The 244,088-nt window shown below is 39.9% G+C and overlaps 24 protein-coding genes and 2 long non-coding RNA genes across 37 annotated transcripts; 11 read left to right on the forward strand and 15 right to left on the reverse strand.

Moving 5' to 3' along the window:
* The first annotated feature begins 1,380 nt into the window (after nucleotides 1–1,380).
* Nucleotides 1,381–3,912, forward strand: LOC129718599 (zinc finger protein 62 homolog). Of its 2 annotated transcripts, XM_055669523.1 has the most exons (4): nucleotides 1,403–1,471; nucleotides 1,535–1,734; nucleotides 1,795–2,277; nucleotides 2,396–3,912. In XM_055669523.1, exons 3-4 carry the CDS (start codon nucleotides 1,874–1,876, stop codon nucleotides 3,309–3,311), a joined length of 1,320 nt encoding a protein of 439 aa, XP_055525498.1. In that variant the 5' UTR covers nucleotides 1,403–1,471; nucleotides 1,535–1,734; nucleotides 1,795–1,873; the 3' UTR covers nucleotides 3,312–3,912. The 2 variants fall into 2 exon arrangements, with proteins under 2 accessions (XP_055525497.1, XP_055525498.1); XM_055669522.1 differs by having other exon boundaries at nucleotides 1,381–1,734; nucleotides 2,396–3,910.
* Nucleotides 3,913–5,590: 1,678 nt separating this feature from the next.
* On the forward strand, nucleotides 5,591–7,776 carry LOC129718600 (uncharacterized). Of its 2 annotated transcripts, none has more exons than XM_055669524.1 (6): nucleotides 5,591–6,024; nucleotides 6,105–6,383; nucleotides 6,450–6,665; nucleotides 6,728–6,898; nucleotides 6,962–7,162; nucleotides 7,226–7,776. In XM_055669524.1, the coding sequence occupies exons 1-6, from the start codon at nucleotides 5,632–5,634 to the stop codon at nucleotides 7,544–7,546; spliced, it is 1,581 nt and encodes a 526-aa protein (XP_055525499.1). In that variant the 5' UTR covers nucleotides 5,591–5,631; the 3' UTR covers nucleotides 7,547–7,776. The 2 variants fall into 2 exon arrangements, with proteins under 2 accessions (XP_055525499.1, XP_055525500.1); XM_055669525.1 differs by having other exon boundaries at nucleotides 6,965–7,162.
* Nucleotides 7,777–19,153: 11,377 nt separating this feature from the next.
* LOC129718596 (zinc finger protein 62-like) lies at nucleotides 19,154–22,414 on the reverse strand. The gene is made up of 4 exons (XM_055669518.1): nucleotides 21,924–22,414; nucleotides 21,140–21,637; nucleotides 20,588–21,073; nucleotides 19,154–20,354 (listed from the first exon to the last, which is right to left on the reverse strand). Exons 1-4 carry the CDS (start codon nucleotides 22,172–22,174, stop codon nucleotides 19,547–19,549), a joined length of 2,043 nt encoding a protein of 680 aa, XP_055525493.1. The 5' UTR covers nucleotides 22,175–22,414; the 3' UTR covers nucleotides 19,154–19,546.
* Nucleotides 22,415–22,531: 117 nt separating this feature from the next.
* LOC129716612 (zinc finger protein 665-like) lies at nucleotides 22,532–29,397 on the reverse strand. The gene is made up of 6 exons (XM_055666446.1): nucleotides 28,953–29,397; nucleotides 28,267–28,749; nucleotides 27,692–28,203; nucleotides 24,445–24,748; nucleotides 23,840–24,322; nucleotides 22,532–23,710 (listed from the first exon to the last, which is right to left on the reverse strand). The coding sequence occupies exons 1-6, from the start codon at nucleotides 29,294–29,296 to the stop codon at nucleotides 22,870–22,872; spliced, it is 2,967 nt and encodes a 988-aa protein (XP_055522421.1). The 5' UTR covers nucleotides 29,297–29,397; the 3' UTR covers nucleotides 22,532–22,869.
* A 23-nt stretch (nucleotides 29,398–29,420) lies between these two features.
* Nucleotides 29,421–37,843, reverse strand: LOC129718595 (uncharacterized). Its single transcript, XM_055669516.1, has one exon. It carries the CDS (start codon nucleotides 34,696–34,698, stop codon nucleotides 32,575–32,577), a length of 2,124 nt encoding a protein of 707 aa, XP_055525491.1. The 5' UTR covers nucleotides 34,699–37,843; the 3' UTR covers nucleotides 29,421–32,574.
* Nucleotides 37,844–37,984: 141 nt separating this feature from the next.
* On the reverse strand, nucleotides 37,985–63,303 carry LOC129716613 (zinc finger protein 493-like). The gene is made up of 8 exons (XM_055666447.1): nucleotides 63,064–63,303; nucleotides 62,311–62,838; nucleotides 61,325–62,245; nucleotides 47,551–47,832; nucleotides 45,773–46,255; nucleotides 44,501–44,616; nucleotides 39,462–39,828; nucleotides 37,985–39,156 (listed from the first exon to the last, which is right to left on the reverse strand). The coding sequence occupies exons 1-8, from the start codon at nucleotides 63,300–63,302 to the stop codon at nucleotides 38,619–38,621; spliced, it is 3,474 nt and encodes a 1,157-aa protein (XP_055522422.1). The 5' UTR covers nucleotide 63,303; the 3' UTR covers nucleotides 37,985–38,618.
* A 1,128-nt stretch (nucleotides 63,304–64,431) lies between these two features.
* Nucleotides 64,432–67,862, reverse strand: LOC129718597 (zinc finger protein 62 homolog). Its single transcript, XM_055669519.1, has 4 exons — nucleotides 67,258–67,862; nucleotides 66,351–66,818; nucleotides 65,526–66,008; nucleotides 64,432–65,269 (listed from the first exon to the last, which is right to left on the reverse strand). The coding sequence occupies exons 1-4, from the start codon at nucleotides 67,506–67,508 to the stop codon at nucleotides 64,432–64,434; spliced, it is 2,040 nt and encodes a 679-aa protein (XP_055525494.1). The 5' UTR covers nucleotides 67,509–67,862.
* A 7,103-nt stretch (nucleotides 67,863–74,965) lies between these two features.
* On the reverse strand, nucleotides 74,966–79,769 carry LOC129722759 (zinc finger protein 345-like). Its single transcript, XM_055676475.1, has 4 exons — nucleotides 78,892–79,769; nucleotides 77,946–78,413; nucleotides 77,331–77,777; nucleotides 74,966–77,098 (listed from the first exon to the last, which is right to left on the reverse strand). The coding sequence occupies exons 1-4, from the start codon at nucleotides 79,140–79,142 to the stop codon at nucleotides 76,261–76,263; spliced, it is 2,004 nt and encodes a 667-aa protein (XP_055532450.1). The 5' UTR covers nucleotides 79,143–79,769; the 3' UTR covers nucleotides 74,966–76,260.
* Nucleotides 79,770–82,792: 3,023 nt separating this feature from the next.
* Nucleotides 82,793–93,910, reverse strand: LOC129716614 (zinc finger protein 91-like). Its single transcript, XM_055666449.1, has 6 exons — nucleotides 93,700–93,910; nucleotides 93,324–93,637; nucleotides 91,480–91,941; nucleotides 90,377–91,268; nucleotides 88,575–88,828; nucleotides 82,793–83,880 (listed from the first exon to the last, which is right to left on the reverse strand). Exons 2-6 carry the CDS (start codon nucleotides 93,548–93,550, stop codon nucleotides 83,031–83,033), a joined length of 2,685 nt encoding a protein of 894 aa, XP_055522424.1. The 5' UTR covers nucleotides 93,551–93,637; nucleotides 93,700–93,910; the 3' UTR covers nucleotides 82,793–83,030.
* Nucleotides 93,911–98,622: 4,712 nt separating this feature from the next.
* Nucleotides 98,623–99,380, reverse strand: LOC129716615 (uncharacterized). Its single transcript, XM_055666450.1, has 2 exons — nucleotides 99,322–99,380; nucleotides 98,623–99,217 (listed from the first exon to the last, which is right to left on the reverse strand). Exons 1-2 carry the CDS (start codon nucleotides 99,378–99,380, stop codon nucleotides 98,623–98,625), a joined length of 654 nt encoding a protein of 217 aa, XP_055522425.1.
* Nucleotides 99,381–99,486: 106 nt separating this feature from the next.
* Nucleotides 99,487–102,032, reverse strand: LOC129722844 (zinc finger protein 135-like). Its single transcript, XM_055676636.1, has 3 exons — nucleotides 101,622–102,032; nucleotides 100,963–101,343; nucleotides 99,487–100,499 (listed from the first exon to the last, which is right to left on the reverse strand). The coding sequence occupies exons 1-3, from the start codon at nucleotides 101,873–101,875 to the stop codon at nucleotides 99,650–99,652; spliced, it is 1,485 nt and encodes a 494-aa protein (XP_055532611.1). The 5' UTR covers nucleotides 101,876–102,032; the 3' UTR covers nucleotides 99,487–99,649.
* Nucleotides 102,033–106,822: 4,790 nt separating this feature from the next.
* Nucleotides 106,823–109,244, reverse strand: LOC129722883 (uncharacterized). 2 transcript variants are annotated; one of them, XR_008727671.1, is made up of 3 exons: nucleotides 108,258–109,244; nucleotides 108,074–108,200; nucleotides 106,823–108,006 (listed from the first exon to the last, which is right to left on the reverse strand). It is a non-coding gene; the product is annotated as an uncharacterized LOC129722883 (long non-coding RNA). The 2 variants fall into 2 exon arrangements; XR_008727670.1 differs by having other exon boundaries at nucleotides 108,068–108,200.
* On the forward strand, nucleotides 107,503–109,879 carry LOC129722808 (zinc finger protein ZFP2-like). 2 transcript variants are annotated; one of them, XM_055676589.1, is made up of 3 exons: nucleotides 107,503–107,869; nucleotides 108,162–108,611; nucleotides 108,768–109,879. In XM_055676589.1, exons 1-3 carry the CDS (start codon nucleotides 107,538–107,540, stop codon nucleotides 109,687–109,689), a joined length of 1,704 nt encoding a protein of 567 aa, XP_055532564.1. In that variant the 5' UTR covers nucleotides 107,503–107,537; the 3' UTR covers nucleotides 109,690–109,879. The 2 variants fall into 2 exon arrangements, with proteins under 2 accessions (XP_055532564.1, XP_055532555.1); XM_055676580.1 differs by having other exon boundaries at nucleotides 108,150–108,611; nucleotides 108,768–109,878.
* LOC129722873 (oocyte zinc finger protein XlCOF26-like) lies at nucleotides 109,631–112,583 on the reverse strand. Its single transcript, XM_055676686.1, has 2 exons — nucleotides 111,082–112,583; nucleotides 109,631–110,841 (listed from the first exon to the last, which is right to left on the reverse strand). Exons 1-2 carry the CDS (start codon nucleotides 111,351–111,353, stop codon nucleotides 110,073–110,075), a joined length of 1,041 nt encoding a protein of 346 aa, XP_055532661.1. The 5' UTR covers nucleotides 111,354–112,583; the 3' UTR covers nucleotides 109,631–110,072.
* A 5,960-nt stretch (nucleotides 112,584–118,543) lies between these two features.
* Nucleotides 118,544–130,590, reverse strand: LOC129722824 (zinc finger protein 728-like). The gene is made up of 4 exons (XM_055676614.1): nucleotides 130,180–130,590; nucleotides 129,528–129,992; nucleotides 128,889–129,371; nucleotides 118,544–128,503 (listed from the first exon to the last, which is right to left on the reverse strand). Exons 1-4 carry the CDS (start codon nucleotides 130,362–130,364, stop codon nucleotides 128,074–128,076), a joined length of 1,563 nt encoding a protein of 520 aa, XP_055532589.1. The 5' UTR covers nucleotides 130,365–130,590; the 3' UTR covers nucleotides 118,544–128,073.
* Nucleotides 130,591–163,082: 32,492 nt separating this feature from the next.
* Nucleotides 163,083–165,400, forward strand: LOC129722854 (zinc finger and BTB domain-containing protein 24-like). Of its 3 annotated transcripts, XM_055676674.1 has the most exons (5): nucleotides 163,092–163,269; nucleotides 163,328–163,499; nucleotides 163,788–164,024; nucleotides 164,127–164,281; nucleotides 164,368–165,400. In XM_055676674.1, exons 2-5 carry the CDS (start codon nucleotides 163,435–163,437, stop codon nucleotides 165,057–165,059), a joined length of 1,149 nt encoding a protein of 382 aa, XP_055532649.1. In that variant the 5' UTR covers nucleotides 163,092–163,269; nucleotides 163,328–163,434; the 3' UTR covers nucleotides 165,060–165,400. The 3 variants fall into 3 exon arrangements, with proteins under 3 accessions (XP_055532635.1, XP_055532642.1, XP_055532649.1); XM_055676660.1 differs by having other exon boundaries at nucleotides 163,083–163,499; XM_055676667.1 differs by having other exon boundaries at nucleotides 163,083–163,499; nucleotides 164,145–164,281.
* Nucleotides 165,401–172,489: 7,089 nt separating this feature from the next.
* LOC129722783 (zinc finger protein 728-like) lies at nucleotides 172,490–180,050 on the reverse strand. Its single transcript, XM_055676537.1, has 4 exons — nucleotides 177,105–180,050; nucleotides 176,495–176,965; nucleotides 175,880–176,350; nucleotides 172,490–175,665 (listed from the first exon to the last, which is right to left on the reverse strand). Exons 1-4 carry the CDS (start codon nucleotides 177,353–177,355, stop codon nucleotides 174,942–174,944), a joined length of 1,917 nt encoding a protein of 638 aa, XP_055532512.1. The 5' UTR covers nucleotides 177,356–180,050; the 3' UTR covers nucleotides 172,490–174,941.
* Nucleotides 180,051–180,223: 173 nt separating this feature from the next.
* LOC129722792 (zinc finger protein ZFP2-like) lies at nucleotides 180,224–183,919 on the reverse strand. The gene is made up of 3 exons (XM_055676549.1): nucleotides 182,971–183,919; nucleotides 182,234–182,716; nucleotides 180,224–181,961 (listed from the first exon to the last, which is right to left on the reverse strand). Exons 1-3 carry the CDS (start codon nucleotides 183,645–183,647, stop codon nucleotides 181,244–181,246), a joined length of 1,878 nt encoding a protein of 625 aa, XP_055532524.1. The 5' UTR covers nucleotides 183,648–183,919; the 3' UTR covers nucleotides 180,224–181,243.
* A 4,705-nt stretch (nucleotides 183,920–188,624) lies between these two features.
* LOC129716616 (zinc finger protein 62-like) lies at nucleotides 188,625–195,836 on the forward strand. The gene is made up of 8 exons (XM_055666451.1): nucleotides 188,625–189,135; nucleotides 189,300–189,770; nucleotides 189,911–190,381; nucleotides 190,613–191,333; nucleotides 193,570–193,739; nucleotides 193,875–194,348; nucleotides 194,498–194,977; nucleotides 195,352–195,836. Exons 1-8 carry the CDS (start codon nucleotides 188,885–188,887, stop codon nucleotides 195,746–195,748), a joined length of 3,435 nt encoding a protein of 1,144 aa, XP_055522426.1. The 5' UTR covers nucleotides 188,625–188,884; the 3' UTR covers nucleotides 195,749–195,836.
* A 1,808-nt stretch (nucleotides 195,837–197,644) lies between these two features.
* Nucleotides 197,645–202,134, forward strand: LOC129722834 (zinc finger protein 62-like). Its single transcript, XM_055676622.1, has 4 exons — nucleotides 197,645–198,083; nucleotides 198,210–198,683; nucleotides 200,120–200,593; nucleotides 200,965–202,134. The coding sequence occupies exons 1-4, from the start codon at nucleotides 197,821–197,823 to the stop codon at nucleotides 201,299–201,301; spliced, it is 1,548 nt and encodes a 515-aa protein (XP_055532597.1). The 5' UTR covers nucleotides 197,645–197,820; the 3' UTR covers nucleotides 201,302–202,134.
* LOC129722888 (uncharacterized) lies at nucleotides 199,591–204,576 on the reverse strand. Its single transcript, XR_008727672.1, has 3 exons — nucleotides 204,342–204,576; nucleotides 200,240–200,367; nucleotides 199,591–200,182 (listed from the first exon to the last, which is right to left on the reverse strand). It is a non-coding gene; the product is annotated as an uncharacterized LOC129722888 (long non-coding RNA).
* A 4,524-nt stretch (nucleotides 204,577–209,100) lies between these two features.
* Nucleotides 209,101–211,869, forward strand: LOC129722772 (zinc finger protein 62 homolog). 3 transcript variants are annotated; one of them, XM_055676524.1, is made up of 6 exons: nucleotides 209,101–209,316; nucleotides 209,353–209,468; nucleotides 209,720–210,547; nucleotides 210,657–210,959; nucleotides 211,016–211,399; nucleotides 211,617–211,869. In XM_055676524.1, the coding sequence occupies exons 1-6, from the start codon at nucleotides 209,248–209,250 to the stop codon at nucleotides 211,798–211,800; spliced, it is 1,884 nt and encodes a 627-aa protein (XP_055532499.1). In that variant the 5' UTR covers nucleotides 209,101–209,247; the 3' UTR covers nucleotides 211,801–211,869. The 3 variants fall into 3 exon arrangements, with proteins under 3 accessions (XP_055532499.1, XP_055532480.1, XP_055532490.1); XM_055676505.1 differs by having other exon boundaries at nucleotides 209,101–209,468; XM_055676515.1 differs by having other exon boundaries at nucleotides 209,102–209,468; nucleotides 210,660–210,959.
* A 2,796-nt stretch (nucleotides 211,870–214,665) lies between these two features.
* LOC129722766 (gastrula zinc finger protein XlCGF57.1-like) lies at nucleotides 214,666–220,911 on the forward strand. Of its 2 annotated transcripts, XR_008727640.1 has the most exons (7): nucleotides 214,666–215,000; nucleotides 218,424–218,852; nucleotides 218,933–219,388; nucleotides 219,459–219,740; nucleotides 219,810–220,193; nucleotides 220,291–220,527; nucleotides 220,584–220,911. XR_008727640.1 is itself a non-coding variant. In XM_055676486.1 (6 exons), the coding sequence occupies exons 1-6, from the start codon at nucleotides 214,792–214,794 to the stop codon at nucleotides 220,460–220,462; spliced, it is 1,932 nt and encodes a 643-aa protein (XP_055532461.1). In that variant the 5' UTR covers nucleotides 214,666–214,791; the 3' UTR covers nucleotides 220,463–220,911. The 2 variants fall into 2 exon arrangements, 1 of the variants encoding a protein (XP_055532461.1); XM_055676486.1 differs by having other exon boundaries at nucleotides 220,291–220,911.
* Nucleotides 220,808–231,499, forward strand: LOC129722797 (zinc finger protein 888-like). 2 transcript variants are annotated; one of them, XM_055676557.1, is made up of 7 exons: nucleotides 220,808–221,177; nucleotides 222,339–222,653; nucleotides 222,743–222,976; nucleotides 223,042–223,491; nucleotides 223,572–223,946; nucleotides 224,054–224,377; nucleotides 231,366–231,499. In XM_055676557.1, the coding sequence occupies exons 1-6, from the start codon at nucleotides 220,948–220,950 to the stop codon at nucleotides 224,205–224,207; spliced, it is 1,758 nt and encodes a 585-aa protein (XP_055532532.1). In that variant the 5' UTR covers nucleotides 220,808–220,947; the 3' UTR covers nucleotides 224,208–224,377; nucleotides 231,366–231,499. The 2 variants fall into 2 exon arrangements, with proteins under 2 accessions (XP_055532532.1, XP_055532541.1); XM_055676566.1 differs by having other exon boundaries at nucleotides 220,982–221,177; nucleotides 222,344–222,653.
* LOC129722749 (zinc finger protein 883-like) lies at nucleotides 224,384–234,890 on the forward strand. 2 transcript variants are annotated; one of them, XM_055676453.1, is made up of 7 exons: nucleotides 224,384–231,486; nucleotides 231,581–231,710; nucleotides 231,928–232,500; nucleotides 232,588–232,992; nucleotides 233,069–233,512; nucleotides 233,604–234,008; nucleotides 234,088–234,890. In XM_055676453.1, the coding sequence occupies exons 2-7, from the start codon at nucleotides 231,649–231,651 to the stop codon at nucleotides 234,230–234,232; spliced, it is 2,034 nt and encodes a 677-aa protein (XP_055532428.1). In that variant the 5' UTR covers nucleotides 224,384–231,486; nucleotides 231,581–231,648; the 3' UTR covers nucleotides 234,233–234,890. The 2 variants fall into 2 exon arrangements, with proteins under 2 accessions (XP_055532428.1, XP_055532438.1); XM_055676463.1 differs by lacking the exon at nucleotides 224,384–231,486 and having other exon boundaries at nucleotides 231,521–231,710; nucleotides 233,625–234,008.
* Nucleotides 234,891–238,361: 3,471 nt separating this feature from the next.
* LOC129722819 (zinc finger protein OZF-like) lies at nucleotides 238,362–241,178 on the forward strand. The gene is made up of 4 exons (XM_055676601.1): nucleotides 238,362–238,718; nucleotides 239,095–239,934; nucleotides 240,007–240,390; nucleotides 240,617–241,178. The coding sequence occupies exons 1-4, from the start codon at nucleotides 238,462–238,464 to the stop codon at nucleotides 240,768–240,770; spliced, it is 1,635 nt and encodes a 544-aa protein (XP_055532576.1). The 5' UTR covers nucleotides 238,362–238,461; the 3' UTR covers nucleotides 240,771–241,178.
* The last annotated feature ends 2,910 nt before the right edge of the window (nucleotides 241,179–244,088 follow it).

Below are 244,088 nucleotides of genomic sequence, written 5' to 3' on the forward strand. Positions count from 1 at the left end.
TGTATAAATCAGGATACTTTTTTGGCGCAACAATTTCGTTGATTTGGATTTTTAGTGGAACTAAAAATTGATACTTTAAACTTAAACAGTTCCAAGTTGAACTAAACAATTACAAATGAACTGCCGCTATGCATGTCCATCATATTATAAGAGTTGGCGAGCCAAAGAAAATGCATTTTATTACAATTTCGTATCATTGCTTTTTATGAGATAGTGCAAAAAGTTTGGATATTTTTTCAAAGTTCTCCAGTACTAAGTTGTCGAATTCATCTGTTCTTAGGAAACTAAAAACTATCAATACCTTTTTAGTTACCTATATTTCTCAGAAACTCAGTGACACCCGAGGCGAACCGTTACACCACCCCCAACAATGCTAAATCTTGTCGAATAGCAGCACCCAACAAATACCTAGCGGCAAAAGCAACTTCTGTGGTAGGGTAGGTGAGGTCTCCTTCTTTTGGGTCTTCTCCAGTAACCAGCCGCACTGACTTGTGCTCACCCTTATAATATCGATAATTATCGTTAACGTCAAAAAATTAACGATAATATCGATGACCAGCATTTATCGATATTATCGATAAGTATCGATAAGTTTCCCATCACTATCAAATAGTCGCCTCTCGTCACCGACGACATGAGCAAAATGTTATAGAATACGAGTGAAACTTACCTGGGGACAGCTGAGTCGAACAGCACAAAATCCAGCCGACTCACCATCTGCAATATCAAAATTGGTCAGGCGACTCGTCACTCGCTTCGTTTTCTGTAATAAGCCCCTATAACAAAAAATCCCTAAACGCGATTACTCGAAATAATGTTTTTGGAGCTTGGTTCGACTGTTCTATTATGGGCAGGAATGGAATGGACTATATGGAGGCATGATGATGTTATCACCGCACGCAACCATTCAGAAGCCGATTAGATAACATTAGCCGGAAACGATACACGATACCTGACCTGACCAGAAACGGTACACGGTAGCTTGAGCTTGAGCGATCCAGGACTATGCTATCGCTGTCAAATCTCATATATTTGCTGCGTACCCAACATCTCAACGGTCTGCGGTTTGCCTGACAGATACGAAAAAATTCAAAAATTCAGCAAAAATTCCATTTAACTTGAAATGGTTGTCGGAAGAACTCTTCACTCTCACATTAGAATGGGATAGCATGATGTCATCCCCTTGGAACGACCGCACATGACCAGAAACGGTACACGATACCTGACAATTACTCAAATTCGCAGCTAGAAAAAGTTCTGCACGCTGAAAAATAAATAAAATTTTCAAAAGATCGAGAAAATCGGATCGAAAAAAAAGCGATTTTTTCAATTTTTTCTCGGCTGAAGAATCGATAAAAAAAATCGAGAATCGGGGATGAAATGATCGATCCTCTGTAGATCGATTCAAGATCGACCAATCCTAGTCGGAAAAGTACGAAAAATTACCTACTGAATTCATGTGAAATAGTTCGTAAGTTGTGTGAGCTAAATGGAGGAATTCAGCCAAATAACAGGATTCACTCCAACAATAAAGGTAGAAGAGTTAATAATATCCGATGTGACTACGGAAGGGGAAACACCGCTCACTAGCAGCGATCATTGTTCTGGTGAACCGATTGCAACGAACGCCCTGAGAAAAAATTCAACTGATGTGAAACAAGAACCTGCTAAGGACATCAACAATGAAGTTAAAGCTGCAGCAGTTTGTGATGAAAATGCAACTACTATATCCAGGTATAACTGCGGATTATTTATTTTGTACACAATACACACAAAAACATTTTTTATTTGCAGTAAATTGAATGATTCGAAAATACGGACTACCACTGTTGATGATCAACCACAGAAAAAATACGCTTGTGAATTCTGCCACATGGAACTGAAAACAAAATACAACTTGGCGAATCACCGAAGAATTCACACCGGAGAACGACCTTATTCATGTGATCTTTGCAGCAAAACATTCCGCACAGCTGTAGGTTTAAACTACCATAAGAATGCTCATACGGGAGTCCACAACTTCGAGTGTGACATTTGCAAGAAACGTTTTATCGTAAAAGCGAATCTATCGGCTCACATGAGAATACATCGCACAGATTGCGCTCATATATGTCCGATTTGCGATAAAAAATTCGCAAGTAATTGCCACCTCGTTGAACATATGCGCACTCACAGCGATGCGCGACCCTTCAAATGCGAAATTTGTGATGTGTCGTATAAGAGATATCTTCCTCTAGAAGTTCACATGAAGATCCACAAGGACGATCCTTTTCCAGGGTTAGTATTCCCATGTTTAATGTAGTTAGGAATTGAAAACCTTAAACCTATAAGGAAGAGACAGAGCTTTCATTTATCAACCATTATAAGTCAATTTATTTTATGTTTTCTATTGCAGCAAGGCAAAAAGTTTAGATAACAACCACAGCGATGGTTTAGCGAAATACACCTGCGACATATGCGGCAAACAGTACCAACAAATACAATCACTTCACTTACACATGAAGCTTCATCAGAGCACCACTGTAAAATCTGAGCCTCTAATTCAAAACAAAAAGCAGTACGAGTGTACGATTTGCGGAAAAGGAAATCCAAATAGAGCTTTGCTCATAAGACATATGTATTGTCACACTGACGAACGGCCTTTTAATTGCGATATTTGCGGTTCATCATACAAGTCAGCTATTGACGTGAAAGTTCATAAGAAACGGCACACCACCGAGCGACCGTATGAATGCGAAATCTGCGGAAAACGGTTTCTCGTTCCTTCCAGACTCACGCGGCACTTGTTCAGCCATACTGATGAACGGCCATTCGAATGCAATATTTGCGGTCTAGCATTGAGGTCCGAAGCTAATCTACGAAGCCATAAGCTAACGCATAATTTCAATCGTGTAAGCTTCACATCCGAGCAAAATTTTGTAACACATGGTACTGATCACTCTGAAGAACAACTTTTTAATTGCGATATTTGCGGTTCCTCGTACGAAAAAGCTATAAATTTGAGGAAACATAAGGAAAAGCACCTCTTAGAGAACCCGCATAAATGCGAAATTTGCGGGAGACGATTTCGATATCCGTACAGGCTAAGGCAGCACATGCTTAGCCATTCAAATGAACGGTCTTTTAAATGCAATAGTTGCAGCTCATCGTACAAATCGGTTTATAATCTGCGAGCTCATGAAAAAACGCACAATTTGGAGTGCGTTAACAAATGTGATATTTGCATTTTTTCATACAAAACATTGACTTCGTTGAGAGTGCATGAGAAAACGCAAAAGCACCTCAGACGAGCCCAAATGAATCACAAATAAAAATTGATAAGCTGATATTCTAGGAGGTTAAGGTTTGGCAAACTTCGCCTTCGTACCAAGTACACCATGTACACCACGCTCATAAGACCGGGCACGAGACATGGACAATGCTCGAGAAGGACTTGCACGCACTAGCCGTTTTCGACCGTAGATGACAAATGGTCAAACATAACGTCCATCTCCTGGCACTTTTCTAACTAGCATTGCACCTTCATTTCCATTTCGAAAGCCGTTGAACCTTTTGCTCACATTCAGAAGCAAAAGGAGTGAATTCATGTAATAGTGATATCACAGACAGACGTCCAAGTAAGAACAAAATTGATCGAAAATTCCGTGTAAATTTTCAAAGAGAATTGCGTTATAAATCACTTTTATACTAGCGCCAGCTGGTGAGCTTATCGCTACAATAAATTTTTTTTCGCTGGTGTATGAGGCTGGCGTCACTGGTAGCGCTCTCTGGTTACGAATTGCTACTACAAAAATCTTTACACAAGTTTGGAACTCAGCTTGGACGTCTGTCTGCGGTTATAGTTTAATGAGTTTAATATGAGAATGGGAGAATAAAGTTTAAAATTAGAAAGTTTTTTTTTAGAAAATTGTGAAGATATTAGTTGATTGTCCTTTGTCGGACCGACGGCGTGCAGGGTAGATAAGTAAGATGTTAAAGGTGGATGGTGTAAAAGCATGAGAAGTGAGGAGGGTAAATAATGCTACTTTATCTCTATGTGGACGTCTCAGCAAACGAATTTTTTTGATTAACAGCTTATTAAGCATTAGTTTAGTAGAAATCCGCTTTGAAAACTGTGAAGCAACAACATTGTTTGTTGTTAGTGAAGTTGGGGTCGATTAAGCCCTACCGATCTCGCCAATATTTAGTTTAGTTGGGTCATGTGAGACTGAAACTGGTGGTGTGATCAGTCAAGTAGAATAAAAACGAGAAAAGAAACAAATGATTGCCATTTATGATTGTCCTTAATGAACTGTTAATATTTTTACCAGTTTATTATTCAAGCTGTGTGTTTGGAAATAGTTTTCGAGAACAATACTGTACTGCATATTATGTTTGACGTCCGTCTTGGTGTTGGTTGCGTCCTTGTTCACTACTCAGCTGGAGTTAGCTTCTTTGACACGGCAGAAGTAGGACTCCTATTCATGAGGAAAACGCCGGTTAGGTAGCTTCTCCCAAGGACTTTGGTAAATTCGAGTTAATCAGCATCGTTCGCACCTTCACAAACGAGGGTACGGTTGAGCCTTTCCGCAACTTGGGATACGTGACAAAATCGGTGAGAAATAGCTTGGCTTCCGCTTCTTTGTAATAATTTCCGGAGTACTTCGTGATAAGGGCAAATCTAACAAACTGTAAACAAATAGAGATTTTACCGAAAACGTATGAAGTAAGCTACTATCTACCTTCAAACTTCGAAAAAATAATGTAATGTATATTTCCTAACTATTAAAAATTACGATGTTTGTTAAGGGCGAAATCTACTTTATATCAAAACGAAATAGAATGAGGAATACGCCCTTTTTGATGTTTACGTCAATAAAAGGCGAAACTTGACTTCGTCTTGATGAATTGGCCCTGACACAAGTATAAGAGATTTTTAAGGCTGTTTGCACCTACGCGAATTCTCATATGCAATTGTCAATTTATGAGTGAAAACAAAAGCAAAAATATTTCCCTCCTTCACTTCGCAAGTAAAAACCAAACCAATACCTTCAAAAACAACTCAAATAGAGATTTTATTCAGAGCGTGGTACCATTCGAGTAGTTCATTTCGTACCAACTTTTTTGGAAGATTTCTTCCTGAGTGTTACGTATGTCTTATGTATGTGGTGTAATTTTCTGAGCAAAAGGTGATTTTTTTAAATTTTACATCATTGAAGAATAAAAACCGCTACAATGACAGTTGGTATATGAGCGAATTGTCATTGTAGAGATTTCGAGCAGTTTTAATTCACAATTTGAAAATTAAAGCACAACGATAAAATTGTTTTGAAAATCACGTTTTGCTTATAAAATGCAGTTCTTTCAGATGCCATAAAAAACTGATGTAGCTAAACAACCCAATTGTGCGGATTTTTGCAAACTTTGGCTGCGGGAGCGAAATTTTTTCGAACCACGGTAAATTTTTTTTCAAGTTTCAAGCAGTTTTTTCCGGTTTTCGAGCAGTTGCAAATATTTTTTAAAACATCTGGCATCTCTGGTTTGAAATCATCTGGCATCTCTAGATTACTCCGACCAAAAACTACTGTAAACATTAATTATCGACTGTACATTTCCGTTTCTTATTGCGTGATTGTTTAAAATGGTGGCAGCATGGATTTTAAATCGAGAGAATCCGATTCTATATTAGATTCGATTATCCTGGTTCGTAAACTTATAGTACCTCCAAATAATGTAGGATCGACATCGGAGGATGAGTTCAAAAACCCGAACCGATACACATTAATCGTGCATAGAAAAGTAAAGTGTGATCAGGAAAACCAGAGCATTACTGCCAATTCGACCGGTTCTCGAAGAAGTAAACGGAAGCGCAAACGATCTCGTTCAAGCAGAAGGAGTGCCGCTAAGGCTAATAATATGCCTGGAAAACTTGAATCCGACGCACAGGCTAACCGAGTAGAGTCTGTAAATTCCATGAAAACTGCGCAATTTGAGTCCAGTCCAACTGAGCAGTCTGGTGCTGCTCGGTGTAGACCTCGACCAGAGGTACGTGGTACAAAAAGAAAGCTGGATTGAGTAATCAGAGTCGCAGACTAATCTAGCTTCCTTTTTGTACCATGTGCCAGGTAAAACCGATAAGACAGGAAGCCTTGAAAGTTACTGAGCAGTCAAAACCAAAAAAGTTGAGGGTCGTCGTTAGTTTGTATCGTACGCAGGCGGGTATTTGGAACTCAGTTTCGGAAATAAACACTACGACACCCGCGAGTGCCATCAGTTATGAGACTGATTCAGATTCGGACTCAGAACCCGATTCACCGAATGATCAGAACAAACAGATCATGACACCTCGGCGTAGTCAAAAGTCTCATAAAGAAAAAGGGGTAGATTTTTCAGAAGAGTGCCAGGTAAGGTCGCTAATAAGGTAAGGCCTAGAACCTTTTAATAACGAGTTTCTGTATTTTACTTTATAGCCTTCAAGTTCGGGTGTCGGGTTGTACCATACGAAGTCGATGAGCTCAGTTTCGGAAATAAACAGTGGCACACCCACGAGTACCATCGGTTATGAGACTGATTCCGATTCGGACTCAGAATCCGATTCATCAATTGATCAGAACAAACAGATCATGACACCTCGGCGTAATCAAAACCCTCATACAGAAAAGCTAGATTTTTTAAAAGAGTGCCAGGTAAGGTCGCTAATAAGGTAAGGTCTAAAAACTTTTTCTGACAAGTTCCTGTTATTTTACAGCCGTCAGGTTCGGGTGTCGGGTTGAACACTAGCCCATCCACAAGTGCCACCGTTAGTCACAAGGCAGAGTCATTCCAGAACAAACGGACCATGACGCCTCGACGTGATCAAAAGCCTCATACAAAGGCACGGGATACGGGTAGAAAGCTAGATTTGTCGAAAGCGAGCGAGGTAAGACGGATGAGCTTACCTAATAGACCTTTCAGTGACGAGTTCCCCCATTCTACTTCACAGCAGTCAAATTCAGAAGCATTAGGGGTCATCTTCGGTCTGTATCATACGGAGTCTGAGATTTGGAATGCGGTTTCGAGATCAGACTTCAGCACACCCACGAGCGTCGATAACGCACAGATCATGATGCCTCGGCGTGATCAGAAATCTCATACGGATGCGCTTGGTACAAAACGGAAGCTGAATGTATCAGAAGAGAGCGAGGTAAGGCCGATGAGGTATGCCCTTCGAACTTTCAATGACGAGTTCCTACATTTTACTTCACAGCTGTCGAGTTCGGTTGTCGGTGTACGATATAAACGTACGAAGTCGATGACTTCGAACTCAGTTTCGGAAATAGACTTTAGCACAAACACAAGTACGATCAGCCAGCTACCGGAGTCATTGTTTGCCGAAAACAAACAGACCATAAAGAAAACGAAGGCACGGGGTAAAGAACGGAAGCAGGCGTTCAATGATAAGCTTCTTCATTGTACTTCCCAGCATTCAAGTTCGGGTGTCCCTTTATACCGAACGAAGTCGATGATTTGGAACTCAGTTTCGGAAATTGATTCTAGCGAGTGTCATCACTCAAACGGTTCGGCGTAATCGGGAGCAAAGCTGTGAAGGGGACTTTTCGAACGCCAATTACAACCAAAGTTTGTTTAATTTTTATTGCTTTTGTATTTCCAAAAGTGCAATACCGAACCAAACGGATCGAGAGCGTATTGACTTTGTGAGGTCTTTTTTTTTTATTTTGTTAGATTTAAACAGATACAGCTGCTAGGCGTACATTAGCTCGGCGAAGTGAAGTGTAAACTCTAGGGTGGTTCCTGAGTTATTGGCATATATTAAATGTAAATAAACTATCGAACATCTTCGGCAGGTTTTTGCAGCAGTCCTATGCAAAAAACCTGCCGGAAACGTTCGATACCCCATTTGAAGAGATTCTGAATTTTCATGCAATTACTGAACACATGGCACTCGAACAGCTAGTAGAATAATGTAGGTATCTGTCTGGTTATAGATTATAACTAAACTCCCTGAAAGATCGTAATCGATTTCATCAGGTCCGTGTCTCAATAATGACGAAATCACAACTCGCCAAAACACGAATTAAAATTAAAACATAAAAGGCTGTAGCACGTGGCTGTGCGAATAAACGTGGAGCAAAGCGGAAGCTGATTTCGGCGAGCGTGACCTTGGTAAATCGGTAATATAGTAAACCCTTCACAGCTTTAAATATTCGATTTTGTACGTTATGAAAAATTCTTCGTAAACCAAATTCGTTGGCAAATCGTAGATGACTTCTCGAATTATTGTTGATAAGTGAAGTTTTTGTGTTGAATACAAAAGCTTCACTGCCCTTCCAAGCATAGTTGTCCCAGCGTGTAAAAGGATTGTGTAGAACATGGGGCTACTATGATTGGAACGGCAGTTCAGGATTTTATTACTGATGGATTTGGATCATAACCTTGAATTAGCAACATTTCCGTTTAAAAACTGGGAGTTATGCCCTGGGCTTGGTGGCGAGCCTATAGGGCGCGTACTCCCGAGTGACGGATGGGAGTTGGAGATGAAAAGAGTTAGTCATATTTGTTATTATTATTGTTTTCTATTTTGTTTATTATTTTTTTTTCTTTTTAATTTATTTATTCATTCTACATGTATTAAAACTACTCTTGGCTATCTCCTATGTGGGGAAGATTCTTCTTGGGGCATCCTTAGCGGTGCGCTACCATTTGAGTTGTTATGGCGGCTGTGTATATCGCGGCTGTTGTGTTTATTCACGCGGGTATGGGGGCGCGCCGATGGGGATGCCCTTAGTCATTTAGGCTAAAGACACCAGTTTTGAAGAATGTTCCTCACACGTGGACCAAACCACCGTTTTATTTATCTATTATGTTTTATTTTATTCATCTATTTATACTCTATTATCTTTTAATCAAATCTATACGTTTTTATCTTCGATTATCTATATGAGTATGAGTGTAAAAAGCAAGTTATGATAGGAAATATTTGCAGCGTGCAAGTGTCGAATCGTCACACAGTGTATGATGCATTTTGAACACATCGTGCCGGCACGGCTCTTTGTCCTTAAAGTAGCATAGTGATGTACCGAGTAAGTGTGAAACGTCAGCTGCGGTAGAAAATATTTAGCATGTAAACCCATGCAGCGTACGGGTGTCGATTTGCACTGTATGTAACGCATTGCGAAGAGAGTTTGCAAGCACTGTTTTTAATTCCCTCTTAAAGTTAGTATAGCATTGTGGCATGTGGTTTAGGAGATTATTATATATTTGAAGTAAAGTGAAAATAGTTGAAAAACAGAATAATTAAGGCGTTCTTGACTAATTACAAACTTATTTCGGCGGTACAGTGGTCAGCTATTACTATATATTTAGCAATATACATAGTTAATACTGGTAGGTAAATGCACATCTAGTCATCACTGTTATGTTTTTTTCTTTATGATTCTGTTGAAATATTAAGTATGACTGAATTATGTCAACATGTTATCATGCTTGCCCGATTAGGTTCGAGATGGAGATTATGCGCTACAATGGTGGAGCGGTTTTGGTACGTGTCATACCGGGCGATGGACACTGTTTGTTCGCAGCATTGGTTCACCAATACCACAGAATGGAAATAAACTCAAAAGAACATAGAGATGCTACGCTAGATATACGGAAACGTATAGAAAATCATATAAGAGAAAACCTTGAAAGATATGCACCCAGTCTGACGTACGCTTCAGGATTGGATTACGGAGATACTAATCAAGGACTGTCAGATTTCTTATCTCGATTGAGTAATGGAAAAGAATGGGGAGGCGAGGAGTCTATCACAGCAATGACTGAAATATACAATTGCCGGATTGATGTATATTGCGAACAAGGAGCCAGGATTAGCTTCAATGAAAGCGGAGCAGCCAACCGAACCCTACGTGTCGCGTATCGGATTGGTGGGCGAACATCAAAAAGTGTGGAGCGATCTCATTATGACAGCGTTGTGCAGTTACTGCGGAATGACGCTACAGCAGAAATACTATCGACAAACGGATCGGAGGAAAATCGTAACATCGGGACGGGGAACCTTACAACAGTTACTAGAGAAGGGAAGATAAGATTAGACATGATGGTGAAGCGGAATACACATACAGTGAACGGTTCGGCTGGCACTGAAATTTCAAAATCAACTCCAGGCTTATATCAGCAACCGCTCCAGGACATTATAAACTGGAATCGCAACGCAGTACCTGAAAGCTCACAAATATCCGCTCGTTCTGAACCAATCTCCGGATTACCGCAATTTGCTGCTCCCGACGTCGGAAATAAAATCATGGTCATCAACTGGAATGTAAGAGGTGCAACTGATCCGCAAAAGCAACACGATTTGGATAGACATTTCGCAGCTAGTGGATATGCGATCATAGCATTGCAAGAAACGCGCATGGCGTTATGTGTGATAGACACGGCTCACTACAGATGGTACAATGTCAACGACGATAATGATATGCGTGCTCGTATGGGAGGTGGCACGGCAATACTAATACACCGCACACTGAGTATTGATAACAATTTCCGGAGAATCAGCGCAAATTCGTGCTCATATGTATGCGAATTTTTTGGACAAGCGGTGGTAATAATATCCACATATATAAGAAATGCAACATCCGTCCCTGCACATGAGTTCGCGATACTCATGGGGTATATTATTGCTCTACCTAGATCTCTGCAGCAGAAAGTTATGATACTGGGTGACCTAAACGCAAGAATAGGTTCTGCGGAACTGACTGATGATGATCGACAATATATTGGAAACAATCTTCTGCACGCATCTAGTAATTTAAATGGCCATTCTTTAAAGACTTTCCTACACTCTTTTGGTATGCGGGATTATACCACAATGAGTAAATCCAAATCAGTACAAATCACTTGGGCCAATCGTCGCACGTTCTCACAAATCGATCACGTATTAATGCATTATATGGAACACGTAACACGCCCCGATGTTGTTGCTTATTTTCACCCATCAATTATTAGCGATCATAAAATTTTAAAATGCACCCTTAAGCGAGCCAAACCTATACAACCATCACCAGTAACAAGAAGCGCTCCCCACCCTACTAAGCGTATGAAACTTGATTTAGACCAGCTTAAGAACGATGAGGATACGAGAGATAAGTACCAAAATGTCTTGGATAATTGTTTACAAACCACTAATTCATCAGCAACCGTTGACTCACAGTGGAAGCGAATTGAGACAGCAACGCGCAATTCTGCACAACGATGCCTACAAACACCTCAATCGCCACCCACTCCTCGACGCCTTGCTAAGTCGAAACAATATTTTTTAGCACGACAACGTCTGATGGCAAACCGGGATAACGTGGAGTTGAAAAAACAGTGTGTTGAGGCCCGGAAAGCGAAACAAAAGGCATATGAGGATCATTTTCATGAGAAAGTTGAAAAATTCTTGGATTCCATTTCGAATGAAAACCCGTTGGCACAAATGTCACAAACTTTCCGTTTTATCAAGCGACATAAACAGACCAGCTGTAGTCGCAAAAGGAAGTACATAAGTATTCAAGAATGGAGTACCAAACTAAAGAAAATTGAGTCCACTACATATTCTCCGATGTTACTGGATGAACGTGGCGCTTGCCCAGGACCTGCACCGACACAACAGGAAATTGATAACATTCTTTTCAAAATGCGTAACAATTCAGCACCAGGACTGGATGGATTGGCTATTGAGCTGTTCAAATATGGCTCCGCAGATCTAAAAAAAGAGCTAAGAGAACTATTGTCAGAAGTGTTTCGCAGCAATTTAGTTCCCGAATCTTGGCTCTCAACGTTGCAGGTTCCAATCCCGAAGGTATCTACGCCCCGATCAGTCGACGACTATAGGCGGATAACACTGTGCGCATCGATCTACAAGGTATACACGAGTATACTACTACAACGGCTAACTGCGGAACTGCCACCGATGATGTCATATCAAATGGGATTCCAGCGTGCGCGTAGTGCATCGGATCAACTGTTTGTGTTGCGCCGTATATTGGATGAACGATGGCGAAAAGGAACCGCTACGCTGTTGATATCGATTGACATCAAACAAGCGTTCGATTTGGTTGATATCAGTAAACTGGGCACCATCCTTCTCGACCTAGGAGTAAACCCCGCATTGGTTAATCGGATATTGACGGCATGTACGGTGGAAAGGACATCCATACAGTGGTTCAACCAGAGAACCCCAGTAGTAAACAAAGGCAGAAGCATCAAGCAAGGTTGCCCTATCAGCCCAACACTTTTCGTTTTGATTCTGCATCATGTCTTAATGACGCTGAAGGAATTTATCCCAGAGTTAAACTTTGAACATCTGGAACGGATACGTCTGCCCTGCGTTTTAGCATATGCAGATGATATTCTTTTGATATGCGAATGTGAAGAAGATGTGGAACGGATGATGGCAATTCTAGAGCCCCTTTTACAATCTGTGGGACTGGAAATTAATATGACCAAAACGAAAATCTTGTATCGGGATCCGTACTTTACGAACAACGTGTCACCCCCGTGTACCAAAGTCTATGGACGATTTTCATTGTGCTGTGTCACGAAGCTTACATATCTGGGAGGGGTTATCACAAGCAGCTTATCCAGAAAGGAAACCACTGCAGATCGCATTAAAAAAGCTAATAAAGCGTTCCATTGTCTATGTCGATTTCTGAAGAAGCACAAATTGAGTTGGAAGGTGGTGCGACGTTTATATCATAGCCTGATCACCCCAGTATGCACTTACTCTATGGAAGTAGCAACTATACTTAAACAGAACAGAAATGCACTACGAGAAATGGAAAGTACCATGCTAACGATTCTAAGATCTTTATGCTCGGAGACCAAGAGTAGTTCTGATAATGATCAATTAGCCCCACAAATCTTGGAAGGACACACGGTAAACAATAAAATTCGCGTCAATAGACTAAATTTCTATGGCCATCTCATTCGCGACAGCGAACAAGGGGTTTTAAAAAAAGCTCTTAGATATCACATAAATGGCCCTAAGAAAATGGGACGACCGGCTTACACGTGGAAAACCTGCATCCAACAAGATATAGAACGAAGCGGCGTCTCAATCGAAATGTGGCAAGAATGGGCTATGGATAAAGAAAAGATGAAGACCGAAACAAAAAAACTATATGCAAGCTTGATCGAATCGGAATATGATGACAGCAGTGAATCCGAATCGAATGATTCGTGCGAAATTCTACCAACACCATTTGAGGGATATAGTGATGACAACGACTCGCCGTTTGAGGGCTTTGAAGAAGAACCCGGTCATATGTAAATAACCTGTTTTTCATTTTATTCGTCTTTTTTTTTCTTTTTCGTCTTCTGTTTCTTATCTTCTTTATTTTATTTGACCATGTCTGTCCGAATAATATAAAACGATTTGCAAAGCATATTTTTCGTATTCAATTATTTTACACTCTGGATTATATTGTTGATTGCGACAAATTTTCTCGCGAAAAATTCTTGTAGAAGTGCGCGGTTACGTCCAATCGCGGTAATATCTTCTACCAAAAGTGCGGAAATTGAATTTGCGCACTTTTTGTAGAAGACACCAACAGGATTGGTTATACCTGAGCACTTCTACGGCGTTTTTCATGCACCTTGCGAGATAAATTCTCCCGCAATCAACAATAACATGTTCAAATATCTAATTAGTGCGTGAGGGTACTGGGCATATAACATTATAACAAGGATTCTCTAGCACAATTCAATGATGTTCAAATATCTTGTTTTCTCTCTTTGCATGGATATATACTTCTCACATCATTGCGCCCCAATGAGAATAATTACAAAAGCGACCTAGAGACAAGAAATTGAAGAGATATGATTCCTGCAGAAGAAAACATATAAAATATAAAAAACAGGAGGAAATGGAGAGGAAATGAAAGAAATGTATGTGAAGGTAACATTCAATATCGAAGGGTAAGTGCAGTGAAAAATATCAGCTCCAGCAGGTAAGAACATTAACAAAAAGCTTAACATGTTTCAGACACTGCCTTTCACACTACATGCACATATATACATACATACATCACACTACATAAGAACTCATACGCAATTTATTTGCCCTACCCCCTTACATCCTTGTCTCTATCCAGTGATGTGCGCTTGGGTTGCAACACCTGGCACGGTCATCTCCTTTTTCTGAAAATATGGAGATTGGATAGACTTTTGGCCCTAGCAGCCCCACCATGATCCCAAGATTAAGATTAAGATTAAGATTAAGATTAAAAACTGGGAGTTATGGCATAGGCTTGGTTTAGGGGCCATAGTTTATTATACACATTAATTTATACAAGTATTTTACAACTTGCGACGAGGATTAACCAAAACCTGAGAACCAAAACTATTGATAAATTCGACGCTGAATTTCAGCGCAGGTTTTTTTTTCTCATTCTTTTGTGTGTTTCATTTGCTGCAGTACAACTGCAACGCATGCTGAAATCTGGCAGACAATTATTGTGTTTGGTGATAAAATAAAAAAGTGCAGAACGGACCTCATTGCCGTGTGAAATTTGTCTGAATTTGTTTGTTGCCAGCAACCATTCCAGCCTACACGGTTGAAATAGTTGGAAGGCCTTTTGTTCTCTCATCATAGTGACAATTGTAGCGAACCTATATATTAGAGAAATGACAAGACACTCACCGTTAAGGCAACTGTCAACATCAAAACGGATAACGGCAATGCAAAATTATACAGATCGCCCGTTTTGATGTTGACAGTTGCCTTACGGTGAGTGTCTCGGCGTCCCTCTGGTGTATAGGCTGACTAGACAATTGGATAGTGTGAGTTGAACAATTGCGAGAGCGCATTTTCCTTTAATCTTTCATATACAGTCATCCCAGTATTATGGGCCAATACACTTTGTGTTGGTTTCTAACGTATGTCAATAACTTGTAATAGTCAAATTTAAGTTTGGTGAACGTTGTTCACGTTCACTAAACCTATATTTGACTATTTAAAGTTATTGAAATATGTTAGAAACCAATACAAAGTGTAGACTGGCCCATAATACTGGGATGACTGTATTAGTGAATGACAAAAATCTTCACAAATATATTACTTTTGTACTTCTTTTTTATTGAGTTTCAGCTAAATTAACTTAATTTTTTTTTCATTTATCAATTATTTATTTTTCATAGAGAAATAAGAAGACGGACTTCGAAAAACGATTCGACTGCTGAGCGAGGATATCAACCATTTGAAAATTATAGTGGTAGTTGGAATTATGGAATTCTAACAAGGAAATTTACAAGTTGCAAAATATAGGTGACAAGGGTAGACCTTTGAATTCTATTAGTTATGAAAACAACCTTAGGATCAAATCGGTAAGTCGTTCAGTTTTCCTTTTCGCCGTTTTAACAAAATTATTACTGATACATATAATTCAAACCTAATTTGTAGATTGCCAAACATTTTACAAACTTAAAGGTTTTGTTTTTCGTTGCGCTATTTGTTTTACGTGTATAGTAAAGGCACGACTCAGATTAGTGTGGCCTCGTTTATTGAACCTTACAACAAAAAGAGTATGTTCTTCTGATTGGGTCGACATAAAAAAGCCTATTTCGTTGCGTTGAGCGGTCCGCATGTGGAAAGCTTAGGCTCTGTAGAGTATAGCGAGATGATAAAGAAACTACGGATTCTCAGATTCTCAAATAGAGTCCAGTCCAGTAATACAGTCCCGCTGTTTTATCTTCACTTTATCAGCATGTTTGTATACCTGGTACAACTCGTGATTCATGCGTCTGCGCCACACTCCACCTTCCAATTTACCGCCAAGTATCGATCGCAGAACTTTACGCTCAAAAACTCCGAGCACTCGTCGATCAGCTTCCTTCAGCGTCCATGCTTCATTTCCGTAGAGGGCCACCGGGAGTATCAGCGTCCTATACAGCGCTAGTTTTGTGCGAGTTTGCAAACTACGGGATCTTAGCTGGTTTCGTAGTCCGTAGAAGGCCTTGTTCGCAGCTGCAACTCGTCGAATCACTTCACGGCTCATATCGTTATCACAAGCGTACCAAGATAAACGAGTTCGTCAACCACTTCAAATCGTTCCCCATCTATCTCCATCTCAGCACCAACACCACGGGGACTTCCACGCTCTCTGCCAGCTACCATGTACTTCGTTTTGGCAGAGTTAATGACAAGCCCCAATCTCGCTGCTTCCCTCTTAAAAGGTACGAAGGCCTCCTCCACGGCCTTAAGGTTGATACCGATGATATCGATGTTGTCCGCAAAACCAAGAAGCATGTGAGATTTCGTGATGATCGTACCGTTTCTTTCCACGTTTGCTCTTCGTACTGCACCCTCAAGAGCGATGTTAAACAGTAAGTTAGAGAGCGCATCCCCCTGCTTCAGTCCATCCAACGTTACGAATGCGGCTGATGTTTCGCCAGCTATACGCACGCACGATTTTGATCCCTCCAGCGTCATGCGACTCAGCTTAATTAGTTTCGTAGGGAAACCGTGTTCCAGCATAATCTGCCACAGCTCGTTTCTTTTCACTGAGTCGTATGGCGCCCTGAAGTCCACAAACAGATGGTGAGTCGGTAAGTTGTACTCCCGGAACTTATCGAGGATCTGTCGCAGGGTGAAGATTTAATCCGTCGTGGAACGCCCCTGCCGAAAACCAACAAAGGATTCCGTTAACGGTCTCAATCTAAAGAACAGGATACGGGAGAGCACTTTATATGCGGAGTTGAGCAACGTTATGCCTCGATAGTTGCCACAATCCAATCGATGGCACTTCTTATAGAAAGGGCATATGAGGTCTTCCAACCAGTCGGTCGCCATTTGTTTATCCGCCCAGATCCTAAGTATTATCTGGTGGATCGCATAGTAAAGCCGCTCGCTTCCCGCTTTTAGAAGTTCGGCCGAGATACCGTTCTTCCCAGCGGCCTTGCCGTTTTTCAGCTTACTAATCGCCTTTTTCACTTCCTCCTGTGTTGGTGGTTCCACAGCTTGTTCGTCACTCACAATCGTCATCTTTTTCCTGCTCTGCTCATCCGGCTCCTCACCGTTAAACAGCGCCTGATAGGGATGGGTGATACTTGTATCGATACCAACGGTATCAATACATGGAACCGAAGCATCGAGTACTTCGGCATCGATATTCGTGGCTAGCGATGAGCAGCGGTATCGATACTTTGCCAACGATACTTTGAAACGATACCGATACCACCGATGCCTTTTATTGAGGATAGGCGATACTAGTATCGATACCAACGATATCGATACTTCGGCCGGATACTTCAGACAGTATCGCCCATCCCTAGCGCCTGAAAATGCTCCTTACACCTGGCTGCAACCGTCGGTTTATCAGTAAGCAGGATGCCGTCCTTGTCATTACACATGACCGGCACAGGGAAATTCCTGCTTCTGACTCTGTTGACAGTTCTATAGAATCTCCGCACATCGTTTTGAGCATAGCTGTCCTCTGCACTGGCAAGCACCTGCTCTCCGTACTCGCGCTTCTTCCGACGGTGGGTTCTATTTTCGGCAGCTTTTTCCACCCTGTATCTCTCTCTGTTTCGACGCATAGCCGCACTGAGCATGCGGCTCCTGGCACGGTTCTTCTCATCTGTTGCTCTCTGGCACTCGGCATCGAACCAGCCATTAGGCTGTCTTCCACGCGTCGTACCTACCACCTCTCTCGCAGTCGTTTCGATGGCGCCGTGGATGCTGCTCCACAGCTCATTTATATCTTCCACTCTTTCCTCCTGCTGTTCTGCGATCCGTTGATCCAGCTCTCTGGCGTATTCTGCTGCCACGCCATCAGCTTTCAACCGCTGAATGTTAAAACGCGTCGTCCTCTCTGTGCGAGATTTCAGCACGTTCGACAACCGTGCGCGGATCTTACAAACGACGAGATAATGGTCAGAGTCAGAGTTTGGTCCCCGAAAAGACCTAACATCAGTAACATCCGAAAAGTGCCGACCGTCAATCAGTACGTAATCGATCTGGGAGTAGGCTTCTCCATTTGGATGCCTCCAGGTGTGCTTCCGAATATTTAAACGTAGAAAATAGGAGCTACATATGGCCATTCCTCTGGCCGCGGCAAAGTTTATCAGCCTCAGGCTGTTTTCATTGGTTGACGAGTGGAGGCTATGCCTTCCAATGACCGGACGGAAGAATTCCTCCCTCCCAACCTGTGCGTTTGCGTCTCCGATGACGACTTTTACGTCGTGTTTTGGGGACTCGTCATAGATTCGTTCAAGCTTGTCATAGAACTCATCTTTGACTTCATCGCATTTGTCGTTTGTCGGTGCGTAGGTGTTGATTAAACTGTAGTTGAAGAATTTGCCCTTAATCCTCAACACGCATATACAGTCATCTACGGGCCTCCACCGGATGACTCTTGTTTTCTGATTTCCCAGCACTACGAAACCGACGCCCCGTTCTACTGCTTTGCCGCCACTGTAGTAGATGTGGTACTTGAAAGAAGTGCGTGCAATAGGGTCCACTGCACGGAATTCCCTTTCTTCAAAATTTGGCCACTGAACCTCCTGAATCGCTGCGATTTCGACTCCCTGCCGCTGTAGTTCTCGAGCAAGCAAGTCAGCCCGCGCCGGTTCATTGAGAGATCGGACGTTCCAAGTACCCAATTTCCAATCGTTTACCTTAATCTTTTTCCGTGTTCGTAGCCTACACACTTAGATTTTATTGCCGAGAACTCAACAGCTGATGAACTCAGCGAAATGTTCTACAAGTTCTCGGCAGAATTTTTAAGAACTTCGGCAAACGAAACGTCAATACTTGCTGGTTTACGGTAAATCGATATATTTGCTGAATGTTCGTCGAAATATATTGCTGACATTCGTTAAAAACTTCGCCGAGCTCAATCAGCTGTTGGGGAGTTTGCCGAGATAAATTAAGTGTGTAGGTCTTTGCCGATTGATCCGTTCCGTATTTCCAAATTCGTTGTCCGTGGTTGAAGAAAGGTTTCGGTATGCTACCTTACCAGGGTCGCGATACCTACATCCTGCTGATGGAGCTGCCATCTTAGGTGTAGCTGGCGGGATACAGCATTCCATAATTCAGCCGCCCGCTCCGGGTCAGACGCTGTTGTACGCCGCCCCTATGGGGATACAGTCGCGTACGACCCCCTTCTCAGTCAGCATACGACCATAGTTTCCACCAGGGGTTAGTTACCCGATCTCCGCTAAGGTTACTCGTACTCTGGTCGGCACCACGTGGAGGTTGGGATAGGAGTTGCTGGACAGAGGTGAATGGCCGCATTAGGGTCTCAAGTTACACGTGTTAAGCCATTTGCCAACCAATGCTGAGGCTACCGAAAACAATAACCCTACCTGGGTCATGATTAAAATGAATTTTCAAAAGAGAAAACTTAACTTTATTAACTATTATGCTGCGGCTCCAGGCCAAAATTAGGTGAACCGAGTTTTCACGACAGATTTTACTAGCGAGATTTACGCTTTTTCAGTAGTCAAATTTTTCACTTCGCTTGGAACTGTAAACTATGCTTAATGTGTATAGTTGATAACAGTAACGAATCTGTGATTAATTTTCCCCTTAGGTGCTTTTCCGTTTACTCGTACATTGTACCTTTTTTTCATGACCTCGTAGATTAGAATTCGACTTGAATGATAAGCCGCATCTATTGCATTGAAACGGTCGTTCATTAGTATGGCTAACCATGTGCAGCGTTAGTTTGTAAGAATATGGAAATGTTTTGTCGCAAATTTCGCATTTATACATGCCCTCGGAGGTGTGCTTCTCCATATGTTTACTCAAATTCCTCGCTGTTTTATACGATGAACTGCAGATATCACAACCGAAAAGTTGTTCTTCAGACGCACTATCATGCGTCACGAGGTTTGTCTCGGATGTGAAGCTTCCACGATTGGAATTATGCTTTCGTTCATGATTTCTTCGATTATATTCTGACCTCAGTGCTAGACCGCAAATATGGCATTTGAAAGGTCGTTCATTAGTATGACAAAACAAGTGCCGCTTTAGCTTGTAACGAGTAGCAAACCCTTTTCCGCAAATTTCGCATTCATATGGTCTCGCGGCGGTGTGCGTTTTCTTATGGACTTCAACAGCATTAGCTGACTTATAAGATGAGCCGCAAATGTCACAATTGAAAGGTCGTTCTTCCGTGTGACTTAGCATGTGCCTTTTCAGCAATGCTCTTTTCGAATTTGTTTTTCCACAAATCGTGCACTCATGTTGTTTTGTGTTGCTCTGATGAAGTTTCAGGTGTAGGTCAAGAGCTATCATTTGTTTGTACTGCTTGCCACATATATCGCAGGTATATTTCTTTGATCTGTTGCATTGCCTGACATAAGCTTGATTCGGTTCCAAAGCTTCTACGTTGCTGCAAAATGAAAAAAAAAGTTAATTTTGAAGTTTGTTTAAAAACATAACAACAGTTAGAGGTTTATATCGCTTAGATTAGATTCGACCTACCCTTGTGAGATATATTCTTTTTGTAACTTTGATAATGTTGCCGTTGAAGGCAGAGCAAGGCTAGATTTGAATATGTGAATATTTCACATGAGCAAATCTACATATAAATCTTATTCATCATTCACACATGTCAGTGCTCACCTTGATAGAAATGGTTCGACTTTGTGCATCTTCATATGCTCTTTTAGGACATAACGTCTCTTAAACGATGCGTCACAGATGTCGCATTGAAAGGGTCGCTCATTGCTGTGACTGCGCATATGATATAGTAGTTGGTAATTATATACGAATGTTTTATCGCAAATCAGACATTTATAACGGTAATCTGTGCGATGAATATTCATGTGGGATGATAGAATTGCTTTCATGCTGAAACGTCGCTTGCATATGTCACACTCAAAATCCCTGTCTGTAGTGTGGGCTTGCTTATGGTAGTGTAAACGTTCAGCTGTGCGGAATGTATTGTTGCAAAGATCACACGCAAAGGGTCGTTCCCCGGTGTGTATTCTTCTATGACCCTCTAAAATGTATTTAGACCCATATTCCTTGCCGCAGATTTCACAAACATACTTTTTTGTTGGTTGATCACCAACACCGGTTTTGCGCTTTTTCGAACCTTTCGAGTTGCTGTAACAAAAAGAAGGGCGAAGAATTTACACATGATGCTAATTCTAAACTACATATAAAACTTACGAATTCTTCCTTTTCCGCCATTTATCTTTCACCGTGGAGGGATCGTATGATTTGCAGGTATGGCCTTTTAAAGCTTTAGATCTTTTATAAGATTTGTCACAAATATCGCATTTGAAGGGTCGCTCATTGCTGTGACGAACCATATGGCTTGCGAGATGTTCGGGATATTTAAATCTTTCATCGCAAATCAAGCACTTCTGAGGGTAATCTGAGCGGTGTATCTTCATGTGCCATGCAAGACGTGATTTAAGTAGGAATCGTTGCGCACATATGTCACACTTGAACTTCCGGTCGCTCGTATGAGTACTCTTATGGTACCGCAGACGTTGAGCTGTGCTGAATGTTTCGTTGCAGATAACACACGCAAAAGGTCGTTCCCCGGTGTGAGTTCTTCTATGGTCCACCAAGCTGGACTTTGTGCCTAACTTTTTGTTGCAAAATTCACAAACGTACTTTTCCCGTGATTGATCACCAACATCGGCAGAGTCGTTCGAGTGGCTGCAACAGATAGGAAAGCAAAAAAAATTATCTTTTGGCGAATAGACTTCAAACCTTGCTTTGATTTCGAATGATTGTTTTTTTTTTTTCAAGAGTTATATGTACTTAGTTTTTTTCCAAACGAAGAAGTATATTCGACTCTATATTTGATTTGTGAACCTTTTTTCGAGATTAAATTAGTGATTTACATTCTCTTAAAATCACAATCCGATGTAAAAATAGTTTAAACTAATCTTTGAACGTTTTGTATACGAATTATTCCGATCGAATCCGAGCACAAAATTACCTGGAGCTAGAAGCTGCAATTTCATCACAAGCTGCCTTAGTTTCATCTTCATCGGTGATGTCCGCCACAGATTCTTGCTTCACATCAATAGATTGTTTCCTCAAGCCGTTCGTAACAGTCGGTTCTTCGAAGCACCGACCGCTGTTGGCGAGCGAAGTTTCATTCTCCGTAGCAACAACATCGGATATTATAAGTTCTTCTACCTTTATTAAAGTGAATTCTTCCTCCCTCATTCGGTTAAGCTCCTTCATTTCGCTCACCTAACTCAAGTACTCGGAACAGAATAACAATTTGATTTATACGTGATTATGATTACTCTTTCAGTTGATTCAGTTTCATGTAGCAGCAAAAATTTACAAAACTCGCATCAATATCGCTCCGACTCGATAAGTAAACAAAAACATGTCATGGCATGCACACTGAAAGTTTACTGCTCAACTGTGTGTTAAAACAAAGCAAATGATGATAAATTCAACTTTCAGTGGGTGGAACCGAAAAATCCACTAGAACCGAACTTTGACTTTCGTCACCAATTTTTAGTATTAGAAGCAACAGAGGAAATAATGGAAACCGGGACTTTCGGAGCACAATAAATCGAGCCGTAAAGTTTGAGTGTCAAAAAATTTTTGCTAAGTCCCGCTCAGTGCTAGGTATTTAATAAAGAGCTATCTTGTTGGTGTGTGAGTCAACGAAGGTATAAATTGCATACCTTTAAATCTTTCGGATAGAGAGCGAAAGACTTGAACTAGGCATTCGTCAAGCTTTTTTGTATATATAATATCTACCTACTAGCATTATCCATGAACGTCAGAAAATATTTGCTTCCGCCTATCAAAACGTTATCCATTGACCCTCATAAATCCGAGCGCACCAATTCTGATAATGGCTGATGACACTGTTTTCCTGGCTTGGCTGTGTCCATAACCATATAGAAACACGAATCGACTTAAAACATTGTCGATTTTCTCATACATTGTACCTTTTTTTCATGACTTCGTAGATTAAAAATCGACTTGAACGATGAGCTGCAAATTTTGCATTGAAACGGCCGTTCATTAGTATGACGAATCATGTGCTGCTCTAGTCTGTAAGAATATGGAAATCTTTTGTCGCAAATTTCGCATTTATGCGGGCTCTCCGAGGAATGCTTTTCCATATGTTTTCTCAAATTTATTGCTGTTTTATACGATGAAACGCAAATATCGCAATTGAAAAGTTGTTCTTCAGATAGAGCAGCCACAGGGGACACAAGATTTTGATCGGGTGTGCAGCTCTCACTCTTTAAGTTATGCGTTTGTTTATGATTTCTTAGATTAGATTCGAACCTCAATGCTAGACCGCAAATATTGCATTTGAAAGGTCGTTCATTAGTATGGCTAATCAAGTGCTGCTTTAACGCGGAGATAACAAGAAACCCTTTTCCGCAAGTTTCGCATTTATGCGGTCTCTCCGAGATGTGCCTTTTCATATGGACTCTCACATCATAAGCTGACTTATATGTTGAACCGCAGATATCGCAATTAAAAGGCCGTTCTTCCGTGTGACTGAACATGTGCCTTGTGAGCAATGCTTTAGTCGGATGTCCTTTTCCACAAATCGTACACTCGTGCTGCTTCCTGTTTTGGTATATATACTTAGGTCTCACAGTGGTACTCTGATGAATCTTCCGATGTGTGTTAAGTGAGTTCATTAGTTTGTACTGTTTGCCACATATGTCGCAGGCATATTTCACTGATCCATTGCTTTGGCTGTCATCGGCTCGATTCGGCTCCAAACGTTCCACGTTGCTGAAGCAGAAAAAAATTGATTTACAATCAGCGTGATGAGTTCGGAAAAGTTACAAGAATTACTTTTACAGTTTGTTTATACACATAAACTTTTTTATCCCTAACTACATTAAACATGTAAATACTTACCCCGGGGAGGGCGCGACCTTGTGGGTTTTCCTATGAATTTTTAGACTAAGAGGTCTCTTGTATGATTTATCACAGATGTCGCATTCGAAGAGCCGCGCTTTGCTGTGAGTGCGCATATGTTGTACGAGATTGCGATTACTTGCGAATGTTTTATCGCAAATCAGACATTTATGAGGGCAATCTGTGCGATGTATATTCATGTGGGCCGATAAATTTACTTTTAGGGTAAAATTTTGCTTGCATATGTCACACTCAAATTTCCGGTCTTTTGTGTGGAACTTTTTATGGTAGTGTAAACTTACAGATGAGTGGAAAGTATTGTTGCAAAGATCACACTCAAAGGGTCGTTCCCCGGTGTGAGTTCTTCTATGATCCGCCAGCTTGTATTTTGAGCTTAATTCTTTGTTGCAAAACTCACAGACGTACTTTTTCCGTCGATCGTCACCAATATTGGTATTGCGCATTTCCGAGCCGTTCGAGTTGCTGCAACAGACAGAAAGGTGAAAATATTTTCAGTGAAAACTGAGTTATCAACCTCATAAAATTACAACCCATCCTTAAACCGGCAGATATGACCTTTGAATGTGAAGCGAGGACTAAATTACCTGAAGCTAGAAGCTGCGATTTCGTCACAAGCTGTCTCAGTCTCAGCTTCATTGATGTCCGTCCCAGGTTCTTGTTTCACATCAGTAGATACTTTCCTTACAGTCGGGTCATCAGAGCACCTATCACTACTGGCGAGCGGATTTTCCTTTTCCGTAGCCACAACTTCGGGTAATATAAGTTCTTCCACTTTGATTGAAGTGGCTTTTTCCACCTTCGTTACGCTAAATTCCTCCATTTCTCTTAAACAATTCACGGACTCGAAACAAAATGACTTTTTGATTTTTACGTGATTATGGGCCGTATTTCAGAAGCTTCGATGAACAACTATGTTTAATTTTTCACTTTTTTCAGCTTCACAATATAGCTGGCACGGAATTCAACAAAATTTTTGCGAGTTGAACTGGGTAAACAAAAACATGTCATGGCATGCACGCTGAATGTGTACTGTACAACTTGATTGAAAAAATTACTCCAAATCAATGTGAATCAATGATCTAAAAGAAATTCGATTGGATGCAAAAACATAGTCAAAAAAAACAGGAGGGTTGTGTGCAAAGCCACGACCGCAAGGATGAAGTAGAATACTTTTTCAAGAAAGATAACCCGGCTGTCAGTCATTTTTTCTAGTAAATAAACGTTGACTAATCAGATCAATCGAATTTTGCGCTTCAACACGGATTGACTATTATCAATAATATAGTAAGTTACTTGTTATGGTTGGGGCTTGACAATTTTAAAATTTTGAGATGAAATTTATTCATCAGGTTTTAATTTCATCCTGGAAAGGACAATTTGTTGTTCAATTTAGTATCGGATAAGATGCTGATTACATCTTTGCGTTATCACTGACAGTGCGAACAAAGTATTCGTTGTGATGAAGTAAACAGTGAAATGCTGATTTAACACTCAAAACTAGACGGCTCACGTGTTGTCAAAATAAGTCAACTTTTCATTGAATGCATTCACTAGTGCCCACTATCGCACAGAGACTGCATTTCACTAAAGTGTGCATCAGCCGCTATCGATGCTGAGATCCGCTGCAACTAATGTGCTATGCATTGCTACGCCACAGCTGTGGCCATTTTCCGCCATCGCTGGTATCCACTGCACTGCTAGTGCTGCTGCTAAGGGAGAAGAGATGCTAAGGGAGAGATGCTAAACTTATCGATTGTTATCGATATTAGTAAGGAATCATCGATAACTATCGATAGCCATATCAGCCGATATTTCCCTCCCTTTCTTTTATACTGACAAAGAGCACATTTTAAATTGCAAGGTCTATGTTTCTGTCGACTGTGCATGTTAACATGTTAACGACCAACCAGATCAATCGAATTTTGCGCTTCAACAAGGATTGGCCATTTTCAATAATATAGTAAGTTGCTTGTTATTGGGGCTTGTTTATAAATTTTGATTATGCGAAAAATTGATTTTTATGCAGATAATGAAAGTTTTGGCTGTTGTGTTCATGACTGAACGAAAAGATAATTCAGTACGTTAAAGTAAAATTATAATGTTTACAAATTAAAAAATGTGAATTAACTCTTCGAAAATTTTAACTCAAGTTTTTATTCCATTCTGAAAAGGACAATTTGTTGTTCATTTTAGTATCTGTTCAAAGCAGAATCAGGGTTTTCGGCTTTGCTTTCCTTAAGCACCACACAGGATTTAAATTAAACTAACTACTGAGGAGATCAACGTTTATTGAAGCTCCGAACCGTTTCGCGTTTCGATGGGAAAGAGACCGTCTCTTTATTTCTAGCCGCTATGTACCCCACGTTGTGACCAATTTTATTATTTTTATAGCGCGAGAGCTAACTTTGCAGTGCTATAATTGCATTGACCACTGACAGCCTCTTTATATTGAAGCAACGCTTCTTATTAGAAACTGTCAGTATCGGATAAGATGCCGATCACATCTTTGCGTTATCACTGACAGTGTGAATTAACTATTCCTTGAAATAAATAAACAGTGAAAAGCTGATTTAATACTCAAAACTAGACGGCTCACGTGTTGTCAAAATTAGTCAACTTTTCATTGAATGCATTTACTAGTGCCCACTATCGCACAGAGACTGCATTCCACTAAAGTGCCTCACTATCAGCCGCTATCGATGCTGAGATCCGCTGCAACTAGTTCGCTATCCATAGCCATGCCAAGTTATGGCCGCTATACGCTGCCATTGGTATCCACTGTCCCTGCATCAGCTGGCCCAGCTGCTATCGTTGCTGGAATCCGCTGCAACTAGTGCGCTATTCATTGCTACGCCACATCTGTGGCTGCTTTCCGCCATCGCTGGTATCCACTGCACTGTTAGTGCTGTTGCTAAGGGAGAACGACTGCTGTTGTCGCTGTCTAGAACTATAATGAGCGGCTTCGGCTGAAACAGGCTCTTATATAGGCCAAATAGCATGTTTTGAATGGCAAGGTGTATGATTCTGTCGACCGTGCTCGGGAAGCAATCATATAACGACCAATCAGAGGTCGAATTTTTCGTTTTGACAAGGCTTGACTATTTTCAATAGTACAATAGTGTGAATAATAAAATTACAATTATCTTCTTTTGGGAAGAATCTTAGAAGATTTTCCAATCCATTGCTGCAAGCACGAAGGAAATCCATCGAATACTAACCGATTTATTAGCATTTGAAATTGGACATATTTTTCACTTTTTTCGGTTTTAGATTTTCATTTCACATCCCTATGTAGCCGAACTTCCTGAGTGAAGTATTCTACTTCAAAAACTTTTGATATTCGTAAGTTCCTGTTTCAATATCGCAGAGTATTTTTTATATAACTAGCTGACTTAGCAAACTTTGCCTTTCGAATATTCGCGACTTTTCAGTTGTTATTATTTCATAATAAATGAAATAATTTTCGAGTTTAATAGTTGACGCTTTGATAGATTACGATTTTATACGTTGTGTCCGGAGCTAGGATTATTGCATTCAAAAGGCCGTTCATTTGTATGGCTAAGTATGTGCTGCCTTAGCCTGTGAGGAAATGAAAACCTTCTCTCGCAAATTTCTCCGCGTTGTGCTATTCCTTGTGTTTTTGCAACCCATTAGCTGATTTATGTATACGCAAGCGAGCTTTCGATTGAACGCTCCGAATGACGCTTTTGCTTGTGGATTCTCACCAGACGATTTGTTTCAAACGCTCAACTGCAAATATCATATTTCCAAAGCTGCTTGTCGGTATGACTTACCATGAGTAAAAACGAAATCTGTTTCCTTAAATCGAACATTTGAGCTCATACTTTGAATTATGTGTTCGTTTATGATAGCTTAGATTTTGGTTTGACCTGAATGATCGATTGCAAATATTGCATTTAAAAGGGCGTGCTTCAGTGTGGTAGAATAGGTGCCGCTCTAGCCTGGAGGCATAAAGAAACTTTTTTTCGCAAATTTCGCATTCATATGGCCTCTTGGAGGTGTGCTTTTTTTCATGGACTTTCACATGTAGAGCTGATTTAAATGATGCACCGCAAATATCGCAATTAAAAGGCCGTTCTTCAGTGTGACAAACCATGTGCCTTATAAGCATGGCTTTAGTCAAATTTCCTTTTCCACAAATCGCACACTCCTGCGGTTTTGTGTTGTGAGGCTCAACTCCAGTTGTGTTCTGATGAACCTTCAGATGTGAGTGAAGTGGTCTCATTCGTTTGTACTGTTTACCGCATATGTCGCAGGTGTATTTTGCTGATCCATTACTTCGGCTGTCATCAGCCTGTTTGGTCTCCAAACCTTCTGTGTTGCTGCAACGGAAAAAAATAAATTGATACTCGTTCCATCGTAATTAAAAATATGAAAATACTCACCCTGGGGAGGGCTCGACCTGGTGGATCCTAATATGACTTTTCAGATCGCTTTGTCTCTTGTACGATACGTCACAGATATCGCACTTGAAGGGCCGTGCATCGCTGTGACTGCTCATATGTTGTTCGAGATGACAATCGCTTGCGAATGTTTTATCGCAAATCAGACACTTATGAGGACAATCTGTGCGGTGTATATTCATGTGGGCCGATAAATTTGCTTTTAGGGTAAAACGTCGCTTGCATATGTCACACTCGAAATTCCGATCCTCTGTATGTGCATTCTTATGGTACTGCAAACACGCAGCTGTGCGAAATGTTCTGCAGCAGATATCACACGCAAAAGGTCGTTCTCCGGTGTGTGTTCTTCTATGACCCTCCAAGTTGTATTTCGCTGTATATTCCTTGTTGCAGGTTTCACAAGTGTACTTCTTTCTCGGATGATCATGAACACTGGTGTTGCGTACTTCCGAAAAGGCCGAGTTGCTACAAAGAAAAAACATTTCATTTATCAATACAACGACGTGTTGATAATAGTGATCCATCATGTGCTAACACAAGTGTTACCGTTTGTAATATTTCATTCCGACGTTATACCTCGTTTCAATTTCCGTAGAATGTAAGTAAATAACCCGCTGAAGTGCAACAATACGTCGTCGTACGTTTGGAAAAAACAGGCACAAAATTACCTAAAGCTAGAAGCTGGAATTCTATCACAAGTTGTCTTAGTCTCAGTTTCATGGGTGATGTCCGTAACAGGTGCTTGTTTCACATCAGTAGAACCTTTTCTCACGGCATTCGTTACAATCGGTGTATCAGAGTACCGATTGCTGCTAGTGAGCGGAGTTCCCACTTCCGTAACCACAGCGTCGGATATTATAAGCTCTTCAACTTTTATTGTGGTAGTTAAATGTTCCATTTCGTCCACACAACTCCTACTCGGAACGAAACACCTTTTTCCTTTTAAAACTCTCACAGAAATCATCAATGTTTTTTCCGTTTTTTTCCGACTGGACCAGGTAAACAAAACCATGTCATGACCCTACACAGAAAAATAAAACAACCCAAATATGCGTATTTTTGACGTAAATCAGCCCTTCAGTGCGGAAAGGTATTTAACTAATAGCAAATTTTTTTATTCCACCAGCTCACCTCATTTTGACCTGGAAGCGCACTAACTGCTGTCGAAACCCTTCTTTATTCGCTCGATTTTGTCCCAGTTTTGACCTGGCGTGCTGCCCGAAGCGCACTGTAAAATTTGTCAGCTTCAACCCACCACCGCACGTGCTTAGTTCGTAAACAATTATCTGGCATCTCTTTTTACTTCCTTCGTAAATGGCGATGTTGTTTTTTTATTGCTCGGCAGATTTGCTCTGACGCAGTTTAATAAAGAAATTGGCTATCAAACTCAAAATTGGCTTCCTGCACGGAACAGCTCTATTGAGTGAAATCGACATAAAAATGGGTACTTTTCGTTTTCCGTGTAAAGAGCACAAGCGAAAAACGTGACGTTTTGCCTTGGCGGGAAAAAACTGAGCGAATATTCTTCCCGCCAAAACCTGATAGATGAGTGGCCAAGATGATATTATGCATTTAGTTGAAAATTGGAGTTGTCGACTAGCGACATTCGATTTTACTCATACCGTACATTATACTTAAGGTCGGAAATAGTGCGCTGTATAGCGCATCTGATTTGCTATACAGCGCATTACTTCCGACGTTAAGTATTTCTGGGCCCCATAAATCTACTAAGATTTATCAAAAAACTATTACGCATTATTTCAAAATTATACATCTTCTCAAAGTAAACATATTACATTTACGGTTCAAATACATTACTAATTACAGCTACACTGTATCTTCTGTGGTGTGGTTCGCAGCCGTGTAGCGTCTTCTGGCGGCTTCCTTAATTCACGATTAGCCATATAACTGCATATAACGTAGATATACATTGCTGCTATCACTATTTTCAGTGGCAGTATCGTAGGCATCACAATCGAGACAAATGGTTGAATCTTCTGGACAGTTTTTCTGACATTTCTATGTGGACCGCTTCACGCCGTATTCGCCCAAAACGTTTTCAACTTAATTGGGAAGGATCCTTCCTGTACAATGTATTTCGACGTACCTCAGATGAGCGGCTTTGCAATTTATTCTCTTCTGCCATAACCTGATGATAAATTTGGTAGTGTAGTCTCCGCCAATCGGAGAAATCGTTTTTTATTTACGAGGTCACATTCGCCGTTGAACAAGGTTTCTTCTATTTCTGTAACAGGTTGATTACCGGGTAACGTTCAACCGTCGAACCGTAATTCGAAGTGTTTTGGCTCATTTTACCATTTAATTTCTCCGACATATTCTATAGTAGCCTCATCTGCCGTATTGTTTTCAGACTATACCCAACGCCATTGATCTTTGGCAGTGGTATCCAATATATCGCCGACTCGGACGTTATTGTATGATGTATATTTTCTTTTCGTATTAGTTATCCATGCTAGCACTGTCTTCGAATCTGTCCATAATGTGGCAGATTTTATGTCCAGACGTATCTCCTTTTGAACGACGTCTAATAGCCTTGTCCCCATGACTGCCGCATGGAGTTCCAGACGTGGAATAGATACTGGTTTAATTGGCACAACTCTTGTTTTGGCTGTAATTAACTGCGTATTTATTCCAAAGCTTGTTTCAGTTCTAGCATATACACAAGCTGCAAGTGCTTTTTCAGAGGTGTCAACGAAAACATGTAACTCTATCGGAGCGTGCTCTGTTAGAATGCATCTCGGGATCGATAAGCTTTCCGCTAGTTTAAGTTTATGTAAGAAGTTCAGCCATTGATCGTACAGCTCGTCCGGAACAAGTATATCCCATTGCTTGGAATATTTGTGTAATTCCTGCATTAGTATCTTACCATGCACCACTAAATGAGAAATTAGACCCAGTGGATCGTAAATACTCATAAGCAAAGATAGTACCTGTTTCTTCGTAGGTATTTCGTTAATATTGAAGATTCCTGCTCCTTTATCATTATGATTAAATCGGTAACTTAGCATGTCTCTACTGGTGTTCCAATACACACCTAATACCTTCTCAATTTGAGATTTCTTATCTTGGAACGGTTTTATATCAGCGCATAACCGTCTTGTTACAGGTATACTTCTCAGCAATTCAGTATTATTCGAAGAGAAGTTTCTAATATGGAAGCCTCCTTACTGATGAATTTCGGTTACCTTTTGTACAAGCTCCTTTGCCTTTTTGGATCCCAAAAACTATCAACGTAATCGTCGACGTAATGTTGTTTTATTATTGCATTTATGGCTTCAGGAAACTGTTCCAAGTATCTCTCTGCGTTATGGTTTTTTAAAGCTTGCGCGCAGTACGGTGAACAAGTCGAGCCAAAAGTCATGACTTGCATGACGTAAATATCCGGTTTTTTACTACTGTTGCAGTCGCGCCATAAGAAACGTTGCGCATTTGTCTTCACGGCGTATTTTCACTTGATGGAACATCTCCACATACAGGTATTTTTCCTTCTCGAATTCATAGAAGAGTCCCAAATAATGAAGTCAGTTGATCTGGACCGGGCAGCAACATTGAGTTCAAAAATACTCCATTTACTTTTGCAGCTGCGTCGAAAACTTATCTTGGCTTCGGTGGCAACTTGTTTTGTTGAAAACGATGAAGTGCGGAAGATAATTTAAAGTTGGAAGTTTCGTAGCAATTCCTGTTGATTGAGCTTACGAATATATATTTCTTCTTCTTCTTAGATTTTTACCCACGGAAGAACTGTTTAAGAGGCTGACCAAAATACTGTTCTAATAACGTTCAATCGTATTTCGGCCTCAATAGCGTTTACTGTCTTCAAAGCGTGTTGTTGCAATTCCGATGGGTCGAGTTTATCTATAGAATACTTTAGTTTTATAATCATCGAAGGTATTGGCTTAACTTCATACAGTTCAACCTTTCAACGTGTAATCACTAGCACTTTTTATATTTGTGGATATCTTCTTATAATTTCACTGCCTTTAATTCACAGGCAGACTTCGGTTACTTCTGACGATTTTACTTCAAATTCTCCGCAGATGAGAAGCTTTTTGTTATCGCTTTCAATTCTTCTTAATGTACTACGGCGATAGAATCATTTTTTTTCGCTCTGTTGAAGATTTTAACTTTTATTGATACGAAACGCTTGCAAAGTTTGTTGACAGGTTGATGAATTTTTGATGTATTAGGGTTTGTTCTTTATTTTCCTTCAAAACATCCAAATTTGCAACCTTTACGGAAGGTTGCATAAGTATTCCTTTAGCATTCAAATTAGCAACCGTTGACCTTTAACGGTTCCACCAATTTATTCCATTCACTTCGTTCTTTTGCCGAAGATTTCAAATTTATACGTCTTCGATTCAAAAAAGTTAACTCTTGAACCTTTTTCCAACGAGTTTTAACAAGTTTGAGAATCCTCGATTTATTATGCCATGTAAGTTTTTCAATAACCTTCTTCGTAGTTTCATCGACTGAACTTGCATTGCATTGTATCCAGCGCCTTTCTTCGATGTTTTCCTGAATTCCATCAACTTTAACATTTATTAGCGATATGACGTTCTTGCTAACATCTTCATCCTGCGTTGAACATGTTTTAAATTTAGTGGATTCTAGCATCATTTTTTTCCTTGTTGATATTCTATTGCAGCTGAATATTCCAATATGTTCATCCTTTTGGCCAATTCGTCGTATCGTGTTCCAAAGCATGTCTGGAAACTTTCCAAATTGTTTCACCTTGTCGTTAGGTGATTCTGCAATTTCCGACGAATATTTTGGGCTTGAGATACATCCTAGCATTTCAATATTATTCGATAGGAATTTGCTTTTACTATTGAACCCATTTTCATAGAGGCTCTTGACAGCCGCGCTCAAAAGATGATTCTCGAGTTTTATATCCGCATTATGATGTTTAACTATTGCATTCTCTGCGTAGGAAAATTCCTCAGGACATTTAAAACCATTGCAGCTCCAAAATTTCATTGCTGCATCAAAGAATACATTGTCCTTCATGACAATTGTAAAATTTCGACGAAAATTCAATATCAAATGATCTTTTATCAATTCCACTGATCGTTGCTTCCGAGTAACGTAGTTATTCAAAACATCATTTCTGGCCACACACTGCTTTATAGTGTCTAAGTTGTTTTCAGCGTAGTTGTAGCTTACTATCGGTTTGTTGCGCCTAATTTTCCATGGTGATCCTGGAGCATATCTTCCGTTTTTGGAATTGATGGCATCTGCAGGTGATACTCTCGGTTTTATAATGTTACCAGGTCTTCGTTTTAAAACCGAAGGACATCTCAACAATTTATTATTATTCGATGAGAGTTTTATGCCCTTATGTTCATTTACTTGATGAATTTTAGGGTCTTTCTTTTTACTTTTGAGCTTCCCTTTTTGAGAGCTTATCTCTGATTTTTGGCAATCTTGATAGCCTTGTTTTACTGGACATACTTTAGTGGCATTAGCTCGTGCAGGTTTCTTTTCCACAATCTTTGGGGAATTAACAAGAACCTTTCGCGGTTCTATTGATTCTTCAGAAATGTTTATTCTTTTAACTGCTTTGAATATTTCTTCATTTCCTTTTAAAGGCTTTTGATTAGATTCGTGGTGATCAACTCTTTGGCGATTCCCGAAAATTACAACAGATGTTGTATCCTTGTCTTTGAGTGACTGTTCATCTTGTGCGCTTTTCTTGGCACACCTAGGAATTCCTGGCGGTTGTCTTGATCTCCGCCTCATTGCATGCGCTTCAACATGTGGTTTCAGCCAGTCGTTTAATTCATCTAAGTCTTTGACTTGAGACTTTTCCTTAGTCCAACAGATTTGTATGCCGAAAGAAAACTTTCCAATAATATCCTCCATCAGCTGAGGATTATTTAATAGGCGAATTTCATTCATGGCCTTTATACTAGACACAAATTTGTCTAGTGCATTGGAGCAACCCGTTAGATTTGAAGTCTTACGGATGTCATTGAGCAGGTTTTTATATTCCAACTCATCCTCGTACCGGGTGAGTTGATCCAAACATTCTGGATCTGCTAGCCTGTTCTCTCCTGGAACATGATTTGCTTCTTCACTAAAGCGAATCTGTGATGATTCAGTCTTCGTTTGATAAACTGAATACATCTTTCTTGCCATAGTTTCTCCATGGTCTTTAAATCTTTGCGATATCGTATCGCTGGTCTTTAAACATTGCATTATTGCAAGACCCATTTCGATGTTTGTGCATTTAACACAAATCCATCGTTCCTCAGGTAATGGTAGCCTTCTAAGGTGTCCACAGTTTAAATGAAATCTGCGATCGCACTCATCACATGCGACCATGTTTTCCTTAGAATCTTTCTCCTTGCACAAGCGGCAACTACCGTTAGGATTGTTAACAAAATAACTCATCGTTGAGTAATGAGGGCGGTAGCGGCTTTCTGATGATTGTTTCTGTGGCTTCGTAGGGTTGATCAGATGACTTCCAAGGTTGATCGCCGTAGAAAGAATCGTCGCAAGGTTGAAAGAAAGGACCGATACCAACTAGCTCCTCTCTGGAGCCACCAAATGTCGACTTCAGGAGTTAAGAATAGTGAACGTCTTTCTATTAAAAGGGTTAGATTCCTCGGGTTATCTTAACCGGTGTGCAAAGGTCCTTTTCGCATTCGAAAGGCTTAAACACACAAGGGACAACCTCTGAAATCTAGCGTTCGGATTTAGAAAGATCTGTGCGAGTTCGTATTTGCTAGTGGTATATATACAAAATTTACAAATTCGAATCTTATGAACTATGCCTACGTATGGAAGAGAAAATGAGAAAGAAGATTCTCCGAATCTTCGTAAGGGAACAAATAAGAACGCGACAGAATTTTCATTCGCCTAGTCAGGTCAAATTTGCCTTCCCCTAATCCGGTACCTGAACGGGAAAAAGGTTCCGAACGTTATCGGCTTTCTTTACACGCGCCTACGACAACATTCATTCAGATAGTTACAATGTTTTACAAAGCGCCGGATTTGCATTCCCTATTTCCCTACATAAGATGATAATGCGTACGCAGACGCGCCGGCTGATAATAGGACTTATCGCCCTTTTCTTTGAGCATTACTCGTCCATAATTCGCATAGTCATTGACGCTGGCTAAACCTAACAGACTAAGAAAACGGAACAGAAAATAGACCGCTTTCGATTAGTGGCCTCGCACGGATCTAGAAATTCTATACCTGCTTCTAATCTAGCACCCGCACGAAGGGTCGGTCGGGGATTATTTATGTAGCAATCTCCTCTACGACGGGAACCTATTTGCGATTATTAAATCTATTCTAATTCCTTTTATAAGAACAATAATAAATGAGTTGCTGAATGACTATATTGTCAAGTTCTAAATAATGCGTTTGCTACAAGTATAGTGTACGGTATGAGACAAAAATCGAATGTCACTAGTCGAAAAATTTGACTTTCTACTGGGGCGACAATACTAGAAATCCTCAGAGGGAGAGATAAGTGATGAAAAAACCGCTTCACATATTAGAGGTGCCAGATCTCTTCTCAAAGCGCAATGTTCACTAACTTTTTTATTCGGCTCGTATAACTGATGGTGACGGTGGAAGTCCTGGGGAATAATAAAGTGCATCACAAAAACCGTGAAGGTATTAAATTTTATGTTTGTGTTTAATTTTATACACTTTCATCATTATTCTGTAGACCATACAAAGGGTTTGTGAACCACCAGTTTAAAATCACTGTGATGAAGCAACTTTGGAGCATTCTCAACTCATGTTTTAGCAATAAAACATGAAAACCGTTCAAAAAAATATATTCTTTATTTAACCACATACATAAGACATACGTAACACTGGCGTTTTTTCTGGTACACGTTGCCCCATAGTACTCCGTACCTCGCCCTGTCAAACTGCTCGATAAATAATGAACAAAATGAATTTTCTTTTTCTCGGCCTTATCGAGCCCCAAAGAAAATCCCATAAGGAACTGTCAAAAAGTTATTTACGAAATCAATGCAGCATTTTTCGAGTAGGAACGAGACAAATGCAGGTACACTGCCTTCAAAAACAACTCAAACAGAGGTTTTTTTTACAGTGGTTGGTACTTTCGAGTAGTTCATTTTGTACCAACTTTTTTGGAAGATTTCTTCCTGAGTGTTACGTATGTCTTATGTATGTGATTTAACCTTATTGCAATACCTTTCAATGTGTCACCACATACTTAGACATACGTAACACTGGCGATTTTTTTTGGTACTCTTTGCCCCACATCACCCGGTACCAACACCAGTATGAACTGCTCGACGAAAATGAACGGAATGAATTTTCTTCATAGCGGCTTTACTCGAGCCCTCAACAAAATCCCTTACGAAACTGTCAAAAAGTTGGTTACAAAATCAATGCTGCATTTTTCGAGTGGGAACGAGACAAATGCAGGGCTGCGCAGGTACACAACCTCCATAAACTACTCAAACAGAGGTTTTTTTTACAGAGGTTGGTACTTTCGAGTAGTTCATTTTGTACCAACTTTTTTGGAAGATTTCTTCCTGAGTGTTACGTATGTCTTATGTATGTGAGTTTACCCTTACATTTCAAGCTTACTGCTCTACTATACCGAGCCTCTTTTCTATCCTACCAACATCGCCAAATTACAATTGCCTGAACTGAGGCTACACCTAACGTTCCTCTCTGGCCAGGTTTATTCTAAGAGGGACTTATTATGTCAAGAGGAAGGAGTCTTATCGAAACCTCGTTCCTCGTGCCAATATCGCCAATTACAATTCCCTGTAGAGGGTAAATATTTCTGAAATCAGTTTTATTATAAGAAGGACTTATTTCGTCAAGAGGAAGGAGTCTTATCGAACCTCGTTCCTTCTACCAACACCGCGTCACAATCACAATTCCCTGAAGAGGCACTCAATGCTTCACCGCTGGTCAGGTTTATTATAAGTAGGACTTATATTTTTGTCAAGAGGAAGGAGTCGTATCGAAACCTCGTTCCTCCAGCCAAGACCGCGTCATAATTACAATTCCCTGAAGAGAACTATTATACGTTACTCAGAACAGTTTTATTATAAGAGGGACTTTTTTGTTAGGATGAAAGTCAGCAAGGGTACTATAGAATTCAGCTTGAAGAAAGGGTATGTAGTAGAGAGCCTGAGAATGAACCCATGTTAAAGTCCTTTGACAACCAAATGGCCTGATTCTACTAAGATTCGAACCCACGACCACTCGCTTATCAAAGCGGACTCTGTAACCTTGCGGCTACGAAGCTCTCTCCTCTTCGAGTTATTCGCGTTGAAAAAGATTTCGAAGGCTGTTCGCACCTACGTGAATTCTCATATGCAATTGTCAATTTATGTGTGAAAACAAAAGCAAAAATATTTCCCTCCTTCACTTTCGCAAGTAAGAACCAAGCCAATATCAACAGAGTCGTCAGGGCCAATAAGGTTGTGGTTGTTCCAATTAGTACACTTCAATTGGTCTTTTAATAAAAGTTACTATAATTTTCTATTAATTGTTCTCTAACTCTAACTCTGGGCCTGTTTTGCATTTATTTGTAACGTGGGACTGACCAAAATTTATATTTTTTTCATCATTTTAGCAACAAACATTTTTGCGATTTTTTGAGAGCGCACGTACTGTAAAGCAGTTTCTGGAGTTTATCTCAAAAGTGATGGAAATTCACATGGGACTGTTATGCATTTATGGGCAGCTTAGGCCTTGACCAAAACTCTATTTTATTTCTTGCTATTCATTGTTGATATCGAGGGAACCTACAAGCTTTAAGCAATCGCTGCTTTTTAGACGTTTCAAAGCTTTTCATCATTCTCAAATTATTCTTCAATAAAACCACACGTTAGTTTTGAACGCTCTGCGTTCGTTACTATAAAAGGTTATGGAAAGCGCACGACGCGAAGCTGTATGCGGAACCCCGCAGTTTAAAGGTGGAGGGAGGATTTCAGCACTGGCAATTCCGAGTCAAGATGTTCCTGGATTCCGTTGGAGTTTTGAATACGCTGATTGGAGATGCGCCTGCAGCTGAAGCTGAAAAGAAGTTTGGAGAAGCGGACCAGAATGAGTCCTACCTAGTTGGTTTCCTTGCCAACGAGTGTTTGGCGATTGTTTGCGAGAAAAGAACGGCCAAGGAAATGTGGACAGCTGTCGAAAATACCTTTGTAAAGAAGTCATGGGAACTCAGAACCTGGTGAGGAGGCAATTGAATCGGCTGAAGCTACGGGACTGAGATTCCACTTGCTGGTGTTCGAGGATCTCATCTGGCCCCTCTGATTATTCATAGTGCTACCTTAGCTTGTAAGGTGTGCTTTTCCTTATGGTTTTTCTGATTTGCTGATGCTTTCACGATTAGAATTGTGCCTTCGTTCATGATTTCTTAGACGACGTTCTGACGTCAATGATAGACCGCAAATATTGCATTGTAAAGGCCGTTTATTTGTATGGCAAAACAGGTGCCTCTCTAACTTGGAAATATAAAGAAACCTTTTTTTGCAAATTTTGCATTCAAACGGTCTCTCGACAGTGTGCTTTTTCTTATGGGTTCCCACATGTATAGCTGATTTAAATGATGCTCCGCAAATATCGCAACTGAAAAGCCGTTCTTTAGTATGAGAAACCATGTGCCTTACGAGTGATGTTCTATTCGGATTTCCTTTTCCACAAATCGTACACTCGTGTAGTTTATTTTGGGTTTGAGTCTCAGATCTCATAATGGTGCTCTGATGAAGCTTCAAGTGTAGGTGAAATGGTCTCAGATTTTTGTATTGTTTACCGCATATGTCGCAGGTGTATTTTACTGATTTATCACTTCGGCCGTTATCAGTCCGAATTGGCTCTAAACCTTCTGTTTTGCTGCAACAGAAAACATTAAATATGGTCTGATAAGTGTGATAAATTAAGTTTAATCGAGAGAACTCGCGAAAGTTACGAAAAGGTAAAATCTAGCATTTTAAATTAAGTTTTGAAAAGGTGCTTTTCGAGTACTTTTATCGTCCATATTCTCGTCAATATTTGATTTCCTACGTCAGTTGGGAAAACAAAATGCAAGCTTGTGAAACTATACTCTTTTTTTCTACTTTCATTGCAATAATTCAGAAATAAACAAGTTAGCTTAGTTATTTATCGTTCACTATAATATTAAGCATGAAAGTACTTACCCTGCCGAGGGCTTGATCTTGTGGTGCTTCATATGACTTTTGAGAGCGCCAGGTCTCTTGTACGATGCGTCACAGATGTCGCATTTGAAGGGCCGTGCATCGCTGTGAATAACCATATGTTGTCCAAGATGATAATTACTTGGCAATTTTTTATCGCATTTCAGACACTTATGAGAGCAATCTATGCGGTGTATCTTCATGTGGGTCCATAAATTTGATTTATGTGAAAAACGTTGCTTGCATATGTCACACTCAAAATTCTGGTCTCCTGTGTGAGCTTCTTTATGGGAGTACAAACTATCAGCTTGGAGGAATGTTCGGCTGCAGATATCACACGCAAAAGGTCGTTCCCCGGTATGAGTTCTTCTATGTGTAGTAGAGGAAAAAAAAAAATAATAACCCTGTTATAGAACAGACTTAATCAAATATAATTATAACCCTGTTATGTCGCAGTAGCTATATTCTAGCAGTTATAGCAGTTTAAAAATAAGAGAACAAAGAAAACGGTTTTTCTTCAGAACTAATACGTTTTTCGTGAGAAGCTGTAATAAATAAAAGTTGTCCCGTAAAGTAGTTTTTTTTTTTTCATCGCCCCTATAATTTTCTCAGAAGTGGGATACGGTCCTACGGTGTTCGAGACAAACGGTCTTTGGAACTGGGACAAAACGTTTAGAATGTCGGATGATGAATTTCACGGTTTCGACGAGGAAGAAGATGGGGCTCGGGCTCTACCCAACGATGAGGAAGAGGATCGTCTGTTAGCCAGGTTGATGCGCAAATTGATGACGGAACGAGTGCTTGGTCTCGAAACGAATGAAGAACGCCGAGAACGCAGTCTCCATCCCGAAGAGGTTAAAAAGCTCTTGCCAACATTTGCCAGTGGAAAGGATGTGAAAAAGTGGTGCGCAAACGTGAATCATTTTAAGATGATGTATAATTGGACTGATCAGACTACGTTACTATACGCTAGCTGCCAACTAGAAGGAGCCGCAAGAGAATGGTATAAAAGCGTTCAAACGAAAATTGCAACATGGACCCAATTCCAGATGAGTATCCAAACAGCGTTTCCAGATGACGACAATGAAGCGGAAATCCATTTGGTTATGTCAGACATTTGCAAGCAGAAGACAGAAAGCTGCGAACACTACGTCTTCAGAGCGGAAGCACTGGCTGCTAGAGGCCATATGAGTGAACAGGCCAAGGTTACGTATATTATTACCGTTTCGGAAGTTGCCTCGAGTTGCTTAATCGAATACGCTGGTGTGAATCAAATAATACCATTCGGCGAAAGCGCTCAGCATTAACAACAACGGCTGAAGGAGCATCGAAGCAACAAAACACCAATGCAGCGGCGGTCAAAAGTGGACAAAACAATCGAAAATGCTTCAATTGCAACGCGTTGGGACACGTTTCAGCTGACTGCAAATTACCGCAGCGCCTACCTCGCTGCTTAAAATGTCATCGCACAGGGCATGAAGAGAGGCAGTGCATCCAGCAGTTCCAGCAGCCCAGTAACCCGAAGCCACAACTACAACGACAGCGCCCGGCACAACAAATTACGAACCTAGTTGAATGTACAACGGAAGCCGATCTCGATGTAGATGAAAATGGACAATTCCTTGGGCACCTGGATCAGGACGACAAGACCGAGGTAATATTTCTTCTTGACACAGGAAGTGAAGTGAGCCTCTTGAAAGAGAAATTCGTCCCAGTCGGTACTCATTTACATCCAGTTAGTGATAAATTCCGTTTGGTAGGGTTGAATAATGCACCAGTTAAAACTAGCGGTGTTTTCGAAACGAAATTGAACTGTGGAATCATTAGCTACAAAGTGGATTTTTTGATTGTTCCTAATGACACAATGAAAATAAGTGGCCTAGTTGGACGTAAATTTCTAAGAATGAACAATGTTGAGCTCACTAGAGTGGGCGGTGGTAAAAACCAGATTGATGAACCTAATGTAAATAGTTTTGATGTTCTTCTTATGTCAGAAGTGTGCGGGAGTGATTGCGACTTGTTTATAAATGACAATATCGAATTGGATGTTGGGGACAACAATGCAACCTTTGCATGTACCGAAAGCCTGAATGGCCTATTTCATACCGAATATTTGACACGAAAAAGACCTGAACGACCAGTAGTTCAATATAGGCTTAAAGTTAGATTGAGGGAGGATAAAGTTTACCACGCCAAACCGCAACGTTTGTCCATGTTTGAACGCACAGAATTGAATAAGATGTTGGCGGAACTTCTTAGCTCAGGAGTTATTCGCGAGAGTAATTCTCCATATTCTAGCAGAGTTGTTTTAACGCGGAAAAAAAACGGTGCTTTTCGTTTATGTGTAAATTTTCGAGCCTTAAATAAGTTGGTGGAACGTGATCATTATCCGATCCCCGTAATTGAAGATCAGATTATGAAGTTGGCGGACAAACGTTACTTTACGTCGCTTGACTTGAAAAATGGTTTTCACCACATCGAAATAGAGGAAGAGTCGCGAAAATATTTTTCCTTCGTGGTGGAAGACGGTCAATATGAATATACCAGGATGCCCTTTGGTTATTGCAACGCCCCTGAAATTTTCGTCCGGTTCATTAGCAAAATATTAGCTGATTTTATTAAATCTGGAACAGTCGTTGTGTTCTTTGATGATATTTTGGTTGCAACATCATCCATAGAGAAGCATCTTGAAACGTTGAAGGCTTTATTCCGCGTCTTATCCGACAACCACGTTCAGCTAAACCTATCGAAATGCCATTTTTTGAAAACTCAAGTAGAGTACTTGGGTTATGATGTTTCATATAATCAATTGCAGCCTTCCGACAAACACGTTGAAGCAATAAAAACAATTTGCGCACCAGGCTCAACGAAGGCTTTGCACCAATTCATGGGATTGGTTAGCTATTTTCGCAAATTTATACCGTCTTTCAACAAAATAGCTAATCCGTTATACGAATTACTCAAAAAGGATGTACCCTTTGCTTTCGAGCAACGTCACCATGATGCTTTCGAAAAACTGCGATCAGTTTTGGTTTCAAAACCTGTACTAGGAATTTACTCCCCGACAGCAGAAACTCAATTGCACACCGACGCTTCAGCGAGTGGTTTTGGTGGCATTTTAATGCAGAAAAAATTAGGCGACAAGTCATTCCACCCAATAATGTACTTCAGCAAGAAAACGAGCGTAGCTGAAAGTAAACTACATTCGTTTGAACTCGAGACATTGGCAATAGTCAATAGTCTAAAACGTTTTCGTAATTACTTATTTGGGCTCCGATTTCAAATAGTAACGGACTGTATCGCATTGCAAATGACCCTCAACAAGAAAGAGCTAAACCCCAAAATTGCCCGATGGGCCATGTTTATCGATCAATTTGATTATGAGATCGTCCACAGAGCAGGGGAAAAAATGAAACACGTTGATGCTTTGTCTAGAGTCTTTATTCATGCTATTGAAAGTGATAAAAACGTTAAGTTTGACACAGAAGATAGTGCGCTATTCGTCAATCAGCTGAGGGATGCTAACATCCAGAAACTAAAGAAATCTTTAGAGAATGAACCGAGCGCTACGTATGAAATTATCGATGGTATTTTGTATAAAATAAGCGGAAAGAGACGTTTGTTGTTTGTGCCAAAAAATATGGAAAACTCGATTCTATTTAAATACCATAATGAGCTAGGACATTTCGGAATCGAAAAGGTTGCTCACATGATAAATCGAAACTTTTACATTCCAGGATTACACGATAAACTAAAAAATCATATATCTCAGCGCATAACGTGTATTGAATACAATCCTAAACAACGAAAACTTGATGGTTATCTGCAAATTTATGAGAAACCGAATAAGCCTTTTCAAACGGTACATGTAGACCATCTCGGTCCACTAGAAAAGTCAAAGGGAAAAAACATGCATATTTTTGCTATCTGCGATGGTTGCACAAAGTTCATTAAATTGTATGCCGTAAAGACAACTAACGCAAAGAAAGTAATGAAATGCCTCAAATCCTACTTTCTTGCATATTCAGTTCCAAAAGTAATAGTGTCTGACCGCGGGTCAGCATTTACGTCGAAAGATTTCAAATCATTCGCTAACGACCACGGATTCTATCACGTCCAAGTAGCCACGGCTTGTCCTAAGTCCAACGGCCAGATAGAGCGGTATAACCGAACATTGATTCCACTACTGGCTAAATTAACAGAAGAGAATAAAATACAATGGGATAATATCCTATATAAAGCAGAATTTCTATTAAACAACACATATAACCGCGCGATTAACGATGTTCCATCTCGTCTACTTTTTGGTGAAGTTCAACGATTATCTGTAGAGAAACGGTATCTTGAGTACATGGCTGAACTGAATGATGAGGACGAACATAATCTACTCGAAATTCGACAAAATGCAGCGGCTAACGTGAAGCGTGTTCAGGAATACAACAAACAATATTACGATAGCAGAGTTACGAATAATACGATTTATAAAGAAGATGATTTGGTCGTTATTAGAAATGTAGGATCAGTGGGAGAAAACCAAAAATTAAAACCAAAATACAAGGGACCATATATAGTCAGAAAAGTTCTAGATAGCAATAGATACGTGTTATCCGATGTGGATGGCTTCCAAGTAACAAATCGCCCGTTTTTAGGAATTTTCGACCCGAGTAATATGAAACTATACCAGAAAGCTACTTTGGCTGACAGTTCTTTGGTTGAGAGTAGCACTGACGAATCTAGTTAAACGTATTTAAGATGAGCAAGTTGAAAACTTCTTTTATTGAGGTCAATAAAATGGTCAGGATGGTCGAACTGTAGTAGAGGAAAAAAAAAATAATAACCCTGTTATAGAACAGACTTAATCAAATATAATTATAACCCTGTTATGTCGCAGTAGCTATATTCTAGCAGTTATAGCAGTTTAAAAATAAGAGAACAAAGAAAACGGTTTTTCTTCAGAACTAATACGTTTTTTGTGAGAAGCTGTAATAAATAAAAGTTGTCCCGTAAAGTAGTTTTTTTTTTTTTTTTTCATCGCCCCTATATATGAACCTTCAAACTGAATTTTGAGCTCAACTCCTTGTTGCAGAATTCACAAGCGTACTTTTTCCGCGGCTGATTACCAACACCGGTATTGCCCATTTCCGAACCGTTGGAATTGCTGCAAAAAATAGAGGTTTTCATTTTTCCAGCTTTAGCTCAATTTGGAAACAACTTTCTTGTTTGGCTGAAGAGGGCTGTTAGCTATCATTTGTACTGGAAAGCTCCTATCAAGCGATATCACTGATGTTGTGTTTAGTTTTTTGCCCGATTTTGGAAAAGGTTTTCAGTAATGCTGCGCTAAATGGCCTCCAAATCCGTTCTTGCGTTATCTGATTCAAAAATTTTTATTTAGAGGAACCGTAAGTCGATTTGAAAAATTTTCTGTTGAATAAACGTGAGGGCGGATGGCGAAATATCTTTCATCCTGAACAACAGGAATAGAAGATTTGTGTAATTTGAGAGCAGAATACACTAGCAGCAATATTGGCTCAAGAAAACGGCTGAATTATACACCGATTCATGATTTGTGAAGCTTCTTGAGCGTTCGACTTGGTGATTAAATAAACCTATGAAATCACAAACCATCTGGTTTGGGAATGGTTTACAATTGAAATTTGGTGACTGAGTGTTGAGAAATAAATAATCCCTTTAAAAAAATAATTACCTAGAACTAGAAACTGGAACTTCATCACAATCTACCTCAGTTTCATCTGTAATGTTTGTCACAGGTTCTTTTTTCACATTAGCTGAACCAGCTGAACCTGTCCCCAGGGCGTTCGTTACAGTCGATTCACTAGAGCCCCGATCGATGCTAGCGTGACACCTGTCACTTCGTAAAATGGTCTATGGAGATAAGTGACTTTTCACCTACGCACACTAGTAAACGGGTAAACCCGTGTAAAGTTGCTTTTGGTTCCTTCAAACTGTAAATCATCGCATTTCGTTGCTTCGACTTTTATCACATTTCACCATTTTTGGCCGATTATGTTCAGCAGCTTCTTCCGATTTCTGAACACGAATGAAAACATTTATTCAGAAACAAATTTAGAACACAAAAGTGTTCAACTGAATATTTGTCCAACTGCTAAAACATAGCATTGCAAACAAAACAGCCATTTGTAAATATTTTCCTCAACTAATGGCACTAACACATTCGTACGTAAAAAGATCTACTTTGCAATAATTCAGAAATAAACGATTGCAACAATTCATAAATAAACGAGTTAGCTTAGTTATTTATCGTTCACTATAATATTAAGCATGAAAGTACTTACCCTGCCGAGGGCTTGACCTTGTGGTGCTTCATATGACTTTTGAGAGTGTTTTGTCTCTTGTACGATGCGTCACAGATGTCGCATTTGAAGGGCCGTGCATCGCTGTGAATAAGCATATGTTGTCCAAGATGATAATTATTTGGCAATTTTTTATCGCATTTCAGACACTTATGAGGGCAATCTGTGCGGTGTATCTTCATGTGGGTCCATAAACTTGATTTATGTGAAAAACGTTTCTTGCATATATCACACTCAAAATACTGGTCTCCTTTGTGAGCTTCTTTATGGAAATACAAACTATCAATTTTGAGGAATGTCCGGCTGCAGATATCACATGAAAAAGGTCGTTCCCCGGTATGAGTTCTTCTATGAACCTTCAAACTGAATTTTGAGCTCAACTCCTTGTTGCAGAATTCACAGGCGTACTTTTTCCGCGAATGATCAACAACACCGGTATTGCCCATTTCCGAACCGTTGGAATTGCTGCAAAAAATAGTGGTTTTCATTTTTCCAGCTTTAGCTCGATTTGGAACAACTTTCTTGTTTGGCTGAAAAGGGCTGTTAGTTATCATTTGTACTGGAAAGCTCCTATCAAGCGATATCACTGACGTTGTGTTTAGTTTTTTGCCCGATTTTGAAAAAGGTTTTCAGTAATGCTGCGCTAAATGGCCTCCAAATCCGTTCTTGCGTTATCTGATTCAAATAATTTTTATTTAGAGGAACCGTAAGTTGATTTGAAAAACTTTCTGTTTAATAAACGTGAGGGCGGATGGCGAAATATCTATCATCCTGAACAACAGGAATAGAAGATTTGTGTAATTTGAGAGCAGAATACACTAGCAGCAATATTGGCTCAAGAAAACGGCTGAATCGTACACCGATTCATGATTTGTGAAGCTTTTTGCGCGTTCGACTTGGTGATTAAATAAACCTATGAAATCACAAACCATCTGGTTTGGGAATGGTTTACAATTGAAATTTGGTGACTGAGTGTTGAGAAATAAATCCGGAATACTTCGTGATAAGGGCGAATCTAACAAACTGTAAACAAAATGAGATTATACCGAAAACGTATGAAGTGAACTACTATCTACCTTCAAACTTCGAGAAAATGATGTATCTCTTTTTTAACTATTGAAAAGTTCGATGTTTGTTAAGGGCGAAAACTACTTTATATCAAAATGAAATGGAATGAAGAATAAGCCCTTTTTGCTGTTTACGTTAGTGAAAGGCGAAACTTGACTTCATCTTGATGAATGGGCGAAATCAAAGTTGTCAACAAAATAAACATCAAAAGCAAAAGGCGTACTCCGATACAATAATGTAAACACGGCGTATAGTAAAGGGCGATACTGTCGAGCAGATGAAAACAAGGCGCATAGTAAAGGGAGTAAAGGGCGATACTGTTGAGCAAATCAAAATAAGGCGCATAGTAAAGGGCGATACTGTCGAGCAGTTCAGAATAAGGCGCAAAGTATAGGGCGATACTGTCGAGCAGATCGAAAAAGGCGCATAGTAAAAGGCGAAACAATCAATTCTTGAATATACTATGTAAAGCGACTGAAATTCAAGTTTTAGGTTTACCATGTACAAAGCTAGAGCAATTTTGCTTTTATTAGAATATATGGATGACAAACTTATTGTTCAATAGTGATTTAGGATTTGAATTAGTGATTGAAAACTTTCTTTGCCTTTTTTGAGTTTTGTTGTCATTGTAAGATTCGCCCTAATCACGAAGTAGTTCGGAAATAATCCCTTTAAAAAAAAAAAACAATTACCTAGAACTAGAAATTGGAACTTCATCACAATCTGCCTCAGTTTCATCTGTGATGTTTGTCACAGGTTCTTTTTTCACATTAGCTGAACCTGTCCCCAGGGCGTTCGTCACAGTCGATTCACTAGAGCCCCGATCGATGCTAGCGTGCGAAGTTTCCACTTCCGTAGCCACAGCGTCGGATATTATAACTTCTTCTACCTTTATTGCTGAAATAAATTCTTCCTTCATTTGGCTTAATTCCTTTATTTCGCTCAACACAACTGTGTTTAGGTTTACTTTATCACTCAATTAGCTTCACAATGTGGCAGCAAAAAAATTTTCACAGAGTTTAACAAAATTCCCAAAATTCAGATGCTTGTAGAGGTAATCAATAACATGTCAAGGCCAGAGATGCCAGATGTTTTTGAAAAATGTCTGCAACTGCTCGAAAAACCGGAAAAATGTGCTCGAAAACTGAAAAAAAATCTATCCGTAATCCTAAAACAATTTGTTCGCGCAGGCAAAAGTTTGTAAAAATCTGCACACATTTTAAGAAAATCTGCGCAAATATAAGAAGACTCTGACAAATATCTGCAGAAACCGTGGAAAAACTGCAAATATCTGCAAATCAAGAAAAATCTGCACATGAACTCCAAAAATCTGCGTTTTGCAGACAAATCTGCACATTTGGTATCCCTGGTCAAGGCATACACGCTGAAAGTATACTGCTTATTAATGTACAATATTTCTCGTAAGAAGTCCCTACACATGGGTGGAGGACTTGACGGTGTTTCGTCAAGCGTTTTTTAAACACAAAGCTTAATTAAAAATTACAATATAAATAACATTATAATAATAACATAATAGTAACAATCTATTGAGACCAACACAATAATTGCAATTCGCTTGGTTTTTTTTTTCGACTACGCTTGACTTATCACACCGCCGGTTTTTGTTTCGCATGACCTAACAAAACTATATACTGGCGGGGTATGTAGGGCTTAATCGAGGTTTATACTAACCCTAAAACCACTAACAAAACCTCGTGACTAACGTTCACCCATTGCACTCATATAGTGTAGCATTACTAACCCTTCCCACTTCTCTGACAACTACTACTACTATTACTCTCATTATTATTTTTCTATTTATACATGTGTGTATGCATATGTATGTCTTTTCACCCGTATGTTTTATTATAATTATTATTTATTTCTGTCATTCAGCTGTTTAACTGTGCGAATTTATTTGTTCCCAGTGTCAATCCCAGTTGCGATCTAATGGCAATTTCTTTATTCCACCCAGCTCACCCACTTTCGCTTGATTTTGACCCAGTATTGACCCGGCGTGTTGCCCAAAGCGCACCGTTAATTTGTCAGTTTCAATCCACCGTCGCACGTGCTTAGTTCATAAACAATTCGTCCCCTTGATGCTAGAACTAGATAACTCGAAATTTGTCGGTTTTGAGTTAAGTATGGCATCTTATTTATCGCGTCGAGCTCTATAACATATCCAAAACTCGTTGAAATACGATTACAAGTAAAAGTGTTATTCATCAATTATAAAACTATATATCTCAAAGTAAAACAAGTGTGTTTTGTGCTAAAACTAAATAACTCAGCTCTTTGTTGATTTTTTCGTTGCTTTAATAGACCTGAAATGATATGGATGCGTTTCAGAAAATCTGAGCCATTCAAAATGGCATTTGAATCGTCATCAACAAAATAGGTCAAATTTTTAAACTCGTTTTTCTCGAAACGTCAATTTTCGAGTTATCTAGTTCTAGCATTAAGGGGACGAATTATCTGGCATCTCTTTCTTACTTGCGTTCTAAATCGTGATGCCATTTCTTTATTCTTGGGTAGACTTGCACTGACCCTGTGGAATAAAAATTCGCTTTAACTGCTGTCAGAACGATTCTATTTCGATTTGATTCGACCCATCATTGTGCAGTTGGCACCCTAAAATGGATAGTTGCGCAGCGAATGTTGAGCCAGTTTTGGCGCACCAATACATGAGCTTTGAATGTAGACAACTGCCTAGCATCTCTTTGGATTACGTCGTGAGTCGCAGTATCGTTTCATTATTCCAGGTGTTGGCACTGACCCAGTGGAGTGGATAAATTCGCTATTAGTTATACGTTTTTGGTAGAATGAATTTCATTGGGTGGTGGTATATGTTGGCGGTCTGAATGTGGATATATGTGACAGTACTTTTCGGCTTTGTCCTCAACCACTCCCATACTTATTTTTTTTTTTTTGTTTTTTTTTTCTTTTATTTTCTTTCTCCTTTTTATATTTTTTTTTTTGCGGTTGCGAGACAAAATTGGTATAGATCAACGAGCACGACTAAAAGAACCATGGCTAGCAAAGCAATAACGCGGACGGACTTGCATGGGACATGTCGAAAGGCGCGACCGAGGACAGAACGGGAGACGGCATGAATGAGAGCAACAGACGCAACGACCACAAGTAAGACTGCCGGCATTAATATCGATGCAATGAGGCCTTGGAACAACAAAGGTATAGTCAACTCTGTGGTGAGTTAGGTGATATGAACCGGTAATAACAGGTACGTTCCCCATTTACAACACATAACTGCCGTTGAAACCTTCAGTTCAGTGTAAATTCGCTCACATGTGCTCTATTGGTCGCCAGTGACCGTTGCGTCATGAATTGCTCCTGGAGGTTTTGACAATATAACCTGGGCCTAGTGTAGAAGTAATTCGCTTACGGCGACCAGCTAGACAACCCACCCTAAGAAGAAGAAGAATATTTTTCGTAAGAAGTGATTTTTTCGAAAATGTTGATGAAATGCAGCTCTACATTTTTTTGAATTTCCTGTCGCAACATGATTGAAGATTGCCGAAAGAAAACCAATGCTAATGTTGCTGACGGATGAGCTGGCGATCAGTAACAACTGATGTTTTTATGGCGGATACCAAAGGCAACAAAAAGCTGCAACCCTCGAGGTTGCAATTAACCCAAATTTGTGTAAAAAACGCCGAGTGTGTAAATATATGTTTTTTTTTTAACTCTAATATTTATTTAGGCCCAACCGCAAAGCATAACGGGGCCGATTATCTTTTGGAGTAGAGAAAAGCCAGCTTGAGTAGAGCCTGTATCCCGACTGCTCCTCCTCAAACAGGCATAAAAACCCTCTCATCTTTTCTCTTTTATAAATACAATTTAAAAATACATATCATTTAAACCTACGGCTAATAATAACAATAATAAATAAAGTTCTTCTCTGTCAAGTCAAAATCAATTCTTAATACTATTCGTTAAGGTGTGATGGTTCCTTATATCTTTAGAAATCAAAACTTATATCTATGTTTGGTGGATCATGTCTCTCAGAAAGAAGCGATGATTCATGTGTCTCTAAAAAGATCAATAAAAGAAAAAAAAAGGAACAGAATTAGTGTGGAACTTTTTGATGGAGGTTGTGTTGGAAAAATAAGAAGAAGAAGCAAGGAGATAATCAAATTCGATACTTGATATCTCTTAAAAAGTCATAAATAGGTATTACAAGCGCTGGGTTGCGGCTAGCAAGCGCATCCCGTACTTGCATTGTAAATGTCACTTTCTTTTTTCGGAGAGAACCAATAAGCTTGGTCCTTGCTCTGTGGTACTTAGGGCATACGAAGACTATATGATCTATATCTTCGTACCCTCCACATTCGCACAGATTACTATCGACTAAGTTTATTCGATAAAGGTGTGCGTTTGCAACATAGTGATTGGACATTAGGCGCGAAATAACTCGAATGAAATCTCGAGTTAAATCTAACCCTTTGAACCAAGCTTTTGTAGACACTTTGGGCGAAATCGAGTGCATCCATCGCCCAAGATCGTCTTTATCCCATTTTTCCTGCCAGTTTGCCAGGGCCAGTTGTCGAGGCAGGTGAAAATACTCGGTATAGATGATCGGTCTATCAAATATATCTCCTTCTATGGCACCCCTTTTCGCTAACAAATCAGCTTCTTCATTGCCTGGGATTGAGCAATGAGAGGGGACCCACACAAAGCAGATAATGAAAGACCGATCAACCAGCACTTCTAATATCCGTCTAATTTCCGGAAGGAAATAGGACGGGTGCTTGACCGGTTTAATCGATCGGAGAGCTTCGATAGAACTGAGGCTGTCCGAGAAGATGAAATAATTGCCTGGTGTCTTGAGCTCGATAATTCGCAGCGAATTGTGTATGGCAGCTAATTCAGCTACATATATGGAGCAAGGCTGTGCCAGTTTGCGGGATATGTGATGATCTGTGTTGAAAACGCCATATCCGGATTGTCCATCCATCACAGACCCGTCCGTGAAAAAGGAGTTCTGTTCTGGGAGGTGGCCGAATTTTGCCGAAAATATTAATGGCACAACTGTTGGTTTAAGGTGTTCGGGAATTCCATGGATTTCTAGTTTCATCGTCAAATCAAATACAACAGAAGAATTGTTGAGCGATGTTGAAATCTCACGGGATGGAGCAACAACCGAAGGGTTTATCTCCATGGTCATGAACCGCTGGTATACTGACATACAGGGTTTCTGAACAACTTCCAAACACCTCTCATAGTTCTCGATTATCATTGGGTTTGCTATCTCCGATCTGATGAGGAAACGAAGAGCCAACTCGAATAGCCTCTCTTTGAGTGGTAGTACTCCCGCAATGACCTCTAGAGACATGGTATGTGTCGATTGCATGCAGCCTAGAGCGATACGCAAACAACGGTATTGTATCCTCTCTAACTTCAGCATGTGTGAGGCTGCGACTCCTCTGAAGCATATGCTGCCGTATTCTATTACGGGCAGAATAGTGGTTTGGTAGAGTCGTATTAAATCCTCTGGATGCGCTCCCCATGATGTTCCTGTTACCATCCGAAGAAAATTAATTCTCGGTTGGCATTTTTGCTTCAGGTAATTGATATGTTTTTCCCATGTGCACTTAGAGTCATACCATACTCCTAGATACTTGAAGCTAGGTGACTGAGTGATGGGTATTCCGGACAGAACTAGCTCGAAGCGAGGTGGTGGTCGCTTTTTTGAGAAGACAACCATCTCCGTTTTTTCAAGCGAGAACTCAATTCCAAGACAGCTGGCCCAACTGGTCAGATTATCTAGCGTTTGTTGCAGGCTGTTTTTCATATCTACAGCCAGAGACGCCGTGACTGATACTACGCAATCGTCAGCTAACTGACGCATTGTGCAGCCGTCCGTCAAGCATGTGTCGATGTCACTGATGTAAAAGTTGTACAACAGCGGACTCAGACAAGAGCCTTGGGGGAGACCCACGTAGCTTGTTCGTGTTATTGTTGAAGAACCGTGGTTGAAAAGTAAATGCTTTTCAGACAGCAGGTTGATCAAAAAGTTTGTCAATATAGGGGAGAATCCTCTTTGATGCAGTTTCTCGGAAAGAATTTCGATTGAAACTGAATCAAATGCACCTGTGATATCCAGGAAAACCGAGGTCATTTGTTGTTTGCTGCCAAGAGCCATTTCTGCTTCTGTGGCTAGCAATGCCAGGCAATCGTTAGGGCCCTTGCCCCTACGAAAGCCGAACTGGGTCTCTGATAGTTGGTTAGTTGTTTCTGCCCAGTTGTCAAGTCTACGCAGGATCATTTTTTCAAGCAATTTGCGTATGCATGAGAGCATCGCAATCGGCCTGTACGAGCGGTGATCTGCGGCAGGTTTGTCTGGCTTTTTGATTGCGATAATCTTAACCTGTCTCCAAGCTTCCGGAATCATATTGTTCCTGATAAGCTTATTGAATAGTTTAAGAAATCGTAGCTTGGCCGAGTCCGGCAGGTTTTCCATCAAATTAAATTTGATCCTGTCCGGTCCTGGAGCCTTATTCTTGCAAGACGCGAGGGCAATTGAAAACTCCAACATGGTAAATTCTGGTTCTTCAATAGCCGTTGTATCGCTGAGTTTTTGCTGTGATGGGACAGCGTCTGGGCATACCTTTTTCGCGAAATCATAGATCCAACGTTCAGAGTATTCATCAGCCTCATTACTGTCGGACCTATTGCGCATTTTTCGAGCCGTATTCCAGAGATAGCTCATAGAAGCATCTCTGGGTAACGTGCTTATGAAATTTTGCCAGTATGATCTTTTTTTCAGTTTGTGTAGCTTAGACTGTTTTATTTCAAGCTTCCTAAACTGATCATAAAGCTCGATTGAGCCACCATTCCTGAATGCTAAGTATGATGCTTTCAGAGCTTTTTTCATCTCGGTGCAATCTTTGTCCCACCATTGTTTGTTGGGACGAATTTTCAACTTGTTCTCAGGGGCGGGCCTCGTCTGAGAGTGCAACGCGCTATCTAGCACTAATGTTGCAAGGAAGTTGTATTCGTCAGATGGGGAAAGCTCTTCGTTTGTTTCGAGACCCTGGGATATAATGTTCGAGAATTTTTCCCAATTAATATTCCGGGTAAGATCATACTCTACTTCGACTGTGGTAGCAGAATGGAGCCTGTTCATAATCGAAATACTGATTGGCAAATGGTCGCTACCGTGGGGATCTTGAATAATCTCCCATTTGCAGTCCAAAGCTATTGAGGAGGAGCACATCGACAAGTCTAATGTGCTCTCTCGTATTGGAGGCCTTGCTATTCTCGTAGCTAACCCAGGTATGTTCAATAAGGTCAGATCGAAGTCGTCTAACAAACTTTCAATGAGAACAGCACGGCTGTCATCCCTGGGTGCTCCTAACGCCGTACCGTGAGAGTTGAAATCTCCCAGGATAAGGCGTGGAGTCGGAAGAAGTTCAGCTATTTGTGTCAGCTGCAACCGATTAATAGTAGCTCTAGGCGGAATGTAGACTGATGCAACAGTGAGGCCCTCACCAGCAATTGTTATATGGCAAGCAACAATTTCTATACCGTCAATTGCTGGGAGAGGAATACGGAAGAATGTGTAGCATTTTTTGATACCAAGGAGCACTTCGCCATAAGAGTTTCCTCGGTCTAAACGGATGATATTGAAGTCTGGTACGGCTAGTGTCGTATCAGTTGATAACCATGTTTCAGATAGCGCGAAAATATCGCATTTGCTATCGTGAACCAGAAGTTTAAACTTATCTAATTTGGGGATCAAACTTCTACAGTTCCATTGTATGATCCTTGTTGTCGATTCGTCACTTCTGTTGTCTAATTTAGACATCGAAGGATACGAACGCGAGGAGGGGCCATTTGGTGCTTAGTTGCTTACCCAACATGCAGATTGTTGGAAGCCAAGCCGAGATCATACTTTTAAGAGTATCGGATAAACCAAAAATGGTAAATATCCATTCAACGATCATTTTGAATGAGATACGTCCATCAGTGGTCTGTATTTCAGGTTCCGATGACTGTTTTCTGGCGGAAGCAGATTGTTTTCCTGGTAGTTTGGGAAACTCTTTATCGAAATTGTTACCCTCAGGATTAAGCTTGAATCCTGGAGGTGACGGCTTAGCAATATTTTGCTTAGGAGGACCACTTGGGGTATCTGTATGCGTTTTCTTCTGCTCTTTTCTAGGGAGCTTGGGGGAAAATACGCTTGGTCGTTTCCGCACGGCCCCGCTTGACGGAAGAGGTTGATATACCTTTTCATCATCATTGGGATCGTCATGTTCCAAGCTGGAATATGGATTTTCCTGATGCTGTAAGGCAGTCTTTAGCATCTGTGCAAATGACTGCTTACAGCGTTGTTTCGTCGATTTTTTCAACGCTTCTGAGCGCAATTTATATGTTGGGCACGCTTCTATTTTATGTGGTTCACCTCCACATAGACAGCATTTTACGTGCTGTTCGCTACAAGTGTGGTTAATCTCGGAGATTTCACCACACTTACAGCATTTAGATTTCTTATTGCAGTGGGTTTTCGTGTGCCCTAACTGCAAACAGTTCGTACACGTCATGACTTTCGGAAAAAAAAGTCTTACGGGTAGTCGAAGCTTGTGGAGCTCGACAAAATCCGGAAATTGAAATTTGGATCCTGGACGACAGCATTTGCTTGTCGAGGATCAGAAAAGGTTGCCTTCAGCTTGTCCGTTTTGACTTTAAAAATCTCAGTCAAGCTGGTGTAATCTTTCTTCAGAGTTTTGCATATCTGCATAACTCTGAGAGGTTTATTTTTGGGTCGGAAAAACACGACCCAACGAAGACCGGGTTGGTTCACCTGGTACTGTTTGACCCGTATTGGCACATCATTAGTGGATGGGACAATCGGGGCAGTTTTACGGGACCTTTTACGCTTCTTTACTACATCAAAGAAAGCGTTGTTGTCATTTATGGGAATCTCGGCAAAGTCCATCCCGGACTCTTCACCCTCTGAGGAGGATGAGAGGTCCGGTGGGGTAGCCAGACCCCCAACCGCCATTCAACGGCTGCGCAATGTATCAAGTATAAGAATATGTAATATACTAATGTATACAAGGTAAAAAAAATGAATATATGTATTATAAAAAGAATGCAAGATAGATCAGTTATGTATATACACAAGTGGGAAAGAGAATAAATAAAAAGTGTCACTTATCTTTGTATGTAGTTGTAATCAGCACTAGCGGGAGTTACATCGACTGCAAAACGGCGCCGCCGATTTTCTCCTCTGTCAACGCACGCGCCAAAACTAGCACGACACCTTCCAGCACAGTTGCGATGTTGCACCGTCTGAGAAACGGCGTCACCGCCTCCTTTCCCTCGCCGGAGCTCCGATCAAATCGCCCTGTTCTGCTGGGAGAAGAAGCAAACCAAAAAACAAGCGCTGCACCTTCCAGCACACGCGCCAAAAGCAAGCACTTCACCACTACCACACACTGTTCTTCACCAGCGAGCGCTAGAAAAAACGGTAAATTAATTTAAGCGAACTGCGGAGCGCACAAGAAAATGAACTTTCCTCTTCGGCTGCCGAATAAGCAATGTAAATATATTTTGCTTGTCAGTTGTGTGTAGGAGTTGTTTTTGTTTTGATTTTGGTTGTAGTGACAAGCAACATACTCGCCGCTGCATGTTGTTAATTTAATTTTAATTCGTAGTTTTTGTGTTAATTTTCATTTAAATTTTTATGTTAGAAGTATTAGATGTTAGATGGTAAATTATCGTTCCCTATTGTATCGCGTGTGCCCTTTGCTCCTCCCGCTGCAAAAAAGGTGACAACATAAACGGTAAAACGGTCGACCGCGGTGGCAGGATGCCAATGTTTTGTGTGTTTTTGTTGTGGTGAACATCAAACAGGAGGAGTTTTTGAGACCGCGAAGAAGCCAGAGGGAGAAAGTGTCAAACGACGGGACGATTCGGACGCGTTTTCGGTGGAAAAATTTTGAGACGAAGCGAAAGTGCCGTTATCGTAGCACGCGTGTGAAGGGAAAAAACCGTTCAACGGGGGTGAACCGAGTGCACATAAAACCCCCGACCCGTGAGTGAGTGACACAGTAGAGTGTGGGATCGCCGGTTTATGGGAAATTTTGGTATTTCCCCGGCTAAGTGATAAGGATTCCTGATACGCTCGCCACTCTCGCTACAAAGGGTAAGCCGATCGAGCCAAGTCTCCCCTTTGTAGCTAAGCGTCAAGGAGAGTGAAGCAGGTGTAACCGAAGGCGCGTTCACCTGGGTAGTTCATCGCGGTGGCTACCGGGACAGTCTACGGTGAGTAGGTTTGTCCGGTGATATTTCACCACCGTCGCTGAGGGGGTTCCGCCAAAGTAGCCCTGCTCGCCCCCTTAGCTAAAAGCCAAGGACCCGCCATTTCTACGTGTCAGCGAGGAGAGCGGAAGGTCAGTTTTTTTATTTCGTTTCTTTTATTTATTTATTTTATTCATTGTATTCTTGTTATTTATTTGTTTTAACTAAATTTATTTCCACCCAAGTAAATCTACGTTGTGTAGAAGTACCCCCGTGAATCGCCACCCGCCAGGTAAATCGACCCCGTGGAAGCTGGGGTGGTAAGCGATAACTTACAAAGCGTATCAGCGATGAGAAGAAATTCCTGTTGGATTCGGGAGCCATTACCTATATGACGAATTTGAAGCAGCATTTCTAATCCTTTGACATCTTGGAGGAAATAGCGACAAAAACGATAATGGGCCAGAGCTAGTTTGGCAAATCTTTGGCATCGTCGTCCTGGTTACATCAGCAAAGGAGGAATGTTCACTCTAGCTCGTGAAAATCTTGCCCTTGGTGTATGTTTCAAGCCGGAGAAAATGAAGTTTTTCTATGTGTGTGTCCTGAGAAAACAGAGTCGGGATCTGTTTAATGGCACAAAAGATAGAGGCAATCGACTGTTGGAGCGAATTTATTCCGCTGCGTCAGAGGCGTTTGATAAATTTCATGAATTTGAGGCGATGGCAACAGTAGCGTGTGTGGCTTTTAAAACTGACTGTAGACTACGAACGTGAATACTACTTCAATATCCAGAAGAAGATTCAAAGGTTCAACAGAACCCTGATTGAAAAGGTACGCACAATGCTGATTGGAGCCAATGCACCAAAGGCGCTATGATGTGAAACTGCGTTGCCTGCCGTGTTTATCATTCATTTCGCCATCCTGGAATGCATTTTTCTAATTCTTACATGGAACTTTTCTATCACTCTGAACCAGACTGTCATTCATTGGCTTGATTTTGAGGTAGATGGTGACAAGTGCTGGTTCTTGTTAGGATTGTCAATACCCTGCACCAGATGTTTGTTATTTCGATAAATGAAACCGAATCCCCACGGCAATCAAACTGTAAAAAGGGATTGCATGGTATATAAAGCCCTATAGTTAAAGTTTGGACGACTGTCACTGAAAAGTTCCAATCGAACTGTCAGAACTTGTTCCAATCGAACATAAGAATGTTTGACATGTCAAGTTTGTCTTAGTAGATGGGAAGTATTGTGATTTAGCAATAGCAAAATGCGAAAAAAGAGATGAAACTGGAATAAAACAAAAAAAAAAAACATTGAATTCCAAAAATCTTCGATATTTTATTTTTTAAATGGTTACAAAAATCATAACGCCATAGACCTCCTTTCTATTGTCTCTGATCTTTTGCTTCTGATTAATTTTTAATTTTGTTTTTCCTCACTGTTGACAACTGGATGCGATTCTGAGTTACTAGGGCTGTTGGTGATACATGGAATTTTGAACGGACATTATGTAGCTTGTTTGGAGTGAGCGTAATCAATCGACATATTATCCGGTGTCTCACTGAGCCACAAACCTATACACAGGTCCCGGTAACTTTTAGTCCTTTTCCATTCTCCGACGCGAAGCATAAATCATCGTGATTAGAGTGGAACTGCAAAACATGTTTTTTTATTCGGATTGATATTTTAAAAACGCCAAACTTACGCTACAAAGACGTATCGTTTCTGTTTTAAAAAAATCCTCCGGTAATTCACAAAACTCAAGCCATTTTCAGCGATGATTTTTATTGGTGAGGAATCGAAAATAGCTTATGTTTTCAAAATTTCGTGATGTTCAAAACAGCACTTCATTTTTTCACTGCTATATGTAGCTAAACAAACTGAAACAAAAAACTATGAAACTGAAAATACGAGTAGTCATGTGATAGGGGTCTTCACATCAAGCTCGTATACGAATACCCAGCCGTAAACTGTGTATCTTCCATTATTCGTCAATGGAGGTGAGCATTTTTACGGCTGGGTATTTGTTTACGAGCTCGACATGAATACCCATGACTTTTTTTTTTTGCAATGTTGCTAGTTCTTTGAAATTTTAGAATGGCTGCCAAATCGACGGAAATTCAGTCGGCCAAACTTTAACTCTAGGCCTTTAATGGTATAGACCTTTTTACGTACGAATGTATTAGTGCACCTAGTTGAGGAAAGTATTTACAAATCGCCTTTTTGTTTGCTATGCTATGTTTTTGCCAGCTGGACAAATATTCAGTTGAATACTTATTATAAGTTCTAAACTCGTTTCTGAAGGAATTTTTCATTCGTGATCATGAATCGGGGGAAGCTGCTGAACATTATCGACCAAAAATGGTAAAAAGTGACAAAAAGTCGGAGCAACGAGATGCGATGATTTACAGTTTGGAGGAAACAAAAGCAACTTTACATGAGTTTCGCGTTAATTAGTGTGCGTAGGTGAAAAGTCACTTATCTCTATAGACCATTTTACGAAGTGACAGGTGTCACGGATCCTGCTGATATTGATGCTGCTTTTACGTGCGTTATGTCAGCGGTTCCGAGCTTTCTGTCAAAATTTCATTCATGAATTGAGTTTACAAACGTCTCGTAAAATAGTCTATTGCGATTTTTCTAACCTTTCTTTCTTTCTATATGCATTGCAAACGTTGTAGAGCAAACACGTATAATAAAGTACTTTTATTATTTAACCTAAAATTTCCACGTGTCCCGATTTTCCGTATCACTGCACAAAGATCTTATCAGCTCTGACTGTGCACATAACCTGACGGAAACACGTCTGAACTCTGGATTGCAACAACTGTTACCTGAAATGTTTATTAAAACATTTATTTTAGCCCTCCTACGAGTGAGTCTCCGGATAAACTGACACGGTTGGTCAAGTCGACGATGGATCGGTTGATGTGCGTAGTTCGAGTTTCGGGGGCACTTTCGAGTCCCTTCGAATCTCGAAGAGGGTCACGGCAAGGTGATGGATTATCGTGCTTGCTATTCAACATCGCTTTGGAAGGTGTGATACGTAGGGCTGGTATCGACACGAGTGGCACGATTTTTAGAAGGTCTGTTCAGCTCTTTAGCTTCGCCGATGACATTGATATTGTAGCACGAACCCTTGAAAAGATGACGGAGACGTACATCAGACTGAAGCCGGACGAATTGGACTGGCCATAAACGCATCTAAGACCAAGTACATGAGAGGAAGAGGTTCCAGAGAAGACAGTGTCAACCTCCCGCCACGAATTCATATTAGCGGTGATGAAACCGAGGTGGTAGACGAGTTCGTGTACCTGGGCTCACTGGTGACTGCTGACAACGACACCAGCAGAGAAATTCGTCGACGCCTTATGGCAGGAAATCGTGCCTACTTTGGACTCCGGAGGACGCACCGCTCGAATAAAATCCGATGCCGCACAAAGTTAACCATCTACAAAACACTGATCAGACCGGTAGTCCTCTACGGCCACGAAACCTGGACTATGCTCGTGGAGGACCAACGCGCCCTTGGGGTTTTCGAACGAAAGGTGTTGCGTACCATCTGTGGTGGAGTGCAGATGGAAGATGGATCATGGCGGAGGCGGATGAACCACGAGTTGCATCAGCTGCTGGGAGAACCACTCATCGTTCAAATGGCGAAAATCGGGAGACTACGATGGGCTGGGCATGTCGTTAGGATGTCGGACGACAACCTGGTGAAAATGGTTCTTGATAACAACCCGACTGGAACAAGGCGACGGGGCACGCAGCGAGCAAGGTGGCTCGATCAAGTGGAAGACGACCTGCGGGGCCTCCGCAGACGACATGGCTGGCGAGCTGCAGCCATGGACCGAGTTGAATGGAGACAACTTCTTCGAACAGCAAGGGACACTTCGGACTGGAGCTGACTGGTAAGTACGAGTGAGTCTCGACAAGCCACAATAACGAACCATGTATGGACCCCCTGTACCTAAACCGCAGGGTTAGCACACCTATCTCAAATTGTCGAGGACTCAGGGAAATTCTCGAAATTGTCGATAAAAAGACTGCGTTAACCAAATTTTTATTCGCGTTAACGTTCTACGTCTATTTTATCAAACCATACACTTAACGCACGATGCGATGCTTACATACGTTAGTTTCACCCCAATAATTTGTATGTAACGTATCGACTTAGAACAATAGCGCTTCTCAAGTTTCACTTGTGATTAATTTCTGCCTTAGATGCTTTTGCGATTTCTCGTGCGCTTTTAGCTTGCTTTTTGTTTTACAGGCAATAGCGCAAATACTACATTTGTAAGGTCGTTCTTGCGAGTGTGCTTTTCCATGAGATTGCAGGCTAGAAAATGTCACGAATGACGAGCTGCAAATATTGCATTTGAAAGACCGTTCATTTGAATGGGTAAGCATGTGCTGCTTTAGTCTGCTATATAAAGGAAATATTCTCATGCAAAATTTGCATTCAAACGGGCGCTCAGAGGTGTGCTTTTCCCTATGTTTTCTCAAGCCAAGAACTGTTTTAAAGGGTAAATCGCAAACATCGCAACTGAGAAGTTGTTTTTCAGTGTGAGCATCCACATGCGTTGAATGATTTTGTTCGGATGTCATGGTCTCTCCTTTCGCCTTATGCGTTTGTTTATGATTTCTTAGACTATATTCTGACTTCACTGACAGACCGCAAATATTGCATTGGAAAGGCCGTTCATTAGTATGGCAAATCAAGTGTTGCTTTAGCATAGAGGGAAGCAGAAAACCTTTTCCGCAAGTTTCGCATTCATGTGGCCTCTCGGAGGTGTGACTTTTTTTATGAAATCTCATTTTTAGAGCTGACTTAAATGATGAACCGCAAATATCGCAATCAAAAAGCCGTTCTTCAGTATGGCAACTCATGTGCCTTATGAGTTCTGACCTATGCCGATTTGATATTCCACAAATCCTACACTCATGCAGCTTTGGCACGTGAGATTTTATTTCGGTTGTGACCTGATGAAACTTCAGATGTATGTGAAGTGCTCCCAATCGTCTATACTGTTTGCCACATATGTCACAGGTGTATTTCACTGATTCAACACTTCGCCTGTTATTGGTCCGTTTTGGCTCCGAACATTCTGTGTTGCTGCAACAGAAGAAATAAAATGAATTAGTTTATAATCAGTGTATTGAGTTAATAATTGAATTAACTTTATCAAGCAGCATAGCATATAGATCATTTCAAAATAAACTAACCCTGGAGATGATTCGACTTTGTGGATCTCCATGTGTCTTTTCAGAATATGGAGTCTCTTATACGTTGCGTCACATATGTCACATTTGAAGGGTCGCGCATCGCTGTGACTGCGCATATGTTCTACTAGACCGCAATTACCTGCGAATGTTTTACCGCAAATCAGACATTTATGAGGGCAATCTGTGCGGTGTATAGTCATGTGGGACGATAAACTTTGTTTTATAGAAAAACGTCGCTTGCATATGTCACACTCAAAATCCCGCTCTCCTCTATGAGCACTCTTATGGTACCGCAAATATCTGGCTGTGCGAAATGTTTTACTGCACATATCACACGCAAAAGGCCGTTCCCCGGTGTGAATTTTTCTATGCTCGTCCAAGGTGCATTTTGCTTTGAATTCCTTGTTGCAGAACTCACAAGCGTACTTTTTCCGCGGATAATCACCAACACCGGTATTGTGCATTTCTGAACCGTTAAGGTTGCTGCAAAGAAAGGAGATTTGTAATTTATTCTGTTTGTATGCAAAAGTTTAATGAAGTATTACCCATCGTAAACAATAGGCATAGGAGACTCACATTACGTGAGTCGGGAGCAGAATTTGACTCTATATTTATGAAATGTGAATCGTTTTTCGAGTTTATCTTAGTGATTCATGAAACGCATTAAATTACAAACCCTTCACTCCAAGAATGCGGGTACAAAATTACCTGGAGTTAGAAGCTGCAATTTCGTCACACGTTGCGTTAGTCTCAACCGCATCGATGATGCCCGTCACAGGTTCTTGTTTCACATCAGTTAAGCTCTTCGTCGTTAAAACCGGTTCATCAGAGCACCGATCGCTGCTAGTAAGCCGAGTTTCTCCTTCCACAGCGTCGGATATTATAAGCTGTTCTACCTTTATTGTTGAAATCAAACCTTCCACTTTGATTTGGCCGGATTCCTTCATTTTGCTCACAAAACTCACGTACTCGGAACAAAACACCTTTTTTTGATTTTTACTTTCTTAGCCCTACTCGGTTCAGTTACCAATGTAGCAGCAAAAATTTTACAGAACTCAGCCTTAAGTATAGGTAAACAAAAACATGTCAATGTATGCACGCTAAAAGCATACCGTTTAGCTCAATGTTCAATAGACCTATTTACGTACAAAATGCAAAAAATTGATAGCACTTGCACTCAAGTAGACCGTGGGCGATTATTACAACAAAAAATAGACAAATTTTACGGTACGCTTCGGGCAGCACGCCAGGTGCCAAAATCAAGCAAATAAAGAAGGCTTTTGACCATCCCTATGACATCGCGCCAGGTTTCCAGACCGATGTCATGGCAACTGTTTCCTGAAGCTGTCGCCGATGATGATGACGCTAGTGTTGAAAATATGATCATAAGCTCCGTTCATTGTGCCGCATGTGTTACTGTACAGATTTTTTTCGTGCTTCTAACTATATTGAATTTAGGGCTATCCAGAACGTGTTGAAACATGTTTGAACATGACCATTTGTGTTCTGCACAAAATCCATAGAACGTTTAAAACAAAACAGTCGTTCTTCGCTTTTTGCATTCCTACACACCACTTGCAGCAACAGTTGATCTCGCATGGACGGAGCTTATTCGGCTGTTTCGCAAGCGCTGACAGCCTTTTGACGGATAATCGAGCCAGAGAGCCAGAGAAAAACGGCTTCAAGCAAAATGTATGGGGATGACGTTCGTGACAGGGATGTGCAGGTTTCAAGCTAACATCTCAACGTACGTGTAAACGAGGTAACATATCACCACCACTTTTCATCCTTTTAATAGCTGACAGCTGGCACAAATGAGATTCAGTCCAGGCAGGGGATGGAAACATGCTATCTCTTTCTATGTTGAACGAGTGGAGAGTCTTCCCGACTAAAGTGATAAGAATATGGAACTTTTGCTGGGCGCCTGCCTCGGGGCTTTATTGATAAAGCCCCAATATGTTGCCTACTGGCAAACGTGTAGAGTTTAGATAGGGCTGCCGTTCCCGTGAGTCCACATTACATTGTACAGTAAAGGTAATTTTGCACATCAGTTTTCATTTGTGATTAACATTCGCCTTAGGTGCTTTTCCGTTTTCTCGTGCATCGTACCCTTTTTTCATGATTTTGTAGATTATAAATCGACTTGAACGATGAGCCGCAACTGTTGCATTGAAACGGCCGTTCATTGGTATGGCAAAGCATGTGCTGTGATAGTCTGTAAGCAAATGTAAATCGTCTGTCGCAAATTTCGCATTTATACGGGCTCTCCCAGGTGTGCTTTTGCTTATGTTTTCTCAAATTTATCGCTGTTTTATACGATGAACCGCAGATATCACAATTAAAAAGTTGTTCTTCAGACGCACTCACATGCGTCACGAGGTTTGCCTCGGATGTGAACCCTTCACGATTGGAATTATGCGTTCGTTTATGATTTCTTAGATTATATTCTGATCTCAACGATAGACCGCAAATATCGCATTTGAAAGGCCGTTCATTAGTATGGCAAAACAAGTGCCGCTTGAGCTTGTGATGAGCAATAAACCCTTTTCCGCAAATTTCGCATTTATACGGTCTCTCGGAGCTGTGCGTTTTCTTATGAACTACAACTTCATACGCTGACTTATATGATGAACCGCAAATATCACAATTAAAAGGTCGTTCTTCCGTGTGACACAACATGTGCCTTATCAGCAATGCTCTACTCGGATTTGTTTTTCCACAAATCGCACACTCGTGTAACTTTGTGTTGCGGGTTTTAATCTCAGAACTCACAGAGGTGCTCTCATGAAATTTCAGGTGTAGTTTAAGTGCCATCATTTGTTTGTACTGCTTGCCACATATATCGCAGGTATATTTCACTGATTCTTTGCTTTGGCTGGCACCAGCTCGAATCGGCTCCAAAGCTTCTACGTTGCTGCAACATTACAAAAAATAAATAAGTTGATTTACGAAATATACTTTTAAAGTTTGTTTAAAAACATAGTGAAAGTTAGAGGTTTAAATCGCTGAGACTCGACCCTTGTGAGATATATTCTTTTTTTGATACAACTTTAACAATGTTGCCGTTGAAAGGAGAGTAGGGGTAGAGTTAACTAAAGAAAATATTACACATAAAGCAATCTACGTATGAAACTTTTCCATCATTCTACTTCAAACATGTAAGTACTCACTCTGGGGATGGCTCGACCTTGTGGATTTTCATATGATCTTTCAAACCATGACGTCTCTTGTACGTTGCGTCACAGATGTCGCATTTGAAGGGTCGCGCATCGCTGTGAGTGCGCATATGTTCTAGTAGATTGTAATTACTTACGAATGTTTTATGGCAAATCCGACATTCATGAGGGCAATCTGTGCGATGTGTATTCATGTGGGCCGACAAACTTGCTTTAAGGCTAAAACGTTGTTTGCATATGTCACACTTGAAATTCCTGTCTCCAGTGTGCGTTTTCTTATGGTAGTATAAACGTACAGCTGTGCGGAATGTATTGTTGCAAAGATCACAAGCGAAGGGTCGTTCCCCGGTGTGTATTCTTCTATGATCCTCCAAGATGTATTTTGAGCTATATTCCTTGCTGCAGATTTCACAAACATACTTTTTCGGTGGTTGATCACCAACACCGGTTTTGCGCGTTTTCGAACCTTTCGAGTTGCTGTAACAAAAGGAAGGGCAGAAAAGATATGAATGAAAGTAATTGAAGATCCTTACTCGTCGGTGGTTCTTAGCAATTGCAAATGTCCTTTAAATTCAGAAGTGAAAAAATGGTTTAAGCTTGCGCACCAGCTTCAAGCTTAATTTTGTTTAATTTTTCATTTACTTATTAATCAAATATAAAGCAGTACGCTGGTCTGGTCTGGTTCACCTATTGAAAGCACTCTCCAGATCTAGACCCTTCTTTCCCGCCTGGTCCTGTTCTGTTATTCACACATGATACTAATTAATTCTAAGCTGCATACGAAACTTACTAATTCTTCGCTACATAAATGCCACTTACCTTGTGGAGGGATCGTAGAATTTGCAGATATGATGCTTTAAAGTTTGAGATCTCTTGTATGATTTGTCACACACATCGCATTTGAAGGGTCGCTCATTACTGTGACGAACCATATGGCTTGCAAGACTATCGGTATCTGGGAATCTTTCATCGCAAATTAAACACCTATGGAGGCAATCTGAGCGGTGTATTTTCATGTGCGACGCAAGACGTGATTTAAGTGGGAATCGTTGCTCGCATATGTCACACTTAAACTTCCGGTCCCTCGTATGAGTACTCCTATGGTACCGCAGACGTTGAGCTGTGTTGAATGTTTCGTTGCAGATATCACACGCAAAAGGTCGTTCCCCGGTGTGAGTTCTTCTATGGCCCGCCAAGCTAGACTTTGTGCTTAATTCCTTGTTGCAAAATTCGCAAACGTACTTTTTCCGCGGTTGATCACCAACATCGGCTGAGCTGTTTAAGTCTCTGCAACATACAGAAAAACAAAAATAAATATTCTTAGTAAAAATAGCTGAAGGTTTTTACTTATCGTTGGTTCTTAACACGATCCTGTTTTGAGAGTAAAATATATGCCAAATGTAATATTGTGTATTGTAATAAACCACACTGATTTGTATTTTTCAAACGAAAAAACTTACATGAAGAATAGGTAGTATTCCACTCTATATTTGTGATTTGTAAACCTTCTTTCGAGTTTAATTCTAGATAACTTCGTGATAAGCTTGTATATTTGTACGTAAATAAAACGAGTGAAAGATGATTTGTGCTTGTGAAGTACAAGGGATATAATTCTCACTAGTTTTGCTTACGTTTAGATATACGACCTTATCACAAAATACTCCAGAATTCAGTGTTTTAACAACCTTAGAAAACCCTCTGGTGTAAGAATAGCGCACAAAATTACCTGGAGCTACAAGCTGCAATTTCATCACAAGCTGCCTTAGTCCTAATTTCATCGGTGATATCCGTCACAGAGTTTTGTTCCACATCAGTAGATTGTTTCCTCAGGGCGTTTGTAACAGTCGGTTCTTCGAAGCACCGATCGCTGCTGGCGTGCAGAGTTTCGTTATCCGTAGCCACAACGTCGGATATTATAAGTTCTTCTACCTTTATTGAAGTGAACTCTTCCACCTTTATTTGGCTAAACTCCTTCATTTCGCTCGCTCACCTAGCTCACGAAACAAAGTAACGTTTGGAATTTTACGTGATTATGTGTGTTTTTCAAACTTGTTCCGGCTTTACCAAATTATTGCCGACTCGAGCTAGTAAACAAAAACATGTCATGGCATGCACGCTGAAAGTTTACTGCTGAATTATGTGCACAGAAAAATAAAAATACTCAAATATGCGTATTTTTGACGCAAATCAGCCCTTCTGTGCGGGAAGGTACTTTTAGGTAAAGGGATTGATAGAAGTAAGCGTTGCGCTATGAAAGTATGCCATGAACCAAGTTACATTAAATAAAAAAAAACTTCACTCTACGTTTGTCCTTCAACCTGATCAGTCGACTTTTACTCTGCTATCAGGTTATAGGCCCAGAAGTAAAGACATCCATAGTAACGGCTGATCAACAAGATAGAAGAAAATTTTCACTTCAAGATATTTTCGAACTTGGAAGAAGTAATGTTCCGGAATCAATTCAGGCGTTCCGAAGACGGAAACGGTAGGCGTTCCGAAGGTGGAAACGATAATCAGACCAGATATTCCCAAGGATTTAACAGAGAAAGGAGTTCAGCAGGAAACGGAAACGCTGAGATTGGAACAATAAACGGAAGTGGAAATCGAGCTGTAAGCGACAGTGGAAACGGCGACGGAACGCAATCAGGTGGTGGACATCAACCCGGAAGCGGGCATACAAGTACCGTTTCGAGGCTTCCAGGCGGTAGTTTGTCCATGTTACCGATGGATAAGTTAAAAGGCCGCGAAAACTATGAATCATGGGCATTTGCTATGCGAATGGTGATGATTCGTGAAGGCACATGGCGTGCTGTAAATCCTCCGGAAGACACCGAAGTAAATGCGGATCTTTCAGAGCGAGCCCTGGCAACGATTTGCCTCAGTATCGAGCCATACAATTACAGTTTGGTACAGAAGGCAAAAACGGCGATTGAAGCCTGGAAGAGCTTGAAGACGGCGTTCCAGGAATGCGGCAGGTATCATAAAATTGGACTTTTACGAAAGTTGACTCGTTTGGAGCTTGAAGATTGCTCATCAGTGGAGGAGTATGTGGACGAGATAATGTCCACCAGCCACAAGCTTGATGAAATCGGTTTTAAGTTAGATGATGAGTGGCTTTCGCTAATTTTGATGATGGGCTTGCCACGTCGTTATGAACCCATGATTATGGGTCTAGATGCGTCCGGAGTTAATTTAACGGCCGATATAGTCAAATCAAAAATACTACAAGACGTGACGTTTGAACGAGGGGCGGGATCCGGCAGTTCCGCTGGAGCGCTGCTAACACGTAGCAAGAAGAAGCAATCAACCAAAAAGGACAAATCAAACATCCGGTGTTTCAAGTGTGATAAACCTGGACATTACGCATCGGATTGTCAACAAAAGACAAAGGCAGTTGGAGTTTCTGGTCGGTATAAACAGGCGGCATTGCTGGCATGGCACAAACCAGTACATCAATCAGAAGAATGGATTCTGGATTCGGGAGCAGGACGGCATATGTGTCGATCAAGAAAAGCTCTAGAAGAGTCTAAGACGACATTCGAATCGATATATGTGGCCAATGCTATGGAAATTCCAGTGGAAGCTGTTGGCAGCATGAAACTTGTCGCTGATGTGAAAGGTACGTTCACTGATCTTAATATTGCCAACGTACTATGTGTTCCAGACCTCGCGATCAACCTCTTGTCTGTGAGCGAAATATGCAGAAGAGGATACCAAGTCACATTCACTGACAAATCGTGTCAGGTGGTGAACAGTTTCACGGGGGACATAATTGTCACAGGACGAGTGAAGGATGGACTGTACAAATTGGACCTCAGCTCACGGAACGTGGCATGTGTTGCGAAGTCATGTAGTGACATCCAATTATGGCATCGGCGATTGGGGCATCTCAACATCGACAGCATCAAGCGATTGACTACGATGGCGACCGGTATTGAAGTTCGTGGATCCTCTATGCCAAATTGTGTTCCATGTGCAGAAGGCAAACATCGAAAACTTCCGTTCAGACCGAGCGGAGTACGAGCTGCAGAAGTTCTAGAATTGATTCATTCGGACCTGTGCGGGCCAATGGAAAAGACGTCGTTGGGTGGCAGCAGATATTGGATCACTTTTATCGATGACGCGACAAATATGACGTTTGCGTATTTCTTAAAGTCTAAGGCGAATGCATTCAGCGTGTTCGAAGAATTCAAGGCCTACGTGGAAAATCAAACAGGAAAAAGAATCAAGTGCCTGAGAACTGACAACGGAACGGAGTACGTTTCCGAGAAGTTTCAATCTTTCCTGAAGAAGAGTGGAATACGGCACGAAATGACAGTACCGTACAATCCACAGCAAAATGGGACCTCGGAAAGAATGAATCGTACAATTGAAGAGAAGGCGCGATGTTTGTTATATGATGCAGGACTTGATAAACGTTTTTGGGCGGAAGCGGCATCCACAGCGGTGTATCTAATTAATCGAACACCAACCAAGGGAAAACCTGCAACATCCTTGGAGATGTTTTACGGAAAGAAGCCGAACCTATCCCATCTTCGAGTGTTTGGATCCAAGGTGATGGCGTATGTTCCCAAGGCTAAAAGGAAGAAGTGGGACGCAAAATCCGTTCCATGTGTTTTGGTTGGGTACGCGGAATGCTCCAAAGGATATAGAGTATTTAATGCAGCGAAACAAGAAGTTTTCATCACTAGAGACGTCATCGTACTAACTGAAGACAACCAAGAACGTTCGAAAACCAATGATATACAGAATTTGACCAATGACAGTGTACTAGTATGCGAAGAAAATGAAACATACTACAACGACGGTCAGGATCTTGACGATGAAGCTCAACCGGCTCAAGGAAATGAGACTCGAGAGAAAGAGGCGGAACCGCATTTTGTTGGACATCCTAAACACGATTTGGAGACACCACAACCGTCTGCGCTCTCTCCGCACCCAGCTCGGACAAATGTACATCCTACAACGAGGCGCAGCGAGAGAGAGAGCGCCATCCCCCAGGCAAGTATTCTGATTATTTGGTCACATACAGTATCCTTCCTCAGAAACTTGTCTCTTCGTATAATCCAGGCAACCAGACGGGACAAGGCCAGCGTGTCACAGCAAATATTGCGCTCCCGTCACAAATTAAACAAGAAGACGTTGAACTACAACAGAATTCTGAGCACAGTGACTGGGGGCGCTCAGTCACAGGCAAGTTTGAAACAGCATCTGTAATAGATAGCAACCTGCCGCAGGCGTATTTTTCACAGGGTCAAAACGAGCCACCGGAGACTGTCCAAGAAGCATTGGAGAGACCTGATCGCAATAAGTGGATCGAAGCAATGAAGGACGAGTTTCGTGCGCTAACCGACAATAAGACGTGGCATTTGGTCGACCTACCTCCTGGACGAAAGGCATTGAAAAGTAAATGGGTCTTCAAGGTAAAGACAAACACGGACGGTTCTACCGATCGGTATAAGGCACGGCTCGTAATCAAGGGCTTTTCGCAAATAAAAGGTGTGGATTTTCAAGAAACCTATTCTCCTGTTGTGCGATACGCAACTGTGCGTTATCTTCTGGCGTTGGCGGCGAAGCTGAACCTTGTTGTGCACCAGATGGACGCTGTTACTGCGTTTCTGCAGGGCGATCTGGGGGAAGAAGAAATATTTATGGAACAGCCAGAAGGATTCCGTGACGATGTAGCATCAACGAAGGTGTGCAGGCTGCAGAAAGCTCTGTACGGCCTAAAACAGGCTAGCAGAGTATGGAACCAAAAGCTGAATGCACGGCTTAAACGAATAGGCTTCAAGCGATCGAAATATGACACTTGCGTCTACCATCAAGTTGTCGAAGGGAAACTAATCATCGTTGCAATTTACGTCGACGATTTCCTGATTCTTTCGGACGATAAGCAGCTGGTGACCCGAATCAAGCAGCAGTTATGTGCAGACTTCAAGATGAAGGACCTGGGACCAATCAAGCAGGTGCTTGGACTGAGAGTGACCAGATCTAACGATGCAGTGATGATTGACCAAGAACAGTATATTAACGAATTACTAGCAAAATTTAATTTGATTAATTGTAATGCTGCTCCGACTCCTCTGGATATGAACCAGCGTCTTACCAAGGAAATGTGTCCTACGAATGAAGAGGCGGAGAAAATGAAAAATATTCCGTACAGAGAGCTAGTTGGAGGACTTCAATTCGTCGCGCAGTGTACCAGACCGGACATCAGTCATGCGGTCAGTATTGTTAGCAGCTTCTGTAGCAACCCTGGATTTGCTCATTGGACTGCGGCCAAGAGAATTCTTCGATACCTGAAAGGTACGAAGCACGAGAAACTCACATACAGACGAAATGAAGACACGGATTTTTACGGCTACAGTGATGCAGATTGGGGGAATGATCCAGACACTCGCCGGTCCGTCAGTGGTTACGTTTTCTTGCAGAACGGTGGAGCAGTGAGCTGGAACTCAAAAAGGCAATCTACTGTTGCACTTTCAACCACCGAAGCGGAGTACATGGCCTTATCAACAGCAACCCAAGAGGCTATGTGGTGGAAAGGATTCTTGTTTGAGCTACACGGAACGAATCAAGCACTGATGCTCAAATGTGACAACAAAAGCGCTATCAACCTGGCGGAGCGTGAAGTTGGCTATTCGGCACGAAGCAAGCATATTGACATCAGGCATCACTACATCCGTGAGCAAGTTGAACGGAAATTAATTAAACTTGAACACGTTCCATCCGATCTTCAAGCGGCGGACATTCTTACCAAATCTATACCTGGTCCAAAGCAAAACAAAGATAGGAAGAAACTTGGCATATTATAGCTTCCCACTTAAGGGGGGATGATAGAAGTAAGCGCTATGAAAGTATGCCATGAACCAAGTTACATTAAATAAAAAAAAACTTCACTCTACGTTTGTCCTTCAACCTGATCAGTCGACTTTTACTCTGCTATCAGGGATCATTCAAATAATACATAACGCGCTCAGGGGTGTGGGGTATTCAGCTAAGCGTTACATTGCGTGTGGCAAACATGTAAAATTGCGTTACGTGGGGGTGGGTGGGTATTGAAAATTGTCAAATTCCGCGTTATGTAATATTTGAATGGTTCCAAATGTGATTTACCCACTTTTGAGTATACCTGCACGGAAGTCATCATTTAGGTAAAATCGAATACCTTGAATCATCAATATCAATATTGAAAACTCTATACAATTTTTTACCCAAATTTATGTATTCGCATTTTATTAAGTTATTGCGTTGTTTTCACCAATTTTTATGCGTATTATTTACCAAAACCAGTGAAAACATTCAGGTTTACGTAAATTCACGTTGTTTTTACGTGTTCACTTGGTAATATCGTAGACAGACGTCCAAGCTGAGTTCCAAACTTGTGTAAAGTTTTTTGTAGAAAAAATTGGCACGTAAAATCTACCTGAAAAATCACGTAAGTGACTGACCTTCAGAAAATCTGCCATTTTACGTGACATTAGTAACTTTCACCTAAATTTCACGTACGATTCACTGTCAATTCACGTAAATCGATCGAATTATAGTGTAAATATTTTGAGCGCGTTGGTATTTGTGTGTTTTGACTTTGTTAGTGTTAGTGCGACTGTGGTGTGACGTTTCCCACAACGGAATTTACGTGAATTTTTGTATGCAAAAAATGTCAATATGGCGTCCAAAAAACTCCCAAGCCGCTTCAGCTAATTTTATATTGGAAAACACGCAATGTAAGTAGCCAGAATAATATTTAGATTAACAGAGGATACATATATATTATTCAAATTTTCAGTTGGTGAATTCTTTCCGGACGATTGGAATCGTCAACGATCATTTTCGAGCGGAACACCTCCTGCCGGTTGAACGGTCGACATCTTTCCGGTCATTCCTGTTTTTTTTTTCGGTTGGAATCTCGATTTTAAACAAGTAATTATTTTTTAGTATTTGAAAATAAATTATATTTTTTATATGCGCTGTCTAGTCTATTTACTTAAAATTCACGTAGTTTCCATCTGAATAACACGTAAAAAGTACATGAAAATCATGTGGGGTTTATGCGTTCTGTTCATGGTTTCTCCGAAATATTTTCGATCAATGTTGTTTTTCGATCAATGTTGTTCGATCAATTTTCGATCAATGTTGTTCTTGCTTGGACGTCTGTCTGTGGTAATATTTTCTTTGTGCGTGAGAAAACTAAGCGATTGATGAATACATTTTGAGTATACAGTGGTGATTCGCTCGTTAAGGGCTCGTTAGTTGGGGGTTCGTTAGAGATTATTTCTGTTTAAGCCGTTTAAGCATACTAAATAGGCTGATTAACTTCTGTATAGAGTTGAAAAAACAAGCAATCGGGTTGTTTAGCTACTCACGGATTTCTGTTATTTACAAAATCATTAGGCCGAGAAAAAGAAAATTCATTTTGTTCATTATTTGTCGAGCAGTTGGACAGGACGAGGTACGGAGTACTATGGGGCAACGTGTACCAGAAAAATATGCCAGTGTTACGTATGTCTTATGTATGTGATCTAGACTTTGAACTTGTTCTTCAAAATGCTTCTGTGCCTTGTACGATAACAGGAACTCCATTCTATGGTAAGAAGAATGACTTATGACAAATTTTAGCGACGCTAACAGTTTCGCTAACTAGCTCAGAAATGAACGAAATCGCTAAACCGCTAACTGAATATTAGCTACTTATGATTAGCGAATTAGCGGAATGGTGCCCACCACTATAAATATATAACCAACTTCAAGGATCGGTCTGTCCGCACATGGACGCTGAACCACTCCCCAGCACAGCCACTCCAGAACACCACAGGTCCGGACGCAAAAAATCCCCGAAACATAAACCAATCCTACTCAAAATGCACAAATAAATTCTTGAACAATAAACTGATTGTTCAAGAACACACCCCCGCATCCCGAGCAGGACCGGCAAATACCCACAAAGGCCCTCCGCATCGAAACCTATGACCACATACTGATTTTCAAATTTGGAATATCTTTTTCAGAATCCACGCATATTTTTAGCTACTGTCGATAAGCTTCTGCATACTTGGGAAATCGATAAAATTCAATGCCCAGACCGGAATTCCCGTGCTTTTGTTTACCGTAACCAAAACAAAATTGGGTCCACGATATTGCACTTTCACTTACTCAATGATTGGGTCAAACACCAGTTGTTTAGCAACACGGGGTAGTGTCCCTACATATGGACTCTGTTTTAATTACTCAGGGGTTCTCCAACCCCAGAATGATTCCCACTTACCGCAATTACTATCACTCAGGAGCTATCCTAATCCCAAGCCTGGGATTCCAAAAGAGCGAAGCGAGACAACAAAAGACCGGCAGATCTGATGAGGCAAATTCCTTGGATTTGAGGCAGATTCTTCAACACTACGCAACATTAAACAACTGTACAAGTTAACGTTATAACCAGAAGTGACGGTCCTGCCGTCAGTTTATTCTTAGTTACAGTGTTTCCAGAATATCGATTTTCGAGTGTCTAATTTAATCGACATAGTATGACATTTCGAAAGGGCGTATGCAACACACGGCAAGCTAAACCCCTTTTGAATATTCTCACACACGCGCGCTGTCAAAATCAGCCAATCACGTTTGGAGCAAAAAACCTGGAGCAAACTGGGGTATTATCTTGGCCACTCTTTTCTTAGGTTTTCTGGTTTACAGCATTTTTTTTTTAATATCACTGTAACCGGTCTAGGGCCAAACGAGTTAGAGATGTCCAGCTTCTTCTGTCTTGGGCAGCCGTTCTCCAGTCTTCTCGTACACCAGCAGATCGTGCATCTTTTTCCACCGCGTGCGAGGACTACCACGGAGTCGACGGTCCATGCTTCATGTCAGTAAAGGGCCACCGGGAGTATCAGCATCCTATACAGCGCTAGTTTTGTGCAAATTAGCAAACTACGGAACCTTTGCTGGTTACGTAGTCCGTAGAAGGCCCTGTTTGCAGCTGTAACTCTCCGTTTCACTTCACGGTTCATCTCGTTGTCACATGTCACAAGCGTACCAAGATAAACGAATTCGTCAACCACTTCAAATCGTTCCCCATCTATCTCCGTCTCAGCACCAACACCACGGGAACTCCCACACTCCCTGCCAGCTACCATGTAGTTTGTTTTGGTAGTGGCGCCAGCATTAATTTGGAGTTCGGAAACGAACTTCCGAACTTTTTTCCGACTATACAAATACATAGAACAACTGCGTGCTCACACACCATGGACTGCGGGAATGATTTCAATGTCGTGGAACGCCCCTGTCGAAAATCATCCTGGTATTCGCCAACAAAGGATTCCTAAAACGGTCTCAATCTGAAGAACAGGATACGGGAGAGCTCTTTATATGCCAAGTTAAGCAACGTTATGCTTCGATAGTTGCAACAATCCAATCGATGACCCTTCTTATAGATAGGGCATATGAGGCCCTCCAACCAGTCGTTCGGTATTTGTTCATCCGCCCAGATTCTTAGTATTATGGCTACAACCGTCGGTTTATCAGCATGCATTGCATGTTGCCGTCCTTGTCATTACACATGACCTCTGTAGAAGCACGTCGTTTAAGTAAAAAAATTCGTTGCAATAATGTCACAACTTCATTTTCTTTATTCACATCACATTGTACAATAAAGACAGTCTTTAACATTTTTAAAACTGAGTGAAGATTTGACTGACCAATATCGCTTATCAGTTTTCATTTGTGATTAATTTTCGCCTTAGGTGCTTTTCTGTTTTCTCGCGCATTGTACCCTTTTTTCATGATTTTGTAGATGATAAATCGACTTGAACGATAAGCCGCAACTGTTGCATTGAAAAGGCCGTTCATTGGTATGGCGGAGCATGTGCCGCGTTAGTCTGTAAGCAAATGTAAATTTTCTGTCGCAAATTTCGCATTTAAACGGGCTCTCCCAGGTGTGCTTTTGCTTATGTTTTCTCAAATTTATCGCTGTTTTATACGATGAACCGCAGATATGACAATTAAAAAGTTGTTCTTCAGACGCACTCACATGCGTCACGAGGTTTGCCTCGGATGTGAACCCTTCACGATTGGAATTATGCGTTCGTTTATGATTTCTTAGATTATATTCTGACCTCAACGATAGACCGCAAATATTGCATTTGAAAGGCCGTTCACTAGTATGGTAAAACAAGTGCCGCTTTAGCTTGCAAGGATCAGCAAACCCTTTTCCGCAAATTTCACATTTATACGGCTTCTCGGAGCTATGCGTTTTCTTATGGACTTTCACATCATGCGCTGACTTATATGATGAACCGCAAATATCACAATTAAAAGGTCGTTCTTCCGTGTGACACAACATGTGCCTTGTCAGCGTTGCTCTGTTCGGATTTGTTTTTCCACAAATCGTACACTCGTGTAGCTTTGTGTTGCGGGTTTTAATTTCAGAATTCACAGTGGTGCTTTGATGAAGTTTCAGGTGTAGGTTAAGTGCTATCGTTTGCTTGTACTGCTTGCCACATATATCGCAGGTATATTTCACTGATCCATTGCTTTTACTGGCATCAGCTCGATTTGATTCTATAGCTTCTACGTTGCTGCAACATAAAAAAAGTTACTTTTGAAGTTGGTTAAAAAAATAACAAAAGTTAGAGGTTTATATCGCTTAGATTCGATTTTCCCTTGTGAGACAGTTTGTTTTTATACAACTTTGATCATGTTTTCGTAAAGGCAGAGTAGGGCTAGAGTTGAATATGTGAAAATTTCACAAAAGCAATCTACGTAAGAAACTTATTCATCATTCACTACCTTAAACGTGTAAATACTCACCTTAGCAACGGCTCTACCTTGTGAATCTTCATGTGATCTTTTAAAACCCCACATCTCTTATACGTTGCGTCACAGATGTCGCATTTAAAGGGTCGCGCATCGCTGTGACTTAGCATATGTTGTTCGAGATGACAATTACTTGCAAATGCTTTACCGCAGATCGGACATTTATGAGGGCAATCTGTGCGATGTATATTCATGTGGGCCGATAAATTTGTTTTAAGGCTAAAACGCTGCTTGCATATGTCACACTCAAAATTCCTGTCTTCAGTGTGGGTTTTCTTATGGTAGTGTAAACGTTCAGCTGTGCGGAATGTATTGTTGCAAAGATCACACGCAAAGGGTCGTTCCCCGGTGTGTATTCTTCTATGATCCTCCAAGAAGCATTTCGACCTATATTCCTTGCTGCAGATTTCACAAAAATACTTTTTCGGTGGTTTCGAGTTGCTGTAACAGAAAGAAGAGAATTAGTGAAAGTGATTGAAAGTCCTTGCACTCTTCAAATGTAGACCCTTCTTTCCCGCCTGGCTCTGTTCTGTTATTTACACTTGATGCTAATTATTTCTAAGCTACATATAAAACTTACAAATTCTTTGTTACATAAATGCCACTTACCTTGTAGAGGAATCGTTTAATTTGCAGATATGATGCTTTAAAATTTGAGATCTCTTGTATGATTTGTTACAAATGTCGCATTTGAAAGGTCTTACATCGCTGTGACGAACCATATGGCTTGCAAGACTATCGGTATCTGGGAATCTTTCATCGCAAATTAAACACCTATGGGGGCAATCTGAGCGGTGTATTTTCATGTGCGACGCAAGACGTGATTTAAATAGAAATCGTTGCTCACATATGTCACACTCGAACTTCCAGTCCCTCGTATGAGTACTCTTATGGTACCGCAGACGTTGAGCTGTGTTGAATGTTTCGTTACAGATATCACACGCAAAAGGTCGTTCCCCGGTGTGGATTCTTCTATGGTTCACCAAGCTAGACTTTGTGCTTAATTCCCTGTTGCAAAATTCACAAACATACTTTTTCCGCGGTTGATCACCAACATCGGCTGAGCCGTTCAAGTTGCTGCAACATACCGAAAAACAAAAATAAATATTCTTAGAAAAAATAGCTAAAGGTCATAACTTATCGTTGGTTCTTAACACGATCTTGTTTTGATTTCGCGTTATTCGTTTGTTTTTTTTTTTTCGAGAGTAAGATATATGCCAAATGCAATATTGTGCATTGTAATAAACCGCTGAGTTATTCACTGATTTGTATTTTTCAAACGTAAAAATTTACATGAAGAATAGTATTCCACTCTATATTTGTGATTTGTAAACCTTCTTTCGAGTTGAAATCTGGATAGCTTCGTGATAAGCTCGTATATCTGTACGTAAATAAAACGAGTGAGAGACGATTTGTGCTTGTGAAGTACAAGGGATATAATTCTCACTCGTTTTGCTTACGTTTAGATATACGACCTTATCACAAAATACTCCAGAATTCAGTGTTTTAACAACCTTAGAAAACCCTCTGGTGTAAGAATAGCGCACAAAATTACCTGGAGCTACAAGCTGCAATTTCATCACAAGCTGCCTTAGTCCTAATTTCATCGGTGATATCCGTCACAGAGTTTTGTTCCACATCAGTAGATTGTTTCCTCAGGGCGTTTGTAACAGTCGGTTCTTCGAAGCACCGATCGCTGCTGGCGTGCAGAGTTTCGTTATCCGTAGCCACAACGTCGGATATTATAAGTTCTTCTACCTTTATTGGAGTGAATTCTTCCACCTTTATTTGGCTAAACTCCTTCATTTCGCTCACCTAGCTCACGGAACAAAATAACGTTTGAATTTTACGTGATTATGGGTATTTTTCAAACTTTTTCCAGCATTACCAAATTATTATACCGACTCGAGCTAGTAAACAAAAACATGTCATGATGGCATGCACACTGAAAGTTTACTGCTTAACTGTGTGGGAAAACTAAAGGCTGGATTACACCTTATAAGTGTACACGCTGCTTTATTTTAACTCTAATCTGATTAGGATCTACTTAGTTTGGTACTCTTATGCAAAATGTCAAAAAGTGAGTAATCGAGTACTGGACAATTGAGTAACATTAACCCAAATTTTCATAATTACCATGTTTACTCAGTTTTGAGTTATTATCCATGATGTTTACTCACCCTGAGTATATGTATATGTCAAAAGTTTTCAACAGCAATATTATCGGTTTCCGAAGAACAATTGGTGTCGCTTTTTATTCGTTGGCTAGCAGTAAGTATCTGATCTGTCATCAAATCAATAATTTCTTAATCAATTAATAATTTCAGTCCAACATCAGTATGGCAGAGGATTTGAAAACACCTAAAAGATCTCTTCAAAATGAACAACCGCATGTTGTATGTTCTACGATGCCGTTTAAAGCCGGACTTTTATTCGTGATAACAAACGTAAACATTTGTATTGATGTACAGTGCTCAACAATCGATGCAATTTAAATCCTTCGCAGTATTAGGTGACGAATGATGACGGATTATCTGGCACAGAAATGTAAGTCACAGTTCACGGGCAACTGTCAACCGGTTGGGTGCCGCATTCAACGAAGACACGGGAATGATTTAGTAAATTTTCTAATGTTTAGATGCAAAATAAATCTGTGTTTTTGATTGTTCTGAATTTATTTTATTTATTGAGTCAGATTTACAAAAACCAGAAATCATTAAATTTCCGTATTTAGGCAAACTGGGTAACTTGTACTCATTTTCGTTAATTTCTGGTTTGCATGAACAGAGTAGATTCTACTCAGTTTTTGACGTATGACGCCCTTAGAGCAAGCCCACCAGTGGCTAAATTGAAGTTTCTAAAGCTAGTTTGGCAACTCCCACCATAACGCGGCAACCGCACCGGCCGTTGCTATGTTGGTTTGGGAAATAGCAATCCTCACCTCGGGTAGTAGCGAGTTATTAAATTTGGCAACGCGATAGCAACGTGCCGCATCGTTGCTATTTGATGAATACTGTCAAACGTTTGTTTGTTTGGTCGATAGTAAATGTTCGTAACAATATTATGAAAACAATGAGTGTTTCGAACATAATTGGTCGGCCGCGGAAGACGAAGCGCTTTGTCTTGGTTAAACACGTCGTAGGACGCAAGTAACGACGTGAACCAGTGAGCCGCTTCATTTTAATTTCGATTAAGCTGGAATTTTGCACAGGGTGTTTTTTTCGGACGAATAATCATTTATAGTTTTGTTTTGAAACTCGAGATGACCATTTTGGTTGGCACTCTAATCTACACGAAGCATAAAACTCAAGTCCCCACAAGATTGGTCAACCTTGTCATTATTCAATAAACCTGGAAGGTTTGAGCGAATTGCTCGGGAGTATTACCAACTTGTTGCTGACTCTTTCGAAGGCATGTTAGTCTCAATTTTCCCGTTGCGTCCGGTTGTTGAATAAAAAACCATTTTACGCATCTACAGCTGTTTTAATTTTCGAAAACAACGTAAGACGAATTCGAAAGCGGGGCGGAATTGGTCATCGGTATAGACCGGTGTTTCCGAAAAAAAACATTGTTAAAACGCTGGATGGCAACTTCCTCAGCATAATTCCGCCAAAAACTCCGCGAAATCATTTTCTTCGTCACTAGAATCAATCAAATACTCGAGAACATTTTCCGCGTTTTTTGGCTGCAAATTTGCAAACAATTATAGCAAATTGTAGGAATCGAGTCAGCACAAAGTACAAAATACAATTAATGACAGTTCGCCAATTTTAAGTATAATAGTTATTGGAGGCAACGTTGCGGAACGTGCCACGGTCTAACGCAATTACTTTAAATAAACATACAAGAAAAAAAAACCATGCACGCACAAACGAAGAAACCTGCAACAGAATTGTGTTATTGATAATTTGGGAAAACGGAAACAAAGTTAAAACAGAGTTGCTTAAAATAAAGAGGACATTTTATGAAGCAGAAAGAGCGCAGATCATTCCGGAAACAATTGACGGACAGATAAATTGGTCAGGCGTCGTACACAAATTACGTAACGCCAAAAATCAGACCCCCTTCCCCTATGTAACGATAGGTAACGTTCGATATGAACCCCCCCTAAAATTACGTAACGCTGAACAGCCTGACCCCCCTTCGAGCCAACATCACAGTTACGTAACTGTCTCTACTACCACCCCTCTCCCCTACGTAATAATAAGTAACGCAGTCTCAACTCATCTCCCCCCCCCCCGTTCATGCGTTACGTAATTTGTGTACGACGCCTTATTACTAGATGCGCAGAATTTCTGGGAAATACGACACACACAAACATTTTGCTAACGCTAGCTAGTGACGGTCTTTAGGAATTGGCAACTGCCGGCGGTAAAATGAAATAGATGAATTGGTAATCCCCAATAGCAACGACCGGTGCGAACACCGGTTGCTATCCAAAATAGCAACGGCCAGCGTTGTGAAAATAGCAACTCAAATGGCAACTCACCGGTGCGCTTGCTCTAAGAAAACTAAAGCCTGTAGTACACTCTTTGACCGAGCGTCAAATATTTGTCACTTTTTGACAGATAAAAATTTGGTCAAAGATAATTATTTTTAACCACTTTAAAATCATGCCCGAACTTGCACTCAAACCATGGTTCAAAGATATAAACATTAGCACGGAACATACGATAACCATAAATAGACTAAGAACAGGAAATACTGCAACGAAAGATCGATTGAACTCATGGGGTCTAGTCACTAATAGTAACTGTGATCTTTGTAACACAACTGAACACATTGTACACATCCTTCACGATTGTCCTAAATTTGTTAACACAAGAAGAAAATACCCTATACAAGACAGATATAACCTATATACTTGCTGAGAACAATGTAGACAACATTATGCAATACGCGCAATTCATTAAAGAAATTAAAATAAGCATATAAAATACACTTTACACCTGCTGATCCAACGAAATCTATTCAAAACTCGCGATACGATTACCAACATAAAAGTTATTACATTTGACAAGACTTGGTCTGCGCCAAACAAGCGACAAAAAAATTATTTTTTAATGTCTCGATAGTTGCAATAATCCAATCGATGACCCTTCTTATAGATAGGGCATATGAGGCCTTCTAACCAGGCGTTCGCCATGTGTTCATCCGCCTCAGAGATGCCAGATGTTTTTGAAAAATGTCTGCAACTGCTCGAAAAACCGGAAAAATGTGCTCGAAATCTGAAAAAAATCTATCCGTGATCCGAAAAAATTTCGCTCACGCGGGCAAGTCTGTAAAAATCTGGACACATTTTAAGAAAATCTGCGCAAATATAGGGAGACTCTGACAAAAATCTGCAGAAAGCGTGGAAAAACTGCAAATATCTGCAAATCACTAAAAATCTGCACACGGACTTCAAAAATCTGCGTTTTGCAGACAAATCTGCACATTTGGTATCCCTGATCCGCCCAGATCCTTAGTATCATGGCTACAACCGTCGGTTTATCAGCATGCATGTTGCCGTTTTTGTCATTACACATGACCTCTGTAGAAGCACGTCGTTTAAGTAAAAAAATTCGTTACAATACTGTCATAACTTCATTTTCTTTATTCACATCACATTGTACAATAAAGACAGTCTTTAAAATTTTCAAAACTGAGTGAAGATTTGACTGACCAATATCGCTTATCAGTTTTCATTTGTGATTAATTTTCGCCTAAGGTGCTTTTCCGTTTTCTTGTGCATTGTACCCTTTTTTCATGATTTTGTAGATTATAAATCGACTTGAACGATAAGCCGCAACTGTTGCATTGAAAAGGCCGTTCATTGGTATGGCGGAGCATGTGCCGCGTTAGTCTGTAAGGAAATGGGAATCTTCTGTCGCAAATTTCGCATTTAAACGGACTCTCCCAGGTGTGCTTGTGCTTATGTCTTCTCAAATTTATCGCTGTTTTATACGATAACCCGCAGATATCACAATTGAAAAGTTGTTCTTCAGATGGACTCACATGCGTCACATGGTTTGCCTCGGATGTGAAGCTGTCACGATTGGAATTATGCGTTCGTTTATGATTTCTTAGATTATCTTCTCTCCTTAACGATAGACCGCAAATATTGCATTTGAAAGGTCGTTCACTAGTATGGCAAAACAAGTGCCGCTTGAGCTTCTGACGAGCAATAAACCCTTTCCCACAAATTTCGCATTTATACGGTCTCTCGGAGCTGTGCGTTTTCTTATGGACTTTCACATCATCCGCTGACTTATATGATGAACCGCAAATATCACAATTAAAAGGTCGTTCTTCCGTGTGACACAACATGTGCCTTGTCAGCGTTGCTCTGTTCGGATTTGTCTTTCCACAAATCGTACACTCGTGTAGCTTTGTGTTGCGGGTTTTAATTTCAGAACTCACAGTGGTGTTGTGATGAAGTTTTACGTGTAGGTTAAGTGCTATCGTTTGCTTGTACTGCTTTCCACATATATCGCAGGTATATTTCACTGATCCATTGCTTTGGCTGGCATCAGCTCGATTCGGTTCCACAGCTTCTACGTTGCTGCAACATAAAAAAAGTTACTTTTGAAAGTTGGTTAAAAAAATTACAAAAGTTAGAGGTTTATATCGCTTAGATGGTTGTCCGACTTTTCCTAGAAAACCATTCCCCAGAAAATAAAGTGTCGAAGGATTTTCCCCAGAATGAACCATTCTCCAGAATACCAAATCCCAGAATATACTAGTTACCAGAATTCTAAACCCCTGAAAGTACTAGTTACCAGAAAACCGTTTCCCAGAATGCACCAATACCCAGAAAACTATTCTCCAGCATCACCGTAAGCAGAATTCTGAATTGACTGTTTATCGATGACTGCAGCCCAAACCGGGAAGCGTATGAACCCGGGCGCGGCGGGCAAGCGAGTGCACCGCACGCCCGCGCGAGGCGGACGAACGGGCGGCCCACCACGGCCGGACGCCCCGGAGTGCGTTGAGGCAGAAGCGCCGGCAGGCCCACTGCGCGACACCCGCGCGAAGCGGAAGCACGACCGCAGACCCGCGACTCGGCAGCTCCGTAGCCCGAGTCACCCCAGTCTTCAGAGCCAATCCTTATCCCGAAGTTACGGATCTAATTTGCCGACTTCCCTTACCTACACTGATCTATCGACTAGAGACTCTAAACCTTGGAGACCTGCTGCGGATTCGGTACAAGCTGTTGAGAGTTTGCGTGCCCCAGTCTTCGATTTTCAAGGTCCAGAAAGAGAATATCGACACAACAATTTAATACCATGCTCTACCAGTCTGTCCAACCATATCTCTCTATGAAAGACTTCCATGGCTAGTATGACTGTTAAACAGAAAAGAAAACTCTTCCGATATCTCTTGTTGGCTTCTCGAAGGAAAGGATTCATGTTGCCATGATAACAAAGGCGCTACCGTTTCCAGTGTGCACGGCAATGCAAACGTATACTCAACAGGCTCCGGAATTGTAACCGGGTTCCCTTTCGCTCGTTTAATATATACCGTAAACGCGGCAAACTTTGATAGTGCGGGTAACATTGATAGCGCGTGATATCCTGTGCATAACTACCTATTACCTATGAGACATTATATTTACAAAAGTTGTTCTACTACTATTTCATAGTTGAGGTGTTACTGTTTGTATACAGTTTGGATTTTGTGTTGTTTGCGTGATACATTTTGCAATAAACTGAAAAAAAAAACAGTTTTCCTGATTTAGAACTATCTTATAAGGTGCTCAAACAATCATATATTTCTTATATAACTGTCCCAAGAAGCAATATTTGAATAAAGTTTCTAGAGTCAGTGACATATTAGTGTTAAATTTTTCACAAACATCCATTCATAAAAATGTGAATGTGTCCCTTAAACTTGCACTTTTGAGAATAATATCCCAAAATGATCAAAATCTGACCATGGTGTGTTCATTCTGGTTGCTCTATTTATTAGAATCAGACGGCCTTTGAACGCATGAGCTACCATACACTACCGTAACCATAACGACCAACACATTGTTTATAGACAAATCATTGACCACCAGTTCCTCTGGTAGTGCAAATTCGAGATTTCCAAATTCTTTTTGGCTTTCTGATCACAGTAGTGCATTTGTACCTCTGAAATGTCGTGTGAAAACAAGAAAAAGGCCTATTTAGACTACACGTCCGAAAAATTATAGGCAGCTGTAGCTGAAGTGCAGTGGAAAAGGTCATCTATATTTGCGGCTTCCCGGAGCTTCAGCATACCGTATACGGTACGTTGTATCATAAAATACACGGTTTGTACAGCAAGAAACCTGGTTCACCAACCGTTCTAACCGATGCACAAGAATGCGATCTTGCTGATACCGTTCGTGTCGCTGGCGTTTGGGGATTTCCGCTGACTGCGGATTGTATAAAGAAGCTCGTCAAGCAATTCCTGGATCACAACAAAATGAAGACCAAATTCAAGAACAACACTCCTGGAAAAGATTGGATCAACTCATTCCTGAAAAGGCACACATTAGTTTCGCGCTTGTCTCAAAACATTAAGCGAAGTCGTGCCAAAGTGAGTCTTGAGACGATCAAAAATTATTTCGACAATCTTGCGACAACTGTGGATGGTGTCCCTCCGGAAAACATCATAAACTACGACGAAACCAACTTCAGCGATGATCCGGGATCGAAGCGCGTCGTAGTGCAAAGAGGCCAAAAACACGTAGACACAGTAATGGACCATTCTAAATCCTCGTTTTCTGTAATGTTTGCGGGGGCAGCCAATGGAAAAATGCTGCCACCGTATGTCGTTTATGCAGCTCTCCACATGTATCCAACTTGGACTGAAGGGGGACCAGATGGTTGTAGATACAACCGCACAAAATCTGGTAACATGTGAAATATAAGTATAAATTCCATTTTCTTAATCATAATGCATTATTAGGCTGGTTCGACTCTATGGTGTTCGAAGACTGGTTCTCCACGATAGCACTGCCATACTTCAACGGACTACGTAACGATAAAAAACGTATTATCATCGGCGATAATGTTGCTTCACATTTAAGCTTCCGTGTTCTACAATCCTGCATGGCCAGCAATATCAGCTTTGTTCTGCTGCCGCCTAACGCTACTCACCTATGCCAGCCTCTCGATGTTGCCTATTTTCGACCTCTCAAAAAAGCCTGGAAAGATACATTGAGCGAATGGAAGAAACAAAACAAAGGATGCATTTCAAAACACATCTTTCCTCGACTTCTGAAGAAGTCTTTGGTGAAAATTAGGGAGAATAGTGAAACCAATATGAAAGCTGGGTTTAGAGCATCTGGAATTTACCCATTGAATGAGAAGGCAGTGCTCAAGAACCTTCCCGGCAATGCTGATGAGCCTAAAACCGGAGAAACTGCAGTCACATCTTCGTTTTCAGAACAGCTGATTATAATGATGAAGAAAGTGCGGTTCGGATTAGCGCAGGAACGAACCATTTCACGTAAGCGCCGGTTGATTGATGTTCAGCCAGGTTTCAGTGTTAGTGAACAGCAAGCTCAACATTCATTGGTCAAGAAGATTAAAGTTGAAACAGGAGTTGACGATGATACCAATGTCGTGAACCCTCCGAAAGTTAAAGGCGAAACGAAATCCACCAAGAAGGGTTCGATGCTAGCAACTCGAAACCGTCGTCCGTTGAAAAATATAACCAACAGGAAGTAGCAAGCAACCATATCTCTACCACCCGTAGCAAGTTATTATATAAATTGAGACAAATAAACATGGTTATACAAAACCCGAATATAATTGATTCCTTTTGCATATTGAGAGTTCTTCATGCAACACTGTTGTAAACTAAAAAATCATGAACTAACCTCAGGTGAAAGTCTATGCTTCTTATTTATGCTTGTATGGACTAAAGTCTAACGATGCGAGAGGCCTAAACTGAACAAAATGAGTCTACGTGGTCCATAAACGTGGACCTTTCTAACATTTTCCTCAATTATTCCATCATTATCAAAGTTACCCGAAAACGAAAAACTAGTCATAGGTTACAAAAAATAATCAATAGCGTAGTTGAAACAATACTGATGAATTTCGATGTTGTACATGCATTGTCGTATACCTAGTACTTATTTTAAAAATACGAAACCCGGAGTAAATTTGTTGAAGTGTCATATATTTGAGTAATACTTAAAAAAGCTATCAAAGTTTGCCGCTTTTACGGTACTAGTGGATGTTGCATCAACTCAGGTAAACGAACGAACCTCTACAGAGGTAATTTCTGCAGGGGGGCTGCCCCCCATGTGAACTAGATTAACCGAAAGGGGTATTTTAGATTTTTGGTCAAGGAGCCTCAGAAATCAATTCGCTACTGTGATTTGTGGTCGACTTGTGATGTTCATTCAGCCAAAAACGATTACTGAAAGTTCTCTGATTTTATGACTATGGCCTGGTGTCAAGCGCTTACTTATTTACTCCATGAAAGAACAAATGTATTAGTTGAAAATAAGTTGATTCAAATGATAGAATCGTTATACATTTCAGATATACAAAAACTCAGTTTTTAACAGATTTTCCATGTTAAAGAAATAAAAATGCATATTTCTTCGTTTCTGGATAACAGTTTTCTGGAAAACGGTATTTTCTGGGCATTGGTTCATTCCGGATAATAACTTTCTGGGGATTAGTACTTTCTGGGTAACAGTTTTCTGGTGATTGGTACATTCTGGGATTTTGTTTTCTGGGGAAAAAGCTTCGGCGTTTTATTTTCTGGGAAATAGTTTTCGAGGAATTGTTATACAATCCGCTTAGATTCGTTTTTCCCTTGTGAGACAGTTTGTTTTTATACAACTTTGATAATGTTGCCGTTGAAGGCAGAGTAGGGCTAGAGTTGAATATGTGAATATTTCACATAAGCAATCTACGTATGAAACTTTCCACTACTCATTCACTACCTGCAAGTTGCTGCAAGACAGAAAAACGAAAAAATATTCTTAGTGAAAATAGCTGAAGGTCTCTGCATATCGTACGTTTAAAACTCGATTTTGTTTTGATTTCGAGTTTTTCGAAAATAAATTCTACCAAATGCAATATTGTGTATGGTAATAAACCGCCTGAGTTACACACTGATTTGTGTTTTTCAAGCGAAAAAACTTGCACGAATAGTTTTTGACTCTATTATTTGTGATTTTTAAACCTTCTTTCGAGCTTAACTTGTTGATTTAACAACCTCATGAAATCACAAACCCTCTATTGTAAGAATAGAGCACAAAATTACCTGTAGCTACAAGCTGCAATTTCATCACAAGCTTCCTTAGTCCCAATTTCATCGTCGAAAGCCGTCACAGATTTTTGTTCCTCATCAGTAGATTGTTTTCCCAGGTTAAAAGTCGGTTCTTCGAGGCACCGATCGATGTTGTTGAGCAGAGTTTCATTTTCCGTAGCCACAACGTCAGATATTATAAGTTCTTCTACTTTTATTGAAGTGAATTCTTCCCCCTCTATTTGGCTGAACTCCTTCATTTCGCTCACCTACCTCACGAAACAGAATAACGTTTTAAATTTTACGTGATTATGTGTATTTTTCAAACTCGTTTCGGCTTCACTTTTTTTCCAAACTCGTCCCGGCTTCACATTTTTTCAACAAAAACATGTCATGACATGCACACTGAAAGTTAATCGCTTAACTGTGTGTGGAAACTAAGCAAATAATAAAATGTAATTGTGTATAAGGCGTATAAGGATTTTCAATAAATCATATCGCTGAAATTTTTGCAATACGCATTCTTAATCATCAGTTTAGAGTCGAGTATCACTGCACTCAAGCTCTTGGCACAATTCGTGCGCCGTAGAGGTATAGAACGGTATAGACCACAGCAGAGCTGCCAGATTTTATTTCGAAAATCGGTATGCACCCGTAAAAAAATCTGTATTTTTCTGAAAAATCTGTATAATTGACAGCCCTGGCCCTAGACCATTTTACGAACTGACAGGTGTCACGGATCCTGCTGACATTGATGTTGCCTTTACGTGCGTTATGTGAGCGGTTCCGAGCTTTCTGTCAAAATTTCATGCATGAATACAGTTCAGAAACGTCTCGTAAAATGGTCTATTTTTGATCTTTTGGATAGGTTGTAATCAAAGGTCAAAGAGTTAAGGGTCCCTAAAAAAGGTTAATAACGTCGCAGCACTAAATCGAAATCGCGACTTCCGTTGCGCGCGACTTTAAAATATCCTTACGTGAAAAGTAGTGCGCTGTATAGCACATCAGATGCGCTATACAGCGCACTATTTGCGACGTAAGGTATAATGTGCGGCATGAGAGTAAAATCATTCGTTGCCAATCGAATACGATTATCAACTAAATGGATAATATTATCAGCATTTATTGACGTTCAATTGGATGCGGTTGTGGAACCATTCAAATATTACATAACGCGGAATTTGGTAATTTTCAATACCCACCCACCCCCACGTAACGCAATTTTACATGTTTGCCACACGCAATTCGCGTTGACGGTGTTGCTGATATTTGTTTGGTTTTTGCATGCGAAAAAGAAGGAAGGAAATATTTTTGCTTTTGTCATCACGCACATTTTGACAATTACATCTGAGTGTTCACGTAGGTGCGAACAGCCTTCAAAATCTCTTTCAACGCGAATAACCCGAATGTAACGCTTCGCTGAATACCCCAACCCCTGAGCGCGTTATGTTATTATTTGAATGATCCCTGTCCACACACCATAAGAGCACACACCATTTCGCAAAAATCTGCTCCTGGAGCGCAGCGGCGTCTGATGGAACGTTCACTTTTGCGAACGTAAATTCGTCTGATCACTCCGGCATTCTGGAATGCATTTTTCGAATTCATCAACTTCACTGGCTTGACCCTGAGGTAGATGGTGGCAAATGCTGGAAACGATGAGTTCTGGCTGTGCACCTAAGAAAAATACGTCTGGTTTGTGACATCCGCTAGAGTGGAGTGTTTATTGAAACATTTATCCAAGCCTTCCTACGTTAGTTTTGCCGTAATAATTCGTATATAACGAATCGATATAGTTAGAACAAAATCGCTTATCAATGTTCGTTTGTGATTAATTTTCGCCTTCGATGTTTTTGTGTTTTCTCGTGCGCCCTCAACTCGCTGTTTCTCTTGCATGCAAAAACGCAAATATCACATGTGTAAGGTCTTTCTTCCGAGTGTACGTTACCATGAGATTGTAGTTTATGAATTGTCTTAAATGATGAGCTACAAATATTGCATTTGAAGGGCCGTTCATTTGACTGGCCAAGCATGTGCTGCCGTAGCCTATAAGCAAACGGAAACTTTTCATTGCAAATTTTGCATTCATACGGGCTCTCCGAGGAGTGCTTTTTCTCATGTTTCCTCAAACCACTAGCCGATTTATACGATGAATTGCAAATGTCACATTTAAAAAGTTCTTTGGATTTGAAACCTTCACTATTGGAATTATGCGTTTGCTGATGATTTCTTAGATTATATTCTGACTTCAATGATAGACCGCAAATATTACATTTGAAAGGCCGTTCGTTGGTATGGCCAAACAAGTGCCGCTTAAGCGTGGAAGGAAAAAGAAACGTTGTCCCGCAAATTTCGCATTCATATGGCCTCTCGGAGGTGTGACTTTTCTTATGAACTTTCACGTCTAGGGCTGACTTGAATGATAAACCGCAAATGTCGCAATCAAAAGGCCGTTCTTCAGTATGAGAGAGCATGTGCCTTAGAAGTTTTGTTCTATACGGAAGTGCTTTTCCACAAATCGTACACTCGTGTAGTTTCGTGTGCTTAGTTTCCATCTCAGATCTGACAGTGGTGCTCTGATGAAGATCCAAGTGTATGTGAAGTACTCCCAATCGGCTGTACTGTTTACCACAGATGTCACAGGTGTATTTCACTGATCCTTCACTTCGACTGTTATCAGTCCGACTCGGCTCCAACCCTTCTGTGTTGCTGCAACAACCCAAAAAAAAATGAATTGGTTTACAATCAGTGACACAAGTCGAGTCTGATCGAGAGAATATAGCACATAAATTTTGGAATTAAAAGGTGCCTGTCGAGTTATATTACCATCCACAGATAGAAAAAAGTTTGTGGTTGAAAATGAGGTATAAAGCTTGCCATTTATCATGACAAAAATGGATTAAACATGTAAAATACTTACCCTGGGGATGGCTCGACCTTGTGGATCTTCATATGATTTTTTAGAATACTACGTCTCTTATACGTTGCACCACAGATATCGCATTTAAAGGGTCGCGCATCGCTGTGAGTGCGCATATGTTCCATGAGGTTACATCTATCTGGGAATGTTTTATCGCAGATGACACATTTATGAGGGCAATCTCTGCGGTGTATATTCATGTGGGTCGATAAATTGGATTTTAAGGAAAAACGTCGCTTGCATACGTCACACTCGAAATTGCGGTCTCCTGTATGAGCAAGCTTATGGTACCGTAAACTTTTAGTTGTGCGGAATGTTTTGCTGCAGATATCACACGCAAAAGGTCGTTCCCCGGTATGTAATCTTCTATGACCCTCCAAACTGTATTTTGACCTTAAATCTTTGTTGCAGAATTCACATGCATACTTTTTCTGGGGATGATCAGCAACGCCGGTATTGTGCCTTTTCGAATCAACAAAGTTTTTGCAACAGAAAAAAAGCAAGAAAAAGTATGAACATACATTAGATTATATTATCGTGGTAGGTAACATTAATTTGTAATTTTCAAAAAAAGAAATATTTATATTTGAAGCTTTTTTCGAGTTTATCACTTAAATTCACAAACCCTTTGGTCTGAGAATGGTTTTTTTGTATTTTGGTCTTCGCGAAGTCATTACACTACTACCTAAACATATAATCGATATATCGCAGTCGAGTAGACAATCTTGCAAAAAATATATCTACGTTGACGCTTCGCCACTCATATTACTTCCTCTTTCTAACGGATCTATTACGCGTTGTTGATCTATCTGTAGTTAATACGATCTCAAGGAAAGTGTCGACTAAAAAACGCTATTTGATCCCGCGGAAAACACACCGGACGGATATTGAATCGCTCTTATTTTAACGTATTAATTCAGTTAGTTTAATTTGTTACTATATTAAGGAAAAATAAATGGCCGGGATAGAATCAGCTAGTTTGCTTTATAGATTCTAGCTAGTTATAAACGATCTAACAAATTTTCCGTACATTAAATACCTATGTTGACCAGATTTTCTTGGGATCAAAACGGGACAAATGGGTTCAAAAAACGGGACACATGATAAAATCCATTACATACATACAAACAATTATTCAGAGCGTCGATGAACTTGCCCGACTCTGGAGAGTGATTTTTTTGCAATGATTTCCTGAAATTTGTCACATGATGATCGAGGTTTTAACTAACAATTATCATGGTCTCAACTTTCAGTCGCGACTTTTTCATCAATTCACGATAGGGGATGTCCTTCCAATGGTGCGGTACTTTAGGAAGGCACAAAACGTACTCGGTAATATTAGAAAATCCTGGCTACTTGGAAACTTATTTCAATGCAAAGCTCTATTTAAGATTTTTTCAAGGGTTATTCGAAAACGGTACAAAATGGCAAAAAGACGGGATGGTTAAAAACAGTCGAAAAAACGGTACTGTTTGGTTCAAAACAATACGTCTGGTCAGCCTATAAATACCGGTATGGAAGCTTCACGAATTCATAGTATTATCTCGTAAGTACTATGCGCGTCGTTTACACGGGTAACGCTAGTTTCTGGACGCCGGTATTGTGCCTTTTCGAATCAACAAAGTTTTTGCAACAGAAAAAAAGCAAGAAAAAGTATGAACATACATTAGATTATATTATCGTGGTAGGTAACATTAATTTGTAGTTTTCAAAAAAAGAAATATTTATATTTGAAGCTTTTTTCGAGTTTATCACTTAAATTCACAAACCCTTTGGTCTGAGAATGGTTTAGGTTTGGTATACAACAGATTGAATAATCCGCAGAAGAGCAAGCACAAAATTACCTGAAGGCAGAAGCTGCAGTTTCATCACAAGCTACCTTAGTCTCCGCTTCATCGGTGATACCCGTTACAGGTTCTTGTTTCACATCAGTTGAACCTTTCCTGAAGGCGTTTGTTACAGTCGGCTCACCGGAGCACCGATTGATACTACCAAGCGTAACATCCTTTTTCGTAGCCATTACGTCTGATATGAGAAGCTCTTCTACCTTTATTTGGCTGAACTCCTCCATTTCTCCACAGGACACGGAACGAAATATGCGAAATACCTTGTTTTTAAAACCTTCGCCGAGTTCATCAATATTTTTTTCCGAGTCGAACTGTAAACAAAAGCAAGGCATGCACGCTAAAAGCTTACTGTATACATTGATGCACATATTACTTCGAATAAAATCCACTGTGAATCATGACATGAAAAGAGTTCGAATAAACTTTTTCCGCGGGTTCAGGCAGTTAGTAAAGATCACAAAACAATTTTACTATTGATGAATCTTGAAGTGGCTTAAACAGATACGATCATGCTTTATATTGAACATCTTGGTATGTGGTAGAATTAAAACAGTGGTTTGAATTGGGAAGAATTTGCGTCTATATAGGACGAGAGTTTTTTAACGAATGATTGAAATTTTCACTTGTTGATAGAATCTAACAAACTTGTTACTAGGATTACCTACTATGATCACAACTTCCAACTTCAACAGAACACGTCATGTGTGGATGAAGCACAAGTAATGATCTTTAGGTATCAAAACTTCTACTGTTACGAGTAAATTGAAGGACTCGAAACGCTCGGAACAAACAACATTGATGCGATCCTGGGTTCTGGAAGCACTAGTAATACTCAGAGGAAAAGATAGACGGAGAGAATGTTGTGACTCACAACTTGTGAGCCAAACAATCCAGAAAGATAGCACCCAGTGGTAGGCACAGGCACCATTCTGCTAATTCGCTAATGAGTGTTACTAATTTTCAGTTAGCGGTTTAGCGATTTTTGAGCTGGTTAGCGTTGCTAAAAAGTTGGCCTTCGAAACGATTATCGCTAATTTTGTCAATTTTGTAAAGAAGCAAAAAATAAAAAACAATTCACAAAGTTGCTGATTCATAAAATGCTTCGAATTATCAGCATACTTCACAGCGAAAGTTACTTTCGGAACGTATGTTTAATTCAAATAAAGTTCAATTACTGTGTCTCGAATTCTTCTCTTCACGACACAAGTGCAAGTCAGTCTGTTTTACTCTAGAATGTGGCTCCAGTTATCGTACGAGCCACAGGACTCAAGAGCAGGCTCAAGATTGCAGTGTGCTTGAAAATATGGCAACTTTGGCTTACTTTTTCGATTCAGTTGAGTTTTTATCAGAGACAAAAACTGTCAGTAATGCCGCTGGTGTTGATATAAGCAAGCGTGCACACCCATCAGCAAAGACAAAACCCGTTTTACGGAAAATGAGTTAGGAAGACAATAAGCTCACATTGTGGCGCATGAGTGTAACGTTTCGAATAAGGACGAAGATTTTTGAGGATTTTTCTTTGAAGTGGCACGTCTGTTTGTCTGTGCTCTTATAATAAATAGCACTCAATAGAACCCAAGAAACAATTTGGAAGCCGTTATGAGAGCAACCGGTGCTAAATAAACAACACGTTGAATTATTCGTTGTACAAACGTTGCAGTATTTAATAGTGGAATTCTAGCTTAACAGGTGTTCAATCGTTTGCTAGAGATTACCAACAACACTAATAAATATATGCTGCGCTGAAGCGCTTCAAAGGCCTCCATTCATCAGTGGCATTCTCGCCGAATAAAAACTATTTGTTTAATTCTTGCTGGATCGTCTGTCTGTCAATGAGGGTTCTTTGAATAATGAATTTATGAGGTCAAACATGATTTGTTGCTTCGTTGCTACCTAATGCAGCTAAATAGTGGAACTATACTACCACATACAAAAGAGGTTTTTTTTACAGAGGTTGGTACTTTCGAGTAGTTCATTTTGTACCAACTTTTTTGGAAGATTTCTTCCTGAGTGTTACGTATGTCTTATGTATGTGATACTACTGCGTCCATTAATTAGAACTATTGTATTATATCCCCATTACTATACGTACCATGTAGAAAACCAGACACTGCCAAAGCCGACTACTTTACCAGGATTAGCAGAACAAATCTCACTTGGTTGCAAGCAGCTCTTGCTAAGAAATTTGATTCTGCTCATGTATAATGCACCGCAGCTGCATAGCAAATATTCCGAGGTTTCGCTTTCCATATTACAGAAGCAACAAGTGTCATCCTGACCTCGACCAATGTTCTTTAAATGATACTTACTCGGGCAGTGCCCAGTTATTAGTCCTGTGTAAGTACAAAGAGCCCACTTATTGAGCTCTAGGCGCTTTTTAGTAACCCTCCCTTTCCCTTTTTGACGTACACTTGTGAGCACAAATAGCCTTAAGTGCCGCTTGACTATCAGAGAAAATGCAAATATTCGCATGTTTGTAGTTTCTCTTCAGACAAACGTTGACACATTCGATTATAGCGTAAATCTCCGCTTGGAATACAGTAGGCCAGTTGCTCATTGCCACTGATATCTGTACACCAGGACCGAAGATTCCCGCACCAGTTTCCGAACCGATTTTCGAGCCGTCCGTGAAGAATACCGTTGACCCCTGCGGACCATGTTAACTCCGCACTCCCAGTCGGAGCCCGATGTTTAACGCACCTTGTAGGGAATGTCGTAGTTGTCCAAAGGTTTCATCCAGTCTCCGCACATACTCAACAAAAGCCCTCTTTTTAAGTGTTGCAGAATACTCAGATGACCAACCAGATCATCAGGTAAGACTTCTTTAAGACGTTTGAGCCGCAAGGCGCTCTTTTCCGCTTTTAACTGCACAAATTCATGCAGAGGCAGCAGGTGGAGAATAGCATCCAACGCATTCGATGGAGTGCTGCGCATTGCTCCAGTTATGGCAATACACGCCAGTCTCTGAAGCTTTACTAACTTTGTTCTTGCAGTAGCCTCTTTTGTTTCAGGCCACCACCCTAAGGAAGCGTATGTTATTTTCGGTTGTATGATGGAGGTGTAGATCCATCTGACCATTTTTGGTCTTAGGCCCCATTTCCTACCAACCGTTTTGGAACATAACCAGAACGCACTGACCGCTTTGCTTACTGCAATGTCTAGATGGGCGTTCCAGTTAAGTTTCGCATCTAGAGTTAAACCTAGAAATTTAACTGGATAGAACTTCCCTCAAGCTTAAGAGGCATTAGGTTAAGTTTCCTCTTTTTAGTGAAAGGTACTACTGTTATTTTTGCCGGGTTGATGTTCAGATCCTCCTTTTTACATCAGAAATAAGTTACGTTTAAAGCAAGCTGCATTCTTCCTCTTACCATAATGACAATGTCGTCTGCGAAGCCTACAACTTCAAAACCTTTATCTTCTAGGCTACAGAGAAGGTCATCCACAACTAGAGACCACAGGAGTGGTGAAAGTACTTCGCCTTGAGGACATCCTTTCGTGGCTCTTACGGTTATAGATGTTCCCCCCAGCTCCGAAGAGATTATTCTTTGTGCAAGCATGGTATGAATCCAGTTGACTATGCACGTGTGAAACATCCTCTTCTTCATCGCTGTTGCCATGGAAGAGTAGGTCGTGTTTTCGAAAGCACCTTCAGTATCCAGGAAAGAGCATAATGCAATTTCTTTTGCTGAGAGATTTTGCAATTTTTGTTACCAGCGTGTGGAGCGCTTTAACTGTAGAGGTACCTGTTTGATATGCAAATTGAAATTTAGATAAAGGGTATCCAAGCTTGTTTGTTGCATATAGATATTCCTTTAGTACTTTTTCCATTGTTATGGGTTTAAAAGATTTTTATTTCTATCTCTATTTCCCGTTTTTGGTATAAAGATAACCCGTACTGCCCTTCATTTCGATGGAATGTAGTTAAATCTTAAACTGGCCTTAAAAATCTCGGTTAGTAACGGTATCAGGATTGCCTCACCTTTTTGAAGTAACACTGGAAACACTCTGTCAACACCTGCAGATTTGAAAGGCTGGAAAGATCTAGCAGCATTTTCCACTCAGGTCGACGAGAAAATTTCGTCAAGTTAGAAGTTGAGACAACTTCTCTTTCAGATTCCGACAGAATCTCCAGAAGGTCGTCTCCCACCTCACCATTAGCGGAAACCTCGCCTACAGCCGAGCCCGGGAAATGGGTTTCCATCGTCAGATTCAGCGTGTCGGTGGGAGTCTTCTTAAAGGCTCCATCATGATGCTTAAGACTGCCAAGTTCAGTGATGTGATTTTTGGCCAGCGTTTTGTGAAGTCTAGCAATCGTAGGTGTGTTGTCTATACTTTCACACATTCGGCACATCCCTGTTGGAAGACGAGACTTTGACCGGGCAGCTACTGTTGTAGGCGTCTAAGATCATTTTGTTTAGCGTTTCAGAGAAGGTTTCAAGTCGCTCTATTGGGCCGATTCTGTTGCCATTTGTCGGAGCAGCAGAATTCAAGTGACAAGCATATCGAGTTAGTTTTCCTAGGGTCGCGATATTCTGCCAATGATTTATTGCCGCCCCCCAACCAAAGATGATGTGTTTATGATCAGATAAAGAAGTCTCGTCCGAGACACGCCAGTTCTGATTTTTTCCCGAAATTGCAGAACTGCATGTCAGATCTAAAACTTCTTCTTTGATCGCGTTTGAAAAAGCCGGTTTATTACCTGTGTTGCATATGTCAATGTTGTTAGATGAAGAATATTCAAAAAGACTCTCACCTCTTCTGTTGATGTCGGTGCTTCTCCACACAGTGTGATGGGCATTGGCGTCACAGCAGATAATAAAGGACCTATTAGTGCTGCGACAGTAGTGGACGAACGCTGCGATATCAGGCGGAGGAACCTCAGGAACATCACCAGGGAAGTAGGCTGAGGCCAAAACGATCTCAGTCCTTCCTCTGGTGGTTGGTACCTCGACCATGACCGCTACGATGTCGCGTTTGATGAACTTTGTAATAGGGTAACATTTCAGTGTATTATTAGCGAGAATAGCAGTTCTAGGCGAACTCTGATTCTCGTCATAAAATAACTTACATTTGTTCGATTTAATTCCGAGTATTTTGCCTTTATTGGACCATGGTTCCTGAATGAGAGCCATGCCCATCCCTTCTTTCTTGAACCTTCTACACAACACAGCTGACGCACCTTTAGCGTAATGGAGGTTCGCCTGTAGAAACTTAATTGGTTCCATTATTATTTTGAGTCTGCTCCTCATGTCTATTAGGCGGAGCAGAGCCAGCATTTCCTTCCCGTGGGGAACTATTATCGTTTTCCACTGTTTTTCCTGTCGACATCGATTCTGTCCCGAGGAGCTGGTCTTGGAGCCAACAGTTTGGCACCGCTAGGTCCTGCTATCGAATCGTTGGGCAGTAGACTAGTGGGATCGGTACGTTCAGGCTTCTTTACCTTCGGCTTAGAGTTCTGACGTGGTCGTTGTTTCATTTTACGAATCTGCGTTTCGCCAAAGCGGAAGTTTAACATGAATTGACGCTTAGCTAGAATCTGCAGCGAATCTTCATCCATGTAGAGCGTCCGTTCGGCATGTCTGTTTGCGTTTGTGCGGTTTATTATTTGCCAGTTTTTCGTGGTTATATCACTATTTTGGCTCTCAATGAGGCCTCTTATCCTTTCGTCGTTAAAAGCCGCGCCTAAGGGGAAGAATGCATGGAAGATTTCCGGACGAGGAATGTCTTCCACGTCCAAGGCAACCAGTTCAGCATTCTCCCAAGGCACGAGTGACCGAGTCACATCCTTCAGCCACAAGGCAGTTTCTTGGTACTTGCAGTGAAGAACCATGTATCCACTCTTGTAGCTGCATTTTGCGAAGGCGATAATCTCGGCCCCTCGCTTCTGACACCTTGACGCAAAATGTTCGAAATGCATACATTGCATTCGAAGCACTTCATTGTAGTTTTCCCCCTCTGCTTCGTGTTAGGGACTTGGGATGACCGCAGAACTCACCGACGCTGGAACTGGACTTCGTTATGCTGTTCATCTTGACGTCCTAGAGGAAAGATCATAGACTTGTACAGGACGACGTCAGCTGACTCGCAATAAGCCAATCCGTCTGGTCAGTCCGTGATCTTGGAATGCATATTTCAAATTCAGATAGTAACATGTGCTGAAAGAGAAGATATAGGTCACTGTGTACATAACCTGATAGAAACACGTTTGGTTTGTAGCAACTGCTAGAGGGAAGTGTTTATTGAAACATTTATTCCAGCCCTCCTACGTTTGTTTCACCCTAATAATTTCTATGTAACAAATCGACATAGAACAATACCGCTTATTAATTTTCGTTTGTGATCAACTTTCGCATTAGATGCTTTTGCGTTTTCTCGTGCTTTTTCAAATCGCTAATTTTCTTGCATGAAAAAACGCATATATCACATTTGTATCGTTCTTCCGAGTGTACGTTTCCATGGAATTTCAGGTTTTCGAATGACTTGAATGATGAGCTGCAAATATTGCATTTGAAAGGCCGTTCATTTGAATGGCAAAGCATGTGCCGCTTCAGTCTGTAAACAAATGGGAACTTTTTCTCGCAAATTTCGCATTTAAACGGGCTCTCCAAGGAGGGCTTTTTCTCATGTTTTTGCAAACCATTAGCTGATCTATGTGATAAACAAGAAATGTCACAATTGAGAACTTCTTTTTCACGATCGGAATTATGCTTTCCTTTATGAATTCTTATACTACGTTCTGACCTCAATGATAGCCCGCAAATGTTGCATTTAAAAGGCCGTTCGTTGGAATGGCCAAACAAGTGCCTCTTAAGCGTGGAAGGAAAAAGAAACTTTTCCCCGCAAATTTCGCATTCATGTGGCCTCTCGGAGGTGTGACTTTTTGTATGCACATTCAAATGTAGAATTGACTTGAATGACAAACCGCAAATATCGCAATCAAAAGGCCGTTCTTCAGTATGAGAAAGCATGTGCCTTAGAAGTTGAGATCTATGCTGGAATGCTTTTCCACAAGTCGTACACTCGTGTGGTTTGGTGTTTTGAGTTTTTATCTCAGTGGTGCTCAGATGAAGCTCCAGATGTAGATGAAGTGTTCTTAATCGTCTGTACTGTTTACCACATATGTCACAGGTGTATTTTACTGATCGGTCGCTTCGGCTGTTATCAGTCCGGTTGCTGCAACAGAAAAAAATAAATAAATGGGTTTACAATCAGTGATCAATTGAGACTGATCAAGAGAAACTAGCTTTTAAATAAAAAACGACGAGTTCACATCACATATATCTTTACTGTGTGAGAATGAAAAAATAAATCTTCGCATTTTAGCTAAATCTTCCTCGTAGGTTTTTACACAATCGCAAGAATATACTGCCGTTCCAAGTTTGTGTAGAACATGGGACAACTATGCTTGACACGGCAGTGTATGCTTTCGTTTATTTCATGGTAAATGCAAGGTAACAGAATAGCTACAAATGTAAAAGGTGTACGGTTCAAATGGCTTAGATTTTATCTGCCTAAACAATTAATTAAACTTCGAAATCAGAATAGAGTAGAAGTTATCTTGTCTTAATTTACACATAAAGCTATCTACGTATGGAGCATATTATCATTCACTACAATAAACATGTAGAATACTTACTATGGCTCGACATTGTGGATCTTCCTATGATCTTTTAGAGCATCTCGTGTCTTATACGTTGCGTCACAGATGTCGCATTTGTAGGGTCGCGCATCGCTGTGAGTGCGCATATGTTCCATGAGATTAGAAATATCTGTGAATGTTTTAACGCAGATCAGACATTTATACGAGCAATCTTTGCGGTGTATCTTCATGTGAATCGAATTCGATTGTATGCCACACTCAGAATTCCGGTCTCCTGTATGGGCTTTCTTATGGTGCAGAAAATATCTAGCTGTACGGAATGTTATGCCGCAAATATCACAACTGTATTTTGTCTTTATTTTTTTCTGCGGATGACCACCAACGCGGGATCTGTGCCTTTTCGAACCATTTAAATTACTGCAACGAAAAGAAACGAGGAAAAATATTATATTATCGTGATATTTACCACCAATTTGTAGTTTTCAAAGAAACTTTCAGACAGACAATTTTTCGACTCAATATTTATGATATGTGAATCTTTTTTCGAGTGATTTAACAAACGCATAAAATCAAAAACCCTTAATTCTGAGACTGATTGAAGCCTCATAATTTGAATTTTGACTGGAAGCTTTGAAGGAAAACAAATTGAATAATCCGCAGTTGCAACTTAACAAACACAGCAGGAACAATATTACCTGGAGTTAGAAGTTGCAATATCATCACAAGCTGCCCTAGTCTCAGCTTCGTCGGTGTTGTCCGTCACAGGTTCTTGTTTTATATCCGTTGAACTTCTCTCTAGGGCGTTCGTTACAGTCGGCTCACCGGAGCACCGATCGATGATAGCTAGTATAGTTTCCTCTTCCGCAGTCACAGCTTCTGATATCAGAACCTCTTCTACCTTTATTGTGGAAGTAAATTCTTCCATCTTCATTTGGCTGAGTTCCTCCATTTCGCTCAAACAACTAATTCATGTCCTAGGAATGCCATAACTATTTTTAAACATTCGCAAAATAATTATTCATCGATTTCCATTTCCGAGTCGAACTACAGAGGTAAACAAAAACATGTCATACGCTGCGCGCTATAAAATTAGTCGATCTTAAATCGATCTTCAGGCAATCGATCTTTTCTGTTTCCATTTTCGATTTTTTTAGATCGATTCTTCAGTTCTGGAAAAAAACCGAGGGGTAAGACAGTTTACTACTAGTTATTCTGGAAAAACCTGAAAAATGAAGAGCAAATTTGAGTAACTCTCATGTCTCTGAGTATCTATTTCTAAAATTTTTTCCCACCGCAAATATATAAATCAATGTTGCTCGGTCCCACCGTTCATATATATTTCTTGCTCTCAAGGTAATCAAAGATGTGAATCATCTGAAAATTTCGGAGTAATATTGAGTAAATTAGAGTAACTCCCAAGCAAAAGAGTAGCTTAGATAAAAGTGAATAAATTTGAGTTTTTCCGAGTTTTTCTGAGAAAACGTGAGAAATCAAGAGCAAATCTGAGTAACTCTCGTGTCTCTGAATATCCAAATTTTTTTTCCACCGTAAATATAAACATAAATGTTGCTTGGTCTCACCGCTCATATACATATAGCACATCGCAGCTCTTCCGTGATACGCGTTTGACGGGGTTAGCCACCAACTGAAGTGTGTCATCGCTTGCGTCGCTGTAGATATAATTAGTCGTTATACACAGTGTGCGTGAAGAGACCACTCTCTCAGTTACAGAAATAAACTCCCACAGGGCACCCAGCCAACAATTTGGTCCGTATATTTCAGTTGATGTTGAGATATAAGCACCCTTGTACAATCTGATAAAGTTGTATATAACGTTCTATATGAGCTTATAAGTACCAAAGTGAAGGCAATATACGTACCAAAATGGTTCGCGCAGTTTAAGATATACAACTTTTTATTCCATTTTTCACTCAGTTTTGAGTTATTATCCATGATGTTTACTCACCCCTGAGTATATGTATAAGTCAAAAGTTTTCAACAGCGATATTATCTGTTTCCGAAGAACAATTGGTGTCGCTTTTTAGTCGTTTGCTAGCAGTAAGTATTTGATCTTTCATCAAATCAATAATTTCCTAATCAATTACATTACAAACAACATGTAACAATATTCCATAGCAATTTCAGCCCAACATCATTATTGCAGAGGATTTGAAAACATAAAAAACATCTCTTCAAAATGAACAACCGCATGTTGTGTGTCCTGCGATGCCGTTTTAAGTCGGGCTTTTATTCGTGATAATGAACGGAAACATTTGTATCGATGTACAGTGCCCAATACATGCAATCGATACAATTTAAATCCTTCGCAGTGTTTGGTGACGGATGATGACGGATTTTCTGCTGTGCGTACTGTACAAAAACATGAACCACAGTTCACGGGCAACTGTCAACCGGTTGGTTGCCGCATTATATAAAGACACGTGAATGATTTAAAACTTTTATAATGTTTCGATGAAAAATAAATCTATGATTTTGATTGTTCTGAATTTATTTTATTTATTGAGTCAGATTTACAAAAACCAGAAATCATCAAATTTCCAAATTTAGGCAAACTGGGTAACTTGTACTCATTTTCGTTAATTCCTGGTTTGCATAAACAGAGTAGATTCTAATCAGTTTTTGACGTATGATTCCCTTACTCAGAAGTGAGTAACCGTAAAAGTACTCAAATTAGGGTACCTCCACTTTTTTCAAAAATGGGTCATATCTAACTCACTTTAGAGTAACAAATAATGAGCGAGGGGTTCGTAATGATGGGGGTACTGTCAAACTATAGGTAATGAGATTACGGTGTCAGGGAGGTGATTCTGACAGCGAGATTCGCCCACCTCTATTTCGCCTTAAAGCATTCTGACAACGAGATACGCCCATCTTTCTTTCGCCATGTTTTTATTTTTTCTTCAGTTGCGCCTCTTTAAATGTGCCTTAATTTTGGAAACAAAAGTTGATCCGCCCTTTACTGTCGCCTGTTTACGAAATATTACGCAAATAAGTCCGTTGCTTCAAAACAATGTAAAGGGCCTAGTTCCAAAGTATCTTTTGTTTTGGGTAAACTGCTTTATCGCCCTTCACTAAAAGCTTGATTTAAATAATTTTATCGATTTATACAAAAGAAGGATTCTTGCCATGAATTTCGTAAGTCTTTTCGAAACCAATAGTGTAATAAAACGATTCGTTTACATTTTATTAGTTGCGCCGTAATCGCGAATCACTCCGGATCTAGTTTTGTTGAACGCCTCAAATCGTATGAACCTGTAAATCGTATATAGTGTCACTCATTGTCTTCGATGTTGACCCAAATCTATTTATAGACTCTGATGTCAATATATAACTCAATATTGCCTTATATACGAAGGAATAATAACATGCGATCTGCATTGACCTTCTTTTTAACTGTTAGGCGATTCAAGCAATTGCAATCAACAAACATTATAAATCTTTTAGGGCGTTGCCCGTGTTTATGTGAAACCCGATTGCATGTGCCATTTTTTTGGTGGTTTTTCTTCTAGTCAAAACTGCGTTCATGATTTATACCCAATTATTTAAATCTTTTAGGAACTAGATTTTAAAAATCAAGGTTGGTGAAAGGGACATTTTAATTTAAATTAAATATACCTATAAAAATGCAGTCCGGTCTGTCTGTCTGTCTGATCCATATAGACTCGGAAACTCCCGAACCGATCGACGTGAAAATTTGTATGTAGGGGTTTTAGGGACCGAGGAAGGTTCCTATGATGGTTTGAGACCCCTCCTTTTCTGGAAGGGAGGGGTCCCATACAAACGAGACACAAATTTCTGCACATCTGAAAAACTAACCAAGCAAAGGGAACCAAATTCGGCATGTGGATATTTTTAGGAGTAACAAATATGTCCATATTGGTTCGACACCCCCCCCCCACTTTTTTTGGAAGAAAGGGGTTCAATACAACCAAGTAAATAGAACCATATTTGGTAGGTGGATGTTTTTAGGGGTAACAAATATGTCCATAATGGTTTCACACCCCTCCCACTTCTATAGGAGAGGGGTCCCATACAAATGAAACTCAAACTTCGCACAGCTCGAAAACCAATCAAGCAAATAAAACCAAATTTGGCAAGTGAATGTTTTAGGTGTAACAAACATGTCCTTAACGTTTCAACACCCTTCCTTCTTCTGGCATGTTTCCAAATACCATTTAGAAATCTAAGATGGCGACTTCCGGTTTCTAAAAAACAGCGGCAAATGACCAAATGCCACCCAATAAGGATATTTCCGGAATTGTTATGATGCACTGAAGCCACAAATCGACCTCAGACAACATTTCGAATTGTAAGATGGCGACTTCCGGTGTCTGTAAAACAGCCGAAAATGACCAAATAACACCCAATATGGGTGTTTCTCAAAGCAGAATGACGCACAGGGGCCAGAAATTGTCTCCAAATGCCATTTTGAAATCCAAGATGGCGACTTCCGGTTGCTGAAAAATAGCCTGAAGTGACCAAATAACACCCAATATGTGTATCACCGGATCCAGAATGATACAAGGAGCTAAAAATTGACCTCAAACACCAGTTTGAATTGTAAAATGGCAACTTCTGGGAAACAGCCGAAAATAACCGAATACTACTACATATGGATATTTCCGTAATCGAAATGATGTATAGAAGCCAAGCATTGACCCTGGACACCATTTTGAATTCAAAGATGACCACTTTCAGTTTCTGGAAAACAACGAAAATAACTGAAATGCACCCAGAGGTGATGTACAAAAGCCAAAAGTCGAGGATGTAGTCGTTCCGATAAAACCAATCATTTAAAACGATATAAACAAATCGCAAGGAATCAATGAATTTGAAATGTTTAAAATGATTAAATTAAACACTAAAATAGGCGGGACGAAGTTCGCCGGGTCAGCTATTTTGACATAAAAATGGTATCATTCTTTACTTTTCAACGATTTCGTGTTTCATAATAGGCGATTTTAACTGTCACGAAAAAATAAATTGTATAAAATTTATTATGCAATCCTCTTACAATTGTTATAGGAGTTTTCAAGGAATATTAATATCAATGTGGATCACATAATTTAGAAATCCTACAATTTTGCACTGCAATTAAGTTTAGCACTGTAGACAACTCTACTGCGATGAAACCTGATTTTTTGTGTGCATTTATACGAGGAACAATATGCAGTCACATATCACGGACTGTACGACCCATATATGATGAAAGATAACTTGAACTGGTTATAACATGAACTTTATACAATTTCGATTGAAACAGGATGTTTATACGATTTTGTATTGCCATTTTTATACGATTTCTGGTTATCTGGGCAGTGTGTGCAGTTCATCGTGGCATGCTGAGATACGGGAACACAATAGTAGAGGGTGATTCGACTTTGGTTTAGGGTAAGTTATACCACATACATAAGACATATGTAATACTCAGGAAGAAATCTTCCAAAAAAGTTGGTACAAAATGAACTACTCGAATGGTACCACACTCTGATTAAAATCACTGTTTGAGTTGTTTTTTAAGGCAGTGTACCTGCGCAGCCCTGCAATTGTCTCGTTGCTACTCGAAAAATGCTGCATTGATTTTGTAAATACCTTTTTGACAGTTCCTTATGAGATTTTCTTTGGGGCTTGGTAAGGCCGAGAAAAAAAAATCATTTTGTTCATTATTTATCGAGCAGTTTGACAGGGTAAGGTAGGGAGTACTATGGGGCAACGTGTACCAGAAAAAACGCCAGTGTTATGTATGTGGTGAAATTATAGAGTCACGAATATACAGTAACTGTTCGCTAACTGGGTGCTGTTTAACTGGGCTGCTTTTTAACTGGGCATTCGCTAACTGGGCTATAGCCCAGTTAAAAAGCAGATGAACGTCAAAAATCAGCGTTTGTTATATTGCTGTCAAAACGAGATAGGGGCACATGAATAGTAAATTGAGAATGATTTTTTCAGTTCAATGGATTTTGGTTGTCATCATATATGCGATCCACTAGATATCCATCTACTGGTTTCCAGGTCGAATAAATATTTCATGAAAAGAACATGTTTCCAGGCAACGGTTAGTGAGAATAAAGCACACGCAAGGCCAACAATTTATTTTTTCTCATTTTCCGTTCATCAATAAGGATTTTTAGTGTATTTGTTTAAAACGTTTTCCAATTTTCGCTGAGTTTTGCCTAGCGCGATTACATCCGAATCCCCCTCGATATTTGACGACATTTGAAATGTCAGCCCAGTTAGCGAGCGACATTCGTTAACTGGGCTAGGCCCTCAGCCCAGTTAGCGAACGAACAGTGTACAATGTAAAGCGACTGAAATTCAAGTTTTAGGTTTACCATGTACAAAGCTAGAACAATTTTGCTTTCATTAGAGTATTTGGATGACATTTATATTGTTCCACCGTTATTTAGGATTTGAATTTTTGATTGAAAACTTTGTTTGTCTTTTTTGAGTTTTGTAGTCTTTGTAAGATTCGTCCGGAATTGATTCAGTGGATTTTTTTCCGGAGTAATTTTGTACATTTTGTACATCAGTATGCCTTTAGCGTGCACGCCATGTTTTTGTTTACCTCGACTCGACTTGGGAAAACATTCATGAACTCGGCGGATGTTTTTGAAACAAAAAGGTTTTTTTCTTTTCTATTACCTACACACGTTGGTTATTTGTGCGGAATGGAAGAATTCAGCCAAATAAAGGTGGAAGAATTCACTTCCACAATAAAGGTAGAAGAGGTTCTTTTATCAGAAGCTGTGACTGCGGAAGAGGAAATTACACTAGGTATCATCGATCGGTGCTCCGGTGAACCGACCGTAACGAACGCCCTAGAGAGAAGTTCAACGAATATAAAACAAGAACCTGTAACAAACATCACCGATGAAGCGGAGACTGAGGCAGTTGGCGATGTTATTGCAGTTTCTGGTTCCAGGTAATTTTGTTCCTGCTTTTTTGTTAAGTTGTAACTGTGGATTATTCAATGTGTATACAAAACTTTCAGTCACAAGACTGAAATTATCAGACTGAAGAGTTTGTGATTTAATCTGTTTGTTAAATCACTAAGATAAACTGAAAAGAATATTGATATATCATAAATATGACTTCTGTTGAAAAATACAAACTGGTGTACCTTTACCTATGATGATAATATAATCTAATATACATATTTTCTCCCGCTTTTATTTCTGTTTCAAAAATTTTATTGATTTAAGACACAATACCAGCGTTCGTGATCGTTCGCGGAAAAAGTTCACATGCGAGTTCTGCAACAAAGATTTAAGCTCAAAATACTGCTTGGATGATCATAGAAGAATACATACCAGGGAACGTCCTTTTGTGTGTGATATCTGTGGTATAACGTTTCGCACAGCTCTACGTATGCGGAACCATAAGAATGCGCATACAGGAGACCGGAATTATGAGTGTGACATTTGCAAGCAACTTTTTTCCCTAAAATCATATTTATCAAACCACATGAAGATACACCGCACAGATTGCCCTTATAAATGTGTGACCTGCGGTAAAACATTCGCAGATAACAGTAGTCTCGTGGAACATATGCGCACTCACAGCGATGCGCGACCCTTTAAATGCGACATCTGTGACGCAACGTATAAGAGACGTAGTATTCTGAAAAACCATATGAAGATCCACAAGGTCGAGCCATCCCCAGGGTAAGTATTTTACATGTCTAATGTTGAATGAGCTTCATACGTAGATAGCTTTATGTGTAGATTAACTGTTCATCGCTTTTGCGAGTTCTCTCGATCAGACTCTATAATAATATCACTATGATTGTAAACCAATTTGTTTTATGTTTTCTGTTGCAGCAACACAGAAAATTTGGAGCCAAATCAGACTGATAACAGCCGAAGTGAAGGATCAGTGAAATACACCTGTGACATATGTGGTAAACAGTACAGACAATTTAGAGCACTTCACTTACATCTGGAGCTTCATCAACGCACCACCTTGAGCAACGCAAAACTACACGAGTGTACGATTTGTGGGAAAGCTCATCGGCATAGAGCAGAACTCATAACGCACATGAGTTCTCATACTGAAGAACGGCCTTTTAAATGCGGTATTTGCGGTTTATCATTCAAATCAGCGCGAGATGTGAAATTTCATAAGAAAAGTCACACCTCCGAGAGGCCATATGAATGCGAAATTTGCGGAAAAGGGTTTCCTTTTCCTTCTTGGCTGAAGGAGCACTCGTTTTGCCATACTACTGAACTGTTTTTCAAATGCGATATTTGCGGACTATCATTTAGGTCACGCAATGGTCTAAAAAAGCACACACAAAAGCATAATTCCAATCGTGGAAGCATCACATCCGAAAAAAATCTTGTGGCGCATGTGGATGCGTCTGAAGAAAAATTTTTCAATTGTGAAATTTGCGATTCATCGTATAAATCAGCTGGTGGTTTGCGGAAACATCAGAAAAAGCACTCCTTGGAGTTCTCGGAGAGCTCGCATGAATGCGAAATTTGCGAGAAAACGTTTCCATTTGCTTATAGGCTACGGGAGCACATGATTAGCCACTCAAATGAACGGCCTTTTCAATGCAATATTTGTAGCTCATCATTTAAGACATTTTATAATCTGCAATCCCATGGAAACGCTCACTCGGAAGAACGACCGTACACATGTGATATTTGCGTTTTTGCGTGCAAGACAAACAGCGAGTTAAGGGCGCACGAAAAAACGCAAAAGCATCTAAGGCGAAAATTAATAACAAACGAAAATTGATAAGTGATACAAATGGTCTTAGTCGATTCGTTACATACAAAAAATATTCATTAACTAACGCAAATAAAATCCACTCTAACAGTTGCTACAAATCAGACATGTTTTTCTTATTAAGTGCACAGTCACAGCTGCACTTCCTTACATCTACCTCAGGATCAAGCAAGTAAATTGGAAGAATTTGAAAACTGCATTCCAGGATGACAGCATGACCAAAAGAAGGCAATCCACGGTTTGTTATATTTATTTTTGGTGGTTGAATTTTTGACAAGCCAATCATCAATTACGAAGCTTCTTCCAATTCATATTTTAATCAATCTTCCTGTGAGACCCGAGACCGTGACGGGTGGCGAACTGTTTCCCGCATTGATCACATTCAAGAGAGACTACGCGGGGGTACAGGTGCGTCTCTTTTGGTGTGCCTTCAGTGCATTGAGCGACTTGTACGATGAACCACAGATATCACATTTGAAGGGACGCTCCACTGTGTGGGTGGCCATGTGCAATACCAGCCGATGACGGTATGGGAATTCTTTCCCACAAATCGCACACTGGTGGAGATGCGGTAAGCTGTGTGATTGCAAGTGTTTTTCAAGGGTTTGTGGAGTTTTCAATGAGGCGCCACAGATTTCGCACTTGAAAAGTCGCTTGTCTGTGTGAGTAGCCATGTGGATTTTCAGTTTGTGTCGGAATATGAAATCCTTTTTGCAAATTGTGCAACTGTGCGGGCGATCAGTACTGTGCGTTCTCCGATGTAATGTAAGATTTCCTTTCAGAGAGAAGCGTTTACCACACACTTCACATCCGAATTGCTCATTCCCGGTGTGAATCGTCATGTGATAGTTCAGTACGCTAAATTTGACGAATTTTTTGCTGCATATTTCACATTCGAACAGTCGCTTGCCGTTGTGGACTTTCGTGTGGACCTCGAGATGACGTTTTTTTCTATTTGTTTCGTTGCTGTGGATTCTCATGTGTCGCTTCAGTGCGCATTTGTCGTAATATTTTTTGCTGCAAATATCGCACTCATATTCATTTGGCTTGTGACGATAGAAGTGGTTCCGCAATGATTTTTTGTTATCGTAGTGCTTGCCACAGATATTACAGCTGTCAGCGTCAACGGCGGTAGAAATCGTCTCCAATTCCTTCGCATCACTGCAACAGGAAAAAGTGTCTGATAGATTGTGAGATCATAAAAAGAGCTCCGAAACTGACGATGTTTCTGGATACCCGAGATCCAAAATAAAGCTTTAAAATCTCAAGCCATGCTTTTATTGCTAGTGCAACTATCCCTGTCTTGATCTTAATAGTTACAATGTTCAAAAACTTGGTTATTTTTAAGAATCTAACTTAACATTTAGGATATTAAATTTTTCAAAAGAAGCAAACAATCACCTGGAATTGAAGCCGGCAAATTTTCCATCAACCAATGCAGTTTCAGATGTCGGCGTTTCCAATTTAACCACGCTGCTTATTATTGGTTTCACAACATTTGGACCCTTTGGTGGAACTGTTGTCATTGCTGCCGGCTCACCGGAATGGTCGTCATTATTAGTGCTTGTTTGCACCGATACCGTTTCCAGCATATCGGATATCGTGATCTCCTCTACCTTTATCGTAACGTCTTTCTTCCCCATCGTTGAAGTGGGCTCATTTTTCATTTTCATTTCAATGCACTTCGATAAAGCACAGTTATTCACAGTAACCAAGATGAAACATATTTTAAATTCAAGTGATTTGTACTGAGATAATTTAATGTTTTACTATTTTTTAAAAATTTTGCCTGTATGTTTTCCGTCTTTTCCCTTTGTATTCTTGTACGACCGGTGACAGTGCACGCTGAAATGAATTTACATGTCGATTCGTGAAAACGGTAAAAATAGTTAAGGTTACACGCCAAACTCCCGAGGACCAAATTCAGTAATCTTTACTGAATTTCAACAATAAAAACCGTATACTGAAATTTAAGCCACATACATAAGACATACGTAACACTGGCGTTTTTTTCTGGTACACGTTGCCCCATAGTACTCCGTACCTCGCCCTGTCAAACTGCTCGATAAATAATGAACAAAATGAATTTTCTTTTTCTCGGCCTTATCGAGTCCCAAAGAAAATCCCATAAGGAACTGTCAAAAAGTTATTTACAAAATCAATGCAGCATTTTTCGAGTAGGAACGAGACAAATGCAGGGCTGCGCAGGTACACTGCCTTCAAAAACAACTCAAACAGAGGTTTTTTTTACAGAGGTTGGTACTTTCGAGTAGTTCATTTTGTACCAACTTTTTTGGAAGATTTCTTCCTGAGTGTTACGTATGTCTTATGTATGTGTTTAAGCTATCTAACAGTGTACTGGAAATTCAGCATTTGCTTCCATTGCTAAATATTCGGTATCTGTCATCGACTGACATGCATTGCGGCTGTCAAAATGAAAAAAATAGTTTGTTATCAATTTGGTTATTACGCGTAAAGATTTGCCGGGAAGAAAATTATTTTGTAAGTGGATCCGGAGCTCGAGGGAGTGCTGTAGAACATGAACTATTTGGTGAATAGAAGTCAATTAATCTTCTTTTTTTCAGTTCACTGTACGGTAGAGGGCATTGGCATATGTTCCTCGGCCATTGAATGGACTTTGGCGGCACATTTTACAATAAAAATGCTCATATTTGTGCAATAAGGGTAAGATGAAATAAATCTTAAGAAAAGATCAATTTTAAACGTGTTTTCAAACCCATATAAAGAATTCCCACTCAACTGATATTTCAGTAATCTGACGGACCTTTGCTGAATTCTATCAGCAAAGTACTGTCAAAATGTGCGGCGGCCGACATTGCTGAATATTCGGCAACGCTTTGAAAATTGCTGGAAATTCAGTAAAAGTCTGTCAAACATGGATGACATTTCATATTGCTGAAAATTCAGTAAAGTCCCGTCAAACAGAATGACATCTCATATTGCTGAAACATTCAGTAATTTTTTATTGCTGAATGGATTACTGATGTTTCAGCGTGGCAAAATTCAGTGAAAGTTTATTGAATTTCAGCAAAAAAAGTTTAGTGTATACACACCAAACTTTCTTTACTGAAATTCTGTAAACTTTTACTGAATTTTGCCACGTTGAAATTTTAGTAATCATTTCAGCAATGAAATATTACTGAATGTTTCAGCAATGTGAAATGTCATTCTTTTTGACGGTACTTTGTTGAATTTTCAGCAATGTGAATTGTCATTCATGGCTGACGGACTATTACTGAATTTCCAGCGAATGTCCGTTAAATTAGTGAAATATCAGCACCGACAATGTCGGTGATATCAGTTCAGTGGGAATTCTTCGTGTAGATTTTAAAACACGTTGAAAGTCGATTTTTTGCTTATTATTTGTTAACCTTTCACCACATACATAATGTATGTGCTTTAACCATGTCACTAAGAGAAAATTTATCCTCGAGTATTGTGTCGCCCAAGTCCGATCCGTTAATTCGATATGCTTTCGCCATCTTCCTCCACTGAACTAAAGAAAAACAAAATTAAATTAATTTTTCCACTCATCAAACACTTCTTGCATGTCTCAATAGTCGGCGTTCAAGCCTTTATCACGCGTGAACAAGCTTTTTTTACGCGCGCGGACTAAATATATTGACAAGCACCATTTTTTTCATTTTGACAGTACATTGCTGTATATTCAGTAATCGAAGGTAAGATTGCTGAATGTCGGTAGAGCAAAACGAATTGCTGAATTTTCAGTACACATTTAAATTGCTGAAATTTCAGTACATGGTTTTTATTGTTGAATTTCAGTAAAGATTGCTGAATCTGGATTTAGAAATTTGGTGTGATAGATCATTGCACACGGAAGATAACCTCACTTTTCTGATACTTCCCACGGGTTTGTTTACAAGGTGTTCCATTCACTTTTTATGTGATAGAAGTGAAAATGAATGATACAAGTACGAAAAGGATTCTTGGAAACGCAATAGGAGGTTTTAATTTAAAAAAAAAAAACCTGATTTTTCTTATACTAATCGATAACCGACCATTCAGTATGCATTTCGTAATTTGTCTAAGATCTCTACGGGTTTTCTTTGATTTTAAAATTGGAAAATTATATTTGTTTCAAATTTTTACTAACTGGCAAGTAGTGCACAGAGTGACATAGACCTCTCCAATTGTGCATGTATTGGTGCACTTGACACCGTGTAAGTCGGGTTGAAAATGAGGCCAACAATGTGCTGTCAAAATGCCTGCATTGATTGCGGAATTTTCATTTTCTTTCACTGACTCGAAACTTAATTTATTCCTACGCGGATTGTGTGATTTGTTTACGGATAGTATCCTACAAAACGAGTATTTGATTTCCAGTACCGAGCAACTCAAAAAAGACTATATTCCTCGATTTGCTTAACCCCGGGAGAGTTAAACAAGAGTCATTTATGAGGCAAACAATCCGAGTTTAGTGTGCGTGACTGAGCTGTCAGAAAGCTCTATTGCTGTTGCTGGTTTTTGGGGAATATAGCCCTGATAGTAATCAAAGTGACATTTCCGCTGCTGGCTTGTGGAAAATATAATCCTGGTTCACGTGTCCTGACAGGGATGCCAGATGTAGACATGTCTTAATATTAAAAACATTTGAGCGCGTGTGAATTGGCCCTGACACAAGTAAAAAAGATTTTTATGGCTGTTCGCACCTACGCGAATTCTCATTTGCAATTGTCAATTTATGTGTGAAAACAAAAGCAAAAATATTTCCCTCCTTCACTTTCGCAAGTAAAAACCAAACTAATATCAACAGAGTCGTCAGGGCCAATAAGTGGAAGCCTGATAGTCGGTTGATTAACCGCACTCGATTTAATGTGTCACTGGAAGTTTTGTAAACTTTCAACGGGGACCGTGTTTACAGATTTCATAAGTATAAAGACATTGTTTTGTGGAGTGTGAAGATATTTGAAAAATGACCTGGCCTCCCTGTGCCATGATTTCTTGACGGTAGGGTATGTCTTAAAACCACTTAAGCCTGTATTACACTCTTTGACCAAGCGTCAAATATTTGGCACTTTTTGACAGATAAAAATTTGGTCAAAGATAATTGTTTGTCACTCCCCAATTTTAACATGGGGCAAACAACAACCATTATGTCAAATAAATTTGACCATTATGTCAGAAGGTCAAATATTTGACCATTAGACAAAGAGTGTACTACAGGCTTTACAGTTGTTAAAATTTGAAATCGATTTTTTCAATAGTTTTGCTGTTTAAATTAAGAAAAGTCAGAAGAATATGTATTTCTTTTGGAATTTCTTATCAAAACAAAAAATAATATACATACCCCTAAAACACCCTATTTTCAACAAGGCACTTCCGCATTTTTATTAGAGCCGAAAATTTTACTTTTAATTTATGTAAACAAACCCGCGTCAACTGTCAAATCCCTTTCTTCTTGTTGTTTTGTGACGTCATCGTGCAATGATCTGTTACTGTTACTGAACACAATGTGAAATGTCAATAATTTTGACGGTACTTTGCTGAATTTTAAGCAATGTAAAATGTCATTTATGTTTGACTAGTCCTATGAGAAGACGCCATTTTTTATGACCGAAAAATAACAAGCAAAATATTGGAACCACGGTGGGTTCTAAATGGAAATGGAGCCACAAAAAAGTCACATACAACCCAGTGCAAGAGCATATAGGCGCGTCTAAGGCCTGTGTTTGTGCCGAACATTCAGTAATGTCGGCTATCGAATATTTTGTTAGTACAAACATTTTTCGAAAATCACGTTTTGCTCAGAAAATTGCACTCTTTCAGCTGAGTTATTACATGCTTTACTTTTACGACGACAGACCGATTATCGATTCAATGCCGAATCCAGAATACGTCGCCATTTTACTCGGTCTTGGGCTGCTATCCTCCAATCTCCCCTAACACCCATTTCCCGGGCATCCTCGTCGACAGCACACATCCAACGGGTGCGAGGCCTACCTCGAAATCGACGGCCTCTATCGGGGTTTCTGCTAAATATAGTCTTCGCTGGTCGTTCTTCCGGCATTCTAGCTTCATGCCCAGCCTACTGCAATCATGCCCAGCCCACTGCAAACGTGCCCCACATCACCCGGTACCAACACCAGTTTGAACTGCTCGACGAAAATGAACGGAATGAATTTTCTTCATAGCGACTCTACTCGAGCCCTCAACAAAATCCCTTACGAAACTGTCAAAAAGTTCTTTACAAAATCAATGCTGCATTTTTCGAGTGGGAACGAGACAAATGCAGGGCTGCGCAGGTACACAACCTCCATAAACTACTCAAGCAGAGGTTTTTTTTTACAGAGGTTGGTACTTTCGAGTAGTTTATTTTGTACCAACAATTTTGGAAGATTTCTTCCTGAGTGTTACGTATGTCTTATGTATGTGCTTGCACTCTACAAAACACTAATTCCTCCCGTAGCCCTCTACGGTTATGAAGCATGGACGTTGAAAGAGGCCGGTCGACCAGCTGTTGGTATTTTTGAGCGTAGGATTTTGCGTTCACTCCTTGGCGGCAAACTAGAAAATGGTGTTTGGCGCAAACGCAAAATCCTACGCTTAATAGGGTCATGGCACATACATAAGACATACGTAACACTCAGGAAGAAATCTTCCAAAATTGTTGGTACAAAATGAACTACTCGAAAGTACCAACCTCTGTAAAAAAAAACCTCTGCTTGAGTAGTTTATGGAGGTTGTGTACCTGCGCAGCCCTGCATTTGTCTCGTTCCCACTCGAAAAATGCAGCATTGATTTTGTAAAGAACTTTTTGACAGTTTCATAAGGGATTTTGTTGAGGGCTCGAGTAGAGTCGCTATGAAGAAAATTCATTCCGTTCATTTTCGTCGAGCAGTTCATACTGGCGTTGGTACCGGGTGATGTGGGGCAAAGAGTACCAAAAAAAAAAATCGCCAGTGTTACGTATGTCTAAGTATGTGGTGCAAGTTTAGCACGGGCCTTTTCCCCCCTCTTTGCCCCACATCACCCGGTACCAACACCAGTTTGAACTGCTCGACGGAAATGTACGAAATGAATTTTCTTCATCGCGGCTCTACTCGAGCCCATAACAAAATCCCTTAAGAAACTGTCAAAAAGTTGTTTACAAAATCAATGCTGCATTTTTCGAGTGGAAACGAGACAAATGCAGGGCTGCGCAGATACACAACCTCCATAAACTACTCAAACAGAGGTTTTTTTTACAGAGGTTGGTACTTTCGAGTAGTGCTACCACGCTAGGACAGGGCGTGACAAGAGAAACCAAATATCACCCAAAGTTCTGTCAAAGCGGAAGCCTTCTCTGATTGGTCGTTTTTACTTAGCACACTGTTAAATTTTATTATTAGTCGGTACGGTTGGCCGTGCTGCGAAAACTATCGGTATTTTTTGTTCACACTGTTTTTGCTTACCAAGTGAATGAACAGCTTTTGGTTCAACAATTTTTTGAACCTTTTTTATACACTATACTGTGTAATGTCTAATGTCTATAAAAATCAACATTCGAAATGTTATTCATGTTTTTGAAACTACGTATGGTAAACAATAGCAGATTCATTTCATGAAAAGCAAGAGGAACCCAAAATGAGTTGAAATTATGGCTAGTTCAAATAAATTTGACATATATCTTTAAATCAATTGAACTAGCATTATCAAATGAATTAATTAAAATTGAAATCCAGAACTTGGAAAATCCTTGATATTTATATTATGCTAATTAAACATTTTTGGAAACACTGGCAAGCGTCGTGCCGAAAAATCACAAATGTTTCATGAGGGCAATTTTGAACGAAAAGAAGAATAACTAGAAGCCACTTATCACGTCCTGTCCTAGCTACCACGTTCTCTACCAGCCACCATGTATTTCGTTTTGGCAGATTTAATGATGAGCCCTATTCTCGCAGCTTCCCTCCTGAAAGGACTGAAGGCCTCTACCACTGCTCTACGGTTGATACCAATGATATCGATATCGTCCGCAAAACCGAGGAGTATATGAGACTTCGTAATGATGATGCCGCTTCTTTGCACGCCAGCCCTCCGCAAAGACACCTTCCAATGCAATGTTAAGTTTGACAACCCGTCTCCCTACGTCAAACCATTTAACGTCACGAAGGAGTCCGATATCTCACCGGCTATCTTGACGCATGCTGTAGAGTCTTCAAGGGTGGCATGTATCAGCCTAATTAGTTTTGTTGGGAAACCATTTCTCTTAACTGTATCGTACGCTGCCCTAAAGCCTATGAACAGATGGTGAGTCTACAAATTGAATTCTCGAAATTTATCAAGGATCTGTTGCAGGGAGAACATTTGCTCCGTAGTGGAGCGTCCCCCTCGAAAACCACATTGGTAATCGCCAACAAAGGTCTCCGACAATGACCTAAGTCTATGGAACAGAATACGGGAGAGAATTTTGGTGTTGGTGTTGAGACGGGTTATACCCCGATAATCACTACAGTCCAGGCGGTCACCTTTCTTGTATATCGGACATATGAGACCCTCCAACCAGTCCGAGCGTAATTCTTCATCGGACCACACTCTCACACTGATTCGGTGTAACGCACGAAACAGCTGTTCGCTCCCGACGTTAAAAAGTTTGGCTGGAATGCCGTCCTTACCTAAGACAAGACGTGACAGCTGATCACCGTTACATTCAACCAATTTGAACCGGCTGCTGATTGGCTGAATTCGATAACGCAATCGTCACGTAGAAAATACAACGAGGTTACTTTTCACTGTAAAGCAGTGATGCTTGAGAGTCATAATTTAGCTATTATAATTGTTCATAAATAATGATGCAAAAGTATGCAAGGCACATGATATTACCGAGTAATGTATTTCACTGTTATAACTTTAAAAATGCATTGATTAATCGTTTATTACTATTTCGGTTGAAGTCCAAGAAACTTAGAAAGAAAAAATTTGGGTACCAAGAAACTTAGGAAGAAAAAATTTGATAGTAGAAGTATGATTTATTGAACATAAAATAATAAATAAGAATTGAGTATTATTCGCCTATATATTGCAATTTTAATTTGTTTTATTTTCATTGACCTGCAGAAGTTGTTAAAAATAATCACTCTGGTATCAACGGTATGGAACGTTCAAAAAAATTTCGACGGGGATGACGGCCGTGACGAAAAGAAAAATAAGAAGCCAGCTGTCGCGTCTTGTCTTAGGTCCTTGCCAGCTGCCTAGCAGTTCTTCTGCTTTCCTAATCTCGTGGTGCTTTTGAGTTTTCCAGTGCTCCCGTTACGCACGATGTGTCTTTTAGGTTGGAACGCAAATACCAGAGGGGATTCACTGCTGTCAAATTTCATATATGTGTGTGTTATCGCAGATCAACTCTGGTCCATGACGTTTGTTGGTCCATGTAGTGATGGGAAATATCGCCCAAAACGTACATCGATAACAATCGATAATTCCGGGGGTTTTATCGATATTATCGATAATTTGACAGCAAACGTTTGCGGTAAAAAATTTTTTTTTCAGATGATGAAAAAAAGACTATTCCAGATGGTGATGAAAAAGAAACTATGACAGATAATTGAGTTGGATGAATTTCCTATGCAAGGTTATCATGTTAGCTTCCTCGCAAAAAAATATTACGTCCTTGCGTGCGGCCTTCCGGCAGTTAACCGTAACATTTGCCATGGCGGACGAAAACATGCGTGTAGCCATGTTTTTAAGCTCTTTCTTCGTTTTTTTTTTATTAATTCCTCCTCCGTTTTCGCGACAAAATTGTTGGAATAGATCTTGCGCTTCAAGTTTGCCCAGAAATTCTCGATGGGAAGCAGGTGGGGGACATTGGGCGGATTCACCGACTTCGGTACCACATCGATATTCAGCCGCTCCATCTCCTCCTACGATCGCTTCGAGTAATTGGCCGACGTCAAATCTGGCCAGAACACCGTGTCTTCGCGCTTACGGTATTTCTTGATGAACGACGCAACGTCTGTCAGGCACTTCGTACTATAAATTTCCCCGTTCACGGCCAGCCCGGAGCTAAAGAAGAGTAACTTTGACATCCCTTTCTCGCTGATTGTCAGCCACAGCCGCACCTTCTTGGGGAACTTGGTCTGTGAAATAAACTTTACCTCGGTGCTCACTTCCTTCGTGGGGGAGGTAAAATACGAAAAACCCTGCTAGTCGTTGCCATCCAGGGTGAGATAGGTCTAGTCATCCAATACCACTGCCGCGTCGCGATTCTCCGGGAAAATCGACTTGACCATCTTATTCAACCGCTGTCGCTGCGTCATTGCCTGCAGCTCCGAGACCAGTGGTCGGGACTGCAGCTTCTTGTATTCATGTCCATGTTCTCCAGATACTTTTTCACTGTTTTAGAGCATGCACCAACCTCTCGGCCAAGTGCACGCAGCGATTTAGCCACTTTTCCCTCGGTCTTCCTCTTCAGCATCCTTTTGGTTATCAGCAAGCTTCTTGTCACTCAGGGTCGTTGGCCGACCAGAACCGGGTTTTCTTTCGATGCTCTGATCATTGTCCAATAGTGTCAAAATGTTGTAGATGCCAGAACCGGCATACCCGGCGTCCACAAGGTGCCGCACGATGTCTGTTTTTGACGCCATTTTGAAACCCATGAAATCGGGAATTTTTTGTCCATTTTTTTACCGCAAACGTTATTGCGGTTATAGTAACGGCCCAAACAGAATGGATACGTTTGCGTTGCGTTGGCGTCAATTTGACAGTAAATGTATGGGCTAACTGTCAAATTGCCGCAAACGCAGCCGCAACGTATCCATTGTGTTAAGGCCTTGAATGACAAATCTTACGATACTGCGAATGATAATTCAAACTACCGGACGAGTTAAACAGTTTGTTTTGGAAAGTCTTTGAGTTTTACGCCGGGAGTGCTTTCTACGGAGTAGTTTCAAGCCGAAGTTCATTTTGAAGGTTGTGTAATAAGGGAAATAATTGAAGCAGGCAAAATTCTGTCAATTTTTAAATGGCCAAAACTTCACGAAAAATGAATCAATTCAGACAAAACAGGTTTCATTTTACTGGAAAACTGTCCTAGATTCCTAGTATAACTTGAGAACTGGACGTGACCAAGGGTCACTGGAAATGTTTCAGATTTCCGGAGTGTGTGCCAAAGTGTACATTTTTGCAACGCGTAGAACTTTTTCTGACATTCTGTTTCACATAGGTTTATATGTTGTCAATAAATCAGAATTTATTTCAGGTTCAGGTTCAGGTAGCCAAAGATTGAAAATTCGCCAAGGAATCATCGAGGTATGAATTTATTAAGTATGGGTGTTGATTTTGGCGGTTTTTTCCCTGTTGGGTACTAATTTTCTTTGAGCTTGCAGCACTCCAGCAGAATTCAATCGAACATTGTGGGTGTGTAGGTCTTATTAAACCAAGCAACTTTGCAAACTTGCGTTTGAAAATTTATCTGGATTAACATTTAAAAAGGTCAGATTGAAAGTTGTGACCATGATAATTGTTAGTCAAAATTTCGATCATCATGTGACAAATTTCAGGAACTCATTGCTGAAAATTGCACTCTTCAGGATGGGGTTAGTTCGTCGAAGCAGTCCCAATTGTTTGCATGCTTTGGTTGGAGAAAAATTTCAAGAATAAATGTTAACATGTGTACCGTTTTTTGAACCCGTTTGTCCCGTTTTTATCCCGAGAAAATCTGGTCAGCCTACTTCAAAAATATAAAAAAATGAGTTTAAGATCCTACTCTGAAAAAATATAATTTTAAAAACAAAAAATGATTTTAGAAAATATCGGTGATCTCAGATTTTTTTAGATAGTATTTAAGATAGACAATTTAGTTGCCTAAAACGTTCTATGCGTTGCAAAAATGTACACTTTGACACACACTCTTGAAATCCGAAACATTTTCGGGGTAGGATGGTCACACCAAGTTCCCAAGTAATACTAATATAATACTGTTTGCCAGTGGAATGAAACTGGTTATCAAAATTGATTCATTTTTCGTAAAGTTCTGGCCATTTTAAATTCGAGAGAATTTTTTTTATCTCAATTATTTTTTCCACCCCCTGTATAAATCAGGATACTTTTTTTGGCGCAACAATTTCGTTGATTTGGATTTTTAGTTGAACTAAAAATTGTTTGTTGGGTAACAGATACTTTAAACTTAAACAGTTCCAAGTTAAACTAATCAATTATCAGAGAGTTACCAATAGACTGCCGCTATGCATGTCCATCATATTATAAGAGTTGGCAAGCCAAAGAAAATGTATTTTATTACAATTTCGTGTCATTGCTTTTTATGAGATGGTGCGAAAAGTTTGGATATTTTTTTAAAGTTCTCCAGTACTGAGTTGTCGAATTCATCTGTTCATAGGAAACTAAAAACTATAAATACCTTTTTAGTTACCATTATTTCTCAGAAACTCAGTGACATCCGGGGGGAACCTTTACACCACCCCCAACAATGCTAAATCTTGTCGAATAGCAACAAATACCCAGCGGCAAAAGCAACTCCTAGAGAAGGGTAGGTGAGGTCTCCTTCCTTGGGTCTCCTCCAGTAACCAGCCGCACTGACTTGTGCTCACCCTTATAATATCGATAATTATCGTTAACGTCAAAAAATTAACGATAATATCGATGTCAAGCACTTATCGATATTATCGATAAGTATCGATAAGTTTTCCATCACTAGGTCCATGATGTTTGTAACTATGAACAATAATGGAGGAAAAATCACTACACAACACATTCATGAAAGTTTTCCGCGGTTTCGCGAGCTTTGATGACAAACATTCCAATTCTATAATATTTCACGTCGATCAATTTCATGACCAAAAGGAACAAAAACCAAAACAAACGCCATGTTGCCGAATATGTTGGTTACACGATGTTTGACAGATAGATCCACCCTGGCAAATACATATCGCATATGAATGGTCGTTATTCAGAATGCAAAGCCTGATGTTCCCAAAGGTTTTGTTTGCATGTGAATGGTTTATTATAAAGCGCGCACTCGTACGGACTGCTTGTGGACTTGGAAAATCCTTGATATTTATATTATGCTAATTAAACATTTTTGGAAACACTGGCAAGCGTCGTGCCGAAAAATCACAAATGTTTCATGAGGGCAATTTTGAACGAAAAGAAGAATAACTAGAAGCCACTTATCACGTCCTGTCCTAGCTACCACGTTCTCTACCAGCCACCATGTATTTCGTTTTGGCAGATTTAATGATGAGCCCTATTCTCGCAGCTTCCCTCCTGAAAGGACTGAAGGCCTCTACCACTGCTCTACGGTTGATACCAATGATATCGATATCGTCCGCAAAACCGAGGAGTATATGAGACTTCGTAATGATGATGCCGCTTCTTTGCACGCCAGCCCTCCGCAAAGACACCTTCCAATGCAATGTTAAGTTTGACAACCCGTCTCCCTACTTCAAACCATTTAACGTCACGAAGGAGTCCGATATCTCACCGGCTATCTTGACGCATGCTGTAGAGTCTTCAAGGGTGGCATGTATCAGCCTAATTAGTTTTGTTGGGAAACCATTTCTCTTAACTGTATCGTACGCTGCCCTAAAGCCTATGAACAGATGGTGAGTCTACAAATTGAATTCTCGAAATTTATCAAGGATCTGTTGCAGGGAGAACATTTGCTCCGTAGTGGAGCGTCCCCCTCGAAAACCACATTGGTAATCGCCAACAAAGGTCTCCGACAATGACCTAAGTCTATGGAACAGAATACGGGAGAGAATTTTGGTGTTGGTGTTGAGACGGGTTATACCCCGATAATCACTACAGTCCAGGCGGTCACCTTTCTTGTATATCGGACATATGAGACCCTCCAACCAGTCCGAGCGTAATTCTTCATCGGACCACACTCTCACACTGATTCGGTGTAACGCACGAAACAGCTGTTCGCTCCCGACGTTAAAAAGTTTGGCTGGAATGCCGTCCTTACCTAAGACAAGACGTGACAGCTGATCACCGTTACATTCAACCAATTTGAACCGGCTGCTGATTGGCTGAATTCGATAACGCAATCGTCACGTAGAAAATACAACGAGGTTACTTTTCACTGTAAAGCAGTGATGCTTGAGAGTCATAATTTAGCTATTATAATTGTTCATAAATAATGATGCAAAAGTATGCAAGGCACATGATATTACCGAGTAATGTATTTCACTGTTATAACTTTAAAAATGCATTGATTAATCGTTTATTACTATTTCGGTTGAAGTCCAAGAAACTTAGAAAGAAAAAATTTGGGTACCAAGAAACTTAGGAAGAAAAAATTTGATAGTAGAAGTATGATTTATTGAACATAAAATAATAAATAAGAATTGAGTATTATTCGCCTATATATTGCAATTTTAATTTGTTTTATTTTCATTGACCTGCAGAAGTTGTTAAAAATAATCACTCTGGTATCAACGGTATGGAACGTTCAAAAAAATTTCGACGGGGATGACGGCCGTGACGAAAAGAAAAATAAGAAGCCAGCTGTCGCGTCTTGTCTTAGGTCCTTGCCAGCTGCCTAGCAGTTCTTCTGCTTTCCTAATCTCGTGGTGCTTTTGAGTTTTCCAGTGCTCCCGTTACGCACGATGTGTCTTTTAGGTTGGAACGCAAATACCAGAGGGGATTCACTGCTGTCAAATTTCATATATGTGTGTGTTATCGCAGATCAACTCTGGTCCATGACGTTTGTTGGTCCATGTAGTGATGGGAAATATCGCCCAAAACGTACATCGATAACAATCGATAATTCCGGGGGTTTTATCGATATTATCGATAATTTGACAGCAAACGTTTGCGGTAAAAAATTTTTTTTTCAGATGATGAAAAAAAGACTATTCCAGATGGTGATGAAAAAGAAACTATGACAGATAATTGAGTTGGATGAATTTCCTATGCAAGGTTATCATGTTAGCTTCCTCGCAAAAAAATATTACGTCCTTGCGTGCGGCCTTCCGGCAGTTAACCGTAACATTTGCCATGGCGGACGAAAACATGCGTGTAGCCATGTTTTTAAGCTCTTTCTTCGTTTTTTTTTTATTAATTCCTCCTCCGTTTTCGCGACAAAATTGTTGGAATAGATCTTGCGCTTCAAGTTTGCCCAGAAATTCTCGATGGGAAGCAGGTGGGGGACATTGGGCGGATTCACCGACTTCGGTACCACATCGATATTCAGCCGCTCCATCTCCTCCTACGATCGCTTCGAGTAATTGGCCGACGTCAAATCTGGCCAGAACACCGTGTCTTCGCGCTTACGGTATTTCTTGATGAACGACGCAACGTCTGTCAGGCACTTCGTACTATAAATTTCCCCGTTCACGGCCAGCCCGGAGCTAAAGAAGAGTAACTTTGACATCCCTTTCTCGCTGATTGTCAGCCACAGCCGCACCTTCTTGGGGAACTTGGTCTGTGAAATAAACTTTACCTCGGTGCTCACTTCCTTCGTGGGGGAGGTAAAATACGAAAAACCCTGCTAGTCGTTGCCATCCAGGGTGAGATAGGTCTAGTCATCCAATACCACTGCCGCGTCGCGATTCTCCGGGAAAATCGACTTGACCATCTTATTCAACCGCTGTCGCTGCGTCATTGCCTGCAGCTCCGAGACCAGTGGTCGGGACTGCAGCTTCTTGTATTCATGTCCATGTTCTCCAGATACTTTTTCACTGTTTTAGAGCATGCACCAACCTCTCGGCCAAGTGCACGCAGCGATTTAGCCACTTTTCCCTCGGTCTTCCTCTTCAGCATCCTTTTGGTTATCAGCAAGCTTCTTGTCACTCAGGGTCGTTGGCCGACCAGAACCGGGTTTTCTTTCGATGCTCTGATCATTGTCCAATAGTGTCAAAATGTTGTAGATGCCAGAACCGGCATACCCGGCGTCCACAAGGTGCCGCACGATGTCTGTTTTTGACGCCATTTTGAAACCCATGAAATCGGGAATTTTTTGTCCATTTTTTTACCGCAAACGTTATTGCGGTTATAGTAACGGCCCAAACAGAATGGATACGTTTGCGTTGCGTTGGCGTCAATTTGACAGTAAATGTATGGGCTAACTGTCAAATTGCCGCAAACGCAGCCGCAACGTATCCATTGTGTTAAGGCCTTGAATGACAAATCTTACGATACTGCGAATGATAATTCAAACTACCGGACGAGTTAAACAGTTTGTTTTGGAAAGTCTTTGAGTTTTACGCCGGGAGTGCTTTCTACGGAGTAGTTTCAAGCCGAAGTTCATTTTGAAGGTTGTGTAATAAGGGAAATAATTGAAGCAGGCAAAATTCTGTCAATTTTTAAATGGCCAAAACTTCACGAAAAATGAATCAATTCAGACAAAACAGGTTTCATTTTACTGGAAAACTGTCCTAGATTCCTAGTATAACTTGAGAACTGGACGTGACCAAGGGTCACTGGAAATGTTTCAGATTTCCGGAGTGTGTGCCAAAGTGTACATTTTTGCAACGCGTAGAACTTTTTCTGACATTCTGTTTCACATAGGTTTATATGTTGTCAATAAATCAGAATTTATTTCAGGTTCAGGTTCAGGTAGCCAAAGATTGAAAATTCGCCAAGGAATCATCGAGGTATGAATTTATTAAGTATGGGTGTTGATTTTGGCGGTTTTTTCCCTGTTGGGTACTAATTTTCTTTGAGCTTGCAGCACTCCAGCAGAATTCAATCGAACATTGTGGGTGTGTAGGTCTTATTAAACCAAGCAACTTTGCAAACTTGCGTTTGAAAATTTATCTGGATTAACATTTAAAAAGGTCAGATTGAAAGTTGTGACCATGATAATTGTTAGTCAAAATTTCGATCATCATGTGACAAATTTCAGGAACTCATTGCTGAAAATTGCACTCTTCAGGATGGGGTTAGTTCGTCGAAGCAGTCCCAATTGTTTGCATGCTTTGGTTGGAGAAAAATTTCAAGAATAAATGTTAACATGTGTACCGTTTTTTGAACCCGTTTGTCCCGTTTTTATCCCGAGAAAATCTGGTCAGCCTACTTCAAAAATATAAAAAAATGAGTTTAAGATCCTACTCTGAAAAAATATAATTTTAAAAACAAAAAATGATTTTAGAAAATATCGGTGATCTCAGATTTTTTTAGATAGTATTTAAGATAGACAATTTAGTTGCCTAAAACGTTCTATGCGTTGCAAAAATGTACACTTTGACACACACTCTTGAAATCCGAAACATTTTCGGGGTAGGATGGTCACACCAAGTTCCCAAGTAATACTAATATAATACTGTTTGCCAGTGGAATGAAACTGGTTATCAAAATTGATTCATTTTTCGTAAAGTTCTGGCCATTTTAAATTCGAGAGAATTTTTTTTATCTCAATTATTTTTTCCACCCCCTGTATAAATCAGGATACTTTTTTTGGCGCAACAATTTCGTTGATTTGGATTTTTAGTTGAACTAAAAATTGTTTGTTGGGTAACAGATACTTTAAACTTAAACAGTTCCAAGTTAAACTAATCAATTATCAGAGAGTTACCAATAGACTGCCGCTATGCATGTCCATCATATTATAAGAGTTGGCAAGCCAAAGAAAATGTATTTTATTACAATTTCGTGTCATTGCTTTTTATGAGATGGTGCGAAAAGTTTGGATATTTTTTTAAAGTTCTCCAGTACTGAGTTGTCGAATTCATCTGTTCATAGGAAACTAAAAACTATAAATACCTTTTTAGTTACCATTATTTCTCAGAAACTCAGTGACATCCGGGGGGAACCTTTACACCACCCCCAACAATGCTAAATCTTGTCGAATAGCAACAAATACCCAGCGGCAAAAGCAACTCCTAGAGAAGGGTAGGTGAGGTCTCCTTCCTTGGGTCTCCTCCAGTAACCAGCCGCACTGACTTGTGCTCACCCTTATAATATCGATAATTATCGTTAACGTCAAAAAATTAACGATAATATCGATGTCAAGCACTTATCGATATTATCGATAAGTATCGATAAGTTTTCCATCACTAGGTCCATGATGTTTGTAACTATGAACAATAATGGAGGAAAAATCACTACACAACACATTCATGAAAGTTTTCCGCGGTTTCGCGAGCTTTGATGACAAACATTCCAATTCTATAATATTTCACGTCGATCAATTTCATGACCAAAAGGAACAAAAACCAAAACAAACGCCATGTTGCCGAATATGTTGGTTACACGATGTTTGACAGATAGATCCACCCTGGCAAATACATATCGCATATGAATGGTCGTTATTCAGAATGCAAAGCCTGATGTTCCCAAAGGTTTTGTTTGCATGTGAATGGTTTATTATAAAGCGCGCACTCGTACGGACTGCTTGTGGACATTCAAAATATGATTGCTCCGATTACATTCTGACTCGAATGATAGGCTGCAATTAGTGCATTTGACCTTTCAAATGCGTTCATTAGTATGGCAAAACAAGTGCCGTTTTAGCATGCCAGGGGCGAGAAATTCTTTTCCGCAAATTTCGCATTTATACGGTCTCTCGTAGAGGTGCCTTTTCTTATGGCGTTTCAAATAATCAGCTGACTTAAAAGATGAATCGCAAATATCGCAATTGAAAGCCCGTACTTTAGTGTGACAATGCATATGCCTTATGAGCAATGCTCTATTCGGATTTCCTTTTCCGCAAATTATGCACTCGTACAGCTTTTTGTGTTGATTATTATCAGGTCTCACAGTGGTGCTCTGATGAAGCTTTAGATGAAAGTGAAGACGTCTCATACCTTTGTATTGTTTGCCGCATATGTCGCACGTGTATTTTGCGGATCCATTGCTCCGGATGCTATCGGTCTGGTTTGGCTCCAAACCTCCTGTATTACTGCAACAGAAAAAATAAAATAAGTTGATTTATTATCAGTGTGATTGAGTGATAAAAAGACAAAATTTTACTATATTTCAAACAGCAAATTAGATTATAAATATTACTCATGTATAATATCTTAGCGTTGGTTTCATTAAGGCATTAATCACTGACTGAGTGATATTTTGGTATAATAAATACAGTGTATGGTAATATTGTTTCATATTGACTCGGATATATATGGTAAAATTTTAAGGACTGAATTCTGACGGCGTTATCGAAAACAATGAATTAACATCGAAAGTGGAGTAGAACTGAGGTAATTTTACCACATTTTACAAATAAAGCTATCTACGAATAAAGCTTATTCATCCTTCACTTTAGTAAATATGTAGATACTTACCCTGGGGAGGGATCGACCTTGTGGATCTTCATATGACGTTCTAGACTATTAGATCTCTTGCATGAAACGTCACAGATTTCGCATTTGAAGAATCGTTCACTGCTGTGACTGTGCATATGTCGTTCAAGATGACAATTAGAGGGAAATTTTTTATCGCAAATCGAACATTTATGAGGACAATCTGTGCGATGTATATTCATGTGGACCGTTAAATTTGATTTTACGGAGAAACATCGCTTGCATATGTCGCACTCGAAATTCTGGTCTTCTGTGTGAGCACGCTTATGGTACTGCAAACGTATTGCTGTATGGAATGTTCTGCTGCAGATATTACACGCAAAAGGTCGTTCCCCGGTATGCGTTCTTCTATGATCTTCCAAGTTGTATTTTGTACCCAGTTCTTTGTTGCAGATGTCGCAAACGTGCTTTTTCGGTGGTTGATCGAAAACGCCGGTTTTGCGCTTTTTCGATCCTTCGGACTTGCTGCAACAGAAAGAAAAAATATTCTTAGAAAAAATAAATAATTTTGCTTGTAGTTGGTTTTTAAACATCGAAAATGTCCTTTTGGGTTTAAAGTAATAAATGATGGCTTTTTGCAAATGGAACTTACATATTCGTCACTGCATAAACGCCACTTACCTTGGATCGTATAATTTGCAGATATGACGCTTCAAAATTTGAGATCTCTTGTACGATTTGTTACAGATGTCGCACTTGAAGGGTCGCTCATCGCTGTGAGTGCGCATATGTTCTGTGAGACGCCATTTATACGAAAATCTTCGATCACAAATTGAGCACTTATGAGGGTAATCTAAGCTGTGCGTTTTCTTGTGTGACGCAAGATGTGATTTTAGCGAAAACCGTTGCTCACATATGTCACACTTGAAGTTAAGCTCCCTCATATGAGTATTCTTATGGTACCGCAGATTTTGAACTGCTCTGAATGTTTCGCCGCAGATATCACACGTATAAGGTCGTTCTCCAGTGTGAGCTCTTCTATGGGTCACCAAGCTGTAGTTTGTGGTTAATTCCTTGTTGCAGAATTCACAAATGTGCCTTTTCTCCGGATGATCACCAACACCGGTATTATGCTTTTCAGAGTTGCTGCAACAGAATGCAAAGCAAGAAAAAATATTCTTAGTGATAATAGCTTATCGTTGGTTCTTAACCATAATATGATTTGTGTGTGGGCCGAAAACAGTTTTTGAACCTCAATAATTTAAATTTTTGATTCGAAATTTTGTCTACAATTTTTTCGATTAACTCCCAAAAAAAACCAACACGAAATTACCTAGAGTTGGCAACTGCAATTCCATCAGAAGCTGTGCTTGTCCCATTTTTATCGGTGATGTCCATCCTGCTGGCGAGCGGAGTTTCCTCTTTTGTAGCCACAACGTCGGATATTATCAGTTCTTCTACCTTTATTGAAGTGGCTTCTTCCATCTTCGTTACGCTAAATTGCTCCATTTCTCTCATATAATTCACAAACTTGGAACCAAATTACTTTTGTTCGATATTTACGTGATTATGGACCGTACGACAGAAGTTTCGACAGGCAAATCGTCTTATTTGAAATACAAGGTCCAGTGAACTCTACTCGTCTTTTAAAATACGGCTTTATATTTAATTCATCACTCGTTTTCGGTTTACAATGTAGCATTAAAAGCTCTCACAGAATTCATCAATATTTTTCCGAGTCGAACTAGGTAAACAAAAACATGTCATGCGGTGTGCACGCTAAAAGTATACTGTTTATTTACCTTGATTTACAAAACTTTTTCGTTTAAAATCAACTGTGAATTTAGGAACCATCAAATATTACATAATGCGGAATTTGGCAATTTTCAATACCCACCCACCCCCATGTAACGCAATTTTACATGTTTGCCACATGCAATATAACGCTTCGCTGAATACCCCCCCACCCCTGAGCGCGTTATGTATTATTTGAATGATCCCTTAAAAGAACATTCCTACACGGTAAGAAAGGCCCCCTGTCACCTAGTCAGCCTATACACCAGAGAGACGCCGAGACACTCACCGTTAAGGCAACTGTCAACATCAAAACGGATAACGGCAATGCAAAATTATACAGCTCGCCCGTTTTGATGTTGACAGTTGCCTTAACGGTGAGTGTCTTGTCATTTCTCTAATGTATAGTCTTGTTGGTAATACTCGAACAGAAAGAAAAAAAACCGGTTTGTAAATGACAGATTTATTTAATCTGTATCTTGGAGCGGTTGAAAATGAACTAACTAGTCCTGGATGAAAATTTCAGTTTTAATACCCTTCCAGGATGTTTATATGTTACCAAAGTAACGACGCTTATGTACTACAGTAGAAGCCGCCAGCCCGGTTGTTATCTATTAGATATCCTTGACAACTCCGATCCTGGCTTTGGTAAAACAACGGGTTGCTGTTTTCACACCCCCTCTCAATCCGACATGCCTAGGTTTGACGTTAGTAACTTGAAACGGGTGCCTTCCAGCGGTTTCGTAAATAGATCCGCCAGTTGGTCATGGGTTCCGATTGGCTCGATATGCAGGGTTCCACTTGCCACTAGATCCCGGATGAAGTGATGTTTCACGTCGATGTGCTTCGTCCTCTTACTCTCCAGGTTCTTGGCCATGCAAACGCATCCATGATTGTCCTCATATATTGTCACAGGTTTTGCAGTCATATGAAGATCTTCCAGGACCCCGCTGATCCACACAGCCTCGGTTGCTGCAGCGCTGAGAGCGACGTATTCGGCTTCGCTCGACGAAAGCGACACGGTGGACTGCTTTTTGCTACTCCAGGATACGGTACATCCATACACCGTAAAGATAAAGCCGCTCACCGACTTTCGGTCCTGAAGGTCGGTTGCCCAATCGGCATCAGCATAACCGACGAGGGTTTTTGCTTGGCTGTTCTTTCGATAAACGAGACTTAAGGTTTTGGTCCCGTTCAGGTATCGTACCACTCGCTTCAACGCATTCCAGTGTACGGTTGAAGGCTGCTGCTGGAATCGACCAAGATACCCCACAGGGTAACAGATATCCGGCCTGACACAGAGCATGATATACATCAGGCTGCCCAGTAGCTCTCGGAACGGTTCACCAGCATTAGGTCCTCCAGTTGGCAGTTGAATACCTTTTTCCATCGGAGTTTTAGTCGGATTGCATTCAGTCATGCCAAAACTATCAAGAACCTTCATGATGCTGGCTGCTTGCGACAGTTTCAAATACCCCTTAGTAGGGTTGTAGTCGATGCGCATTCCAAGAAAATGCCGCAGTTCGCCACAATCCGTCATGGCAAATACGGATGACAGCTTCTTTTTCAGTTGGATGATGGAAGCCAATTTTCGTCCCGCAATCAGAAGATCATCAACGTACAGGATAATAAACAGCTCGTCCTTGTCACGGTATCTGACATACAAGCAGTAGTCTCGCTTCGACCGGACAAATCCCATCTTTTCAATTTCAGCGGTGAACTTCTGATTCCAGCATCGCGGTGATTGCTTCAGTCCGTAAAGCGACTTTTGCAGTAGGCACGCCATTCCCGATGCAGATTTCACTCCGTCTGGAACACAGATGTAGATTTTCTCCTTCAGCTCGCCATGAAGGAAAGCTGTCTTCACATCCATCTGGTGGAAGAAGAAGCCTTCGTGTACGCCTATTGCGAGAATGATTCTGATTGTCGCGAGCTTTGCCACCGGAGCGTACGTTTCATCGTAGTCCAGTCCTGGTTTCTGAAGAAAACCTTTCGCAACGAGTCGGGCCTTGTAGCGCACTGCCCGTCCTTGCTCGTCCTCCTTCACTCGGAAAACCCACTTGGTCTGTAACGGTTTGGCATTTGAGGGGCATGGTACCAGCTTCCACACTTGGTTGCGTACCATTGCATCCAGCTCATCCTGAATGGCTTTCAGCCACTCGTCGCGATCCTCACGGGTAAGCACATCTTGGAAGGTTTGAGGAACGTCTGGGGGGGAAAACAATGAGGCAGAGGTTGCTCGGAAACCAGTGATATAATCTAGCAACTTACCCGGAAACCTGCGCTCCCGTTCACTGCGCCTCGACAACTTGCCATTAGCATTGTGTCTTTCTGATGGTGAAGGGAGCGCGTCGGGCTGTCCAGTTTGCTGTTTGGCTGGTTCGTTCTCTTCAGGATCCTCGGCTGATTCTTCACCTGAGCCATCATCTTCGTTTTCTGATTGTTCGGTTTCAGGAATTTCTGATTCAACATCCCCCTCTTGCTCGTACGACGGCAACACCAGTAACGGTTTCTCCTCTTTTTTAGGCTCAGAGGCATACGGAAAACATTTTTCGTCGAAACGAACGTCACGAGCAATAATTATCTTTCTACTTTGACGATTCCAAAGGCGGTAACCATTTGGAGCATATCCAATCATGATTGCTTCTTGGCTTTTGGCGTCTAATTTCTTCCGGAGTTGCTCGGGGACCCATGCATATCCCTTGCATCCGAAAATCCGAAGCTTTGATAGATCCGGCTTGGATCCTGTCCAACACTCGGCCGGCGTAGTACCTTCCATTACTGCTGCTGTCGGGCTACGGTTGATCAAATAAACTGCTGCTAGAGCTGCTTCACTCCACATTTGCTTTGGCATTGACGAATCAATTAGCATGGTTCTTACTTTTTCCACAAGCGTCCTGTTGAATCGCTCAGCAACGCCATTTTGTTGAGGCGTGTATGCGACGGTAGCTTCAACCTGGATACCCTTTGCCTTGTAAAACTTCTTCTGCGCTGTCGAACAGTATTCTCGCCCTTGGTCTACCGTCAACTTTGAGATTTGCAAACCGAATTGCGCAGTCACCAGCGCTTCGTACTCCAGAAACTTCTCGAAGACCTCCGACTTCCTCTTCAGAAGGTAAATCATGGCGAAATGTGTCTTGTCATCGATGAATGACACGAAATACTTGGAACCATTCCAGGCTGGAGGATCGATTGGACCGCAAACATCGGAATGAATCCGCTCGAGGGGTCGCTTTGCTCTTGTCCTTGTTCCATCGAAAGTGTCCCGACATTGCTTGCCCTGGGCACAGGCGTCGCAGAATCGATCCAGTCCCGGCTTGAAATTCACACCGGTTACCATTTCATTCAGCACGAGCTTGGCCATTCCACCTTGACCGAGATGTCCCAGGGGGCGATGCCACAATTCGTTTTGGTCTACTTGGCAAACATTTGCAGTGGATCTAATCACCTTGATGTCAAGCTCGTAGAGGTTACCTTTCATCGGCGCCGTTGCTATGACAACCCCGTTTTTCTTCAGAACCGCCTTGTTCTGCAAGAACAGCACCTCCACACCACCAGCCGCCAATTTCTTCCCCGATAGCAGGTTGTCACGAAGATCTGGTACAAACAGCACTCTTCGTACGTTAAGAAGCACGCCCTGGTTGCTGTATCCATTAATCTCGCCTTCTTGCCTTGCCACAAGATTTTTGGCCATCCTTCGCCACGTTAATCACAACCGGGGGGTACAGATTGTCAACCGAGTCGAAAAACGTCTTGACATTCACCAAATGGTCCGTAGCTCCGGAATCCAATTTAAAATTGATCGTTTCACCATTTGATTTCGCCGCACTTGCCCGATTCACCATGAAACTAACCGCATTTTGCCCTGTAGTAACATGCGCTTCCTTCTGCTTGCAATCTCTCTGCATGTGGCCCGGTTTCCCGCATTTGTGGCATTTCCCATTGAATTTTCCACTTTTGCCACCACGCTTGCGTTGCTGCTTGCCTGTAAACGCTGCTGGTTTTTCACTCGTTGGATCGCTTGTTCGATCAGCACGTTTCTGCTCTTCCGCCAAAAGCCTCTGCTTGACCACGTCCAGGGTAAGTTCGTCCTCCTTCATGTTTTCCAGCGCTGTCACTAATGTATCGTACGAATCCGGTAAGCTCAAGAAGAGCTGGGACACGAGATCTCCAGTCACCAGCGTTGCACCGGCCGTTCTCAGTTGCCGGACCAAATCATCGAACGCTAGAAGGTGGGATCGCATCGATGTCCCTTCCGTCATTCGCAAACGTCCGAGCTGTTTTCTCAGTAGAGTTTGGCTGGCCACCGACTTCTTGGCGAAAACTTCGTTAAGGCTCGTCCACATTTCCTTGGCGGTAGTCTTGTCCCGGACAACCTCCAGAACATCATCAGCCAGGAACCCGACGATCAAGCTCTTTGCCTTGCGGTCCACTTCCAGAAAAATCTTTCTCTCCGCTTCCGCCGCTGGAACGTCTTCCGTCAGCACCTGCAGTACGGCCGCCGCATTCAGGTACATTTTGACGCGAAAACTCCAATTCTCAAATCCAGGTCCACCGGAATATTGGGGAATTCCGTGCGCAGCTTCTTTCGGGGTGCCCATAACCTCTTGTTGGTAATACTCGAACAGAAAGAAAAAAAACCGGTTTGTAAATGACAGATTTATTTAATCTGTATCTTGGAGCGGTTGAAAATGAACTAACTAGTCCTGGATGAAAATTTCAGTTTTTATACCCTTCCAGGATGTTTATATGTTACCAAAGTAACGACGCTTATGTACTACAGTAGAAGCCGCCAGCCCGGTTGTTATCTATTAGATATCCTTGACAACTCCGATCCTGGCTTTGGTAAAACAACGGGTTGCTGTTTTCACATATAGGTTCGCTACTGTCACCTGATTTCTTGGATAATTAAATCAGTTCTCGTAAGATGTGAATTTAATCTGTTATAAAATCGCATTATTATGTACCCAGCAAACAATTTTGTTGAATACCAGCTTATTAGGCTCTAGTTCAGCCCGAACTCGCTTAACTGCAGCTTAACAAGCTGTAAATCAACAAAATTGTTTGTTGGGTAAAGTAAAATCGGATGATATTTCTTATGTTGAATAATTAGCAAACGAATTAGGATTTCATAGTGTTTTTCAAAATGGTTCCGGTAGTAAAAGCAGCATAAGATATTTCGTCGGATAATTCTATATATACAGTCGGAATTCGCTGATTGGAACACGACTGCCACCCAACTAGCGAATCGTGTTCGTTAGTTGGGTAACTGCTAGCTGGGCAAATTTTTCATAGGAGAGCGTCGATTGTTTGTTTTCTTTATGCTTTGAAAAAAAATTATTTTCATAGCGGTAGAAATATGTCAAAGAAAATACACTTGGCTCTTCTGCCTTGCTGCTGTGGTAAATAATTAATGTATTGGGCAAATACTTTTTTATATAAAAAATGGACCTCCCAACGAGATGCAAAGTGATAAAGCGCAAGCATATCACCACATACATAAGACATTATTCCACATACATAAGACATACATAACTAGGGAACCTGTATATTAGAGAAATGACAAGACACTCACCGTTGAGGCAACTGTCAACATCAAAACGGATAACGGCAATGCAAAATTATACAGATCGCCCGTTTTGATGTTGACAGTTGCCTTAAACGTGAGTGTCTCGGCGTCTCTCTGGTGTATAGGCTGACTATACATAACACTGGCGTTTTTTTTTTTCTGGTACACGTTGCCCCATAGTACTCCGTACCTCGTTCTGTCAAACTGCTCGATAAATAATGAACAAAATGAATTTCCTTTTTCTCGGCCTTATCGAGCCCCAAAGAAAATCCCATAAGGAACTGTCAAAAAGTTATTTACAAAATAAATGCAGCATTTTTCGAGTGGGAACGAGACAAATGCAGGGCTGCACAAGTACACTGCCTTCAAAAACAACTCAAACAGAGGTTTTTTTTTTTACAGAGGTTGGTACTTTCGAGTAGTTCATTTGAGGAATTACCACATACATAGGACATACGTAACACTCAGGAAGAAATCTTCCAAAAAAGTTGGTACAAAATGAACTACTCGAAAGTACCAACCTCTGTAAAAAAAACCTTTGTTTGAGTTGTTTTTGAAGGCAGTGTACCTGCACAGCCCTGCATTTGTCTCGTTCCTACTCGAAAAATGCTGCATTGATTTTGTAAATAACTATTTGACAGTTCCTTATGGGATTTTCTTTGGGGCTAGATAAGGCCGAGAAAAAGAAAATTCATTTTGTTCATTATTTATCGAGCAGTTTGACAGGGCGAGGTACGGAGTACTATGGGGCAACGTGTACCAGAAAAAAACGCCAGTGTTAAGTATGTCTTATGTATGTGGAATTACCCTCTTCTTAGAAAACCGCTTTGAAATGAAACTGAGTAAAAGCTGCTCAGTTTGCTCCTTTTGACTTTTGATCCCTTTGATGAATGAAACTGCCAGAGATTGTTCTTTGTATTTTGCATATACATATATGTAATAAAAAAACAAACCTTAATAAATCATTAGTGGATTTTCTGTCTTAGCAGCTTCATTAAAAACCACAGCAATACGGTTCACTCACATACTTAGACATACGTAACACTGGCGATTTTTTTTGGTACTCTTTGCCCCACATCACCCGGTACCAACACCAGTATGAACTGCTGGACGAAAATGAACGGAATGAATTTTCTTCATAGCGGCTCTACTCGAGCCCTCAACAAAATCCCTTACGAAACTGTCAAAAAGTTCTTTACAAAATCAATGCTGCATTTTTCGAGTGGGAACGAGACAAATGCAGGGCTGCGCAGGTACACAACCTCCATAAACTACTCAAACAGAGGTTTTTTTTACAGAGGTTGGTACTTTCGAGTAGTTCATTTCGTACCAATTTTTTCGGAAAATTTCTTCCTGAGTGTTACGTATGTCTTATGTATGTGGTTCACTGTTACCCGGGAACTGTGACTTGAGGTTTTAAATAGTACACATGCCAAAAAATCCATAACCATTCTCAAATCTGGAGGAACTCTAATACACAAATAAAAAACACTTTTTTCAAACAACAATACAACACGTTTTTCCAAACAACAACTTATTTTTAGCGAAACGTTTTTAAATGTTTTCAATACCACTCAAAAAAAGAGTAAAGCAGGAAATTATGACAATCTGAGTAACTGTTACTCAGTTCGGTTAACGAAACTTACTCAATTTTTGACGTTTCAATAGACAATGTAAAACTGAGTCAAAGTTGCTCAATTTAGAGTGAAATTAAAGGAGCATTTTTCGAGTAGGAACGAGACAAATGCAGAGCTGCTCAGGTACACTGCCTTCAAAAACAACTCAAACAGTGATTTTATTCAGAGTGTGGTACCATTCGAGTAGTTCATTTCATTCACTTCTGTGCAAGCGACACGTAAAGTTGACTCAATTTTCGGGAAGCGTTTACAAAGTGAATAATCGGATTTGGGAAGTGTTTTATATTTACCTTTGTAATAGACTCTTTGAGCTGTAACACACGATTTTAAAAAACGAATCGAAAGAAGTAGCAGCAAACATTGAATACATAAATAAGTGCAAAAGGACGCCGCTGCTCAGGCAGCCATTTTATTTTGAGTGAAGCAATTATCATTTATCTGAATTGAGGTTAACCACGTGGAAAATCGACCCGGAAAGGTCCGAGATAGAAGCGATGGGGGATCCTCCCCCACTACCTCCGAATGCGAGAGGACAAGCAGACAACATAGAATATAATTTCTCTGACACCGCTCCATATAGAGTATATGTAGAAATTAAAAATAATGAAATGCGTAACGTGAAGATCAATAAGTACTCACTGGGATCCACCCTAAAAAGGATGGAAGTATTCCGAGGTCATGTCCTTGATATGAAATACGTTGGTCGATACAAAATCATAGTGCTGCTTAACAGTTTTATAAAAGCAAATCTCTTGGTCACAAAAATGAAACACGAAAACACTGTCTACAATGCTTATATTCCAAAACACCTGGTATCGATTACAGACATAATAGCAGGAGTACCTGCCGAGATTACGGAAGAAGAAATATTGCAAGATTTAGGAAGCGAATGCCCCGTAATGAGTGTACGCCGTCTGTACCGCTATGAAACAGCTGAAAACAAGGTGCCAATTGCTCGCGCCAGTGTAACGTTCAGATCGAGTCAATTGCCGGATCGTGTTAAATTGTTTAGTTGTGCAACCAGGGTGCTACCATTTATTCGTAAAGTGGATTTTTGTGATAAGTGTCTACGTAATGGACACAAAACAGTCAACTGCAAAGGAACGCGTCGTTGTAAACTTTGCGGAGAACGCCACGAAACCGAATCAGAATTTTCAGCTTGTAAAAACCAAGAGAAATGTGCAAGTTGCAAATCGACGGATCATCTTGTAAACTCAAATGATTGTCCAGAAAGAAAGAAACAAGAAAATATTAATGCACTCAGAGCGAAGAAAAATTTAACGTACGCTGAAGCACGTGACCAATGCCCAATTGTGAGTCAGAACATGTATGAGCCATTAATAAACATGCAGGATTACCCGGCGCTAACTGAAACCTTTGCGACAGTGGCATCTGGCGGTTCTGGTCTGCGGGAGCAATGGAATAGAATGAACTTACCAAGAGAACCAATCTCACCCATGATCAAACTGCATAGAGATACAAAACGAAACGACTGGGCCAAAGGTATGAAACGTTTACTCCGCACTGTATCGGAAGTTAATTATATTGAGAATACTGAACCCTCAACATCTTCAGGAATTCAAAACAAACAAATGAAAATTGGAAGTGATATGACTACTAACCAGTATAAAGTAACCGAAAAGGAGCGCACTGAAAATCTTTTGAAAGAAGCGAAACAAAAATCTCTTGAAACGGCCAACATTGGTTTTCAAGAGAAAGTAATGAGATTCTACACCACGATGATTGAGCAAAATTTACCTTCAGAGTTGGAGGAAAAATTTAAAACGATCGCCAATGAGCATTTCGATTTAGGTAGAGCAATAATACTATAATTTTTCCAACGCAATGGATTCATATTTAAAAATGATACAATGTAATATACAAAGCCTGGAAAAACACAAGATCGAATTACAAAGAACTCTCGTCACGGGAAATTATGACGTTGCATTGTTGTCAGAAACGTGGTCAAAAATAGACCTTGAGAATACCTCGAAGTACAGGATAGCTAACTATCACCAACTACTACATTCTCGACCAGATAATTATGGAGGGATTGCCGTGTTTTTGAAAAATATATTTAATTATTCCCCTGTTATTCTACCTACAGTATCAGATTATACACAAGCCGTAGCAATAAAAATTATTAGCTTGAATATAGTTATAATATCGATATATATCAGTCCATCAATTAATAATACTACATTTGAAGAAGACGTATCAAAAACTTTCAGTAGCTTGCGCGCGCATAAAAAAGTTGTGATAGGTGGAGATTTTAACGCTCATCATCATGTATGGGGAAACCAGCGTACAGATAGGCGTGGAGAAATTTTATTGAACCTAGTTGGCGATGAAAATATGGTTTTACTCAACGACGGCTCGAGTACCTTTGTGCCGGTACACTTGAATCATAATCTAACCGCAATTGACATTACTATATGCACGGCGCCGGTGTATGCGTCTACTACATGGAAAGTCCTTGATTTTGGAATTGGTAGTCATCACATGGTAGTGGAGACTATCATTGAACTGGGCAATTCGATTAAACCAACTAAATACTTCTATAACACCAAGAGATTAGATGAGGATATGGGCCATTTAACTGGAACAAATGTGCAAGGAATCAATGATTTACAAAATAACGTGCAGCGAATATGTAAGATACACAGAATGAAAGATATTAGAATACCGAAGGTGTGATGGAGCGACACAGTAGAAGCAGCGTGGAAAGAAAAAAGCTGAAGCTAGACGAAATTTCAACCGATTATCAAACGAGCGTAATTTGATCGAATATAAAAAGAAGGCGGCAATTTTCCAGCGCGCCAAGCGCACGGAGATTGCCAAAAAAATGCAACAATTTCCAGAACAAATAAATCCGTTTATAGGATCATCGGAACTATGGCAAAAAGTTGGATGATTAACAGGGCGGGGATGTTTACGTAAAGAAAATAACGTCACATACATAAGACATACGTAACACTCAGGAAGAAATCTTCCAAAAAAGTTGGTACAAAATGAAATACTCGAAAGTACCAACCTCTGTAAAAAAAACCTCTGTTTGAGTTGTTTTTGAAGGCAGTGTACCAGCGCAGCCCTGCATTTGTCTCGTTTCTACTCGAAAAATGCTGCATTGATTTTGTAAATAACTTTTTGACAGTTCCTTATGGGATTTTCTTTGGGGCTCGATAAGGTCGAGAAAAAGAAAATTCATTGTGTTCATTATTTATCGAGCAGTTTGACAGGGCGAGGTACGGAATACTATGGGGCAACGTGTACCAGGAAAAAACGCCAGTGTTACGTATGTCTTATGTATGTGATAACGTTCTGTACGAAAGCCGAGAAGAAGCAGAAAAAATTCTCGATCTTCATTTTGGGAAAACAGACATTCGAAGCGAAGAGAGATATGGTTTAGTAACACGAGAAAATTGACTTTGAGTAGCTGGACAGATATTTTGAATCGAAAGAAAAAAAGTAGGAGGGTGGTATTCAAGACACGACCGCATGACGTTGGACTACGGTATTCTTATATTCCATTAAAACAAATAATAGAGAGAATTGCAACTCTAGTATTTGCTGCAATTTTATCTAACAGTGCATTTCTGGATGCTGAGACGTTAAAACGTTATAAATAATAATATATACTAAAAGAATGGATATCTTTTATTTAATCGCTGTCATTTCATACATATTCGAATCAACCCTTTGTTTGCTGCACTACCAAGACAATCATTTAATTGAGCGAATTGGTAAAATTTTCCTATCTAAGCAAAAAGCAAACTTTACGAAACTATCTGAAATTGGAGCCCAGAACCGAAAATTTTAAATTTGAAAATTGTTTGACATTTAATCGATAAAACTCATGCTAGGTTAGTTCCAGCCCAGCATATAACTTCATGTATTTGAAAAAAAAAAAACGTTTGGTTCAATAACTCAATATAGCAAGAGCTCAATCACGCGTTTTTCGGTAGTTGTTATCAAGGTTTGGGCGAGACAGGAAAATATCTTAACGATCTTAACTTCTTCAGTTGTGATTTAGAGCATTTCTAATTGTTTTGTTATTTTTCACGATAGCGACAAGTTTGTTTCTTTCTCTGTGTGCGAGAAACAAAATCAAAACCGCGCACCGAGAAACAAAAACGAAAATTTAATGAATGCTCATTAAGAAAACTTGCAACTCTTTTTACCAATAATTTATGATACTCAAAAGAACCCGTTTTGATCTAAATCAAATTTCTAGTAAATAAGTGTTGATCATTCATAGGTAGTAATTTTTCCTCGATGAATGAAGACTGGCTGAAGAAGTTAAAATCGATGCTGTAAAATCAAATTCACAACTGTGTTCGTTAAGACGTTTTAATATTTTCAATGACAATAATAATCTTCGATAAACTCCCGCTATAGTTATTCACACACATGCTATAACTATCTAAACACGCGTTAAAACTATTCATACACACGCTGTAGCTATAGCTATCCCTACACACGCTATTATTTCCATACATCCGATACAACTATCTATACACACGCATAAGCTATCCAACAATGTGCTATTACTATCCATACATACGCTATAACTAATCATTACACACGCAGCAGCTATCCACACACAAGCTATAACTATCCGTACACACGCTGAAGATATACACGCAATAGCCATAATATGCTACACATGCTAGTGTCTTACACACGCTATAGCTAGCCATACACACGCAACAGCGCCATCCCTATCATCGCAAATGTCATAGCAATACAGATGCACATACGCTATATGTGCACACTGCACACACACCCAACGTTTTCACCCAACGATATCTGAATTGGATTACCGCTGGTGGGGTCCAACTCAGATCGAAGGAGCACCGAACTGAATGAAGAAATGCAGCTTCCCACTACCTCCGCCGCTGCTGCCTGATACCACCGCTCTGGTTCTGCTGCAGCTCAGTTTGGCCGCTGGAATCAGCCACCGCTGCTGATTATACAAGACCGGCCTGGTGACCTTTCACTTGTCAACTGATTACTGCTATGAGACGACACAGGCTATTATATAGCCCAAAGCAAAAATCCAACCGCGAGCAAACAAGAAGCGAGCTTGTGATTGGTTGAATGTGCACGACTTTTAACACAACTTTTAACAAGTTTAGTATCGAAAACATATTTAAATTATTATATGACAATCTTGCGCAATATTTCCCCTATCAATCAAGCCATTGGTGTTTAGAATCTGTTCAGTGGTAATGATAAAAGAAGCATTTTAAAACGGTGTTGAAACACCTGTTGCAGCTACCGAAAGCGAGCTCGTTATTGGTTGAAGGCTGTGAGACTGTTTACAAAGTCAGATCGGTTGTATCCGTTAGTGTCGACTGTGCTTGTGAAGAGAGGTGGTGATTGGTTGCTCGGTATGATTTAGACAATCGATGTGATTTATCAATTTTTCAATAGTGTATCTCGAACAATAGGTTATTTTTGTTACATAAATTCAACCGTAAAACAATTTCTGATCGGTTGATGCCAAAACCTCGAAATTCTGAAAAGAAATGACTGATATATAAGCGCTCAAAACCTGACTACTTTTCCCTGGTTTTCCCCGGTTGAATTACTAGATTTTCAAATTCAGGTGCCTAACTTCGATATAGACGTTAGTCCAACGTCAAAAAGATCTGCTCCTGGCGAGGACAGGATTACATACAATATGCTACGTCACTTAAGTACAGATGTGACAAGGAATATCATCAATGATATAAATACAATGTGGATGAGTTGTTCCCTTTCAAACCAAATGAAAACCATAAAAATCATCACCATTCCGAAACCTGGCCGCGATCAGAACACTGCTGACGGGAAGAGACCAATTTCTTTAGTTCCAACGATAACGAAGGTAGCCAACACAGCAGTTCTTGAAAAGCTTCAACTATTTATAGAGAACAAAAAAATTCTTTCCGGGACATCCTTTGGCTTCCGACAGGGCATGTCGACGACAACATGTTTGTCGTACGTCGTGAACAGTATCAAGCAAAATAAACGAGAAGGATATGTAACGGCACTGGTTTGTATAGACCTCTCTAACGCATTTAATGCGGTGAGTATAGATACAATGGAAAGGACACTAACTTCCCTAGCCATTCCCAGCGAAATAATTTTCTAGATAATGTCATTCTTAAGAAACCGTAAAATAGTCATGCAATTGAAAACAGGGTCATTATCAAGGATAGTAAGCAACGGGCTACCACAAGGCGATGTATTATCGCCAACACTTTTTAATTTGTACACAATAGTGTTGCACAACGCCGCAGATGAGGATGTCCAAGTAGTACAATTCGCAGACGACTTCGGGCTTATTGTAAAAGCCCGTAGTCTCGAAATACTAAACGAAAAGACACAAAGCTGTTTGAATAAATTTTCTGAAACAGCAGAAGCACTGAATTTCAAAATTAATCCAGGAAAAACAAAAGCAATCTTGTTCATGAACAACAATAAAACTCTGCAGGCCAATATTAATGGAATTTCTATTGAAACAGTTAGAACACACCAATGAGCATAAAAGAGAGGTGAGGAGGAGAGTGCATTTTCCTAGTATTAGTAAATGCTTCAAATGTAAACAACTAGACGAACTCAATGGTAAACTCAAATAGCTACGTCACTATTTGGCATCATCTTTGGGCAGAAGGGGGCAAGCAGAGGGGCGCGTGCAAGTGTTAGTAGGTTTTCTCCTCACCTCTCTTTTATACTCATTGAGAACACACCGTTATTTGGGAGTCACACTGGATCGATATCTGGGCTTCGGTGCACAGATAAGAGAATTGAGAGCTAAACTTAACGACCGGTTAAACATGTTGAAAGTGATTTGTGGTATGAAAAATGGTAGTCACCCACAAGCTATAGGACGTATTTACGTAGCACTTATAAGAAGCTTAATGGAGTATGGATGTTTGGTGACTTACAATGCTGGTAAAACTAATAGACAAATGCTAACAGTAACAAACAACCAATGTCTGCGAAAAGTAACCGGATGTACCCGTAGTACTCCTTTAAATGCATTAGCAGCAGTGGCAGGTCAAGATCCACTAGAAATCCGCCTTGAATACACTACAGGTAAAAATATCGCGAGATGTTTCGAGAGGAAAAATGTGGTAATGGTGCAGCTTGCATCCCTCCCAGAAATAATACAAAATGATGAGGGTTTTGCATATATGGAACTCATATATAGCAAAAACAGAGAACTGTATGATAAAATAATGCCCAAGTGCACGTTGGCAGAAACAATTAGACCACAAGTGACTTCGTCATTGAGAGGCATTACTGGCCCCAAAAATATGCATTCCAAACGAGCATTGAAACAAGCAACACTGCGTAATGAACGGAAAATACGAGAATAGGGGCAGAATATTTAAAGACGCATCAAAACAGAATACTAACTGCGGAATCGGTATATATATCGAAGGGATGAAACGGCGATATAAATTTAAACTTAAGCATGAGGTTAGTATAACTTCAGCAGAGCTACACGCGCTAAAAGTAGCCCTAAAGTTAATAGAGGAAAACAATCTTAGTCATTGTGTAATTTATACGGACTCTATGACGGCATGCAGAATGCTGAATGATGTCCTGGCGACAAGAAAAGGAGAAACATTACTGGTTAAAATACTAGAAGAGGCTCAAAAATGGGATGTGTAGATACAATTGATCCCTAGTCACGTTGAAGTGACTGGCAATGATATTGCGGATCAATTAGCCAAAAATGGATTAAATCCAGACGCTACTATTATAGAACATGAGCTCTTTGTATCAGATGTGTACCTTATGCTAAACCGCCAAAGGCTACAATCAACGATAAGTTGGTATGATGAATATTCAAAAGAGAAAGGAAAGCATTTCTATCAAATCCAAAATTTCTATCAGGACAAACCATGGTACACTAAAAAGGATCTAAAAGGTTACCAAATCATATTACTTAATCGTTTAATCACTGGTCATAATTATTCAAAATCATGGTTAGCGCGAATGAAAATCACAGAGGACGCAAACTGTGAACTATGCGATGAAGTGGAAACAGCAGACCACTTAGTGTTGCACTGCCCTCGTTTCAACACGACGAGAGCAGAATTCAGCTTTAATGGAAAATACACTACCCTAATAGAAGCATTTCAAACAAAAAATATTAAACTATACAATGAAATTGCATATTTTGTAGAAAAATGCAGATTAGACTTATGAAGACATAAGTCCATTATAACACAGCGGAAAAATGACAACAGGGCATATAGTCACTGCAACTGGCCCTTAAATTCAGAGAGAAAAAAAAAAGTAGTTCATTTTGTACCAACTTTTTTGTAGGATTTCTTCCTGAGTGTTACGTATAGTGATGGGAAATATCGCCCAAAACAAACATCGATAACAATCGATAATTCCGGGGGTTTTATCGATATTATCGATAAGTATCGATAACTTGACAGCTAACGTTTGCGGTAAAAAAAATTTTTTCAGATGATGATGAAAGAAAAAACTATTTCAGATGGTGATGAAAAAAAACTATGACAGATAATTGAGTTGGATAAATTTCCCATGGAAGGTTATCATGTTAGCTTCCTCACAAAAAAATATTACGTCCTTACGTGCAGCCTTCCGGCAGTTAACCGGAACATTCGCCATGGCGGACGAAAACATGCGTATAGCCGTGTTTTTAAGCTCTTTCTTCGTTTTTTTAATTAATTCCTCCTCCGTTTTCGCGACAAAATTGTTGGAATAGATCTTGCGCATCAAGTTTGTCCAGAAATTCTCGATGGGAAGCAGGTGGGGGACATTGGGCGGATTCGCCGACTTCGGTACCACATCGATATTCAGCCGCTCCATCTCCTCCAACGATCGCTTTGAGTAGTTGGCCGAGGTCAAATCTGGCCAGAACATTATTTCTTGATGAACGACGCAACTTCTGTCAGGCACTTCGTACTATAAATTTCCCCGTTCACGGCCAGCCCGGAGAGAAAGAAGAGCAACTTTGACATCGCTTTCTCATTGATTGTCAGCCAAAGCCGCACCTTCTTGGGGAACTTGGTCTGTGAAATAAACTTTACCTCGGTGCTCACTTCCCTCGTGGGGGAGGTAAAATACGAAGAGCCCTGCTAGTCGTTGCCATCCAGAGTGAGATAGGTCTAGTCATCCAATACCACTGCCGCGTCGCGATTCTCTGGGAAAATCGACTTGACCATCTTATTCAACCGCTGTTTCTGCGTCACTGCCTGCAGCTCCGAGACCAGTGGACGTGATTGCCGCTTCCTGCATGTATGCCCATATTCTCCACACTGCACCAACCTCTCGGCCAAGTGCACGCAGCGATTTAGCCACTTTTCCCTCGGTCTTCCTCTTCAGCATCCTTTGAAGCTTCTTGTCGCTCAGGGTCGTTGGCCGTCCGGAACCGGGCTTTCTTTCGATGCTATGATCGTTGGCCAATAGTGTCAAGATGTTGTAGATGCCAGAACCGGCATTCCCGGCGTCCACAAAGTGCCGCACTATGTCCGTTTTTGACGCGGCGGGGTACCGTTCTTTGAACGCGCACACTTCTGAACGGAGTAGCTTCACTTTTTTCGCCATCACAGTTAGAGTTTGACTGATAGAGCTGTCGAATTTTTTTTTTTGTTTACTCAAGGGTTACTATGATTGATGATGCATGAGTAGTTTCGTCAGTGTAATTAAATTAGACCCATGAAAAATCGGCAATTTTTGTCCATTCTTTTTACCGCAAACGTTATTCGACAAATGCAATTTTGCTATATAAATTTGTTAAAAACAGAGACAGAGATGGCCCAAATAGAATGGATACGTTTGCATTGCGTTGACGTCAATGTGACAGTAAATGTATGGGCTAACTGTCAAATTGCCGCAAACGCAGCCTCAACGTATCCATTGTGTTAAGGCCTTGAATGACAAATCGTACGATACTGCGAATGAAAATTCAAACAATCGGACGAGTTAAACAGTTTGTTTGGAGTAGTTTCAAGCCGAAGTTCGTTTTGAAGGTTGTATAATAAGGGAAATAATTGAAGCAGGCAAAATTCTGTTGATTTTTTAATGGCCAAAACTTCACGAAAAATGAATCATTTCTGACAAAACAGGTTTCATTTTACTGGAAAACTGTCCTAGTTTCTTAGTATTACTTTAGAACTGGACGTGACCAAGGGTCACTGGAAATGTTTCGGATTTCCGGAGTGTGTGCCAAAGTGTACATTTTTGCAACGCGTAGAACTTTTTCTGACATTCTGTTTCACGTAGGTTTATATGTTGTCAATAAATCAGAATTTATTTTGGGTTCATTGGTAGCCAACGATTGAAAACTCGCCAAGGAATCATCGAGGTATGAATTTATAAAGTATGCGTGTTGATTTTGGCGGTTTTTTCCCTGCTGGGTACTAATTTTCTTTGAGCTTGCAGCACTCTAGCAGAGTTCAATCGAACATTGTGGGTGTGTAGGTCTTATTAAACCAAGCAACTTTGCAAACTTGCGTTTGAAAATTTATCTGGATTAACATTTAAAAAGGTCAGCCTATTGTCACGCGGAGTTTCTCTAAAAGGTTATTTATGCAAATTTTCAAATTAACGTGTTTTTTACGCGAATTTTTGAATTAAAGCGGTTTATCAAGCGGATTTCTGAATTAACATGGTTTTTTCACGAGGCATGTATCCCCCGCGTAAGAAAACCTAACTGTATTTGAACCTTTTTCTCATGAATCATAGTAAAAAATAAAAATCAATAGTAAAAATCACTTTCCTTCCTTCACTTCCTTCAAATATATAAAAAAATGATTTAAAGATCCTACTCTGAAAAAAACATAATTTTAAAAACAAAAAATGATTTTAGAAAATATCGGTGATCTCAGATTTTTTTAAATGAAGTATTTTAGATAGACAATTTAGTTGCCTAAAACGTTCTATGCGTTGCAAAAATGTACACTTTGACACAACTCTTGAAACCCGAAACATTTTCTGTGTAGGTTGGTCACACCAAGTTCCCAAGTAATACTAATATAATACCACATACATAAGACATACGTAACACTGGCGTTTTTTTTTTCTGGTACACGTTGCCCCATAGTACTCCGTACCTCGCCCTGTCAAACTGCTCGATAAAAAATGAACCAAATGAATTTTCTTTTTCTCGGCCTTATCGAGCCCTAAAGAAAATCCCATAAGGAACAGTCAAAAAGTTATTTACAAAATCAATGCAGCATTTTTCGAGTAGGAACGAGACAAATGCAGGGCTGTGCAGGTACACTGCCTTCAAAAACAACTCAAACAGTGATTTTATTCAGGGTGTGGTACCATTCGAGTAGTTCATTTTGTACCAACTTTTTTGGAAGATTTCTTCATGAGTGTTACGTATGTCTTATGTATGTGATAATATTACTATCAAAATTGATCCATATCTCGTTAAGTTCTGGCCATTCAAAGTTCGAGAGAATTTCTCAATTATTTTGTCTACCCCCTGTATAAATCAGGATACTTTTTTGGCGCAACAATTTCGTTGATTTGGATTTTTTTTTATTCTCGCTTATTTTCCGTCGGTCTAGTTCCGCCACTGTTGTGGCCAATCACCGACGCCCAGGGAGGCGACTCCACACCCAGGACCCTAACTCACGACCCGTTTATAAACGGACCGGCGCCAACGGCTTTACTTCCTCATGCGATGGAAGGCGTGATACCAGAGATTTAGTGGAACTAAAAATTGTTTCTTGGGTAACAGATACTTTAAACTTAAACAGTTCCAAGTTAAACTAAACAATTACCAGAGAATTAACAATAGACTGCCGCTATGCATGTCCATCATATTATGAGAGTTGGCAAGCCAAAGAAAATGCATTTTATTACAATTTCGTATCATTGCTTTTTATGAGATGGTGCAAAAAGTTTGGATATTTTTTTAAAGTTCTCCAGTACTAAGTTGTCGAATTCATCTGTTCTTAGGAAACTAAAAACTATAAATACCTTTTTAGTTACCATTATTTCTCAGAAACTCAGTAACACCCGGGGCGAACCTTTACACCACCCCCAACGCTAAATCTTGTCGAATAGCAGCACCCAACAAATACCTAGCGGCAAAAGCAACTCCTGGGGTAGGGTAGGTGAGGTCTCCCTCTTTTGGGTCTCCTCCAGTAACCTGCCGCATTGACTTGTGCTCACCCTTATAATATCGATAATTATTGTTAACGTCAAAAAAAAACGATAATATCGATGACCAGCATTTATCGATATTATCGATAAGTTTCCCATCACTAGTTACTAGTAACTTTTTGACAGTTCCTTATGGGATTTTCTTTGGGGCTCGATAAGGTCGAGAAAAAGAAAATTCATTGTGTTCATTATTTATCGATCAGTTTGACAGGGCGAGGTACGGAATACTATGGGGCAACGTGTACCAGGAAAAAACGCCAGTGTTACGTATGTCTTATGTATGTGATAACGTTCTGTACGAAAGCCGAGAAGAAGCAGAAAAAATTCTCGATCTTCATTTTGGGAAAACAGACATTCGAAGCGAAGAGAGATATGGTTTAGTAACACGAGAAAATTGACTTTGAGTAGCTGGACAGATATTTTGAATCGAAAGAAAAAAAGTAGGAGGGTGGTATTCAAGACACGACCGCATGACGTTGGACTACGGTATTCTTATATTCCATTAAAACAAATAATAGAGAGAATTGCAACTCTAGTATTTGCTGCAATTTTATCTAACAGTGCATTTCTGGATGCTGAGACGTTAAAACGTTATAAATAATAATATATACTAAAAGAATGGATATCTTTTATTTAATCGCTGTCATTTCATACATATTCGAATCAACCCTTTGTTTGCTGCACTACCAAGACAATCATTTAATTGAGCGAATTGGTAAAATTTTCCTATCTAAGCAAAAAGCAAACTTTACGAAACTATCTGAAATTGGAGCCCAGAACCGAAAATTTTAAATTTGAAAATTGTTTGACATTTAATCGATAAAACTCATGCTAGGTTAGTTCCAGCCCAGCATATAACTTCATGTATTTGAAAAAAAAAAAACGTTTGGTTCAATAACTCAATATAGCAAGAGCTCAATCACGCGTTTTTCGGTAGTTGTTATCAAGGTTTGGGCGAGACAGGAAAATATCTTAACGATCTTAACTTCTTCAGTTGTGATTTAGAGCATTTCTAATTGTTTTGTTATTTTTCACGATAGCGACAAGTTTGTTTCTTTCTCTGTGTGCGAGAAACAAAATCAAAACCGCGCACCGAGAAACAAAAACGAAAATTTAATGAATGCTCATTAAGAAAACTTGCAACTCTTTTTACCAATAATTTATGATACTCAAAAGAACCCGTTTTGATCTAAATCAAATTTCTAGTAAATAAGTGTTGATCATTCATAGGTAGTAATTTTTCCTCGATGAATGAAGACTGGCTGAAGAAGTTAAAATCGATGCTGTAAAATCAAATTCACAACTGTGTTCGTTAAGACGTTTTAATATTTTCAATGACAATAATAATCTTCGATAAACTCCCGCTATAGTTATTCACACACATGCTATAACTATCTAAACACGCGTTAAAACTATTCATACACACGCTGTAGCTATAGCTATCCCTACACACGCTATTATTTCCATACATCCGATACAACTATCTATACACACGCATAAGCTATCCAACAATGTGCTATTACTATCCATACATACGCTATAACTAATCATTACACACGCAGCAGCTATCCACACACAAGCTATAACTATCCGTACACACGCTGAAGATATACACGCAATAGCCATAATATGCTACACATGCTAGTGTCTTACACACGCTATAGCTAGCCATACACACGCAACAGCGCCATCCCTATCATCGCAAATGTCATAGCAATACAGATGCACATACGCTATATGTGCACACTGCACACACACCCAACGTTTTCACCCAACGATATCTGAATTGGATTACCGCTGGTGGGGTCCAACTCAGATCGAAGGAGCACCGAACTGAATGAAGAAATGCAGCTTCCCACTACCTCCGCCGCTGCTGCCTGATACCACCGCTCTGGTTCTGCTGCAGCTCAGTTTGGCCGCTGGAATCAGCCACCGCTGCTGATTATACAAGACCGGCCTGGTGACCTTTCACTTGTCAACTGATTACTGCTATGAGACGACACAGGCTATTATATAGCCCAAAGCAAAAATCCAACCGCGAGCAAACAAGAAGCGAGCTTGTGATTGGTTGAATGTGCACGACTTTTAACACAACTTTTAACAAGTTTAGTATCGAAAACATATTTAAATTATTATATGACAATCTTGCGCAATATTTCCCCTATCAATCAAGCCATTGGTGTTTAGAATCTGTTCAGTGGTAATGATAAAAGAAGCATTTTAAAACGGTGTTGAAACACCTGTTGCAGCTACCGAAAGCGAGCTCGTTATTGGTTGAAGGCTGTGAGACTGTTTACAAAGTCAGATCGGTTGTATCCGTTAGTGTCGACTGTGCTTGTGAAGAGAGGTGGTGATTGGTTGCTCGGTATGATTTAGACAATCGATGTGATTTATCAATTTTTCAATAGTGTATCTCGAACAATAGGTTATTTTTGTTACATAAATTCAACCGTAAAACAATTTCTGATCGGTTGATGCCAAAACCTCGAAATTCTGAAAAGAAATGACTGATATATAAGCGCTCAAAACCTGACTACTTTTCCCTGGTTTTCCCCGGTTGAATTACTAGATTTTCAAATTCAGGTGCCTAACTTCGATATAGACGTTAGTCCAACGTCAAAAAGATCTGCTCCTGGCGAGGACAGGATTACATACAATATGCTACGTCACTTAAGTACAGATGTGACAAGGAATATCATCAATGATATAAATACAATGTGGATGAGTTGTTCCCTTTCAAACCAAATGAAAACCATAAAAATCATCACCATTCCGAAACCTGGCCGCGATCAGAACACTGCTGACGGGAAGAGACCAATTTCTTTAGTTCCAACGATAACGAAGGTAGCCAACACAGCAGTTCTTGAAAAGCTTCAACTATTTATAGAGAACAAAAAAATTCTTTCCGGGACATCCTTTGGCTTCCGACAGGGCATGTCGACGACAACATGTTTGTCGTACGTCGTGAACAGTATCAAGCAAAATAAACGAGAAGGATATGTAACGGCACTGGTTTGTATAGACCTCTCTAACGCATTTAATGCGGTGAGTATAGATACAATGGAAAGGACACTAACTTCCCTAGCCATTCCCAGCGAAATAATTTTCTAGATAATGTCATTCTTAAGAAACCGTAAAATAGTCATGCAATTGAAAACAGGGTCATTATCAAGGATAGTAAGCAACGGGCTACCACAAGGCGATGTATTATCGCCAACACTTTTTAATTTGTACACAATAGTGTTGCACAACGCCGCAGATGAGGATGTCCAAGTAGTACAATTCGCAGACGACTTCGGGCTTATTGTAAAAGCCCGTAGTCTCGAAATACTAAACGAAAAGACACAAAGCTGTTTGAATAAATTTTCTGAAACAGCAGAAGCACTGAATTTCAAAATTAATCCAGGAAAAACAAAAGCAATCTTGTTCATGAACAACAATAAAACTCTGCAGGCCAATATTAATGGAATTTCTATTGAAACAGTTAGAACACACCAATGAGCATAAAAGAGAGGTGAGGAGGAGAGTGCATTTTCCTAGTATTAGTAAATGCTTCAAATGTAAACAACTAGACGAACTCAATGGTAAACTCAAATAGCTACGTCACTATTTGGCATCATCTTTGGGCAGAAGGGGGCAAGCAGAGGGGCGCGTGCAAGTGTTAGTAGGTTTTCTCCTCACCTCTCTTTTATACTCATTGAGAACACACCGTTATTTGGGAGTCACACTGGATCGATATCTGGGCTTCGGTGCACAGATAAGAGAATTGAGAGCTAAACTTAACGACCGGTTAAACATGTTGAAAGTGATTTGTGGTATGAAAAATGGTAGTCACCCACAAGCTATAGGACGTATTTACGTAGCACTTATAAGAAGCTTAATGGAGTATGGATGTTTGGTGACTTACAATGCTGGTAAAACTAATAGACAAATGCTAACAGTAACAAACAACCAATGTCTGCGAAAAGTAACCGGATGTACCCGTAGTACTCCTTTAAATGCATTAGCAGCAGTGGCAGGTCAAGATCCACTAGAAATCCGCCTTGAATACACTACAGGTAAAAATATCGCGAGATGTTTCGAGAGGAAAAATGTGGTAATGGTGCAGCTTGCATCCCTCCCAGAAATAATACAAAATGATGAGGGTTTTGCATATATGGAACTCATATATAGCAAAAACAGAGAACTGTATGATAAAATAATGCCCAAGTGCACGTTGGCAGAAACAATTAGACCACAAGTGACTTCGTCATTGAGAGGCATTACTGGCCCCAAAAATATGCATTCCAAACGAGCATTGAAACAAGCAACACTGCGTAATGAACGGAAAATACGAGAATAGGGGCAGAATATTTAAAGACGCATCAAAACAGAATACTAACTGCGGAATCGGTATATATATCGAAGGGATGAAACGGCGATATAAATTTAAACTTAAGCATGAGGTTAGTATAACTTCAGCAGAGCTACACGCGCTAAAAGTAGCCCTAAAGTTAATAGAGGAAAACAATCTTAGTCATTGTGTAATTTATACGGACTCTATGACGGCATGCAGAATGCTGAATGATGTCCTGGCGACAAGAAGAGGAATAACATTACTGGTTAAAATACTAGAAGAGGCTCAAAAATGGGATGAGTCGATACAATGGATCCCTAGTCACGTTGAAGTGACTGGCAATGATATTGCGGATCAATTAGCCAAAAATGGATTAAATCCAGACGCTACTATTATAGAACATGAACTCTTTGTATCAGATGTGTACCTTATGCTAAACCGCCAAAGGCTACAATCAACGATAAGTTGGTATGATGAATATTCAAAAGAGAAAGGAAAGCATTTCTATCAAATCCAAAATTTTTATCAGGACAAACCATGGTACACTAAAAAGGATCTAAAAGGTTACCAAATCAGATTACTTAATCGTTCAATCACTGGTCATAATTATTCAAAATCATGGTTAGCGCGAATGAAAATCACAGAGGATGCAAACTGTGAACTATGCGATAAAGTGGAAACAGCAGACCACTTAGTGTTGCACTGCCCTCGTTTCAACACGACGAGAGCAGAATTTAGCTTTAATGGAAAATACACTACCCTAATAGAAGCATTTCAAACAAAAAATATTAAACTATACAATGAAATTGCATATTTTGTAGAAAAATGCAGATTAGACTTATGAAGACATAAGTCCATTATAACACAGCGGAAAAATGACAACAGGGCATATAGTCACTGCAACTGGCCCTTAAATTCAGAGAAAAAAAAAAGTAGTTCATTTTGTACCATTTTTTTTGTAAGATTTCTTCCTGAGTGTTACGTATAGTGATGGGAAATATCGCCCAAAACAAACATCGATAACAATCGATAATTCCGGGGGTTTTATCGATATTATCGATAAGTATCGATAATTTGACAGCTAACGTTTGCGGTAAAAAAAATTTTTTCAGATGATGATGAAAAAAAAACTATTTCAGATGGTGATGAAAAAAAACTATGACAGATAATTGAGTTGGATAAATTTCCCATGGAAGGTTATCATGTTAGCTTCCTCACAAAAAAATATTACGTCCTTGCGTGCAGCCAAATATATTAAATACCAATATAGTTCACTTACGTGAAATTATGAAGCCAAATTGAAAATGACAGAAGCGTTAGTCATCTTTTCGACCGCTAGGTGCGCCACTTCTGATTTTGTTCTACACGACATGCGAAATAGAGCAACTTTTGACAATATTATTACCCTAATGGGTACACTGAAAAAAATTCACATTTTATTGTGAAGTGGACTCGGCCGAATATTTTATAATAATAAAGTTCGCCTATGCATAAGGCAATCCATGGGTGGTGTTCCACGGTTTGTACGTTTGTCGACCTCCGACAATATTTTGAGTTGTAAAATGGCGACTTCCGGTGACTAGGAAACTGCCGAAAATGACCAAATACCACCTAATATGGATTTTTTTTTAACTAGAATGACGCTCAGAGGCCAGAAATTGTCTCGAAATGCCAGTTTGAAATCCAAGATGGCGACTTCCGGTTTTTGAAAAATCAGACAAAATTTTGAATTGTAAGATGGCGACTTCCAGTGATTGGAAAAAAGAGGAAAATGACCAAATACCACCAATATGGATGTTTCTTTAACTAGAATGACGCTCAGAGGCCAGAAATTGTCTCTGAATACCATTTTGGAATCCAAGATGGCGACTTCCGGTTTCTGAGAAACAGCGAGATATGACCAAATACCATCCAATATGGGTATTTCCGAAATTGTGATGATGCACTGAAACCACAAATCGACCTCAGACAACATATTGAGTAGTAAAATGGCGACTTTTGGTGACTGGAAAACTGCCGAAAATGACCCAAAAACAACCAAATATGGGTGTTTCTTTAACCAGAATGATGCTCAGAGGCCAGAAATTGTCTCCAAATGCCATTTTGAAATCCAATATGGCGACTTCCGGTTCCTAAACAACAGTGGCAAAAGACCAAATAACACTCATTATGGGTATTTCCGGGATTGTTATGATGCACTGAAGCTACGAATCGACCTCAGATAACATTATGAATTGTAAAATGACGACTTCCGGTAAATGGGAAACTGCTGAAAATAACCAAATAACACCCAATATGGGTATTTCTTCAACCGGCCGATTTCCATCCAATATGAGATGTTTCGATACCAGAATGATACACAGGAGCTAGAATCGACCACAGACAACATTTTGAATTCTAAGATGGTGACTTCCGGTTTCTGTAGAACAGCCGAAAATGACTAAATAACACCTATCATTGGTGTTTCTTAAACCAGAATGACGCTCAGGGGCCAGAAATTGTCTCCAAAAAAAATAACCTAAAGGGAGCTAAAAATTGACCTCAGACACCATTTTGAATTGTAAGATGGCAACTTCTGGGAAATAGCAGAATACTACTGCATATGAATATTTCCGTAATCGAAATAATGTATAGAAGCCAAGCATTGACCCTGGACACCATAATGAATTCGAAGATGACCACTTTCAGTTTCTGGAAAACAACGAAAATAACTGAATACCACCTAACATGAGTGTTTTCGGAATAGAGGTGATGTACTAAAGGCAAAAGTCGAGGATGTTGTCATTCCGATAAAACCAATAATTTCAAACGATATAAACAAATCGCAAGAAATCAATGAATTTGGAATGTTGAAAATTATTGAATTAAACACAAAAATAGGCGGGACGAAGTTTGCCGGGTCAGCTAGTAAATACATAAATATGCTGGTTAAAGCAAAGCTGCAAGTGATGAATATGAAGATTAGAACTCGAGAGCAAAAAATTCGAAGGGATAAAAAAAAACAAAAAATACTTTCAAAACGAAGAAAACTAAACATTAAATAATAGTTTTCGCATAACAGTTGTTATCACTAATTATGTTTGATTTGTTGAATATCTTTTATATATAATATAATAAAGCATTTAAACCAATTACAACATGATATGTATCCATACTTAAATTGTTAAATTGATAGAACATTCAAGTGTTATCTAAGCTAAAAGTTGCACAACAACCATATACGACTATTGACAACCATTGTGCGGTTTCTCCTTTTATCTTTTTCACGAGGTAATTGAAATATTCATTTAATTGTACACATCGTGGCCTGATTATTGAGCTTGAGCTTGACGGCCGCACATTTCGTAGTTGCTTCCCGTGATGGATCTGAGCTAGTGAAGTTACACAGGGAACCACGTATATAGCAACTTGGGATTAGTTTACCATTTACACGTCGTGGCCTGATTATTTGAATATTTCTTTTTCGTGCCTCGATAAGCTACATCTATTATATTATCAATATTCAACTCCCGGAATGGCGTTAGTTTTACATACAAACAATATACGCACGAAATCTGCAACATATTTTTTTCTGTGAAAGTATGAAATTGAGTCAACTAAATCTAAAATTGAGTAAATTCAGTTTCGTGTGTGAGAATGTCACACGCTCACAGAAATTCAACAACAATGCACAGTGATACAGTAAGGCAATGTAGGCGGACACGAGTTTATCGATGCGATTTTGTGGTTTTAGAGTAAAATTTTTTTTTAAGAACTTGTTTCTTATATTTAGTCTATTTTTTATGTGCAAATGAAAATTAGGGTGGTCCTGAAATCAATTAAATGAAAAAACTAACTTTTTATTTGCATAAATAAATGTATACATTCATCGGCACAGTTGTAGATCAACTAATTTTAAGCAACTTTCGGTATTTCTTTACAATATTTATACAATATTTGTTCAATCAAATGATACCAAAAAATATTATTTATGTTTGCCCTATTTTTAAAATAGAAATAGTGAAAACTCTTCATCTGTATAATATATCGACAATGTTTTTTCGTCAAAATTGGCGTATTTTTGATTAAAGTTACCGAAGAAAACTTTGTTTTTAAATTTGAATTGAAAAAATAGAGCGAAAAGACTGTTTTTGGAAACCAAATTTCATGTCTACAAAAAAGTTTTTTTACAAAGTTACTTAGAATTAGTTGGTCTACAAGTTTGCCAAAGAATGTTTTATTTCGTTGATTTTAGGACCACCCTAATTTTCATTCGCACATGAATAGAGGACTATGTATAAGAAACAACTTTTTACAAAAACTATGGCTTTAAACCGCAAACCAAAATCGCAACGAAAAGCCTATGTCCGCCTAAATTGCCTTACTGTACCACTGTGCAATGAGTTTAGTTACCTTTTTCACCACAAGAGGGGGTGTTCCCTGTCTGTCTTCATGGGAATATATGGGAAATTCGAGAGTGAACTATATTGTTATTTTAAGATATTTGGTGCAGCCTTCCGGCAGTTAACCGGAACATTCGCCATGGCGGACGAAAACATGCGTATAACCGTGTTTTTAAGCTCTTTCTTTGTTTTTTTAATTAATTCCTCCTCCGTTTTCGCGACAAAATTGTTGGAATAGATCTTGCGCATCAAGTTTGTCCAGAAATTCTCGATGGGAAGCAGGTGGGGGACATTGGGCGGATTCGCCGACTTCGGTACCACATCGATATTCAGCCGCTCCATCTCCTCCAACGATCGCTTCGAGTAGTTGGCCGAGGTCAAATCTGGCCAGAACACCGTGTCTTCGCGCTTATGGTATTTCTTGATGAACGACGCAACTTCTGTCAGGCACTTCGTACTATAAATTTCCCCGTTCACGGCCAGCCCGGAGAGAAAGAAGAGCAACTTTGACATCGCTTTCTCATTGATTGTCAGCCAAAGCCGCACCTTCTTGGGGAACTTGGTCTGTGAAATAAACTTTACCTCGGTGCTCACTTCCCTCGTGGGGGAGGTAAAATACGAAGAGCCCTGCTAGTCGTTGCCATCCAGGGTGAGATAGGTCTAGTCATCCAATACCACTGCCGCGTCGCGATTCTCTGGGAAAATCGACTTGACCATCTTATTCAACCGCTGTTTCTGCGTCACTGCCTGCAGCTCCGAGACCAGTGGACGTGATTGCCGCTTCCTGCATGTATGCCCATGTTCTCCACACTGCACCAACCTCTCGGCCAAGTGCACGCAGCGATTTAGCCACTTTTCCCTCGGTCTTCCTCTTCAGCATCCTTTGAAGCTTCTTGTCGCTCAGGGTCGTTGGCCGTCCGGAACCGGGCTTTCTTTCGATGCTATGATCGTTGGCCAATAGTGTCAAGATGTTGTAGATGCCAGAACCGGCATTCCCGGCGTCCACAAAGTGCCGCACTATGTCCGTTTTTGACGCGGCGGGGTACCGTTCTTTGAACGCGCACACTTCTGAACGGAGAAGCTTCACTTTTTTCGCCATCACAGTTAGAGTTTGACTGATAGAGATTGTCGATTTTTTTTTTTTTTTGTTTACTCAAGGGTTACTATGATTGATGATGCATGAGTAGTTTCGTCAGTGTAATTAAATTAGACCCATGAAAAATCGGCAATTTTCGTCCATTCTTTTTACCGCAAACGTTATTCGACAAATGCAATTTTGCTGTATAAATTTGTTAAAAACAGAGACAGAGATGGCCCACATAGAATGGATACGTTTGCATTGCGTTGACGTCAATGTGACAGTAAATGTATGGGCTAACTGTCAAATTGCCGCAAACGCAGCCTCAACGTATCCATTGTGTTAAGGCCTTGAATGACAAATCGTACGATACTGCGAATGAAAATTCAAACAATCGGACGAGTTAAACAGTTTGTTTGGAGTAGTTTCAAGCCGAAGTTCGTTTTGAAGGTTGTATAATAAGGGAAATAATTGAAGCAGGCAAAATTCTGTTGATTTTTTAATGGCCAAAACTTCACGAAAAATGAATCATTTCTGACAAAACAGGTTTCATTTTACTGGAAAACTGTCCTAGTTTCTTAGTATTACTTGAGAACTGGACGTGACCAAGGGTCACTGGAAATGTTTCGGATTTCCGGAGTGTGTGCCAAAGTGTACATTTTTGCAACGTGTAGAACTTTTTCTGACATTCTGTTTCACTTAGGTTTATATGTTGTCAATAAATCAGAATTTATTTTGGGTTCATTGGTAGCCAACGATTGAAAACTCGCCAAGGAATCATCGAGGTATGAATTTATAAAGTATGCGTGTTGATTTTGGCGGTTTTTTCCCTGTTGGGTACTAATTTTCATTGAGCTTGCAGCACTCTAGCAGAGTTCAATCGAACATTGTGGGTGTGTTGGTCTTATTAAACCAAGCAACTTTGCAAACTTGCGTTTGAAAATTTATCTGGATTAACATTTAAAAAGGTCAGCCTATTGTCACGCGGAGTTTCTCTAAAAGGTTATTTATGCAAATTTTCAAATTAACGTGTTTTTTAAGCGAATTTTTGAATTAAAGCGGTTTATCAAGCGGATTTCTGAATTAACATGGTTTTTTCACGAGGCATGTATCCCCCGCGTAAGAAAACCTAACTGTATTTGAACCTTTTTCTCATGAATCATAGTAAAAAATAAAAATCAATAGTGAAAATCACTTTCCTTCCTTCACTTCCTTCAAATATATAAAAAAAATGATTTAAAGATCCTACTCTGAAAAAAACATAATTTTAAAAACAAAAAATGATTTTAGAAAATATCGGTGATCTCAGATTTTTTTAAATGAAGTATTTTAGATAGACAATTTAGTTGCCTAAAACGTTCTATGCGTTGCAAAAATGTACACTTTGACACAACTCTTGAAATCCGAAACATTTTCTGTGTAGGTTGGTCACACCAAGTTCCCAAGTAATACTAATATAATACCACATACATAAGACATACGTAACACTGGCGTTTTTTTTTTCTGGTACACGTTGCCCCATAGTACTCTGTACCTCGCCCTGTCAAGCTGCTCGATAAATAATGAACCAAATGAATTTTCTTTTTCTCGGACTTATCGAGCCCCAAAGAAAATCCCATAAGGAACAGTCAAAAAGTTATTTACAAAATCAATGCAGCATTTTTCGAGTAGGAACGAGACAAATGCAGGGCTGTGCAGGTACACTGCCTTCAAAAACAACTCAAACAGTGATTTTATTCAGGGTGTGGTACCATTCGAGTAGTTCATTTTGTACCAACTTTTTTGGAAGATTTCTTCATGAGTGTTACGTATGTCTTATGTATGTGATAATATTACTATCAAAATTGATCCATATCTCGTTAAGTTCTGGCCATTCAAAGTTCGAGAGAATTTCTCAATTATTTTGTCTACCCCCTGTATAAATCAGGATACTTTTTTGGCGCAACAATTTCGTTGATTTGGATTTTTTTTTTATTCTCGCTTATTTTCCGTCGGTCTAGTTCCGCCACTGTTGTGGCCAATCACCGACGCCCAGGGAGGCGACTCCACACCCAGGACCCTAACTCACGACCCGTTTATAAACGGACCGGCGCCAACGGCTTTACTTCCTCATGCGATGGAAGGCGTGATACCAGAGATTTAGTGGAACTAAAAATTGTTTCTTGGGTAACAGATACTTTAAACTTAAACAGTTCCAAGTTAAACTAAACAATTACCAGAGAATTAACAATAGACTGCCGCTATGCATGTCCATCATATTATGAGAGTTGGCAAGCCAAAGAAAATGCATTTTATTACAATTTCGTATCATTGCTTTTTATGAGATGGTGCAAAAAGTTTGGATATTTTTTTAAAGTTCTCCAGTACTAAGTTGTCGAATTCATCTGTTCTTAGGAAACTAAAAACTATAAATACCTTTTTAGTTACCATTATTTCTCAGAAACTCAGTAACACCCGGGGCGAACCTTTACACCACCCCCAACGCTAAATCTTGTCGAATAGCAGCACCCAACAAATACCTAGCGGCAAAAGCAACTCCTGGGGTAGGGTAGGTGAGGTCTCCCTCTTTTGGGTCTCCTCCAGTAACCTGCCGCATTGACTTGTGCTCACCCTTATAATATCGATAATTATTGTTAACGTCAAAAAAAAAACGATAATATCGATGACCAGCATTTATCGATATTATCGATAAGTTTCCCATCACTAGTTACGTATGTCTTATGATGTGACCCAACCTTCTTAGAGTTCTCCAGGCGCGTTTGTATTAGTGCGATGTATTCTATTTTTCTTTGTTAGCTGTAAGAATTTTTTGTCACCTGTGAGAACTGTCATCTAAAAGAGATAATAAAAAACTACCGAGTTTGATTCACACTCTCACAAATTTCAATATACAATGTAAAGCGGGCCGTGTCGTAGCGTTCGTGTGTTTTCGCTTGGAGAACTCTATTAGCAATTTTTTTTATTCCACCAGCTCACCTCGTTTTGACCTGAAAACGCGCTAACTGCTGTCAAAACCCTTCTTTTTTCGCTCGATTTTGACCTGCCGTGCAGCCCGAAGCGCACTGTTAAATTTTTCAGTTTCAACCCACCCGCACGTGCAAAGTTCGTAAACAATTATCTGGCATCTCTTTCTTACTTGCGTCTTAAATGACGATGACGTTTCATTATTCCTCGGCAGTTTTGCCCGCACACAGTGGAATAAAGAAATTCGCTATATGATAGAATCACAGTTGATTTCAATGGGCGTAATTTTGTACAACAAGGTAAGCAGTATACTTTCAGCGTGCATACTAGGCATGACATGTTTTTGTTTCCATAAGTTCGTTCAACTCGGAAATATATTGACGAATTCTGTGAAAGTTTTTACTGGTACATTGAGAAGCTAGAATGAGTGAAAATTTTAATATATTCACGTAAAAATCAAAGAAATAAAGTCTAATAACGATGGAGGAATTCACTCCAACAATGAAGGTAGAAGAATTCACTCCAACAATAAAGGTAGAAGAACTTATAATACCCGACACTTTAGCTACGGAAGAGAAAATCTTGCTCACTAGTAGCGATTGGTGCTCCGGTAAACCGAACGTTACGAACGCCTTGAAGGAAGGTTCAGCTGATGTAAAACAAGAACCTACGATGGACATAACCGATGAAGTTGAAACTAACGCAGCTTGTGATGAAATTGCAGTTTCTTACTCCAGGTATTTTGATCAAGCTTATTAAATTATTGAGTCGATTGTTGTAATGTCTTATGCAAATGGGTGAAAATTTTAAATCAGTGTATTGATCAACGATTTATTATGTTTAAATACTAATACGGCAGCTTACGAAAAAAAAGTTTGACAAAGAACAAAAAGTGCCTAAAATGTATGCTTCATTTTCTATTTCTTAATTTAAAGGACATTTTCAATGGTTAAGAACCAACGAAAAGCAAACATATTCAGCTAGTTTACCTAAGATTATTTTTCTCGCATTTCATTCTGTTGCAGTAACTCTAAAGATTCAGAACGACCACATCTTTCGTCACACACGAAAGAACACAACCCAGATTACTCCTATAAGTGCTCATTTTGTGATCAAAGATATTCATGTGAATGGCGCCTCACTAAACACATGCACACGCACAGTGATGATCGACCCTTCAAATGCGACATCTGTAAAACATCGTACAAGAGAGCTAGATCTTTCAAGCGTCATGTCTGCAAATTGAACTTATCCTCCACGAGGTAAGTGGGTTTTTAGTAGTAGTTAGACGATCCCTGGTAAAGAATAAAGCGCTATTCGCATTGCTTTCGTACCGTGTCTGAGCGATACTGTTTGTTTTTCAGTAAAAAAATATTTTATAGGTCAATAGCCGACGAAAAACTAATCGAACTTGTTAGAGGTCACCCTGTTTTGTTCGATTTGGGAGATGCCCGATTTTTGGACTCGCGCCACAAAACGAAGATCTGGAACAAAATCGCTGAAGAATTAGGATCAGAAGGTAAGTCGCTTTTTTATTTTATTTAAAAGCAAAAATCAACTAAAACTTGTACACAATAATTAACTTTTTCCGAATTTATTTTTCAGCTAATGATTGTAAGTCGAGATGGAACAACATCCGGGACCAATACCGCAAGACACTGAAAAGAGAGGTAACGAGAAGTGGTCAAGCGGCCGCCAGAATCCGGCCCTACAAATATAAGCATCTTTTGACATTTATTACGCCAACTTCTGAGGAACCCGAAACAATAAGTAATATTGAGCCTGAGGAGCCGCTTGCTATCTCGGGCACTGAGCCAGGCAGCGAGAGAGAAATAGATACGCAGGAAGAGCCGTTGACTTCAACTGCTCCAATTAGCGAACCAGCGCCAGATCCGAAGGCTTATTCAAAGCCACGAGGAAGGAATTCCTGTAAAGAGAACAGTGCATCAGCACAATTGATGAAATATCTGATTTCCAAAAAAAGCTCCAATCAATCAAAAGAGGATTCACATCCAGTGGATGCATTTTTGTCGGGTATTGCTCCGATCCTCAAATCATTGGATCCAATTAATTTGAATAAAGCCAGGGCAGAGATTTTCGCAACGGTTCAGAAGTACGAATTGGTCATGCTAATGCAAGAAAATAATACCCATTGCAATCAAGCCCCATCAAGCTCTACCACAATTTCTCCACCGCCTGCTTCTCATTTTCCAATGATGTCATCATTATCTCCAGTGTCATCATCATCTCGTATGTCGTCCCCACAATGGTCACCGCCCCGAAATTCATCACCATAACGTAAACCATCACCTCCACCGAAATCACTTTCGCCAGACACCAGATCCCGCACCACGAGCTCCAACACCGCCGCCACCGCAAGAGATCCGAAAAATGAAGCGTTTTAGAATCAGTCAATGTTCACCCCGTTCTCTTACGACTTTTTAAGAAATTTGTAATTCACCATGTCTAGAACTTGAGTCATTACGATAATTCAGTAATGCTTATGTACAACTATAATCCATTTCAAATCGTCTTGAGGTAACAAAGGGTTATACAAACAAAACGTACTGTTACGTCTAGTACTAAGAAGTTATATAGTAAATCCGAAAAGCATTAACAATAAATTCAAAAACCTTAAGTTTGCAGTGATAATTTGCATTTTTTGTATGATTAAATACCGGTTGGAGTATCTTAACATCGACAGCAGCAAACGATTGATGACGATAGCGACCGGTATCGGAGTTTATGGATCATTTAGGCCAAGTTTTGCTTCATGTGCAGAAGGTAAACATCGGAAACTTTCGTTCAGGCTGAGCGGAGTACGAGTTGAAGAAATTCTAGAATAATTGATTCATTCGGACCTGTGTGGGGGTGGGCCAATGGAAAAGACGTCGTTGGTTAGCAGCAGATATTGGCCCTGACGACTCTGTTGATATTCGGGTTATTAGCGTTGAAAGAGATTTTGAAGGCTATTCGCACCTACGTGAACACTCATATGTAATTGTCAAAATTCGCGTGATGACAAAAGCAGAAATATTTCCTTCCTCCTTTATCGCATGCAAAAACCAAACAAATATCAGCAACACCGTCAACGCGAATTGGTTTGGTTTTTATTTGCGAAAGTGAAGGAGAGGAATATTTTTGCTTTTGTTTTCACACATAAATTGACAATTGCACATGAAAAGTCGCGCAGGTGCGAACAGCCCTCAAAATCTCTTTTACTAGTGTCAGGGCCAATTGGATCCATTGGATCACCCCCGTTGATGACGTGACAAACATGACGTTCGCGTATTTTCAAAGTCTAAAGCCTGTACACTAAAGTCGCTTTTTACGCAGCGGATACATGCCGCGTAAAAAAACCGCGTAAAAAAACCTGCGTTTATTCTGCAATCCGAGGGAAGAGGAACCGAAATCCGCGCAAAAAAATACCGCGTAAATTCCGGAATCCGCGTAAAAAAACCGCGTAAATTTCGGATTCCGCGTAAAAAAACGCCTAAAAAGCGACCTTAGTGTATTACACTCTTTGACCAAGCGTCAAATATTTGGCACTTTTTGACAGATAAAAATTTGGTCAAAGATATTAAGTAACACAGATTGACCTATAGGATTAAATAGAAAAACTTTGAGATTAACGAAACTCTCTCATAAGCATGCATCCCCCTTACACTAAAATCTTGATTTATTTTCTATTTTTCCTTCTCTCATATGTTGCATCTGTGGTGTAATAATAAGGCCCAGTAAAGGCCGAGTCCGATTGATAAAGATATATAATCAATATAACTTCTCCTCCGGAGTGGAGAGTTCTATCGAACACCAATACTGTAACGCAAAGGAGGAATAAAACCCGCTGCGCGGGGCTGACTCAGTCAGTTTGGTTTTGGATCAAGTAACAAGTGTTTAATAAGTGGTTTTTATCCGAACTCCTACTAAGTGGTACTAAGGTACATAATAAGTGGCGACGAAGAGAAGAAATAGTTTTTCGGTTCGCGTGTGTAGTAAAAAGTAAGAAAAAGTGTGCAAAGTGCACAAAAGAATTTAAAAAAAAAAAAAAAAAAAGCGATCGAAGGTCGAAAAGGTCAGTAATTATTAAACTGATCCTTTTGTAAAAGTGCTATTTTTCTCAAAATCCTAAAGCCGTTGATTCCAAAGGGAAATCGGTTTTGGTTTTGTCCGCGGAGACAAAGGTCTTTTGAGTGGTAAATTCGAAAAGAAGTCTTACAATTAAATAAAAAAAGCAATTGTGCTGGAAAGAGAGAATAAGCTTCGGGGAGAAGCAAGTGATTTAATGATAAAAAGGAAGTGTTTAAAAAAAAAAATTTATGATAAAGCGACAGTGTGAGGAATTTTAAATTTCGACAAAAAAAAATTTAAATAAAAAGCAAAATCAATAGTTAAAAGTGTAGTAAAGTGCAAGCGAAAAAAAATACTATAGCGAGATTGATTTTTTTAGTATCTCGTTTAGCGCGAGATTTTGAACGTAGTTCTGCACCGTTGTGATTAACGGTTTTTTCTGCAAAACTTTTCAACGTTCAATTTTTAGGGTTTCGAATACCACGAGCCTAGTTGAAATTCAAATTCGCTAAAGTGTTTTTTAATTCATTTCCTAGCCGAAATAAACGTTTACTCCAACGGGAGGAAGCGTTTTTTTGTGTCATCACTCTGTGGCTGCTGTGGCTGGGGAATTGTTTTTTTGCTTTGCGTTGTGGTTGCTTCTTGCTGCTTGCTGTGCGTGGTGCTGTGGACTACGCGCTAATACGGTAGCGCAATTGTTGGATCGTTTGGTGAAACATTGTCAACAGGCGACGGTGATTGGCGTCTTTACTTCAGCATTGCATTGGTGTGGAGCGTACGGTCGTGCGTGATACATCAGCAGGGAGTATTTTACACGGCATTTGGTAAGCGACGAAATTTTTTTCATTGTTCCTTGGCAAATTCATAGCGAATATATTCATCCGGTGCAGGTATGGCTTCGAATATAGTGGGCACGATAGAGCCCTATATTCCGGGAGCATCTTTTTCAAACTATGTTGAACGGTTAGGTTTTATGTTCCAATATAATAACGTCCCTGAGAACTCTCAAAAGGCGCTATTTATTACTCTCAGCGGATCGGCAGTTTTTGAGGAGCTTAAACTTTTGTATCCTGCTAGGGATTTATCGACTCTACAGTATAATGAGATAATTAAAAAACTTAAAGAGCGGTTTGACAAAAAGGAATCAGACTTGATACAGCGGTTTAAATTTTATAACCGGGTTCAGGGAGCGGACGAAACCGCTGAAAATTTTGTTCTGGCAGTAAAACTGCAAGCTGAATTTTGCGAATTTGGCGAATTTAAAGATACCGCCATTAGGGATAAACTCCTAATGGGGGTTTATGATAAAGGCCTACAACAAAAAATGCTAGGAGAAGAAAATCTTACGTTGGCAACGGCGGAAAGGATGATAATTAATTGGGAGCTGGCGGGTTCCAGAGCAAAGATGATTGGTGGCAAAAATGAACAAATTGCAATCTGGGCATGTTTTAAAAAAATGTTTTAAATATATCAACAGTCAGAGGAAACCAACGGTTAGATTTGCGGATGAGCTGCGACCGGGCTGTAGTGCAAGCAATTATCTAGAGCAACTTTTTAGTAGATTGAAGCCTTCCGGGTTGGATGAGTCATCAGATGATTCAGGTGATTTTATGTGCATGCAAATTAATAGCTATAAGAAATTTAACGAGCCTTGTTTAGTCGATGTTACAATACAAGAGCAATTATTGAAAATGGAAGTAGATTGTGGTTCTTCCATTACGTTAATCGGAAAACAACTATATGACAAACTATTTAAAATGCCGCTTGATCAGTGTTGGAAAAAATTGGTCGTTGTTGATGGGGCTAGGTTGTCTGTCTGTGGTAGTGTTTTGGTTGATGTTGTCTTAAGGGGAGTTAGCAAAAAATTGGAATTAATTGTCTTGAGTAGCAAAAATGATTTTCTACCTTTGTTAGGGCGAAATTGGTTAGACGTGTTTTACCCTAATTGGAGACAGACATTCCATAACTCTCTCAGTGTAGGTAATATTAGTGAAAATATTCACAAAGATGCCACAATCGCGGATATCAAGGCGTGTTTTCCTAATGTTTTCTGCAAGGATTTTTCTTCACCGATTCTTGGGTTTGAGGCAGATTTAGTGTTGAAGGAAAATTCACCAATTTTTCGTAAAGCTTATGCTGTACCTTACAGATTACAGGATAAAGTTATACAGCACTTAGAAATGTTGGAGAGGGAGAAAGTCATAACACCAATTAAAACTAGTGAATGGGCTTCACCAGTAGTTGTGGTGATGAAAAAAAATCAGGACATTAGGTTGGTTATTGACTGCAAGGTTTCCATCAATAAATTGATTATTCCCAATACATATCCTCTTCCCGTAGCGCAGGACCTGTTTGCTAGATTGTCAGGTTGTAAAATATTTTGTTCATTAGATCTAGAGGGTGCATACACTCAGTTAGCGTTGTCTGAAAAATCTAAAAAATTTATGGTCATTAATACTATCAAGGGTTTATATGTTTACAATCGTTTACCGCAAGGGACGTCCTCTAGTGCAGCAATTTTTCAGCAGGTCATGGAACAGGTTTTAGTTGGTCTTGAAAACGTTTCGGTTTATTTAGATGATGTGTTAGTTGCAGGGAAGGATCGAGATGATTGTCGTAGGAAACTTTACGCAGTCTTAGAGCGTTTGAATAAGGCCAATATTAAGGTGAATTGGGGGAAATGCAAATTTTTCGTATCCAGTTTACCATATTTAGGGCATGTTATAACGGAGAATGGCCTACTTCCAAGTCCAGAAAAAGTCAATACAATTAGTGAAGCAGTTACCCCGAAAAATGTAACCGAGTTGAAAGCCTTTTTAGGTCTCGTGAATTTTTATGGGAAATTTGTACCTCATCTCTCTTCAAAGTTGTTTTGTCTTTACCAATTATTGAAAAAGGATGTGAAATATAATTGGGATAATAACTGTGAAAAGGCCTTTGCAGAAAGCAAAGCTGCCTTATTGAATGCAAACATGCTAGAATTTTACGACCCAACAAAACCAATAGTGGTGGTTTCGGATGCATCAAGCTATGGACTAGGGGGAGTCATAGCTCACTTGGTAGATGGCACAGAAAAACCAATTTGTTTCACGTCTTTTTCATTAAATAAAGCCCAGCGTTCTTACCCAATTTTGCATTTGGAAGCTTTGGCTTTGGTAAGCACTATGAAAAAATTCCATAAATTTTTATATGGCCAAAGCTTTACTGTATACACAGATCACAAACCGCTTGTAGGAATATTCGGGAAAACCGGTAAAAATGCCATTTATGTAACCAGATTGCAGAGATACATTTTAGAATTGGCAATATATGACTTTGAGATATGTTATAGACCATCAGCGCAAATGGGAAATGCTGATTTTTGTTCACGGTTTCCACTCCCTCAACCAGTTCCGACTGATTTTGACAAGGATTTTGTAAAAAGTTTAAATTTTACACAAGAAGTTCCAATGAATTTTTCAAAAGTTGCTAAAGAGACAGAGCAGGATAGCTTTTTACAAAGAATAATAACACATTTCCAGCGTGGTTGGCCTGAGAAAATCGACAAAGAATTGATAAACATACATTCCAATCGGCATGATTTGGAGTTGGTTGAAGGATGTTTGATTTTCCAGGACAGGGTGGTTATCCCAAAAGCTATGCATAAAGAAATTTTAAAGTTACTGCATGTAAATCACTCTGGAATTGTTAAAATGAAGCAGATGGCACGCAGGTCAGTTTACTGGTTTGGTATAAATGCAGCAATTGAGGCTTATGTACATGCTTGTGATTCATGCAATAGAATGGCAACAGTTCCTAAAAATAAAATCGAATCACATTGGATTCCTTCGATTCGTCCGTTTAGCAGAATACATGCTGATTTTTTTTACTTCGGACAAAAGGTATTTTTGCTGATCGTAGACAGTTTTTCTAAGTGGATCGAAGTAGAGTGGATGAGATTTGGTACAGATGCTAGTAAAGTTATTAAAAAGTTCATTGCTGTTTTCGCCAGATTTGGTCTTCCGGATGTAGTGGTAACAGATGGTGGTCCTCCCTTCAATTCCTCCACTTTTATTTCATTTCTAACAAGACAAGGAATAATTGTCATGAAGAGTCCTCCTTACAATCCCTCCAGTAACGGACAAGCCGAAAGGTCGGTCAGGATTGTTAAGGATGTGCTAAAGAAATTTCTGTTTGATCAAGAAGTGAGTAAGTTGGAAACGGAGGATCAAATCAGTTTGTTCCTTATTAACTATAGAAACACTTGTTTACCGAAAGAAGGAAGCTACCCTTCCGAAAAATTATTAAATTATACACCAAAGATTTTATTAGATTTAATTAATCCTAAGAAGCTATATAAACCAAAGATAACTGACGATTCTATTGATGATACAAAAATTAATCGAAACTGTGATATTACTAGTAATAGAAAATCAGTTTCGGTGGATCCAATTACTAATCTGAATTTAGGAGATACCATTTGGTATAAAAATAATAACAATAAAAATGATTCTAGATGGATAAAAGCAAAGTTTGTGAAACAGTGTTCTCCTATAATATTTCAGATATGTATTGGAAGCGTAACGACAAAGGCGCATCGCTCGCAATTGAGGGTCCAGAAAGACTCTAAGAATTCTCCAAACGTGGCGGTTCCATGCAGAAGTCACTGTAAGCGTAGGCTGGTCTCGGAGGAGGATTTCCTTGGGTTTCCAGATGATGTGGCTGCAAAGAGGTTTCGCAAAGGCGATCATGAAGGAACGGAACCAAAAACGCCAAGTCCTAGACGTTCTGAAAGGTTAAAGGTTCGACCGAGGAGAGTTTATAAAAGATAAATCAAAGAAAATTTGTAGATTAATTGTTTAAACGTGTTTCGATATTGTATCGATCGATTGATCGAGTTGGCGTAATTATACGCTTTCAGAAGTTTGAATTATAATGAGCGTTAAAGAACGCAATCGCTATTTTATACAAAATTATATAATTAAGAAAAGTACATTTTAAATTATGTTTTCGATGGATTAAAAAATTTAAAAGGATAAGAATTGTGGTGTAATAATAAGGCCCAGTAAAGGCCGAGTCCGATTGATAAAGATATATAATCAATATAACTTCTCCTCCGGAGTGGAGAGTTCTATCGAACACCAATACTGTAACGCAAAGGAGGAATAAAACCCGCTGCGCGGGGCTGACTCAGTCAGTTTGGTTTTGGATCAAGTAACAAGTGTTTAATAAGTGGTTTTTATCCGAACTCCTACTAAGTGGTACTAAGGTACATAATAGCATCGGTTTTCACAATCCTATACAACAACGATGAGTTACATCCGAGTAACGATCCGTGGGCTAATCGGCAAAATAAAGAGTGCTAAAAAATGACATAGCGGAAGATACACGAAATAGACAAATCAAAGACCTCAGCATGTAACACTCAGCAAATACCAAATCTACATCTCTCTCTCTTGGTACAGCATGGAAAGTGATTAATCATTGGAGACTTGGCCCTACGGCCCCCTTCTGCACCCGAAAACGAAACGAAACTTGCATAAATAACAAATCCTCCAATGTTAGCTTGTAACTAGCGTGTCGAAAAAAACAGCAATGCTAAGACTTCCCTCTACTAAAGGTCGGCTAACGCTCTAGGGTGGTCAATTAAACACTTGAAATTCATCTCGAACAATTATCTTTATTCACGTCGGCACTCCCACTTCCGTGTTTCCAATTTCCTACCCCTTCTCTTCACTATTCTCGTTCTCGAGGCCGTTTCTTCGACGTACACAGTCTTACTACTCAGCAAACGCTGCCACTTTCCTCTCCGTTGCTAATGTATCTCGCGATGCTCTGTTGAACGGGCTAACTCTAACCGCCGAGATTATTACTTTCGGTTGTAGGGCTGGAAGCATACAAACCTGATCGATCAGTCTAACTTTCACAATTTCTTCTCTTTTTATCAAATTTTTACAATTTTTGTTTAGCTTTCGAATTACTTTGTCTCTTCAGTCCACTATAAGAACTTTGTCGCTTCAAGGCAATAACTTATTACAGAATAGAGATGGTCGGGTACGGGTATTTTTACCCGATACCCGTACCCGACGGGTTCGGGTCGGGTTTCGGGTAACGCCAAAAAATATTTTTCGGGTTCGGGTCGGGTACGGGTAATTTAAAAACCAAGGCTTCGGGTTCGGGTCGGGTACGGGTTTGAAAAATTCTCAACTGGTCGGGTACGGGTAATTCGATTTTCTTGCATTATGAGAATTTAATTATTAATATTTCTAGCCTAGGTGTTTTAGCATAGTCTTGTCCTGGGAGGGAGAAACGGATACGACGCAGCATAAAGTTGCATCGGTAACGGTATCATTGATTTCTTTAGAAGAATGATTGCATTTTTCTTGACCGTGGACTTATTCGAAAAATACTTATTATGAAACTATAACTCCATCACAAGTAAAGCAAATAGTATGCTGGGCTTTGCTAAGCGGTTCAGCCACAATTTTCAAGACCCGTACACTATCAAACTATTGTATTTTATATATGTTAGACCTATTGTGAATATTGTAATCTCATATGGATCAGTCCACAAACAATTCCTTCTTTACGCGCTTCGCAATTTGAATTGGACTGCATTTCCTCTGCCAACGTATGAAGCACGTTGCATGCTCTTTAATCTACAAACACTTAAACAACGCCGCGAATTTGCAATGATATTCTTCGTCAATGACATTATTTCAAATGGTATAGACTAATCTGCATTACTATCACAACTCAGCTTTAATACACCTTAACGGCATCTTAGAACGAGAAAACTTTTTTCAGAAAAACATTGCAGAACTAATTATGCAAAAAATGGTCCCATAAATCGAATGATGTGTCAGTATGATCTACATTGTAAAACCATTGCCATAACAATATAAAAAAAAATAAAAAAAAAAAACAAATTGAGAACTGTTGAAAATACACTAGAAATATCGTACCGTAACAAGAACATTGTAAACACTATAAATAATAACTTTAATGAAATATTTATGTGATCTACATTTGCTTGACGAAATAAACATACAATAAAAAATAAAAAAAAAGAACATCCACACAAGCAATGAAATTAGCAATATTTTCTGAAACATAATATTTCTGCCCTTCGTGTCCATAATATTTCTGTCCTCACGAGTTTTGAAAGTTTGCCGATTTTTTTAAAAGCATTTTTGTTGTTTAAACGTGTAAGCAACGTTTGCAAATAAACTCTTTTCGGCAGACCTCCTACGTAATTATTACTCGGGTATCAAAAAAAGTCGTTTGGTAACAGTTTCGAACTATACACTTCATCACGGTTGAGTCTCCTGATTGCTACGATGTGCACATAAAACTCGTCGCTTAATTTAAACTCTACCAGACATGCATTTTTCACCATTCTCCGTGTTGTGCTAGTAGGGTAAATTAACAAAATAGAAATTTTCAGCAGTTCATATGAATCATACGTATGCATACAAAATAAATAATTGAAATCCCTGATTAATTTTAATATGAGGTGACTAACGGAACCCAAATTCTCCGTACACAGTTATGAATAGATATTTTGCTGCGTGATAAAAATGATCAAATTTTTCAACATCAGACGTTCTCAGTGACAGATGCTACGCTGGATTCTGGGAGCACCAATACATCGCCTGGAACTCTGGTTCATTAACATTCGTTCACATGAACACTCAGGTTTAGTCCAACTCCGGCCATCATCTCGAGAAACCACATATGACAAACAGTGCATAAAATATGCGAGGTAATCAGGTATTTAGAAAAAAAAAATAAAATAAAATAAAAATCCAGGACGGGTCGGGTACCGGCAATTTCGGGGTATTTTTCTTTCGGGTACGGGTCGGGTACGGGTAGTTGAAAACAACATTTTTCGGGTTCGGGTCGGGTACGGGTATTTAAAACAAACCCGACTTCGGGTTCGGGTTTGAAAATTCTCGATGAGTCGGGTACGGGTTTGAAAATTCTCGATGAGTCGGGTACGAGTAACAAATTTCCCATACCCGACCATCTCTATTACAGAATCATTCGCTTTGACTTTTTCAAGTTAATTGAATTCTGTTATTCGGCTGGAAAGAAGCATTCGAATCGGCCTGGAGTAACATCGCCTGTTAGTTTTCGTTCGCAATTAATATTTGCTTAATGTGCTTTTCCGTTCTTCTGTGATCCCGTAACGCACGATATGTTTTGTATGATAACAAGCAAATATCGCATTTGTATGGTCGTTCTTCAGTGTGACAAGCCTGATGTGACCAAAGATTTTGTCTGCATGCAAACCGTTTATCGCAAAGCGAGCACTCGTACGAACGCTCCGAATGGTCTTGCTCCTGCTTGTGAACATTCAAAACATGATTGCTCACTTTATATTCTGACTCAAATGATAGGCTGCAATCAGTGCATTTGAAAGGCCGTTTATTGGTGTGGCAAAGCATGTGCTGTCTTAGCTCACTAGGATATAAAAAACCTTTCCCGCAAATTTCGCATTTACACGGTCTCTCGGAGCTGTGCCTTTCCTTATGGCGTTTCAAATCACCGGCTGACTTTGATGTTGAACCGCAAATATCGCAATTAAAAGGCCGATCCGAAGTGTGACAGTTCATGTGCCTTACGTGCAGTGCTCTATTCGGATTTCCTTTTCCACAAATTTCACACTCGTACAGCTTTTTGTGTTGGGTTTTACTATCAGGTCTCACAGTGGTGCTCTGATGACGTTTCAGATGTAAGTTAAGTGGTCTCAACCGGTTGTACTGTTTACCGCATATGTCGCAGTTGTATTTCGCAGATCCATTGTTCTGGCTGTTATCGGTCTGGTTTGGCTCTAAACCTTCTGTGTTGCTGCAATAGAAAATTTGAACAAATTGGTTATATCTTAGTTATCTTAGTATTAATCACCGACTGAGTGCCGAAAAATTGAAAAATCATGAACTAAACATCGAAAATGGAGTTACTGTACTGTAGGACTGAGGTTACCTTGCCGTATTTTACTTATAAAGCTATCTACGAAGGAAGCTTATTCGTCCTTCACTTCAGTAAACATGTTAATACTTACCCTGGAAAGGGATCGACATTGTGGCTCTTCATATGACGTACTAGACCATTAGGTCTCTTGTATGAAGCGTCACAAATTTCGCATTTGAAGGATCGTTCATTGGTGTGAGTGCGCATATGTTGTTCGAGATGGCAACTAGTTGCGAATATTTTATCACAAATCAGACATTTATGTGGGCAATCTGGGCGGTGTACCTTCATGTGGACCGCTAAATTTGATTTCACGGAGAAACATCGCATGCATATGTCACACTCGAATTTCCGGTCGTCTGCATGAGCACTCTTATGGTACTGCAAGCGCATTGCTGTGTGGAATGTTCTGCTGCAGATATCACACGCAAAAGGTCGTTCCCCGGTATGCTTTCTTCTATGATCATCCAACCGGTATTTTGTGCCTAGTTCCTTGTTGCAGAATTCGCAAACGTGCTTTTTCGGTGGTTGATCAACATCAGTTTTGCGCTTTTTCGGCTTGCTGCAACAAAAAGAAAGGCAAGAACAAATATTCTTAAAAGAAGTAATTGAAGGACTTTTTTGTCCATTATAGATTTAAAAAAATAAAAATCTACTTTTGGATTCAAAATAAAAAGATGGTTTTCTGCATATGAATGCCACTTACCTTGGGAGGGGATCATTTAATCTGCAGATATGACGCTTTAAGGCTCTAGATCTTTTGTATGATTTGTCACAGATATCGCATTTGAAGGGTCGCTCTTTACTGTGACGAACCATATGGTCTGCGAGATTATCGGAATATTGAAATCTTTCATCGCAAATTAAGCACTTATGAGGGCAATCTGAGCGGTGTGTCTTCATGTGCCACGCAAGACGTGATTTGAGTTGGAATCGTTGCTCACATATGTCACACTCAAACTTGAGGTCCCTCTTATGAGTACTCTTATGGAACCGCAAACTTTGTACTGAGCTGAATGTTTCGCTGCATATATCACATGCAAAAGGTCGTTCCCCGGTGTGAATTCTTCTATGATCCGCCAAGCTATACTTTGTGCTTAATTCCTTGCTGCAGAATTCACAAACGTATTTTTTCGGTGGACGATCACCAACACGCTTTTCCGATCCGTTTGAGTTGCTGCAAAAAGTAAGAAAAAAATATTCTAATGATAATAGCTTATCGTTGGTTCCTAATCACAATATAATTCAATAATTCAAATTTTGTGTATGAACTATTCCGATTAACCCAAAAAAAAAACTAGGGAGTACCGAATTACCTGGAGGTAGCAACTGCAATTTTATCACAAGCTGCCCCTGTCTCAGCTCTATTGGTGATGTCCATCTCTAGTTCTTGTTTCACATCAGTAGCTCCTCTGCTCAGGGCGTTCGTAACAGTTTGTTCATCGGACCACTGATCATTGCTGGCGAGCGGAGTTTCCTCCCTCGTAGCCACAACGTCGGATATTATAAGTTCTTCTACCTTTATTGCAGTGGCTTTTTCCACCTTTGTTACGCTCAATTGCTCCATTTCTCACATACAAATTCACAAGCCCGGAACAAAATAATTTTTGTATTTTTACCTGTTTATGGGCCGTACTTACTACAGAAGCTTTGACGAGCAACTCAGCTCATTTGAAATATATGATCGAGTAGACTTTGTTATAGGGCTCTGGTAATTTTAACTTGTTTTAGGTTCACAACGGTAGCAGTAAAAACTCTCACAGAATACAAAAATATTTTTGCGAGTTGAACTGTTATGGTAAACAAAAAACATGTCATGCACGCTCAGCCGTTTTTACTCTAAATTGAGTAAATTTTGAGTCAATTGGCCTTGACGACTCTGTTGATATTGGTTTGGTTTTTATTTGCGAAAGTGAAGGAGGCGAATATTTCTGCTTTTGTTTTCACCAAACCCTACCAGACCGATGTCATGGCAACAGTTTCCTGAAGCCGCCGCCGATGATGATGGCGCTACTGTTGGAAATATGGTCATAAGCTCCGTTCATTGTGCCGCATGTGTTACTGCACGGATTTATTGCGTGCTTCTAACTATATTGAATGTAGGGCTATCCGGAACGTGTTGAAACATGTTTGAACGTGACCATTTATGTCCTGCACAAAATCCATGAAACGTTCAAAACAAAACAATCGTTTTTCGCTTTCTGCATTTCTTCACACCACTTGCAGCAACAGTTAATCTCGCATGAACGGTGCTCAATCGGCTGTTTCGCAAGCACTGACAGCCTTTTGACGGGTAAGCCAGAGAAAAACGGCTTCAAGCGAAATGTATGGGGATGACGTTCGTGACAGGGATGTGGTTTTCACACATAAATTGACAATTGCATACAAAAACTCGCGTAGGTGCGAACAGGCTTAAAAATCTCTTTTACTCGTATCAGGGCCAAATTCGTTAAAAGTGGACCTACCACATACATAAGATCAGTGGTGGGCACCGCTAATCGAAAATTTAGCGACGCTAAACGCTAAGCCTCTAACCGGAAAATTTAGCTCGATAATCGCTAAACGCTAAACTCACGTTAGCGAAACTTTCGCTAATCGCTAACTTTTTAATATGTAAACAGTCATATCGCTATATTTATTGCTCGTGTTTAGTAAGAATTGGACCATTTTGATCTTTTTTGGTTAAACAAACGAAAACAATTACTTTTTAAAGCTAAATATTTACAATAAGAGGTTCACGAAACCTTAAAACAAGAATAACAAAAGTTATTTAGCTTGCATTGAAAATAGATACTCTTAGGAATGTTTTCATAAAATTCAATTATTATCTGAATCGAAAAAGTAGAACCAAAGTTGTCATATTGAATTTTATTGTAATTGGAATCCTAGTTTAGAGGTTATGTATCAAAATGTAAAAATCACGAAACATCAATATCCCAGAAACTACACAACCGGTATGAAAAAAAAAATAGTTTCAAATGAACGGGCTACCTAAAAAGCCCTTAATTTGTGAATTTTATGAAGATTGAACTTGTGGTTCAGAAGTTATGGAAAGAAAAGTGTTCTGGAGACTATTTAATCTCACTCATGTTTCTCAGAGATGCCTTGACCGATTTCCATAAAATCAGTGTCATATGGAAGGTCTTGTTGCCCCATAAGACCCTATTGATTTTTTTTTTGCAAACGGATCATTACTTTGCCTATTATGTTTAAAAATGCGAAATCCAACTATGAAAAGAAACATATTCCGAAGACTACATAAACTCACTCACTTTTCTCAGAGATGTTGGAGCCGATTTCCACAAAATTAGTGTCAAATGAAAGGTCTAGCTGCCTCATAATACCCTATTGAATTTCACTGTAATCGGACTGTAACTTCGTCTGTAATGTATTGAAATGTGAAAATCACGAAACTTCATTATCTTAGAAACTACACAACCGATTTGAACAATATTGATATCAGATGAACTGGCTACTTAAGGGTTAACTGATGAATTATGATTGAACATGTGGTTTAAAAGCTTGACTGCCCTATACGTTCCCTTTTCATATGATTATAATCTAACTTAAGCAACCGTTATGTATTAAATTGTTAAAACAACGAAAGTCTATTATCTCAAGTATCACACGACTTATTTGAACATAACTAGTGTCATACGAACGAGTCATCTCTCAAACTTACAAATAACAAATTTCATAACAATTTGATATGTGGTTCAAAAGTTTTGAAAAGAAAAAAAATCAAAAACTATTTAAAACTATACCCGCTTTGATCAATATATATATATTCCGCATAATCAATAACCATAAAAAGTGCCTAACAACTAGTTCGGGATATAGTTTCGACTGTATGGGGTATCGTTAAACCATATGGATTATCATCCGTTTATGGTTATTGATTATGCGGGATGACCTCAACGTGATTTAAATGTGGTATCATCACATACATAAGACATACGTAACACTGGCGTTTTTCTTCTGGTACACGTTGCCCCATAGTACTCCGTACCTCGCCCTGTCAAACTGCTCGATAAATAATGAACCAAATGAATTTTCTTTTTCTCGGTCTTATCGAGCCCCAAAGAAAATCCCATAAGGAACTGTCAAAAAGTTATTCACAAAATCAATGCAGAATTTTTCGAGTAGGAACGAGACAAATGCAGGGCTGCGCAGGTACACTGCCTTCAAAGACAACTCAAACAGAGGTTTTTTTACAGAGGTTGGTACTTTCTAGTAGTTCATTTTGTACCAACTTTTTTGGGAGATTTCTTCCTGAGTGTTACGTATGTCTTATGTATGTGGTGGTATCACATACATAAGACATACGTAACACTAGCGTTTTTTTCTGGTACATGTTGCCCCATAGTACTCCGTACCTCGCCCTGTCAAACTGCTCGATAAATAATGAACAAAATGAATTTTCTTTTTCTCGGCCTTATCGAGCCCCAAAGAAAATTCCATAAGGAACTGTCAAAAAGTTATTTATAAAATCAATGCAGCATTTTTCGAGTAGGAACGAGACAAATGCAGGGCTGCGCAGGTACACTGCCTTCAAAAACAACTCAAACAGAGGTTTTTTTTACAGGGGTTGGTACTTTCGAGTAGTTCATTTTGTACCAACTTTTTTGGAAGATTTCTTCCTGAGTGTTACGTATGTCTTATGTATGTGGTGGTATCATCACATACATAAGACATACGTAACACTGGCGTTTTTTTTTTCTGGTACACGTTGCCCCATAGTACTCCGTACCTCGCCCTGTCAAACTGCTCGATAAATAATGAACCAAATGAATTTTCTTTTTCTCGGTCTTATCGAGCCCCAAAGAAAATCCCATAAGGAACTGTCAAAAAGTTATTCACAAAATCAATGCAGCATTTTTCGAGTAGGAACGAGACAAATGCAGGGCTGCGTAGGAACACTGCCTTCAAAAACAACTCAGAAATTTTTTTACAGAGGTTGATACTTTTGAGTAGTTCATTTTGTACCAACTTTTTTGGAAGATTTCTTCCTGAGTGTTACGTATGTCTTATGTATGTGGTTTCACCACATACATAAGACATACGTAACACTGGCGTTTTTTTCTGGTACACGTTGCCCCATAGTACTCCGTACCTCGCCCTGTCAAACTGCTCGATAAATAATGAACAAAATGAATTTTCTTTTTCTCGGCCTTATCGAGCCCCAAAGAAAATCCCATGAGGAACTGTCAAAAAGTTATTTACAAAATCAATGCAGCATTTTTCGAGTAGGAACGAGACAAATGCAGGGCTGCGCAGGTACACTGCCTTCAAAACCAACTCAAACAGAGGTTTTTCTTACAGAGGTTGGTACTTTCGAGTAGTTTATTTTGTACCAACTTTTTTGGAAGATTTCTTCCTGAGTGTTACGTATGTCTTATGTATGTGGTTTCACCCTAATAATTTGCAAGTAACGAATCGACCTGAAATTTCATTGTCAATTTTCATTTGTGATTAATTTGCGCTTGAGATGCATTTGTGTTTTTTTGTGCTCCCGTAAAGCACGTTGTGTCTTGTATGTTAAAACGCAAATTTCGCATTTGTAAGGTCGATCTTCAGAGTGACAAACCTGATGTTCCCGCAGGCTTTGTTTTGATGTAAATCGTTTATGGCAAAACGAGCACTCGTACGAACGCTCCGACTGGTTTTGCTTGTGGATATTCAAAACATGATTGCTCAGGTTATATTTTGACTTGAATGATAGGCTGCAGTTGGTGCATTTGAAAGCCCGTTCATCAGTGTGGCAAAGCATGTGCTGCCTTAGCTTAGTAGGAAAAAGAAATCTTTTTCCGCAAATTTCGCATTCGCAGGGTTTCTCTGGGAGGTGTATTTTCTTATGGACTTTCAAATCTTTAGTTGACTTGAATGATGAACCACAAATGTCGCAGCTGTAAGGCCGTTCTTCAGTGTGACAATGCATATGAACTCTGAGCGATGTTCTATCCGGATTTCCTTTTCCACAAATCTCACACTCGTACCGCTGCGCGTTGTGAGTTTTGATATTAGCAGTCACAGTAGTGCTTTGATGCAATTTCAGATGTAGTTGAAGTCGTCTAATTTGTTTGTACTGTTCACCGCATATGTCGCAGGTGTATTTCTCGGATTCATTGTTTTGGCTTATATCAGTCTGGTTTGGTTCCAACCCGTCTGTGTTGCTGCAAAATAATAATAATAATAATTTGGTTTGCAACAAGTGGTATCTTAGTGTTGCCTTCATTCTATAAGGCGTGCAAATGATCACTGAGTACCATTTTGGTATGATAGATGCAGTGCATGGAAATCATGTTGCATTGTGGCTTTGGATACATATTATAAAGCTTATAGGACTAGGACGGCGTAAGACTCAAGTTATCTTACCACTTTTTACACATAAAGCTATCTACGAAGCAAACTCATTCATCCTTCACTACATTAAACATTCACTTACCCTGAAGGGAGATCAACCTTATGGATCTTCATATGGTCTTTCAGATTAGTACGTCTCTTATACGTTGCGTCACAAATGTCGCATTTGAAGGGTCGCGCATCGCTGTGAGCGCGCATATGTTCTACGAGACCAGAATTACTAGCGTATGTTTTATCGCAGATCAGACATTTATGAGGGCAATCTGTGCGGTGTATATTCATGTGGACCGTTAAATTTGCTTTCACGGAGAAACATCGCTTACATATTTCACATTCGAAGTTCCGATCTTCTGTATGAGCACTCTTGTGGTACCGCAAACGTACTGATGTGCGAAATGTTCTGCTGCAGATATCACACGTAAAAGGTCGCTCCCCGGTATGCGTTCTTCTATGATCGTCCAAGCCGTATTTTGTGGTCAGTTCCTTATTGCAGAACTCACAAACATACTTTTTTGGTGGTTGATCATCGACACCGGTTTGGCGCATTTTTGAACCATCTGAGTTGCTGCAACAGAAAGGCAAGAAAAAAAAAATATAAATATATATATATATATATATATATATATATATATATATATATATATATATATATATATATATATATATATATATATATATATATATATATATATATATATATATATATATATATATATATATATATATATATATATATATATATATATATATATATATATATACATATCAATCAAATACAAAGCAGTACACTGGCCTGGTCTGGTTCGCCACGCCACTTACTTTGAGGAGGGATCGTTTATTTCGCAGATATGACGCTTTAAAGCTCTAGTTCTCTTGTACGATTTGTTACAGATGTCGCATTTGAAGGGTCGCTCATCGCTGTGAGCGCGCATATGTTCTGTGAGACGCCACTTACATGAATATCTTTGATCACAAATTGAGCACTTATGAGGGTAATCTGAGCTATGCTTTTTCCTGTGTGACACAAGATGTGATTTCAGCGAAAACCGTTCCTTGCATATGACACACTTGAACTCTTGGTCCTTAGTGTGAGCACGCTTATGATATTGCAGACGTTGAACTGTTCTAAATGTTTCACTGCAGATATCACACCCAAAAGGTCGTTCCCCGGTGTGTGTTCTTCTATGATCCGCCAAGCTATATTTTGTGGTTAATTCCTTGTTGCAAAATTCACAAACGTACTTTTTCGGTGGATGATCACCGATGTCACAAGCTGGCTTAGTTTGAACTTCATCGGTGATGTCCGTCAAAGGTTCTTGTTTTACATCAGCTGAATCTTCCCTCAAGGCGTTTGTAACAGTCGGTGTGCCGGAGCATCTATCGCTACTGGCGAGCGAGATTTTCTGTTCCGTAGCTAGAGCCCCGGGTATTGTAAGTTCTTCTACCTTCGTTGTTGGAGTGAATTCTCCCATCATTTTTAGACTGTAGGTACTCATTTGATTGTGTCGTGAATATGCTCTATTTTTCACTCATTTTAGCTTCTCAATTCGCGTTGACGGTGTTGCTGATATTTGTTTGGTTTTTGCATGCGAAAAAAAAGGAAGGAAATATTTTTGCTTTTGTCATCACGCACATTTTGACAATTGCATATGAGAGTTCACGTAGGTGCGAACAGCCTTCGAAATCTCTTTCAACGCGAATAACCCGAATGGAGCAGTAAAAACTTTCACAAAATTCGTCAATATTTTTTCGGTTCGAACTTGCTAAAACAAAAACATGTCATTACATGCACGCTAATAGTATACTATTCAACTTGATGTACAAAACTTCGCCCAATAAAATTTGTGAATCAATCATGAAAAAATCGAGTGAAATAGGGTCCGCAGTAGGGTGTCCCAAAAAAAATCGATGTTGAAAAAGTCAAGGTGCTCAGCCCTAAATTGAAAGATTATGTTATTTATAGCAATTTTGTAGAACATTTCAACTTTCTAAAAAAATGTTCTCAGGATGCCCAAACGTGATTTATGAAAAAATGACTTTTTTAAGCTACGAACCAAGGTTGCATCACATACATAAGACATACGTAACACTCAGGAAGAAATCTTACAAAAAAGTTGGTACAAAATGAACCACTCGAAAGTACCAACCTCTGTAAAAAAAACCTCTGTTTGGGTTGTTTTTGAAGGCAGTGTACCTGCGCAGCCCTGCATTTGTCTCGTTCCTACTCGAAAAATGCTACATTAATTTTGTAAATAACTTTTTGACAGTTCCTTATGAGATTTTCTTTGGGGCTCGTTAAAGCCGGGAAAAAGAAAATTCAGTTGGTTCATTATTTGTCAAGCAGTTGGACAGGACGAGGTACGGAGTACTATGGGGCAACGTGTACCAGAAAAAAACGCCATTGTTACATATATGTCATGTATGGGAACATACTTAAATGACGTAGTATTTTTTTCATGATTTTCAAACCCCCCCTCCCCCCTCGTAGCATTTGGTCACAAAACTTCAACCCCCTCCCTCTGAAAAAACGTAGCATTCGATTACCCCCCCCCCCCCTTCAGGTTCTGAGAAAAACGTACAAAAATACAAGTGGGAATTAAATACAAAAAAATACTTGAAAATAAATCAACACGTCTAGAGGAACTGCTCCATTATTCATCTCATTAAGCCGATATTCACGAAGAATGCACGGATTAAAAACCAAATTTTCACGAAAACATTGAACAAAAGAAACTAAATATGCTTACGTGCTCTTATGGAATCGTGCAGCATTGTAAGTTAGTGAAATTAGCTAGATTTATCCTGAATTTTGTAAAACAAACCATTTTTCACAACGCTTCCATATCCATCTCAAAACTTGAATCACTGCTCAATTATTCATCTCACGACGCCCCCATCCCATATTCATCACACTGTTAATCATGAATGAATCACATTATCATGAATGAACGTAGCCGCAGCCCGTCTTAGTAGGTTACCCAGATATCCGCTGTACTGCCCCTGTTTACATAGTTGACCATCACCATCATTGCGAGAAAAACGCGTTTTTGTTATTTTAACCCAAATCATCATATTGAGATACAATTTCAACAAAATAGTCGGTCAATTTTATGAAGATTGATGTTTGAAAAGAGGCCCCATGAATTATACGAGTCGGCCCGTGGTAATTGATCCAGAAAAACCACTACGCCAGTTTATGCGAATAAACATGTATTTTTTCTCACAGATTGTTCGCATAGCTTGGCGTAAAAACTTGACTACTTCCTACTCTGCCTCGCAGTTGATTCAGTTTTATCAATCGTGTTCCGGTCAAACGTCAGTTATCGTCCATCTGCAGTTTCAATTAGACAAACACGCACAAACACACATACAAACACAAACACACACACACACACACACACAAACACATGCATAAAGACTTACATTTACGCTAAGGTGAGTAATCATTGCATGGAAAAATACAAACTTGACAGCACAGAGCCAGGACAAAGTTGTTCTTTGGTTCAATTTAGGCTCCCAGACAATGCTAAACCTGCTGGATATGGATTACTCGTGCCACTGATTGGTGCATTACATATGCATGTACATAAATTTATATGAAAATTAGTATAGGAAAACTTTTGCTCATGTTTCTTCCTAGAAAGCTATCGATCAATCCACTTCCGGTAGTGTCAGGATTGTTTGGGGCCCCAAATAGAACCTTAAAAACGTTCTGGCAAATCGATTAAGTTTACCCACCGTATTATACACACACACACATTTTAATTATTTCATCTGATGCAAATATTTACTAGTAGGGGGAAAGGACACGGTGACTTTACACCTTCCTGAGGCTGAGTGTTTTGTGAAAATATTCAATATTCAATCCCACTTTCCCCTTTACCCCTTTCCAAGGAATATTTGTCGAATTAAATGACTTAACTTAGACAAACAGACCGTAGTTAGACAGTCGAATAAAACGACTTAACATAAACAATTGCCCTTGTATGGAGTGACGCCAGTTTTTGCAACCAATTGGCAGTTACGCCAAAACGTTTTTCCAATATTTCTCAAAAGTTTCAGAACAAAATGGTTTTCTTTTTGTTTGTAGTGTATGTATCTTAGGGAAAAGAAGCTGAATCAACGAAAAAGTGCATTTTGGTAATTTTGGCTCTTACGTCAACTATGTAAACAGGGGCAGTGTAGTGGTTTACGTGCAAAATTGGTAACTTGGGTAACCACTATAGTGCTGTAGATTTATGTCAATTATGTCGGAATAATTCAACTTTTTCAGTATGATTTTTTCGCATTAACAGAAACTGATTTGGCAACTTTTGATTTTCTTCAACGCAGTGAAAACAGATGAAAATACAAAATACAAATTTGAGGTGAACATTTTAAAGATTAAAGTATTCTTAGTGTAGTGAGTGATTTTGTTTAGTGATTAAAATAAAAAGTGATCCGCTACTGATGAAAAAATCCGACTATAATATCAAATTAAGTGCTTTTAAGTGAGTTTTTGAGGATTATACCACATACTTAGACATACGTAACACTGGCGATTTTTTTGATACTCTTTGCCCCACATCACCCGGTACCAACACCAGTTCGAACTGCTCGACGAAAATGAACGGAATGAATTTTCTTCAACGCGGCTCTACTAGAGCCCATAACAAAATCCCTTAAGAAACTGTCAAAAAGTTGTTTACAAAATCAATGCTAGATTTTTCGAGTGGGAACGAGACAAATGCAGGGCTGCGCAGTTACACAACCTCCATAAACTACTCAAACAGAGGTTTTTTTTACAGAGGTTGGCACTTTCGAGTAGTTCATTTTGTACCAACTTTTTTGGAAGATTTCTTCCTGAGTGTTACGTATGTCTTATGTATGTGATCATACTTTATTAGGAATCTAAAGTGAACTAAGAAGAATCTACTCCATGGATTATCAGATCGGTTTAAGAAGAAAATATGCGTTTTTTCCTGCTTTCAATCGTGTTTTCATGTTGTATAAGATGAATATATGAGCTGAGATGAATAATGGAGCAGTTCCCCTATTCCAATTTATTTATCACTCATACATTTGTGACAGCATTTAAAATGATGTTAACTTCGCTCTAGATTAATGTCTTCTGCTTCGAAGGGTTTGTGTTTTGTCACGAGAAGGAAAGATGTTTATACAACTTCGCATGATCTATGTATCTGTAGAAAATACAACAAAAACTAATCCCTGCACTTATCAGCTTTAAAAAGAAACGAGTATCTTGTAATTTTCACTATTGAAATCCATGAAGAAACAACGATTTTTGTTTTCAAAACAGATTGTGTGTTTGGAAATCCAAGCGATTGTTTATGCAGCAGAGCTTTCAGAGGATTTCAGAATGCCACAGATAAAAATATTTCGACAGCTCTCGCTGCAATACTTTGTACTATGTTTTAGTGTATTTTAAGTATACATTTTCCCTGTAAAAAATCGATCTTTCAAAATAAATGCTACGTCGATTTTAATCCAACCCCTCCCCCCCTTGTCACAGCTCGTCACAAAACGATGATATCCCTCCTCCCCCCATAAATGCTACGTCATTTAAGTATGGTCCCTATGTGGTAGGTCCACTTTTAACAAAATTGGCCCTGATACAAGTAAAAGAGACTTTCAAGGCTGTTCGCAGCTACGCGAGTTTTCATATGCAATTGTCAATTTATGTGTGAAGAGAGAGGCTGGCAGCACGGTCAACAACCAGTACGCGATTTCGGTTTGCTGTAGTTTTATTTTAAATTATCAGTGTTATTCACAAAAAGAAAAAGCAAAAATAGTGGAATACAGTAGAACCACATACATAAGACATACGTAACACTCAGCAAGAAATCTTCCAAAAAAGTTGGTACAAAATGAACCACTCGAAAGTACCAACACATACATAAGACATACGTAACACTGGAGTTTTTTTCTGGTACACGTTGCCCCGTAGTACTCCGTACCTCGCCCTGTCAAGCTGCTCGATAAATAATGAACCAAATGAATTTTCTTTTTCTCGGACTTATCGAGCGAGCCCCAAAGAAAATCCCATAAGGAACTGTCAAAAAGTTATTTACAAAATCCATGCAGCATTTTTCGAGTAGGAACGAGACAAATGCAGGGCTGCGCAGGTACACTGCCTTCAAAGACAACTCAAACATAGTTTTTTTTACAGAGGTTGGTACTTTCGAGTAGTTCATTTTGTACCAACTTTTTTGGGAGATTTCTTCCTGAGTGTTACGTATGTCTTATGTATGTGGCATAACTCTGTACAACATATATTATGCTTCGTTCGTCATGCTTACACTTCTGTGTAAACAAACCTTCAAAAACATAGATGAAACTAGCGCCACTGTCTTTCACGGCAGCTTCAGGAAACAAGGCCGATGCCACCGGGTTGGTTTATATGATACATAAAAACTGGTATAGCTTTAGGACCCAATTGACTCAAAATTTACTCAATTTAGAGTAAAAACGGCTGAGCGTGCATGACATGTTTTTTGCTTACCATAATAGTTCAACTCGCAAAAATATTTCTGTATTCTGTGAGAGTTTTTACTGCTACCGTTGTGAACCTAAAACAAGTTAAAATTACCAGAGCCCTATAACAAAGTCTACTCGATCATATATTTCAAATGAGACGAGTTGCTCGTCAAAGCTTCTGTAGTAAGTACTGCCCATAAACACGTAAAAATCCAAAAATAATTTTGTTCCGGGCTTGTGAATTTGTGTGTGAGAAATGGAGCAATTTAGTGTAACAAAGGTGGAAAAAGCCACTTCAATAAAGGTAGAAGAACTTATAATATCCGACGTTGTGGCTACGAGGGAGGAAACTCCGCTCGCAAGCAATGATCAGTGGTCCGATGAACAAACTGTTACGAACGCCCTGAGCAAAGGAGCTACTGATGTGAAACAAGTACCAGAGATTGACATCACCGATAAAGCTGAGACAGGGGCAGCTTGTGATAAAATTGCAGTTGCTACCTCCAGGTAATTCGGTACTCCCTAGTTTTTTTTTTGGTTAATCGGAATAGTTCATACACAAATTTTGAATTATTGAGATTTAAACCGTTGGATTACACAGAAATCATATTGTGATTAGGAACCAACGATAAGCTATTATAATTAGAATATTTTTTTCTTACTTTTTGCAGCAACTTAAACGGATCGGAAAATGGTGTTGGTGATCATCCACCGAAAAAATACGTTTGTGAATTCTGCAGCAAGGAATTAAGCACAAAGTATAGCTTGGCGGATCATAGAAGAATTCACACCGGAGAACGACCTTTTGCATGTGATATCTGCAGCGAGACATTCAGCTCAGTACGAAGTTTGCGGTTCCATAAGAGTACTCATAAGAGGGACCTAAAGTTCGAGTGTGACATATGTGAGCAACGATTCCAACTTAAATCACGTCTTGCGTGGCACATGAAGACACACCGCTCAGATTGCCCTCATAAGTGCTTAATTTGCGATGAAAGATTTCAATATTCCGATAATCTCGCAGACCATATGGTTCGTCACAGTAAAGAGCGACCCTTCAAATGCGATATCTGTGACAAATCATACAAAAGGTCTAGATCCTTAAAGCGTCATATCTGCAGATTAAACGATCCCCTCCCAAGGTAAGTGGCATTCATATGCAGAAAACCATCTTTTTATTTTGAATCCAAAAGGAGATTTTTTTTTCAATCTATAATGGACAAAAGAGTCCTTCAATTATTTCTTCTAAGAATATTTTTTCTTGCCTTTCTTTCTGTTGCAGCAAGCCGAAAAAGCGCAAAACTGATGTTGATCAACTACCAAAAAAGCACGTTTGCGAATTCTGCAACAAGGAACTGGGCACAAAATACCGGTTGGAAGATCATAGAAGAAAGCATACCGGGGAACGACCTTTTGCGTGTGATATCTGCAGCAGAACATTCCACACAGCAATGCGCTTGCAGTACCATAAGAGTGCTCATGCAGACGACCGGAAATTCGAGTGTGACATATGCAAGCGATGTTTCTCCGTGAAATCAAATTTAGCGGTCCACATGAAGGTACACCGCCCAGATTGCCCACATAAATGTCTGGTTTGTGATAAATTATTCGCAACTAGTTACCATCTCGAACAACATATGCGCACTCACACCAATGAACGATCCTTCAAATGCGAAATTTGTGACGCTTCATACAAGAGACCTAATGGTCTAGTACGTCATATGAAGAGCCACAATGTCGACCCCTCTCCAGGGTAAGTATTAACATGTTTACTCGAGTGAAGGACGAATAAGCTTCCTTCGTAGATAGCTTTATAAGTAAAATAAGGCAAGGCTACCTCAGTCCTACAGTACAGTAACTCCGTTTTCGATGTTGAGTTCATGATTTTTAAATTTTTCGGCATTCAGTCAGTGATTAATTGCTAGCGTAATGGAATGTAAGCAAAACTAAGATATAACCAATTTGTTCAATTTTTCTATTGCAGCAGCACAGAAGGTTTAGAGCCAAACCAGACCGGTAACAGCCAGAACAATGGATCTGCGAAATACAACTGCGACATATGCGGTAAACAGTACAACCGGTTGAGACCGTTTAACTCACATCTGAAACGTCATCAGAGCACCACTGTGAGACCTGATAGTAAAACCCAACACAAAAAGCTGTACGAGTGTGAAATTTGTGGAAAAAGAAATCCGAATAGAGCACTGCACGTAAGGCACATGCACTGTCACACTTCAGATCGGCCTTTTAATTGCGATATTTGCGGTTCAACATCAAAGTCAGCCGGTGATTTAAAACGCCATAAGGAAAGGCACAGCTCCGAGAGACCGTGTAAATGCGAAATTTGCGGGAAAGGTTTTTTATATCCTAGTGAGCTAAGACAGCACATGCTTTGCCACACTAATGAACGGCCTTTCAAATGCACTGATTGCAGCCTATCATTTGAGTCAGAATATAAAGTGAGCAATCATGTTTTGAATGTTCACAAGCAGGAGCAAGACCACTCGGAGCGTTCGTACGAATGCTCGCTTTGCGATAAACGGTTTGCATGCAGACAAAATCTTTGGTCACATCAGGCTTGTCACACTGAAGAACGACCATACAAATGCGATATTTGCTTGTTATCATACAAAACATATCGTGCGTTACGGGATCACAGAAGAACGGAAAAGCACATTAAGCAAATATTAATTGCGAACGAAAACTAACAGGGGATGTTACTCCAGGCCGATTCGTTACTTTCAAATTATTAGGATGAAACTTGTAACAGGGGAAAATTTCGATAGAACCAGAATGCTTCTTACCAGCCGAAGAACAGAATTCAACTAACTTGAAAAATTCAAAGCGAATGATTGTGTAATAATTTATTGCCTTAAAGCGACACAGTTCTTATAGTGACTATAGACTGAAGAGACAAAGTAATTCGAAAGCTAAACAAAAATTGTAAACATTTGATAAAAAGAGAAGAAATTGTGAAAGTTAGACTGATCGATCAGGTTCGTATGCTTCCAGCGCTACAACCTAAAGCAATAATCTCAGCGGTTAGAGTTAGCCCGTTCAACAGAGCATCGCGACATACATTGGCAACGGAAAGGAAAGTGGCAACGTTTGCTGAGTAGTGGAAGCGGAAGGAAAAAGACTGTGTTCGTCAAAGAAGCGGCCTCGAGTACGGGAATAGTGAAGAGAAGGGGTAGGAGATCGGAAATACGGAAGTGGGAGTGCCGACGTGAATAAAGATAATTGTTCGAGATGAATTTCAAGTGTTTAATTGACCTGTACCCTAGAGCGTTGGCCGACCTTTAGACGGTGTAGAGGGAAGTCTTAGCATTGCTGTCTTTTTCGAAACGCTAGTTACAAACTAACATTGGAGGATTTGTTATTTATGCAAGTTTCGTTTTCGTGTGCAGAAGGGGGCCGTAGGGCCATGTCTCCAGTGATTAATCACTTTCCATGCTGTACCAAGAGAAAGATGTAGATTTGGTATTTGCTGAGTGTTACTTGCTGAGGTCTTTGTTTGTCTATTTTGTGTATCTTCCGCTATGTCACCTTTTAGCACTCTTTATTTTGCCGATTAGCCCACGGATTGTTACTCGGATGTATCTCATCGTTGTTGTATTTATAGGATTGTGGAAACCGATACAACATATGAGAGAAGGAAAAATAAATCAAGATTTTAGTGTAAAGCCTGTATTAAACTCTTTGACCAAGCGTCAAATATTTGGCACTTTCTGACAGATCAAAATTTGGTCGAAGATAATTGTTTGTCACTCTTCAATTTTAACATAAAGCCTGTATTACACTCCTTGACCAAGCGTCAAATATTTGGCTCTTTTTGACATATAAAAATTTGGTCAAAGATAATTGTTTGTCACTCTCCAATTTTAAAATGGGGCAAATACGGGCAAACAACAACCATGATGTCAAATAAATTTGACCATTATGTCAGAAGGTCAAATATTTGACCATTACACACAGAGTGTACTACAGGCTTAAGAGGAATGCATGCTTATGAGAGAGTTTCGTCAATCTCAAAGTTTTTCTATTTAATCCTATAGGTCAATCTGTGCAGTGGTGGGCACCGCTAACCGAAAATTTAGCGACAAAAGTTATTTAGCTTGCATTGAACATAGATACTCTTAGGAATGTTTTCATAAAAATTCAATTATTATCTGAATCGAAAAAGTAGAACCAAAGTTGTCATAATTTCAAGCGCATTGCAGTTTACCAAAGTTCTTGGTGTGGCGGAAATTCAATTTAGACCGTACGATAACTGGAACTCCATTCTAGGGTAAAAAAAACTGACAAAAGTAACTTTCGCAGTAATTTACGACCATTTCGAAGCAATTTACGTACGCCATCAGCAATTCACAGTTTTTCTAAATATTTCTATTCTAGCTTCTCTACAAAATTTAGCGAATTAGCGATTAGCGTTTCGAAGGCCAAAATTTTAGCGGCGCTAACAGTTTCGCTAACCAGCTCAAAAATTAGCGAAATCGCTAAGTCGCTAACTGAATTTTAGCGTCGCTAATTAGCGAATTAGCGGAATGGTGCCCACCACTGAATCTGTGTTATTTAATTATAAAAAATTAAACAAAAAAATTACATAGGTATACGAATGTTTTCGCAAATTCACAGTTGATTTTAAGGGAAGAAATTTTGTACACCAAGGTAAACAGTATACTTTTAGCGTGCATTCAAAGTCATGTTTTTGATTACAGATCGACTTGCAAAAATATTTCTGTGAAAGTTTGTACTGCTACATTATGAACCCAAACCATAGGAAAAATTGACTATAGAGCCCTATTATAGAAGACAAATACAGTCAACTTGACCATATATTTCAAATGAGACGAGGTGCTCGTCGAAGCTTTTGTAATCACGAAAAAATCGAGAAGTTGTTTTGTGCCGGGTTTGTGAATTATATGAAAAAAAAAAATGGAGCAATTTAGCGTAACGAAGGTGGCAGAAGCCCCTGTAATAAAGGTAGAAGAACTCATAATATCCGACGTTGTGACTACGAAAGAAGAGACTCCGTTCGCTAGCAGGATGGACATCACCGATAAAGTTGAGACTAGCACAGCTTGTGATGAAATTGCAGTTGCCAGCTCCAGGTAACTTTGTGCTCATTTTTTCGGATTTAATTCCTTGGACCACACCGACTACACACAAATCATGCTATGGTTAAGAACCCAGGATGAACTATTATCGCTAAGACTATTTTTTTCTTTTTTTCCATTCTGTTGCAGCAACTCAAACGGTTCTGAAATGCATAATTCCGGTGTTAGTGATCATCCGGAGAAAAGGCACATTTGTGAATTCTGCAACAAGGAATTAAGCACAAACTATAACTTGGTGGCCCATAGAAGAATTCATACTGGGGAACGACCTTATGTGTGTGATATCTGCAGCGAAACATTCAAAACAGTTCAAAATCTGCGATACCATGAAAAAAATCATGCAAGCGGGCGTAACTTCAAGTGTGACATATGTGAGCAACGGTTTCCGCTAAAATCACGTCTTGCGTCACACAAGAAAACGCATAGCTCAGATTACCCTCATAAGTGCTTAATTTGTGATCAAAGATATCCATATAGTTGGCGTCTTACAGAACATATGCGCACTCACAGCAATGAGCGACCCTACAAATGTGACATCTGTAACAAATCGTACAAGAGGTATAAAGCTAAGAAGCTTCATATCTGCAAATTATATGATCCAAGGTAGGTGGCGTTTATGTAGTGATGAACAATGATGCAGAAAGCTATCACTTTTTACTTTTTACCCACAAATGCATTTTCAGTGTTTAAAAACCAACGACGAGCAAAATTTGTTATTTTTCTAAGAATATTTCTTCTTGCCTTTCTTTCAGTTGCAGTAAGCCGAAAAAACGCAAAACTGGTATTGTTGATCAACCACCGAAAAAGCACATTTGTGAAATATGCAACAAAGAACTGGGCACAAAATACAGGTTGGAAGATCATAGAAGAATACATACCGGGGAACGACCTTTTGCCTGTGATATCTGCAGCAGAACATTTCACACAGCAATACGTTTGCAGTACCATAAGAGTGCTCACACAGAAGACCAGAATTTCGAGTGCGACATATGCAAGCGGCGTTTCTCCGTAAAAGGAAATTTAACGATCCACATGAATATACATCGCACAGATTGTTTTCACAAATGTTTGATTTGCGATAAAAAATTTCCCTCTAGTTGTCATCTCGAACAACATATGCGTGCTCACAGCAGCGAACGAGTTTTCAAATGCGAAATCTGTGACGCTTCATACAAGAGATCTACTAGTCTAGAACGTCATATGAAGATCCACAAGGTCGATCCCACCCCAAGGTAAGTATCCACATATTTACTGAAGTGAAGGATGAGTAAGCTTCCTTCGTAGATAGATTTATGTGTAAAGTGTGGCAAGATTACCCCAGTCCATACTCGATGTAATTCAATGTTTTCGGTAACAATGTCAGAAAACTAAGTCCTTGAAGTTTCACAATATATATCTGAGTCAATATGAAACATGATTACCATGCACCGTTATTTTTTACCGAAATAGCACTGTCAGTGATTTTTTGGATGCCTGATGGAATAAAAGCATAACATGAGGAGTATTTATTATTTTATTTTGGTGATTGAAATAGAATAGAACTTTGCCTCTTTTTTTACTTTATCACACTGATTTTAAACCAATTTGTTTTATTTTTCTGTTGCAGCACCACAGAAGGTTTGGAGCCAAACCAGGTCGATAGCAACCGGAGCAATGGATCCGCAAAATACACGTGCGACATATGCGGAAAACAGTACAAAGGTTTGAGACCGTTGCACTTTCATCTGAAGCTTCATCAGACCACCACTGTGGGATCTGATGATAAAAACCAACACAAAAAGCAGTATGAGTGTACAATTTGTGGAAAAGGAAATCCGTCTAAGGCAATGCTCATAAGGCATATGCAACGTCACAGTAACGTACGGCCTTTTAATTGTGATATTTGCGGTTCATCGTTTAAATCAGCTGATTATTTAAGACGCCATAAGGAAAAGCACATCTTTGAGAGAAAAACACAAGAGGCGATACTATTCCAGACTGATTCGTTAGTTGCAAATTCTTAGAGTGAAACATGTACCTAACAGGTTGAATTTTCGATAGGCCAAAAATGCTGAGATTTACGCGAAAAAGTATTAAACTGCTATAAAATGATCAAGTAAACTTTGATTTAGTTGAAGGCGTTACTCTCACCCTCACTCTGGGCTACTCAGCGGCTGAGTTGAATTTTAATCCTTTTTTTCAGTTGTTCGAAGACGTCAAAAAATGAGTAGAATTAATTTGATCATCGCGGCAAATTTCCTCTAAATTGCTTAACTGGTGCTTACGTGTTGTTTTTGTTAATTTTTTTTCGCCATTAAAAGCAAACAGCAAACCAAGCAAACTGTCTGAAAAAAAGGAAGAAATAGAAATGTTTGAAATTAGTTGTTATCGGTAGGTAATTCATAATATTTACTCAATTTTTATAACATTCGGTGGTACTCAAAAATGAGTAAAACAACTTCTACTCAATTTTGAGTACATATACGGTTTTAGCGAAACTGATTAGGTTTTGACTCAGTTTTGGGTTATCCAGAGTGAGCGTGTGGACTGCGAGAATGACTTCAATTTATTTGTTTTTGTAAACCGGACTGACAGCGCAGTGCCGGCTGAGATGGTTGCAGTGTTGCGAGAATACCCAAAATAAACATCGGAAGTGAGCCTGACTGCCAGGTAATCAGCGACGTTTGGATAATTTTTATTTAAATGCACAATATATTACGTGTGTTGCCGAAACGATAGATTTTCTCTTTGCGCGACTCTATATATACATAGACTCTTGTACGGAGATGGTTTGAATTTTTTTGTTAACAGTTTGAACTTTTTTGTTAACAGTGATAACGTAGAAGTCAAAAAACAAAGCCCAAAAATCAATGTTTGGACCATTTTTTTCAAGAAATTTTCACAAATTATGACAGTTTACTGCTGAAAATGCCTACCTGAGTTGTTAAACAATGCGGAACACAATTTTCTTATTTTGAAGATTTACGTCACAACCCCTACACGTGCTTCTGTTTACTTTTTTTTCGTTGCTAATACAGACAAATGTCTTCTTCTTCATCACCTTTGTATACCTCATTGACTCTATTGGCCCTGACTATAGTCACTGTATGTTTTACTAGTCTGGCGGAGTGGATTCGGAAACCAAGTGACTATAGCCCTGACGACTCTGTTGATATTGGTTTGGTTTTTACTTGCGAAAGTGAAGGAGGGAAATATCTTTGCTTTTGTTTTCACACATAAATTGACAATTGCCTATGAGATTTTGAGTAGGTGCGAACTAGAGACTGTGTTATAAAGAGATACGCAAAGAGAAAAGCAGTAAATATGGCAACCCTTTGCTAATATTCTATTCCAAACAATTCTGGCAACCACATTTAATTTCGCATGACTTTTCATACGCACTAGAAAGTGTAATGAAATTCCGAAACTTTGTAAGGATATATAACTGAGTTTCAAAGCTTGTTTATACATTTTTTCCAATTTTCAATGCATCAGTCATAATACATGCATAACAAACACATTTTTCGTTCAAACCATAATTGCACGTGGTTCACAACAATTATACTGATTACAATACACATTCTGTACGAAAAGTAACACTCCTGAGTTTGTTTACTTTGCACACTGGGAGCCTCGATTTGATGGTTCACTTGGAGTTATCGACCTCACTCTTTGCGTATCTGTTCATAACACCATCTGTAGTGCGAACAGCCTTAAAAATCTCTTACTTGTGTCAGGGCCAATATAACACTCCTTTTCTCTGGGCGCGTTATGTAATATACAAATGATCCCTTAAATTCACAGTTGATATAGACCTTTTTACGTACGAATGTATTGGGTGCACTAAGCACATTCGTACGTAAAAAGGTCTATAGACATGGTCTATTAATGAAAGAAATTTTGTACATCAAGGTAAACAGTATACTTTCAGCGTGCATACCATGACATGTTTTCGTTTACCTGTTCGACTCGCAAAAATATTGATGAATTCGGTGAAAGTTTTTACTGCTACATTGTGAACCTAAAACGAGTGATAAATTAAACATAGAGCCGTATTATAGAAGACGAGTAAAGTCAACATGACCATGTATTTCAAATGAAACAAGTTGCTCGTCGATGCTTTTGTTATCACGTAAAAATCGAAAAGCTGTTTTGTTCCGGGTTTGTGAATTATTTGAGAGAAATGGAGCAATTTAGCGTAGCGAAGGTGGAAGAAGCCACTTCAATAAAGCTAGAAGAACTCATAATTTTCGACGTTCTGACTACGAAAGAAGAGACTTCGTTCGCCAGCAGGATGGACATCACCGATAAAGTTGAGACTAGCACAGCTTGTGATGAAATTGTAGTTGCCAGATCCAGGTAGTTTTGTGCTTATTTTTTCGGATTTAATTTTTTGGACCACCCACAAAACATATCATAGTAAAAAAACCCAGGATAAGCGATTGTCAGTAAGAATATTTTTTCTTGCTTCCCATTCTGTTGCAGCAACTCAAACGGCTCTGAAATTTATAATACCGTTGTTAGTAATCATCCGGAGAAAAGGCACATTTGTGAATTCTGCAACAAGGAATTGACCACAAACTACAGCTTGGTGGCCCATAGAAGAATTCATACTGGGGAACGACCTTTTGCGTGTGATACCTGCAGCGAAACATTCAAATCAGCTCACAATCTGCGATACCATAAAAAAACTCACGCGAGGGAGCTTAACTTCAAGTGTGACATATGTGAGCAACGGTTTCCGCTGAAATCACGTCTTGCGTCACACAAGAAAACGCATAGCTCAGATTACCCTCATAAGTGCTTAATTTGTGATCAAAGATATCCATATAGTTGGCGTCTTACAGAACATATGCGCACTCACAGCAATGAGCGACCCTACAAATGTGACATCTGTAACAAATCGTACAAGAGATATAAAGCTAGAAAGCTTCATATCTGCAAATTATATGATCCAAGGTAGGTGGCGTTTATATAGTGATCCATATGCAGAAAGCCGTCACTTTTTACCCAAAAGAGCATTTTCAGCAAGGTTGTTAATACGATAGATTATCGTCGATAATCGTCATCGCCGTTACCGATAACGTATGGTATCGTTATTGACGATGACGATACCGTCTTCAAACATTAACGATATCGGCGTAACGATAGTCACCAGACGTTATCAGCTCACTAACGCCTTATGCCAGTTTTGTCTGCTGTGGTAGCGAATGGTGTACGACTTGATCAAAGCAGGCACGGGATGTGGAAACGTTTTTTCCAGAGGGGATTCACTGCTGTCAAATTTCATATATGTGTGCGTTATCGCAGATCAACTCTGGTCCATGACGTTTGTTGGTCCATGACGTTTGTAATTATGAACAATAATGGGGGAAAAATCACTACATAACACATTCATGAAAGTTTTTCGCGGTTTTACGAGTTTTGATTTAAAAACGTTCCGGTTTTATAATTTTTCACATCGATCAATTTCATTAACAAAAAGAACGAAAACCAAAACAAACGCCATGTTGCCGAATATTTTGGTTACACGATGTTTGACAGATAGATCCCCCCTGGTTTTTTCTCTTCGGAGGATTGGTGACGAAACCAGGGGGGATTTACCGCTGTCAAATTTCATATATGTGTGCGTTATCGCAGATCAACTCTGGTCCATGAAGTTTGTTGGTCCATGACGTTTGATAAATTATCAATGTGACGATAAAACATCACCAATTTTCGTTAAAAACTTGTTGCTGTCCCAAAATTTTACTACGGAACGCATTATTGATAAAAGTTTTCCGCGATTTCTCGAGTTTTGTTGAAAGAGAACGTTCCATTTTACTTCGATCAAACGAAAAAAAAAACCAAAACATACAGACGCCTTGTTGCCAAATGTGTTGGTCACGGTTTCACGATATTTGACAGATAGATTCCCCCTGGACGAAACATCACTAGGCAACAGGAAGAAACTTATCCTTATTTGTTTATGTTTCGCTTCTCATCAGGAAAATAAATTTCTCAGTTTTGATTGTTCTAGCTTATGAGGCGCTTTTTAAAGCACAAATTCGAATAGTAAGGTATGTAGCATTGTCATATTTGCATTTGAAATGTATCTAAATGATATAACTAATAAAGCAAAAGATGGTATTGCAGTGGATGGTAATAAACAAACGTTATTGATTCGATACCGTCCAGTAGCTATCGTCATTGACAATGACGATAATGTCTGAAGACGTAAGCGTCATCGTCGATAACGATAACAGACGGTATCGTTATCGGCGTTTACGATAAATTATCGATTAACAACCTCGATTTTCAGTACATATTTCAAAAGTTTTGTATCAAAACCAGTGGCAACGACGAGCAACATTATTTATTTATTTTTTAAGAATATTTTTTTCATTCTGTTGCAGTAAGCCGATAAAGCGCAAAACAATTATAGTTGATCAACCACCGAAAAAGCACATTTGTGAAATCTGCAACAAAGAAGTGGGTACAAAATACAGGTTGGAAGATCATAGAAGAATACATACCGGGGAACGACCTTTTGCCTGTGATATCTGCAGCACCACATTCCACACAGCTGTACGTTTGCAGTACCATAAGCGCGCTCATAAAGAAGACCAGAATTTTGAGTGTGACATATGCAAGCGTCGTTTCTCTGAAAAATCAAATTTAACGATCCACATGAATATACATCGCACAGATTGTCCTCACAAATGTTTGATTTGCGATAAAAAATTTTCCTCTAGTTGTCATCTCGAACAACATTTGCGCCATCACAGCAACGAACGATTCTTCAAATGCGAAATCTGTGACGCTTCATACAAGAGATTTATTAGTCTAGAACGTCATATGAAGATCCACAAGGTCGATCCCACCCCAGGGTAAGTATCCACATATTTACTGAAGTGAAGGATGAATAAGCTTCCTTCGTGGATAAATTTATGTGTAAAGTGTGGCAAGATCACCTCAGTCCTACTCCATACTCGATGTTTAATTCAATGTTTTCGGTAACACTCTCAGAAAACTAAGTCCTTGAAGTTTTACAATATAACCGAGTCAATATGAAATATGATTACCATGCACCGTTTTTATTATACGGAAATAGCGCTCAGTCAGTGATTATTTGCATGCCTAATGGAATAAGAGCAAAACATGAGAAGTATTTGTTATTTTATTTTGGTGATTGACTTCGCCTCTTTTTTCACTTTATCACACTGATTTTAAACCAATTTGTTTTATTTCTCTGTTGCAGCACCACAGAAGGTTTGGAGCCAAACCAGACCAATAACAGTCAGCGCAATGGATCCGCGAAATACACGTGCGACATATGCGGTAAACAGTACAAAGCTTTGAGACCACTGCAGTTTCATCTGAAGCTTCATCAGAGCACCACTGTGAGAACTGAACACAAAAAGCAGTACGAGTGTACAATTTGTGGAAAAGGAAATCCGTCTAAAGCTATGCTCACAAGGCATATGATTAGTCACAGTAATGTACGGGCTTTCCATTGCGATATTTGCGGTTCATCATTTAAGCATTCTGAATATTTAAAACGCCATAAGGAAAAACATATCACCGAGAGACCGTAAAAAATGCGACACATCGTGCATTACGGGTGAACATGAAAAGGCAAAAAACCATTAGGAGGCGATGTTATTCCAGACTGTTTCGTTAGTTGCAAATTATTAGAGTGAAACATGCAACAGATGAAATTTTCGATAGAACCAAAATGCCACGATTTACGCAAAGAAGTATGTAGGAATTACAATGCTATGAAATGGTGAAGTAAACTTTGGTTTAGTTGAAAATGCTACTCCAAGCAGTCTACAATCAACGAGATAAAGCTAATCGCCATCAGGTGAGTATCTCCGGCAACTCAGAGGAAATGGGTCGAAAATAATGAGTAGCAGGTGAATCGCGCAAATATTTAACCGCCAAACAAAGAACATAATTTGAATAATGTGTTGAAGCTAAATTTCCTATAGCAAGATTAAAGGAAAACGTTCGATTAAAGAGGGGAAATCGTGAAAGTTAGACTGCTCGATCAGGTTTGCAGCTTCCAGCCATACAACCTGAAGTAATAATCTCGCCCGTTAGAGTTAGCCCGTTCAACAGAGCATTGCGACATACATTTTCAACAGGTAGGAAAAGGGCAGCGTTTGTTGATTGGTAAAAGGGGAAGAAAGGAAACTGCAAACGTCGAAGAAGAGGCCCCGAATACGGAAATAGTAGATAGAAGATAATGAATAAAGAAGTGGGAGAGCCGACGTAAATATAGTTGTTTTAAATAAATTCAAGTGTTCGATCAACCAACGCGACCCTGAGGCGGTGTAGAGGAGAGTCTCAGCATTGCTGTCCCTACCGGCCCGCTAGACACAAACCAACGCAATGCGTCCCTAGCACCCGTAGTGTTGAATAAGGCCGACTTTGAAGATTTCCATCCTGGGCGGTTGCTCGCTCCAGCCTTGACCTGGGCGCAGTTAAGATTTCTTGGATTTCCTTGTTGAAATTGCGTCGCCATGAGTCCCTAAGTCTGGCTCTGCTGTGGTGCTTGCAGATTCCGTTTCTGCTGCTTCGAAGTGTGTGGATGAAAGTCGTTGCGCGATCCCAACTCATTCAGTTTAATGCGGTATCACCGCTACGACAATGCACACGTGAGACAACCGGCCCTAAGGCCAAATTGAGACAACCTCGAATTGTCGGACATCTCCGAGTGAGTCTAGAGCTATTGTGTCTGAAGCCATTGCACGTTGTTGATCTCTCTGTAGGTAAGAATTGGACCCGAAGTAAAATGGCAACAGCGACAAATCAAGAACTTCAAGAGCAATCTTGCAGATGACTCAGCTTCTACAGCGATTGGCCATTCCGCAGACAATCAACCCAGAGCAAGTGTTCGAGTCATTGTTGACCAACATTAGCGAGTTCTGCTTTGATCCGGAGAATGGCACCACATTTGAAAAGTGGTTCGCTCGGTATACGGATCTTTTTGAAAGCGACGCACATAGTCTGGATGATGCAGCCAAGGTTCGAGGCCAAGGAAGTTGGGCACGTCTTCTCACAGTCGGTACGTAAATTACATCCTTTCGAAACTACCGAAGAAAGTCATGTTCGCCGAAACCGTCAAGACGTTGGTCAAAATTTTCGGCAGGCAAACCTTCGTTTTCCACAAGCGCTATCAATGCCTACAACTCGTGAAATCGGAGGCGGATGACATCATCACCTAAGGTGGCAAGGGCAAGGGCAGGGCGTGTGAAAAATTCGAATTCAAAGATTTGAAAACCGAGCAATTCAAGTGCTTGATGTTTGTTTGCGGTCTGAAGGCAACACGCTACGCGGACATCAGAGCGAGATTTCTTTCCCGCACCGAAGGTGAGACAGCAGAATCACCAGTGACCATTCAAATTCTGATCGACGAGTTCCAGCGGCTCGTCAATCTCAAGTCGGACACCACAATGATCGAGCAACCCTCTAGCTCAAAGAATTTGGTCCACAGCATCTCAGAGAAAAAACCCGGTAATCAACGTCCACCGAAAACGGAAAGTAAGTCCATCACTCGTACTCCCTGCTGGCAGTGTGGACAAATGCACTATGTTCGCGACTGTCCATTTTCTGACCATCTTTGCAAAGTATGCAACCGCACTGGTCATAAAGAAAACTACTGCGGCTGTGCAAAAAAATCTTCAAACAACCCTTCCACTCAATCCCGAAAGAGAAGAAGCAATTCAAAAGGAAGGTTAGTTTCAAAACCGACACCAAAGGAATTTTCGTGATCATATCGCTAACAGCTCCAGAAAACGAAAATATGTAACAATCACCATCAACAATGTCGCTGTTTCGCTACAACTGGTCTCTCCAAGCGATATCACAGTAATTTCCGAATTAATGTGGCAACAATTGGGACACCCGAAGCTGACACCATCATCGATTGAAGCATCCAACGCATCCGGTGGACTCCTCGCCCTCATCGGCGAATTTCATTGCGAAGTTACCCTCAACGGCATGGTCAAGCGTGGCCATTGTTTCGAGACGTCATCACCGGATCTCAATGTGCTTGGAATTGATTGGATCGATATGTTCAGCCTATGGTCAGCTCCATTCGATACACTTTGCAGGAAAGTCGCAACAGTTTCTGGGTCGTGTTCTAGGGAAAATACATCGCAACTTTAAGCTAACCATCCGGCGGTCTTCGATAATTCACTGGGACACTGCACAAAGACAATGGTTACGCTATTTCTCAAGCCTAACGCCAAACCCATTTTTTGTTCAAAGCGCCCAGTTCCGTTCAACACTATTTCGCTGATTGATGAATAATTAACACGTCTTCAGTCGCTGGGAATCATCACACCGATCGATTTCTCCGAGTGGGCTGCTTCGATAGTCGCAGTACGCAAGCCGAATGGTAAAGTTCGCATTTGTGCGGACTATTCCACTGGCCTCAACGATGCACTGGAAGCCAATCACTATCCATTTCCAACTCCAGAAGAACCGGGGTCTCTTCAAATTCAACCGCCTTGCACCAGGGGTAAAATAAAAAAAAAATAAAAGAAGGATACGAAGTGGCAGTGGAATACCGATTATCAACGGTCTTTTGCTTTTTTTGCTTTTGCTCAAAGCAATTCAAACTAGTACCAATCATCGTAGTGGCGGGCACTTCCAGCACGGGCATCGGTGCAGTGATCTTCCACGAATTTGCCAATGGACACATGAAGGCAATTCAGCACGCATCGAGATCGCTCGCCCAGGCAGAACAAGCTTATGGAAAGTCCGAAAAGGTAGCACTCGCGCTGACCTATGGCGTAACAAAGTTCCACAAGTACTTGTTGGGTCGACGATTCACTCACTGACCACAAGCCATTGCTAATCGACCGTACCAAAGTAAATTTACGTCGTAGCAGCGATTTGCCTGTGCGATTGAACAAATACCAGTTTCTTTCGCAGCTATCCAAGCTGCAGCGAAGACTGACAAGCACCTGTCAAAACAACTCTGGAATCTTGGCCCATTCCTAACAAGCCGTGGTCACGCATTCATGTTGACTATGCTGGACCTGTGGATGGCATTTACTTTTTGGTGGTCGTTGATCCATACACCAAGGGATCATTCAAATAATACATAACGCGCTCAGGGGTGGGGGGGTACTCAGCGAAGCGTTATATTGCATGTGGCAAACATGTAGAATTGCGTTACATGGGGGTGGGTGGGTATTGAAAATTGCCAAATTCCGCGTTATGTAATATTTGAATGGTTCCCAAGTGGCCAGAAGTGTACGCAAATAAATCTACAACGAGCAGAGCTACAACGAAGATGCTATCGCAAGCGTTCGCAACGTTTGGTGTACCAGGCACCATCGTCTCGGATAACGGTACCCAATTCACAAGCCGCGAGTTCCAAGTTTTCTGCGAAAAACAAAGTATTCGTCACGTTCGCACTGCACCATACCATCCCCAGTCAAACGGATTGGCAGAAAGGTTTGTGGATACTTTGAAGCGTACCCTGCGAAAAATTCGATCGGTAGGAGAGATTTTAGAGGAAGCATTACAAACATTTCTACAAGTCTACCGAACAACACCAACAGTTGACCCTGGTAACAAGTCCCCAGTAGAAAAAATGTTCGGACGACCAATCCGGACTGTTTCATCGATGTTGCTACCACCTGATCAAACCAATTCAAGAGCACGAGCGAAAGCAGCACAACAAAATGATCAAGTCAACAAGAAACAGTTCGTTTCCGGCGACTTGGGCGCGATCTGCGTTGCGGACACGGTTCGCCTTGCCGGGGGTTATTGTATAGCTCTGCTTAGCGCTGTACATTAACTCACGGTAAGGCGAATCGTCTCCGCAACGCAGAACGCGCCAGTATGTAAACAGCCTTAGTGTATGCTCAAGTCCATCAAGGCAACTCTTGGCATTGGGAAGCCGTCACGATCATTGAACGAATCGGAAGAGTTAATTACAACGTATTTTTGCAAAATCGACAACGACTAATACGTTCGCACATTGATCAATTGAAATCACGTTCCGTGGAGGTGGTTCCAAATGCAACTACAAGTCATGATCCATTGTCCATATTCGTCGATGGTTTGGATTAGACATACCAGCTGTTCAAGCTGTGGAACCAAATTAAGCACCTGAAGAGGAAATGGAAACTGATGGGTCACATTACTTCTCAGATGACAGCAATGAAGAAGATGATCCACCACAGCCTGTAACGCCTGTAAGACCCAAACGAAATATTCAGTTGCCAGCAAGGTTCCGGCCGTACGGGATGGCGTAAGGGGGGAGATGTTCCATTCCAATCAATCGCAGCAATCACTAAAGCCTGTATTACACTCTCTAACCAATGGTCAAATATTTGACCTTCTGACATAATGGTCAAATTTATTTGACATCATGTTTGTTATTTTCCCCGTGTTTGCCCCATGTTAAAATTGGAGAGTGACAAACAATTATTATTTGACCAAATTTGTATCTGTCAAAAAGTGTCAAATATTCGACGCTTGGTCAAAGAGTGTATTAGAGCCTTAGCTGTGGTTGAGAGAAAAATTATTTCATTCCAATTACATATAACCGTCAAATTAGAATAAAGCAACTCAATAAACTCTCAAGTTTCACTACGAGTATTTTTGGAATACACTACAAATATTTTGCTCTATAATACAGCATTTTGCGCCAAAATCAAAAAAAGTAGGAGGTTGTATCCAAGACACGACCGCATAAATGACGTAGAACTACGTACACTGTTAACAAATGCATTGAGTGTTTCATTACCCTAGTAACACAACTGGTTTTATCAAAGTTTCATAGCGCTTTTTTGGCTGTATTGAGCGCTATAAAACTTTGATAAAACCAATATCTTTACTTGGGTATTGAGTTATAATGTCTACTAAAGAAAGGTTGTGAATTTTGTGAACCGGATTCAGCAGTTAGCAGAACGTGCCGAGTTAAAAACCATACACAGCACACGCAGTGTGGTCCCCGTGGCTCTGTGGTTAGCGATGTCGGTCGGCAAGCTCTCCTACACGGTTGTGATATCGGGTTCGATTCCCGATCGAGTCGAGGATCTTTTCGAGCTGGATCGTTGTGGGATCGGTGTATCGTTGTACTTATCCCACACATACAAAATGTGCCAAAAACAATATCGATAACGAATTCTCTCAACTAAAATCGAGTTGATCGAGACCGCTATTAGCCCCCAGGCTAACGGTGCGATAATGTTGCTGTTACACACACACACAAATCATACCATATCATAGACACCCATACATCATACCATATCATACAGACGCATACACATCATATCATCATAGAGACACACACACACCTCATATCATATCATACACACACACATCATACTAAATCATCATACCATACACACATCATACCATATCATACACACAGCAAGCAAGCGACCAACCAGAGGACGTTATTTTTATTTCAACAAAGCTTGACAATTTTCAATAGTGCAAAAGTTCGTAGATTCAAACAACATTTTTCTGCATTTGGGCAGATGCGTCTATGATTTTCCAATCGATTGCTGCAAGAATGAAGAAAATCGGTTGAAAACCAACCGCCCTGTAAGCATTTGAAAAGGGACAAATTTCGTCCCAGTTTTTCAGTTTGCATCCCTGTGCGGTATGCTAAAGTAAAACGTAGTTCTACGTCAAAAGGCATTTTGCTGTTCAAAATTGGGTTTGGTGATGACGATCTTCATGCTGCCCCAACAGTGGGGTAATAATGGCAGTCTGGCGAGGCACGCTGAGAAGAACCGCGCTGCTACTGAGACATGGTGACCAACCACAGCGCAAGTGATTTATTTAATTTGAAGGCAGCCACAGGCGCAACACGCTGTTACTTCTGAGTGCTGTATATGCTTGTACTGCTGTGAACGTTGTGGACGGTCCATCCAGCTCACCTTCCGACTAATGAATGTAGCTAGTTTTCCCAGAAATACTCTTCTATAGCCGAAGAGTGCTACGTAATAGGCCACGCCTTTCTTTTCAGTTGTCACATTCTCTAATGTTCTTTAGACGAATTATTCCACAATTCGCGTTTGATTTTTGTATCCAGCTAGTAAACACCGATGGTGCTCTCACACACGCAACGGTTTTAACCCGTATTTTATTGCGGTTTATAACATTAAGCGATTTCGTTCGCTCGTTGTTGCGTGTTGTATCATGTTGCAACTTGGCAGCTGGGAGACGACGAAATTCTGTTAATGCTGATTGATTGAATTGACTTCATATGTATTAGCTCTGCATATTCGAATTAACTGCCTTTGTGAATGCGTTCTAACAGGGCAGTTTGTTATTCAAAATCTAACCGATTGATCGCAGCCTTTGTGCTGTCCCAACAGTTGGGGCATTAACTAAATAAACTACAACAGAATTTGATTGCTAGGATCCCGCGAAGAATTTTTGCTTGTGTTGATGCTTGGAAATTTTCACCCTTCAATTACTTGTTTATTTGCCTTGAAAAAAAGGCATTTTGCTGTTCAAAATCGGTTGCTGGTCGCAACACTTGTGCTGCCCCAACAGTGGGGGAGTTAAAATACACGGACAACATGCACTGTGGAAGCTATTTCACCTTTTGTAAATTAGACGGCCGCGACAGATGTAACTGCTAGAATCCGCACAGAATGCTTGCTTACGTTGTCAAAAATTATTAACTTTCAATGACTTGTTTAGTTGCCTTGAAAAAAGGCATTTTGCTGTTCAAAATTGGATTTGGTGATGACGATCTTTATGGTGCCCTAACACGGGGGAATAATGGCAGTCTGGCGACATACGCTGATAAGAACCGCGCTGCTCCTGAGACGTGGTGACCAACTACAAGGCTAGTGCTGCTGCTAAGGAACGACGACTGCTGTTGACAACTTGTCGCTGTCCAGAACTATTATGAGCGGCTTCGGCTGAAACAGGCTCTTATATAGCCCAATAGCATGTTTTCAATTGCAAGGTATATGATTCTGTCGACCGTGCTTGGGAAGCAATCATATAACGACCAATCAGAGGACGTAATTTTCGTTTAAACAAGGCTTGACAATAATCAATAGTACAATAGTTTGCATAATCAATCAATAATTTTCTACATTTGGGTGGATGCGTGTATAATTTTCCAAACAATTGCTGCAAAAATGAAGGAAATCGGTTGAGAACAAACCGATTTATAAGCATTTAAAAAGGGACATATTTCGTCCCTTTTTCGTTAATAGTTTTCCTATTTACATCCCTATGTGGTAGGCTAAAGAAAAACGTAGCTCTACGTCAAAAAATAGAGTGTCCTTAAAAATCATGACCACGTGGTTCGCTTATTCGTTAATTCACAGTTGAATTTATGATTCGATTTGTTTTCACACCAGGTTAAGCAGTAAATTTTCAGCGTGCATGCTCTGACATGTTTTTGTTTACCTATAGTTCAAGTGGGAAATGGGGAAAAAGTATTCGAGAATGTTAGGTTTTTATCAGTTCATTCTAGCTTCTGCATGTGAAAATATATAATTATTTAGAAATCAATGAATAATTTTGTTGTGTGAGCGAAATGGAAGAAAATAATCAAATAAAGATCGAAGAGCTCATAATATTCGATTCTTTGCCCACGGAAGAGGATACTCTACTTGTTAAAAGGGATTGGTGTACCGATGACACAACTGTAACGAACACTCAGAAGGAAGGTTCAGTTGATGTGATACAAGAACATCTGAAAGAACTCACTGATGAAGTTGGGAGTACAGCAGTTTGTGAGTCAGCTCCTCGCTGCAGGTAATTTTATTTGCTTTTTTAAATTGGTTATAAACACGAGTACACCCAGGAACATGGCTTGCGACAGCAGTTGCTGGAAAAGTAGCAAATGCTAAATCATTTCTTAGAAAATCAATTTTTCTTCATTTTGCGCCTTGAATTGTAAAAACATGTTCAATAATTGAGAACCAACGATGAAAGAAGATTTTTAGTTGATCTCACTATGAATATTCGTCTCTGTACTCTATCACACGCTTTTCTTTCTATTGCAGCAACTCGGACGGTTTAAACATACCCAATCAATGGAAAGAGTACGTTTGTGAATTCTGCAACAAAGAATGCAGTGGGAAACAGAACCTCCAGGACCATAAAAGAAGTCATAATAGACAACGTCTATTTGCCTGTGATATCTGCAATGGAACATTCAACACAGCCAGACGTTTGCAGTACCATAAGAGCATTCTACATACCGAAGACCAGTACTTCCAGTGTGACATATGTAAGCAACGTTTTTTGCAAAAATCATATCTATTGGACCACATGAACATACACCGCACATATGGCAATGAGCGATCCTTTAAATGCGACACCTGCAACACATCATACAAAAGATCTCAAGATTTAAAGGCTCATATGCGGAAGGTTCACAAAGTCGTTAAGCAACCGCGGAAAAAGTACGTTTGCGAATACTGCAACAAGGAACTGAGCTCAAAACACAGCTTAGACGATCATAGAAGAACTCATACCGGGGAACGACCTTTTGCATGTGATAAGTGCAACGCAACATTTATCACGACACAACGTTTGCAGTACCATGAGAAAGCTCATACAAGCGTTCGGAATTTTGGGTGTGACATATGCAAGCGACGTTTTTATCTAAAACAAACTTTGTCGTCTCACATGGTTATACACCGCTCAGATTGTCCACATAAATGCCCGTTTTGCGATAAAACATTCGCAAGTGGTGCTCATCTCAAGCAACATCTGCCCAAACACAGCGATGCGCGAGAATTTAAATGCGACCACTGTATGGCGTTTTATAAGAGACGTGATGCTCTAGAAAAGCACATGGAGAACCATGAGCTCTATCCCTTCTCAGGGTGAGTTTTTAACTGTTTATGGTAGTGTAAGAACTACTTAGAACTTCACTTCCTTTTGCTAGAAACACGTTTTTTCCCTCATTCTATTGGATGCTCTTTTTTGTTTCAGCAGCTTCAAAAGTATGCCGCGATTTGATAGTACTCATACAAGGCACCGGAAGTTCAAGTGCGACACATGTGAGCAACGGTTTTCGATGAAATCACATCTTTTGTCACACATGAAAATCCACCGCACAGATTGCCCGCATAAGTGCTCTATTTGTGATGCAAGATTCTCAGATGTCGTTCTCCTGGAAAATCATATGGTCTGTCACAGTGATGAGCGACCCTTCAAATGCGAAATTTGTGGTAGATCATACAAAAGACTTAAAGCTTTACAGCGTCACACCAGCAAAGTTCACCGTCCCCCAAGGTGAGCGGCGGTTATGTCTGTAATGTAGTGAAAAATAATTATTGTTTGTATTGCAGCTCTTCGGGCGAACCGAAGGACTTCGCCGGAAGGCGACGTTTAGAATGTGATATTTGTAGCGAAATATTTTACTCAACTACACGTTTGCATTACCATATGAGGGCTCATACAGGAGTCCCGAGTTTCGAGTGTGACATATGCGAACGACGCTTCGTTTTGAAATCTTACCTACGGTTTCACATGAAAATACACCTCACCGATTGCCCACATACGTGCCAGATTTGCAATAAAAAGTTCTCAACTAATCTTAAACTCCAAGATCATATGGTTACTCACACCGATGAACGACCCTTCAAATGTGACATATGCGACAGATCCTTCAAGGGATCTAATCATGTAAAGCATCATATGAGAATGATCCACAAGGTCGATCTCCCTCGAAGGTGAGTGTAGAGGCATTTGGTGAGCGTTATCATTCCAGTAATGTTATGAGAGGGGTATTCTAAAAGCGTCGAATTATTGTTTCTGCTCACACAAAAAGGGACACTAGAATTTTTACTGCTGAAACTCTTGCAGCTTAAAGCCATCACATACTCGTATTACTGTTGCATCAGTAACTAATAAAATCTTTATTCGCTTTTATGTTTTCTTCTTTTGCAGCGACAGGGAAAATTTGAAGCCAAACCAGACTGGTAACAGCCTAAGCGATGTATACAGCTGCGACGTATGCGGCAAACAGTACAAACAAAGAAGTTCACTTCGCATACATCAGGATCTTCATAAGATCGCCACAACCGTGACAGCGTCCCCACGCATGCTTAAACATTTCGGAAATGTTTCGTGATACATATGTTAGTTATATTACTTGACTTACCTGCAATTATTACCACACTGCTACTACAGCAGTAGAGTACTTTACTTACTTTCATGACGATAGATTGTTGAGATATACCCAATCAATTGAGATGCTATGCCGAATCCAGAACACACCTCCACAGAACTCGGTCTTGGGCTGCATCCTCGTTGACAGTACACATCCAGAGCGTGCGAGGTCTGCCTCAGAGCTGTCGGCCTATATTCGGTTTTCTGCTAAATATTACCTTTGCCGGCCGCTCATTCGCCATCCGTGCTACAATATCAGCGTGTTTGTATACTTCGTACAGCTCGTGATTTTCTAGTTCGCCACCGAGTATTAATTGCAGGATTTTACGCTCGAAGAGACCCAAAGCGCTTGTCAATCGACCTCATTTCGAGTTCAAATTCTATGTCCGTAGTGCGCCACCGGGAGGATCGGAGTCCTGTAGATTTCAAATTTCGTACGGATCTGTGGGCTACGGGACCTAAGCTAGCTACGCAATCCATAATAGGCGTTACCTCATGTCACGAGAGTATCAAGTTGAACAAATTTGTCGACCACTTTGAAAGTATCCCCATCTATCTCTACCGCAGCACCAACACCCGTAGAACTAACTACCACGCTCTCTGCCAACCAAAATGTACTTCGTTTTGGCAGTGTTTATGGTGAGTTCAATTCTCGCAGCTTCCCTTCTGGGAGTCGTAAACGCTTCCTTAACAGCTCTACACCTAACGCCAATTATATCAACGACGTCCGCGAAGCCAAGAAGCATGTTAGACCTCGTGATGATGGTGCCGCTCCTCTGCACACCTGCCCTTCGTATTGCATCTTCCCAAGCTATGTTGAACAGCAAGTTCAAAAGCCCGTCACCTTGCTTCAGACCATCTAACACGTATCAGTTTGATCAGTTGGAATACCATGTTCAAGCATAATTTGCCACAGCTCGTTGTGTTTCACTGTATCTTACGCCGCCTTAAAGTCTATAAACAGATTACGTGTTTACAGGTTGTACTCTCGTAACTGTTCGAGGAAACGAGAGAAAATTCTTTGAGGAGGGTTATACAACGATAATTACTACAGTCGAGTTTATGTCCCTTCTTGTAAATAGGGCATATGAGTCCTTACAACTAGTACGTAGGTAGTTGTTCCTCAGACCACACCCTTAGGATAATCTGGTGAATTGCACTACACAGCCGCTCGTTTCTGACTTTGAAAAGATCGACTGTCGGCTTTGTGGTTCTTCAGTTATTCGCAAGCATTCTTCACCTCGTCCAATGTTGGTGAATCTACAGCTTGTCCGTCATCCCCAATTTCTATCCTGTTCCCCTCGACAACTCTCCTACCTTCCTCACCGTCCCTGTTATTACACATGGCAGGTACTCACACGATCCGTTTCCTGATTCCGTTAATGGTTCTATAGAAGCTCCTCGTGTCGTACCTGGTGAACCCATTGTCCGCCTCCGCGAAGGCGGTGTTCACGTTTCTCACGACGATAGAGCCTCTTTTCGGTTTCTTTTGCCTCCCAATATTTCTGCCGCATCTGACACGTCACACGATCAGCTGCTCTGTACTAACGTGTTGGTGTACGCCCGGTTCTTCTCTTCCGTCACCTCTAGAGTCACCTTCCGCTGGTCGCATGATGGACGTGCTTCCACTGCACAGTGGTCCAGGAATGCAATCTAGCGGAACAAAATTAATAACTCCCGATCGTGTTGGTTTTTTGAGATAGTGTTTTCGGCAATAGTCATAAGTATCATCGAGGAATATTTTTGTATGAAAATATTTGTACTAAACGTGTACTGAATTAGTACTATTTTTATTCTTCAGTTTTTCAATTTAGAAGGATGGTTTCTTTTACAAAGTTGTTTATTAGCCAATAATATGAAACTCTTCCAAAGTCGCAACTATCAAAGAAGCCATAGTGTATGAGATATTGATTTTTTTGTACAAAATGGACAAAAAACTAATATTTTTATTTTTTATTTGTTTTTTTAATTGTACTAACGAAAAATATGAGTTTCTAATTATAAATCTCCTAACCTTTGAACTTTGCCGTAAAATTAGGATGGCTATGGCCTATAGTTTTTGAGATATTTAAAAAAACGAAAATTTCGATGATTTTTTTTAAATGTCATCTCCCATTAGCGCAAAAAAGCGCAACCTGAAACTCTCATGACTGAAAGAATATCCAACTAGGTATGTGTGGACAATATTTCAGCCCAGAACTCCTTGGAGCTTTTACTCTGTGAGTAATTTTGTAAAATTCTACAAAATTAGGAATAAACGTGCTATGTTCTATCCAATATTATGCCAAATGTCTACGGAGATTTTAAAGAGAATTAAATATGAACTCTTTTGGTCTAGAAATATTGAGTTCAATATTTTCATACAAAAATATACCTTGATGATTCTCATGAACATTTCCGAAAACACTATCTCAAAAAACCAACACGGGAGTTATTAATTTTGTTCCGCTAGATTGCATTTCTGGACCACTGTGCACTGCTCGTTTAGGCCATCTTTCGACGGTTTACTGCGACCTAATCTGGAAAACACATCGGTGACTAGAAGAAACGAAATATTAAAAACTTTTGTTAAATACATCAACTTTATTAATACAACCGTAACAATCCAATCCATGCAGTTGAATGTGAGATAATTACTTGTTTTACAATATTGGATGTAATAAATATTTAGAATGTTTAAAAAAAAACCATGACCACGTGGTTCGTTTATTCGTTGGTTCACAGTTGACATGTATCATTCATTGTTCGATAGTTTTTCTCCTACAGTTTAGCTATAAACTTTCAGCGTGCATGCCATGACATCTTTTTGTTTACCTAGTTCGAGCGGAGAAGTAGTGTTCAAGCTCGTAAAAAAAAAAACACCGGCTCATTTTACCTTCTGCTTGTAAAAATATATAGTCATTGAGAAACCATAAAGTTATTTTGCTTCCAGTACGTGAGTTGTGTGAGCGAAATGGGGGAATTCACTCAAATAAAGGTAGAAGAGCTTATAATATTCGACACTTCGCCGACGGAACAGGAAACTCCACTCGCTAACAACGATCGGTGCACCGGTGAAACGACTGGAACTTGTACCCATAGGGATGGTTTAGTTGATGTGGTACAAGAACATCCGAAAGTTATCACAGCAGCTGGGGAGAACATTACAACTTTTCGCTCCAGGTAATTTTGTGTTTTTTTAATACTAATAGACTCAGGATAGTTTGAAATTCAAATAATTTGTGAATAGGGTAAAGGCATCGGTTTTGACCACAGTTTGTTACTTATTTAATATTCTAAATTATTGACCTTATAAATGAATATCTCTAACCAATGGTAGAAACTACTCAGGGTTGTTCCTATTTTGGCCAAATTACAAAAACCATGAACTACATTGCATCTTGAAGGCTTGAATTGATCATCTGCAGGTGATGCAATGGAACACGGCTTACAAAAACAAGGCTAGCTACTCCGGGGCCGTCATTTTTTAGTGACGTCATCTGAAGCGTTAGAATAAACAAATCAGCTACTGCGATGAAAATGACTGGCTTAAATGATGATCATATTCAATGCAATGTGTAATATGATTTGTTAACCGTTATGTACTCGGCAATTTCAACACACGTAAGTACTCGGCAGGGTACCGGGTATCCACCAAAATGAATTGCTTTTTACTTCTTCAATTCTTGACCTATTTTCGATCTTGAAATTTGTCTATTTTGTTATACGGGACCTAAAGATCCATTGATCCCCATATGGTTCCCGTAAATCCGGATCTTCGGGTCCATGTTCAAGATCGGGAATTTGTTCCGATACGGCTATTTCGGACAACTTATCAAATGGACTCAAAATTAACGAAAATCAAATCCTGGAGTGATTTCTTGAGTTTTGATACCAATTTTGGTCGGTTTTATTAACAATTGTACTTTGTCTCACTGGAACATGCTCCCGAATCCGGATTTTCAGGAACCAGATATGGTCACTGGTTCATGTCGGTCTCGGATTCTAAAAGTAGACAGATTTTCCAATCTTTTGACAGGCCAAGATCGAAAATCGGTCAAGAAATGAAAAAACAAGATGATTTCATTTTGTGGGTACTCGGGTCCTCTGCCGAGTATTTATGGTGTAAAAAAATCTTCCCATTCGTACCCGGGTACCCTGCAGAGTACATAACGGTTAAGCAATATTCGACGCAGATGATTGAAGTGTTACAAACCGTAACGTTCAATGTACTATCTGAGCAATAAATGAATGCCAATTTCATTATAGTGTCGACAATTAAAGTTTTAACCACTTTTTCAATAAAGGTTACTTTAAGACCTCATACGGACAGCGTAATCAAATGGAAACAAGTGTTCGATTTTTGAACGCAACAATCAAGTGTCATCAATATTCATGCAAGGTCAGATCTCATTATCGGTGGTGAATTTCTAGTTTTATTAATTTTTTTTATTCACACCACGGTACAACCACATACATAAGACATACGTAACACTCAGGAAGAAATCTCCCAAAAAAGTTGGTACAAAATTAACTACTCGAAAGTACCAACCTCTGTAAAAAAAACCTCTGTTTGAGTTGTCTTTGAAGGCAGTGTACCTGCGCAGCCCTGCATTTGTCTCGTTCCTACTCGAAAAAATGCTGCATTGATTTTGTGAATAACTTTTTGACAGTTCCTTATGGGATTTTCTTTGGGGCTCGATAAGTCCGAGAAAAAGAAAATTCATTTTGTTCATTATTTATCGAGCAGTTTGACAGGGCGAGGTACGGAGTACTATGGGGCAACGTGTACCAGAAAAAAACGCCAGTGTTACGTATGTCTTATGTATGTGGTACAACTCTCTTCCTCTTCTCAACTGTATAGCGTACCCTTGGGTTTTCATACGATTCTGTTGAAGGTTTCTTCCAAGAAGGGCAATTTTTCTACGATATGACAGCTCTCTAAAAGTTCCAGAAAAAAATGATGTTATGTCTGCGTGCTAGAAGTCTAAATTTCAAGTTAGTTACCCGGGTAAACATCGGTTTGAATATTTACATCTTTCGTTGAAAAGCATCTAAAAACTCACATGTGTTGGTAAAAGTACAAGACTCAAACGTTTCAATTCTTTTACCGATAATACTTTAAAACAGCGTCCTGCACACAAACTCCTTTCGTGTTGTTTCAGTAATTAAGTTTTTCTCTACATTCACGGAAAATTCTTTCTGTTCCGAAAAGCGGAAGAAACTCTCCTTTGTTCCTATCCTCCTATCGTCCTCGTAACTATTACACCCGCAGGCAACACATACACAGTTTCCAAAAATCCTGAGGCACAATCAAAATCAATCTTGTGTTGTCAGTTGCAAACCCATGAGCCTACTACCACATACATAAGACATACGTAACACTCAGGAAGAAATCTTCCAAAAAAGTTGGTACAAAATGAACTACTCGAAAGTACCAAGCCCTGTAAAAAAAACCTCTGTTTGAGTTGTTTTTGAAGGCAGTGTACCTGCGCAGCCCTGCATTTGTCTCGTTCCTACTCGAAAAATGCTGCATTGATTTTGCAAATAACTTTTTGACAGTTCCTTATGGGATTTTCTTTGGGGCTCGATAAGGCCGAGAAAAAGATAAATTCATTTGGTTCATTATATATCGAGCAGTTTGACAGGGCAAGGTACGGAGTACTATGGGGCAACGTGTACCAGAAAAAAACGCCAGTGTTACGTATGTCTTATGTATGTGCTACTACACTGTTTGTCCTGACGATACGGATGACGTCATCGCTGTTTCTGTTTACACACTAAAGAACTAGCCTGGTTTTTGTAAGCCGTGCAATGGAAGACCTATCCGTCAATACGGGCATTTCTGGACACTGCACATTGAAACCTCTTGATGGAATTTACGCTTCTGCGTCTTTCAATACAAGACCGAGTTCTTTAATCGTGAAGATCAGGAAGATACTTCCAATGATCAACTTCCACTGACCTTTCAATGGTTTATAAATACGAGTTGTGTTTAGGTAGAGAGTTATTAAAACTCTCAGATTAAAACTATTATAATAATTGACTTTTTCACAGAGCAGTACAATTCCAACGCTTACTATGCTCTGTCGTGAGAAACAAATATTCCTAAATTACGAACAGTAAAAAAAAAAAACAGTTTAAAAAGGAATATTAATTATATGTAAATTTCGATTTCGATGTGTGGCCAAGAAGGGATCAGTAATAGTTTTTCGCATCTGTTTTTCAAATGATTGTTATTGAAAGTACGTTATTGTACTATCCATATATCTGTGGGAATTTTGCATACGGAAATTCCACTTATATAATGTATTGTCAAGGATCTGGAAAGTAAGCCTTAAGCAATGCCACGACCTTTCTTTACGACCGCCTCAGCATTTCTCCTGCACTGCCTGCGCGAAATGCTAATGTAGCGTTATTTTATTTACGCTGTTTAACTTACGCTTACCAGGCTAGGGAAAATTGGAAAACACGTGAGTGAGGTTTCGACTCTGACCGGCGCGTCAGAGGTAGGTTGGAATCTCCATCGGTGATGGACGCAGAATTTCAGGGATTTTCGCAAAGAATATTGTTTTCGCTTTCTATCGGACGCTCTTTCTGTTGCAGTAACTCGGACGGTTCGAAAATAGCCAACTATCACCATCTACGAAAAAAGTACGGGGAATGTGATGGAAAACAGAACCTCGAGAACCATAGAAAACCTCACATCGGGAAACGCCGTTTCGCTTGTGATATGCAGCACCATAAAAGCACTTCACACGCAGGAGACCGCTCCTTCCAGTGTGACATATGCAACCGACATTTTACCCAGAAATCAGCTCTATCTTGTCACATGAACATACACCGTACAGATTGCTTGCATAAGTGCCTGCTTTGCGGTAAGAAATTCACAAGTAATCTTCGCCTCGATGACCATATGCTCAGTCACAGCAATAAACGACTCTTCAAATGCGACATCTGTGAAGCGACATTCAACGTATCTAGATCATTAAAGTTTCATAGGCACGCGGTCCACAACGTTAGTCCATCCCCAAGGTAAGTGGCGTTGGTCTAGTGATTTAATCTAGTGAAGAACAAGTGAGCTTTGCTTGCTGACCAGCTTCTTTCTATTGCAGCAACTCGGACGGTAATAAGCCACGAAAAAAGTTCGTTTGTGAGTACTGTGACAAGGAATTGAGCTCAAACCAAAGCTTGATGGATCATAGAAGGATTCACACCGGGGAACGGCCGTTTGCGTGTGATATCTGCAGCAAAACATTCCGCACAGCTGTGATTTTGCAAAGCCATAAGAATATTCATACAGGAGACCGCTATTTTGAGTGTGACATATGCAAGCGACGTTTCACCCAAAAAGGAAATTTAAAGGCTCACATGAATATCCATCGCACAAATAGCGCTCATAAATGTCTGATTTGCCATAAACCATTCGCAACTAGTTGGCATCTCAGAACACATATGCGCAGCCACAGCAATGAGCGATCCTTCAAATGCGACATCTGTGACGCGTCATACAAGACATCTTATGGTGTTGAATATCATATGAAGAACCACAACGTTTATCCCTTCCCAGAGTAAGTTTTTAGATATACTAAGAATATTCTTTTTTCCGCATTCTATCAGACGCTCTTCGTTTCTTTGCAGCAACCATGAAAGTACAACAAGGAACAACAAGTTTAAGTGTGACACATGTGAGCAACGGTTTTCGATGAAATCACATCTTTTGTCACACATAAAAACACATCGCTCAGATTGCCCCCATAAGTGCCTAATTTGCGATGAAAGATTCGCAGATGCCCTTTATCTCACAAACCATATGGTTTGTCACAGCAATGAGCGACCCTTCAAATGCGAAATTTGTGGTAGATCATACAAACGAAATAAAGCTTTACAGCGTCACACACATAAATGGCATCCCTCCTCAAGGTAAGCGGTGTTTAAGTGTGAAGAATAAGTAAATTTTAGTTGGAGATGTGGCCATTCATTCTATTGCAGTATTGTAGACAAACAGAAGGACCACACTGGAAGACAACGGTTGGAGTGTGATATCTGCAGCGAAATATTCCACTCAAGTACACGTTTGCATTACCATATGAGGGCTCATACAGGAGTCCCGGATTTCGAGTGTGACATATGCGAACGGAAATTCGTATTGAAATCCCATCTACGGTTCCACATGAAAATACACCTCTCCGATTGCCCACACACGTGCCAGATTTGCGATAAAAAATTCACAACTAATCTTCGTCTCGAAGGTCATATGTTTAGTCACACCGATGAGCGACCGTTCAAATGCGATATCTGTGATAAATCATTGAAGGGGTCTAACCATTTAATGCTTCATATGAAGAAGGTCCACAAGGTCGATCTCTCCCCAAGGTAAGTGGCATTTGTGTAGCGTAGTTAATCATGTGACAACATACTCTTTCCTTTTCCGCTTTCGAGGTAAACCAGCTTATGTTATCTTCTTTTGCAGTAACGCTGAAAGTCGGACTTATAACAGCCTAAGCGATGTATACAGCTGCAACATATGTGGTAAACAGTACAAACAAAAAACTTCACTGCGTATCCATCAGGATCTCCATAAGATTGCTACAACTGTGACAGCTTCCCCACGCATGCTTATACATTTCGGAAAGGTTTCATAGAATATCGAAAACTTTTTGACTTATCTGCAATTATTTATTTAAATTAAATTTGGAATTTCCGCAAAGCCCTCAGAACTCCACCAAATTGCAAGTATTTTTACTGATTACTAATTACAATTTTGCATAATTTTCATGAACACCGGTATTTAGGAGTCATTCAACCACTCAAATTCTATATACTCTTTTTCTACACTAATTAATATTGCCATGATTATTGATTATGCGGGATGGAATGTCCAAAAAGATCATGATTACGTGGTCCACTTGGTCACAGTTGAATTTATCATCTGATTTGTTTTTACACCTAGTTAAGCCGTAAACTTTTAGCGTGTACGCCATGACATGTTTTTGTTTACCTATATGTAGTTCAAGTTGGAAAAGTACTGTTGCATTCTACCTTCGCATGTAAAAATATCGAAAATATATAACCATTCGAAAAAAACACAAAACTATTTTGTTCCGAGTATGTGATTTGTGTGAGCGAAATGGAGGAAATCACTCAAATAAAGGTAGAAGAGCTTATAATATTCGACAGTTTGCCAACCGAAGAGGAAACTCCACTAGCAGACAGCGATCACCGGTGGACTGGTGAAACGCCTGTAACGAAGTCTGAGAGGAATGGTTCAGTTGTTGTGATACAAGACCATCTGACGGATATCAATGATGAAGTTGGGACTACACCAGATTGTGAGGACATTACGGCTTCTCACTCCAGGTAATTTTGTTCTATTATTTTCGTTGGTTGTAAATACGAGTACCCTTAAACAGGACATAGTTCAAAAATCGGCTAGGCCGTTTTCCTGTCGAAGAGTCCATTATTTGGCCTGAACTGGACGTTAGACGCTTAACTTTTCTGCCAGCAGTAAAGAAAGATTTGCCAGTTTTGCAGGAAAACATTGGTTTGAAGGTTCTGTAAACGTAATGCGAGAATGTCTCTCCTCACTCCGGAAAAGACTTACATTGATAAAACCAGATGCTTCAATAAGCAGATGGAGCCTTCAGGCACATTATACGAATTCAAGAAGGTCAATGTGGGACTTGTCGAAATGCCATTTGTATTCTAACACTTATTTGTCACTTAATCCGTGTTTTTGCAAACGCTTCCACCAATTTATTATCCGGTAAAAGTAGCAAACGAATTGTGTCACATGAGGGAATATTTTTGACGTGGAACTCCGTCTTTGTTCTCGATACTGGGATACATTCTGTAAAATTGGAAATGAAACTGGAAAATGTTTCGTCAGATATCAAACGCTAATAACAGCATAGCCACAGGATGGATATCATTGATCAATATGTTGTTGGATAGACAAAATGTTGGACAGTTTTGTGATACGCAAGTTATTTATTATTACATTGCTATGTTACCTTGAACTTAGACTAATTTGATGTTTCGAAGGTAAATGGTTTTCGAAAAGTTTCGAACAACCCTTTTCTCGAACAATTTCTGAACCTGCTGTTATAGCGTAATAAAAACTGATGTCTCGAAAGAAAGCATGCTGGTAAAATCAACAGTAACAACCAGTACATGTGGGCCAGAGCGCCACCGCTCTATCGTCTTTTATCATTGCAACAGTACACGATTTCTATTTGTGTGCAATCAAGGAAGAACTGCAACGCTGCTGCTGATGGTGATCAACAGTTTGTTATATATATTTCTAAAAAAATCAAGGGAACGAAAGCTTAGAATAAAAATACGTAAGTCACTGAACAAACGAATTGATTCTGTGCTTCTATTCTAATTCGACGTCAAAACGCAGCTAAGTTTCAAGTATGAGCACCGAGAAACAAGAACGAAAATTCAATTCAAATTTTTCCCTAACAAATTATGGTACATAGAAGTACCTGTGTGTTATATGTATGCTTATTTTTTCAGCACAGCTGAACGTTTGCGACACCATAAGAGCAATCCACACAGGGAAGACCGGTACTTCCAGTGTGACATATGCAAGCGACGTTTTACTGTTAAAGCTAATTTATTGGCCCACATGAATGTGCACCGCACAGATGGCGCTCATAAATGTCAAGTTTGCGATAAAAAATTCACAAGTAAACTTTATCTCGAAAACCATACGGTCAGTCACAGTGATGAGCGACCCTTCAAATGCGACATCTGTGACGTGTCATACAGGAGATCAAATACTTTAAATTGGCATAGAAACAAGGTGCACAAGGTTGATCCCTCCCCAAGGTAAGTGGCGTTCATGGGCCTTATGTAGTGAAGAATAAGTAAGAAGGATCAAATTTGAAATATTTTTTTACTGAAATTCGTTCTTTTAGATTACCACATTCTATCAGACGCTCTTCTTTGAAAATAAGCAATACCGAAGACCGAAATTTCCAGTGTGACGTGTGTGATAAAAACTTCCCAACTGAACCTCGTCTCGTAGAACATATGCGTAGCCACAGTGACGAGCGACCCTTCAAATGTGACATTTGCGACACATCATGCAGAAGACCTAGCCATTTATATAATCATATGCGAAAGGTCCACAAGGTCGAACCTTTTCAGAGGTAAGTGGCGTTCATGTGTGGGGTGTAGTGAAGAATAAGTAAGCTTTATATGTTATCTGTTGCAGCAACGGTTCGGGAACACGTCCTCCTCCACGGAAAAAGTATTGCGAGTACTGCAACAAGGAATATGGCGCAAGAGGATTCACGATTCATATGAAAACTCACTCCGGGAAAACGTTTCCTTGTGGCAGTTGTAACAGAACGTTCCGCACCTTCCAAGGTCTGCTGCACCATGAGGGTACTCATACAACGGATCGGAAGTTCAAGTGTGACGTATGTGAGCAACGGTTTTCACGGAAATCACATCTTTCGGCGCACATGAAAAAACACCGCACAGATTGCCATTATAAGTGCTTGATTTGTGATGAAAGATTCACAGATGCCTTTTATCTCGGAAACCATATGGTCTGCCATAGCGATGAGCGACCCTTTAAATGCGACATCTGTGATAAGTCATACAAAAGAATTAAAGGTTTACAGCATCACGTACGCAAACTCCACGAGTCCTCTCCAAGGTAAGTGCCGTTTATGTAGCAAAGAAAAAAAGCTTCATATGTAGAAAGCAGCGGAATAGACGCCCTTCTTTCTATTGTAGCAATTTGGAACCAAAGAACCACACCAGAGGACAACCTTTGCAGTGTGATATCTGCAGCGAAACATTTCACTCAACTACAAGTTTGCATTACCATGTGAGGGCTCATACAGGTGTCCCGAATTTCGAGTGTGACATATGCGAACGACGTTTTGTCCTGAAGCCACAGCTGCGGTCCCACATGAAAGTACACCTCATCGATTGTCCTCATAGGTGCCAGATTTGCGATAAAAAATTCTCAACTAATCATCGTCTCGAAGATCATATGCTAAATCATACCGATGAGCGACCCTTCAAATGCGACATCTGTGACAGTTCATTCAAGAGATCTAAGCATGTTATACGTCATATGAAGACGATCCACAGTCTCTCCCCAAGGTAAGTGGGGTTTCCGTTCCGATAGTGATAATATTCGATAACATTAAATTTTGCGATTTCACGACACAAGACCTAATTCACCACATTGATTGTAAACTTTTTTCCAGCAACGTGGAAAATTCGAAGCCAAACCAAACTGGTAACAGCCTGAACGATGTTTCAGCATTACACAACTGCAACATATGCGGTAAACAGTACAAAAACAGCAGTTCACTTCGCAATCATATGGATCTTCATAAGAGTGCTGTTGTGAGATATTAGAGGAAATTTTAATGCATAAACATTCATGCTAAAACTCACAGCACAAAGCAAAAAATTTGCGATGTTCGACTCTAGATGAAGTACTGCCTGAGCTTTTACATGCCCAATTCTTTTCAACAGTAGCTATGCCAAGAAAGGCTTTTGCCAGGTGGTCTCAGATGAGGCAAACAGTAAGTTGATCACGTTTTGGACCCCTTTTGACAGATATCTTTGAGTCAGATAACAATTTGGGATTTCCTCAGTAACCTGGATCTTTCAAATGGAAATGAGTATTCGATCGAGTCGAAACTCTGCAAGATGCTATTAAGGATCGTTTCCGCCAGCTTGATAATAATCTCGATCGTTCAAAACTCACGCTTTGGCAGCTATCAGTGAAGTTTGTCGGACATTTCTTAAATTGTACCTAATCAAAAATTGGGGATAACAGCTTCTTATATGCATGTTGAATTATCTAAGTCGTTTTATTCCTAACTTACATGCCGCAAAATGCGTTCGAAAAAAGACCATAGGTCATAGAATTCACAATGCCAGCTGGAGTTTAGCAGGGTTAGACATTGTGTCGGGCGTATCTGAGGGATCTGAGTTTTCTGCTTGAAAAACGCTCAGTTTTTCGCAAAGGGTAAAGAAAAGGAATTAAGTCATGTTTACGGTTTCGCAACGAGCAAAGAAGATCGATTTAAAAAGTTTCAATTATTCAAGTAGTGCTGGGCCTGTGTAACTAGCGGGCTGGTAGAGCCAGCAATGCTGAGACCCCCCTGTACAACTATTAAGTATAGACACAGTGAAATGGAAAACACGTCTAGATTTGTTAAGGTTTGAAGTGGAATGAAGAATATTTTATTTTACACATTACCTTGGATTGCTTAGACTTGTTAGTTTAGGTTGCCATACAGCATTGGTCGGTTGCTATCCAACACCCCTACTCAACCGAATAACCCTAACTTGGTTCTTAGCGTCTCGAACGGTCCCCGAGCTAGTACTTTGGTAAACAGGTCTGCCAGCTGGTCACTTGTAGAAATGTACTGGATCTTGAACGTTCCGTCTTGCAGCTTTTCTCGAATGGAATTGTAGCGAATATCAACATGTTTCATCCCTTTGTGATCGCGTGGCTCTTGGGCAATGCAAATACATGACTGGTTGTCTTCATGGAGAACTACAGGATGGCCCAGCTTGATTCCGATCTCGACAACAAGGTTTCTCAGCCAGATAGCTTCACAGATAGCATGGCTGAGGTACACGTACTCGGCTTCAGTTGAAGATAAAGCGACGGTACTTTGCTTGCGGGTCATCCAGGAAACTGTTCCAGCGAAGACTTGGAACACATTACCCGAGATTGATCGCCGGTCATTCGGATCGTTACCCCAATCAGCGTCAGCATATCCTTCCAGTGGTGCTGATTCTTTTTTCCTTCTAAAATTCAACCCGTGGTCTATGGTTCCCTTTAAATAACGTAGAATGCGCTTCAGATGATTCTAGTGTACTCTAGTGGGTGCATATTGGTACTTGCTGAAGAAATTAACAGCAGCATTGATGTCCGGCCTCGAAGATAGCGCCAGATAAGTCAAGCATCCGATCATCTCACGAAACGGTTCTGTGGTCAAAGGTCCACTTTTACATAGTTCCAGTTTGAGGTTTGGTTCCAGTGGCGTCGGTGCAGGTTTGCATTCTATCATACCAAAACGCCGTAGTAGATCATTCACGTACTTCGGTTGACTAATTTTCATGGTCCCCTCGGATAGATCTCGATCGATCTTGAGTCCCAGGAATACCTTCAATTCACCAACATCAGTCATCTCGAATCTCGCTAATAACCTTTTCTTTATTTAAGCGATTATATTCAAGCGGTTTGATACCAAAATAATGTCGTCAACGTACAACAAGAGATACATAACACTCTCCCCTTCTCTCCATATGTAGAGACAGCTATCAAGAGAGGAACGTTGAAAACCCAGCTTGAGAACAAAAGAATGAAACTCTGAGTTCCAGCTTCGGGGAGCCTGTTTCAATCCATAAAGAGATTTCTTCAGGCAACAGGCGAGCCCAGGATCATGCTCGAATCCTTCTGGTTGCCACATAAATATCTCCTCCTTCAGCTGTCCATTTAAGAATGCGGTTTTGACCTCCATCTGGTGCATGTAGTACTGAATTTGGTTTGCCACCGCCAACAGCACACGCACCGTGGTTCCCTTTGCTACTGGTGTATACGTTTCGTCGTAGTCATAGCCCTTGCGTTGAGAGTAACCCTTGGCGACCAGGCGGGCTTTGTACCTGTAGACGTTTCCAACTTCATTTCTTTTGATTTTGAACACCCATTTGCAAGCGACGATGTTCTTTCCTTGTGGTTTTGGAACGAGCTCCCAAGTTTTGTTCTTCCGTAGTGACGTCATTTCGTTGTTGATAGCCTCATTCCATTGCGGCCAATCACTCCGGTGACGCAATCCATCGATCGTGGTTGGTAGGTTTTCCACGAAAGTCTCAGCATTCAACGCAAAAGCTAGCGCGCAATCGTCACGGTCTTCGGAATTTCCTGTAGAACAATCAGCGGCAGTAGATGCTCTAAAACCGGTAATGAAGTCAAGCAACTTACCGGGAAGCTTGCGCTCCCATCCGCTTTGCCTCGTCGTCACATCTGCTGGGCGGTGGACACGTTCTGGATACGAAGGGAGCGCGACATCAGCAATGTCATCAGCATCATCTTCATCGGATGTCATGATGTCTTTTCCTTCGCCTAGCTCTTTTTCATCAGACTGGGACACGGTTATATGGGAAAAAAGCGATGGTGTTATTTTTCCGCTCCCATGCACTTTTCGTGTTCCTTATGGATCCTATAACAACAGTGTAACTTTTCAGATCGATCGGTGAAACGCCCGATTTGCGCCCGATTTTTAAAGTTTTCATACGATTTTATATGGGAAAATTCACTTTTTCAAAACTGGTTCTCTATAAATTCCCGGTTGGGTCCTAAAATATATATATCGATACATTATATTTGTAGGAAATTTTCCTGGGAAAAACTCTTCTGAGAACTGTAAGGCACTACGATGCTTGCATAAACAGCTATTCACCCCAAACTGATTGAATGTCTGACGGACGGCTCACCATTAAATTTTACTAGCAATACTGCTGCAGCATGCTGCTGTTGCAAATTCAACCATGTGATGAAAAATTATATCGCTTAAATTTATCTTGGAGGCTTCCCCGAAGATACTATGAGCAAAAATCACACTTTGAAAATTAATTCCACGCAAAATTTTTTCTCATACTTAAGCAAGTCTGCAATAGCAGCATGCTGTAGCAGTGTTGCTGGAAAATTTCAATTGTGAGCCGTCCGTCAGACATTCAATCAGTTTAGGGTGAATAGCTGTTTCTACAAGCATCGTAACGCCTTACGGTCTTCAGAAGAGTTTTTCCCAGGAAAATTTCCTACAAATATCATGTATCGATATATTTTTAGGACCCAACTGGGAATTTATAGAGAACAAGTTTTGAACAAGTGAATTTTCCCATATAAAATCGTACACTCAAAATAATTTTCACGTCATAATTACCGGAAAAGTTATGTGAATATTTTCCACTGTCATTTTCACGTAGATTCTACGTAATTGTCATTTGAGTTCATCATGATCTGGTGAAATGATTTATCCTATGAATCTTATACAGCAGACATATGCATTTTATGTGACTTTCACGTAGAATTCAACTACCGGTAAAATGGAAAGCATTCGATTATCTGCTAGCTACTACGTTTGATACAACGTAAAATTTCCAAATTTTGTTTCCCCAATTCTTAAAAGACTGCAAATAGTTTTTAGAAATCATAGAAATATGTTGCTTGATAAATCGCACAGCCATGCAAAATCGCCGATTCGTAAATGAATCAAACGACATAAAAACGGACAAATATTACGACATTCGCCGGCGATAACTATGGTAAGCTGCAACTGTTTATGTATAGGAAACTCCTCGACCTTTGAACTAAATCTGTTTGAAACCTGTAAGCTCAAGGCTCGATGTCAAATTCGTACGGTTTTTCGAAAGCTCACTCATTGGCAAGCCGTCGAGAAATTCTATTTTATTGTCAGAGACTGAATTAGACAACAGCTTCGCCATTTTGATTTCTGTGTATTTTCACATAGAGAGTTCACGCGATACTTCTTCTATGACATTCTGTTTGACGTTGCCAAGTTCACGTTGATACTACGTGATAAAACATAGTATGCATGTAATTTTCACGTAGATGTTATGTTTGTCACATAAATCATGCAAAATGACAGAAAATGAATAAGTACAGGAAATTTCACATAACAATAATGTGAAAAATATTTTGAGTGTATGGAAACTTTAAAAATCGGGCGCAAATCGGGCGTTTCACCGATCGATCTGAAAAGTTACACAGTTGTTATGGGACCCATAAGGAACATGAAAAGTGCATGGGAGCTAACAATTATTTTTTGTCCCACCCTACTGTCCATCGATCGCGTTAGTTTCGAAACTGATCGGCTCCGGTTCTTCTGTCTCTCCGCTTCTATACAGTTCTGGTTTGGCACCACTCTCTGTGGCTCCAGCTGCATCTTGCTTTTCGTCGAATACCACGTCTCTTGCAATCGTAATCTGGCGCTTTCGTGGATCCCAGACTCGATAACCATTTGCAGTTTAACCAACCATGATGTTCTTTTCTGACTTTGAGTCCAGTTTCCTTCGTTTTTCTTCTGGCACCCAAGTGTATGCCGCACAACCGAAGACTCGCATTTTACCGATGTTGGGTTTTCTACCATACCATACTTCATACGGTGTCTTCTTTTCATTTAGCGCCGATGTTGGACTCCGGTTGCTCACGTATGCAGCGGTCAGTATGGCTTCACCCAACATAGATTTGCTCAGAACTGCATCGTGCACCATTGATCGCGACTTTTCCAATAACGTGCGGTTCATTCGTTCCGCTACTCCATTCTGCTGCGGGCTGTACGGGACGGTTGCTTCCACGCTGATTCCCTGGGTACAGCAGAATTTACGAAACATTTTACTAGTATACTCGCCTTCGTTGTCACACCTCAGCCGGGACACTCGAGTACCAAAGAACGCCGTCACACGAGCACAATACTCCTCAAACTTAGATTGTACCTCGTCCTTCGACTCTAGAAGGTAGACAACCGTAAAATGGCTGTAGTCATCTATGAACGTGACGAAGAAACGCTTATTGTCTCACGTTTTTGGCGTAAACGGACCACACACGTCTGAATGGATGATTTCCAGAGGGCGAGACGCACGCCGCCCTTCAACATTATCGAATGGTTGTCTGGTTTGCTTACCTTGCAAACACACTACACAGATACATTGCTCAAGCCAATCGGAGATTTTCGTCGTTGTTTCTACCATTCCATGCTTCCATAGAGTCTTCATACTCGCTGTTTCCAAATGGCCCAATCTACGATGCCACAAATCTATAGCGTCCTTCTTTGTAGCCATCGCACCTGCCTCACACAAATTATCAGTCACTGAATCAGATACATCACGCAGCTCGATGTCCAACATGTACAGTTGTCCGACTCGCCGGCCTGTTGCAACAACACAATCGTTTTTCATTATCGTTGCCTTGCCGTTGGCGAACTTCACCGTCATTCCGTTTTCTTCAATACGTCGCACTGAGAATAGGCTACACTCCAACTGTGGTACCTACAAGACATTCTCAACGACTGCCGGAGCTCTCATTTTCCCGATCAGCATATTCACCTCCACAGTTTCTGCATACTCGGCAACTAGGGCTTCACCAGATTTTGCCACCGCAATACACACCTTTCTGTCCAACGGTTGCATTTCGTTGAAGAATGCCTTATTTCCCATCATATGGTCCGTCGCACCTGACTCAAGAATCCAATCAACTGTTTTCTTCGACATCATAGCAACGGATGAACCCTCGAAGATCGTTTTAGCAACAAACGTCATTTCCTCGGCAACGTTCGCTCCAAATTTTTGTTTACGAAATTTTCCTTTGCCCTTCTGGTTTCGAACCATTCCGAATTCTTCAGTAAAGCGAGTTTGGACATAAAAGAGCCGAGTGTCCGGGCTCTTTTATGTCCAAACTTTTTACAGCCGTAGCACTGAATTCCCATTTTCTTACTAGCAAACGCCGATTCTCCAGAACATTCCGCATTACCAGTAGGACTTGAATTGGCACGCTTCATCTGCTCGTCCAGGAGTCGCTTCTCCACATATGGCTGTATCGTCTCGAGGGCTGTAATGAGCGCTTCGTAGGATTTTGGTAGTGCTAGCAGGAGTTGACACACCACATCTTCTTCCTGCATGTTCACTTCTGCCGCCCTTAGCTCTCGCAGAATCTTCTCGAAACGAAGTAAGAATGCTTTCACTTCTCTACCTTCTACCAGCTTCAGCTCTTGGAACTGCTTTTTCAAAATTAACTTGCCTGCGATTCCAACGCGCTCGAAAGCATTCCTTAAAGCGTCCCAAACATCTTTGGTCTTCTTTTTGTTTTTTAAATACTCTAGCCGGTCTTCAGAAATCCGGTGAATCAGGAGGTTCTTGCATTTTCTGTCCAAGGCCAATCGTTCTTCGAGTTGCTTTTTTTTTCTGGGCGATCATTACCTCGGTATCGGTCGCCAGTTCCATCGCATACTCTTCCTCGTCGATTGCCTTCGTCAAACAGTTAAGCAGGTTCCGGTCTTCCATGAGAACTTCAATCCAGAACTTCCAATTGCCGAAATTACTGCCGTCGAACAGCCAGAGCTTCTCCTCAGACATTTTTGAAATCTTAAGCGATCTTCAAATTAAAACTTATCTTCCTAACGTGCTGGGCTCATAACCTATTAAATATAGACACAGTGAAATGGAAAACACGTCTAGCTTTGTTAAGGTTTGAAGTGGAATGAAGAATATTTTATTTTACACATTAACTAGGATTGCTTAGACTTGTTAGTTTAGGTTTCCATACAGCATTGGTCGGTTGCTATCCAACAACAACGCCTCAGGGTCGGCTAGCGCTCTAGGGTGTTGGTCAACTAAACACTTGAACTTCGTCTTTAACAGCTCTTTTTATTGGTCTGTTATTGTTCGCATTCGGGGCCCCTTCTTCCACGTTCACAGTTTCCTTCCTTGTTTCACCGACGCTCAGTAACCGTTGCCACTCTTCTTTCCGTTATCAAGGTATGTCGGGATGCTCCGTGCTACAGACGAAGTAATTTACCAGGTTATAGGGCTGTAGACAAACAGTGGGGCGTGTTAGGCTAACACAGACAAAGCCTGCATTGATGCTGCTTTAGAACCGGTGAGTGAGCCATTTATTGCTATTGAAACAAAATTTTTGGTAAAAATGTCAAGATGCAGAAATGTCAAACGATTTTATTGCGGTTATGTTTTAGGACATTTTATATCATCGTACTAAAAATATAATATTCTCTTCTTGATAAAATGGTATTTTGTGGCAAAAATGAAGCACATGAAGTCTCAAAAAGAAAATCATGACCACGTGTTGCGCTTCTTCGCTTATCCGTAAGTTCACAGTTGAATTTTTCGTCTTAGTTTGTTTTCATACCAAGTTAAGTTGTAAACTTTCGCGTGCATGCTATGACATGTTTTTGTTTACAAGTTCGAGTTGGAAAAAACTACTGTTTAATTATGTAAAGTTATAAACTGTTCTCTACCTTCTATACGTGAAATAATGTAGTTATTCAGAAATCAAAAAGTTATTTTATTTCGGCTTTGTTAGTTGTGTGAGCGAAATGGAGCAAATCATTCAAATAAAGGTAGAAGAGCTTATAATATTCGACACTTTGCCGGCGGAAGAGGAAACTCCACTCGCTAGCAGCGATCGGTGCTCCGGCGGAACGACTGTAACGAACGCACAGAGGGATGGTTCAGCTGGTGTGATACAAGAACATGAAGTTGGCAAACAGAACTGCGAGGACCACAGAAGTCAAACACGAAAACGTCGATTTGCCTGTAATATCTGTTGTGAAAAATTCAGCACAGCTAAACGTTTGCAGTACCACAAAAGCACTCGACATGAAGAAAACCGGTACTTCCAGTGTGACATATGCAAACGAAGTTTTTTCCAGAAGTCATATCTATCGGTTCACATGAATTTACACCGCACGGATAGTCCATATGAGTGCTTGATTTGCAACAGAAAATTTACAAGCGAATGGGTTCTCGCACAGCATATGCCCAAACATAGCGATGAGCGACCCTTCAAATGCGACCTCTGTGACGCGTCATTCAAGAGAACTGGATCTTTGAATGCTCATAGACACATGCTCCACAAGGTCGGTCCCTCCCAAAGGTAAGTGGCGTTTATGTGTTAGAGTATATCTATAACTCCAGTACTGATTTCGCACCATTTTATCAGACGCCTTTCTTTCTGTTGCAGTAACTCGGACGGTTTGAAAATTATTAGCGATACCGATGTTGGTGATCATCCACGGAAAAAATACATTTGTGACATCTGCAACAAGGAGTATAGCACAAAATACCGACTAAAGGATCATAGAAGAATCCACACCGGGGAACAACCTTTTGCGTGCGATATCTGCAGCGAAACATTCAGCACAATTGACCGTTTCAGATACCATAAGAGTGGTCACACGGAAGACCGGAACTTCCAGTGTGACGTATGCGATAAAAGCTTCCCAACTAAACCTCGTCTCGTAGATCATATGCGCAATCACAGCGATGAGCGACCTTTCAAATGTGGAATCTGCGGCACACTTTGGAAAAGACTCAAGACTTTAAATACTCATTTGCGAAATGTCCACAGAGTCGATACCTCTCAACTGTAAGTGGGCGTTTATGGGTGTAATTTTGTTAGAATGCTAGTAATTCATATGTTCCCTCCTCTTCTTCCATTGCAGCAACTCCAACAATCATCTCCAGGAAAAGTACGTTTGTGTGCTCTGTAACAAGGAGTACAACGCAAAAGGGTTCTCGAACCATATGAAAATTCACTCCGGGAAAACGTTCCCATGTGATGTTTGTAACAAATCATTTAGCACACCTCAACGGCTGCTGCACCATGGGGGTACTCATACTAGGGACCAGAGGTTCCTGTGTGACATATGTGAGCAGTTGTTTTTACGGAAATCACATCTTTCGTCGCACATGAAAAAACACCGCTCAGATTGCCCTCTTAAGTGCCTCATTTGCGATGAAAGATTCACAGATGCCTTTCATCTCGAAAACCATATGGTCCGTCACAGCGATGAGCGCCCCTTTAAATGCGACATCTGTGACAAATCATACAAAAGAGATAAAGCTTTACAGCGTCATATTTGCAAAATCCACGATTCTTACCCTAGGTAAGTGTATATGTAGTGAAGAATAGGAAAGCTTACAGTAAGCTGCTGAAAACCAACAACGAACAAATCACTACACTGTTTTTTCGCTTAGTTTTTCTTCTTTCAATTGCAGTAAATTGGAAAAACCAAAGAACATCACCAGAAGACAACATTTAGAATGTGATATCTGCAACGAAAAATTCCACTCGAGTACAAGTTTACATTACCATATGAGGGCCCATACAGGAGTCCCGAATTTTCAGTGTGACATATGCGAACGACGTTTTTCCCTGAAGCCACAGCTGCGGTCCCACATGAAAGTACACCTTCCCGACTGCCCACATACGTGCCAGATTTGCGATAGAAAATTCTCAAATAATCATCGTCTCGAAGATCATATGCTGAGCCACACCGATGAGCGACCCTTCAAATGTGACATCTGTGACAGTTCATTCAAGAGGTCTAAACATGTGATGCGTCATATGAAGAAGGTCCACAGTGTTGATCTCTCTCCGAGGTAAGTTTCTGTAGCACATAATGTCTAAAAAATGACAAGAATGAAAGATTCTGAACCAGTTTGTTTTCTTCTTTTGCAGCAACGCGGAAAGTTTGACGCCAAACCAGAGCCTAAGCAATAATTCAGCAGTATACAGCTGCAACATATGCGGCAAACAGTACAAACAAAAATGCTCACTTCGCATACATATGGATCTTCATGAGACTACTGTTGTGAGATATTAGATTGTTAGATGGTCAAACAAGGACGGAAAAATATCGATTTACCGTTCTAAATTCACTTTGTGGACAAGCTCCCTGAACTGTCTAAAATAAGGTCAGGTCAGTCCTCGTAATGTTCCAATATCGACCATTCTCGATGCGGATGAACCGTACTACACAAATTTTTGCCGTAGCAGCATGCTTTTCCACATCCTGTTATATTTCACTCCCAACTCACATCCGGCAGTCCTTCCTACTCGAGCTCTGCTAAGATTCCAACATTGTATGTATTATCAAAGTCGGGAGCGAGCGGCTGTGTAGTGCAATTCGCCAGAGGAACAACTACCTACGGAATGGATGAAAGGACTCATATGCCCTATCTACAAGAAGGGACATAGATTCGACTGTAGTAATTATCGAGGCATAACCCTCCTCAATTCCGCTTACAAAATTCCTTCCCGTATCCTCTTCCAGCGACTGAGGCCGTTGCAGGAAGTCTTTGTTGGAGAACACCAATGCGGTTTTCGAGTGAGGCGATCTACAATGGACCAGATGTTTACCTTGAAACTCGGGTGGTCGGTATTACCGACTTTTCGAAAAACCGGTATTTCGGTTTTTAGAAAAATAAAAACCGGTAAAACCGGTAAAACCGGTATTTTTATTTTTTCCGGGTTACTACAAACCAGGGGCGACTCGTGGTCTTTGAACCTACTTGTTCAACTACAAAATTCTGAAAATCGTAGTTTGGGGAAGTGATGACAATCATATTCGCGAAAAAACGCGTCATTTTCTCTGTACTAATTAAAATTTAAACTTAAAAATAATTAAGTATACACATAAATTAGGATTTTAAATTTATTTTGTGCTTAGCGTCTCAGGTTGCATCTATGGACGTGTCGTTGCATAATAATGTTTTTGCATTCATGAGTACCTATGCTTCATTACAATCCAGATTTTTTTTTGTAAGATTTGGACCACAGCGACTGTGGTATAGGATCAGAGGCGTCGCGTGGCTGATTTCGTCACATGTGCAGCAAACATTCATTTAACCCTCCCTCTACCACGGTTACTCTAGAGCACTACAGGTTAGGATGCACGAAACCTTTCGAAACGTTTACTAATGCTACTCAAAATGTATATATTCTTGGACAATATACTTATTATTATAGAATATATTTATGCATTTTGAGCAGGGTTGGTAAATATTTCGAAAAGATTTGTGCATCCAAACCTGTAGTGCTCTAGAGTAACCATGATAAAAAGAGGGTTAAGTTCTCTTTCCTTAAATGGAAGAAGAAAATCAAACCAACGTACACTATGCTTTAAATTGAAGGGTTCCGCTAGCACGCTTACTTGTTTTTATAGGTTATCATATTTCGATAATAGCATATACCCGGATATTTGGGAATATAGTACCTGTGCAGTGCACATGTTGCACAGGAGGACCCGACGCCACTGTATAGGATCCAGATACAACACTGGATGAATTTAACAGTGTTAAGAAAACTTTAATGAATGAATCCAGTGATATGATTACGGAGAATATAATTTCGAAAATCATATTAACAACGAAAAAAACTTGCAGATTTTTGTTTCAATTTTCTCTTACATCGCAACACTTACTTTTCTTTTCTCTTTTTTTTCTTTTTCTTCGCATAACTTTTCTCAGCTAGAATTATTGCTAATAAATTCCGGTGCGGTATGGGCGACGAAGCTTTGGCCATGCTACAGCTATTTAAACTACACTTATTCAAGGAGCAATAATTTTTAGGATGAAATACTTTATTGATTGAATTTTTTATCCTGTAAACAGTTTAACTTGTTTATAACTAGGTGCAACCTGAGCAATGCACACGGAGACGCAAAACAAAATATAAATTCCCAACCCAAATTTATATTTATATGTTATTTTTTTAGTTTTACTTTTAAATAGCGCAAAACGAATTGTGACCTGCGAATTTTCGCGGACATGATTGTAATTACTGCCACAAACTATGATTTTTGGAATTTGAAGTTAAACTGGTAGGTTCACATTCCACGAGTTGCCTCTGTAAGAATGAGATTAGCTGTTCTACTTAGAAAATAAATGTTTTGCTTAATTGATACAAAGCTTTTAGACATATTATCGATACACACCAACACCTCGTTTGAATCCAAGCAGAACAAACAAGAAAGAAACAAAGATTGATAAATTGGTGAGGGTGAATTAATATTCAATGTTGCTTCTGTCTAAATGTATTAATTATATACATCGTCATGTGATATTTAACGCCTACCTAAGTGGGTAGCAGTCTTTAGTCTCACAATGATTTATGAATATTGTAACAAGTTTTTTGAAGGAAAATACCGAAAATACCGTTTTTTTCGCCTCTCCAATACCGGTATTTCGGTATTGAAAAAAATATCGGTTTTACCGGTTTTGGTTTTACCGGTAAACCACCCTACTTGAGACAGATTCTCGACAATTTTCGAGAACACAACTTGCAGACGCATAATCTGTTTATTGACTTTAAGGCGGCGTACGACACAGTGAAACGCAACGAGCTGTGGCAAATAATGCTAGAACATGATTTTCCAACGAAACCAATTAAGCTGTTACGTGCGACGCTTGACGGTTTCATATCATGCGTCAGGACAGCATGTGAATTTTCGGACGCGTTTGTGACGTAAGATGGTCTGAAGCATGGTGACGGGCTCTCGAACTTGCTGTTCAACATAGCTTTAGTTAAGAGGTGCAATGCGAAGGGCAGGTGTGCAGAGGAGCGGCCCCATCATCATTAAGTCTCACATACTTCTGGGCTTCGCGGACGACATTGATATAATTGGTGTTGACCGTAGAGCAGTTGAGGAGGGCTTCACGACTCTCAAAAGAGAAGCTGCGAAAATTGGACTCACCATTAACACTGCCAAAACGAAGTACATGGTGGCTGGCAGAGAGATGTGGCGCTCTACGGACATGAATCGTGGACGTGAAAGGAGGCCGATCGACCAGCGCTTGGGGTCTTCGAGCGTAGAATCCTGCGAATCCTGTGGCGCAGGCGCATGAATCACGAGCTGTACGAAGTATACAAACACGCTGATATTGTCAAGCTGATGAAACACGGCAGGTTAGTGGGTTGGCCACGTAGCACCGATGGTGGATGAGCGACCGGCAAAGATATTATTTAGCAGTGAACTGGATAGAGACCGACGACTTCGAGGCAGACCTCGTACGCGCTGGATGTGTGCTGTCGACGAGGATGCCAGGGCAGCGGGTGTAAGAGGAGACTGGAGAGTAGCAGCCCAAAACCGAGTTTTGTGGAGACGTATTCTGGATTCGGCATAGGATCTCAACGATCTGTCGCCATAAAAGTAAAGTAAGTAAGAAGGTATGTGTTATCAGAACGTAAAAGGCTTGTGAACAGAAATTTGCCTAATGGCGTTTAATTCTGAAGGATTTAGGCCAATGTAGAACCGGATCGCTTACGCTTCTAGGTTTTCGTTAAGAAAGAAGTGAAGCCCCATTACCATATTATCGAAAAAAAAAAAGATTTAACGATGTTTACGATGAGTTCGATTTTACCATGGCGATAAGTATTTTCAAAAACCGCAAAAGTAGAACAGTTTAGGTTTTTAGAATATTGTAAAATAAGTCTACAAAGGCTGTAGTATTGTTGTTGAAAACAGTAATGATAAATAAAGAACTAAAGAAACTCAGAAACCTTTAGTTGTATTGAAAAAGTTATTAGTAACTGTTTTCAGTTGTTTTTTGAGTTGTCCATTCGCCCGTTTTCGTACCGAATGTTGCTATCGTCTTCATTTGCAGCACGGTTATCGGGCTGCCGAATTTGTGCGCGCGGTACTCAACAAAAGGCTCAACATCTCTAGTGCATTAAGCAAACTTTAAGGTATTTACCTAACAACTTTTGATGAAAAATTCAAGATTAACTTTCAGGACATTTCATATCATCGTACTAAAACAATAATTATTCTCATCTTGGTATTTTATGGCAAAAATAAAACATAGAATGTCTAAAAAAAATCGTGACCACGTGTTGCGCTGGTTGCGCTTTTTCGCTTATCCGTTGGTTAACAGTTGAATTTATCATCTGACTTGCTTTCAATACCAAGTTAAGTTATAAACTTTCAGCGTGCAAGCTTATGACATGTTTTTATTTACAAGTTCGAGTTGGAATAATACTGTTTAAATTTGAGAAGTTTTTACTGTTTTTTTCCATATACATGTAGAACTATATAATCATTTAGATACCGAAATGTTATATTGTTTTGACTATGTAAATTGTGTGAGCGAAATGGAGGAAATCACTCAAATAAAGGTAGAAGAGCTTATAATATTCGACCTTTCGCCACCGGAAGAGAATACTCCACTCGCTAGCAGCACCGGTGAAACGACTTCAACGAACACCCAGAGGGAAGGTGTAGTTGATTTGATACATAGACATGTGACGGATATCAATGATGAAGTTCGGTGTACAGCAGCTTGTGAGGACATTACAGCTTCTCGCTCCAGGTAACTTCGTTCTTTTTTGCGTTGGCTATAAATACGAGTATACTGATATCTGATGCAATTTATTTGTATTTAACAGAGGATTCAAACTTCGAAAAGCATATTTAGCTTTTTTTTTCTTGAATATACCTATGAAACATTAATGTCTTTGAACTTGTCTCGTCATGAAGCAAAAATTGAAGAACATTTTTTTGTACATTCTTAAAACACATATATTCCTTGTTAAATGAATAGTTGGACATGACTCTAGTTTAGGAAGTTTAAGGGAATTGTGTTGAAAATCAATACTTCTTTATTTTTCACCTTAAACTGCAAACCACATTTTCATTTGTTAGGAACAAGCGATTAACTTTCTATCGCACACTTCTTTCTGTTGCAGCAACTCGAACGGTTTGGGTAACAAGTACGTTTGTGAACTCTGCAACAAGGAATGTAGTGGAAAGCAGAACTTCGAAAACCATAAAAAAAGTCATACATGGAAACGTCAATTCGCTTGTGATATCTGCAACAAGAAATATAGCACAAAATTCAACATGAAGATACATAGAACAACTCACACCGGGGAACGACCTTTTGCGTGTGATATCTGCAGTGGAACGTTCAGTACAGCTAGACGTTTGCAGTACCATAGACGTGCTCACACGAGAGATCGCCATTTACAGTGTGACATATGCGGTAAAAACTTCCCAACCAAAGTTCGTCTCGTAGATCATATGCGCAGGCACAGCGATGAGCGACCGTTCAAATGCGACATCTGTGACTCGTCATGCAAAAGATCTCAAAATTTAAGCAAACATATGCGGAAATTCCACAATGTCGATCCCGTCGGTGATCATCCACAGAAAAAGTACGTTTGTGAAGTTTGCAACAAGGAATATAGCGCAAAAGGATTCGGGAATCATAGGAAAACTCATTCCGGGAAACTTCTGCTGCACCATGAAAACACCCATACAAAGGACCAGAAGTTTAAGTGTGACATATGCAAACGACGGTTTTCACTGAAATCACGACTTTCATCACATATGAAAATACACCGCTCAGACTGCCCTCATAAGTGCTTAATTTGTGATGAAAGATTCACAGATGCCGTTATTCTCGAAAACCATATGGTCTGTCACAGTGATGAACGACCCTTCAAATGCGACATCTGCGGTAAATCATACAAAAGAACTAAATCTTTACAGCGCCATATTCGCAAATTCCACGAGTCCTACTCTAGGTAAGTGGCGTTTGTGTAGTGAATAATAAGTAAGCTTAATATGAAGCTTATTTCCGCTTCTTCCTGTTGCAGGATTGTGGAAGAACCGAAGGACTCCGCCGGAAGGCAACATTTTGAGTGCGACATCTGCAGCGAGACATTCCACTCAAGTACACGGTTGCATTATCATATGAAGGCTCATACAGGAGTCCCGAATTTTGAGTGTGACATATGCGAACGACGCTTCGTTCTGAAATCTCATCTACGGTTCCACATGAAAATACACCTCACCGATTGTCCACATACGTGCCAGATTTGCGATAAAAAATTCACAACCAATCTTCGTCTCGAAGATCATATGCTAAGCCACACCGATGAGCGACCTTTCAAATGCGACATCTGTGGCACAGCATTCAAGATAACTAGACATGTAACGCGCCATATGAAGAGGGTCCACAAGGTCAATCTCTCCTCAAGGTAGGTGACGTTTCTGTAGCGTAGAATAAATTAGCTTTAAATATGACAAATTTAATCAATTGTTACCGAGAACACTGTCTGAGTTGTTATCGAAAAATTATAATATATAGCAAGGTTAGGTAGAATCTAAGAAATTTGAAGTTTAGGTCCCAGGATGAGACGTAAATCGTTACACCTGACCTATTGTAAGCCAGCCTATATTTTCTTTGTTACTTTTTTCTTGCAGCAACGCGAAAAGTTTGAAGCCAAACCAGGCTGGTAACAGTCTAAGCAATGATTCAACAGTATACAGCTGCAACATATGCGGCAAACAGTACAAACAAAAATGTTCACTTCGCATACACGTGGATCTTCATCAGGTTACTGTTATGAGATGTTAGAGGATATTTAAATATGAAATATGTGTTTTCACATGCACAGTACTAAGCGACACCAACGTATGACTAAACCATTTCCATCAAAGGCCTTTCAGTGGTTCTATTTCCTCCAGCAGATAATTTACTGTTAGATATGAGATTTTTCTCAGTGTAAAAACTACCGCGTACGCAACGAGCATCGTTGACCAGCATTCGAGTACGAACGACGCTAGGCGATTGATGTATTTTACAAATAAATGGAATACAAGTAAATACAAACGTTACCGTGCTGGATCGAAACCCGTACAGTATCGAAATCCGTACACCTTGATGTTTTTCTTCAGTTTTAAGCATTATAAAAATGAAAATTCATATGATAGTTACATGTACATGTCCGTTAAGCTGTTGGCCTTCTGTTAAATTGAACTATGCGTCAATAGGCCATGGAATAAAAATATTAAAAATAAAAAATCAATCGTGTATCGGTTTCAGTTGTCATTTGGTTGTATCGTTAGAGAATTTACTTAGAAAACGTTCTTCAGATGAAAACGTTTTTCAAGTGGGATATACGTGATTTACTCTGTGAATCTTCTTGAAATTGATGGAAAAAGTAAGTCTTTGTCATTTTCGAGCTGTATTTGTCTGGTAAATAGTGTAAATTGTATTTATTCAACAAAAACTGTGCCGTACGGATTTTGATCCTTGTTAATTGCTTGAATCGAAATCCGTACAGCGTGTGTATCATGTACTTTCTTCTTGTTTTCAGCATATAATGAAAGAAAACAAGTATAAATATACAGCACACAATTTCGGAGGAGCTGTGACTGAGGTGCGCAAGGGAAAGTCGTACCGGGAAGCTTCGAGAGGTTCCGGTTACTACCATAAGCGGTGCCGCAACGAAACGTTACGAAAATTGCAGCTGATATACAAAACCGTGCTTAGGAACCAATTGATCCTCAAAATATATTTATTCGTAAATTTAAAGATAAATTATAAATAAAAGATGTTCATTTACTGTATGGACTTTTAACCAGTCTATATCGCGTGTGTGCGGATTTCGATTCAAAAGTGTACGGGTTTTGATTCAGACAAAAAACTGTGTACGGATTTCGATTCAAAGCATGTTCTATTTAAACATGATTTTTTCGACTTTCGGAGTGATTTTAATAATTTTGCTTGAAAATAGTGATAAAATATAAGTAGACCTAGGTATAAGTAAACATGCCAGTTTAAAGCAATATGTGATTTCTTGATTTTATATTGACCGTCGAAGATTATCATGTGCTTAGGTGTACGGATTTCGATCCAGCACGGTATACTTATTTCTTGTAAATATTCGTAAACATCACATTGGCGACGAGGCTCAAAGCGAAGTTTAGTCGAAAAGTCCAGTTAAGTAAAGTAAAACATCATTTGTAGAGCAACATGTCAAAAGGATCTATCTGCTTTGATCGATTTTTTGATCGATCGGTTTCTTTCAACCGCCACGGCTTATTAAACACGTTTCATGATTTGTCCTTTACACCATTTGATAGCGGAGAATCTAATCAAGCTTTTTAAATAAAAATAACGTTGGGAATAGACCATTTTACGAGACGTTTCTGAACTCAATTCATGAATGAAATTTTGACACAAAGCTCGGAACCGCTGACATAACGCACGTAAAAGCAACAACAATATCAGCAGGATCCGTGACACCTGTCAGTTCGTAAAATGGTCTATAGTTACTTTAGCTGAACTATTAAATAAATGAAAAGTCAGTCAAGAAAATCGATAAAAGTAGATACATGTTGCTCTACATTTTTTCACTCGAATCAGTCTGAAAAAGCATTTATACAAAATGGCGGAAGCAGTGGCTAACTTTCGTAGCTTCGATGTTGAAAGTGAAGGATGGGAGCTGTATAAGGAGAAACTAGAGCAGTTTTTTGAATCTAATGGAGTGGCAGAAGCTATGAAGAGAGCTGTTTTGATTGATCACCTTAGTTCCAAGACGTACAAACTACTGAGAAATTTATGTACACTGGATCAACCGAAAGAAAAAACATATGGAGAATTATGCAAACTTCTTTCTACTCATTTTACTCCGCCCATTGTTGTATACAAAGAAAGGAGAGCGTTTTCTCGTGCTCAGAGACACGAGCATGGCCATGAAAGTGTAAATGACTGGATCGTCCGCATCAAGAATCTAGCAGCAAATTGTAAGTTTGGACAAAACTTGCAGCACAATCTTGTCAATAAATTCATCGACGGGTTGGAAGGCAAAGCATTCGATAGAATTTGTGAGGAGAATGAAACGGTCATGCAAGAAACAGCACAAGAACTAGCTTTGCAGTATGAGGTTGAAGTGGCTGAAGCACCGCTGCAATTCTTCAAGGGTAGCAAGAAAAGTGGACCCACCGGCTTGCAAAAACCGAATCGAAGACCAGATCAATTGGATGGAGAGCAAACCGTGAAATGTTTTGCGTGTGGTCGTGTTGGGCATCTTCGGAAAAATTGCCGTTTTCAGGAATATACGTGCAAAAAGTGTCATTGTATAGGACATTTGCAAGCTGCATGCGAGCTACAAAGGATTTTTTTTGTGAGTGCGGAGCTTGGAGAACGGTTTAACCCTAAGGGGAGACAACTGGGTATAGATTTGCATCCACTTTGGGAACCACTCGCTGATTGGTTGAAATTGAAAACCCCAAGTGCGTTAAAATTTATCATCAGGCTTGCTGGCAGTGTTGCTGAACAACATTGTTCGTTGTTTTGATTTATGTTTTTTAATGATGTCACCTGTTATTGCGCAATTTGCACCCTTTTAGATATTTGTGCAGAAAATTTATGCACAGTGATTTTTATTCACTCCCTTCTAACACTCACACAGACGAAACAAACGACTGCTATGGGTGCGCATCGATAGCAGACAGATGCAGTTGCTTGACAAAAGTAAACAAACATTGTGCTCCGGTTTTAGAAAGATTATTTCTATAAAATCAAGCTTATTACCTGAAATTAGCTGCAACTCGTAAGCAATCAAACACGTATTATCGTTTGAACAAATCTCTTACTGTTTCTGCTTAAAAAATCTGATAGGATTCGTTTCTGAAATAAGCTCCGAATCAACAAATCAACGATACCATCTGGAAGGAGACGAAAATGATTCTTCGTGTTAAACGTAGAGTATTTAAATTCACCTGATGGAAGCACGGACTGCGATCCTCGTTGTGATCTGCTTGGTGATGCTGAAGAGGTGGACTACGATCTAGATCTGGATTCGGGAAATTCGTGTAAAGATGCTCCGGTAGCTGGTGGGAGTATTTCGCAAGATAAACTGCCCGATGATCTTTACGGATGCTGGTC

Source organism: Wyeomyia smithii, chromosome 1 (assembly GCF_029784165.1).
Source record: "Wyeomyia smithii strain HCP4-BCI-WySm-NY-G18 chromosome 1, ASM2978416v1, whole genome shotgun sequence".
Taxonomy (NCBI): domain Eukaryota; kingdom Metazoa; phylum Arthropoda; class Insecta; order Diptera; family Culicidae; genus Wyeomyia; species Wyeomyia smithii.

Bases quoted from the DNA above. Each gene is read 5' to 3' on its own strand.
- LOC129716613 (XM_055666447.1), bottom strand. From the start codon at position 63,302: ATGAAGGAATCCGGCCAAATCAAAGTGGAAGGTTTGATTTCAACAATA. The intron at 47,833-61,324 runs TTGAGAAGCGCT...AAGCTAATTGAG, and splicing joins AAATTAATCACAAGTGAAAC to TGATAAAGTAAACCTAAACA. The intron at 39,829-44,500 runs TATAGGGGCGAT...CTACTACACATA, and splicing joins ATTCAGTTTGAAGGTTCATA to GAAGAACTCATACCGGGGAA.
- LOC129722792 (XM_055676549.1), bottom strand. From the start codon at position 183,647: ATGAGTACCTACAGTCTAAAAATGATGGGAGAATTCACTCCAACAACG. The intron at 182,717-182,970 runs GTAAGTGGCGTG...TTTCTGTTGCAG, and splicing joins ATAAACGATCCCTCCTCAAA to CAACTCAGATGGTTCAAAAA. The intron at 181,962-182,233 runs GTAAGTGAATGT...ATTATTTTGCAG, and splicing joins AAGGTTGATCTCCCTTCAGG to CAACACAGACGGGTTGGAAC.
- LOC129722783 (XM_055676537.1), bottom strand. From the start codon at position 177,355: ATGGAGCAATTGAGCGTAACAAAGGTGGAAAAAGCCACTGCAATAAAG. The intron at 176,966-177,104 runs GTAATTCGGTAC...TACTTTTTGCAG, and splicing joins ATTGCAGTTGCTACCTCCAG to CAACTCAAACGGATCGGAAA. The intron at 176,351-176,494 runs GTAAGTGGCATT...TTTTTGTTGCAG, and splicing joins TTAAATGATCCCCTCCCAAG to CAAGCCGAAAAAGCGCAAAA.
- LOC129722844 (XM_055676636.1), bottom strand. From the start codon at position 101,875: ATGGAGGAACTCAGCCAAATGAAGATGGAAGAATTTACTTCCACAATA. The intron at 101,344-101,621 runs GTAATATTGTTC...TTTTCGTTGCAG, and splicing joins ATTGCAACTTCTAACTCCAG to TAATTTAAATGGTTCGAAAA. The intron at 100,500-100,962 runs GTAAGTATTCTA...TTTCTGTTGCAG, and splicing joins ATCCACAATGTCGAGCCATA to CAACCGGACTGATAACAGCC.
- LOC129716614 (XM_055666449.1), bottom strand. From the start codon at position 93,550: ATGGAGGAGTTCAGCCAAATAAAGGTAGAAGAGCTTCTCATATCAGAC. The intron at 91,942-93,323 runs GTAATTTTGTGC...TGATTCGAAAAG, and splicing joins ACTGCAGCTTCTGCCTTCAG to GCACAATACCGGCGTTGCTG. The intron at 88,829-90,376 runs TGATAAGCGATT...TTCGTGAGGTAG, and splicing joins AATTAATCACAAACGAACAT to GTGAGCGAAATGAAGGAGTT.
- LOC129722834 (XM_055676622.1), top strand. From the start codon at position 197,821: ATGAAACAAGTTGCTCGTCGATGCTTTTGTTATCACGTAAAAATCGAA. The intron at 198,084-198,209 runs GTAGTTTTGTGC...ATTCTGTTGCAG, and splicing joins ATTGTAGTTGCCAGATCCAG to CAACTCAAACGGCTCTGAAA. The intron at 198,684-200,119 runs GTAGGTGGCGTT...ATTCTGTTGCAG, and splicing joins TGCAAATTATATGATCCAAG to TAAGCCGATAAAGCGCAAAA.
- LOC129722808 (XM_055676580.1), top strand. From the start codon at position 107,538: ATGAACTCGGCGGATGTTTTTGAAACAAAAAGGTTTTTTTCTTTTCTA. The intron at 107,870-108,149 runs GTAATTTTGTTC...TATTGATTTAAG, and splicing joins ATTGCAGTTTCTGGTTCCAG to ACACAATACCAGCGTTCGTG. The intron at 108,612-108,767 runs GTAAGTATTTTA...TTTCTGTTGCAG, and splicing joins AAGGTCGAGCCATCCCCAGG to CAACACAGAAAATTTGGAGC.
- LOC129718597 (XM_055669519.1), bottom strand. From the start codon at position 67,508: ATGAAGGAGTTTAGCCAAATAAAGGTGGAAGAGTTCACTTCAATAAAG. The intron at 66,819-67,257 runs GTAATTTTGTGC...TGTATGTTGCAG, and splicing joins ATTGCAGCTTGTAGCTCCAG to AGACTTAAACAGCTCAGCCG. The intron at 65,270-65,525 runs GTGAGTACTTAC...GTAATGTTGCAG, and splicing joins AAGGTCGAGCCATCCCCAGA to CAACGTAGAAGCTTTGGAGC.
- LOC129722824 (XM_055676614.1), bottom strand. From the start codon at position 130,364: ATGAGAGAAATGGAGCAATTTAGCGTAACGAAGATGGAAGAAGCCACT. The intron at 129,993-130,179 runs GTAATTTCGTGT...ATTCTGTTGCAG, and splicing joins ATTGCAGTTGCCAACTCTAG to CAACTCTGAAAAGCATAATA. The intron at 128,504-128,888 runs GTAAGTATCTAC...TTTCTGTTGCAG, and splicing joins AAGGTCGATCCCTCCCCAGG to TAATACAGGAGGTTTGGAGC.
- LOC129722873 (XM_055676686.1), bottom strand. From the start codon at position 111,353: ATGAAAATGAAAAATGAGCCCACTTCAACGATGGGGAAGAAAGACGTT. The intron at 110,842-111,081 runs GTGATTGTTTGC...TTCCTGTTGCAG, and splicing joins TTTGCCGGCTTCAATTCCAG to TGATGCGAAGGAATTGGAGA.
- LOC129718599 (XM_055669522.1), top strand. From the start codon at position 1,490: ATGGAGGAATTCAGCCAAATAACAGGATTCACTCCAACAATAAAGGTA. The intron at 1,735-1,794 runs GTATAACTGCGG...TTTTATTTGCAG, and splicing joins AATGCAACTACTATATCCAG to TAAATTGAATGATTCGAAAA. The intron at 2,278-2,395 runs GTTAGTATTCCC...TTTCTATTGCAG, and splicing joins AAGGACGATCCTTTTCCAGG to CAAGGCAAAAAGTTTAGATA.
- LOC129718600 (XM_055669524.1), top strand. From the start codon at position 5,632: ATGGATTTTAAATCGAGAGAATCCGATTCTATATTAGATTCGATTATC. The intron at 6,666-6,727 runs GTAAGGTCGCTA...GTTATTTTACAG, and splicing joins ATTTTTTAAAAGAGTGCCAG to CCGTCAGGTTCGGGTGTCGG. The intron at 7,163-7,225 runs GTAAGGCCGATG...TTTACTTCACAG, and splicing joins ATGTATCAGAAGAGAGCGAG to CTGTCGAGTTCGGTTGTCGG.
- LOC129718595 (XM_055669516.1), bottom strand. From the start codon at position 34,698: ATGAGTTATTTTGTTAACAATCCTAACGGTAGTTGCCGCTTGTGCAAG.
- LOC129722749 (XM_055676453.1), top strand. From the start codon at position 231,649: ATGAAGCACATGAAGTCTCAAAAAGAAAATCATGACCACGTGTTGCGC. The intron at 231,711-231,927 runs GTAAGTTCACAG...CGGCTTTGTTAG, and splicing joins TTGCGCTTCTTCGCTTATCC to TTGTGTGAGCGAAATGGAGC. The intron at 234,009-234,087 runs GTAAGTTTCTGT...CTTCTTTTGCAG, and splicing joins AGTGTTGATCTCTCTCCGAG to CAACGCGGAAAGTTTGACGC.
- LOC129722819 (XM_055676601.1), top strand. From the start codon at position 238,462: ATGTTATATTGTTTTGACTATGTAAATTGTGTGAGCGAAATGGAGGAA. The intron at 238,719-239,094 runs GTAACTTCGTTC...TTTCTGTTGCAG, and splicing joins ATTACAGCTTCTCGCTCCAG to CAACTCGAACGGTTTGGGTA. The intron at 239,935-240,006 runs GTAAGTGGCGTT...TTCCTGTTGCAG, and splicing joins TTCCACGAGTCCTACTCTAG to GATTGTGGAAGAACCGAAGG.
- LOC129722797 (XM_055676557.1), top strand. From the start codon at position 220,948: ATGGAGGAAATCACTCAAATAAAGGTAGAAGAGCTTATAATATTCGAC. The intron at 223,492-223,571 runs GTAAGTGCCGTT...TTTCTATTGTAG, and splicing joins CTCCACGAGTCCTCTCCAAG to CAATTTGGAACCAAAGAACC. The intron at 223,947-224,053 runs GTAAGTGGGGTT...ACTTTTTTCCAG, and splicing joins ATCCACAGTCTCTCCCCAAG to CAACGTGGAAAATTCGAAGC.
- LOC129716615 (XM_055666450.1), bottom strand. From the start codon at position 99,380: ATGATCTTTCCTCTAGGACGTCAAGATGAACAGCATAACGAAGTCCAG. The intron at 99,218-99,321 runs GTGAGTTCTGCG...TTTTGCGTCAAG, and splicing joins GAAGTCCAGTTCCAGCGTCG to GTGTCAGAAGCGAGGGGCCG.
- LOC129722759 (XM_055676475.1), bottom strand. From the start codon at position 79,142: ATGAAGGAGTTTAGCCAAATAAAGGTGGAAGAATTCACTCCAATAAAG. The intron at 77,778-77,945 runs GTAAGTGGCATT...TTTCTGTTACAG, and splicing joins TTAAACGATTCCTCTACAAG to CAACTCGAAACCACCGAAAA. The intron at 77,099-77,330 runs GTGAGTATTTAC...TTTATGTTGCAG, and splicing joins AAGGTAGAGCCGTTGCTAAG to CAACGTAGAAGCTATAGAAT.
- LOC129716616 (XM_055666451.1), top strand. From the start codon at position 188,885: ATGGAGCAATTTAGTGTAACAAAGGTGGAAAAAGCCACTTCAATAAAG. The intron at 194,349-194,497 runs GTAGGTGGCGTT...CCTTTCTTTCAG, and splicing joins TGCAAATTATATGATCCAAG to TTGCAGTAAGCCGAAAAAAC. The intron at 194,978-195,351 runs GTAAGTATCCAC...TTTCTGTTGCAG, and splicing joins AAGGTCGATCCCACCCCAAG to CACCACAGAAGGTTTGGAGC.
- LOC129716612 (XM_055666446.1), bottom strand. From the start codon at position 29,296: ATGGTTTTGTTTACCTGGTCCAGTCGGAAAAAAACGGAAAAAACATTG. The intron at 28,750-28,952 runs GTAATTTTGTGC...TTTTCTTTGTAG, and splicing joins ATTCCAGCTTCTAGCTTTAG to CAACTCGGCCTTTTCGGAAG. The intron at 23,711-23,839 runs GTAAGTATTTAC...TTTCTGCTTCAG, and splicing joins AAGGTCGCGCCCTCCCCGGG to CAACGTGGAACGTTTGGAGC.
- LOC129722854 (XM_055676660.1), top strand. From the start codon at position 163,243: ATGGAGGAATTCACTCCAACAATGAAGGTAGAAGAATTCACTCCAACA. The intron at 164,025-164,126 runs GTAAGTGGGTTT...TTTGTTTTTCAG, and splicing joins TTGAACTTATCCTCCACGAG to TAAAAAAATATTTTATAGGT. The intron at 164,282-164,367 runs GTAAGTCGCTTT...TTTATTTTTCAG, and splicing joins TGAAGAATTAGGATCAGAAG to CTAATGATTGTAAGTCGAGA.
- LOC129718596 (XM_055669518.1), bottom strand. From the start codon at position 22,174: ATGAAGGAGCTTAACCGAATGAGGGAGGAAGAATTCACTTTAATAAAG. The intron at 21,638-21,923 runs GTAATTTTGTGC...TATCTGTTGCAG, and splicing joins ATTGCAGCTTCTAGCTCCAG to CCACTCGAACGACTCTGCCG. The intron at 21,074-21,139 runs GTAAGTTTTATA...TTTTTGTTACAG, and splicing joins TGGCGGAAAAGGAAGAATTC to CAACTCGAAAGGTTCGAAAA.
- LOC129722772 (XM_055676505.1), top strand. From the start codon at position 209,248: ATGGAAGAAAATAATCAAATAAAGATCGAAGAGCTCATAATATTCGAT. The intron at 210,548-210,656 runs GTGAGTTTTTAA...TTTTTGTTTCAG, and splicing joins GAGCTCTATCCCTTCTCAGG to CAGCTTCAAAAGTATGCCGC. The intron at 211,400-211,616 runs GTGAGTGTAGAG...CTTCTTTTGCAG, and splicing joins AAGGTCGATCTCCCTCGAAG to CGACAGGGAAAATTTGAAGC.
- LOC129722766 (XM_055676486.1), top strand. From the start codon at position 214,792: ATGGGGGAATTCACTCAAATAAAGGTAGAAGAGCTTATAATATTCGAC. The intron at 215,001-218,423 runs GTAATTTTGTGT...TTTCTGTTGCAG, and splicing joins ATTACAACTTTTCGCTCCAG to TAACTCGGACGGTTCGAAAA. The intron at 219,741-219,809 runs GTAAGCGGTGTT...ATTCTATTGCAG, and splicing joins AAATGGCATCCCTCCTCAAG to TATTGTAGACAAACAGAAGG.